The sequence below is a fragment of the Schistocerca nitens genome, chromosome 4 (assembly GCF_023898315.1).
Source record: "Schistocerca nitens isolate TAMUIC-IGC-003100 chromosome 4, iqSchNite1.1, whole genome shotgun sequence".
Taxonomy (NCBI): Eukaryota; Metazoa; Arthropoda; class Insecta; order Orthoptera; family Acrididae; genus Schistocerca; species Schistocerca nitens.
The window spans coordinates 882,336,707-882,566,298 of NC_064617.1; the positions used below are offsets into that span (position 1 = coordinate 882,336,707).

The following is a 229,592-nucleotide window of genomic DNA, read 5'->3' on the forward strand; positions in this document are numbered from 1 at the left end:
ATGAAACCATTCAAATTGGAGCTAGTGCAGAAGCTCAATGATGATGACAAAGACAATCGTTTTGAGTTTTGTTCACAGTTGCAACAATTGAATGAGGATGGGGATGACATCGCTCATCACTTAATTTTTAGTGACGAAGCCACTTTTCACACTAATGGGAAAGTGAACAGGCATAACTGTCGAATCTGGGGTACAAAGCATCCACACGAATGCATTGAATTTGAGCGTGATTCCCCAAAGGTAAATGTTTTTTGTGCCTTGTCATGTCGAAAACTGTACGGACCATTCTTCTTTAACAAGAGCACTGTCACCGGATATTCCTACTTGGACATGTTTCAGCAATGGCTGATGTCTCAAATGCAAACGGACTCTCCATTCATCTTTCAGCAGGATGAAGCTCCATCTCTTTTTCATCGGGAAGTTTGTCGGTACCTGAACACAGAGCTGCCGCATCGGTGGATCGGTGTTGCTACGGAAGGGGACAGCTGTTTTATGAAATGGCCTTCCCGATTCACTCCATGTGACTTTTTTCTGTGGGGACACATTAAAGATCTGGTGTACGTACTGCCTCTACCACATGATGTACCAGAGCTCCGGGAGAGAATACGGGAAGAGACTGCCACAGTTGACGTTGCTATGCTGGGACGGGTATGACAAGAATTCGATTACCGTATTGACATCTGCCGGGTCACTCATGAATCACATATGGAATGTTTGTAAAAAATACTTTCAGTGTTTCTCTTTAAAATGCAATATGTATGACATCTGTACAATGTTTAGTTATTGTGCAATAAGTAATTGAAAGTGTTCTCGGACTTTATGTACACCCTGTAGAACTGTAAACTCAAGAGTTTGCATTTGCTCTCCAGTTGGTGTTAACAAGTGCAGTGCTTGACAAAATGGTGACAGAGCAAGGAAAGAGAAATTTCTGCTCAAAGCTGACACGAAGACCAAGATACCTTCCATTTATCTGGAAAAGTTGATCTCCACAATGTGAGAATGTGGGGCATTGAAAATACACTTGAGATTGTGTCAAATGAGATTTGTCAAAGATTAATCTTTTCTGTGCAGTGTCACAGATGAAACTGTATGGGCCGTTTGTCTTTTGTGAGAAGACTCTGACAGATACCCCTTACCTTGATATGTTGCAGTTGTGGTTGTTCCACAACTGACTGCTGATTCCAAGAATTTCATCTTCCACCAAGACGGTGGACCCAGTCGTTGGACTGTTGATGTTTGCTGCTCCCCAAACAGTGAACTTCTGCATCATTGGATTGTGTGTAATGGTGAAGAAGATGTGGCTCTGTTCCCTTGCCCTCCCCCAGGTCACCTGACCTAATGTCTCATGACTTTTTCCTTTTGGGGTACCTTAAGCACTTTTTGTTTACATATCCCCACTGCCAAGAATGCATCAGTGCTGTTGTGATGACCATTCATGGGATATTGCTACATAAGATATGGAACGAACTTGACTGCCATTTGGATGTGTGTCGTGTGATTAGAAGGACACTCGTAGATCATTTGCAGAATGAAAATGCCAACTTGGCAAGTTTACAATTCTATTTATGTGTCAGTCATATTTGTACATGTAATACTTCAGAAAATTTAGAACTTTGAAAATAAATGAATCATTTATAGTTGCCCTGCATTATTATTGTCTGATTAGCAAAACTGTGACTTCTATTCTCCACTTTATTTCTGATCAACTGACTGTCATTAACATACTTAACAGGCACGGCTGGCAGTACAGCCCAATAAACGGGTCTCTCGAACACCCATTATCATCATTCCTGCGTCTCCGACTTCATTGATCACCATGTATAATGCCAAGGACATCCTCCAAGATCTGAAGTAGGTAGAAGTATTATATATTAGATTTTTTTTTTCTTTTACATAATGAAAGAATAAGTTTTCTCAATCTATAAATAAAGTGCCATCTATCAGTCCTGTATACATATTTTTGGGCTCCACAACTTTAACTGTAAATTTTAGTGTAATGATGATGAGAGAAGGCTAGAACTACTGTGCAGTTGAGGAAGATACAAATTCAAGGCGATGAATATGCGCAAAATTTCAAATGAAATGAATAGCTTTTAGTAGGCTCACTGATTAGACTGGCGGATCTCAAAAGATTTTCTAGGGACATTCACAAAGTTTTAATAACTACTCCATAAAACAAAACAAAATAAAGTTATGTAATTATTTTTTGTTTCCAGAATGAGATTTTCACTCTGCAACGGAGTGTGCGCTGAAATGAAACTTCCTGGCAGATTAAAACTGTGTGCCCGACCGAGACTCGAACTCGGGACCTTTGCCTTTCGCGGGCAAGTGCTCTACCATCTGAGCTACCGAAGCACGACTCACGCCCGGTCCTCACAGCTTTACTTCTGCCAGTATCTCGTCTCCTACCTTCCAAACTTTACAGAAGCTCTCCTGCGAACCTTGCAGAACTAGCACTCCTGAAAGAAAGGATACTGCGGAGGCATGGCTTAGCCACAGCCTGGAGGATGTTTCCAGAATGAGATTTTCACTCTGCAGCGGAGTGTGCGCTGATATGAAACTTCCTGGCAGATTAAAACTGTGTGCCCAACCGAGACTCGAACTCGGGACATTTGCCTTTCGCGGGCAAGTGCCCTACCATCTGAGCTACCGAAGCACGACTCACACACTCATGCCCAGTCCTCACAGCTTTACTTCTGCCAGTATCTCGTCTCCTACCTTCCAAACTACCAAGGTAGGAGACGAGATACTGGCAGAAATAAAGCTGTGAGGACCGAGCGTGAGTCGTGCTTCGGTAGCTCAGATGGTAGAGCACTTGCCCGCGAAAGGCAAAGGTCCCGAGTTCGAGTCTCGGTCGGGCACACAGTTTTAATCTGCCAGGAAGTTCATTTCAGCGCACACTCCGCTGCAGAGAGAAAATCTCATTCTGGAAACATCCTCCAGGCTGTGGCTAAGCCATGTCTCCGCAGTATCCTTTCTTTCAGGAGTGCTAGTTCTGCAAGGTTCGCAGGAGAGCTTCTGTAAAGTTTGGAAGGTAGGAGACGAGATACTGGCAGAAGTAAAGCTGTGAGGACCGGGCATGAGTCGTGCTTCGGTAGCTCAGATTGTAGAGCACTTGCCCGTGAAAGGCAAAGGTCCCGAGTTCGAGTCTCGGTCGGGCACACAGTTTTAATCTGCCAGGAAGTTTCATATTTTTTGTGTGTTTGCAGGTACACATCTCCAGTCCGACACACTGCAATCCCTGTGCTGCTTTACAGTAGCCAAAGCAAAATAGTGCAACCATCTTTATCAACGGTCTGCATAATTTTGTTCAGGCTCCACAAAGTATGGCACAGTACTGTGGGGACAGGGATTCTAGTGGGTAGGAGAACTGGGAGGAAAAAAAAAAGTTACATTAATTTTTATTGTGGTAATTAAATTACTTTCTGAATGGTGTACACTGATCTTTTATATTTAAAACTAAACATTTGTGATATAAGTTTTTCTACTTTTGATATCCCAGTCACAGTATATTTTGTTGTGGTGATTGTCTGTGAAAACTTTTATTTACATAAATTGTAACAGTGGAGATTTTTTAACACTTCCAGTGTTTAGTTTGTGTAATACCTATATCTTTGATAGTGCTTACTTAATTTTGTGTATGAAATGTAGTGGTAACTTCGAAAAAGAAGAATGGGAATGGAAAAGTCATAAATCTATCTCTCCGTCCACAATTTTCATACAGTTCATTTTCTCTATCTGGTGGATGCTCAGTGTTCCACATCTTACATACTTGATGAATTACATATCTACAACTACATATACATACATATACCACAATCAGCCTTACTGTGCGTCACGGAGGGTACCCTGTACCACTATTAGTCATTTCCTTTCCTGTTCCCCTTCGCAGATAGAGTAAGGAAAAAATGGTGTTTCATATTATACATCTGTATGAACCCTAACTTCTTTTGTCTTACGTTCTTGGTTCTTCAAAAATGTATGTTGGCAGTTGTAGACTTGTTATGCAGTCAGCTTCAAATGCTGGTTCTCTAAATTTTCTCAATAGTGTTCCTCAAAAAGGATGTCGCCTTCCCTCCAAGGATTCCCATTTGAGTTCCTGAAGCATCTCTGTAATATCTGGTTGTTGCTCGAACCTACCAGTAACAAACCTAGCAGCAAGCCTCTTAATTGCTTCGATGTCTTCTATTAATCCGACCTGGTGCAGATCCCAAACACACAAACAGCACTCAAGAATAGGTTGCACTAGCATCCTGTATGCAGTCTCCTTTATAGATGAACCACACTTTCCTAAAATTCTCCCATTAGATCAGACTTGATGATTCACAACCTCACCTGCTAATTCCATTGCACATCACTTTTCAGCATTACCCTCAGATATTTAAATTATGAGGCTGTGTCAAACAGGGCACTGCTAATGCTGTATCTGAACGTTACAGATTTGTTTTTCCTGCTAATCTGCATTAACTTAAGTTTTCTACATTTTGAGCTGGCTGCCATTCATCACACCAACTAGAAATTGTTATGTTCCAACTAGAAATATTGTCTAATTCATTTTGTATCCTCCTGCAGTCATTCAACTTGACGCCTCACCATACACCACAGCATCATCAGCAAACAACTGCACATTGCTGCCCACACTGTCCGCCAGACCATTTTTGTATACAGAAAATAATAACTGTCATATCACACTCCCCTGGACCACTCCTAATGATACCCTTATCTCTGATGAACAGTCGTCACTGAGAACAGCATTCTAGGCTCTATCACTTAAGACGTCTTTAAGCCACTCACACATCTGGGACTCCATTTCATATGCTCGTACCTTTGTGAACGGTTTGCAGTGGGGCACCGTGTCAAATGCTTTTCACAAATCTACAGATATGGAATATAGATGTTGCCTTTCATCCATGATTTGCAGGAGATCACATGAGGAAAGAGCAAGCTGAGTTTGGGGGTGTATATGTGGACAAGGAAAAAAAATTCCCGGATCTCCCGGTTAAAAGTAAACTTTCTCCTGGATGGGAAACACTTTCTCCCGGGTGAAAATACACTTTTTCTGTGTTAAATGACAGTATACATTCCCTCGAAACTGTAAAATTTATCAATCATTTGAATGATTATGGTTTTATACAGCAGCTTAGAATTTTCCGGCACTTTAGAAAACGAAACTCGGGAGAAAACCATGTTTTGGAAAGTTCTTTGATGTGCAGCAACATACACACTGCATATTTTTGTATTACGAAAGTATAAATTCAAATTGCACTAAAAATTGCATGTTACTTTTCGAAGCATTGAAATCGAGATTGCGATGTGCTTTTGTAAGCCAGTCATAGCTCATGTCATGTGATCTTGCCAGCTGATGACAGCGGATATTCATAGCATAGGACACGCAATGTAGTCAGCCAATATCAACATCACTGTTAAGTAGCGCAAACAGACAAACAGGAAAAGTTAATGCTTTAAATTAATATACATAGTGTTGCTACAGGAAAAGCAAACTTTTCACATATAATATTTGTCACAAAAATTAATAAGCTACAACAGAAACTAAGCTTTTTTGCACATTTTACACTTTAAGACACATCACACAAATGTGCCAGTAAAATGTTTAATACCAACATAAATCTCTGATCTTCTGGGCTCGAAATTCTTCTAAATGGCTTGTCATCAAAGAGTTGATTTTGAAATGAGAGTCAAACACTCTGTGATTTAAGAAATTCATCGTATATTCTCGCACATAGTTCATCTTGCGCAAAAGGAAATATACTTTGAAAAATAACGCTTTCCAAACCACAATTCGCAGTATTTGCCCGAGATCTGTTACAAATAGATTTGTTCCAGCAGTTGCCAGAGTGTGCCCTGCATTTGCGCAGCTATGAAGACGTAGGAAGCACGTATGTTTGTATGTGTAAAACATTAAAAGATCTTACATTATGTCATAAAAGAAACAAGACATCAGAGGATACTCAAAGAGACTCGGAATTTCTTGAACCATACTAAAATGAATAATTCGCGTTAAAGTGCACATCCGTATGTCCAGATTCCCAACGAAGTAGGCCTCAATCTAATATTAAGCTTTTCAGTGTGGTTTTCGGGATGTAAATTTTCTTCGAGTACCAATACTGTATTATCTCATATTTGGTTCTTTATTATGGCATAATGCCATACATGCTAGTAGATGAAAATGTGCATTTGAAATGCAGTGAACAGTTGAAACTAGCCAATAGTGTGGAATTAAACACTTCGTTTGGAACAAACTGGCTGCCTCAGCAGAAAATATAAATAAAAGGTGAATTTCTTTAGAAAAGCAACAAATATAACTTCATTGTTCTGCAAGGCGATTATTGCTTGACTGTCAGAAAGGTGGAAATAAAATAAAATCTGGAACTAACAACATATTGTAGCCTTCCATAATTATGTGAATGTATTTTAATTCACTTGATAGCTCCCAGCCACAGAAATCACTTTTATTTATTTATTTAATTTTATTTTTTCGTTTGACGTGAGAGCAATAAACAAAGAGAAAACAGCAAAATCACTAAATGTAAACACAGATCACATGGAGTGCCGCCCCCCCCCCCCCCCCCATAACTCAGACTGCTCTGGGCATAACCCCAGATCTATGATATTTTGAACCGGGCCAATACTAGATGGTGGTGCCCCCCCCCCCCCCCCCCCTCGAGCATTTGAGATAGGACATAAAAAATAAAAAATACTTTTCAGAAAGATGTGTGCTACAAAATGAACTTATTTTGAAGAGTCTGAGGAAACATAAGAAGTGTTATTTGGTCTTAAGTGTGCCAAAGTGCAGTGCCACTTCACACAGCATTCTTCTACCGCACGTCACTGTACTTCGCACTGTGGAATTCAAATGTGTATGTTTTGTAATGGATGCCGTCAAACTATATTCAGGACAGCGGAAATTAAAAATGTCCTCTGGTGCCTCTCCTGCACCCAGTCGGCCGATTTATCAAGCCCCTCTTTAAAAAAAAAAAAAACCTCGCAGTTAATACTGGATGGGATCATTTGTAACTGGAAGAACAAGAACTCTTCAGAAAATTTGGACACTTTATTGCCTCTTAGCTAATAACTTTCTGTTCTGTGTGGCATAAAATGAAATACAGGATACATAAAACCAGGTAAGACAAGAGATCTACATCTACATCCATACTCCGCAAGCCACCTGACGGTGAGTGGCAGAGGGTACTTTGAGTACCTCTTATCGGTTCTCCCTTCTATTCCAGTCTCGTATTGTTCGTGGAAAGGAGGATTGTCGGTATGCCTCTGTGTGGGCTCTAATCTCTCTGATTTTATCCTCATGGTCTCTTCGCGAGGTATACGTAGGAGGGAGCAATATACTGCTTGACTCCTCGGTGAAGGTATGTTCTCGAAACTTCAACAAAGGCCCGTACCGAGCTACTGAGCATCTCTCTTGCAGAGTCTTCCACTGGAGTTTATCTATCATCTCCGTAACGCTTTCGCGATTACTAAATGATCCTGTAACGAAGCACGCTGCTCTCCGTTGGATCTTCTCTATCTCTTCTATCAACCCTATCTGGTACGGATCCCACACTGCTGAGCAGTATTCAAGCAGTGGGCGAACAAGCATACTGTAACCTATTTCCTTTGTTTTCGGATTGCATTTCCTTAGGAAAGCGTGGTTTCCCCCCCCCCCCCCGCCCCCCCCTCCTCTCTCTCTCTCTCTCTCTCTCTCTCTCTCTCTCTCTCTCTCTCTCTCTCTCTCTCTCTCATAATCTTGCTACAGCTTTACATGGTGTGCTTTCCTTTCTGCAAAAGAATCTATTACCTCATCAAAGTTCGTCAAACGTTTTGCTACATGGAAAATCTAAATGTCGTCTAATACTGAAAAAGCTGTTAATACAAATAGTACCCAAGACTGGTGTGGTTTCTCGATCTGATAACATCTATTTTGTCACTGCCTGCTGGACAAAAGAAAACAGGCCTTTCTAATGCTCGAACACTCCACAGGTATACTGCCGGTTCATAGTGGCCAACGGGCACAATATTTCAGCGATCAGACATGTCGCCATCGTCAGGTGCGCTGACAAACTGAGCTCCTGAGGGCGGGCGGCTGATTTAAATCCCCTCCCCCTGCGGGCCGCTCTCTTCGCCGTCTGCGCCTGTGCGCCGGCAGTCACGAAGACGTGGGCGTCGGAATCTGTCGTAGCGTCGATGTGCTTGCTACGTCCGCCCTGGTCGCCAATTCGTACTTCTTGCTGAGAGTCTTCTTAATTACATTCAGTGCCGGGTCCCAAGCCTTGCTGAGATTGTCGCTGCAATCTCGGTTGACAAGATCTTTCCTGGTGCGAATTTTGATAGCCTCCCTTATAACGCTGTCCCAGAGGTCTGAGCCAGGATCTTGGTATGCTCTTAATCCATCTCATGTTTCTCTGACAAACTGTGCTCTGCTACTACTGACTTATTTTGGTATATCAGTTGAGTGTGCCTTTGATGTTCTCGGCAACGATCTTCGATGGTGCGTACTGTTTGTGCGATATAGGTCTCCCCACACTCACGGGGAATTTGGAAATGCCGGCCTTCCTCAAACTGAGGTCATCTTTCACACTTCCCAGTAATGCCCATGTTTTATTGGGCAGGCAAAAGACGGTTTTAAACGGTGTTTCTGTAATATACAGACGATTTTCCCCGATAGTGCGCCATTGTACAGAATAAAGGCAGTGGCTACCTCTTCTTCCGTGACTTCATCCGTCTCCACAAGCTGTGCTGTGGTGGTGGTACGGAGAGCAAGTCTAATCTGCCATTCCGAGTACCCCTTTTTTGGGAACACGGTTTTGAGGTGTTCCAATTCCTGGGGCAGATCCTCTGCGTCTGAGATGCTGCGCGCCCTGTGTACTAGTGTTTTTAGTACTACATTCCTGTGCCAGACTCAGAATTAACTTAGAATAGTGTTGTAGCTATGCACTTTGCTATTATTTTTGAATTGAGATGGGTTATGTTTAGGAGTAATGGTAACTTTTTAGGCAGAAACCTTACACATCACTAAAAGTTTATAATTTTGATTGGTAAGAATATGTTAAAAAATAATTTTTTTCTCAAGAAGTCTCTTAAAAAGGGGGGGGGGGGGGGGGGGGGAGTCTTATATTCAGGATTGGCGTATACTTGGGTAAATACAGTATGTCGTGTTATACAATACATGCATGTCATTATGCCTATTGCCTGTTAAGTATGGAAATGTTAGTATCTATACACATTTCTCATTGTTATTGCTACAGGTACTTGAGCACAGAGGAGAAGAAACTTCAGGGTGCCAAACGTGACAACGAAGTCCTTCTCCAGCGTCGCAAGGAAGGTGCTACAACTGTACCATACCGTGTCATCGACAATCCGCAAAAGCTCACCAATGCTGACTGGGATCGCGTAGTGGCAGTTTTCGTTATGGGGCCTTCGTGGCAGTTCAAGGGCTGGCCCTGGGGTGGTAACCCCGTTGAAATATTTTCAAAAGGTGAACCAATGTATTTTTGCTTTTCCATTTACAAGACTCATTTGCAAGTACAGCAAAATAGTATATAGTCTGCAGCACTTGGAGGGTGTAGTTGCTTAGGATTGTGTGTGTGTGTGTGTGTGTGTGTGTGTGTGTGTGTGTGTGTGTGTTCAAGACTCACTTGCAAGTACAGCAAAATAGTATATAGTCTGCAGAGCACTTGTGTGTGTGTGTGTGTGTGTGTGTGTGTGTGTGTACCGCTGAATGCCTCAATTATACAGTGGGTGATCCCCTTCCCTCCTTGCATTACTTAAATGAAATCACTTCGAGCAGCACTTTTATTTCATAGTTTTTATTCTGTTCCCTCCTATCTTCATCTGTTGTTGCCTTCACACTCAGTTTCCTTCGGCTTTATTCTCTTCTTTCATTTCCCATTTATATCCTGTTCTGACATGTACTTCCCTTCCCCTCCTTACCTCTTCCTACATTGACAAATCCAATTAAAGTCTGTCATTTTTCTTTCTCCAAGCCTTGCTTTCATTAGTAAGTGTAGTATCAGAGCAGCCTTTACATGTACTAAGACCAAATTTACTCTCAACTATTAGTTCCACAATTTTCATTTCTAACCTTCTGTACAATATTATGAACAGCATTTTGGATGCATGAAGTGTGGAACTGACCCGTAGTTCTCGTGAATGTCTGTGGCATGTCTCCTGTCTCGTACGGTGTACACGCCAATTTCAACAAGCAAGTAAATGCTCGCAAAGAATCAGTGTCGCCACATCAAGCTGCAAGTAACTGATTGTCACAGTTTTCCTATACTTGAACAGTGGAAAATCCTGGATGGAATAATGATAATACTATGAAAAGGGTAGACTGCTACTCGCCATGTAGTGGAGATGTTGAGTTGCAGATAAGCACAACAAAAAAACTGCTAAACAAGTAAGCTTTCAGCCCTAAGGCCTTCTTCTGAATAAGACACCACACCCAGCCAGCCATCCAGCCAGCGGTATAATTCAGAGGAAGGCCTTCAAGCCAAAAGCTTACTTGTTTAGCAGTCTTTTTGTTGTGCATGTCTGCGACTCAACAATCCACTATAAGGTGAGTAGCAGTCTATCCTCTTCATAATATTTCATTGTTCCATTTATATTTGGATATAAATTTTTTGGGCTAGTGGTGATATTAGTGGTTCATGGTGTGGGTTCCTGTAGTCATGTCCTAGTTCATGAACCACGGGCAACGTATGAGTGGCCAAGTAAGGGGTCCCGACAGTCGGGATACCAGTTACTTTGGAATAAGGCTGGGCATCTCGGACATATTCGGAGTCGTTGTCACCTTTGTGCTCATACGGCAAAGACTACCAAATCCACCGGTTAGTCCCTCAGCCGTTAGGGGTAAAACCCAATGGGACTCAGGGCAAGTAAGGCTAGCAACCTGCTTCCCTGGTACTTTAAATATGATGCTGGAAACAATCATAGCAAAATGCCTCGGACCTTTGGAGGTGACGGAATCCCACCTCTAACTGACAAACCAGGGACTCCTAAGATACGACTTGGCAAACAAATGGTAATGAGATGGGGAGCTATTAATATCAATGGGGGCTACTCTGGGAAGAAGGTAGAGCTGGCAGAGGCTGCAAGTAAGATGGGGCTGGACGTTTTAGCTGTTAGTGACATTCGGGTAAGGGGTGAGAAAGAAGAAGTGGGAGAATACAAGGTCTGCCTGTCAGGAGTCAAAGCAGGAATAGCACAATGGGGTGTAGGGCTTTACATCAGGAAAGAAATGGAACCCAGCGTAGTTGCAATAAGGTATGTAAACGAACGACTGATGTGGATAGATTTGACAGTGTCTAGCAAGAAAATTAGGATTGTGTCAGTATATTCGCATTGTGAAGGGACAGATCAAGATAAGATGGATAGCTTTATGAGGCACTCAGTGATGTAGTTGTTAGAGTAAAGGAAAAGGACAGTGTTCTGCTCATGGGTGATTTTAACGCCAGGATGGGAAATCGAACAGAAGGGTATGAAAAGGTTATGGGTAAATTTGGAGAGGATATGGAGGCCAACAGGATCGAGAAACAACTCTTGGATTTCTGTGCCAGTATGGGCTTAGTAATCACAAACTCCTTTTTTAAACATAAGAACATTCACCGGTATACTTGAGAAGGCAGGGAAACCAGATCTGTCATTGACTATATAATAACAGATCAGGAATTCAGGAAGGCTGTGAGGGACACACATGTATTCAGGGGATTCTTTGATGACACTGGTCATTATTTAATCTGCAGTGAAATTGGGATTGTGAGGCCGAAAGTGCAAGAGGTCAGGTCCATATGTAGGAGGATAAGAGTGGAGAAACTTCAGGATAAGGAAATCAGGCACAAGTACATAACAGTGATCTCAGAAAGGTACCAGTTAGTTGAATGTAGTCAATTACAGTCATTGGAAAAGGAATGGACAAGGTACAGGGACGCAGTACTAGAAGGGGCTAAAGAATGTCTTGGAACAGTAGTGTGTAAAAGTAGGATGAAGCAAACAGCTTGGTGGAATGACACAGTCAAGGCAGCCTGTAAAAGGAAAAAGAAGGCCTATCAAAAATGGCTACATACTAGAACTCAGGTAGACAGAGAAAGTTATGTTAAAGAAAGAAACAAAGCCAAACAGATAATTGCAGCATCCAAGAAGAAATCTTGGGAAGACTTTGGAAACAGGTTGGAGACTATGGGTCAAGCTGCTGGAAAACCATTCTGGAGTGTAATTAGCATTCTTCTAAAGGGAGGTAAGAAGGAAATGACAAGTATTTTGGACAGGTCAGGAAAACTGCTGGTGAATCCTGTGGATGCCTTGGGCAGATGGAGGGAATATTTTGATTAGTTGCTCAATGTAGGTGAAAATACGATCAGTAATGTTTCAGATTTCGAGGTAGAATGGGATAGGAATGATGATGGAAATAGGATCACATTTGAGGAAGTGGAGAAAATGGTCAATAGATTGCAATGCAATAAAGCAGCTGGGATGGATGAAATTAAGTCGGAACTCATCAAATACAGTGGAATGTCAGGTCTTAAATGGCTACACAGGATAATTGAACTGGCCTGGGAGTTGGGACAGGTTCCATCAGACTGGACAAAAGCATTAATCACACCAATCTTTAAACATGGAAACAGAAAAGATTGTAACAACTACAGAGGTATCTCTTTAATCAGCGTTATGGGTAAAATCTTCTCAGGTATTGTTGAAAGGGAAGTGCGAGTATTAGTTGAGGACCAATTGGATGAAAATCAGTGTGGGTTTAGGCCTCTTAGAGGTTGTCAGGACCAAATCTTTAGCTTGCAAATAATGGAGAAGTGTTATGAGTGGAACAGGGAATTGTATCTATGCTTTATAGATCTAGAAAAGGCGTATGACCGGGTTCCTAGGAGGAAGTTATTGTCTGTTCTACGAGATTATGGGATAGGAGGCATACTTTTGCAAGCAATTAAAGGTCTTTACATGGATAGTCAGGCAGCAGTTAGAGTTGGCGGTAAATTGAGTTCATGGTTCAGAGTAGTTTCAGGGGTAAGACAAGGCTGCAACCTGTCTCCACTGTTGTTCATATTATTTATGGATCATATGTTGAAAACAATAGACTGGCTGGGTGAGATTAAGATATGTGAACACAAAATAAGCAGTCTTGCATATGCGGATGACTTAGTTGTGATGGCAGATTCGATTGAAAGTTTGCAAAGTAATATTTCAGAGCTAGATTAGAAATGTAAGGACTATGGTATGAAGATTAGCATCTCCAAAACGAAAGTAATGTCAGTGGGAAAGAAATATAAACGGATTGAGTGCCAAATAGGAGGAACAAAGTTAGAACAGGTGGACGGTTTCAAGTACTTAGGATACATATTCTCACAGGATGGCATCATAGTGAAAGAACTGGAAGCGAGGTGTAGCAAAGCTAATGCAGTGAGCGCTCAGCTATGGTCTACTCTCTTCTGCAAGAAGGAAGTCAGTACCAAGACTAAGTTATCTGTGCACCGTTCAATCTTTCGACCAACTTTGTTGTATGGGAGCGAAAGCTGGGTGGATTCAGGTTACCTTATCAACAAGGTTGAGGTTACGGATATGAAAGTAGCTAGGATGATTGCAGGTACTAGTAGATGGGAACAATGGCAGGAGGGTGTCCACAATGAGGAAATCAAAGAAAAACTGGGAATGAACTCTATAGATGTAGCAGTCAGGGCGAACAGGCTTAGATAGTGGGGTCATGTTACACGCATGGGAGAAGCAAGGTTACCCAAGAGACTCATGGTTTCAGCATTAGAGGGTAGGAGGAGTCGGGGCAGACCAAGGAGAAGGTACCTGGATTCGGTTAAGAATGATTTTGAAGTAATAGGTTTAACATCAGAAGAGGCACCAATGTTAGCACAGAATAGGGGATCATGGAGGAATTTTATAAGGGGAGCTATGCTCCAGACTGAACGCTGAAAGGCATAATCAGTCTTAAATGATGATGATGATGATGATGATGATGATGATGATGATGATGTGGTGATATTAAAAAATTTTGATCTCAACAGATATAACAAAATATTTTGTGCAGTTGACTTGCACAGAGCTGCATCCTCACCCAGATTCAACTAGCCTATATGTGTGGATGTAGTGATTGTAAAGGTGGTTGTGGTGATGCAACTGTGTTTTTGTACTTGTGAAATACATTTGTAATTGTGTTTTATCAGTTTTGTCAGTAATATTTCAATGCAGGCACATTCTTTAATGTCCAGTGTAGCTTGCACATTGCACATTTACCGTTTCATTTTGTATTTATGGGAAAAATAGAAGAGAAATATAAATTCTGTCATATTTGATTTGTGCTTACAGTAAACATTTCAACAAATAGCTTACATAATCATGTCACTGCTGGGGCCAAACTTTAATTAGTTAGATAGTGTTGTTCTTTTTTTTAAATTCCTGTCAAAGGTTTACAGAGGCATTTAAATTTTTACTATTTGTGATGTAGTTTTGTTTGCCTGGTGAAACTTGCTTGTTGTTTTTTTTATATATAGTTAGATTATCATTTTTAACCACTTATGTATCTAGTCTTTGCTGTTAAGTACTTTTGGTATGTTGTACCACATGGGACTGTGGAGCGAGGTCTGGGTGAATAATGTGCAGAATGACAATTTGATACCTGTATTAGTAGCAACAAATAAACTAAAATAAGGAACAATTCTTTTGCTCACATTCCAAGTCAAGCTTGATCTACCAACTGTAAAACTCATTAAGATATGATTTTAAAAAAGAACTAAAACCAAGATAAAGTTTTTCTGTATTATGAAAACAGAAACATTATAAAAGATTTACTTCAACAGCCAATAGTGTATATGGAATTTAAATGTGGCTACATATCAGCTAAATGCTTTACTGCAATCCAAATACACGAGTGATTAAGAATGAACTGCAATATGAAATAGTAGCTTGAATTTAAATTAAAAGAAATTACAGTCCAATGATTTACAGTTAAAGCAAACACAGTGCACCACTATCTAGTAAATGACTCTTAACTTCAACTACTAGCTGAATTGACGGTGCTAGAATACCAAGATTCACCAGTTAAATTTGACAGTTACAATATGTAGTTGATTTAGAAATAAATTCCAGCAACCAGATTGTTTATTCCGCCAACAGAGCATACATCTGGCCAACTGTTGAAGTGCCATGTGATATTACTGACTGGAACTCATCGTAGGCCACAAGGTTCACCTTACAACTGGCACAGCTACACAGCAGTGTACACTATACCAGAGCTCAAGTAATCTGAAAAGAAATCTGTGTTAGTGCTCACCAGCCAACCGTATTATGCAAGCACTTTAATAGTAATTGGCCATAAACTCACTGAGCCTTAGCTCACTTACATAAATAAATGATAGACTAGTCTTGGACAATTGCAATTAATTTCACTTATCCTTATAACAATGTATGCAAGATACAACTGCCACTGGATGCTAATTACACAAACTGCACGAGGATTAAACAATGGTGTCATCTGTGGGCACAGTATCGGAATCATTTAAAATAATAATCGGATTAGTCATACATCTCGAACACCATTACTGCAGTTACTAAGCAGGCGAACAGCACTGAAGTATAGCTTAGGCTGGCCAACACTTTAAACTTAGAAGACAATACCATTAATTTCACAGTTCCTGGTACTGCTGTAGGCTACATACAAATATAACTCCCCACCAGGATGTTAAGCTGCCATTGAATCCACTGCTTTTGGTTTCTCATTTCAACACCTGTCAATAGTAACTGGAAATGCCAACTGCAATTCAGCTTAGTCCAATGAACTAGTGACCAGACCTTTTTACAGGCCGAGTGCAACATACCTTTCCGGTTACCAGCTCGACAACTTACAGCCAAGATTAGAAGTGCTTGCCAGACTATCTCGTTCTCGGCTCACCACCGGGTTCACATCTCCCCAACACTGCCTACAGGTGACACCACCATTGTGTTACAGTATAGCTTAATTGAATTTGAGGCTGTCGCCGGGAACTGCAACAGCAAAATTCTATGTCACTGTTCCATTTTACAGCCATTGGCAATATGTAACGGGTGGTTATAATTAAACTTCCTTATTTAACATATTATAACATAGAAACTAATTCAGAATGAGATTTTCGCACTGCAGCAGAGTGTGCACTGATATGAAAGGTCTCAAGTTCGAGTCTCTGTCCGGCACACAGTTTTAATCTGCCAGGAAGGCTCATTTCAGCACACTCTCCTCTGCACAGTGAAAAACTCATTCTGGAAACATTCACCAGGCTGTGGCTAAGCCATGTCTCCGCAATATACCTTCTTCCAAGAGTGCTAGTTCTGCAAGGCTTGCAGAAGAGCTTCTGTGAAGTTTGGAAGGTAGGATGCAGAATCAATTCTACTGAAACACTTTTAATTTGCTTCTACGGTACATCATACCATTACATACCGGTACCATTACTGCTACAAAAGGGCCTTAATATGGTGCCCATCAGTGTCCAGAAGAGTCTGAAAGGACAGGATTGTGTTCTGCACACCAGAACAAAGCATGTCTGTAGGTATGCTGGGCTACATCTCGATATGCTACGCTTCAGATCAGCATGTGTGAATGTTCCCCTGGTAAACCCTGTCCTTCAGCTAGCACCACAGCCAGAAATTACAGGGAGTGAGATCAGGTGATCATAGCAGCCAAGCATTGGGAAACGTTCAGCTGATAATTCAATGTGTCTCCCTCCTATAGAACGGGTATGACATGCTTGCGAAGCATATCACAGTAACGCTGGCCAGTCTCACTGCACGTTTTTGGTCCTTGAGTGCCAACCTGTTCAAAACAGAATGGGCCAATGATGATGTAGCCATGCCACAGCAGGTGGAGAAAGAGGACACTTCTGTAATCCTTTCAGCCGGTGATATTTTTTGAATTGCAGATGCTGCATTACAGTTGTTCTGATAACAGCGCTTCACCAATAATGCACCGCTCCTTTTGTCCAAGCTCATGTTGACACGTCAGCAAGTGTACATGTGACTGGCCATACGTGTGAGACTATGAATCACGATGACTGATCACGGCATATGGTGGCCACAGTAGCAATTGGACAGTGGCACCGTGACGCATAGAAATCATGCACCGTATACTTTGGACATTAATGCTACCAAGTTTGGTACTCGTACGGTAATTAGTTTTCATGTTATAACATGTTAAATATGGACAGTTTAATTATAACCACCTGGTAAAATAAAAACTGTCAGTAAAGGGTGACAGTCCCCAGTCCATCACTCCTGCCATCAAATCAAAATAGAGTTCAGTGAAATTCTTGACAAACTGACTCTAGGAGCAGGATGGGAACACAGTATGTAAAGATCTCAGTGCATCACTGGTCCAGTGTTCAATATACCATCCTGGTGAAAGCCACTTACAGCAGTGTCTCAAACATCAGTCTATAAAACATGACATCGCAATTACATACCTGGAAAGATCTAATTGACAACAATGAAAATTTAGTTATCAGGAACCGGAGGAACCAGATTTTGTACGTTTTGCCAGCAGTAGCCTTAACTATTGGACTATAGGAGCATGCCTCCAAATCTGGCTCAAACTTTCATTGACTAATCAGAATTAACTAATGCTTAAGGAGAAGTAGTTGAGTCATACATGTAGGCGTGCTCAAGTAGCCTATATAGTGAAAAATAGAAAATATGTTTTCCATTCCCAATCTTTAGTAAATTTTCAGTAAGGATTATAAATTGGTCATTTTTCATTATAGAAAGTAGTTGTCTTACATGGAGGAGAAAAAAAAAAAACTTGGGAGTTTTGTCATAGTAGATTGATGTGGCTGAGTTTTTATGCAGGGTACATGTTATTGGATTGAATTTATTTCATAACAGTTCTTTACTGAAATTCCATTTATAATTTTGGTTTTGGCACAGACCTGTATATGTCCCTGAGGTTAATAGTCCTGTGGTGCAAAAATTTGAACAACAATGTGTGTTCAACAACATGGGTGAAGTTGAGAAGCTAAAACACAATGGTATGATCTGCTGTCAGCGTAACCCAACAACCATTCAGGTTTCGGTATTGGTCTTCATTACAGAATTACTCATTACTGTCGTTGAGCACGTCCACATATGTTAACAACACTTTCAGTTCACAGTGTCTATTTTCTCTCTAATGGTGCAGTATATAAGCTAATGGGACTGCTTCTTATTAATATCCAGTCGCATGGCTGTGAGGAAAATTAAATAATAAACAGAAGGTGATTATTGAAATGTATTCAGTGTCTTTTGTACACAGTCATTATGGATGGTCCAAAAGAGGTGTTTGAATTCCATTTTCTCCATATTATGAGGGGCACTGTTCCAGCAGCAAAACATCTTTTCATTTCACACCTAGCTTGGTATTGAAAATGTTCTAGCAGTGTCATCTAGTGGACTTGCTTTCTCAAATCTGAAGACTAAATTCAGCTTCTCCATGTGTATTACAAAGCTAACCTGACATTTAACAGGCAGAAATCTCTTAACTTTTTCAAATGCTTGTTAATTGGTAGTTTCCTTTCCTTGTCAAAATCATTTGATTGTGCAGGTTATAGCATTCTACTAGAGAAGCTCAAATATTGTGGTATCAGACATTTTACTGGGAACTGGTTTTCATTCTATCCAACAAAAAAAGTGTACAGTGTCACATTAAGAAACCCAGGAGGCTACACAGTGAAACACCTTCTTCAATAGTGAGAAATAATCACTACATGCATAACACATGTATCTGTATTGAGTGCACTTTTTCTTGTCGTTTGTAAATGACCTGCCATCATATAACCATTAAACTGAAACAGCTCTCTTTGCTGACAATGGACATTGTCACTGAATATAAATATTAACACAGTGTGTGCGCTTTTGTTCTGCTCAGGGTCTGACCATACTGTTAGAAGTGATGCTTGAGGGGGGGAATCAATAAATGAAATGGAACATTCAAAATTTTTTAACTCAAAAGTCATAAGTTATAGCTATTCTTAGATGTGTGTAAGCTTTGCAACTTTTGCATTGTGTGTAATAGCAGATTTTGAGGATGAAAATGTAAGGAAGTTGAGCTATGTTTCCTGTTTCAATTTGCTACCATCTCATGGTGTGATTTTCTGGAACAAAATTTCATTTAGGAAGAAGATGGTTTGTGAATGGAAGAATGTCATGGTGCCCATTCTAGAATCTCTTGTTGACATCACCTTACAAACATTTTGCCATGGTGATGGTGACCACAGCCTCACAGTACATGTATTCCCTTGTAAGTTTGTTGTTGTCAAGTCAGCCGCATAATTTAAAAAATAAACATACATTTGTTAGTATAATACTAGGCAGAGAAACGACTTACACTGTCCATTGCTTAGCCTAGTGTGGCACAGAAAGGAGTGAAATGTTCAAACACGAAAATCTTTGACTACTTAACAAATAGTATGAATAGTGTCTTGGAGACCAAATGTGGCAAAATTAAATGAGTTCCATAACTTAATATCTCTGTGAATCGGTGAAACCATTGAGGAAAGTGGAACTGAAACAAAAGTAAAACTACTGTGAGAAGATATTTATCACCAAACACAAAAAACAAGACTTTACAAAACAAAAAATTAAAACAGAATGTTTCTGTGGATCAGAAACACTAATTTTGAATGGAAAAACGGCATTTAAAGCATTTTGAAAAAGGATCTCAATACCGACTCATCCTTAGTCATGCTAGCGCGCGCGCGCACACACACACACACACACACACACACACACACACTTGTGAGCCTACATTGTACCAGCTGGACACACAATGCCGGGATTGTGGGCAGATGGAATGGGATCAACCAGCATGTTGGGTAGGTTGGGTGGGTGGTGGGTGACAGAATACTGCTTTAAGTTTAAGTTGGGGGGGGGGGGGGAGACATCTGTAGGATGTCCCTCATTTCCAGGTATGACGATAGTCATAGTTCTGGCAAGGGATATGGTTCAGTTGTTCCAATCCAGGAAGATATTGAGTGACGAGGGGGGGGGAGGAGGAGGGGGGTGTCTTTGTAGCTGATTCTTGGGGGGTGATGGTAGAATTAGGGATACATGAGGATAGGGCATGGGAAATCTGTTTGGGGTGTGGTGCGTATCTGTGAAGGCACTTGTGACACCTTTCAGGATATTGGGCTTTTGTGTACTGCATCCTTCCTTCTACAACGACCTTCATCTTTTCAGATTTTGCCAGTCCCTATCCTCACAAATCTGGTACTGCAGGAACACACATCTGTGGCAATGACATCCAAGAAACACCACACCTCCCTCCACAAGATATTGTTACTGTGCAATCCTAACTACATACACCACATCTCCAAACTTGAAACCCTTGCCATACAGCACCTACAAGATCATTCCAGACACCACCTCCCTAAATTGTCCAACCTGTTGACATCCTACCCCTGTCTTGGAGTGCCACTACTCAACACCACCTATCCTACCCACAATGAACTCTCTCATCAACCCTTCATAGCACCCATACCTTGCCTAGCTGACCTTTTCAATTTGCCACATCCTTCAAAACTTCCTGCCAACACTCCATGAAACCCAGACCCCAACAAACCCAAAACACTATTGTTAACAAACTGCCTATTGGCTTCTGTCTCGGGTTCTTCGGCCGACGTTCATCTAATGATTTTTCTGACGTTTCGCCAGCACGAGTGGCTGGCATTGTCAAAGCTTCACCCTCCATTGCCGGTGGTGAACTGGAGCCGAGCTCGCGGGCGCAGGCTATATGTACCTGGCGCGCCAACGTCCGAGGGCTTGTCCGCGGTCATTTCCGGTGCGGTTCTCCTCTTGCTACCTGCGACGGTCGTTCGCTGCAGTACGGGAAGCCAGGATCCGTTGACCTTAAGGCCTTCCTCTTTCTTGTTCAAACTGTTCGCGTGTTTTTGTATTTCTACAGCTTCTCTGAACAAGCGCGTGTGATAGTGCTTCTCTACAGCCAGAACTTCCGTGTCGGCGAATTTTATTACATGGTCGGTCTCATTCAGTGCGTGCTCTGCCACGGCCGATTTCTCCACCTGCCCCAACCTGCAATGTCGCTTATGCTCTTTGATCCTGGTGTTAATGGATCGTCCAGTCATTCCGACATAAACTTTTCCGCATGTGCATGGTATGCGGTATATTCCCGACATTGCAAGTGGGTCTCTTTTCTCCTTCGCCGGTCTAAGACACTCTTTGATCTTCCTTGTCGGTTTGAAAATCGTCTTTACGCCATGTTTGCGCAATATACGGCCGATTCTGTCCGTCACTCTGGGAATGTATGGCAGAAAGGCCATACCCGACAATTCTTTTTCCGGTTCCTTACTTCGCCGAGGGTTGGGCTCTGTTACACTTCTAATATAATTTGTGGAGTAACCATTGCTCCTCAGGACAGTTTCCAGGTGTTGCATTTCTCGTTTGAGGTGTTGCGGCTCACATATTCGTCCTGCTCTCGTTACGAGCGTACTAATCATGCCTCTTTTCTGGCTTGGGTGGTGGTTTGACAGTTTGTGCAGGTATCGGTCCGTGTGAGTCGGTTTTCGATACACGCTGTGTCCCAGATCTTCGCCGGCCCTTGTGACCAGAACATCTAGAAATGGCAGTTTCTTGTCCTTTTCTACTTCCATGGTAAATGTTATGTTGGCATGGAGGCTGTTCAAGTGTCTTAGGAAGTCACTGAGCTGTTCTTCACCATGGCTCCACACCACGAAAGTATCATCGATGTACCTGTACCACACCTTAGGTTTGCAAGTCGCCGAGTCCAGTGCCTGTGCTTCGAATTGTTCCATGAAGAAGTTGGCCACCACTGGACTGAGAGGACTACCCATGGCGACGCCTTCCAGCTGTTCGTAGAAATCGCCATTCCACGTGAAATAGCTCGTGGTGAGACATGCATGGAAGAGCTTTCTGATGTCTAGCGGAAAAATGGAGCCGATGTGCTCCAGAGCGTCTCTGAGTGGCACTTTCGTAAATAACGAAACAACATCAAAGCTGACCAGGATGTCGTTTGGTGCAAGTTTCAGTTTCTTCAGCTTCTCAATGAAATGTCCTGAGTCCTTAATGTATGTGTCGGTCTTCCCCACGTGTGGCTGGAGCAGAGAGGCCAAGTGTTTTGCCAGTTTATATGTCGGTGATCCAGGAGCGCTAACGATCGGTCTCAGTGGAACGTTGTTCTTATGGATCTTGGGTAATCCATACAGCCGAGGTGGTAGGGCTTCTGTGTTGCGCAGGTTTCTCTGTATGTCCGCCGGCAGAGAAGACGCCTTGATTAATCGATTCGTATTCCGTGTGATACGTTGCGTCGGATCTGCGCTTAGTTTTCGGTACGTCGTAGGATCTAATAGGTCTCGGATCTTTTGCTCATAATCTTCGGTCTTCATTACGACGGTCGCATTCCCCTTATCGGCAGGCAGTACCAATATACTCTTGTCGGCGTTGAGATTCTTAATGGCTTGTACCTCTTCTTTCTTCAGGTTGCAAGCTGGTGCTTTTGCTCGGCGCAGTATCCTGGCTGTTTCCGTGCGTATTTCCTCTGCCCTTTCACAAGGAAGGGTACGAATGGCTGCTTCGGTGTTGGCAATGATGTCCTCCATAGGTATAGTTCTCGGGATGATAGCGAAATTCCCTCCTTTTTGAAGAACAGACACTTCCTCTTCGGTCAGTTGTCGTTCAGTGAGGTTTACCACTGTGTGTGACATGTCGGGAGTCGCCTTGTCGGTGTGCTTCCGGCATCTTTCAAACTTTTTCTTCTGTCGATCGGTGCAGCGCTCGAGTTCGTTCTGCATGCTCCTGTGAGTGATGCTGTCAATCTTGTCCCAGTCGTCTCGATGCATTCTGCTACTTAGTTGATAGAAAAGGTCCAGAAGTTCCTGATCCATTCTTGCCAAGTCTCTCCGTGTTGTATGTATTCGCTCACGAAGAAAAGCTCGTTCCATTCTGTCGTAGATACGATGTGCTTGGGCGGTGGTGAATAGGCGCTTACATCGTATCTACGACAGAATGGAACGAGCTTTTCTTCGTGAGCGAATACATACAACACGGAGAGACTTGGCAAGAACGGATCAGGAACTTCTGGACCTTTTCTATCAACTAAGTAGCAGAATGCATCGAGACGACTGGGACAAGATTGACAGCATCACTCACAGGAGCATGCAGAACGAACTCGAGCGCTGCACCGATCGACAGAAGAAAAAGTTTGAAAGATGCCGGAAGCACACCGACAAGGCGACTCCCGACATGTCACACACAGTGGTAAACCTCACTGAACGACAATTGACCGAAGAGGAAGTGTCTGTTCTTCAAAAAGGAGGGAATTTCGCTATCATCCCGAGAACTATACCTATGGAGGACATCATTGCCAACACCGAAGCAGCCATTCGTACCCTTCCTTGTGAAAGGGCAGAGGAAATACGCACGGAAACAGCCAGGATACTGCGCCGAGCAAAAGCACCAGCTTGCAACCTGAAGAAAGAAGAGGTACAAGCCATTAAGAATCTCAACGCCGACAAGAGTATATTGGTACTGCCTGCCGATAAGGGGAATGCGACCGTCGTAATGAAGACCGAAGATTATGAGCAAATGATCCGAGACCTATTAGATCCGACGACGTACCGAAAACTAAGCGCAGATCCGACGCAACGTATCACACGGAATACGAATCGATTAATCAAGGCGTCTTCTCTGCCGGCGGACATACAGAGAAACCTGCGCAACACAGAAGCCCTACCACCTCGGCTGTATGGATTACCCAAGATCCATAAGAACAACGTTCCACTGAGACCGATCGTTAGCGCTCCTGGATCACCGACATATAAACTGGCAAAACACTTGGCCTCTCTGCTCCAGCCACACGTGGGGAAGACCGACACATACATTAAGGACTCAGGACATTTCATTGAGAAGCTGAAGAAACTGAAACTTGCACCAAACGACATCCTGGTCAGCTTTGATGTTGTTTCGTTATTTACGAAAGTGCCACTCAGAGACGCTCTGGAGCACATCGGCTCCATTTTTCCGCTAGACATCAGAAAGCTCTTCCATGCATGTCTCACCACGAGCTATTTCACGTGGAATGGCGATTTCTACGAACAGCTGGAAGGCGTCGCCATGGGTAGTCCTCTCAGTCCAGTGGTGGCCAACTTCTTCATGGAACAATTCGAAGCACAGGCACTGGACTCGGCGACTTGCAAACCTAAGGTGTGGTACAGGTACATCGATGATACTTTCGTGGTGTGGAGCCATGGTGAAGAACAGCTCAGTGACTTCCTAAGACACTTGAACAGCCTCCATGCCAACATAACATTTACCATGGAAGTAGAAAAGGACAAGAAACTGCCATTTCTAGATGTTCTGGTCACAAGGGCCGGCGAAGATCTGGGACACAGCGTGTATCGAAAACCGACTCACAAGGACCGATACCTGCACAAACTGTCAAACCACCACCCAAGCCAGAAAAGAGGCATGATTAGTACGCTCGTAACGAGAGCAGGATGAATATGTGAGCCGCAACACCTCAAACGAGAAATGCAACACCTGGAAACTGTCCTGAGGAGCAATGGTTACTCCACAAATTATATTAGAAATGTAACAGAGCCCAACCTTCGGCGAAGTAAGGAACCGGAAAAAGAATTGTCGGGTACGGCCTTTCTGCCGTACATTCCCAGAGTGACGGACAGAATCGGCCGTATATTGCGCAAACATGGCGTAAAGACGATTTTCAAACCGACAAGGAAGATCAAAGAGTGTCTTAGACCGGCGAAGGAGAAAAGAGACCCACTTGCAATGTCGGGAATATACCGCATACCATGCACATGCGGAAAAGTTTATGTCGGAATGACTGGACGATCCATTAACACCAGGATCAAAGAGCATAAGCGACATTGCAGGTTGGGGCAGGTGGAGAAATCGGCCGTGGCAGAGCACGCACTGAATGAGACCGACCATGTAATAAAATTCGCCGACACGGAAGTTCTGGCTGTAGAGAAGCACTATCACACGCGCTTGTTCAGAGAAGCTGTAGAAATACAAAAACACGCGAACAGTTTGAACAAGAAAGAGGAAGGCCTTAAGGTCAACGGATCCTGGCTTCCCGTACTGCAGCGAACGACCGTCGCAGGTAGCAAGAGGAGAACCGCACCGGAAATGACCGCGGACAAGCCCTCGGACGTTGGCGCGCCAGGTACATATAGCCTGCGCCCGCGAGCTCGGCTCCAGTTCACCACCGGCAATGGAGGGTGAAGCTTTGACAATGCCAGCCACTCGTGCTGGCGAAACGTCAGAAAAATCATTAGATGAACGTCGGCCGAAGAACCCGAGACAGAAGCCAATAGGCAGTTTGTCAACAAGTGGCCACGAAAGCCTCAACAATTTTGTACTATTGTTAACCTTTCCACTAAAGGCCTGAATTGTACAGAAGTTTTAAGTCCTATCTAATGGCTTCTCTTTCAGCCCTGCACACAAGTTTAACCATCATGAACTTGACAAAGACCTACTCTCCTTCTCCCAATCCCTGTAATGGAACCACTTCTTTGCCATCAGTTCCTCCAACCAGTGTCGACCTAATCCCAACACTGAACCTTGCCTCCCCACTTCATGCCACCATACAACTGTGACCTTCACCTCCCCGCCCTTCCACCTAACCACTCACTGATCACCTTTCAGGAATTCCTTACCTCCATCTTGTCCTTATCATTCTTCCTTAAGTCCCTTGCTAAGAACATTAATCTCTCAACAGAAAAAGGACAGTCATTCATGGTCTCAAAACATATACTAATCTAAACATTCTCCCTACAGACAAAGGTTCGACAACTGCAGTAACTACCAGACAGAAGGCTTCTCCCAGCTGACTGATTCCTCAACCTACAAATGCTTCAAAATGATCCCATCCCAGAATCCAACATAGCCTCCAATCCCTGCTTAAAGCCTTAGACACTTCCCAAAACCTCTTCCCTGAACCCATTTCCCTCCTAACCCCAATGACACTCCGCACACCAACCTTCTACAATCGTGAACACCTATTTGTACATGGTTATTTCCTCCCCTGAAAGAATTCCAACTTTTATTGACCAACACCTCTAATTGCCCAAAGCATATTACCTCACATCAGATGCAATAATCAGTTCCTTCACTGACTCTCCACTATCCCCACCCATTTATCTCTTGGACTCCTACTGACCATTTTTGCTGTCACCTCCCTATACATCAACATCACACATGCCCATGTCCTTGCTGATTTTAGACACTACCTATCCTGACGTCATTCAGACTCCAAACCCCCTATCTCATTCCTCATACACCTTACCAACTACGTCTTTGCACACTACTACTTCTCCTTTGGTGGGAAGGTATAAAAATATATTCACAGCACAGCCATGGACACCCACATACCAGCCTTTTTCGGCCATTTAGAGGAACTCTTCATAGTCTCCCAAGACCCCAAACCCCTGTCTGGTTCAGGTTCACTGATGATATCTTCATGATATGGATTCAGGGCCAAGATTCCCTATCCTCATTCCTCCATAACCTCAACACCTTCTCTCCCATCCACTTCATCTAGTCCTCCTCAACCCAACACTCCACCTTCCTAGATGTGGACCTTCCCCTCTGATGGTTCCCTCCACACCTCAATTCACATTAAGCCCACAAACCACCAATAGTACATATATATGAGAATTTCTTTGCCCAGTATGCTGATGGAAAGCCACTACCCTCCAAATGTAGTCTGCAGACATAATCCCAGTACCATATGCTCACACACCCCTAACTCTCCCACCAACACAAAGAATCACCTAGAGTGGAGTGCCCATCTTGTCACCCCTATCATCCTGGACTGGAATAACTGAACCACATCCTTCGTCAGTCTCTTGATTGACTATAGCCATGCCAGGTAATGAACACCTTACCCTAGGTCCTTCCCACCCTCCTAAAGTGATGTTCCATCGCCCACCGAACCTACACAGCATCCCAGTCCATTCCTTTGCCACTACCACTACCAGCCCCTTACCAGAGGGACCATTTCCCTGTGCAAGACACAGATACAAGACCTGCCCAATCCACCCACTCAGCACTTCCTGCTCCAGTCCTATCACAAGCTTATCCTACGATAAGTGGCAGGGTCACATGTAAAAGCAGCTGTGTCATATGTATCAACTCTGTTACGGTCACTGCATAGCTGTTTTCATGTCTATATGACAACCAAACAACTGTCTACCAGAATGAATGGCCACCATCAATCTGTGACCAAGAACAAATATACCGCCTGGTGGCACAACATGCTGCTGAGCACAACATGCTGCTGAGCTCAATACGCTTGATTTCAATTGTTGCTACACAACTCAGGCCATCTGGGACCTTACCACCACCACCAGCTTTTCTGGACTACACAGATGGGAATTACTCTGGCAACATATCCTTTGTTCCCGGAACCATCCTGGCCTCTCCACCCAACAGCTTCCCCTTCCTCTGTTCTATCACTCCCTCCTAATCCACACCCCATCACCTTCACCATGTGCCACATCGCACAAGCTGTGGTACCCTTACATCACAGGCTAAGTTGGTGAATCTGCCAGTTTCCACATTCTCAACCAGCAAATCTACTGGCTCCGTCTCAGCTGCTAACTAACAACTGCCAACCCCTGTTCCTGCCTCCCACCTCTCTCTCCATGTACATTTCTCAACTGAAACAACCGCCACCCCACCCTAGTCTACATGCCGAAATGCAATCCCGGCATTATTCGTCCAGCCGGCACAATGTAAGATTACAGGTGCATGAGTGTGTGCATCCGTTTTGTGTATGTATTTGTATTCTAGCTAGACAAAGGGTTTATTCTTAGAGCTCGTTAGTTTTCTTTCTCTTCTGTATATGCCCATCAGCAACTCAATGCTTCTGCTGTTTGGTAAATAGTCTCCATTTCTCCTTAATTTTTTAAATTATGCCGGAACTTTGCTTCTACATTAATACACAAATAGTCACAGTGACATTAGAAAATTCTGATTGATATTCTAAAGACAATTAAAAGATTGAACCCAGACAGACTTATAGAAGTAGTAGTCAAATTCATTGACAACAGGCCTAAAGTTGAAATGTATATGATGAAATGGATTGACAAGATCAGAACTTATCTGAAATTGATAGGAATTACAACAGAAGTTGTCAAAAACCATGAAATCTTCCGGTCAAAAATTCACAAACGGAAAGTCAGCAAAGGGGAAAACTAAAAAAGACTGAAGCAATGTACTTTGATAAGAGGAAGAAAGGCCACAGGAAGAGAATGAAAGAAATAGGGACACAAAGGAAGGCAGGTGCCCACCTCTTAAGTACGTTGTGTAGTCCAAATGGTCTTATTCGCAAGTAATAATAAAATTAACTTTGAACACAAACTAAAATCACGCCTCCTTGTACTGCAGAGAATATCTTAATGTGCTGCGATAATATTTTGTTTGTGTACGGGGGGATTAAACATTGTCCTAGCTACTGGTGGTAGCAGTTGTGTGCTAGATTGTGTGAATGTGTGCTGTCTTTGCTGCAGAAAGCTTTGGATGAAAGCTATACTGTGTAACAGTCCTTTCATTGTGCCTGTCTGGAACTCAATGGAGTCATCTTGACAATGAGTAGCAATCTACCCTTTTCATAATAATATTGATATTCCAAGCTGCAGGTTCCATTGTTTCATCATATGTAAATTAACTGGAGATAACTTAAAGGGTAATGGAAAAGGCAGTCATGTGAATGGTATTTTTTTCCTGGGATAATGTTTGTAACCGTAAAGTAACCAACTCATTTCACATTGTAGTGGAAGATCACAGCTATGATCCATGGAACATGTATACAACTAAACTCCACCAGCATTTCTGTTATTAATGGGTGTACAGTTAATATTATGCTATGTACGGTGGACAAAGCAGAAATGGTTTGTGGGATGGTATAGATGCCTGACACTGGGCACTTAAAATAGCTTCTGTGATTTTAACACATGCTTTTTATCCCCAGTCTGTGCTTTCCACATCAAGTATGATGAAATGAAGCTAGATACAAATGTCGGCAAGTGGGCGGTGCATGTGATAGAGCTATCACGTACGAAGAGGCATCTGGACCGAGCAGCACTGATGGTCTTCTGGGAGAAGCTCGATAAGTAAGTTTGTCCATCCAGCGTGCTGAAGTGTCTGTAAAGTGCATAGCTTAATAATAATTGCTACATGAGTGTTTCATATGCAAAAGAACTGAAAGTATCTGCAGTTGTAAAACCTATGTGTAATATTAGCTATAAGCATTTGAGAACCACATTTGTAATGACATGTATCGAAGCAGTAGTAAGTGGTAATTTATGCAAAAGGCATAAACTAGTCTTAAGAAAGAAGGTGTCAGAAAATGTCTTATTACAGTGTGCTGATATATGGTCCTCCTCCTCCTCCTCCCCCCCCCCCTTCCCACTTGCCCCGATCCCTTTGTTCTTGGCTTCTAAGGGACTCAAAGCTCATGAGCCAGTCTCACATGTTGCCTACAAATACTTCTACATTGTACTGCTTCCTGCCAGATGTTTATGCCCATCCTGTTGCATTAGACCTAACACCAGAAATTTGAACTGTTCAGTGCCTTCAAATTGATGTTTGGTGATTATTAGATGTGACTGATTGTCTTGTTCATCTCTTTGTCTCTGAACTGTCATGTATTTAATTTTCTGATCATTTACTTTTAGGATAAGTTTGGATGTTGCTTCTGTGAACTCCACAAATAACTGTCTAATCTCTCTTTCACTTTTTTCCAATTATGATGAAATCTTAATTTTCTTTTGAAGGTCCCAGCAGGTGCTCGTTTTGAGTTTCCTCATAACTCTCTCCAAGGTTACATTAAAGACAAGAGGGGACAGAGCCTCTCCCTGTCTTAGTCTAGTTTTATTTTTGAAAGAGTGAGCTTTTATTCCATTAAAAAAAAAACTGCTGATGTTATCATCCACACAAATTTTACCAAAATTTCTAATTTTAATTTGAAATCACAGGTCCATCATTCATTTAGAGACAAGGACTGTTGAATGTGAGTCATAAGTTTTCATAAAATTGATGAATGAGTAGTCTATTGTGCAGATATATTGGTCATTTAATTGTGTTGAATGCCTTGTTTCAATTTAAACATTTATAAAGCATATTTTTGTCAGGTAATCAAGCACACAGTCTAAATATTCAGTATACATTTTGTGTATCTCAATCATAAGATACCATTCTGATGTCCAATTTTGACTGCTAAACAGTTATCTAAAGATCGAAAAAAGACAGAAAAGAAAACTGTCATAAATGTACGCAATGCACAGAATATAGATAACTAAGTGTTGATGTAGAATGAAGACTGTTACACCAGGCAACACATCCCAAGCATTGTATGTACATGCTATGTCAGTGCAACCTCGAAGAGAGGCAGCCATCAATCCATTAGAGGGCAAAGAGCCAGCACAGTTACATGATGGAATTTATCAGATTAAAAAGTTATTTATAGTGACAGAAGACTAGAAGGGTAAAAAGCTAACTAAAGTTAATGAAATGAATCGCCATCTGTAGAATTACTAGGTACGAGAAGAGTTTCAGAACTAGTGACCCATCTGCACTGCAATCTTGAGGCAGCAGCAACTGAAAGTGATAACAAGGAGTTAGATCACACCTGAGCTAAGTGACTAGAAGTCTCTCCAATAAACCCGTCGGCATACACTGCAACATCCGCAGACTTTTTGCATTTTATGTTTTAATGTTGTTTTGACTTTTTAAAGGTTTATAGCTTTAATTGTGTGCTATTTTGTATATAAAACTAATGTATCAGCTTGTTCATGTAGATTACCTTATATCTTATCCACTTTTCCAATGCTCTGCCTGTATTTCGTAATTCTATGAATTCAAAGGTTTTCACGTAGTTCATTCATTAAACTTGACTAATAAGCACTATACACACTAGTTGTAGGTATAACAACTAGCTTCCCCTTTGTGTCAGTTAGAGATTTCTCTTTACCTCTCCTACTTCACAATTTGATCAGATTTCTGCCTGATGTCACTAAAGCTATGAACACACAGCCGTGCATTCAAATGTGGAGTGTGCCAACTTTCTGACATCATAGCATGGACAAAGTATGTTCATGAGTATTTCTAAACGTTCAGAACAATATAGAGCAGGTCTGACATTCTGAACTTGTGTTTGAACAGAGGCTAGTGAGATGGAAGAACGCCACCGACTTCACATGACTCCCTCTCTTAAGTACAGTCACAAGACACCATATTGGCTTTCAGTTGGAAGCCCAGTTCATATGTGTGTAAATATATGCCGTTTCTAATCAAGTCTCTTGTGCCCATATTAGCACTTTTATGTGCATGTAAAGCCCAGACTGGACAATCTTTCTATCATAATCAATAGGTGCATTCATGTAACAAAAAAGCAGTATATGGTAGTTTAAATTAGAATAGAAAATCATATAAGAAAATTAATGTAAATATATACAGTAACTTAAATTGATTTGATGAAGGTAAGACTTTGATAATTCCAGCTTGCATGAGACAATCCCATAAAGAATACATGTAGTAGAAAGTCTAGTATCTTTGTAACTCGAGCACTGACTGACTGGTTTAGTGAGTACAAGACCTAGAAGGAAGGCCTAACATCTGCCTGTTGTACCCTGTGAAACTCCTAACCCCTCTTTTTTATTAAAATAAATAAATAAGAATTGCAAGAAATACCCCATTATAACTGCTGAAACAGACTGATCACAGGCCTCTTCTGAGATTTGGCGAACAGTTGTCAGTGGTTTGGGATCCTTGTTAGGGAACAGCAATGTATCCTTTGCAGAATGAGCCAAGCAAGATGGGGAACTGCTCAAGGCACTTGGCTTGTGTTCAGATACCCTTTCAGCAATCATGGTTAGTTTTCTGTGGTTTTGCTAACACATTTATGCCCAAAGAGCAGTTCCGCTGCCAACACTGGAAGTCGCTAGTCAAGAGTGAAATTACACTGCACCTAGAGGTGCAGCAATGGGCATTTGCCCTGACCTGACTGCAATGCAGATGAGGCCAAGATGCCTGATGGATTGTTTTGCAGTGATCACTTTCAGTGATTGAAGGGCTTGATATTTGCATGAGGGATAAAATACAGGGAGCAAATGGATTATCTACAACGTATACAGAAAGCAGATAGAAGTTAAGAGTTTAATGACATGAGAGGGAGGCATAATTTGAGAAGAGATTTGAGACAGGATTGTAACTCAGTCTGTATACTGAACAACAGGTAAAAGAAACCAAAGAGAAATTTAAATTCAGGGAGAAGAGATGAAAGCTTTAAAGCAGAGCCCAATGAGAAAAATTAGAGCATTGCCTGTGTTAAACCATCATAAACAGACATCAACAATTTTTTTTAAACTAGGCAGTTCAAGGATGGTTTGGAAAGAATGCCATTTTTGTGTAGCGTGTGAAGGGGACAGGGGGGACAGGAGCCACATTTACTCATGGGATAGGTCAGTGTGTTTAGAGCTGCAATAGCAAGAAAGCCACTTTGCTTCTCATGCACTGGCTTTATCCTGTTCAGTGTGAGTGTTGGAATTTAAAAGCACCATAAATGTGAAATTGGTTCTGAAATGATGGTTTTTGGGTGCAAAAAATCTTAAAAACTGTTTTGTGCTGCAAGTGGAGTAAATGTAATAAATGAAAGTGTTGTATATCAATGACATCATTTGTTTAAGAGCGGAAGGATAAATGTTCATTATTATGACAGACTCGCCTGTCTCTCAGTAGTCAGCACAAACTGCTGCAGAAAATTGATGAAAAAGTTTGTGAGAACTAACATTTCATGGCATCTCAACTCTCTGACAACATTCTGCAGATTGTTACCAATTGTTTGAAATTGACAGGTTTTGTCCTTATTGTGTTCCAAAGCACTGGGGCAACGGAATTGTATGCATAAGTAATTTGTCAGCTTGTAAAAACATAATGGTTTATCCCTTAATATGAATGGTGTAGATTCTTAACTACTCCGGTATTTACTTGTAGCCCAACAGAGTTTAGTTTCCAAATAGACCTTGTACATGTATTCAGTCTAGTTTGTAAGTATGCAAAATGTTTATGTCTTGTTGCAGTTATCTGAATCTCTAATGTCCTTATTATATATTGCAGGTACATGATCAAGTACAAACCACATTTAAGATTCTAATGGACGACAGTGAGACACACCTTGATTTCTTCATATGTTGGTGACTGATGCCATTCATAGCCAATAGACTGTAATATAGGATGAGCTGGGAGCGAAGAATTACACATCATGTGTAGCTGTAATGAATGTATCTATAGTTCCGGTAATAAATGTAAAACGTTTTAGCCGAAATATTAAAACTGATATTTTCCCATTATGTCCTATTTTTATTTAAATTTCAGTTTTAATGTTTGTTACATCAGAATATATTTATACACAATAAATTATATTGTTGATAATTACCAATTCCTTGTTACATTCAGAGTTGTTGTATGTGTTGCAGCATGTTCTTACTATTCATCACATACCTTGAATGTTGGCACATCATACCAAGTTTTACTAATTTTATCCTAACCCACAATTATTACTCTTTTGAAGGGAAGGCATACAAACAAATCTGTGGCACAGCCATGGTCACCCATACAGCACCTTCTTATCCGAACCTGTTTGCAAGCCATATAAAAGAGACCATCCTAGCCTCCCAAAATGCCAAACCCCTTAGTCTGGTTCAGGTTCATTGATGATCTGGACTCAAGGCCAAGACACTCTATCTCCACTCCTTCACAACCTCAACACCTTCTTCCCATCCACTTCACCTGGTCCTGTTCAACCCAGCATGCCACCTTCCTAGATGTTGATGACCTCCTCTCTGATGGCTCCATCTGCACCTGTGTCCACATTAAACCCATCAACCAACAACAGTACCTGCATTTCAACAGCTGCCATCCTTTCATATCAAAAAATCCCTCCCATACAGCCTTACCACCCATGGACAGTGTATCTGCTGTGACAAGAGCATTACAGTATTCTTAAAAGTGTAGCACTGTCACACATCTATATGACAGTGCCTTGAGTGCAACAATTAATTGTTGGCTGGTACTTCGTTTGACAGTGCTCCCTGGCCACTTTAATTTTGAGGCTCCATATTGTCATAGAAATTCAGCACAGTTTGCCACTTGAAACTATGTTGTGTCATTCACAAACATAATGGCCTTTTTTTTTAAACCACATCCCATAGACATAACAATTTTTGCAGAGTTTTCTTAATAGTCTTGAAGTCTAGTTCTGTGCCACTAAAGCTGTGAAGTTTTCACAAAATTGGTAATTCCTTGTATTGTCGATAATTCTCCAGAAATGGCTGGGTAATAACACATTCATACATATAATCAACCAGATATTTATTGTGTGTATTTTCCATCTTCTTCCTCGAGCTGGATACTCAAACCCCACTCCCCTAAGCATAATGTCCCCCCTACCATAATATGCCCACTGCCAGCTTACTTGCTCCTCCTCGTCAAGACCGAGGGAGGTAAGGCGTTGGGTTCAGTTTCGAGAGGACAGTGTTTCAGTTAACCAGCTAAATATCCAGATTTGGGTTTTGCACAATTTCCCTAAACCACTGAAGATGACTGTCAGGATTGCTCCTGTGAAAGGACGCATCCAGCTTCCCTCTCCATCTTTCCCCAGTGTGAGCTTTTGCTCCATCTCTAATGTCCTCATCGTCAATGGAATATTCAGTTGCGATCCTCATTTTTTTTTCCTTCCTTTCTTTCTCATTGCCAATACATTTAATGACATTAACAGCTAGCTGTCACACATGTCTCCATGCCTGTCAATGAAGACATTGTCACTGATCACTTTCCATACATCCACTCTGAGATAACAGTGTGTGCTTCTTTGAACTGAAATGTGGCTGTATCTAGTCACATCATCATATTAGTTATGGCTGCAGATGGGATTACGCTTAGCTTCGCCAAGTAATACGTATCACAGAAAGTAGTGGAGATCCTCAGGCGCACCCTAAATGACACTCTTTATGTGAAATTCCTTCGGTTAGTTAGTTAGTTAGTTATGTGTACCATCGATCCATCTCACAAAAACTATGATGATGTGGAACATGTCAAGTGCATAAGAAATGCACACATGAATCACAAACTGAGGTGGCATTAGCGAAATCTCTTTTTGTATTGACCTGCAGACTGGATTGCTAGCATACTGTCCTGTAGCATGGTCATCTAGTGCAGTCCAGCTAATGCAAAAAAGTATTCTTTCTACAGAAGTATATAGTAAGAAATTAATGTTAAGTTAGTACCCTCTTGCAGAAGTGTCTTCAAGGGACTTGGACTTTTTAACCTTGCATACCAATGCATGCAATTCATAAAGCTATCTATAGTTACTTAGGATGAACTGTGTAGTTCACAACCACAATGCAGGAAGTAAGAATGCATGTAGACTGTTGATCTCTGCTTAGTGTTCAGAATGGAATTTTATTTTCTGCTTTAAAAGTCTTTAACACTTTCCTTGTAGACACCAGGCAGTATAATGGAAATCGCCAGACATTCAAAAACGATGACTACCTTATTAATCTCTCCTACTATAATTTAACTGAATATTTGGAGACGGGGATGCAAATTTGCTTAACAGCTAGCTGCTAAGAGACGAAGCATCTCAACTTCCATAATCTACATCTACATAAGCACTCTCAAAGCTGCCATATGGTTTTTAGCAGAAGGTACTCTGTACCACTACTTGTCATTTCCTTTCCTGTTCCACTCGCAAATAGAGCAAGGCAAAAATGACTGTTTATATGCCTCCTTTTAAGCCCTACTTTCTCATATCTTTTGTGGTCATTACGCAAAACATATGGTTGCAGTAGTAGACTCATGCTGCTGTCAGCTTCAAATACAGGTTCTCTAAATTTTTTCAATAGTGCTCCTCGAAAAGGATGTCGTCTTCCCTCCATGGATCCCCGTTTCAGTTGCTGAAACATCTGCGTAATACCTGCATGTTGTTCAGACCTACGGGGAACAAAGCTAGCAGCCTGCCTCTGAATTGCTCTGATGCCTTCCTTCAATTCGGCATGTTATGGATCCCAAACTCTCAAGCAATACTCAAGAATGGATCATACTAGGATCTGATACGTGGTATCTACATCTACATCCATACTCCGCAAGCCACCTGACAGTGTGTGGCGGAGGGTACCCTGAGTACCTCTATCGGTTCTCCCTTCTATTCCAGTCTCGTATTGTTCGTGGAAAGAAGGATTGTCGATATGCTTCTGTGTGGGCTCTAATCTCTCTGATTTTATCCTCATGGTCTCTTCGCGAGATTATGTAGGAGGGAGCAATATACTGCTTGACTCTTCTATCAACCCTATCTGGCACGGATCCCACGCTGCTGAGCAGCATTCAAGCAGTGGGCGAACAAGCGTACTGTAACCTACTTCCTTTGTTTTCAGTTTGCATTTCCTTAGGATTCTTCCAATGAATCTCAATCTGGCATCTGCTTTACCGACAATCAACTTTATATGATCATTCCATTTTAAATCACTCCTAATGCGTACTCCCAGATAATTTATGGAATTAACTGCTTCCAGTTGCTGACCTGCTATTTTGTAGCTAAATGATAAGGGATCTATCTTTCTATGTATTCGCAGCACATTACACTTGTCTACATTGAGATTCAATTGCCATTCCCTGCACCATGCGTCAATTCGCTGCAGATCCTCCTGCATTTCAGTACAATTTTCCATTGTTACAACCTCTCGATACACCACAGCATCATCTGCAAAAAGCCTCAGTGTACTTCCGATGTCATCCACAAGGTCATTTATGTATATTGTGAATAGCAACGGTCCTATGACACTCCCCTGCGGCACACCTGAAATCACTCTTACTTCGGAAGACTTCTCTCCATTGAGAATGACAAGCTGCGTTCTGTTATCTAGGAACTCTTCAATCCAATCACACAATTGGTCTGATAGTCCATATGCTCCTACTTTGTTCATTAAACGACTGTGGGAAACTGTATCAAACACCTTGCGGAAGTCAAGAAACACGGCATCTACCTGTGAACCCGTGTGTATGGCCCTCTGAGTCTCATGGACGAATAGCGCGAGCTGGGTTTCACACGACCATCTTTTTGAAAACCCATGCTGATTCCTACAGAGTAGATTTCTAGTCTCCAGAAAAGTCATTATGCTCGAACATAATGTATTCCAAAACTCTACAGCCGGCCGGAGTGGCCGAGCGGTTAAAGGCGCTACAGTCTGGAACCGCACGATCGCTACGGTCGCAGGTTTGAATCCTGCCTTGGGCATGGATGTGTGTGCTGTCCTTGGGTTAGTTAGGTTTAAGTAGTTCTAAGTTCTAGGGGACTTATGACCACAGCAGTTGAGTCCCATAGTGCTCAGAGCCATTTGAACCAAAACTCTACAACTGATCGACGTTAGAGATATAGGTCTATAGTTCTGCACATCTGTTCAACGTCCCCTCTTGAAAACGGGGATGACCTGTGCCCTTTTCTAATCCTTTGGAACGCTACGCTCTTCTAGAGACCTACGGTACACCGCTGCAAGAAGGGGGGCAAGTTCCTTCGCGTACTCTGTGTAAAATTGAACTGGTATCCCATCAAGTCCAGCGGCCTTTCCTCTTTTGAGCGATTTTAATTGTTTCTCTATCCCTCTGTCATCTATTTCTATATCTACCATTTTGTCATCTGTGCGACAATTTAGAGAAGGAACTACAGTGCAGTCTTCCTCTTTGAAACAGCTTTGGAAAAAGACATTTAGTATTTCTGCCTTTAGTCTGTCATCCTCTGTTTCAGTACCATTTTGGTCACAGAGTGTCTGGAAATTTTGTTTTGATCCACCTACCGCTTTGACATAAGACCAAAATTTCTTAGGATTTTCTGCCAAGTCAGTACATAGTACTTTACTTTCGAATTCATTGAACGCCTCTCGCATAGCCCTCCTCACATTACATTTCGCTTTGCGTAATTTTTGTTTGTCTGCAAGGCTTTGGCTATGTTTATGTTTGCTGTGAAGTTCCCTTTGCATCCTTTACAGATGAACCACACTTTCCGAAACTTCTCCCAATACACCAAATTCAACCATTTACCTTCCCTACCACAACTCTCACATTTCATATTGCTTTCCAACATTATTCCCAGATATTTGAAAGCTGTGTATGTGTTCAGCAGAACACTACTAATGCTGCATCCAAACATTATGGGTTTGTTTTTCCCTATCACTCATCACACAAACTAGAAATTTTTCTAAGTCATCTTGTATCCCCTACAGTCACTCAACTTCCAATACCTTGACGTACACCACAGCATCATCAGAAAACCACCACAAATTGCTGCCCACCCTGTCGTCAGGCCCTTTGTGTGTATAGATAATAATGCAGCCCTATCACTCTTCCCTGGGGCATTGCTGTTGATATCCCTAACTCTGATGGACCGTGCCATCGAGGACAGCATTCTCTATTAGTGAAGAAGTCTTCACATATCTGTGAACCTATGCCATAGGCTTGTACCTTTGTTAACAGTATGCAATGGGGCACTGTGTCAATGTTTCTCGGAAATCTACAAATATGGAATCTACCTGTTGCCCTTCATCCATAGTTGGAGTATATCAGGAGAAAAGGACAAGCTGAGTTTCACACGAGCAATGCTTTTTAAAACCATGTTGGGTTGTGGACATAACCTTCTCAGTCACAAGATAGTTTAATATATTCGAACTGAGAATACGCTCAATAATTCTACAGCAAACCAACATTAAGGATATTGGTCTGCAATTTTGTGGTTCTGTTGTTTTATCCTTCTTATATATAGGAGTCACATGCACTTTCTTCCAGGCAATTGGGACTTGGCCTGCCTTGGACAAGAGATTCACGATAAATGTGAGAGACCAATGCCATAGACTACTCTTTGTGAAACCATATTTTACTCAGGACTGGAGTTTTCTCGGTCAGATATTTTGCTTAGGTGTGATGATGGTAATTGTATGATTCATGCATAGATCTTTCCACACACACACACACGAATCTCTACTAACTTTTGCGTATCGTTAATTGCACATTCTCTTTTGAACTGAGAGTGCAACAGCCTTTGCCTCCTCAACAGTTTCCAAATTTATTTTTTAAACCACAGTGGGTCTTCTCTGTCCAAGAACTAGGCAGATACTGCTGTAGAGCACAATTTAAGTCTGTTTAAACTTTCCAACAATTCCTCAAGGTCCATCACACTGGAACTAAATGATGTCAATTCATTGTCTAGGTGAGATGCTAAAAACTGCGTATCTGCTCTTTCAAGCAGAAAAACACACTTTGCCTTCTCGATTGATTTATTGTCTTTTATAACCACAGTTCCTATAACGATCACTAAATCCCATCTCTATACTGATGCAATCAATAAGCTCGGCAAATTAAAGTCGCCTTCAAAATAGTATTGATTCATCTGGGTATTTACAAGCTACTGACCATAGACTTTCTTTGAATGACTCTAGAACTGTCACAATGGAATCCGGTGATCATTAAAACCATCCAACAAATAACTTGATTTCACCTAGATCTGTCACACGCAACTGGATAACTCCACTGTCTCTCAATTTTGACTAAATAGAGAGAATATTTTTGTCAACTGTGATGAACAATCCATCTCCTATAGCATCTAATCTGTCCATTGACTTCCTAAATGTCTCAGAGCTTTCTACATCAGGTTTTAGCCAACTCTCAGTCCCAAGAATAATTCGAATGCGAAAACTTTCCTGGAGGCCATTAAACTCGGGAACTATGTTATGTATATTTTGACAATTTACTGATAAAATTTCGACAGTTGAAGCGTCCTTACTCTCAAATCAGCCTGATTGCACCATCTGCAAATCGAATAGCAAGTGTTCATCAGAATACCTCAAACTACTGCCTTAGCCTAAAAAGAACACACCATGTGCATTCCACAAATACTCTGCTGCCCGAGTAGCTGCTTCCTTTGTGTGGTTTCCATATATATACACTCCTGGAAATTGAAATAAGAACACCGTGAATTCATTGTCCCAGGAAGGGGAAACTTTATTGACACATTCCTGGGGTCAGATACATCACATGATCACACTGACAGAACCACAGGCACATAGACACAGGCAACAGAGCATGCACAATGTCGGCACTAGTACAGTGTATATCCACCTTTCGCAGCAATGCAGGCTGCTATTCTCCCATGGAGACGATCGTAGAGATGCTGGATGTAGTCCTGTGGAACGGCTTGCCATGCCATTTCCACCCGGCGCCTCAGTTGGACCAGCGTTCGTGCTGGACGTGCAGACTGCGTGAGACGACGCTTCATCCAGTCCCAAACATGCTCAATGGGGGACAGATCCGGAGATCTTGCTGGCCAGGGTAGTTGACTTACACCTTCTAGAGCACGTTGGGTGGCACAGGATACATGCGGACGTGCATTGTCCTGTTGGAACAGCAAGTTCCCTTGCCGGTCTAGGAATGGTAGAACGATGGGTTCGATGACGGTTTGGATGTACCGTGCACTATTCAGTGTCCCCTCGACGATCACCAGTGGTGTACGGCCAGTGTAGGAGATCGCTCCCCACACCATGATGCCGGGTGTTGGCCCTGTGTGCCTCGGTCGTATGCAGTCCTGATTGTGGCGCTCACCTGCACGGCACCAAACACGCATACGACCATCATTGGCACCAAGGCAGAAGCGACTCTCATCGCTGAAGACGACACGTCTCCATTCGTCCCTCCATTTACGCCTGTCGCGACACCACTGGAGGCGGGCTGCACGATGTTGGGGCGTGAGCGGAAGACGGCCTAACGGTGTGCGGGACCGTAGCCCAGCTTCATGGAGACGGTTGCGAATGGTCCTCGCCGATACCCCAGGAGCAACAGTGTCCCTAATTTGCTGGGAAGTGGCGGTGCGGTCCCCTACGGCACTGCGTAGGATCCTACGGTCTTGGCGTGCGTCGCTGCGGTCCGGTCCCAGGTTGACGGGCACGTGCACCTTCCGCCGACCACTGGCGACAACATCGATGTACTGTGGAGACCTCACGCCCCACGTGTTGAGCAATTCGGCGGTACGTCCACCCGGCCTCCCGCATGCCCACTATATGCCCTCGCTCAAAGTCCGTCAACTGCACATACGGTTCACGTCCACGCTGTCGCGGCATGCTACCAGTGTTAAAGACTGCGATGGAGCTCCGTATGCCACGGCAAACTGGCTGACACTGACGGCGGCGGTGCACAAATGCTGCGCAGCTAGCGCCATTCGACGGCCAACACCGCGGTTCCTGGTGTGTCCGATGTGCCGTGCGTGTGATCATTGCTTGCACAGCCCTCTCGCAGTGTCCGGAGCAAGTATGGTGGGTCTGACACACCGGTGTCAATGTGTTCTTTTTTCCATTTCCAGGGGTGTATATATATATATATATACCAGCAGCTGCCTGTATGATGCCTTCAAAACCCATGTGACATTTATGGTTTGTGCCCACTTGAGCCATAAGTTGCAGGCAACTGCACACCACACACTCAGTAACCGCTGGCAAGGCTGCCTCCACATCTTGGATGAGACCCCCCAGTGGGCATACTGAGCACAGAAGACTTTTACACCCTTTGCTCTTTACATTATGCATCAAGACTCGTGTCTTGAATGCATAAATTTTAGATACTGGACCAACAAGTTCTGCAGTAGGTTCATCACTTAATTCATATTTCAGTAATTCTCATTTATCAGCTGACTGCTGTCTGTCATTTACTGGGAAACCCAACGATGCAAACCTTCTGTGGACTTCATTCCTGATATCCCTATAAATATTTGGAGATTTAAGCTATTACTGTGTGTGTAATGTAGTTTTATATAATTTACTCATTTAAAATATATCCATAATGAAAGTAAATAAGAAGGGTTTCTGAAATATCCCAAATAGCTACTTTTACTGCAAATGGGTTTATCGAAAGCCAAGTCAAGTTGTTTTTTCCCCCAGTGTTAACTAAATTTTCTGTGACAAAGCACTTCTATGAAAATTTGATGATGTCAATTAATGTAGCTGCTCCATATCGACCTTACCAGGATGTCTCTAGTCTTATGTCCCGCATCTTTCATAAGTTTTGGTGTTTTTTCCAAACACACTAACATTCATCAGTTGGAAACAATTTTTCTTGAAATCATTGATTGCACTTGTGGTTTTTTCCCCATTGATGTCAGTGTATGTCTTGACCCACGGAGCTTGTTTAAATGACAGAATTCTACATCTATGTCTACATCCTACTCCGTAAGCCACCTTTGAAGTGTGTGGCACAAGGTACTTTGCTTGACACTAACTGATCTCCCCTTCAGTGTTACACTCACGAATGGCACTTGGGAACAATCATTGTCAGTAAGCCTCTTTATTAGTCATGATTTCTTGAATTTTCCTATCATAGCCATTTCACAAGATGTATGTGGGATGTATTGTCATGTTGACCAACTGTTCCCGGAAAGTTCTCTCTCAAAATTTAGAAGTAAACTTCTCCTTGATGCACAATGCCTCTCTTGCAGCATTTGCCACTAGACTTCGTTAAGCACCTCTGTAATGCTCTCAAGTCGCCTAACAATTACCGAAGTTCTCAAATCTATCTTACAACCAATTTCTGTTGTAAACACTGTTTCAGATTCCTGTAATCAATAACAGTCTTTCTTATCATATAGTGTCAAAATTAATTTATTTGGGTTCTTGCTATTGGGTGTTGGTAACATTTTTTTTCTGGCTATAATGGCAAACCTAAATGAAAATCACAAATACTGTCAGCAGTTTCAATGTCATGTTGGTCGGCTGTTCAATAATTGTCAGAGACATGTAGAAGCTGTGTGATATTTTTCAATGACAAGACTAGACTTTTATATCGTTTGGCAGAACTAAAACCATAAGGAGTAAGAGTTGGATTGAAATCAGTTTGCATAGAGATGGGCAAAGTCGTTCATGCTTGGGAACTAGTTCACTGGTGATCGCTCTTTTTTGGGAACCGTTTATTTTTAATCGTTCACCATTCGTTGTACTTGATATATGGTTTTTTTAGAAAAACTGAAAATTAGCAGCACAGAAGAATGAAGATGGAAGGGACCAAGAGGGGGCACATGCCTCCCCCCTCGGGTACAGAGTTTTTATTCATAACAGAATTCCCACACACTTGTAATTTTCGTGATTCTGCAAAACATGTCGTTAGCCCACTGTAGCGTTATGTGGCTGATCGCAGTGAAAGGCGGCGCACGAAAAACCCGCCCCGAGTACAGACTGCTCGCCAATTACGCACGATTTGTTGACCTCTACGAGCAGAACAGCTAATCAGGCAGTGAAGAAATAACAAATAAGCTAATGCAAACAACTCAGAAACAACAGATAACGATTGGTAAGCGACAATGAGCAGTCTGGTACTCGAGTCCGAATTTTCCTGTGCCACCCTGAACCACTGAAATAATATTGAAGGAGTTATCATATTCTCTTTACAAAATGTGACACCATACACTCGATTAAGCAGCGCGGGCTTCATTCGGTTGTAAGTCGGTCTGCCTTCCGTAACAATGAACATGCTCTTTTACCTTGGATCAAAAACAGACGGAAAATGGCCACTCGTGTGTGCCGTGCCGATGTCCTTTGTACGTGTAATAACATAAAATCTTACCTTTATACAAGTATTTCTTCTGCTGTTTATCGAAATATTGAAGTAAGATGATACGCCGTTTTGTTAACTGAAAATATGAAAAATATCACGTAATTTTCGTAATTATAAAATACATTTTAATTGCCGGTCGTGGACCTGAATAAAATACGAAAAGATCCAGAAATTCAGGGTTCAGAAAAGGTTTGAAACAGATCTAGACTGGGCGTGCTAATCGAACGAAACGAACAACTCGATACTGAATTAACCACGGTATGAGTAGTCGGCAGTGGTACTGCGACGAGTGGCCACACGAAGAAGGACGAGTCCGGCCGAGCGAGACTGAGACCGAGACAGACGGGAACGGGATAGAGGCTGGAACGAGACCGGCCGACGTGTCGTTCGGAAACGAGACTGATCGTTTCTCGTTCCCGGGAACTAAAAGTAGAAAGCAGAGACCGAGACTGAAGGGAACGGGACCGCGGCTGGAACGAGACCGGCCGACGTGCCGTTGCGGGAACGGGACCGAACGTTTCCCGTTCCCGGGAACTATAAGTAGAAAGCCGCGACCGAAGTGAACTATGAAAGACCGTTCCTTAGAATTCCTTCCTCGCTCGTTCCGTTCATCTTGGTGAACCGTTCCTTTGGACCCGTTAGTTCGCGGACGACCCATCTCTAGTTTGCATATTACAGTTCATTACTCGCATTAAACTGCCTTTAATTTTTCTTACAATCAAATCATGATGATCATTCCCGTGTCATATATTACAAATAAAAACTTATGCTAACATTACAATCTCAAAAAACTGCATCCGTATTATCTGAAGCTTTGCCAATTCAAAGTTTGATAAACTTCATTTACCATACATTTAAACTGAAATAAACTTAAGTCTATGCATTGGGCACCCTTGTTTTTCCGTTTTCTAGGTGAACATTCGCAATCTAATAAACACGTTTCAATAATTGCTAACATAAAAGTTTTAAAGATAGTTGCCTAAGCGTGGCATCAGAATCGGTACTACTTGTTCTATCTTAAATTTTAAGTACAAATCACATTAACAGAATTAATCATTGGTTCACAGCAAATTTCAGAATAAAGTTAATTAGCTTCTGCATATCTTGGCAACCATAAGAACCTAGTTATATTATTTATTCCAGAGTGTTTAATAATTGCAGATTTAAATGTCTCATTGAAGCTCAGTGGCCTGGTTATATCTGTATATACACTGATGGGTTTAAAATTCCACAAGAGTGGTGTACAGGATGTGCTTTTCTATGCCCTCAAATCCAAATAACTAGAGCCTACACACTACTGGAAAGTACTTCAGTTTTTACGGTGGAGACTGTGGCAATTTTTTAAACAATTAAGTTTGTTTCTTCAACTTCCTTCTTAAAGAAATTAGTTGTGCTCGCCTCCCAGACTGTTCTTAAAAGTATTCAACTCCTAAGATGGAATAAAACTACCAACCGTTATATTTTGGATGTGGTAGCTTTAGTTTGGTGGAAACAAAATAAAATAAACATTTCTCACTTGCCTTTTTGAAAAACTAGTGAATTATTAAAACACTGAGCTTGAAGTTAAAGTTTCTGACCTCTTAAACACATCTGCAGCATAACGATCGCACTATACTGTGAATCGAATCCTCTGTTTATGGCTTGCTTGCATGTTTCCTTAAACGCGAACCTACATTACGCCCACTCCATTCGCCAAAAATTGTTTGAAAATATCTGCTTGCCACTTTGAGCAAGAATGTAGAACAATCCGTGATAAAAGGCAGCCGCGGTGTGGATCAAAATTTCAGTAAAATTGTCTTCACGTAATACGGATTATTGTCATTTTGTTACTTCAGACAATGACTTTGAAGGAAATATTTTGTAGATTGAAGGAATGTTACCGCTTTAATAGCTAGTACAAAGACGAGGGTCTACTGACGGGATGCGTGGAGCAAAAGATCTTAGTTGACCAAAAATTTTCAGTTTTCAAAAGATGCACGATTGGTGGAAGCGTGTGGAAAGCTGAACCGCAATATCGTGTATTGCTTCTATACATACTTCGAATTCGAACAGTTTCTTGGTCACCACAGATAAACTCATTTGTCGTCATCGTCGCAGGTCGATATTACTAACACCGACAATAGTAAAAGGCACGTTCAGCGAAAAAAAAATCGCCTTCTGCCAGTTCCTGCAGTAGATCAGCAAGGAGTGTCAAGAAACCGTCAGGCAGGTCATACCACGAAGGATGAAAAAACATATTTCCTTGAATGTATTACGACAAAGTATTCTGTAGCGTGTGTTTGTGTGTGTGTGTGTGAGAGAGAGAGAGAGAGAGAGAGAGAGAGAGAAAACGCTTTTGATCCTAGTATAGTGTTTCCGTCGGCAACTGATACTTCTGCAGACAGGGATTCGTGTAATGCATTTGTTCTAAATGGATTTTCATAGTGGCATAAGGCAACTGAACGTTTCAGAGTTCATGAAAAACGTACACTTCACCGTTAGTCCGTAACTGTTCTGGCAACAACGAAACAAGGTACCAGTGTGTCATAGCTTGTCTCACCACATCGATTAGAAGATAACGAGAATTTCACGCAAGGCGATTTTAAAGATAAAAATGTCCCAGTTGAAGCTAGCAAGGAATAGCAGTTCGTGGTCACATCCATAAAGCATCAAATATCCATGCTGCTTAGAGCAGAAGGTGCTCCTGACTTGAAATATTGGCTGCAGCGAACTTCATATAAATGGGTTTCTCACGATGTATTGAATGAAACTGTCCCGCTATTATCCAGCGATGTACAACAAAACATTGTGAAATCTATTACGGAGGCACTATATTTTCCTCTTATTCTAGCTGAGACTTCCGACACATCAGTGAAGGAACAGTTATCCATGTGTTTCAGATATGCTGATAAAAGTCTTAAAGTTAAATTAGTTTTTATGGGCTTCTATGAAGTACTTTCAACGAGTTCTAGGACATTGAAGCCATCCACAATATCATAAGGCGTTTATCCCTCTACATAAAATACTGTCGTGGTCAATGTTATGACGGCGCGACCAATGTCAGTGGACATTTAACAGGATTACAAAGTAGAATTACTCAGTTGGAGCCGAGAGCTATATTTGTTCACTGTTCGGCGCATAATTTGAATTTGATAGTTCAAGGTGCCATACAACGCATTAGTTACGTGCGAGACTATCTGGTGATTCTTCGTATCATTTGTAAGACATTCACCAAAGAGGCTAGCAGTGTTTCAATCGCTACAAGAGGACAACGAAGATGGTGTTGCAAAAAACGTTCACAGACTGGCTTTGCGCCCATTCTGTCTTATGAGGCGGTGTGTCAGGATACAGGCACTAAAATCGTTGGAAAGTAAGTATGACGTTCTCTTGAATTATTAGATCTGTCAGAAGAAAAAAGTCAATGGGAAGGCTAGTGGTTTTTTTATCAAACCTGCGTCAATTCAGATTTCGTGTTTCCCTGAAAATGAAAATTTCAGTTTTCGGCAGGATTGAGCAACTTCATTCTTCTTTCCAGAAGAAACCATTGTCATAGCGAGTAATCAAAACATTGGTGAAAGCTTTCCGTAAAAGTTTAGCTTCACAAAGGGATATATTTTTTGGGTAGTAGAATGAAACCATTAGGAATACAAGGGAACTTAACATTTCCTACAAAAAGGGAGATGCCAAAACGCTACGGCGAAGGTGGTGATCCTCATACGTGTCAAATGGTGGAGGAAATGTACAGCCAAATATTTTTTGAAAAAATTGATATGGCTGTGGGTTTTTCTGAATCGTAGATTTGACTGAAAGGTTCTGTAATTTATTGCACAACTTGAAGCTTTTGCTATCTGTCAAATTGGTGCTGATCGAATATGCTGTTTTATGGGGCAGACTTTGAGAAAGACAAGCTAACAGTCCATAGGGACATGTTTCTAGATGTGTGCAGAATGAAGAAAGAGGAGTGGCCAACTTGTCAGACATTACAAATATTTTAAATAGAGAAAACTGTAGTCCAGCGCATGAAATGCTCTCAGAATTTGTGAAGTTTGTTTTGATGATTTTAGCTGTACCTGTTACTTCTTGTACCTTTGAGCGCACGTTTTCGACACTATGACATCTGAATACGTTTTTGCTCCCAACAGTGACACAAAAAAGATTAAATTACGAGTATTTGGCAATTGTGCATGTTCATAAAGAAATGACTAAAATATTGATATTGCCAAAATTGCAAACAAATTCATATGTGAAAATGACCCCAAGAAGAAAAGTGCTTTATACTGAAAGTTAATATGCCATGATTATTAGTTGGTACGTGAAGTGAGTTATTTTGTAGTTCTGTTTTCTTTTCATAACATGTTGATAACATCGTTGCCCCTTGCAGTCACTGTGCCTGTGAGTTGTTTAAAGTTTACAATACCTGATATTGATCTCAATGCCATTTTGTTAGCGAATTAAAACTTATAAAAGATGAATAATTTAATACAGAAAGAGTCTGTTAATGTTACTATTACATATTTTGAGAATACTCTGTAATCCAAACCCACTAGCATGACAGCCCTTGCAGGCCAGGGCCTGTCAAGAGGCCTTTGTGTGGGCAGACAGGTAGTGAGGGAGTCACTTTGGTCGCAGGATTGCCCCTGGTACTCATTACAGATTGAATAGACCTCAGAAACATACAGCCTGTGCAGGGGTGTAACGGCAGGGGGCTGCAACGTGGGCCAGTCTGGTGCTCTAGTGGCCCACAAAAAGTAAAATATCATTGTTATTTTATTAAGAATTGAAATTAAAATAAAAAATTACAACATACACAAATATAAATGGAGGAATATATATACAATAAACAATAAAGTCAAATGCATAGAAATGGTCAGATCATCATTGTTTCATAGAATCAGTCAACAGTAAATTGAGTTTAGCACAGAGTATGGAAAAAAAAACAATGACAACCATGAGAATGTATACCAAAATATGACATTTTGGTGAAAAATTATCCATTCTTGATGTTTAGTGTACCCAAGACTGTATAATGCATATTTTTCTGAACATTTAACTGTTGTTCTATCTGTATTTGGCAAAACTATCAGTTATCCAATATCAAGTAATGGTGTAATAACAGGCAGTCTACCCAGTTTAGTATGTAAGGGTCTACGGGTTGCATGCAGCCGTACAGTACGTAACATGCGCTCGCCAGCCTACCTGTCTCGAATGCTGACAATTTGCTTGGTCAGTACATGTGTGTCCAGCTGCAGTGCAACAAAGGAGTAAGCCACTGGCCACTGTCCGCAGCGCGCCGTATTAACTAGAGCGGCCTCGGGCGCGAATAAGTCTCTTTTCTTAGCTCAGCACGGAGCCTTTCGATACAACCGTAATTAGGATATCAGTCAAGGTGTGATGGGTGTGCGTAGCGTGCATGTTTTATAATCAGCCTTTGTTAATAAACCTGTTTAAACTTACTTCTTGTGTTCGCATATTGCTGTACCTCAAGGACCCACAGCTTACAAGTCATGACAAATATTTCGTCTAATTATCATCCAGAACAACAACTCAAACAACCCCCTTATAAGTACAATGGTTACAGAAGTTTGCAGTGTCACAAGTGACTGCTATTCAGAAGTGAAAATTTATAACAGCAATTATCAAGGCGAAAAAGATGATGGTAGCAAAACCGCCATAATTGTAATCAGGCCAGTTAATATCGCAGACAATTCAGATGATGACACAGACCATCAGTTGGATGTAAGTGATGGCACCAAAAAGTTCTTTGTTTGACAAAATCCTTCAGCTTGAAGGTAAGTGGTTTGAAGTTGGGAGTGGTTCATCGGAAGTATAGTGTGACACGAAATTATGCATTGTATTCAATTCATGCTGTAAGAAAAACACAGTTGACGCTGGTATGTATTCATAATAAAGGAAAAGTGGGAACATGTGAAAAGAGGTGGCTGAGCTTATTGTAAATATGATGATAACACTGGAATCCAATAACACAGCTTTTTGAGGAAATAGGGATATAGGAAAGTAAACAGTAGAAACTTTTTAGCAACCATCAAACATCTCGCAAAATACTAACCGGTTTTACAAGATCTAATAAATAAACCAAAATAGGTCTATATGTAAAAATACCTTAGCCCTTCAATTCAAAATGTCCTATCTCATCCAGTTGAAAAAGAAATTATTGATGACATAAACGCTGGCACATTATTTTCTATTATCACATGCAACATAGGACATTACAAAAAGAGATCAGTTAACTCAGATATTTAGATGTTACAGTGGAAAGCCTTGTGAAGTGAAGATAAATGAAAGCTTTTTAAGTTTTCGTGAAACAAAAGCTCAAAGTGCATTAGGAACAGAAAAGGAAATACTAAGTTCAGTAGATGAAAAGGGACTTCTTAACTAAATGCTGTGGTCGGGGTTGTGATGGTTGTGCCTGTACGTCAGGCATACACACAACTATCAGAACAAGAATTCACCAAAGACAAAAAAAACTGCAAAATATGTGCATTGTGCAGTGCACAGTTTAAGTCGAGCACTTAACGATGCTACATGTGGAATTCAAGAAGTGAGGTCCTTTTACAACACAGTAGAAACACTGTATCTTTTCGTCAGTCATAGAATTAAAAGATGGGAATTTTTGGTATCTTCTTGTACCTTATAAAAGCTTGGCCCAACATGTTGGTCTTCGAGATACAAGTCTGTAAAAGTCCTTCGTTATGCTTATGTCTATTAGGCTACTTAAGGCTGCATAAAAAATAATACTGACATCATCTAAGGAAAGGGAAGAAAAAGAACAAGCTGTTGTTTTGAAAAACCACTTAGAGAAAAGCGAATTCGTTTTTCAGATAGCGCTACAATCAATACTTTGCAATTTAGTATCTCAGATTATGCATTTGGAAAATGCAGAGCTTGATGAAGTGTGTTCTCTTGTTCAGATGCAGATGATAATTTAGCTCGCTATTGATAGTTTTTAAGAAACAATGTTATCAGTTACATCTTTGGCAATGAAATGGGACATTTTAATAGCTGTTTGGACATCATTGTAGCTAAGTAAAATAGCAAATTTGAGGATAAGGGTAATGTTAACCATTCATTAAAAATTATTTTCGCAAAATTTATATATTCTGCTTCTGATGAAAAGATTCACAATGAAGAAGCAATTCTTCAAAATTAATATGAGGAGAATCTATCCAGAAAATTCCCAGATCAAAAAATCTCTGAAAAAAGAAATAGCCTCATTAAGCTCAGTAGTTGATTAACAAAACTATTAGTAACAGAGACTTCAATTGTAGCTGTAGCATTCCAGACTTATGCACAAAATTTTACCTGTTTTTAAGTATTCACGTTGCTGCTGTTTTGGCTGAACGCTTGTTTTTGAAGCTCATACATATAAAGAACTATCTGTGGAATGATATGACCCAAGATGGAGTAAGAAAACTCAGCCTCCACAATATCCAAAGTGATCTATTATCGCCAGTGAAATACTCATTACCTTCCATCACAAAAGTATGCCACGTGATACAGTTTCACTAGAGGTCAAGGTGAATACAACGTTGGTTTATAAGTACAAATCAATCAAACAATAGATAGAACTGTAGTCTGTACTTATTGATATTGACTGTCAATCAGTTTAATGTGTTTAATTTTTATTAACATTTATTGGTATTAATAATTTTTGTTTAACATTTTCAATACAGTAAACAAATGATTTGTTTCTTTATTTAAATGGGATTTTATAACACACTCCATTAAATTTCTGTTTCTACTTGCTGTAATGAAAGCTACATTAGTTAATGATAGATTATGCATTTTATGTTAGGGGGTCAGTAATCTTATTTTTGAGATGGGCCCGTATAGCGTTCATTACGCCTCTGGACTTGTGTGTTCATCAAAGTACATTTGAACCAGAGTTTGAGCTCATTTCTGTTGCTTTTAAGTCAGCAGTGTTAACAATTGTGCTAGGGCAGTCTCAACGTATCTTTATAGTACCAGTACATTTTACTTCATCACAATACAGATCTTTGTGACAATGTCAGTGTTCATAAAAGATTATATATGAAAGGCAATCATTTAAAAAAAATATGCTCCTACATAATTTTTGTAAAGTATGTTGGCGCCTTTGGTATGGAATCCACTTTAAACTCGACGCAAGTAGGGAATTACCTTCAGAAATGTTTCTTTTGTCAAAATTAAAGACTGAAATGTATGGTGCCAGAGTGTATCCTTCATATTGTCAACCAATTACAAACGTCATTGAAGAACTGCATCAATGTGTCTGAAATTGTCCCAGTTGTTAGTTCATTAGTAAGGATTATTGAATCTGATCTCTAAACACATTTTCAGATTTTCAATCTCACCAAGGAAAGAGACTGGTGCCAGTCTGACGTACTCTCTGTGAGACATCAGGGAAGTCATTAGTCACATATAATGCTAAATTTAACCTCTTATTTAGTATCTGTGTACTTGATAGAAGCAGTATTTTTGCTGAAAATAGCTGACCAAAGAGTTTTTGCTTTCAAATACCAGTCTGAAGTGATTGTTCTGAGGTGCCAATATTTGCAAATGGTTCTGTATATCAGTAAAAGTGCAAGATTTTGTTACCATTACTAATTTGACACTCAACACATTTTTAAATCTGCAGTACTTTCATTGCATTCATTCAAATGATGATGAGGACTAGATTAAACAATTCTGTTTTCGAGGAAAATGTGCTGAAGATATTAAGCTACCTGGAAAAAATAGTCTATTGCATATTATGTCCTTCTACATCTGTGTTTCGTGTGTCAGGGTACAACACTTTTCTTAATCGCATTGTCATTGGTCATACCCTAATATTTTAGGATTGTGATGAGTAATGTTAACAAAACTTTGCATTTTTTGATATGATATGTGTAACTGGTCGACAATATGGAGAATGCGTTTTGGCATTAGACATTTCTCTCTTTAATTTTAAGAACTGGATCAGTTCTGAAGGCAGTTCCCTACTTGCGTTGAGTTTAACGTGGACTCTGCTTCACGCTGCTATTTGGTGGCAATTATCGCATTATAAAAAAAATTTGCTCTCAAGAGTTTCGTACATGAGACATCTTCCACCGCAGAACTTCATTTAAATGGCTGTGTCACTGTGACGTTGATACATGGCTTCCCACATTTACCATTTACAAGACTTATTGTGAGCTCTTTTTTCCAAAAGCTTGCAGGTTCACATTTTCAGAGAAAATAAACACATCAGTAGCTTCCAGAATAGCAGTGAATATACTAATTCAGGACATAATGAGCTGCTCTTTACTTCATCTGAAAAATGGCTACGACAGTTTAGAGTTTCGAACGATCAAGAAAAAGAAAGTGAAGTGTCATTAAGACACAAACTTGGAGCCCATGTCCGCCATTTCAAATAGCCCAAAACATTAGATTCACTGCATTCATACCTCCATGGTTTACTGCAGTGATACTACCCCATGACATTACTCTGACGTGTCCTTGCCCGGTTTCGACCGTGTTGGGTACAGTGATTGTGTGGAGACCTAGTTTTCTCATCAAAAATGCCAGGTTGCGTTGTTTACGGGCGTACTAATCGATCCGATCGTAATATAAAGTTTATAAAGTTTAAGTATAAAGTATATAAAGTTTAAGGAATCGAATTTCATTCATAAGTGTAGCAATTCAAGCAGTATTTTCTTTTTCATACATAAATTATTGTTGCACTTTTTACTTTCATTGTTGTCGTTTTATTTCTGCCACTTGACTTTAGATTTGGCCTACTCAGGGTCTGTTCTTTCTGTACTTTCTTGTTTTCTTCATTGCCTTCCAAGTCGTAAACGTTCTGACATCCGAGCCACACTGTATTAATCGTCTCGCCTGTGCACTGCTAACAGCTATGTAACCGCACTTATTGTTGGGGCAGCATCCTTTTGCCGATAATTATTATTCATTATTCACATTTCCTCCCCCATGAAAAAAATTTTGGTTAGAAGAGCCGCAGACAGCGATCATGAGTGAGTGAGTTTTTTGTGTACGGTTGTATGCATGTGTATGTGTGCTATGCTTCCTTTCTGAGGAAGACTTTGTCTGAAAATGTTTGTGAACACTCTTTTCATTGTGCCTGCCTTGTACTCGGCGTGTGAGTAGCAATCTATTAGTTTCACAGCATAGTTATTACCTCATGAAGTTTGTTATGAATAATCCTCTGTGCATTGAATCATATTACCTTTTTATTTATTTCTTTTCTTATACATAAGCAATATATAAACTGAATAAGTTATAGACACCACCAAACCTAAATTAACGAGTTGTCTCGTGGCAAGGATAATGTTCTCGTACATCGTTAATATATGTATGAAACAAAGTAAGAAATACGCTCTTCAGTTTGTTAATTCACGTATCTTCGCCCTTTTGTTCCAGGAAGTGGCAGCATACAGACATATGCTTGGATTCATTGTACCAGCATTGTTAAAAATGTGTATTTTAACTATTCATTAAAAGAATTATAAAAAGGTATTAGAAAAGGAGTATTTATTCACATGGTTATAAGATCAACCCATATCTATTCATCATTTCAGTCGTCACTGAGATCCTGCATCAAGAGGTTGGGTACAGACAAGAATAATTTACGTGGTATCTGGAAGAGCGTTCCTGCATTGACATTGTCAGAATCAAGTCTAAACACAATGGAATGAATGTGAAGGGAATGACTCGGACCTGATAGGCACCTATTGAACTTGGTTTAATTATACTAAAAATATTGTACTTCATGTGACAGATCGACAGTTTTATTGGCTGTGGTGATTATTTGGTACCCACACTACTGGAAGCAGCAGTACGTAATGCAAATTATGTTTATTGATCTTGAATGTAATGATATTAAAGGTATGTTGATACTACTATCAGTTGAAGTTCAACCAAGATTATGCTCAGATTCGTAAATTACCTTCAAAATCTTTTCAACTATTCTTTCCAATCATTTTTTTCAATTATTCAAGCAATTATTATTCCATTTACACGTGTCTATACAATGACGACCGTTTAAAGGACGGCACCGAGCGAAATATATACACACCTTTCAATTGTTGAGATAAAAATGTTTGAGATAAATTATTGATATTATTGTTGCAAGGAACTAATGAAACTTTCACTGTATTTGTTACATGTACATGAGATTGGGAATGATGAAAACATTGAAGGAGCAAATTAAAATTAAATTCTGCCTACAAACGAGATGAGCCAGGAATGCTGATTTCAGCAGTAAAGGTAGGAAGCTGCTATGCTGTACATTTATATGGCCACACTTGGCGCCATCTCTCTGGCAGTAGATAATCTCTTTTCCTTCCAATTAATATGATTTACAGAAAGAGCATTTCTACAGAAAAGACGAAAATTTGTACAAAGTCATCATTTAAGTGCAAGATAAGTCCTTCAAATTCTATAAGACTGTGTCAGATAATAATCAGGTTCATTAGTGAATACGCAACTAAACCTACTTTAATTGAAATGTACCAAACAGACAAAATTTCATTTTCGAAAAATTTTATTCATAATTTCGTTAAAAACTATTCACATTGCATTTAACGATTTCAATAATAGTATTAGGCAACAGTTCAGTGAGGTGAGCAAACCTATATGCACAGAGTTATCTGACGAACTACCCAGGAAATTGACAGAGCTAGGCTAACCACTAAAACATTAAATAATTACCGACATATCCCGCAATATAAATACGTTAATAGAAAGAGTATCATCCATAGGCGATAAACAGGAACTACTTGCAGGTGAGTTGCAAAACCTTAGTGAAGCATATTCTTAAATTCAACAGACGCAATCCCAAGTGAGTGCATCAGTAAAAAATGTGACGAACGCAATCAGCGAGCTGCAAGATGTCTGGAAAAACTTATCAACAGAAGTACAAACGTTAAGTGTAAGAGTTTACCAGTTAAGTTTAGAGTCAAAATTTGCCAATAAACAGAGAAATAAGATACGTGCAGATGTAAAGGAAATAACTGAAAAAGCAAAAGCTGGGATGCTGGAAGGGCAACACCCTTGCTGAACAGGTAGTATCAGAGGGCAAAATTTATGTAGATACAGTAGAAGAAGCTATAGAAAAAAAAGTCAATTTCTAGCTAAAACAGATTCAGGTTTAAAGGAAGCAGAGGAAACGTTATGAGGCAGTATTGCTAAAACTACTGACATCCCAAAACAAAATTTGACAGAAAACAAACTATGCGTTTAGAGGAATTAGATACTTTCAATAGTTACCCACAATGCGTGGCTAGCCCATCGAAGGAAAATAGCGCAGGTTGCAGAATGCAACAAGACGTGCTGGCAGCTGTAGCTGTCGAGCAAGCGCAGTTGCCATGCGCTACGCCACAAGCGAACATAAACACGTCTGGCACTGACAGCGCAGTGCGTTTGTCAACATTACTTACAGATGAAGGATTACTTAGGCATCGACAATTTCCGGTATTTACCTTTTAAAGGAGAAGAATAAACGCCGTGGTCTTTATCACAGCATTTCGAAATGTTTTACCTCGTACCTGGACCGAAGCTCAGAAAATTAGATTCGTTGTTGGATACACGCAGGGTGATGTTCTGCTATGGGCTACGGACAACAAAAGCAATTGCAATGGGCAAGCTGCGTATGGCCAGCCTGTGCAATATGTACAGACACAAGCTACTGGCAATAACCAGCTGATCGCTTAGCCAACTCAAAACAATGCCAGACAGCCGAATAATCCACAAACAGAGGAATTCGGCCAGCAAGAGAATTTCAGTTGAGAGTGTCAACTAACTGGTGTCATCAAACACCAACAGTCCATTTAGTAGAAGCTATGCCTAACCCAGAGACAGATACTACTGCGACGCCGGAAAGCTTGAATCAGTCATGGTAGGCCCCCGTTCTGTGACTTGGGAGGAGACTGGGGCATGAGGTTGATCGAAACTTGCTTCATCAGATATGATCAAGATAGTGATGTGAAAGATGATGTGTATCAAAGTAATGAGGATACACAGGAAAGGAATTTATGACAGGAAGCTGAAACATACAACACAATTTTATATAGGACGAAAGGTTTTACTTAGAACACATCCCAAATCCACAAAAATTGGAAATCTGAACCGTAAAAGGCAACTACTATACATCAGACCATACAAGGGCTTTTACCCATACAAATACTTGAGAACGTTTATATATTGGAGAAGGGCTGTATACCCGCTAAGTTGTATATACATATAGTAATATTACATTTAGGCTGCTGCAAAGATACATTCCAGAATTTATGTCGTTAGTTGTTAAGGAAAATCTTTGTTTTTATTTTTTTTTTCGTATACATCAAATGTGTAAACGATAAGATGAGTGGTTGTAACAAGGAAGACTTTTACTTTCATGTGTCTAGAGACGATGATACTCTAAATACATCACTTTGCTTTGTGCATAGCCCTTTTGTAAATAAATAAATTAACTTGTGAAACACTCAGTAGCGTGCAATGCAATACACAGATCACCACGACGCAAGTGATATCAGAGCGACATAAGCTGGTCAATAAACTGCAAGTATGTATGTGCCAGACAGACACAGCTGGAAGTGTTGGAGCACTCAAAACAAACAAACCTGATGACCTACAGCCCATACTAGCATTTGTTGTAAACCTATCGAATAAAAAGGGACATAGAAAATTAACTACGAGTATCTACACAATACACACACACAAAGATAAGGTAAGGGATTATAACACAGGAAAGGGACGCTAAACTACGAGATATTTACTTAAGCTATGCTACTATATATTTAATTCTATATATGTACAATATTTTCAATCATTCATTATTTACAAATTAACCATTAGTTATAGGTGAAGACTGCCCTGCTCACAAACAGGAATTATGCGAAATGAAAGCAGCTGTCGAAAGGTCAACGACACATTCTTTTAGCGAATTTGAAAGCAATATTTTATCTGCAGATTCGAAAAATAACTCCAACAAATTTTGATCGTACGTAAAATCTATGAACGCTACAAATAATTCAATACCTTTTCTTGCTGACAGTATGGGTAATGTAACGGATGACGATAAACAGAAGGCCGAAATTTAAACCTAGCTTTCAGAAACTCGTTTACAGCAGAGGACTGCAGCACCACCCTTTCAGTTATTGCACAAACGCAAGGATGGCTGACATAGTGTTTAGTGTATCTGCTATTGTAAAACAGTTAAGATCCTTAGACGCCAGGAAGGCATCTGGCCCAGACGGTATCCCCATAAGATTTTATGTTGACTATGCTACAAATATAACACCATTCTTATCCATCATCTATCAGAGGTAATTGGAAAAGTTTAAAGTTCCACGAGACTGGGAAAAGGCAAAGGTCATAGCTATCCATAAAAAGGGTAGAAAATCGGATGCACATAAAATTCCACTGACATCGATTTGTTGTAGAATCAAGGAACATATTTTATGTTCGAACGTAATGACCTTTCTAGACTCTGAGAAGCTCATCTGCAGAAATCAGCACGGTTTTAGGAAACAGTAGTCATGCAGACACAACTGGCCCTCTTTTTGTATGAAACAGGCTCTAGATAACAGCTCCCAGGTTGATGCCATATTGCTCGATTTTCGAAAGGCATTCGACTCAGTTCCACACTGTCGCTTGCTCCAAAAAGTGGGCGCTTATGGCCTCTCCGATGACATATGCGGTTGTATAGGAAGTTTTCTAACAGACAGAGAGCAGTATGTCGTCCTGAATGGGGAGAGTTCAACAGAAACAAGCGTAACATCAGGCGTGCCCCAGGGCAGCGTAATAGGTCCGCTGCTTTTTACGATTTACATAAACGATCTGGTTAATGGTACTGAAGACGACATTAGACTGTTTGTCGATGAAGCTGTAGTCTACAGGAAAGTAGTATCACACGACAGATGTGAACAAATCAATGAGGATTTGCAGAAAATAAATGCATGGTGTAATGACTAGCAGTTATCTCTCAATATTAGTAAGTGTAACCTACTGCATATAACAAAGCGAAAATCCCCATTAATGTACGAGTACAAAATAAATGCCCAGTCTTTGGAAGTGGTAACATCTGTCAAGTATCGCACCCAAATGATCTCAAACGGACCGATCAGATTACACAAGTAACGAGTAAGGCGATCTCTAGACTGCAGTTTATTGGTAGAATCCTGAAGCGACACAGTCCTTCAAAAAAGGAAATTGCTTACAATACTTTATTTCGTCCAGTCTTAGAGTATTGTTCGTCTGTGTGGGACCCTTACCAGTTGGGTCTCATTCAAGAGATTGAGAAGGTACAAAGAAGAGTGGCAAGATTCGTGACCAGTACATTTAGCCATCACGAGAGCGTTACATATCTCATAGAAAGTTTGAAGTGGGACACACTTGCAGATAGACGACGCGCTAAACGGAAGGAACTGCTCACTAAATTCCAAAATCTGATCTTCGCCAAGGATGTAGAGCATATATTATTACCACCAACTTTCATATAGCGCAATGATCACCATTCAAAGATAAGGGAAATTAGAGCTCGTACTGAGGCGTTCAGACAGTTGTTTTTCCCTCGCACGATCCGCGAGCGGAATAGATACGGGGAAATATGACTCTGGCGCGAATAGTGCCCTCCAGCACACACCGCTAGGTGGCTAGTGGAGTATATATGTAGATGAAAGTCACGCACTAATTATGCTTGATAGACGAGAAAAGTCTTGTGGAGGTAAGAAATCTAATACAGTATAAGTGGCATCCGAATAAGAGTTCGTACCCAAAAAGGGAAATAAGCTCAGACACTGTGCACCTCGGTAGGACGTCAGTGCACAGTGAGGGGCAATTGTATTGAATCATATTATTTTTTCATTCTTTTCTTTTTTATATGTAAGCTATATGTAAACTGAATGAGTTATAGACACCGCCAAAAGTAAATTACAAGTTGTTTTGTGGCAAGGATAATGTTTTGACACAGCGTTAAATATCTGTATGAAACAAAGTAGGAAATACGCCCTTCAGTTTGTCAATTCATGTATGTTCACCCATTTGTTTCGGAAGTGGTAGCATATGGATGTATGCTTGGATCTGTCGTACCAGCATTGTTAAAATGTGTATTTTAACTGTTCATTAAAAGTATTATAAAAAGTTATCATTGCACAGTTATAAGGTCAACTCCTATCTGTTCATCATTTCACTCACTGTCTAGATCCTGCACCAAGAGGTTTGGTACAGACAAGAATAATTCACGTGGTATCCGGAGGAGTGTTCCTGCATTGACATTGTCACAATCAAGACTAATGGAAAGAATGTGAAGGTAATGACTCGGACTTGATAGGCACCTAGTGAACTTGGTTTAATTATACTAAAATATTGTGATTCGTGTGACAGATCGAGAGTTCTAATGATTGTGGTGATTATTTGGCACTGCACCCTACTGGAAGCAAATTATGTTTATTGACTGTGAATGTAATGATATTAAAGGTCTGTTGATATTGCTGTCAGTTGAAGTTCAACCAAGATTGTGCACAGATTCAAAATCTTTTCAACTATTCTTTCCAGTCAATTTTTCCAATTATTCAAGTAATTATTAATTCATTTCTATTGCCACATACCTATTCATATGCACTTCAGCAGGAACAATGATGTACATATTTACAATACCAGAAGAAAAAAATATCATTTATTATGCCACGTTAAGGTTGCCTGACACACAGCAACACAAAATTTGAAACTTAACTTAAAACTATCACTTTGGTAAGTCCACCTATTTCACAGAAGATCATCTATTACTGTAATGTGGACATGGTGATTACTGGCTAACATCTGTCTGTCTTTAATTAAAAAACGTGAAAATTAATAAATGATCAGCAGGGAGACATATTTACAAAGAAAACTGATGTCAATATGAAATGACTTGTTCCATATCACTATGATTTATCATGCAAACGATAAATGGAACATGAAACTAAGTAACCAACTACTGGTGTATCACAAATCATGGTATGGACTTACATAATTTGAAAACTTCAAAAGTGAAATCAAGCAGATGATCAATGTGGACGTACATTCCAACTGGTTATTTATGAAAAACTGTCAGGGTTACTGGTGAAAAATATTCCTGGAAAAGAAGCAAATAGGCTACTATTGTAAAAGTAGGCATACATCGTACACAAGTTAGACTATTGTCACTATATGTTACTCACATACACGTTAAATAAAAATGTCCATTTTAAGGGGTCTTAAGCGTTTGAGGCCATTCTCTGGAAGGTGTTTACATGTATAAGATACAATAGCATGCCTTGCTTCTTTCCTCACTGCACATGTTTATGGGCTAGCAAATAATAGATATGTAAGTTTTTATTCAAACGTGAGAACTGAAAATGCTGTGCATGTGAGTTGAAAGCTGAAAATGTAAGGAACAAGAAGCAGTAGCGGTACCATGAAGCAAACAAGCATTGGTTTCTGAGTTCCAGTTTCATTTGCTATCGATACAAATACAGCCAAAGCGAAATTAAATGGATTACGAAAGCATGCTTTTAACATCACTTCCTTCTGTTTCTAGTTTCCCATAATATAGTAGCTAAAATATGTCACATTAACAAGGCCGAATGTGTTGTATGACTAGAGTAAATACGCATTCAAAACCAGAAAAACGTTTGATTTACTTCCAGACACTATGTTATTCATTTAAGCTCTATAATTTTTAGTATTTAAAACATCTATTGCGCGCACACAACAGAAATCATAAACAAGAAGCAATCACGAACAATCGTCAGCTAATGTTTTGGGCTACTTAAAATGGTGGCAGGCTCCGCCACTCTGTAGTGCCACTTCCCTTTTTTTTACCTCCATGGTTCTCGATGGATAAATAAAGTACAATCTCTGGAGCCAAATTAAACAAACAAAAAAGTTGAATCACTTATATCTCTTTCCTTGCGTGTGCAATGAGCAACTGTTGGAATGGCGGATATAATCAGTGCTGTAGCTATGCAACCAAGTGCCTCGGGGCAAAAATGAAATTGGTGTCCTATTTGAGCTACACTAAATACTTTAGAGATGCACTTCATCATGTGCTCCTTACCGCTCTCTGCAGGGCGTAAAAAGGCCAACCTGCTTACTGCTAAGTAAATTAACACAGTACTTAATCATACTTTCTAATAATATTATAAATGTGAAAGTTTGTTTATTTGTTACTCTTTCATGCAAAAACTACTGTCAGGATTTGGATGAAATTTTGCAAACAGATACGATTCGGCCTGTGTAGTGCATAGGATACTTTCATACCAATAGAAGGATTCCTTGGGATAATTTTCAGTGTTGGTTCATATTAGGCGAACGAAGTCGCAAGCAGAAGCTAGTAAAAAAATAAACAATGAAGAACTATATCTCAGCCACAGCTGTGAACAGTCAAGTCAGGACTTGAAACTTCCTGGCAGATTAAAACTGTGTGCCCAACCGAGACTCGAACTCATTCAAGTCAGGACTTGCTCGTCCGCGGTGGTGCAGAGGTGCGGGGTATTGTCAGTGCCAGCAATTCACTCTCGCTAAGCTAGTGTGCTGAGAGCTAAGTGGGCCTGCCGATCAGCCTGATTTAGTTTAGAGCTATGATTTCCGAATGGTAATTGTTGGTAAGCGTATTGTCAAACACACAGCTAGTAATTCAGTGCTACTCACTGCTAGCTCACGGAGATTGGCAGCCATGGAAACTCAGAGTTCAAACGACAACACCTGAACGCCAGCTGGGTTCATGTCTTAGTGGACAATAAATACACCCTATTATGTTTATGTTCTGGAGATGGGAGAAATTTTTGTGACTTCAGGTCGTATCGTTCGAGATTTGTTGCTCAGGGTCCAAAAAGTTAAAAGTCGAAAATTCTCTGTTCATTTAAGATATTACATATTTTTTTCGAATGTCGTTCATTGAGGCTGAGGGGCCCCTTGAGTGTGGGGTCCGCAGGCCACCGTCTGATTTAGCCCAATGGAAGCTACGCCACTGGATATAATCACAGTGTCAAAAACACAGAAGGTAGGCAGTGTTAAATTTAAGGAAGTGCTTTGGTAATGGTGGGTGAAATATATTACTGAGCCCCTATGTCCTCCCAATGGCCTTGCCACAGTGGATACACTGGTTTCCATGAGGGCACTGAAATTAAGCACTGTCGGGCGTGGTCGGCATTTGGATGGGTGACCATCCAGGCTGCCATGCGCTGTTGCCATTTGTCGTGGTGCACTCAGTCTCGTGAGGCCAATTGAGGAGTTACTGAACCAAATAGTAGCGGCTTCGGTCAAGAATACGATCATAAGGACTTGGAGAGCAGTGTGCTGACCCCACGCCCCTCCTATCCGCATCCTCAACTGAGGTTGACACGGAGGTCGGATGGTCCCGGTAGACCACTCGTGGCCTGAAGATGGAGTGCCCTATGTCTGCCACTTGGTTTGGAATTAGTAGTCGATCGCCTTTTCTGTGAAAATAATCCAGTTAGAGCACACATGGTTCAAATTAGATAATCAATGACATTAGTATAATTATTTGCCCTAGTAATAACGATGTAAATATTGCACTGAGTGATAAACGCTTTAATTTTTGCTGTAAAATAGTACAGAGACAGAAGTTACGATTTATTTCACAACGGTCGCACGCCACGAACATTCAGGGCACCGGCAAGACGTGGGACAATGACTTTCGTAGTGAGTACAAAAGTTTTGGCCACTCTTGATTTATTTAAACGATTTTAACAAACGAAATATACGAAATTAAGATCGATAGGTCGTGAAGTATCACTATTTTAATAACTGATACATAAGAAACTTGATACTGTGCAGTTGTAGGCAATTCATCACCATATAAAAGTAAAAACTGAAATACCATACCATCGTGAGGGATCGGTCACACGTGGCTTTCCTGTGACAGAACTGTCCAGTAGTCAACACATAGAGGTATAAAGGACGGGAGATGACATGACGTCACAAACTTGAAGCCGAAAGCCAACTGACACCGAGCTCCGCCATGACAGTGTGGTCAGACGACTCGGTTTCGCTTTTGCTACTGCGTAGAATTGTAGAGTTGCGGACTTTTTTACTTGATAATGCCGACTTGCGTAGTTTATGATTGCACTAACCGTTGATATAGTGTCACTAAGGTAAAACGAATCACTTTCCATTCATAAGTGGCCCTGTTTATGCAATATTATCGTTTATATTCGGGAAATTTGCGGCCTTGTTTACTTTCTATGTAGCAGTGTTTTCTTGTCATTTTATTTCAGACTTCCGATCTGTCAAACTTGTAGAGCTCTCTGGGTTCATGCTGTAAGAAGGAAAGACTGGAAACCGAACAAACGGAGCAGAATATGTTCCCAGCCTTTTTGGCAAGAAGATCTGCACCAAACATCAGTTGAGTGTTTGCATCAAGGAAAATACTGTGCCATCGATGTTTCCTGCCGTTTCGTCTCACAATACGTACTCTATGTAAAACCAGAACTTTCTTTCTGAATTCCTGTAAAACTAGGAAATAAAAGTACAATACCACATTTAGGAGAGTAGATTTCTATTTTTCCTGTAATTGGAGGGAAACTCATTTATAATAATGCTCTTATGTTTGAAACTGCCCTTGTACATAAAAACTATAAATATGTTTTTATTATATACTATTTAATATTATTGCTCTGTAATATGCAAGGTTTTTATGTTAAATTCGGAGTTAAGTTATAACTGTCATGTTCTTGCTCTTCCTCTTCTTCTGTCATATTTTGTTATTTTACTTCTTTCTGGTCTTTAATTACTTAATAATTCATTTTGGAAAATTCAGCAAACTGAATCAGTATTGTTTGATAATATTTTTCACACCTGCAAGCACTTCTGGCAGTAGTAGAAGAACATTACATAAATGCTCCACTAACAACACTGCATTCTGTTTTGAGCAGTGACATGCTGTTATATTGGGAAAAAAATAGTTTTATTGTGTAAGAGTTGAAAAAGTATAGTTTGTCTAATGGATAATATGTTCAAGCGTAAATCATTTATTTCAAAACACAAAGTGGATCCAGAGCTGCACCACTTTAGCACCTTGTTATTACACAGACTACACAGACCTCTGCTCCCCCCTCCTGCCCCACCTATGTTAAATAGAAGTTTCTATACAATGAGTTAGTTTCATCTTCTTATCCACTCATGATCACAAATGTTTCTGTAGTGTAACTGTAGTGCAAATAAATATTAACAAGTTTAATCAAAATCTACAAGTATTGCAAATATTTGACTCTGCATGATGGAATGAGAATAACTGTAAGTAGACTGCAAAGTATAATGAAACAGTTTTCAATTTGTTTTAAATCTTTGTTTTCTGAGGAGGGGAAGAGACAGCCACCAACACAACATCAAAATGCACAGTTGATTTAACTGCTACCAGTGGACCTCAAATACAAAGCTACTACCAGTGGATCTCAAGATGAACCTTCTGATTCTGCTAACACCTCCTCATTGTTTGTGAATGGAAGTCGTGAAGCAACACTAACAATGAGAAATCTTAAGATGAATGTGACTGTTCTCTTATCAACAAACGAAAAATATAGCAAAAAAGTTACAGTTCTTCAGCAATCAAAGGATTGTTTAACAAAACGTGGCTTATTTGAGTAAGGTAATAGAATAACTCAGGAAAAAAGTGCGTTCTTGCAAGAGTACCTGGGATGCACAAGGAGCTGTTCCAAAGACAAGCAGCAAAGGCAAACTGCCAGGGTGTGCCTAGAACTTACAGCCCTGAGCTACATTCATTTGCTCTTACTCTGAACTTTTATTCCCCAAGCACATATAAGTACGCTGCTTTAACACATGCCTCCCACACCCAAGAACTTCAGCTAGGTAGTACCAGTGTATAGATGGAACACTTGGATTTACCTTCGAGCCCTTTGTCATTATCAAATCAAAAGTGTTCCATCAGAGACAAAGTAACCAAATTCTATGCAGTTTGTTGGTAGGTGAAACTTCAGTCAGCCAACACATAGAATTCGAGAATTCGATGGTGCACAATATTATGGCTATGTCGGTATAGGGTCTTCTGTTGTTATGGATAGTTTACCTGCAGCTAAAGGGGGATTCATATTAATGTTAGTTGATATTAATGACTTGTGGAAGCTACCAGTGGGGTACTTTTTGACATGTGGAATAACTGGGGAGCAGAAGGCTCACTTGGTTGAAGAGTGTACCAGCCTTGCCAGTGCAAGTGGTGTTGAAATGGCGCTGTCTCATGTAATGGTTGTGGTACCTGCTTGTCCCTTGACCAAATTATTTGAGTGAAATTTTGATAGCGATGTACTAAAGACCACCTTTGTTGTTCAAGGTAACAGTTTTGAAGTTTTATTTTTGCTAGATCCACCACACATACTAAGACTTGTGGGGAATGCATTACAAGATAAGAAACATTGTTGGGATGGGCAAGGTAATGTCATTTCATGGTATCTACATGAACTACTCCATAAGTGACAAGTAAAAGAAATGCTTCACATAGGCAACAGTATTACAAGCAGCCATATAAATTTTGTATATAACAAAATGAAAATTAGGTGAGCAGCCCAGGTGCTCAGCAACTCTGTGGCAGATGTTATGCACAACTGCTGCAACACGAAAGTACTAGGTTTTCAAGACGCTTCTGCGACAGTAAAATTTACACAGATATGTATACGTCCATTATACATAAATGTTGGTAACACATGTGTGATGTGACAGAATTTCCCTGAAATCCTATTGCACAGACGGGGCTATTTTGGCAAGTCTGATAAATCGTAAATTTATAAAGATAAGATTCGCCAAAAATTCGTTGATGTATGTGTGTGTGTGTGTGTGTGTGTGTGTGTGTGTGTATGTGTGTATGTGTCTGTCTGTGTGTGTGTGTGTGTGTGTGTGTGTGTGTGTGTGCGTTGTAACCTCCCAACAGAAAATTTAATAAATATTATGAAATAATATTGTCATTTAACCTCCCCACAAAAATCCTTTCTGATTTAATCTAAGCTCAAAATTCATTCACATTTAGAGTAACCTCAAAACAGAATAAAATTCCGTAACCTCTCAACAGTAAAAATTATAATTATGTCGTTCACATTCACTGTAATGTCCGAATAAAAAAATGAATTCAGTAACCTGGTAATAAAACAATGTAACTAACCTCTCAATTAAATTGTCGCTCACTTATGATTTTTCAATAATTCACTGTGAATTTAACCTAGTACATTTTGGACGACAGCAGTGCTGCGTCATGGCCCTGAAAGATCATTCTGAATAAAATTCTTACCTCCATGAAGTCGCCGGATATATCTGCTCTTACAATAAATTTTTCCGGCACAGCTCTGTGCAATGCTGGCCGACCTATCTGTCATTTATGAAAGGATGCAACTGATTTTTCTATTGCAATAATCGGGACTATCATGGATGGGAGAAATTAGTAATTTTTTTAAATTGAAATGAATGATTGTTAAAAGTTACTTTTTATGAGGAAGATTATTATTACGAGATTTTTAAAACATTTACATGGGACTTACATTAATACTCAGGCTCCGACATCGCTGCACCACGACCGGGCCAGCCAACACGATACACCATACCAGACCAGAGCAGACTTCCGACTAGCAACAACTTACTGCTACAGCTACACAGTTCCTACTGCAGTCGACACTGCTTTCTGGTCAGAGATTTTCTTATACCTTTGACAGCAATGGTGAGTCGATTGGACTTGCCATGAGCAACAAATTTTTCTAAAATCTACTTAATTAACTAAGTTGACAGTCAGAGAGTATATACATATATATATAAGTGCAGAACATGAAATGAAATAGAGTGCACTTGCACTGAGTACAGAACATATCAAGAAATGACAAAATGTATACGCAATGAGTACAAAACATATTAACAAATGACATAAAGTGCACACACACTGTATATATCTCTACCATTTTACAAGAACTAGGAAAGGAAAGGGAAGGATTGCATGATGGTTGTAGCACAGTAGGTTGCACGTAGCTGCACTGAAGGTCCATATCTTTCTACAGAAGCACAACACCAAGTGAGACAATCTGAAGTTCTCTTCCCTGAAGTATTAATCAGTGTAGCCAAGACACTGAAATGTCGTATTAATATTCAATGTTATCATTTTGGTAGTACATTAGATACACCAAACAGTGGGACCATAATAACATCTCCAACGTTCAAGGTGGTGGACAGCATGATGTGTCAACACCACACTCCTGCAGAATTGATACTTTTTCACCAATGTAGAATTAGTGCAAAATCCAAATATGGTGCTCCATGATCATGAGGATGGACAGGACAAACGGATATTGCATTTAGGTCAGAAGGTGAAGGACATTAAGTCTTATACTCGTCATCATAGAGAATTACACTTGTCTATCAACCGATTTGAGTAATTGTTGGCACTCATTGCTTAGTTACTAAACACTTCTGTACTATGTATGGAGTATTACAGAACAGTATTCATAAGTCATCTGATTACACTAAATATTGGCACTCATTGGCCAGTTACAAATCATTTTTATGCATAATTCAAAAGTCATCATTCAAAACAAAAGTTAATTAATGGCATAGTATTTACATAATTCATCTAATTATAGTAATCATTGGCACTCATTGGCCAGTTACAAACCATTTTTATGCATAAGTCAGAAGTCATCATTCAAAATGAGAGTTAATTATTGACATAGCATTTATAGAGTATAACAAAAATATTTTTTACAGAAATTATTGGCATAGTATTTATGCATTATTACAAAACATCATTCAGTATTACTCAGAACTCATCATTCAAGTGACATAGGACATATTTAAAATGCAACACACTATAACTATTACTCAAGGTCTGTGGTTAGAAAACATCATTCAGTATTACTCAGAACTTATCATTCCAGTGACATAAGACATATTTAAAATGTAACACACTGTAACTATTATTCAAGGTCTATTTTTTGTGTGCTAGCAATGCATTGCGTTGGGATCGATAATTAATTACTGGGGCATGAAAATAATTGCTTTTGACTTATTGCTGCAAATAAGGATTAGTAACGTCATTCATCATGAGTCAGCTGTAGCAAAGTTATGAAACAAGTATAGTATATGTGATCACATTCATGAATGACACACACAAATGGGTAAAAAGAATGCAAGTACTACAACAGGTTTAATAACTAACTGCATATAGCACATGAATTTCATGAATAGCTTCTCCTGTAAGAAATACAAAATGGATTATTCAGCTGAAAGAAGAATCGCATATTATGCTGAAAAGTAGTGAACTTCGAATTAACAGGCAATGAAACGTGTACTCAATATGTATGTACTCTAGCTGTCCTTTCCAAAACATTCAGTCATTATACCATGCGACATAAGACATACTGTCAAAACGAACTGCAACAAATACTTAAATAACTACATAGCATCTCTTAACTAATATATAAACTTCATCATTATTCTCATCTGCAAAGAAAAACTTAAAAGTGGTGTGTTAAGTGGCCATATAAAATTCATCACTATCATCACCTGCAAAGAAAAACTTCATTATTCATATTAGCATATTCTTCATATAACTATTCATCATCATTCATTATCATCTGCAAAAAGACACTTCATTATTCATTATTCATATTACCATTTATTTCATATAACTATTCATAGTATAGAGTTTCTTATTTCTAGCATATTTCATCACTAAAACTAAGATGTGTAGTTCTTGTCTGACAGCCTGCATCAATCGCCTCGTATTCTGAAAGAAAAAAAATTAGTTAAGACTGCTATCATACGATGTGTATAATATATTCTTGTTAATTCTGATCCATTTACTCTTCACCACTAGGTATTCCATTTTCTTTCGTTCATTCCGAAGGTCAAATTCCCATTTCATAGTAATCCACTGTGGATTGTTTAATATATTTCTTTTACACGTTATTGCTTTCGGAAAATGATGAATAGGTATTAATATCTTGCATTTAAATCATATACCCATTAAATGAAAACTTGTTTCTAGTGATATAATTAAGCATACAGCATAGCATGACAGAAAACGTATTATGTCAAAAAAAACATAGACAGTTTTCAAGTTCAAAAAATGTACACAGAGTATCATAAAGTAGTATTAAAAATGTAAAATAATCACGATGTTGAAATATCATAAGGCAAAATGTCAAAGTCAACTGGTGTTTGTTAGATCTTAAAGATTTCGTAGTGCATACAAACAAAAACAGGAAAACAATCATACATACACGAAAAATGGAAAATGTGCACGGTCTGATATATAACGACAACAAAAGACTTTCTTTGTGTTCAGCTTGTATGTTGTGTAGTTGATAGAGGCGAGAGTTGAAGCCTTTAATGGAGAAAGAATTTGATGAAATTAATATGTCACTAGATAGAATTGCGTAAATTGGTCACAAAATATGTAACTTTATCTGGAAAAATGTGCAGGGTCTGATGTGTAACGACAAGAAAAGCGACCTGCTAACCTTACCTTGCCGGGCACTTGCCAAGAAAAAATACGATAATCATCAGTAAGTGTTCATATTAATATAATTGCATAAGTGGTCATAAAATATGTAAGTTTATCTGGAAAAATGTGAACGGTCTGATGTGTAACGACAAGAAAAGCGACCTGCTAACCTTACCTTGCTGGGCACTTGCCAAGAAAAAAATATTATAATCATCAGTAAATAGTCACATAGATAGAATTGCATAAGTGGTCATAAAATATGTAAGTTTATCTGGAAAAATGTGAACGGTCTGATGTGTAACGACAAGAAAAGCGACCTGCTAACCTTACCTTGCCGGGCACTTGCCAAGAAAAAATACGATAATCATCAGTAAGTGTTCATATAAATATCTGCAAATGGCATTACAGTGCGACAAACCATAAAGTATGTTCATTCAATAAAGGGTTTAATATTGGAGACATGGTGATTGCCCTTGCTTTTTCTGGTTCTCAAAGTTTCGACGTGTACTACATTGGGGTGAGGAATGCTGCGAATTCGATATGGACCTGCGTTTAGAAGCTCAAATTTACTACATATACTCTTTCCTCTGTTGGATAAATAATGTGTGCATACTAATATCTTCTGTCCAATGTGAAAGTCACGGCGTGTACAAACCTGTTTTTGCTGTCTTCTCCGGCGCTCTGCGGCACGTTTGATGTTGTTGAGCGCAATGTCAATTATTTCATGGTGTCGTAGTCGACGAGAGGTAGGAAAGGATACTAATTCTTTAATTTTGTTAGGTGGTTCAACATTTTTCAGTACAACAGTCGGAGATAGCATAGTGGATTCATTTGGTATGGCGTTAATTACATCCTGGAATGACAGTATGTGTGTATCCCAATCAATATGTTTTTTATGGCAGTATATTCTACATAGTTTACCAATTTCTTTCATTAGTCGTTCACAAGGATTCGAAGAAGCGTGATACCTGGATATATAGATCGGAGAAATGTTTCTTGCTCGTAACATACGTGTCCATATAGCAGATCGAAACTGTGGTCCATTGTCAGAAATTACTTTCAATACATGCCCTACATGAACTAGAAAATGTTTTACAAATGCTTTCGAAACAGATTTAGCAATAGCTTTGCGTAACGGAGTGAAGGTTACAAATTTTGAAGTGAGTTCAACAGCGACAAAGATGTAGCAAAAACCTCTATTAGTTCCGGGAATCGGACCAAAAATGTATACAGCGGCCATATGTCTCAATTTAACAGGTACAATGGGATGTAACGGAGGAATATGTGAAGTCGTGTCTGACTTAGCTTTCTGGCAGATTTTACATGACGCTAAAACTCGTCGAATACGTTTCTCCACGATGGCAAAATAACAGTTCTGTCTCAGTATAAGAAAACATTTTCTGGCTCCGTAATGTGCGTAACTTAAATGAGTATACCAAATTAATTTGTTAACCAGTTCGTCAGGAATGCATAGTAACCAGTTGTTGCTGTCAGGGTGAGAGTGGCGAAACAGAATATTATTGCGTACAGTGTAATGGTTTCTGATGGTAACATTATTCCTATCTTGCCAAAGGTGTTTAATTTCTTTCCATACGTTGTCTTTACTCTGCTCTTGTGCTATGTCTCGTAATGATGCCGAAATGAAATTTTCAAATGCAACTTGTTGAATATGCATGACGCTTAAATTTGCTTGGCAGAAGTTGGTTGCGATGTCTTGCTGATTGTTGCTGAGAGAACGGGATAGTGCGTCTGCTACAATATTTTGCGTGCCGGGAATGTGAACAATTGTAAAATTAAATTCCTGTAAATAGAGTTTCCATCTGCTTAACCTGTCATGTGTAAATTTTGCTGAAAGTAAAAACTGTATAGCTCTATGATCTGTGTAAACGGTAGTGTGTCTTCCTTAAAGAAAATGCCTAAATCTCGCAAATGCCCATACAACACATAATGTTTCAAGTTCTGTGGCAGAATAATTGCGTTCAGCAGGTGACAGAATGCGACTCGCAAAGGCGATGTTTTTAATTACTGTAGAACCATCTTCTTCAATTTCCTGAAAAATGTGTACGCCTAAAGCGGTGTTAGAACTGTCGGTGGCAATGGAAAAATTTCTAGTAAGATCTGGATGTGATAAAAGTGGTGCATTCAACAAAGCTTGTTTCAGATTGACAAATTCAGAATGTGCTTGGCTATCCCAGGACAAAATAGCGTTTTTACCCGTCAATTGACATAATCTAGGGGTGTCTAAAGCAGAGTAATGAATAAATTTACGAAAAAAGTTAATTAAACGCAAAAAGCTGCGTAGTTGTTTCTTCGTCGTAGGAACATTAATGTTACGTAAAGCTTGAAGTTTTTCCATGTCAGGCGCAATGCCTTCTGCTGAAATTACATGTCCAAGAAATTTTATAGAAGTTTTGCCAAAGTGCGATTTGCTAAGATTAACTGTGAGTCCTTGTGCACGAAAAGTTTGCAACAGTTGTTCAAGAATCAGATTGTGTTCAGACCAGTTATCTTCTGCAATAAGAATGTCGTCTACATACGTAGTGATTCTGTCTTTTAGTTCTGTCGGAAGTATAGTATTCAAACCGCGAATAAATGCTTCTGAAGAAATAGTTAAACCGAACGGTAATTTACAAAATTGATAACAGTCACCAAAACAGAGAAAAGCCGTGTACTTTCTGCAGTTCGGATGGAGCTGAATTTGCCAAAATCCCGATTTCAAATCTAATGTGGAATAAATAGCAGTACCATGAAATTTCTGTAGAAGTTCTTCTAGAGTTAAAAGAATTTTGCGTAGCTCTGAACGTTCGTCGTCTGTATTTGCACTGCTCTGTTTAATTTTATCAGTAATCATCTGTATAACGTCATAATCGCCTTCGTCTGGAGAATTATAGTTGTGTACATACGTATCTGTGAACAATGTCAAATGACAGTCTATGTTACGTGATGCAGAAATGACCTCTGTCCGTTTAATTGTTTGTTCTTCTGCAGATAAAGAGTGCTAAAATTCTAAAGCCAGTTGTACATTTTCATCCTTTAACATTAAATAGGAATTTTGAAAGTCAATAATTGCGTTGTGTTGTACTAGAAAATTCTTACCTAAAATAACGTCTGTTGTCAATAAGGGAACAATCCAAAAATTTGAGTGAAACGTATGACCTGCAATACAAAATGATAAGTGTGTCTGTAATTTTACATCTACTCCTTTACCAGATACTGCACCTTTTACTTTAGTTTTGCCTAATGGTAATGTAGGATAGATATTCTCTTTGTTACATTCGTTTAAAGTTTCCTCATTTATAACTGACATAGGTAATCCAGAAGCGATTACTGCTCAAAATTTGGATGATCGAATCTTTACTTGGATGACAGGGTGTGAAATGGTTTTTTGAATAACTGGTTTTTCCTGCAAAAGTGTGTCTCGGATGTCGTCCAAAGTAATAACAATTTCGTGAACAAGATTCTGTGTGTCAAAAGTATTGCTTGCGTTGCTGGAAGATGCAACCTGTACTGTATCTAGTCAAATTCTATCTGACGTGCTATTATTTGCGGAAGGATGCTGTGGCATTTCGACTATTTGTACTGTTCTGTTATTTCGTCCTGACGCGTTAGGTTCGGGATGATACCGACTGTCTGGTTCATTCGTGATAATCTGTTGTTGCGGATGATTTTGCTGCTGGTAAGACCGACTGTTATTAAACGTACGCTGAAAATTGTGCTCATTACTTTTACGTCTGTCATGATAGTTATTTCTATACGGTGCATTGCGATATGAGTTGAAATGGTGTGTTTTCTGTACGTACTGATTTCCTTGTTGCTGTGCGTTACTATTTGGTGGAGCTGACGCTATACGTGTAGGCGGCGAAACATTAAAGCTTGGTTGACCTTGCACATTACATTGTTGGTTAGGTATGCTAACCGGCTGGCTTTGATGCTGTTGCGGAGAAAAACCTGTATTGTTACCAAAATGTGTTTGCGACTGCTGATAATTTTGTACATACTGATGATTAAAATTTTGTGTGTTATTAAAATTACGATGGTAGTTGTCATTTCGGGAGTGTCTAAAGAAAACTGTCACTTTCGGTAAAATTTGTCATATCAGGTTTTCTTTACTCATTCCTAATTCTAGATAGATCGATAGTTGAAGAGCTGTTTTGATAGATATAAAGGACAGTAAAAGAGAAGGCAGCAGCGCAGAAAACTAAATATGAAATAGCACTACTACGGCTCGGGGCCCTGTGCACACTACAGCACATATTCATCGATGCGTAATGAATCCCCTGAGGTCAATTACGCGTTGCAAATAAATTTTTGTTTCTGCGTTACAGGCAATGGCGGTAAAAATTCAAAAGCAAATTGTTGTATCCAGTCCAAAGCGTGAATCTGTGTTCTGTCATTTTTAAATACTTTAAATTTCCTAACGGATAGAAAGTGCTTGTAATCAAAATTTTCGTCTCTGAATGTCTGAACAGGTTCAGGATTGTATGCTAATCTGTTTGTCTGTCACTGTTCTGAATCTAAGTCACGTACTCTCTGTAAATTACCTAAATTATACTGGCTGTGTGGGTGTGACAAATGTTCGGAACGTGGCGTATGCTGTGACGTATTAGTGACTGAAACATTTTTCATTTCTGTCACTTTAAAACGTTCGTCAATTTGGCTGTTCTGTTGTTCAAATCTCTTATCGACTTTCGCATCCAGAGTGTGTGAAAGTTCAGGTGACATTAAATTAAACTCGTCACGTAACTGTGTTGCTTTTTCAGAACATTGTTTAGTGACTGCACTACTTTCATCTCTAAGTAATTTCGTTGTGGCTACACGTGTACTACTTAATTCTTGTGCAACAGATCTAGTTTCTTCACTACTGTTCCTAGCACAAGCCTTAATTTCCTCACATAATTGTTCTTTAGTGTCATGACGTTGCACGGTAACGGCTGTAATCTGTTCATCAAGTTGTTTGTTCTGTTCGTTAAGGTTGTCGTGTTTTTCATTCGACTGTTTGAAACTTTGGTTAAGTTGTTCGCTCAATTCATTAAATTGTTTATAACTGTTGACTTGTTTTTCATTAAATTGTTTGAAACTGTTGTTTAGTTTTTCATTCCATTTTTTGAGATTTTCATTACATTGTTTGTATGATTCATTAAGTTGTTTGTACGATTCATTAAGTTGTTTGTACGATTCATTAATTTGTAGCAATACTGCCATAACTTGATCCCAGCCAATATTACCTACTCTATTCTCTGTGCTGTGCGATGATGTATCTGCATTTATCACATTTTGTGTAACCATTTGGACATTCTGTAATTCTTGAAAAGGTTTGTCAACTGAATGTGCACTGTTGGTCACTACACTGGAATCAAATAAATCTGACATACTTTGAGTACATTGTTCATCTTCGTTAGAAACAATTATCTGTTCGTTACATAAATTTTGCAAATCAGGTGTGTCAAACTGGGCAGCGTTCATTGTAATGGAACGTGCCGCGCCATCAATTGTTACATTTACGGTGGACATAATCATCATTAGGATCAAAATCAATACTAGTGATCAGCACGCACTGATTATCTGTAATTAGAGGATTATCACTAATACACTGAGTGTTGCAAGTATTATCGGTCAAATTATTCGAGTCGGCTATTTCACTCATTGCACATCGCGATGTACTGTTAACAGTTTTTCGCGGCATTTTTCACAAATCGAAATTAAGCACAAAATGAAACAAAGACAAAGCAAAAATGGAACAAACAATTACAACAAAAAGCATTAAATTGCCGATGATCTGTGAAAAAAAGAGTGACAAATTAGTAAATGCGTTGCACCAGATGCAAACTACGTTAAGTAAATAAGAGCAGATATATGACTATTTCTCAGAAATTCACAAAGAAATACGATCCTGGCAGGGTCGCCAAGTGTAACCTCCCAACAGAAAATTTAATAAATATTATGAAATAATATTGTCATTTAACCTCCACACAAAAATTCTTTCTGATTTAATATAAGCTCAAAATTCATTCACATTTAGCGTAACCTCAAAACAGAATAAAATTCCATAACCTCTCAACAGTAAAAATTATAATTACGTCGTTCACATTCAGTGTAACGCCCAAATAAAAAAATGAATTCAGTAACCTGGTAATAAAACAATGTAACTAACCTCTCAATTAAATTGTCACTCACTTATGATTTTTCAATAATTCACTGTGAATTTAACCTGGTAAATTTTGGACTACAGCAGTGCTGCGTCATGGCCCTGAAAAATCATTCTGAATAAAAAAAAAGAAAAAATTCTTACCTCCATGAAGTCGCCGGTATATCTGCTCTTACAATAAATTTTTCCGGCACAGCTCTGTGCAATGCTGGCCGACCTATCTGTCATTTATGAAAGGATGCAACTGATTTTTCTATTGCAATAATCGGGATGATCATGGATGGGAGAAATTAGTAAATTCTTTAAATTGAAATGAATGATTGTTAAAAGTTACTTTTTATGAGGAAGATTATTATTACGAGATTTTTAAAACATTTACATGGGACTTCCATTAATACTCAGGCTCCGACATCGCTGCACCGCGACCAGGCCAGCCAACACGATACACCATACCAGACCAGAGCAGACTTCCGACTAGCAACAACTTACTGCTACAGCTACACAGTTCCTACTGCAGTCAACACTGCTCTCTGGTCAGAGATTTTCTTATACCCTGCATATTGCAGGAGCAATACACCTCTTACAGTGTGTGTGGGCGGGTGGGTGGGTGGGTGGGTGACTTAAGTTGTTGTGCCAGCTTTTGGTAAAGGCTAAGGACACAAATGAGCAAAACAGCAAAAGAAAAATACTCCAAAACACTACAAAAAAATTATTGACGTACATTTACATGAGACTAAGACAGGAAAGAGAATGTTGAAACTGGAATTTAAACTGTGGTAAAGAAGTGTTTACAGAATCCGAAATGGAGCCAAACAGGGATGCAGCAGATGTGAACAACGTACATGTGAACACAGAAGGTTCACTTTATTACTAACAGATGACATCTGCAGCGAAGTGAATAGGTGTGAATAGAGTAGATGAGTCAGGATTTGAAGACAGTCTGTTTCAAGTTCAAATAAAATCATAGCCAATCACTACACATCCAGTGGATGTGAAAATGGAACTGTAACTTATGAACCAGAGGGTGAGCTACTAGATCAGAGCATAGTAGAGGCACAACGATCTTTCATAACCACAATAAGGTAAATGCTAAGGAAAATGAATCTTAACATGCTGCACGGAAAAATGTGGGTTGCCCACATATTCAGTTCACTAGCTAGTTAACAGAAAATAATCCAATAATGGAAGAGAATATTAAGAAATTAGAGGTAAACTTGTGTATTTTGACTTAACAAAGCGATAGAATAACAGAGCTTAGAAAATGTATGGGTTCTGTGGAAAAGGAGTTATCAGAAGGACAAATGTAGCTTACTGACACCAATACCAGATTCGAATTCGAAACACAGCGAAACGAAGAGAGTGTTGAATCAATGGCAGATGGAAAGATATGTGCATTAGGTCCACTATTAAAAACCGAAATTTCTGCATGAACAAATGCAGATATTTTAGCGTTACTAACACAGTTTCGACCATTCAAAATACTTTTGTAGTGCAAGAAACGATCGGTAATACTGAAACTGAAATTTTCAATGAAGTGGGATCGTTGCATTAGCAGTTACAGAATAGGTTTCCATTAGTAGTACGGAAATCTGAATTACTAATTAAAAAAAAGAAAGATATGATGCATCAATGAAGCAGGAAGGTTGGCACCCTTCTGATTTCATAAACAATTGTGAATGAGTATTACTGAACGATATGAGTACTAGGGAGAATATCAATATTCCCTAACAAGTAATGTAAAAAAAGTGTGATTTTTTGAATTTGGACATAACTAAGAAACTAACCTAACATCTGTGGGATTTAAAGATTAGTTTTTGGAAGAATTCAGCAGCTGAGAAGAGTGCTCCACTTACCATCTTCGAAGGATGCCATGGGTCTGATGATGGTCATGTGATATGACCGAAACTGGTCGCCTATGTTCATGTAGCATATGTGGTGCAATCAAGGATGAATTTTAAAAAGAAAATTTTATGCATACATTTGTATGCATAAAATTATTGTCTTTATCAAAAATCTAAAATACACCTTGTAAGTTTCGACTATGCTAAAAAGCAAGCATGAAATATAAAGATAAAACCTGTTTATAAGACCAATGTGTCTTTGAGCAAACAGTTATTTCACAACTGAGTACTGAATAAAAAGTAATGTTTAAAAATTGATTCCTTGACACAATCTGAGTCTGTGATTCATCTCTAATGACCTCGATGACAACGGGACATTAATCCCTCCTTCCTTTAAAAGCTGCTATAAAAGGACTTCGAAAAGCAACCAAAAGTGCGAAAAATGCGAAAAAATTAATTAGGAACAATGGATGCTCTAGACTGCATGTGTCCTAGTGGAAAATATAGATATAATGTGTTCTGAATTTTGAATTATTCGTGTAAGTAGAAACTGATTAATTGGTATATATACAATGTAAACTTTCACGGCCGGTATTGACTTCACTTAAAACTTCCGGGCTGATAGGCCGTGGTCGAAGTATAAAACTGTCTCCTAACGTTTCGTCTCCGACTGCGGGAGACATCATCGGAGGTAAAGCGGCGAACTGCGAAGAGGACTCGAGGAGGCGCTGATTATATAGGCAGTACAGAGGGCGCCACTGTCGATCACGTGGCGTCGGCTATGAGATTGTCTCTGGTAATGCCAACATTCTCGAATGAAAGTAATCGATCGTCACGCTTGCGGTGCAACGCTGACATCCAAATTTTATCCAGTTTAACACCTTCGTCTTTCCTGTTAAAATTATTACGATGTTTATCAATCTCGATAGCCTCTCTATACAAGCGTGCATAATAATGCGAGGTTTTTGATATGACGCTCGTCTCGCTGAATTTTATTTCATGATCACCTTCCTGGTAAACATGTTCCGCTACGGCCGATTTATCCGTGTGACCTAGGCGGCAATTCCTCTTATGTTCGACAAGACGGGTGTTCACACTTCTCTTTGTGGTACCGATGTAAACCTGTCCACAACTACAAGGAATTTTATACACCCCCGGTGTAGCCAAAGGGTGCCGTGCATCTTTTGCCGACCTTAAGAATTCTTTTATTTTCCTAGTAGGTCTGAAAATAGTTTCCACCCCATACTTGCCTAAAACTTTCCCAATGCAATCTGTGATCTTGCTAATGAACGGAAGAAAAACTTAGCCCATGGACGACTGTTGTTCGTCGTTACTCCTGATTCTCTGCCTAGTGCGAAGTGCTCGATCTATATCCTTGCTAGAAAAGCCATTCTTCACGAAAGCTGACCGTAGATGTTCAATCTCATCTTTTAAATAAACAGGTTCACAAAGTTTGTGCGCCCTGTCTACCAAAGTTTTCATTACACCTCTTTTTTGTCTAGGGTGGTGGTTTGAATCTTTGTGTAGGTAACGATCAGTATGTGTGGGCTTTCTATACACCTTATGGCCCAACGTTCCGTCCGGTCGTTTAATCACAGACACATCCAGGAAGTTCAATTGCCCATTCCTTTCTGTCTCCATAGTGAACTGGATTTTCGGATTAATGCTGTTTAAATGTGTCAGGAAGGCATCCAAATCCTCTGCTCCGTGTGTCCATACTACGAACGTGTCATCGACATATCGATACCATCTGGCTGGTCTCTTACTGGCCGTCTGCAACGCCCGTTGTTCAAAAGTCTCCATAAATAAGTTAGCCACAGCAGGACTGAGAGGACTACCCATAGCCACCCCGTCAATCTGTTCATAAAAGTCACTATTGTATTGAAAGTAGGTTGTGGTCAGGCAGTGTCGGAATAATGCCACAATATCGGTGGGAAAAATATCCGCTATGCATAAGATAGCTTCGTTTACCGGAATCATGGTAAATAACGACACAACGTCAAAACTGACGAGGATATCATCCAGGCCCACGCTCGTTTCCTTTAACTTGTCAATGAAGTGAGCTGAATTTTTAATATGACTGTCCGTCCTACCAACATAAGGCTGCAGCATTGAGGCAAGGTGTCTAGCTAACTCGTGGCTTACCCAAAGTTCATAAACCTGGGATTCCGTTGAGGCCAATTGTCAGTGCTATAGGCGGACCAACACACGAGTGCCGTGTTACTGGACATCGAAAAAGCTTTCGACCGCCTCTGGCACAAGGGACTCATACGCAAACTAAGCGAAGCTGGTTTCCCGGACGGACTCGTACGTCTCATACACTCATATCTCACGAACAGGTGTTTCAAGACTAACGTGCAGGATAAACAATCAACACAACACCGTATCCAAGCTGGAGTACCCCAAGACCGAAACTACTGCGCAAACATCAACACTGTAGACCGATAACACTACATACACGCCCAATACGTTTCCGGGAGAAAGTCAGATACCTTGGTGTCTGGCTGGACCGGAAACTTACATGGGGGGGACCACATTGAGTACGTTGCCAACCGAGCGCACGCGAGGCTTAAACAGCTCTACCCAATGCTCAACAGGGAAAGCACATTGAATAGGAGGGTGTCGAGGTCCATATACATGACACTGATTACACCTCTGATGACGTACGCAGCTCCCATCTGGGGATATGCAGCTCATACACGACTGCGCCGCCTGCAGATCATACAGAACAAGGTGCTATGAATCATTAGCAACGCTCGACGCTACACACGCACCTTGGATCTTCACCATGAATACCGCCTTGATACCCTCAAGGAAGTGTTCAAACAACACTCCACACGGCTATACAGGAACTCGAGACACTCGAACAATCCTTTCATCCTCACTCTGGGAAACTACGATCACTGGATGCTTGCCAGGTGGAAGCACAAGAGGCCAAAGACACTGCTAGGTAGGGCATAGCCACCTATGGTAAACTAACACACGCAAACAAGCGACAAACGTCGGCAAGCCCCTGCATATCAGCAACACTGACTGGTAACTACCAGCTGCTATTAGAGCCGACCAACAGGCCACAGCAGGGACACCGACGAGCTCGCCCACAGACGCACAAACAATCCGCCAACATTCCCTCAGACTGTGCTTCCGGTATATGACCTATCGGACACAAGAACGATAATAAAACTATTGCAGGTTGCTGACGCTGAACGAGGACTCTGCGCCAGCACCCAGCGCCAGCCTCCGAGCAGCACATCCAAACAATGTCGAGGTATCGACATGCATGATACCCACTACTAACAAAGCCTATCCTTGCACAACCTATCGCAGGCAGCAAGACAACCGCTACTGCTCTTACCACCCGACCTATCGCAGAGGTTTTTTTCCCTTGGCTCTTGCCTTGGCACTTTTTTCCTTCTGCCCTTCAAACCGCTACCCTTCCTTCGATTTCGACCCAATCTATCTCCAGATGAGCGCGTATTAATGGTTAACCTTAACCAGACGTACGCAAACATCGCAGTACCCACATCCTGTGACACCTCACTTTAGTGAATACTAACCCTTATGCAGAGATGGCAGTAGACCTATTGTGTTGGCCATCATGCAGGTGTGGGCGTGGAGGGGCTCCACCTCTTGTTAAAGAAGAAAAGAAGAGAGACACGTCGCACCCAGCTACCAATCTTTCCGTGTCAGTCAAATGCGAGCTTACACCCAGCCTCGGAGGACGTCACAACCAGGTTACTACCAAACATGTGTTTGGTAAAAGTAGGAAGTGAACTCACGAAGACTGTACATCATCCTGGATCCCTATGATTTCACGAAAGTAACTGTGTGTGTGTCGCTCATAATGTTGACAAAACCATGTGGCAAATGGTGCGATTATTTTCCACTTTTGTTGCGAGCAGTTAACTTTGATGATTAGAAATCAGGGGGGTAGACCAGTCTACTTGGAACTTACCATAGAGGTCGCCTCTGGACTGCTACTAGTGCTGTTTATGATAGGGATATTGTTATTATTATCAGGAATGTTATTATGTTTCTGCGTGTGAACTTTTACTGAATGTATTAACCAGTTGGAGCTCAAAACTTTTATTTATAATCATAATTCCTTATCATACTGCTGAGGAAGTAGCAAGCAGAAACATTTCCTTTCAGTGAGCACTAGAAAAACGTGGATCTGCAGACTCCAAATTATGGTCAGTATGTCCTCCATCACATTCTGACTGACTGCAAAAATAGTTTCCAGGCTCTAGTAAAAATGGCGACAAATATAATCTTACATAACACACTGCCCCATAGAGGGAAGAAATTTATATAAAGGCAAGAATAAGTCAGGATCCTGCATTGGAACAGCTTTATTTTTACATCTATACATTTGCTGATATCTGACATGATTTAGTAATGGTTTTTATGAGGAAAGAGATATTATCAAATCATTGGAAAAGTAGTTCTTGAATAGTAACTGCACATTTATTTCAGTATTACTTGCTTAAGAATTTAGAACAATTATATTTGTGTAGTCTGAGTTCCTCGTGAGGATCTATAATTTATTATCGCAAAAAGAGTACTATTTGGCCAATAAAATGAGAAAGCCACTAGGCCTCATGATGACCAAGCTTTTTCCCTTCTATTTGGTTAAGCGAATACCCATCCTGTGAGGGAAAATGTCCAGTAGGTGTGGGATGACAGGTTAATAATAATAATATTAAAATATTGTTGGCCATCTTTTACGAGAGCCTGTAAACTATTTTTGGGGTCAGCCAGGAAGCAATGAAGAACATACTGACCATAGTTTCCAATCTGCCAGTACACATTCTTGTCCTGCCCACTGAAAGAAATTTTTTCTATTCTCTATTCAGACAGCTGGGTCAGGAACTATGATTATAAATGAAGATTTTGAGTTCTAATTGATAGATATAGTTGATAAATTTCCACATGTGCAACATTTAATATTCCTGGTGTTAATACAAATAATAAATCTCTATATCCTAAACAGCACCAGGAGCAGTTCAGAGGCGACCTCTAATGTGTCTTCCCATTAAATGGTCTTTCACCCTGACTTCTGACAATCAAAATTATTGCTGGCCACAGAAGTGGAAAATAATTATCACCACTTGCCACACGGATTTGTTGACATTATGAGTAGCACACTAACAGTTACTTCCGCAAAATCTAAGCTTTCCAGCACGGTGTACAGTCCTCGCGATTTCACTTCCTATTTGTACCGCAAACATGAGTTTAAATGCGATCTGACTGTGACGTCATCCGAGGCATCGCATATACCAGCGTTTGACTGACATGGACCATACGGTTGCTGGGTGTGAAGTGAAGTCTTTTCAAAAATCTAAACGATCCAGGATGGTGTACAGTCCTTCTGAGTTCACTTTCTATTATTACTGAAAATATGCGTTTAGTAACAGCCCGTCTGCGACGTCATATGAGGCAGCACGTACTCCAGCCTTTGACTGGCGCGGCTCGTACGGTAGCTGGGTGCGACGTGATGTCCAGTGTTGTCTCTCAGGCCATATTTATATACGGGTGCAGCGGATGGCCAAGGGATCATCTGCTGTTATCCACTCTATGCCCATGGTGGAAGCCTCTAAACGGCCGCTTTCTCAGACACACAATATTTTATAACGCTTAAGTGTATTTATTTTGAATTTTCGTAATTTTTCAAATGGTTCAAATGGCTCAAAGCACTATGGGACTTAACATCTGAGGTCATCAGTCCCCTAGAACTTAAAACTACTTAAACCTAACTAACGCAAGGACATCACACACATCCATACCCGAGGCAAGGTGCGGACCTGCGACCGTAACGATCGCGCAGTTCCAGACAAAAGCGCCTAGAACCGCTTGGCCACACCTGTCAGCTTCGTGATTTTTGTATGTATGTAGTTGGTTAAAATCACAGAAAAAGTTTTAACTCGCCTGTACTTTAACTTTGCCATCTAGAATTTTTAGAATGGAATTGATAGTAGAACATGGCCTCTGAACTACAACTTTAAGAGACCTTGTTTTGGTTGTTATTAACATCAAAGTGTTGAAACTTGTTATAAGTCTATTATTTAATAGGTTTCATCACGTGCTGTAGTCAGAACTTTCTAGAATTAATATAATAGATACTTAATCTACTACAAATAAGGACGTTTTTGTTCCAAAGTTAATTTTCAGTGAATTACTCGAAAACTATCAGAGGTAGCTCAGTGGGGTGTTATAGTTAATGTTTTTACACTAAACTGAAGCTTCATATAAATTTTCATATTGCTAAGTCTTTAATATTCAGCACCTTCAATTTTTCTTAAAAACGTGAATTCTGACCAAAATATTGCTTTAATCACGTTAGGACTTGTACCAGTTAATTTTGACATACATCTGCACAATATGACCCAATTATGGCTTCGTAGTTTCATTATTTAGCGTCACTTCTTTTTTTCTTAAAAACATTTATTTAGAGAAAGATATTCATCTGATCACTCTGAGATTTGGTAGCTGAAACATTAAAATACTAAAGAAAATGCTGACAAAGTTTGGAAAAACAACTTGAACTTTTAATTTCATTTCTAAATTGTGGTGCACAGACGCATTTTGGTGATGTGGCGCTACTAGCAGTGAACCGGGGTAAGTCCCGGCACACTCTGTATCTCACAAATGATACAGTGCTTGTTTCGCCACATAAGCTGTTCCAGTGGACAGCATCGAGTTAGTGTTGGCATGTGTGCCTTGTCGTTTCTGTTTCGCAAACGCCTTTTTTGTGGCACAAAGTATACTAGACAGACTGAACTGTGAGAAGTAGCTAGTGAGCATTGGTTGAGTGAGGGCATGTATTTGTGGAAACTACATAGGAACAAAGAACATCGACTGAGACCATGTGCATGATCTCTGACCAGCAGTTCGCTTAATGGTTTCAGAGTGTGTGATTGTATCTCACGTGCACAACTCAAATGGAAATAAAAAGTCTGCTATGTCAGACTCAGATTGTATTATTATACGTCCCATATATCATCCACGTAGTGAAACACCAAATTGCTGACCCTTACCACCGTCTTCGCGCTTAATTTGGACATTTGTGCCTATTGCACAACTACACTGCTGCGGTTGTGCTCCTCATTGTGCTGCACAACTCACGCATTCGGGCAACAGTTCTCCAGCCACAGTACCAGGTGCTATTGATAACAACCTCCACGAAACTCAACTTATTAAAACTAATAGGGACACTCTTCAACACACTGCTCTGTGAGTGAATAATGGTGCTGCACAATGGAATGTGTCAGACAACCTACTCTGTGATTTTGCAATGAACTCCATTCTGCTCACAAAGTGGGTTACATCCAAGTCACTCATTGCAATTGGTTGAATCTGCATTCACTCACTTCCGATCAGGTGTCATCCACGCTAAAAGGAAATTCATTCGCTCTGGGCGCCATACAGCTAGTTTCATTGTTTACATATGTGACGATACAGTTAAATGTCTAAAAAAAATTATTTTATGTAAGCAGCATCGAGTGAAAATCGACCAAGTAAAATGATCGACTGTATACAAAAGGTTAGTATTAAGGAAATCTCTATAACAATGTCAATAAGCACAAGTGCAATTTCTGTGATAAAGGCTTGTTGGAAGGGGAGAGTATTTTGTGAAAAATTAATAATTTTATAAAAAATAAAACGTAGAAATAAATGTAAGTTATAAATGTACTGACTGTAACATGCTAAGGGTATTAGAACATGTAATTCATTTAAACTAAATGAAATCTAGTAGGTATGAATTCTAATATGGATTTTCGACTGTCAGTCTTTTGGATGACCCTGGAGCGAGCACCGTAATGGAGTAAAGAACGAAAAACCAGAGCAGTTGCAGTCGAACCTTGACAGTGAATGTGTCGATGTGAGCCTTAAACGAGAACAATTATGAGTAAAAGTGCTCAATTTTTGTTGTGGCAGTGGTTGATGGTTCCTGAAGCCATCTCCAGTTTATTTTGTGGCAGAAAGCAAGAATATTCAGCTGGTTTTATATGATGGAATATGGAGTCGATGATACAGCAAGTTAACATAGCTACCGCAAGTGGGTGGTAGTTATTAATTCCATCACTGGAGATATGAAGAGCCTATCTAGGTGGTAGTTATTAATTCCATCACTGGAGATATGAAGAGCCTATCTAAAATTTCATACAGCAAGCACCAACTTCAACACCAATACAAATGCAACAAATCAGGCAAGATATTTTAGTATTAATAGTCTGCAACAGTGTATCAGAATATTACAGTCAACCCATGGTTTGCCAAAGTTCTAACACAGTTTGCTTAAAAGTATTTGTTAGTATCGTTGTCCCAAAGTGATATACCGATTCAAAATATCCTGTCAATTCCGTTAAATCTAAATTTTGTGTCATTCTGTACGATCAGTCGCTTTCATATGTCATTCTAAAGTTCAGTTTAATGAGATTTCTTACCTTTAAATTTGCTTCAACAAAATATTAACTTTACATAACTATTCAAAGTAAAGATGGCAGCCATTAAGTCACATCTCAATCTGCCTCCATCCCGTTTCCAAGTAAAATTGATGCCACAAAAGTCATTAAAGTAAATTTACTTCTGGCACATTAAAATAATATAAACTGAAAAAAGAATCGAAACTGCTCCTTCAGAGCTGGCGACAAAACCATCGTTGTAGATGTACTTTTCTTTCGGTGGACCTGTCGTAAGTTAACGGTACATAGCTGCAAGCTGTTTGCTACAGGGGTGTGGATAAAACAAAATCCAGGTAGGCCATATAAAGTGTTGTGTATGTACATAATATTCTGTGTGGCGAACCAATCCTAAAAATCGAGCCCCATTGTCCACATCTCGCTTCGGAGAGAAGTTTAAAACATAAATAGGTGCCTTGCTAATAATAGTATTCTGTTGGGTAACACATGTCAAAATTTGTGTTCGAGGTTGTTGTTAATGTTAATAGTAACAGTGTAATGTTGTGTAGTTTCAATGAATCTTCTCTACTGGGCTAACTAAAAGGTGCATTTTTCTGAGAAGCGATACGTTGTCAGCGCGGGAGGAACGAAGGTTCTTCTTTTTTGTAAGGCAGTCCCGGCAGGTAGCGGTAGATGCGCGGAGTGCCGTAAACCTGACTGCTAAACGGATTCACTTTCCATAGCGTGGCCAACGCTACAGAACGACACAGAAGTTGTTCTGCACATTATTACTTCCCTATTAAGCAACATTAGCGAGTCATAAAGCTAAATATTGTCACGTTAGCAATGAAAAAGGATTTCTTTCCCCTTTATGTAACGTTAAAAACGGTTCGATTACACGCGATTCGGATATTTAAAGTAGATCAGTGAATCGGTCATGGGTGGAATCGGCTGGTTCGGTTACAGGTCCCACCTACAGCACATCAAGTCACATTGTTTGGGAACTCTAATTGCATTGCTATTCTCCCCTACGAATATCAAGCTAGCAACTGATTGGACAGAGGTCACTTCTTAAGCTACCACATTTTCAGCCATAGCAACCAAGCCTGTGGTTAGCCATTGCTGATAGCATTTTAGCTATGAGTGACATCTTCAGTGACAGAATGAAATTCGTCACACTACTTAGTTATTTGATGGAACACATCGATACAATAAGTGATGTCATCTTCACCTCGCCCTCAGACAAAAAATATAACATTGTGAAAGTAGCATCACCTGTTCCCTAGAAGAAAAGTTACATCATGTCATTTATGAAAAATATTTAAAGGACAACTCTTCATAGAACTGTAGCGTCGCCTACACACTCAAATTGATCTGCACCTCATCTGCACCACACACCATTGACATTATGGATCATCAAACTTCCTCTGCAAGTCCAACTGGGAACTACCGCCCATAAATAAGAACCATTGGATGCTTGCCTTAAACTTGCAGATAGAATATTTTCCATCATTCACCATCGACAATATATTAATAAGACATCACTGACGTAGAATGTGACGTGCAACTACAGTGGGAGCAAAACCGATCTTCCGCCTACCATGAGTTGAGCTCATCTCGCCTGACCCTAATCGACCCTGACGTCACTGCATCTGAATGGGGTGATGACCTGCATGAAGTCACAAGACGCCTCAGCCACTCACCAACCACACTGCACCTGCACCTGTGCAGAAGTGCTTCTGCTGGTGTCATGCACAGTTCAGTGAATTTTCTGGCAACTGTCGTCCGCCATGTGATTTCCCAAACTCGATGCACAGTTCACAGGAGGTCTACTGAACTGTGCCAGCTAACTAAGCTCCTAGTCACTCACAGTGATGACAACAGCTCTCACCCATTTCGCTCTCTTCATGAAAACAAACTCTTCACACTCCACCACATCGCTGGCTAATACTTCCTGTCGACTCCCGATTGGAAATCAGTATTTGATAGCCCCTTTATTATTTCTGATGGCAGCCTGCTCGCCCATACAGCTTCGTGCAGCTGACAACTCGATAATCGGAGTCTGTGGATAGCCCTGCACACTGGACCTCGATTTTGACGATGTTTTCATCTGGACATCTATAGTTGCCAGTATTGAGTGCAGCTTGGTTTCCAATCTGTCTGGCAGCATGTTGACTCTCGAGGCTCATGGCTGCTCTGCCACAGAACCTGTCAGCCACACTCGCTCGATGGCCTGGCACAAAGGCACCGCCCAATTTGCGCACCAGCTCCCGCCATCCACGATAACACCCTGAAGCCATCAGTATCTTCTGGTCTGCCTTCGCAGAGAGTACAGCATGCACATGACGAACATCGTCTCCAACATGAAAACGATGCTATGCTTCATAGAATCCACGAAGTCAAGGAAGAGTTCCACATCGCATGGCGTCATTTCTACTTGTTATGTCGACCACTTCGGGCCAGTTCCGATGTCCACTCTGCCCCGAATCGACCCTGAAGCTCTTCTACGATCTGTAGATACTCTTACAACACCATCTTCATCAACTGACACAAAGGCCAGTACTGTGATCTTCAGCATACCTCCTCTAATGTGGCTTCTCCTGCAAAACAAATCTGTGCAATGTGCCATTAAAAACGGAATGCTTCATAAGGTTTTCACTATGCCCAGTTCCCTGGTATAATACAGACCGCATCGGCTATGGCTGGGTTTACTCTGGGTCACTAAGGCAGCAGTAGACTCACTCATTCATCTGCCATTGCACAACCCTCCGACTGTTCCTGGACTTCATCCATCAAACTGGATCCCGAAAAAGGTGGATCTATCAAGTTGTGTGCTGACTGCAGAGTTCTCAATACTTGCACTATACTGAACAACTATCCAGTTCCAAATATTCAGGATTTCACTCATTATCTGGCTAACGCATCTGTGTTTAATGTGCAAGACATTATACCTGTAAATCTCTATGTGCCTACACAATATTAAAAAAGCGGCTATTACACCTTTCGGTTTGTTGAGAACGCTGTTCAGACACTTTATTGATATCATATTATTCAAGTTTCCACTCTGATACTGTAACGCCGGAAATGCATATCCTCCTATTTCCATCTATTGTACTATAAATTTTTTTCCTTATTTTGTTACCTGAAGATATGACGTTTCTGTGTCTTTGTATATTGTAATTGTTTACTATTTGTATATACATGCATTTACGTCGATGTATAATTGGTTTGTTTTGTAAATACTATTCGTATTTTTACACTGGGTCTTGCCTAGGGAAAACTATGCTATCGAATGAACACATCGATAGGTCGTGTGGAGAATCAAAGTGTTTAGGATCTTTGGTAGTGTTAACTCTGCCGCGTGGAGCGCGGGCAGAGCAGATCAGAGTCTGGTTAGGATAGGGCAGTGGAGCAGGTGTGTTGCGTGACGCTCCCGCGAGTTGCCGCGCTTTCGGGGTTTGGCAGCATGTAATTACGCTCGACTCGCTATGATAGTTTCTGACGCGGACGGGAAGCATTAGCTGGCGCACATCAAGAGCCCGTTTCGCCTGGTGACCGTGTCGAGAAGGAGGCGCGCCAACATCCAGCTTCTGCTACAGCGAAGGCTGACAATGAGTGACTGTCGCCACCTCCTCGATCGACGGCTTCAAACCTTCAATCAACCAACAAGGAAGACTGGAAGCACGTAAAGTTTTAGAACTGTATGGCAGACCTCAGCTTTTAAAACTGTTGCATCACAAAAATACAGCAACTTAGTATGAACCTTTGTTGCTCATTGTCCCAATTGCATTACCAAGTAGGGTCCCTTCCTTTTCTGGAATGAACCCGAGTGTCGTTGAAATTCATACGCCAGCATTAAAGTAATATCATTCCATTTCACTGCTTTAATTTCAAAGTTCAGTTAAAGTATTCATAGCTGACTACAATATTTAGATTACACAAGCAGAAATTAAGAGTGCGAGTTTTGTTACCATATTTTAGCTTACCTGTGACTGCAGCTCAGCTTGGTACGTACTAAATTTTACTATTGTTAATTGTTCAGAATCATTTAATTCAAGTTCAAAGTTAAATCTCTTATTTCTAAATTGCGTGGATTCAAGTAGCTTTTGAAATGATTGTTGAGGTAGCCCAAGACTAACCTTATTATTGAATTTCGTAGTGCTTCAGAAACAAAATTCACTATTAATTTCAGTCACTAAATTAACTTTCAGTTTCCGAATTTTATTAATTCTTTTGTTAAATTAAGTCAGATTGTAGCGAAATTTATTACTTCTGACAAACATTCAGTTTTCACACAACACGTGTCAACCTTCAGTTGCCACACTTTTAGTGCTAATTATACATGCAATAACCTTTCTTTTTCAGTTACTATAGTAATTGTCCATAGGACTGGCGACCATAATTTTCCCCAAATCTCAAATATCTAATTAACGCCAATTAATTGTTAAAGTGACGCCCGCACATTTACTTTCTTTATTAACTTTATCCCGTTTCAAAATTAATTTCCACCAGTTTCATTTGAATTTTTCCTTTCATTTAGAAGTAACCCTTTCCTCCCTCTTTACCGACAGATTAACTTTGGTGACGATTGCTTTTCCCAAATTTCCATTAGGTACACGCGGTTTAATTTTTCACTGTCATTAAGGTCGATAAGTGAGGGGGAGGTTACACGTGGCGACCGTGACAGGACAATCTTCAAATTTGAGGTTGTTCTGGATACGAATTTCGCATTGTGCAAATCTCGTAACAAAGTAATGGTTACGAACAGGCCGTTACGTCAGCGAGAATGTGTAGTGCGAGTAATCCTAATTATATTTGAGATTTGACATTTATATTGAAAATTATTAAAATGAGTGAAGGCAACAATTACCAAAAATTGGTAGACTTGGATACGAAACAATCGGTCGAACATTTGGAAACACGCACCGCGGAACCCATTGTTCAGGGGCAGGCGAATAGCATGAAAGACGCGACCGCTGTAACGCAACAAAGAGCAGAAATGGAATTCCAAACTTTAGAAAATGTTTCGGAATCGGAAGCGAAAATCAAATCTGTACCCCTTGATGACGAATACGGGGGAACAATTTAAGAGGAAGCCGCTACGGAAGTAAAACGGTAGTTTCCGGGAATTTAACTGATTTATTGACTGTTTTGATTAATGAAATCAAGAGTCAATCGGCAGAAATTAAAGCTCAGCCTGAAAAAATTGACAGGAAGCTAGACAACCAGAACAAAGCTATTAATGTTGTTAACAACAATGTTGGAGTTGTTAACACAAAAGTTGATAAAATCAAAGAAGATATTGTTATGATTAATACCGAAATCGGTAATCTTAAACAGGAAATGATAGGAGTTCAGGCGGAAATTGCGAGCATAAATACTCGTTTTGATTCCGAAATTAGCAGAATTGAGAAAAGTGTAGGAGAAGCAGTTGCTCTGATCATCGAGAATAAGGTGACGAAACAAATTCAATTAGTGAAAAAAGCGGATCAACAGAAGGTGGAAAGTTTAAAGGCTTCAAAATCCGAAGTAGATACCAAAGTGATGAAGCGGGCTGATACCTGCGAAGAGAAAGAAAGGGAAGTAGAAACGCTTGCGACAACCACTTGCCAAGTAATTACGAGAGTTTCGGAATTAGGAAAGAAACTTGACGAAAAACAGAGTTATGTGCCAATCTGTGCACATAGTTCGGAATTGTTGACGAAAGAGGAGCGGTTCGACCCCTTGAAAAAAGGCGGTGTACACGCGACGGATTTCATTAAAAATTGTGAAAGAGTTTTACCCAGATCATGGACTAATGAGAGAAAAATTAATGCGGTTATTGATGTGTTGGCTGATGATGCCAAGCGTTGGGGCTTAAACCTCAACATTACGAACCTGACTTTTGACGAGTTTAAAAATTTTTTTCTGACTGAATACTGCTCAGAGCAAAAACAACAAAGTGTCTGGCGCGAATTTGTCGTATCGAGGCCTTTCGATGCGAATTCGCGCGGTTCGATGAAGGAGTTTTGTGAGGGCTGGATCCGCAAGTTGGAATATTTGCGTGATCGCCGCACGGAATCTGAAATAGTCTGGGAACTCTACAAGAAGCTTTCAGATGATACAAAACGCTACGTAGGAAGCAATTACAGGGCAATCAATGATTTCCTGGAAAGAGTTGAGGACGAGGACAATTGGCGCAATAATCGTGACAGTGGTAGAGGCCGTGGTAACAACAACGGGTACCACAGCAACCACAACAATGATAACTATGGGAATAATGCATACCGCAATCTTGGCAGCAATGACAATAGTGGTTGTGGCCGTAATGACAATCGGTACAATGCAAATAATAACAGGAATGACGGAAACCAGTATCATATTAGCGTGATACGAGCTTCGCAGAATAGTTATAACGCCAGAGGGTGTGATCAGCCGCCTCAGCAGTATCCGGGGAGCGTATCTGCTGGGACGAGACAGGGAAACCATTAGCCGCGCCGGTGAGGGGCCGACCGGGCGTGGAGAAATTTTGGCGGCCCAATAACAGTAGAAAACCGAGGTGTCGTCGTTATGAAAATTCCGTATGGAACAATCAACGGCGGGAGAGTGTGCCAGTGTTAGGAGAAAGGAGTGCGCCCACAAGTAGTAGATCAGCTGTAGACACGGCAGTAGAAAATACATTCACTGTCAGTGAGAACAATTTAAATAGTGTTCCGGAAATCGATTATAAAGTGGCAGCTGTAACACCCACAGTGGAACTGGAGATTGAGTTTAAGAATGATTCGCAATTATTGAGAGAAGATCAGATGTCGGATAACACGTCCGTCATCGAACGAGGGGATGCAGAGAGGGATGAGGTCTGGTTAAGGCAGTTCGGTCGCTTATAAGACGAACTAAGAGATTATAGGGGCCTGTATGGGAGAAGTGTTTACGGGGAGTGCGTGCAGGATTTTCCGCGTCTCTTCCCGCAGGAAGACAGTGTTTGTGAAATGATAGAAAGTTCTGACCCTAACCGGCAGACTTTACCAGAAACAGTTGATGTTAATGGGGAGCACGAGTAAGATTCGTCGTGTTTCATACCGCAAGAGTTGGATGTTGAAGTAGTAACGGAAAGTTCTGGCCCTGACCGGCAGACTTTACCGAAAGTTATAGTGTTAGAAGTGGCCGACCCATCCGACGCAAAACTCCAGTTTAAACATTGCGAAAGTATTGAGGAGAAAGATTACGAGAATTTTAGTGATAGCCGGACACGACTGGTAGAAAAGCACGTAGATTACAGCGTGTATGAGGTTAGAGCTGACGTTATATGGTCAGACGGTAGCAGTGTGGGTTGCGCAGATCCAGAGGAAGTGATTGAAGATACTACTGGGCACATTCCTCCAGGTAGATTGGCAGATGAGATCAATCTGACCAAAGAGGAATCAACGAAGGTGACAATTAGTGAATTGATAGCAAAGCAACACTCACTAGTTGATGAGTTACAGGAAAAGGTTTCGGTATTGGAGGCGAAGCTACAGACTAAGCCTCAGGAAAAACGTGTTGAAATTAAAACTGTATATGAACAGAGGCTGAAAAAGCCGCCAGATAAGCCGGATTTAGGATGAAAGCCGGATGGTTTTTTCTGGAATTATCTGGATATAGACGAGGATTTATTGTGGGAAAATAAAGAAACAGTCGAGGACAAGTGTAGACAGATAGTAGTGTCTGTTAATATGCACGACCTACAACTAAACGTGTTGATTGACACCGGTGCAGAATTGAGTGCTGTATCTGCGAAAATATTTGAGTTACTGAAAGACAGACCGGGTATCGTAGTTATGCCAGTAACAGGAGTGAAAATTATCGGTGCTACTGGGAAGGCCAGTAAACCGGTCACAAAACAGATTTTTGTCAACTTCGAGATATGTGGGGCACGATTTGAACAAGAGTTTGTCGTCGTGCCAGACTTAACTACGGAAGTAATTATCGGGTTAGATTGGCTATTGAAGTACCGTGCAGTGATTAATTGCGAAAGCAAAACTTTGACATGTACGTCACAAGATAAAGCAACAGTAGTTAGTTTTGACGAGGCAGGAGATGGTGTGCATAGGCAATACCAGCCTATACACATTGTTAACTGGCCGGATTATATTGACGTAGGTATGAATTTGAACTACTGTAACGTGAGGAATCTCGGCATTGACAATAGTGTAGAAAGTGAATTGGAAACTATTGTAGACGGTGTGTCAAACGTAACACACGAACAAAGACGAGGCCTGTATGAAGTAATAATAAGGAATAAGAGTGTGTTTTCAGACAAACCGGGACTTGTGGAAGAGATAATAAAATTCCCTCCACGGATTGACATTAGTGTTGGTGTGAAAAAAGATCGTTTGCGAGAAATAATGAAGCTAAAAGCCGATGCTCGCATACGTCGTCATGACGCTAAAGCGCCTTTCGCTAAGTTTGCAATCGGAGAATTAGTACTTGTAAAATCTCATGAGAAATCGAGCGAGATAGACAATGAAATCTCTAAATTTAAGTTTGTTTATAATGGACCATATAAAGCCATTGGTATACCTCACACAAATGCTTATTGGTTAGAGTATCCAAGCTCTGGAAAGCTATTAGGTATACAGAACGTTGTAGACCTGAAATTGTACCAACCAAGGATTGGTTAATACCACAGAAAGGGTAATTTGTACAGTATGTAAATATAGATGTGTAAGATTTAAGGATGTGCCATGTTGCGATGCTTATGCCTGACCTAGAAGTCGTTAAAGAAGTTGTCATTAATTAGTAATTAATTTTGATTAAATGATTTAAGAGTAACCGATTAGTAACCAATTGAAAACTCCAAGCTGGTAGTTTAAGTTTTCAGCGGAGTCACAGTAGATTAAGGAATGTAAATATGATTTTGTAACTAGCTGTAAGATTTCATAAACATGTGATTTACTAGTCATTGCCGATGTACTTAGACGCTGTTTAAAGTTTCAGGCTAGTACATGCGTGTGATGATGGACAGTGTCAAGTTGTCCACTGTGATAGGGTTAATGGAGTCCTTGAGATTACTCGGGAGTGAGTTTTTCCGAAAGAATTCAGTGAAACGGACGTTCTGGAAATGCCGTTACAAGGGCGAGTGAGATCAAGCGTGCCGCACAGGCGGGCGCAACAATATTGGCGAGGCGGAGCCGCTGTCGGCTCTTGTGCCGCTGTCGGCTCTTGTGCCGCTGTCGGCATTCTTTGTGCTTGCGGATACGGAAGGCGGAGTTGTTGTTCTTCCCGGACAGAATTCTGTTGTCAATATTAATGTTTTTGTCGATCAACTGTATATTATTTTCTTGTTTAGCGTTAAGTGGACTCTCATGACGAGAATATTAATTACGAAAAGGTTATATAAAATGTGTATTCTATGTAATTAATTATTAATTTGCGTATTTTGATATACCTGTTTATTTATGACCATGTACTCTGGTTAATTTTGTAAATAGAATTCCATTTCTTGATACTGTTAGGAATTTTGATGATTTTAGAATAGCTAAACCATTTTCGATGTTTTCTATGAATTTTAATATGTTGTCAACCTGTTTTCTTTTGTGTAAGATGACAGAGTGGAATAAGATTAGGAGTGTCTCTACTCAATTATTATGATCTAAAAATTGGTTTATGGTTAATCAGCCTAATGCTAAAATTTCTTGATGTTTTGAGCATATGCATTTCCGCTGTTTTTTTTCCTTTTGGGGACATTTTCTGAGTCTGTTTAGGTTACACGAACATCCTCAGACAATGTGGGGCACGTGTAACGCCGGAAATGCATATCCTCCTATTTCCATCTATTGTACTATAAATTTTTTACTTATTTTGTTACCTGAAGATATGACGTTTCTGTGTCTTTGTATACTGTAATTGTTTTACTATTTGTATATACATGCATTTTTGTCGATGTATAATTGGTTTGTTTTGTAAATACTATTTGTATTGTATATCTTGAAGTTTTCCCGGCGTATTGATTGGTCCATCATATTTCGGGCTTTCAGCCGGATCACGTTGACATCTTGGCACGATATTTCGGCTAACAAACATGCAGCCATCTTCAGGTGAGTACGAGACTGAAGATTACTGGTGCGCGTCGTTCTATATATACCGAAAATTTTCGCGGCGGCGCCTGCGTAGTGGAGAAGGCTAATACCGCGCCCCCTATCTCATCTGGCGCGCTCTGCAGCAGAAGCGGGCCGCGCATGCGTAGTGGTGTACCTACATTTGCGCTATCTGTCGTAAAGCGCCTTCGCGCAGCTGTGGCGCGGTAGTCGAAAGTATAAAATCAATTTTCGTCAGCCGTCGCACTAGATGCAGACCCATGTCTCTGTGAAGCGATTAAAGAAATTACAGGATCCCCTGCTTTATCCATCTGAAAGCCGCCGTCTCGATTAATAAGATCTTCTGCCAATCGTATCTCCACGGACTCCTTGATAATGGATTCCCAAAAAGATCTAGTTGTCGCTAAAATTTTTGTTCCACAATAATCCATGGAGTGTCCCGTCGAAATACAGTGTTCTGCTATGGCTGATTTGTTGGGCTGTAGTAGATGTGTGTTGCGCTCATGCTCCACGCATCTTTCCCGTACTGTGCGAGTAGTTTGGCGAATGTAGTATTTGCCACATTGACAAGAGATCTTATAAATACCCGCCTTCCTCAGTCCCAGATCGTCCTTCACAGAGCCAAGCAAAGCCGATATTTTCGTAGGTGGCCGGAAGATCACTTTAACACAATGCTTCATAAAATCCTTCCTAAAGAGGTGGTCAGGTCCAGGGCGTTTCTTCGGTATGTGGGTAACCTCTCCTCTAAAATAGGAATGGCTCTGTGAAGGACGATCTGGGTCTGAGGAAGGCGGGTATTTATAAGATCTCTTGTCAATGTGGCAAATCCTACATTGGCCAAACTACTCGCACAGTACGGGAAAGATGCGTGGAGCATGAGCGCCACACACGTCTACTACAGCCCAACAAATCAGCCATAGCAGAACACTGTATTTCGACGGGACACTCCATGGATTATTGTGGAACAAAAATTTTAGCGACAACTAGATCTTTTTGGGAATCCATTATCAAGGAGTCCGTGGAGATACGATTGGCAGAAGATCTTATTAATCGAGACGGCGGCTTTCAGATGGATAAAGCATGGGATCCTGTAATTTCTTTAATCGCTTCACAGAGACATGGGTCTGCATCTAGTGCGAGGGCTGACGAAAATTGATTTTATACTTTCGACTACCGAGCCTCAGCTGCGTGAAGGCGCTTTACGACAGATAGCGCAAATGTAGGTACACCACTGCGCATGCGCGGCTCGCTTCTGTTGCAGAGCGCGCCAAATGAGATAGGGGGCGCGGTATTAGCTTTCTCCACTGCGCAGGCGCCGCCGCGCCAATTTTCGGTATATATAAAACGACGCGCACCAGTAATCCTCAGTCTCGTACTCACCTGAAGATGGCTGCATGTTTGTTAGCCGAAATATCGTGCCAAGATGTCAACGTGATCCGGCTACAAGCCCGAAATATGATGGACCACTATTTGTATTTTTACGCTGGGTCTTGCCTAGGGAAAACTACGCTATCGAACGAATACATCGATAGGTCGTGTGGAGAATCAAATTGTTTAGGATCTATGGTAGTGTTAACTCTGCCGCGTGGAGCGCGGGCAGAGCAGAGCAGAGTCTGGCTGGGGTAGGGCAGTGGAGCAGGTATGTTGCGTGACGCTCCCGCGAGTTGCCGCGCTTTCGGGGTTTAGCAGCATGTAACTGCGCTCGACTCGCTATGATAGTTTCTGACGCGGACGGGAAGCATTAGCTGGTGCACATCAAGAGCCCGTTTCGCCTGGTGACCGTGTCGAGAAGGAGGCGCGCCAACATCCAGCTTCTGCAACAGCGAAGGCTGACAATGAGTGACTGTCGCCACCTCCTCGATCGACGGCTTCAAACCTTCAATCAACCAACAAGGAAGACTGGAAGCACGTAAAATTTTAGAACTGTATGGCAGACCTCAGCTTTTCAAACTGTTGCATCACAAAAATACAGCAACTTAGTATGAAACTTTGTTGCCCATTGTCCCAATTGCATTACCAAGTAGGGTCCCTTCCTTTTCTGGAATGAACCCGAGTGTCGTTGAAATTCATACGCCAGCATTAAACTAATATCATTCCATTTCACTGCTTTAATTTCAAAGTTCAGTTAAAGTATTCATAGCTGGCTACAATATTTAGATTACACAAGCAGAAATTAAGAGTGCGAGTTTTGTTACCATATTTTAGCTTACCTGTGACTTCAGCTCAGCTTGGTACGTACTAAATTTTACTATTGTTAATTGTTCAGAATCATTTAATTCAAGTTCAAAGTTAAATCTCTTATTTCTAAATTGCGTGGATTCAAGTAGCTTTTGAAATGATTGTTGAGGTAGCCCAAGACTAACCTTATTGTCGAATTTCGTAGTGCTTCAGACACAAAATTCACTATTAATTTCAGTCACTAAATTAACTTTCAATTTTCCGATTTTATTAATTCTTTTGTTAAATTAAGTCAGATTGTAGCAAAATTTATTACTTCTGGCAAACATTCAGTTTTCACACAACACGTGTCAACCTTCAGTTGCCACACTTTTAGTGCTAATTATACGTGCAATAACCTTTCTTTTTCAGTTACTATAGTAATTGTCCATAGGACTGGCGACCATAATTTTCCCCAAATCTCAAATATCAAATGAACGCCAATTAATTGTTAATGTTATGCCCGCACATTTACTTTCTTTATTAACTTTACCCCTTTACAAAATTAATTTCCACCAGTTTCATTTGCATTTTTCCTTTCATTTAGAAGTAACCCTTTCCTCCCTCTTTACCGACAGATTAACTTCGGTGACGATTGCTTTTCCCAAATTTCCATTAGGTACACGCGGTTTAATTTTTCACTGTCATTAAGGTCGATAAGTGAGGGGGAGGTTACAATATACGTAACTTGATGACATTCTAATTTTCTCACCAGGTGATGACTCCTACAACTCGCATCTCAAATAAGTTTTCGACACTCTCTGTTACAGTGGAGTTATGATCAAATAAGAGAAATGCCAACTTCGATAAAAGGAAGTTATTTACCTCAGTCATGTAGTAAACGGCTCTGGCATTTGGCCTACATCACAGCATACAAAGACCATTCAACAACTGCTGGCACTGCTGGACTACCAAGAAATACACCGGTTTTTAAGCATGGTAAATTTTTATGGAATGCACGTGCCACAGGCATCTAGCTTTCAGGCGCCGTTCACTCAAGCCCTCACCAGCAAGAACGGTACTGGGAAATGTAAACTCACATGCGTGTAAATGGTGCAATCCTCTTTTATTCGCTATGGTCGCAGGTTCGAATCCTGCCTCGGGCATGGATGTGAGTGATGTCCTTAGGTTGGATAGGTTTAAGTAGTTCTAAGTTCTAGGGGACTGACGACCTCAGAAGTTAAGTCCCATAGTGCTCAGAGCCTCTTCTGAGTGCATTAAAGATTGCCTCGACTGAGCCATTACTTTGGTACACTACATCGTTAATTCCCAGCTCATCATAACTGCTGATGTGAGTGATTTCACTATTGGCACTGTCTTGCAACAAGGGGTGGGGATGACCAACAGCACAAGGTCTCACCTTCGTCATTCAGTGTATGACTGAAAGCTATTAGCATTTTATGAAGAATTATGTTATTTCTGGCAAGACGTTAAACGACCACCTCTGATCATTTACATGGACCACGGTCCACTCTTGATAGAGGTTTGGATAAAACTCGTCAATGGACCCTCTCTCCTGATGGTTTCAGCGCTTGGATTATGTTGTACAGTTCATCACCAACATATGTTATGTGAGCAATGCAGAAAACGTCATGGCAGTTTACTCCTCATGCATCAACGCCCTGTCATCCTACTTTGACTACAAACAGTTCGCTGAAGTACAATAGTGAGATGAGCGGCTACACACTCTTCTCCATGACCCCTCCACGAAGTTACAGATCAAACTTTGGCCTACGCCTGATGTAATCCATCCAATCCTCTGTGATTTTTGCAAAAATGGTCGCACCCTCTTGTTCCTCAACCATTCTGCCATGTCATTTTCAGCCAGTTAAAAAAACATGCACATCCTGGTGTACATCCAACTAACTGCCTCATGATGGGACATTTAGTATGGCTTAACGTAAAGAAGGACTGCCAATTTTGGACTTATACATATGTCCCATGCCAAAACAGCAATGTCTCGCGACATGCTCAGCCTCATGCACCTCAGTCTCAGGGGACCACTCCCCATTTCTAATAGCTATCGGTACTATCAGTGATGGTTAAGCAGAAGCTGTACTACTTAAGAATTTAACGGTAGAGTCCACCATTATAGTCTTGGACATATGGATTTCGTGCTTTGGCTATTCCATGTCCATCACAACCAACCAAGGTCATCAGTTCGAATCAGTCCTCTTCCTTGTGCTGTAGAATATGGTTGGCACTTGGAGATTCAGAAAGACAGCTTATCACCCACGGAACAAAGGGCTCATCAAATGGTGGCACTGCGCCTAAAAGATTGTTCTCATATGCGTCTGTGGACTCCGGACAAAGGAATTGTCATGGGTGCTTCTGGGAGTCGGTATGGACCACAAACTCTATCTTGGAGTCTCCCACTTGCTGAAATTCTATATGGTGAAGTGCTATCCCTGCTGTCAGACTTTATGCTGCAAGAATCTTCAATTATGACTTCAGACCTGCAACACCTGGACTGACAAGTAAGTGACATATCGTTCACGTCTGTGTACCTCTCTACACAAGGCACTGCAAGAGTGTGAATTTTTTATCTGTGTTTTTATGTGATGACACAGTATGTCCGGCTTTATAGCCCCCATATTTGGGCCCTCACAAGATACTTAGGAGGGACGATCGTACCTTAAATATATTATTAAATGTCAAATCTATGACAGTGTCTGTTAACCATCTCAAGTGAGCATGGACACTGAAAGAAGCTTTACCGGACTATACTCCCATACTTCTTCTTCCGACAACTCTCCCATGACTGGTGATACACGTCCAGCTTTCGAGTTGTGAGGTGATGTCCATGACTTCCTCCCCAAAGACCGCAACATCAAGTTGATTGACAACGACCTCCTTAGGGAGGGGCAGCATTCAAGTTAGCAGATCACAAACAGCTCAATTGTCATCACTTCCACAAAACAATGAAGTTACCACATGACACTTATACTGCCGCTCTCACCTTCTGTTTTTACACTGACTGTATCCTGTCTGTCATGGCCCCATGCATGCTGCCTCCTGACCAAACTTGGTCACCACCGCCCGCCCTGGTGACGTCCCACCGCTCTTCAGACCTCTGACAGCAGCAATCAGTCATACTTTGGCTGCGCCCACCACGTGCTAGTGTACTTCCATGATTATCACCTGTACACGATGCAGTGTACATCATTTTCCAGTATTGACCCTGCAACTGATGACAACACATCCTCCACATCCACACGGCACATGGATGACCATTCCATCTCCATGTTGCCTCAACACTCCTGCACTCTGTGCATCTTCGCCCACAGCGCTCCTTGCTATGGCGGCGAAGGGAGGGAGGATCTCTGTGGGAACTCTGTGACAACAAAGGACCTTTTTGGTGGCCGACCAAGGCCGCAAGCGCGATATTCGACCAGCAGTTCACTTAATGGGTTCAGAGTGTGGAGTTGTATCTCACTTGTGAAGCTCTTGTGGAAATAGAAACTATGCTATATCGGATTTGGGTAGTATTATTATACATCCCATGTACCATCCACATAGTGTAGCACTACAGGTAGCACTACAGGTGCTAGTGGAATGATGTCATGGAACTCAAATGAGAAACCTTCGATAGAAATCTGAACAACGAAATTGAAACTAGCACAACAAAACGTTTGACAAACCTACAAGAAGACATCTCTCAAAGCTAACACCAAATTCTAGCACTGCTGCTTCGTTATTCAACCTGAAACAACATAGACAAGCGAAACACTATTCAAGTTGAAGACCAAAACAAAGAGAGTTACATAAAAGAAGGCAGATGGACTCCAAGGCTTCTGTGACAAGCTAGGCTGTGACTTCCCACACTTCCTCCATAGGGTTGAGGGTGTGCACTGCACAGCAGAGGCAGCTATCCAAGTAGCTGCCAGTGTGTGTGAGGTGCACACAAGAGATTTTTTAAATTAGGCAAGTTACCATCCAAGCCAGATAAAGAGAGCTGTGGGAAACCCCGAAGTATTAGTGTAAGATACAAAGAAATGCCTCCCACAGATGAGAATATCAAAATCCTAGTGGTTAACTGCCGAAACATACGCAATAAAGTGCTAGATTCAAAAAGCACCTACAAAACACTGAATCTCTCATAAAATTAAACACACAAGGCTGGTTAGAACCTGAAGTTATAGTAGTGAGGCCTTTGGGGAAATTTTAAGCATATACCAATAGAATAAGGAAAACTGAAGTGGATTTGGTGTATTTGTTGCAGTAGACAAGAAACGCAAATCCATTGAGATAGAAGTTGAAGCTGCTTGTCTGGGCAAGACGTAGTATCAAATGTGGGCAAAAAATTACGATTCTCCTCCTGATATAGCTGAAAACATCAGAGTTTGTACATTAGTTCCCTAAGGATACTGAATTCGTCCACAAATTAAATGGGGTAACTATAGTTTTGTTAGTGGTGCATGTGACAAGACATCCTGTGAAACAGTACTAAATGCCTTCTCTGAAAACTACCTAGAACTACCTAGAACAGATAGTTAGAAACCCCATTCTTTACGGAAATGTATAAGATCTAAAGGCAACAACCACACTTGACCTATTTGAGGAAGTTTACATCGCAACTGGGATTAGTTACCATGAGGCAGTTATAACGACAATGAATACCGAAACACAAAGGGCAACTAAAACAAGCAGAAAGATTTATATGTTTAGCAAACTAGACAAGAAACAACAGTGTCATACCTCAGTGAGGAACTTCAAACTTAACTCAGGACAGGAGTATGTAGAGGAACTATGGCTCAAGTTTAAAAAAAATAGTTGACCAAGCACTGAAGTGATGTTTACCCAGTAGAACATTTCATAATGGGAAAGATCCATCATGTTATACAGTCATTGTTAAGAAACTTCTAAAGGAACAGAGACTATTGCATAATAGGTATAAAATAAAGTATAGGGTTATAAATAGATAGGTGCTAAATAAAGGGCATTTAGTAGTCAGGAGAGCAATGTGTCAGGCCTTCTTTGGCTACCATAGCAGAATATTGCCAAATGATCTTTCCAAAAAGCCAAAGAAATTTTGGTGATATGTAAAGACTGTTAGAGGCACCAAAATTAGTGTCCAGTCTTTCATGGACGAGAATGGAAATGAAGTTGAGAGTAACAAAGCAAAAGCAAAAAGGCTTTTCTAGTGTTACTTTACAACAAAACACCCAGACGTATTGCCACAAATTAATTCCCAAACCGCTGAAAAAGTGTGTCAGATAGGTATTAATGTCAGTGGGGTCGAGAAACAGCTGAAAACTAAACTAAGCCCCAGTGGCCGATGGAATCCCTATCAAATGCTATACCCACTTTAAAGCTGAGTTAGCCCCTCTGTTAGCTATAATCATTGTAGATCCCGCAAATAAAAAACTGAGCCCAGTAGCTGGAAGAAAGCATAGGTCACACATGCGTACAAGAATGGTAGGAGAAGTGATCCACAAAACTATCGTCCAATGTCCTTGACATTTCAGTGAGTATCTCGAACAGAACGACCTCCTCCATGCCTGTCAGAATGGATTTTGAAAACGTAGATCATGTGAAACACAGCTCGCACATTTTTCAGTTGACATCTTTAAACCCATACATCAAGGCAGTTAGGTAGGTGCAGTTTTCTCGACCTACACTTATTACCAAAAGTATGATCATACAGAGTATGAGGCGAAGTATGTGATGGGATTGAAGATTGCTTAGTACGGACGACTTGGTATGTTATCTTGCATGGAGAGTCAGTGATAGATGTAAAAGAAATTTTGGGTGTACCCCAAGGAAGCAACTTGGGTCCATTGCTGTTCATGTTGTACATTAATGATCTTACTGACAGTATTAATAGTAACTACAGGCTTTTTGTTGTGAACTTCACAAAAATATTGTATCTTATTAATAATTAGTGCGTCACAGCTAGAATCTGTAAACTCATACATAAAGAAATGTTGTGGAAAGATCACATCAGCTCATCTATTGGTAAAGCAAGTAGCAGACATCGGTTTATTGGTAGAATACTAGGGACATGCAATCAGTCTATAAAGGAGAATGCTTACATATCTCTCATGTGACCCTTCCTAGAATATTGCTCAAGTGTGAGGGACCAGCACTTAATAAGGCTACCAGGGGATATTGAATATATACAGAGAAATGCAGCACAAGTGGTCACAGCTTTGTTTGACATGCGGAATAGTTCACTGACATGTTGGAAGAACTGAACTGGCAGACTCTTAAAGACAGACAAAAAGTATACCAAGAAACTTTAATGACTGTGTTTCAAGAACTGGCTTTAAGTGAGAAATCTTGGAATATACTACAATACACTACATATAGCTCCTATAGGGATCGTGAGGATAAGATCAGGTAAATTACAGCATGCACAGACGCATTTAAACAATCATTTTTGGCCTGCTCCATACATGAATGGAATGGGGAAAAATCCTAACAACCAATACAGTGGGACGCACCCTCTTCCATGCACTTTACAGTGGTTTGCAGAGTATAGACGTAGATCTAGATGTGCATGTAGAGGAATCAGAACAATAATCAACAAAGCTCACCAACCAAATAGACAATGGAGATCAGGAAAGTGAATTAGTAAGAGATAGGCTTACAATGCGACAAAGGATTACCTTTGCTGCCCTATATCAAGATAACCGGAAACTAGGTTATTGTTAACACCTGTTCAACTACTTTTGCAAATATAAAACCAAAAGTAAATGATCAGAAATGTCCATGATGATTCAGAAGAGTTAAAAGTAGCATTGCAACAAATTGAAAACGGAGAAGAAAAGACGAAATTGAGAACAGAGGCATAAGATGTAAACTAAAAGAAACTAAAACATTTCAACAGAAACCGTTCACCAGAACTGACGAAGAAACTGCAGCTAGATCGGAAGAATGTAAAAGTTTTAGTAGCAGAGGAGGAAGCCGAAAAACCAAATATACACTTGAAAAATTACAGAATGTTTATGGACTGATTCAGATACTCCAACGTGAGTGAAAAGTGTGTAAAAATATAGAGCAGATTCTCTGGCAACAGCTGGTCTAAGTGCTGGGCGATGATGGGAGAGTGTGCATGACGCTAATATGTTAAACGGTTTTTAACTATCTCTGAATGTCATGCTCGCCAGTATAGCATCGAATCAGTAGAGTGTCTCTACGGGCCAGTTGGGTTGTCGATGTGATGGTGGAGTGATGCATGAATGTTCGTTCCCTATGGATACGGGATGTAATGTCTAGTCCCTCGGTTTATGTGTTTATTTATAAATGATGGGTGCAGTATCTTCGCATAGTGACATGTTTGTTTAATCATAGCATGGTTTGTTTACAATGCGGTTGAAATAACCTCCTTGGTTTGTTTACGCTTTGACGAGAGTGATGTCTGCAGACATGCGGAAGATCATTGGTACTTCGTAGAAAGTGTTATGCTCGTGGTGGCTGTGTTTGTTGTGTAGTTGAGGTTATGACGTGTTTTGCGCGTGTGCTCACAAACCATAGTATCTTTTCGTAACAAAATATGGGAAGGAAAGCCCACTTTGTTGGGGATGGCCGACAAAAGAAAGGCCCGGGGCGGAAGGCAAGGAAACAAAAGGATCCTGTGATACCGGGGTTAAGTAAGTTATTAACGCAAATAAGTTAGAATATTGATATTATTAAAATTGTTTTGTTATGTTTTCATATTTTGCTAGGAAACGACGGTATCTATAAGCCACTCAGCCACAGGCAAAAGCAACGGGCCATAAGAAGAGCTCATAAACTCTCCGATTTGGCTGAGAAGCGCAAAGCAGCCGACGTTAAACAGAACAACGCCGCCACGAAAGTTAAAGATGGTGAGTCCTCCACTTCCGGCATTAACGCTTAATTCTTGTTTGTAGTCCCCCCCCCCCCCCCCCCCCAAAAAAACCTCCAAAAAGCTTCAAATTCTTCGCGTCTACATCCTACGTACATACTCTGCAAACCATCGTGAAGTGCATGGCAGAGGGTATATGTCTTTTACCAGTTGTCCATGCCATTCACGTATGGCGCGCGGGACGAATGATTGTTTAAATGCCTCTGTACGTTCTGCAATTATTTTAAACTCGCCCACACGATCCCAATGTGAGTGAAATGTAGCGTGTTGTAGTATATTGATAGAGACATCATTTATACCAGTATCTTGAAACTTTGTTAATAAATTTTCTTGCGATAGTTTACGCTAATCTGCAACAGTCTGCCAGTTCAGTTTCTTCAGCATCACTGTAATGCTCTAAAACAGGTCAAACAACCCTGTAACAATTCAAGAATGCTGCCCTTCTCTGTATACGTTCGATAACCCCTGTTAGTCCTGTTTCGTATGGGTCCTAGACACTTGTGCAGTATTCAAGAAAATGTCACATGAGTGATTTGTAAGCAGTCTCCTTCGTAGATGATTGCGCTTCGCAAGTATTGTACCATATACTGAAGTGTGCCACCTGCTTTACCAACAACTGAGCCTATGCGATCGTTCCATTTCAAATCCCTACAAAATGTTACACTCAGGTATTTTTACAATTTGGCTGATTCCAACTATGACTCATTGATATTACAATTATAGGATACAACTTATTTTGTTGTGTGAGGTGTAGTTTTATATTTCTGAACATTTAAAGCCAGTTGCCAATCTGTGCACCACTTTGAAATCTTATTAAAATCCGACTGAATATTTATGCTTCTTCTTTCAGACTATACTTCGTTATGGATAACTGCAGCATTTGAAGAAAAGTCTGAGGTTGCTATTAATATTGTCCACAACATCATTAATGTACAACATGAACAGATAGGGTCCCAACACATGTCTCTGGGGCACTTCTACAGTTAGCTATGACTCTTAATCCAACATTACGTGTGGTGAACTCCCTAACAAAAAGTCTTTAATACAGTCACAAATTTTATTTTATACCCAATATGATCAAACTTTTGACAATAACTGTAGGCTCCTCAGTTTTTTATCTAGCACAATGCTGTAGGTGAATTGTTCTTTATCACAATAAGGAGGCAACGATACATCATAAAACCTATCAGCCTTCCCATCTGTAATGTACAAAGTGTGCACTAAAATTAACTTAAATTGGATAGAAATAAAATTGGATTTTAATCAGGCAATGGAAAAAGGTGACTTTAGAAATGGATATGCTGCAATGAACCATTTGCAAGTCATGAAAGAAATTATAAATTATGAAATGTTTTAGAAGACATTGATTCTAAGAAAGCTGTCGGCTCACTAATAGTGAGATCTCTACTGACAGTCCTTCAGAAACAAGGCATTGGTGTTAGTGACTGAAGAACATACATTTTTATTGGGATCGACTGAAGCATCCGATCCCACCCGTCGACCTTGACCCGTGACGTAAGGCTGCTGTTGTGTGTGACATCACGATGGCGCGGAATTTAGTTTGTGAGAGTGGCGTGTTTGTAGGTGTCGTTTTGATGCTATCGGTGGTGTGTTAGGTGATTTTTTTGGTTTCGTTTGTGAGTGTGGCGTCGTGTGTGAATTTTGGTAAATTGCTTTTTTTTATGTCTTTGGTAGGTATGGATATGATTGACAGGGTCAACAGTTTTCGGTCGTCGGCTATGATGGAGGACAGTGCGTTGTCTCTATAAAATTTCTTCAACTATTTGGATTTTTGGATGAAGTCGTGAAGTGTTCAGTATGTCGTGAAGAAATGAGGCAACTCGCACACACAGGTGCAGTTGTGTGTGTGTGCGTGCGCATGCGCACGTCTGTGTGCGTGCGTGTGTGTGCATTTGTGTGTCTACTGTTGACAAAGGCCATTGGCCAAAAGTTTTAAGTGTGAAAATCTTTTTGTTGTGCCTATCTGCGATTCTGGCATCTCCGCTATACGGTGACTGGCAACTTTTAAAGCTGTAGATTCCTTTACAGGATAGAGAAAAATTGAGAATTGAAAGAGGAATTAGGTAGAGAGATTCGATACCACAAAAGCTATCTCTATCAGCCCTAGAGGGCCGTTTTTGTTTTTTAAAGTTCAGAAATGAAGAATTTGTGGCAAAAGAATGTATGTGAAGCATGTTCATTTTACCAATGACATTTTATTACTGTTTGCCTCTTTTGCAGATACCAAGCAAGGTGGCGCAGTGGTTAGCACTTTGGACTTGCATTCGGGAGGATGACGGTTCAAATCCGTGTCTGGTCATCCTGATTTAGGTTTTCTGTGATTTCCCTAAATCGCTTCGGACAAATGCCAGGATGGTTCATTTGAAAGGGCATGGCCGATTTCCTTCCCCATCCTTCCCTAATCCAAGCTTGTACGTTGTCTCTAATGACCTCATTGTCGAAGGGATGTTAAACACTAATTTCCTCACAAATAACTTCCGGGAATTCAGCCAGGTGACACTTTCAGCGACTGCTGAAATTGTCACCTGGCTGAATTCCCGGAAGTTATTTGAAAGTTGTATACACCAGGAGAAACTCAGGTCTAAAAAAAAAAAAACACCAATGGAAAATCCAGGATGGAATGTAACAATATTCTGAGAAGTTGCCACTCACCATATAGTGGAGATGCTGAGTCGCAGATAGGTACAAAAAAAATATTTTCACACTTAAAGCTTTCGGCCAATGGCCTTTGTCAACAAGATACACACATATGTGCACACATGCATTCACACAAATGCAACTCGCACACACAGGTGCAGTCATGTGTGTGTGCGTGCGCATGCGCATGTCTGTGTGCGTGCGTGTGTGTGCATTTGTGTGTCTACTGTTGACAAAGGCCATTGGCCAAAAGTTTTAAAGTGTGAAAATCTTTTTGTTGTGCCTATCTGCGATTCTGGCATCTCCGCTATACGGTGACTGGCAACTTGCCTTCTCATAATGTTGTAACATAACGAATAAGTTATGTACTGAAATGAAGTAATATAAATTAACTGTGAACTCTTGGGACCTGTTGGTGTATTATTTTGTTTATAGCAGTTGAAACCATTACCTGGATGGACTGAAAATTAGAAAAGTTATGGAGGGCTTTAGGTAAACTATAAGGCTTTCAAAACTAAAATTCCAGTCTGTCTGAAAAGTAATTTTTACAAGCATTGTGTATTACCAGTTTTGATTCATGGCAGTGAGACATGGACATAAACTGTGAAAACCATCCCATATCTGAGGGCTGTTCGGTGCACACTGGAGAGATGCCTGATGAAGAAAATTTTGAGGAGAGACAGTTAAAACAGGTTGTTTGCTTATTCCCAACATATGTTCTGTATGCAATTTATAAATTGGCACCTCAACTGAAGGATTCTGGAAGCAAAATAATGTGCCAAATCATTTATTGACACACCTTGAGTGCAGCCACACAAAATATGGAAAACATATGTAATGGTAATTAAAAGAGACCCATTATTGCAATATTTGCCTACTTAGGTCATGTCATGTCAGACTTTAGACTCGGCAGTAAACCAAGCTAATGGGTGGGGGGGTGGGGGCAAATTACCTTTTGGTATGATCTTCATAGAAACCTAGTCAGACGTGGAAGCCAGCATCACCACTATTGCAAATAGACAGATGCTTCCCCTTTCATTTGCCCCTATACTGTAATCCTTACGTTTCACATTCAATGAGGCAGATCATTTGAGGGAAATTCAGCTCACTGAGGAATTATTGTTTGCTGTCCACAATATTTCTGATACTACTCGACAGAGCAGCAAGAAACGTTTTGTGATTGCAATCTTATGACAATACGTGTACCTCAAATATGAAACTTTCTGGCATATCAAAACTGTGTGCCCTGTTGAACTGTGGTTCAAACTCTTGCCATGGTCCTTCAGGGGCACTTCTCTTACTGATTGAGCTATCCTTGCAGGCTTCATGCACTTCTTTGTAGTGTCACTCTGCCAGTAACTCCTCCTTCCTTTCAAACTCCTCAGGTCTAAAAGTCTAGAATAGGGTCAGTGCCGCACTTGTGTGTTTCGTGTAGGAAGGTTGTTAGCACTTGCCGTGAGGTATGATGGGAACAGAAGATGTGACAGCTGTTTGTGTTACGCAGTCTGTGACAGAGTAGCAGGCAGACAACTTGTTTTGAACTAATACATTCGAAAGAAAGGGTGAGATATTGCTATAAATGATTATTATAAGTTTAATCAGTCCTTGTTTGAGTCGCAGCTGTATAAACTGTGCTAGTATATGCAAACCAAGGACAGTGTCACAACCCATGATTTACTCGAAAAATGAATCAAATATTTATCTGCTCTGTGTTGCTATGCAATTGATCTGCTCAAGCACACTGACTAAGTTTATCAGTGTTTTTTTTTTTTAATTAAATTATGGGGGAGGGAGGTGGATTAGTGTATTGAATGTACAGCTCTTATTAATAAACATTGACCCACTTACCTTCTCCCATGATTGAATTAAAAAACATTGATCCACCTGCTCTAAGTGATGACTTTTGCTGCACTTTCTGATGATTCCACCCGCACAAACCTTTGACTCTTTTATAAGGGTCATTCCACCACCGCATTTCATACGTTTTCGTGTCTGCAGTTAATCCATGAGACAGGTACCAATGGATTATGTTGCCATGCAAAACTGAATCAATTAAATCAGTCCACTTTATGGCACTAACTGGCATAATCACAAAATATTGACTAATACATCGAACAACAGCAAACAAGACAATTGTTTCAATTTCTGGATTAGAAACATGTTGCCTCTGTTCTCGCCTCTCATTGATTATGTCAAAGAATCATACCACTGGCTACTCAAAAGTGACACATTGCCAACCTATGAGCAGTAGATAAGCAAGCACCGCCATGACTGCTGCTGGTCCTTATCTAGACTTTAGTCCTTCGCAAGAGCTGTTCTCTGTACATTGCTGGGATAGCACATTCATTCATTTAGTCACGTATCATGTTCTGCATACCCCTCAGTAAGGAGAACCCTCAGGTATCTACAATGAGGCAGTTGAAATATTAACAGGCAGAAGCAGCCACTAGAGGGAACTTCTGTAAAGTATACTGACAACAAGCTGTGGAAAATATTAATCTAGTTGTACTGAAAATACTGGGAATTAATTCTTGATTGACTGCTAGATGACGACTTCTACCTTCATCTATACAACAGGTGAGCCTCTCGTGACGTGGGGTTACGTGACCTGGTCCTCATTTCTGATATTCCCAACACATCCATCTTTCTTCCCTGAGGAAGGGAGTAACAGTAGATCCTACCAGGAGCAAGAATAGCTTTCTTTTCTACTTTTAAATGTGGCTATCAGTAGTACTCTGAATTCTGTCTCCTGAAGATAATTAGTAGCCAGCCTTTCTGTCTTCTCACTATTGGAACACTATACTACATGAAGAAAGTTATGAACCTGATTAATATGAAAATTGCTGTTATCTGCAATTTCCATCCAGTTGATCTTGTAAATTAAGTGAATGACTTACAAGATACTCTTTTACAGTCCTTTTGAATGTCCCTGAACTTACAATACGTTGCCTGATGTCTGAACTTACAACTTGTTGTAAACTTTTGCACCAGAATATAAAATTCCATTCTTTACCTTTGATAGCAATATGGAATTTATTTTCACTTCTAGTGTTACAGACGTGAATTTCACTGTTTTTCCAAAGCTGTTTCACGGAGGAAGACCACACTGCAGTTCCTTCTCTAAATCCTCGCACAAACGAAAAACTGGCTGACATCGAAATAAGTGTCCAAGGAATAGAAAAGCAACTGAAGTCACCAAACAGAGGAAAGTCCACTGGACCTGACGGGATACCAATTAGATTCTACACAGAGTACGCGAAAGAACTTGCCCCCTTCTAACAGCCGTTGTACCGCAAGTTTCTAGAGGAACGTAAGGTTCCAAATGATTGGAAAAGAGCACAGGTAGTCCCAGTTTTCAAGAAGGGTCGTCGAGCAGATGCGCAAAACTATAGGCCTGTATCTCTGACATCGATCTGTTGTAAAATTTTAGAACATGTTTTTTGCTTGCGTATCATGTTATTTCTGGATACCCATAATCTACTCTGTAGGAATCAACATGGATTCCGGAAACAGCGATCGTGTGAGATCCAACTTGCTTTATTTGTCATGAGACCCAGAAAATATTAGATACTGGCTCCCAGGTAGATGCCATTTTCCTTAACTTCCGGAAGGTGTTCGATACAGTTCCGCACTGTCGCCTGATAAACAAAGTAAGAGCCTATGGAATATCAGACCAGCTGTGTGGCTGGATTGAAGAGTTTCTAGCAAACAGAACACAGCATGTTATTATCAATGGAGAGACGTCTACAGACGTTAAAGTAACCTCTGGCGTACCACAGGGGAGTGTTATGGGACCACTGCTTTTCACAATATATATAAATGACCTAGTAGATAGTGTCAGAAGTTCCATGCAGCTTTTCGCGGATGATGCTGTAGTATACAGAGAAGTTGCAACATTAGAAAATTGCAGCGAAATGCAGGAAGATCTGCAGCGGATAGGCACTTGGTGCAGGGAGTGGCAACTGACCCTTAACATAGACAAATGTAATGCATTGCAAGTACATAGAAAGAAGGAGCCTTTATTGTATGATTATATGATAGCGGAACAAACACTGGTAGCAGTTACTTCTGTAAAATATCTGGGAGTAAGCATACGGAACGATTTGAAGTGGAATGATCATATAAAATTAATTGTTAGTAAGGCAGGTGCCAGGTCGAGATTCATTGGAAGAGTCCTTAGAAAATGTAGTCCATCAACAAAGGCGGTGGTTTACAAAACACTCGTTCGACCTATACTTGAGTATTGCTCATCAGTGTGGGATCCGTACCAGGTCGGGTTGACAGAGAAGATCCAAAGAAGAGCGGCGCGTTTCGTCACAGGGTTATTTGGTAAGTGTGATAGCGTTACGGAGATGGTTAGCAAACTCAAGTGGCAGACTCTGCAAGAGAGGCGCTCTGCATCGCGGTGTAGCTTGCTGTCCAGGTTTCGAGAGGGTGCGTTTCTGGATGAGGTATCGAATATATTGCTTCCCCCTACTTATACCTCCCGAGGATATCACGAATGTAAAATTAGAGAGATTTGAGCACGCACTGAGGCTTTCCGGCAGTCGTTCTTCCCGCAAACCATATGTGAGTGGAACAGGAAAGAGAGGTAATGACAGTGGCACGTAAAGTGCCCTCCGCCACACACCATTGGGTGGCTTGTGGAGTATAAATGTAGATGAGTGAGTAAATGTAATGACATGTGAGTGCAAGAAATCCAGAATCTATGAAGAGACTTCCACAAGACTTTCACCTATCAACTTGACCTTGTATTTGGTAGAATAAATAATTTGCATTGCCCCAGATTATTCTATATGGAATTATGGTAGCAACCTCCTCTGCAGGTCAACACAGTGGGAGAGTTTTCTAAGTGTGAAGCAGGCAGAACTGTGCTTTTTGGTGTACTTATCAGTCTGAGTTTGTTATCTGTGTAGATACCTTGGAATTTCAGATATGGTGCTTCATTTTGTATGAGTTAATATTAGTACTTTATTCATCTAAGTGTCATGATATAGTTGGGATTTGTGAACTTTAAAAGAAAGGAAGAGATCTCCCAATATACAACTTGAAGTTGCTTGCTGATCTCCATCTCTATGTGCAGTCTGTCAGGAACTGCTGTACGGATTTTTATCCTATTTTGGCTAATAGATACACTGATTCACAAGGAGGACTTTTGTATGTGATTTATAAATATTTCGTACAAATTTTCTGAATTATGATGAACTGAAGTTACGATGTGAAAATGATACCATTGCAAACAGCCACAACAACTTGAGAGACCAGCAGTGCCTCAGGAATGTAGCGAGTGTGATCTAATTCGCATCTGGTGTGTCATTCTAGTGGTAGAATGTGTGGCTGGAACCAGAAAGGTTGTGGGATTGAATCCAGGGTGGGCCAATTTTTTTCACTGTGCCTTTTAACTTAGCTTTCACCTGTGGGATATAGGGATAGACATTTTGAAATATGGCAACAATTTCAGACTGCCAGTTTCTGCTTCCCTCATGTTAACAATCACAATTTGCACTCTTAACTCACCGCAAATTCTGTGAACAATAGGCAGTGAGTTACTTAACATAGAAGTGTCATAATAAATATGTTGTTGTTGTTGTTGTTGTTGTTGTTGTTGTTGTTGTCTTCAGTGCAGAGACTGGTCCGATGCAGCTCTCCATGCTACTCTATCCTGTGCGAACTTCATCATCTCCCAGTACCTGCTGCAACCTACATCCTTCTGAATCTGTTTAGTGTATTCATCTCTTGGTCTCCCTCTATGATTTTTACCCTCCACGCTGCCCTTCAATACTAAATTGGTGATCCCTTGATGCCTCAGAATATTACCTCCCAACTGATCCCTTCTTCTAGTCAAGTTGTGCCACAAATTTCTCTTCTCCCCAATTCTATTCAATACCTCCTCATTAGTTATGTGATCTACCCATCTAATCTTCAGCATTCTTCTATAGCACCACATTTCGAAAGCTTCTATTGTCTTCTTGTGTAAACTATTTATCGTCCATGTTTCACTTCCACACATGGCTACACTCCATACAAATACTTTCAGGAACGACTTCCTGACACTTGATGTTAACAAATTTCTCTTCTTCAGAAGCACTTTCCTTGCCATTGCCAGTCTACATTTTATATCCTCTCTACTTAGACCATCGTCAGTTATTTTGCTCCCCAAATAGCAAAACTCCTTTACTACTTTAAGTGTCTCATTTCCTAATCTAATTCCCTCAGCATCACCTGATTTAATTCGACTACATTCCATTATTCTTGTTTTGCTTTTGTTGATGTTCATCTTGTATCCTCCTTTCAAGACCATGTCCATTCCGTTCAGCTGCTCTTCCAGGTCCTTTGCTGTCTCTGACAGAATTACAATGTCATCGGCGAACCTCAAAGTTCATATTTCTTCTCCTTGGATTTTAATTCATACTCCGAATTTTTATTTTGTTTCCTTTACTGCTTACTCAATAAACAGATTGAATAACATTGGGGATAGGCTACAACCCTGTCTCACTCCCCTCCCGACCACTGCTTCCCTTTCATGTCCCTCGACTCTTTTAACTGCCATCTGTTTCCTGTACAAATTGTAATTAGCCTTTCGCTCCCTGTGTTTTAACTCTGCCATCTTCAGAATTTGAAAGTGAGTATTCCAGTCAACATTGTCAAAAACTTTCTCTAAGTCTACAAATGCTAGAAACATGTGTTTGCCTTTCCTTAATCTATTTTCTAAGATAAGTTGTAGGGTCAGCATTGCCTCATGTGTTCCAACATTTCTACGGAATCCAAACTGATTTTCCCCGAAGTCGACTTCTACTAGTTTTTCCATTCGTCTGTAGAGAATTTTTTGTTAGTATTTTGTAGCTGTGGCGTATTAAACTGATAGTTTGGTAATTTTCACATCTGTCAACACCTGCTTTCTTTGGGATTGGAATTATTACATTCTTCTTGGAGTCTGAGGGTATTTCACCTGTCTCATACATCTTGCTCACCAGATGGTAGAGTTTTGTCAGGGCTGGCTCTCCCAAGGCTGTCAGTAGTTCTAATGGAATGTTGTCTACTCCCGGGGCCTTGTTTCGACTTAGGTCTTTCAGTGCTCTGTCAAACTCTTAACGCAGTATCGTATCTCCCATTTCATCTTCATCTACATCCTCTTCCATTTCCATAATATTGTCCTCAAGAACATGACCCTTGTATAGACCCTCTATATACTCCTTCCACCTTTCTACTTTCCATTCTTTGCTTAGAACTGGGTTTCCATCTGAGCTCTTGATATTCATGCAAGTGGTTCTCTTTTCTCCAAAGGTCTCTTTAATTTTTCTGTAGGCAGTATCTATCTTACCCCTAATGACCACTAACAAAAAGATAACAAAGTCATCGTCAGGCTGTGATGTGAGCATTAAAGTTTGAAATGTTTTAAACCAATAGTTTCCTTGTAGTTGTTTGAGAACAGTTTTGTAGTGGGGGAGAAAAAAAAAAAAGCTGGTGATTTCAAAATATGTGCTGTTTTTATTTTTTATGCTACAGTGTATAAGTTTTCAGAAAACTACTTGAGCAACTTTGCTTCATTTACATGCATTGCATTCTTTCAGCATTGCAATAGATGACTCAACTTTTAGCTTTCCACCTTTCCTTGAATCAGACCTAGATGTGGACATGATTCTTTGCATGGTATCACAAAGAAGTCTGCCACAAAGAGTCCATGACAAAGAATTGCAGCAGTGGATCTCAACACTCCATCACAGGGTGTACTAAGCATCACAAGAGGAGTGCTGTAACATGAGCTAAATATCTACTTCATGCATGTTTTTATTCTTTTTTCTATATTTGTGCCACATCAGTCAGCCTAGATATGGGTTGAATCACTTGTGCCACACACAAGCATGATTTTCTAATGGTATTTACATTGGTTACTAACATCACGATGTACTCCCATCATTACCAAGATGCATGCATCCAGACAACATTCCTGCCATGCATTGCTTCGTTTGCATTCATAAGTTACTTGGAAGTGATGGTATTCAGTTACTTAACATTGTTCCCTGCAATTTAATCATAAAGTCTGCAGTGGCCCGCGAACAAAATACACTTTGCCACGAGTCATGTGGCCGTAGATAATTAATGCAACTCGTACAAAGCTGGGGCAGGTCACAAAGTTGTATATACAGGCATATGTGTATGCACAAATTTGTTGAAGAGAGGACAGTATAGGTTGTTGGCCATGGCCTTGTTGAAGGAACCGACCCAGAATTTGCCTAAAGTGAGGTATGTAAACCTCAAGCAGAATGGTTGGATGGAGCATAAGCCTCCAGAAACTGTGACCTGTCTCTTAACGGATGCACTACCTTAGTTGGCTATATCTAATATCCAGTTCTGTGCCCATTGAGCTCTACTCCTGCTACTAGTAAATATGATGAGGAGAGTTCTGGCAGAATGTACATAATTTGGGAGTACAGTAAAAGCGCAGAGTTGTTGCCCCACAGAAAAGAACGAAAACTTTGCCCACAAGCTGTGGCCAAGAGAAGAGGTGATCGCCCAGTGGTGGAGCACGCTGCTCAGCACAATGAGCTCGAGTTCAGCAGCTGCTTTACAAGCCATGCCGTCTAGGTCATACCTCCGAGCACCAGCTTTTCTGAACTACATGAATGGGAGCTATCCTATCAGTCTCAGTCTCTGCTAACCCACTGGGTCCACACCCTCTACTCAACCGTCCTCTGTCCTGACACCCCCTATCGATCTGTTGCCTCCAGATCATCATCATCATCATCTTCTTCTTCTTCATCATCATTTTGCACTTTCCGAACTCTCTTGCTCCGGTGCCTTTTGCATTTGTTGGCTCTCCTTCCTGGATTCCTATCCCCACACTGCTGCCCACCCCCTCCAAGCTGCCAGCTACCCTTCCCCAACCCTTCCTGCCTCTTTGTCCCGTAACCCACCCCACAACCCCTCACCCCACTTCTCTTGTTGAACTGCAGTCCCTGCACCACTGGCAAAAAGCTTGTGTGTGCACTTTTTTGTGCCTGTCTGCTACCAGTATGACATTTTTATTTATTTGGAATTGATAATATGAGCCTTTGTAAGAAGGTTTACATGTTTATTGTGAACCAGTTGTAACCTTATTCCCACATTCTCTTGGCTATGTCTGGGCCATTTGTTGGTATACTTTTATCATGAGCAAACATTACAGTTCTTTAAGAGTCATTCTGTCTCTTTGAGAAATCATTTATGTAGGTGAAGAAAAGGAGTGCACAAGTATTGACCCTTGTGAAATGTAATATTTAATGTTTTTCCATCCTGAATTTAGTTTCACTCCTGTGCCATTATTTGTTTGTGACCTATTGTTTTTTGTCATTAAGATATGAATCCAGTTTATATAGTTGAAAAATGGGATCTGCACAAACAAAAAAGCCTTTTCAAGACGACAGAAAATAGCGAAAGGACAACTTTCATGTTTATTTCTCCCTGAATTGAGGTTGTGCATTGCTTTCTTTGTCAAGAAGTATTTAAAAGTTTGAGTGCACTGGAAGGAGGCAGTTTTGTCCATAATTAGAGGTCACATGCTTATTTTCGTTTCTAGTAGAAGGGATACTGATGAGAATTGCTTATCAGTTTTTTGTTCTGTCGTGCATGACAGAGCACACTTCTAAAAACATTCTAAAGCCATGATCCCATTAATATTTATTTATTTAAAACAACTGGTTTCGACAGACTTTTGCTATCATCTCCAGGTCTTAAAAAATATTTTTGTTATGAAATGTGTTCATTTTAAGTTGAATCCCATGCCAAGTTGTCATGTGGAGAAAAAGCATCACATTAAGAAAGGTTTGTCATAACAACATCTCCTGCTTAGTAGGCAGATTAATTCAATCACTGCGCCATCTGGGGCACAGTATTGTCACATCTGCGTTGGGTGTACTTGTGCATTCGCACTGACAGTGGATCCATTGCTCCTCTAGGTGAATCAATTATTTGAATGTGTGTTGTCTGTTCATTCGGATATGTGCAAAAGAACAGATACCATGCAGGATCCGCAGCTGTGATACATTATATGTAAATTGAAATTGGATGTGGGGGGAAAGGAAAGGAAAGGAAAGGGATTACCGATGTCCCGATGCAGTTGACATCAGTAATTCCTTTCCTTCCCTTTCTCCCCATCCCCACCTTCAATTTACATGTAATGTGTGTAGATCCCCATTGGGAAATTTTGGATGTTCATGAGGAATCTAGATTCATCGCTATGCTATGTGTCAGACAGCAGCAAGTAGTTAATAGTCTGTGGTGCCTTGAATGTAGATTTTCTAATGTATTCTGATAGGAAAAATGATCTGGAAATCTTATTTGGATCCTACAATTTGATCTTAGTAATTAACTTTCCAACACTGGTGAATAAAGACAGTAGGACCCTAACTAATAATGTTTTCTTTGGTGAAGCTCAGAGTAAGAAAATAACTGCTTACCCAGTAACAAATGCTCTCTCTGGTTATGTTGCAAAGTTGATTAGGATAAATAACATAGTACCTTATAATGTAGGATAGTAGATACTCCTCAGTGGAATTCAGTTAGAATGATTAATGGCTCCAGGACAAATGTTTCTAAGAACAGTTTACAAGAGATGACCTACTATGAAGTTTATAATGCTAACATAATATTTAATCTGTTCCATGATATACTCAAATTATTATTTGAAAATAATTTTCTGTACAAGCTAATCAGAAAAGTCAGTAAACAGCTATGTAAAAACCCATGGATCACTAGAGGGATTAAAGTATCTTGTGAAAGGAAATGAGACATACATCTTTTGGTAAGAACAAGTAGTTGCTAATGACATAAAGCACTCAGAATTACTAAGAAAGGTTATTAAAAAAAAATCAAGGAACATGCACGTATGAAATCAGTAATCCTGATGACAGACTTGAGGCTGTATAGAATGTAGTGAAACAACAGGTCAGTTGATCACAGAACAGGATAGCATCACTACTGAACTGAATGAAAGGGCTATAAATGATGAGCCAAAGCTCACAAATATATTTAATAATCTTTTGTGAGTAATGAGAGATGCCAAGATCCGAAGCGTCAGGTAGAGCTGAAGGTGGCGTAGCAGCATTCGGAACAGGCGTTGCCGGCAAACGAGGCCGAAGCTGGTCCGAATGACGCACTGCAACACCTGTGTCCGTCTGGATTTCATACAGGCGTTGGCCACGGTGTTGTAAGATGCGGCCCGGACTCTATTTTGGCCGCCTGCCATATCCCCGTATCCAGACAAGGTCGTCGGCGGTGAACCGGCCAAGTGAAGGCACCCGCGGCTGTGAGGTGGAAGGCCACAGAAGATGAAGTAGCGCGCGGGGCGGTCGACCATGTAAGAGCTCAGCCGGCCTGTGATCGCCCATGGGGGTGAAACGGTAAGAAGCCAGAAACTGGAGAAGCGCATCATCAGCAGCAGAAGAAGTCAGGAGTTTCCGCAACTGAGCCTTAAATGTGCGGACCAGTCGTTCAGCCTCACCGTTTGATTGTGGATGGAATGGAGGGGCCGTGACATGCATAACGCCGTGACGAGCACAAAAATCCGAAAATTCGGAAGAGGCAAATTGCGGACCATTATCAGTAACAAGAGCAGAGGAAAGGCCTTCTAAAGAAAAAATGCGGGTGAGAGCACTTGTGGTTGCCGCGGTGGTAGGCGACATGCAACAGACAATGAAAGGAAAGTTAGAGTAGGTGTCAATTACGAGGAGCCAATAAGTACCTAAAAAAAGGTCCCGCGAAGTCAGCATGAATGCGCTCCCAGGGCGTCTCGGGCGAAGGCCACGGTGACAAAGATGACTTCGGGGCAGCAGCCTGTGACGCACAAGAGTCGCAGGCAGCGACCATGTGTGCTATTTCAGAGTCGATGCCAGGCCAGTACACATGACGGCACGCCAGAGATTTTGTGCGAGGGACACCCCAGTGCCCTTGGTGAAGGAGGCCCAAGACCGAAGCACGCAAAGGCACAGGTACCACAACACGCAGCAAAGCATTGTCGGTGGAAAGGAGGATTACACTATTCCTAGCCGTGAGGCGGTAGCGCAAAGCGTAGTAGTTCCGCAACGGGTCAGAAGTCTTAGTGGACGGACGATCTGGCCAACCCTTTTGAATACAGTGTAAAACCCAGGAGAGGGTAGGATCAGAACCCGTAGCAGCCGCCAGCTGGTTCCCAGTGATGGGGATTCCGTCCACAACCCGCTGCTCAGCAACATCCAGGTGGAAACACAAAAGTTCGTCCTTATCGAATGCCAGATCAGGACCCATGGGAAGGCGAGACAGTGCATCAGCATTCGCATGTTGAGTCGTCGGCCGGAAATTAATCTCATAATTGAAACGAGACAAGTAAAGAACCCAACACTGGAGCTGGTGTGCAGCCTTGTCGGGAAGTGACGATGATAGATGAAACAAGGAAACAAGTGGTTTGTGATGCGTAACAGGATGAAATTTGGATCCATAGAGAAAAACACCAAACTTATGAAGAGCATAAATAATGGCCAAAGCTTCCCTTTCAATTTGAGAATACTTTTGTTGGGCATCCGTGAGCGTTTTGGAGGCATAAGCAATGGGTTGTTCAGAGCCGTCAGAAAAACGGTGCGCAAGGACTGCACCGACCCCTATTGAGAGGCGTCTGTGGCAAGAACAAGATGTTGGCCAGGTCGATAAGTAGCCAGGCACGGGGCCTGTTTCAGCATAGTCTTCAATTTCTGGAAAGCCGCATCGCATGACGCGGACCAGCGAAAAGGCACGTTTTTATGCAACAGGTGTTACAACGGCTGAGCCACCGACGCAGCAGATGGTAAAAACTTGTGATAGTATGCTATTTTCCCTAAGAAGGCCTGCAGTTCCTTAACAGATGTAGGGCAAGGAAGGGCATTGATCGCAGTGACAGTTTGTGGAAGCGGACGAATACCATTCGAGAGAGTTGAAATCCCAAGTACGTGATAGATGCCTGAAAAAATTGTGATTTCTGAAGATTACACTTAAGACTGGCAGTCTGTAAGACATGAAAAAGTTTGCGGAGGTTCTGAAGATGTTCATCAGTGGTGGAGCCAGTGACAACAATGTCGTCCATGTAATTTATACACCCAGGGACAGGGAGCAATAATTGTTCCAAGAATCGCTGAAAGAGAGCAGGGACGCTGGCAACCCCGAATGGCAATCGTTGGTATTGATAGAGGCCGAAAGGCGTATTAAGGACCAGAAACTGCCGGGAAGCAGTGTCGAGAGGATGTTGATGATAAGCTTCTGACAGGTCAATTTTAGAAAAATACTGGCCTCCCGCAAGTTTAGTGAACAATTCTTCAGGTCGGGGCATAGGGTAAGTGTCGATGAGGCATTGCGCATTTACAGTGGCTTTAAAATCGCCACAGAGACGAATATCACCATTGGGCATAGCAACGACAACGACAGGAGAGGACAACTCACTGGAAGTGACAGGAACCAAGACCCCTGAAGTAGTGAGACGATCCAGCTCCTGTTTTATCTGATCACGAAGGGCCACAGGATTGGGCCGAGCCCGAAAAAACTTAGGCTGAGCAGTGGGTTTGAGCGTGATATGAGCTTCAAAGTCGTTTGCATGGCCTAACCCAGGAGAAAAAATGGACGTAAATGTCAACAAGGAATCCAATTGAGCATAAGGAATAGCATCAGAGACGATATTGACAGAGTCATCTATGGAGAACCCAAAAACGCGAAAGGCATCGAAACCAAAAAGATTCTCTGCGTTACCCTGGTCGACCACAAATATGGGAACAGTACGAACGACGGATTTGTAAGATACCTCAGCATTAAATTGTCCCAAGAGAGAAATCTTCTGTTTATTGTACGTCCGTAATTGCCGAGTGACAGGTGATAGGAGTGGAGAACCCAACTGAAGATAGTCTGAGAATTAATTATAGTGGCAGCAGAACCGGTATCCACCTGCATGCAAACATCCCGACCAAGGATTTGGACAGTGAGGAATAAATTCCCTGAAAGGGAAGAAGTGTTATTGACAGACAACACAGAAGCAGAATCAGCGTCACGGTCATGAACATCATGTATGCGGTCGGATTTGCAAACGGCAGACACATGACCCTTCTTTTTGCAATTGTGACACACGGCCCAACGTTGGGGAAAGTCCTCCTGTGAATGTTTCGTAAAACGCCGCGGACATGAAGGAAGTTGCCGGGGGTTTTGCTGCAGTTTCTTAGAGGGTTGTTTACGGTTAGGCCGAGGCTGCGCGTGGGAGCGTACTGCGGCCATGTCGGCCGGCGGGGACACACCGCACGCGTCGTCAACAGTGCACAGAGGTTGTATTTCCCCGACGTCACCCCACACCTCTATTTGCACCCCAGCAGTGCGAGAAATTTCAAAAGACTGCACGATGGATAGGACTTCATCTAGGGTCGGATTTGCCAACTGAAGGGCACATTGCCGAACTTCTTTGTTGGGTGCTGACCAGATAATAGCATCCCGTACCATGGAATCAGCATAGGATTCTTTGTAAACGTCAGTAACAAATTGACACTTTCGACTGAGGCCGTGAAGTTCAGCAGCCCAAGCGCGATAGGATTGATTTGGTTGTTTTTGACAACGATAAAAGGCAACATGAGAGGCTACCACATGCGTTTGCTTTTGAAAATAGACAGACAGAAGTGAGCACATTTCAGCAAAGGACAAAGACGCGGGATCTTTCAAAGGAACCAATTGCGACAACAACCGATACATTTGAGGTGAAATCTATGAAAGGAACAAAGACTTACATGTTTGTTTGTCCGTGACATGAAATGCCAAGAAGTGCTGTCGAAGACGTTTTTCCTAATCAGACCAGTCTTCCGCCGTCTCGTCGTAAGGAGGAAAAGGAGGTATAGACAACGACGAGAAATGTCCCGCATTAGATGCCGCGACGAAATCGCGAATCGCCGATGTTAGAAGCGTTTGCTGTTCAATGAGACCTTGCAATAGTTGCTCGACAGTAGCCATGGAAACCTGTGGGTCAACAATGCAAAGGAAAAATCCCATCCTCGTCGCCAATTGTTATAACGTCAAGTTGAACACATATGTTTCAAAACGACACAACACATCATGAGTCACTGAGCATGTTGACAAAGCAAGACATGTGTACACGGTAACATTCGAATGAGCACTGAGTCCAAGTCTAGCGGCCGCTGGCTGCTGGCTGGCTGCTTAGGTGGCGCGGCTGCTGCATGGCTGGCAGACAGTGCTGCATGTAGAGGACGCGCATAATTGCGCGGCGGCACTTTGAATGATCGGCGAGGCACAACAGTTAACCTCTCTGTTTTTTGTGTACATGGCTTGGTTATTGTGTTCTTTCTTTACATGTATTGTGTTTTTCTCATTTGAAGTCTGTAGGCCTGTTCTAACAGAGACTTCAGTTAAGTATTCCAGTGCTTCTTGTCTGTTGTAGCAGAGTAGTGCGAGGTCATCTGCAAATGCTTGGCATTTTATGATTGTCTTGTTTGCCCATGTTCTTCCTAACTGATTTTTTTTTTTTTTTTTTTACTTTTTGTTCCCATTGTTTAATAATTTTGTTCAAGACCATGTTGATTATAAAGGGTGATAGACCATTTTCTTGTCTGACTCATTTATGTATCCTGAAAGGGCCTGAGATTTCCCCCATAAATTTTATTTTGGATGTGGTGTCTGTAAGTGTCTATTGTATGAGTGACCTAGTTATTCTGTCTATTCCATATTCTTCTAGTGTGTCAAAGAGAGTCTGCTGTTCTATAGAGTAGTAGTTCATCTTAAAATCCGTGATTGTGATTACCGTGTTGTTCATCTGTTTGACCTTCAGGAGTGTTTGCAGGTCCCAGATCTGTTCAATAAAGGACCTTTCTTTTCTGAAGCCTGTTCAGTATTCACCTATCTTTGTATCATCTTGTGGTTCTAGCATGTGGAGTAATGCCTTGGAGACAATTGGTGGACATTTATTTATAATGGTAAAAATTCTGTAAACTGGAATTTGGGAACACTTAGTTGTTACTAATGTTTACTCTATTTTCTCCTCGCTTTATATTGTGTGTTTTCTGTAACTGCATCAGTTCTGCCTCAAATCTGTTATAAATACAAAAAGCCAAACACTACACAGGAATGCTCAGACAATACTTTTATTAGAGAACTGGGCTTGAATTGTAGGAGGAGGAGAAAAAAAGCATATATTGCAAAAAGAAACATTGACTTATGTTAACTCTGACTATTACTGCTATTTTAGTAGGCCTGCTTTGAGCCTTGCGAGATGGATTATTTGGCCTTTTGGTATGCCTTAGTGTAACTTTTGTTTTGTAGCATTTTGTGGGTGTTGGTAAATTGTGTATAGTTAGTTTGTTGATAGTTGTTAAGAAGGGAGACAAAGTTAACCATGTTTTATGCAAGCATGTTTGGCATGACCAAGAAGTAGCTTATAACTAAAGAAAATAAGTGTGTAGAATGAGTATGTTGTCATTATGAACTTTGGTGACTCATACTGACTAGATAATTTAACTTTCTTCCAGAAGTTCCAGGTTTGGATCTGATGATAGCAGTAGTTAAAAAATGCCATGAAGTAGTGTAACTTATTAAAAGGTAGTTAAAGAAGCTAGACAGTATAATTCATAAAAATGACGAAGCTTAGCATTCGAGATGATGGTTTTTTTATTTTATTTCAAATGTTCCTTCATAAAATATGTTCAACACTATTTTGAACATTAATACATTTTAAGATAAATATACATAAGTCCAAGTAACAATAATTTAATATTTATCCATGTGTTGGCCATTTTTACAGGAAAATCAAACAATACAAAGAAAATATCCTCTGTGTCTTCAGCAGTGTCATCAGGCCATGCCCAACAGAAAGCAGATAAAAATAAGAAAAAGAAACAATTGTTAGAATCTGATGACGATGATTCTGATGATGGAGAGGGTGATTTGAAGGTATATTGTTCTACTTAAACTGCACTATCTAAATCTATATAATTAAACTACATTTTCTTCTTTGCATCCTTTGTTTCTGTATTTCTACAAAATCATAAAATTTATGACATTTCTCTAGATTGTGTGTTGGTGTATGTGTAATTACAAAAAATACAAGGATCATTCAAAATTAAAGAGACAAATTGGTCTGGAAAAAAGCATTTATTTTTACAAAACAACACTGTTTCTACTTTGCAACATAATCCTCTTGAACATTTATCCACTTGGCTACAAGCTTTTTTATTCCTGCTGCAAAGAATGCTTTATCTTGACATTTGAACCAATTTCCCACAAACTTTTTTACATCCTCATTGTCCTGGAACCTCTTCCCACATAACACATCCTTCAGTGCACCAAACAAATGGAAATCACTAGATGCGAAATCAGGACTGTAAGGGAGATGAGGCAGTACTTCCCAGCCCATTTTGTCGATGGTTTCACGGGTTAGTTGAGCAATATGAGGACGTGTGTTGTCTTGCTGGAGAGTCGCACCTCTCCTCTGAGATCCACAACGTCTCTCTCTCTCTCTCTCTCTCTCTCTCTCTCTCTCTCTCATGGCTGGTTTCACCTTGTTTAAAAGCAAATCCAAAGTAGTAATGTCTGTTCATTGTATACTGCTGTTTGAGATAATCACAAAAAACTGGGCCTTCATCATCCCAAAACCCCATCAACATGACTTTTCCTGCTGATGCTTGGATTTTGAATTCTTTCTTGGCAGGTAAGCTGGTGTGCTTCCACTCCATGCTTTGTCTTTTTGATGGCTCATAATAGTGAACCCAAGTTTCACCCCAAGTTAAAAATTTTGTTGAGGAAGTGCTCATCTTAGCTTTCATAATGTTGCTTTAGCTCTGTACACACTCTCAACCTTGCTTCTTTGTGTACCATGTCAACTCCTTTGAGACCCATCTTGCACATGTTTTGTGGTACTTCAGCTTGTTATAGATAATGTTATGAACTGTACCAGTACTAACTTGCACCTTATCAACTATCATTTGCAAAGTCATACAGCAATTGGCAAAAATAATGTCATCAATTCGACTTTCAAGTGAGAGAGTTCAAACTGCAACTGGTCGGCCAGAACGGTGTTCGTCAGTCACTGAGTCATGACCATTTTTGAACTGCTCTACCCACTTGTAAAAATTTGCACAATTCATACAACCTTCACCATAAACTTACGAGATTCTACAGTATATATTCACTGGTTTCTTGCCTTCAGCAAGTAAAAAAACGAATGACAGACATTGTTCAATTAATGTGGGCACTTCAAGTGGACTCGCCATCTTGAAATGTATTTTTGAGGTTATAAACAAAACAATAGCCCCCATTCGGATCTCTGGGCGGGGACTACTCAAGAGGATGTCGTTATCAGGAGAAAGAAAACTGGCGTCCTACGGATCGGAGCATGGAATGTCAGGTCCCTTAATCGGGCAGGTAGGTTAGAAAATTTGAAAAGGGAAATGGATAGGTTAAAGTTAGATATTGTGGGAATTAGTGAAGTTCGGTGGCAGGAGGAACAAGACTTTTGGTCAGGTGAATACAGGGTTATAAATACAAAATCAAATAGGGGTAATGCAGGAGTAGGTTTAATAATGAATAAAAAAATAGGAGTGCGGGTTAGCTACTACAAGCAGCATAGTGAACGCATTATTGTGGCCAAGATAGACACAAAGCCCATGCCTACTACAGTAGTACAAGTTTATATGCCAACTAGCTCTGCAGATGAAGAAGAAATTGATGAAATTTATGATGAGATAAAAGAAATTATTCAGGTAGTGAAGGGAGATGAAAATTTAATAGTCATGGGTGATTGGAATTCGAGAGTAGGAAAAGGGAGAGAAGGAAACATAGTGGGTGAATATGGATTGGGGGAGAGAAATGAAAGAAGAAGAAAGAGGAAGCCGTCTGGTGGAATTTTGCACAGAGCATAACTTTATCATAGCTAACACTTGGTTCAAGAATCATAAAAGAAGGTTGTATACATGGAACAACCCTGGAGATACTAGAAGGTTTCAGATAGATTATATAATGGTAAGACAGAGATTTAGGAACCAGGTTTTAAATTGTAAGACATTTCCAGGGGCAGATGTGAACTCTGACCACAATCTGTTGGTTATGACCTATAGATTAAAACTGAAGAAACTGCAAAAAGGTGGGAATTTAAGGAGATGGGACCTGGATAAACTGAAAGAACCAGAGGTTGTACAGAGTTTCAGGGAGAGCATAAGGGAACAATTGACAGGAATGGGGGAAAGAAATAACAGTAGAGGAAGAATGGGTAGCTTTGAGGGATGAAGTAGTGAAGGCAGCAGAGGATCAAGTAGGTAAAAAGACGAGGGCTAGTAGAAATCCTTGGGTAACTGAAGAAATATTGAATTTAATTGATGAAAGGAGAAAATATAAAAATGCAGTAAATGAAGCAGGCAAAAAGGAATACAAACGTCTCAAAAATGAGATCGACAGGAAGTGCAAAATGGCTAAGCAGGGATGGCTAGAGGACAAATGTAAGGATGTAGAGGCTTATCTCACTAGGGGTAAGATAGATACTGCCTACAGGAAAATTAAAGAGACCTTTGGAGATAAGAGAACCACTTGTATGAACATCAAGAGCTGAGATGGTAACCCAGTTCTAAGCAAAGAAGGGAAAGCAGAAAGGTGGAAGGAGTATACAGAGGGTCTATACAAGGGTGACGTACTTGAGGACAATATTATGGAAATGGAAGAGGATGTAGATGAAGATGAAATGGGAGATGCAATACTGCGTGAAGAGTTTGACAGAGCACTGAAAGACCTGAGTCGAAACAAGGCCCCTGGAGTAGACAACATTCCATTGGAACTACTGACGGCCTTGGGAGAGCCAGTCCTGACAAAACTCTACCATCTGGTGAGCAAGATGTGTGAAACAGGCGAAATACCCTCAGACTTCAAGAAGAATATAATAATTTCAATCCCAAAGAAAGCAGGTGTTGACAGATGTGAGAATTACCGAACAATCAGTTTAATAAGCCACAGCTGCAAAATACTAACACGAATTCTTTACAGACGAATGGAAAAACTAGTAGAAGCCGACCTCGGGGAAGATCAGTTTGGATTCCGTAGAAATACTGGAACACGTGAGGCAATACTGACCTTACGACTTATCTTAGAAGAAAGATTAAGGAAAGGCAAACCTACGTTTGTAGCATTTGTAGATTTAGAGAAAGCTTTTGACAATGTTGACTGGAATACTCTCTTTCAAATTCTAAAGGTGTCTGGGGTAAAATACAGGGAGCGAAAGGCTATTTACAATTTGTACAGAAACCAGATGGCAGTTATAAGAGTCGAGGGACATGAAAGGGAAGCAGTGATTGGGAAGGGAGTAAGACAGGGTTGTAGCCTCTCCCTGATGTTATTCAATCTGTATATTGAGCAAGCAGTAAAGGAAACAAAAGAAAAATTCGGAATAGGTATTAAAATCCATGGAGAAGAAATAAAAACCTTGAGGTTCGCCGATGACATTGTAATTCTGTCAGAGACAGCAAAGGACTTGGAAGAGCAGTTGAACGGAAATGGATGGTGTCTTGAAGGGAGGATATAAGATGAACATCAACAAAAGCAAAACGAGGATAATGGAATGTAGTCGAATTAAGTCGGGTGATGTTGAGGGTATTAGATTAGGAAATGAGACACTTAAAGTAGTAAAGGAGTTTTGCTATTTGGGGAGCAAAATAACTGATGATGGTAGAAGTAGAGAGGATATAAAATGTAGACTGGCAATGGCAAGGAAAGCTTTTCTGAAGAAGAGAAATTTGTTAACATCGAATATAGATTTAAGTGTCAGGAAGTCATGTCTGAAAGTATTTGTATGGAGTGTAGCCATGTATGGAAGTGAAACATGGACGGTAAATAGTTTGGACAAGAAGAGAATAGAAGCTTTCGAAATGTGGTGCTACAGAAGAATGCTGAAGATTAGATGGGTAGATCACATAACTAATGAGGAGGTACTGAATGGGATTGGGGAGAAGAGGAGTTTGTGGCACAACTTGACCAGAAGAAGGGATTGGTTGGTAGGACATGTTCTGAGGCATCAAGGGATCACCAATTTAGTATTGGAGGGCAGCGTGTAGGGTAAAAATCGTAGGGGGAGACCAAGAGATGAATACACTAAGCAGATTCAGAAGGATGTAGGTTGCAGTAGGTACTGGGAGATGAAGAAGCTTGCACAGGATAGAGTAGCATGGAGAGCTGCATCAAACCAGTCTGAGGACTGAAGACCACAACAACAACAACAACAACAACAAACAAAACAATGTTGATACATCATCTGATAAGGGCTCATCCCAGTGATGCCAGCTTAAAGCTGTAAAAACACCAACGAGGATGTACAGCCACCACCAAACTATAGCCAAGAGCATGGTAGGCCACCCTGTGACACAGCATGCAGCTGAACATAAAACACTTGAGTTCAGTGGACTCGCATTCGGAAGGACGACGGTTCAATCCCGCGTCCGGCCATCCTGATTTAGGTTTTCCGTGATTTCCCTAAATCACTCCAGGCAAATGCCGGGATGGTTCTCTGAAAGGGCACGGCCGACTTCCTTCCCCATCCTTCCCTAATCCGATGAGACCGATGACCACACTGTCTGGTCTCCTTCCCCAGACAACCAACCAACCAACTTGAGTTCAGTGTCTGCTTCACAACCCAGGCCATGGATTCTCCCCTCCACTACCACCTTTTCTGAACTGCACTGATGGGAGTTACAGTTACAATACATTCTCCACTCACAAAATTATCCCAGCCTCACTCAGGCACCCCCCAGGAGGTCCACAACTCTTTTTGTGGATACGTGCGTGGCGAGCACAGGGCCCTGAGCTAGTGCAGTTCCCCATCCCTCCTCATCCCCAATCCTCCCTCCCCCCCCTACCTCCCCTTCACACTCCCTCTTCTTGGGAGTCATGTATCGAGCCTTTGTCCGGGGACGGACGGTTGAAAACTCCAGGATCCTATTTCCTTTGTTTTTCTCCATCCTCACGCTTTCTTCCTCTATTGGTCTTTCCTTAAGTTCACTCTTCTCCTTGCTTTCATGCCCTTACTTCTATCTCTGCCTCATTCTCTTTCCCTTATTCTCCTTGTCTTCTTTTCCGTGTCTTATTCTCTGCTTCGGCGTTTGAGATTCTTTCTTTATCCCTCTATCCCTCTCTCTCTTTCCTCTCTTCTTTCCTCTCTTCTTTCCTCCCTGTTCGTGTCTGAAGGCCGACCCAATCGTTCGCACGCGTAGCCGGTAACGGGGTAACGCGTAATTCCCCACCCTGGGTAGACAAGTAAGGCACACACATACCCCCTGGTGCCGGCCGAGGTGGCCGAGCGGTTCTAGGCGCTTCAGTCTGGAACCGAGCGACCGCTACGGTCGCAGGTTCGAATCCTGCCTAGGGCATGGATGTGTGTGATGTCCTTAGGTTAGTTAGGTTTAAGTAGTTCTAAGTTCTAGGGGACTGATGACCTCAGATGTTGAGTCCCATAGTGCTCAGAGCCATTTGAACCATTTTTATACCTCCTGGTAAAGGCCAGGCCCAGGGAGGGGTGATTGCCTGAGCTGTTATCTTCCGAATGTGCCGATTGGTCCCTCCGTCCATTTCTTGGGAGGTGTGACCTGAGGTGTGAACAATCACCTAAGGCGGGAGTGCCCTCTGCGAGGGCCCCCACAAGGAAGGAGCGCGACATCGGAGACGCTGCCAATCATGGGGGATTCGTCCGCAATGGATTTATCTTCTTCTTCTTCTTCTTCTTCTTCTTCTTCTTCTTCTTCCCTGTCTTCTGCCCAAAAATGAAAGCTAGATAACTCCTGTTCTGAAAATTCTACCACCAGCACCGAAGTTTCTTGTTGTCACAAGATCTGACGGTCACGATTTCTCAACAGTCAACCCTTTCGACATTGAGTAGGGTGTAGATGCTATTGCAGGACCAGTGAAATCTTGTACTCAGTTGCGCAACGGTACCTTGCTGTTGGAGACAGAAAGCGCCTTCCAGGCCCAAAAATTACTTCGAGCCACTCTCGTACACACATTTCCTGTACGGGTGGAAGCCCACCACACCTTGAATTTGTTGCGTGGCATGGTGTATACCAGGTCACTCGACGGACTAACTGATGAGGAGATTCTGGATTCTGTCTTTCCTCTCTGATCAGGGAGTGACGGCTGTCCATCAGGTCATGAAAAGGGTCGACAAGGACCTCATACCGACCCGAACCATATTCCTGACATTCGACAATGTGCAATTGCCTTCACAAATTAAAGCGGATTATGAGATCATTTCTGTTCAGCTGTATGTACCCAGCCCTACAAGGTGTTTCCAATGTCAGCTGTTTAACCATACACGGCAGTCTTTTTCAAGTGCAGCTAAATGCGTTACCTGTTGCAGGGATGCCCATGAGGGTGACTGTCCACCTCCGTCCCCTCGTTGCATCAACTGTCTGGGCGACCATGCTGCCTCCTCTCGCGACTGCCCCATCTACAAAGATGAGAAAGTATATAGGAAATTCGAATGAAAGAGAAGGTGTCGATCTCGGCTGCTCGCAAGTTATTCAATAGCAGAAAGCCCACTGTGCTTCCGGCAGGCAAATACAGTACCGTTCTCGCCTCTCCTCGGCCTACCAGGGAGGTAGCTACACAGACATGCGATCTAACATTTAGCGATTTGGTCATCAGATCGCCCGATCAACGTCTCCTCTTCCTCCCACCAACCCTAAGGCTCAAACATCATCATCTGCTACTGTTAAGACGAGAACCTCTAAATCAGATGCTTGGACCTTCAAAACGAACCGACACGCAAAGATTTCTTGCGTACACAAACTTCACAGCCATCAACTGTTCTTCCGACAAAACGTAATTCTTCAAAGAAGGCCCATAGAAAAAAAAGAGTTCTCCATCTCCGCCGAGGCGCGTTTCTTGTCCTGCGCCACCCAGCAGTTGCCGTCCCCGGCCGTCTTCAGTTTCGCCAGGCCGCACTGCTGGTAGCCGATCATCTGGCCTTTCACCGGCGGAGGAAGCTACCCCTTCTGACCAGCTCAGGAAGGTGTCAGACGCATCTGTTGAGTTGATGGACCGTGACTCACCACCTATCGATTGCAGCAGCAGTGCTCCCTCGAAGCCAGGCCCTCAGCGGCCGTCGAGGTGACCCTTTTTTGTTTCTTCTTTTTCTTTTCATTTTCATAATGGCACTTCTTCAATGGAATATTCGCGGCATTCAGTCCAACCGAGAGGAACTAAAATTGCTCCTTCGAATGCACTGCCCGCTTGTCGTAGGTCTCCAAGAAACAAAGTTATGCCCATGCAATCGTATTGACCTGGCACACTATACCTACATCTACATCTACAATCTACATTTATACTCCGCAAGCCACCCAACGGTGTGTGGCGGAGGGCACTTTACGTGCCACTGTCATTACCTCCCTTTCCTGTTCCAGTCGCGTATGGTTCGCGGGAAGAACGACTGTCTGAAAGCCTCCGTGCGCACTCTAATCTCTCTAATTTTACATTCGTGATCTCCTCGGGAGGTGTAAGTAGGGGGAAGCAATATATTCGATACCTCATCCAGAAACGCACCCTCTCGAAACCTGGCGAGCAAGATACACCGCGATGCAGAGCGCCTCTTGCAGAGTCTGCCACTTGAGTTTATTAAACATCTCCGTAACGCTATCACGGTTACCAAATAACCCTGTGACGAAACGCGCCGCTCTTCTTTGGATCTTCTCTACCTCCTCCGTCAACCCGATCTGGTACGGATCCCACACTGATGAGCAATACTCAAGTATGGGTCAAATGAGTGTTTTGTAAGCCACCTCCTTTGTTGATGGACTACATTTTCTAAGCACTCTCCCAATGAATCTCAACCTGGTACCCGCCTTACCAACAATTAATTTTATATGATCATTCCACTTCAAATTGTTCCGCACGCATACTCCCAGATATTTTACAGAAGTAACTGTTACCAGTGTTTGTTCCGCTATCATATAATCATACAATAAAGGATCCTTCTTTCTATGTATTCACAATACATTACATTTGTCTATGTTAAGGGACAGTTGCCACTCCCTGCACCAAGTGCCTATCCGCTGCAGATCTTCCTGCATTTCGCTACAATTTTCTAATGCTGCAACTTCTCTGTATACTACAGCATCATCCGCGAAAAGCTGCATGGAACTTCCGACACTATCTACTAGGTCATTTATATATATTGTGAAAAGCAATGGTCCCATAACACTCCCCTGTGGCAGAGGTTACTTTAACGTCTGTAGATGTCTCTCCATTGATAACAACATGCTGTGTTGTGTTTGCTAAAAACTCTTCAATCCAGCCACACAGCTGGTCTGATATTCCGTAGGCTCTTACTTTGTTTATCAGGCGACAGTGCGGAACTGTATCGAACGCCTTCCGGAAGTCAAGAAAAATAGCATCTACCTGGGAGCATGTATCTAATATTTTCTGGGTCTCATGAACAAATAAAGCGAGTTGGGTCTCACACGATCGCTGTTTCCGGAATCCATGTTGATTCCTACATAGTAGATTCTGGGTTTCCAAAAACGACACGATACTCAAGCAAAAAACATTGTCTAAAATTCTACAACAGATCGACGGCAGAGATATAGGTCTATAGTTTTGCGCATCTGCTCGACGACCCTTCTTGAAGACTGGGACTACCTGTGCTCTTTTCCAGTCATTTGGAACCCTCCGTTCCTCTAGAGACTTGCGGTACACGGCTGTTAGAAGTGGGGCAAGTTCTTTCGCGTACTCTGTGTAGAATCGAATTGGTATCCCGTCAGGTCCAGTGGACTTTCCTCTGTTGAGTGATTCCAGTTGCTTTTCTATTCCTTGGACACTTATTTCGATGTCAGCCATTTTTTCGTTTGTGCGAGGATTTAGAGAAGGAACTGCAGTGCGGTCTTCCTCTGTGAAACAGCTTTGGAAAAAGGTGTTTAGTATTTCAGCTTTACGCGTGTCATCCTCTGTTTCAATGCCATCATCATCCCGGAGTGTCTGGATATGCTGTTTCGAGCCACTTACTGATTTAACGTAAGACCAGAACTTCCTAGGATTTTCTGTCAAGTCGGTACATAGAATTTTACTTTCGAATTCACCGAACGTTTCACGCATAGCCATCCTTACGCTAACTTTGACATTGTTTAGCTTCTGTTTGCCTGAGAGTTTTTGGCTGCGTTTAAACTTGGAGTGAAGCTCTCTTTGCTTTCGCAGTAGTTTCCTAACTTTGTTGTTTTACCACGGTGGGTTTTTCCCGTCCCTCACAGTTTTACTTGGCACGTACCTATCTAAAACGCATTTTACGATTGCCTTGAACTTTTTCCATAAACACTCAACATTGTCAGTGTCGGAACAGAAATTTTCGTTTTGATCTGTTAGGTTGTCTGAAATCTGCCTTCTATTACTCTTGCTAAACAGATAAACCTTCCTTCCTTTTTTTATATTCTTATTAACTTCCATATTCAGGGATGCTGCAACGGCCTTATGATCACTGATTCCCTGTTCTGCACATACAGAGTCGAAAAGTTCGGGTCTGTTTGTTATCAGTAGGTCCAAGATGTTATCTCCACGAGTCGGTTCTCTGTTTAATTGCTCGAGGTAATTTTCGGATAGTGCACTCAGTATAATGTTACTCGATGCTCTGTCCCTACCACCCGTCATAAACATCTGAGTGTCCCAGTCTATATCTGGTAAATTGAAATCTCCACCTAAGACTATAACATGCTGAGAAAATTTATGTGAAATGTGTTCCAAATTTTCTCTCAGTTGTTCTGCCACTAATGCTGCTGAGTCAGGAGGTCGGTAAAAGGAGCCAATTATTAACCTAGCTCGGTTGTTGAGTGTAACCTCCACCCATAATAATTCACAGGAACTATCCACTTCTACTTCACTACAGGATAAACTGCTACTAACAGCGACGAACACTCCACCACCGGTTGCATGCAATCTATCCTTTCTAAACACCATCTGTACCTTTGTAAAAATTTCGACGTTTTGACCTACCCCCTGTGGCAGGTATTCCGGCTCGTGGAGGGGTCATGTTGCTGGTTCGGGATGATGTCTATTACGATCCAATCACATTGCACACAGATCTGCAAGCAGTTGCCGCCGAGTTACTCTCCTCACTTTCACATTTTCCATTTGTACTGTTTACCCTCCATCATCGTCTGCCTTTACTAGGGCAGACATGATACAACTGATTGCTCAGCTTTCTACACCGTTTTTGTTGATTGGAGACTTTAATGCGCACCATCCCCTTTGGGGCTCTCAAGCATCCTGCCTGACAGGCTCCCTCTTGGCAGACCTTTTCAACCACCTCAATCTATTCTGCTTAAATACCGGTGCACCTACCTTCCTTTCGGATGCAACGCCTACCTATTCCCACTTGGACCTCTCAATATCCACTATCCACCTTGCACGTCAGTTCGAGTGATATGCTTTGTCTGACAGACACATACTCGAGCGACCATTTCCCCTGCGTAATCCATCTCCTGCATCACTCCCCTTCTACACATTCCACTAGCTGGAACATCTCCAAAGCCGACTGGGGATTTTCACCTTCCTGGTGACCTTCCATGATCAAAACTTCTCCAGCTGCGATAGTCAGGTCGCGTATCTCACGGGCGTTATTCTCACTGCTGCTGAATATTCCATCCCTCGTACTTCCTCTTCTCCACGTCGAGTCCCAGTCCCCTGGTGCACTACAGCATGCAGTGACGGTATTCGTGCTCGGTGACATGCTTTACGCACCTTCCAACTTCACCCTACAATTGCAAACTGTATCAGTTACAAACTACTCCATGCACAATGTCGTCGTGTTATCAAAGAAAGCAAAAAGGCTTGCTAGGTGGCTTTCACCAGCTCATTCAACAGTTTTACTCCTTCTTCGGTTGTCTGGGGTGGCCTGCACCGGCTGTCTGGCACCAAGGTCCACTCGCCGATTTCTGACCTGACTTTAGCGAATGAAGTCCTTGTGGATCCTGAGGATGTCTCAAATGCCTTCGGCCGTTTTTTTGCGGAGGTTTCGAGCTCTGCCCATTAACACCCTGCCTTCCTCCCCCAAAAACAGAGGAGCACGGCCACCTTCTTTCCAGTCTTTGAATCAAGAAAGTTACAATGCCACCTTCACCGTGCGGGAACTCTAAAGTGCACTCGCCCGGTCTCGATCCTCTGCTGCGGGGCCCGATGGTATCCATATTCAGATGCTGAAGAACCTTTCTCCTGCAAGTAAAGGCTTTCTTCTTCGCACCTATAATCGCACCTGGACTGAAGGTCATGTTCCCACACGTGGGCGTGAAGCAGTTGTTGTTCCCATACCCAAACCAGGAAAGGACAAACACCTTCCTTCCAGTTATCGCCTCATGTCCCTTACCAGCTGCGTCTGCAAGGTGATGGAGCGCATGGTAAATTATCGATTGGTTTGGCTCCTTGAATCTCGACGCCTCCTTACCAATGTCCAATGTGGCTTTCGTAGGCACCGCTCTGCCGTTGACCACCTAGTTACCTTGTCGACCTTCATTATGAATAACTTTTTGCGTAAGCACCAGATGGTGGCTGTGTTCTTCGATTTGGAGAAGGCTTATGACACCTGTTGGAGGGCGGGCATTCTCCGCACCATGCATACTTGGGCCCTTCGCGGTCGCCTCCCTCTTTTTATTAATGCATTTTTAATGGATTGAATGTTCAGGGTACGTGTGGGTTCTGTCCTGTCCGACACCTTTCGCCAGGAGAATGGGGTGCCCCACGGCTCTGTTTTGAGCATGGTCCTTTTTGCCATAGCTATCAATCCAATAATGGATTGCCTTCCAGCTGACGTTTCAGGCTCCCTTTTCGTGGACGACTTTACGATCTACTGCAGCGCTCAGAGAACATGTCTCCTGGAGCGCTGTCTTCAGCGTTGTCTAGACCGTCTATATTCCTGGAGTGTCGCTAACAGTTTCCGTTTTTCTGGTGCGAAAACGGTCTGTATGAACTTCTGGCATTACAAACAGTTTCTTCCACCATCCTTACATCTCGGTCCTGTTGCTCTCCCATTCGTGGAGACAACAAAATTTTTAGGTCTTAAATTTGACAGGAAACTTTGGTGGTCTCCACATGTGTCTTACTTGGCTGCCTGTTGTACCCGTTCCCTAAATGTCCTCCGTGTTCTCAGCGGTACGTCATGGGGAGCAGATCGAATGGTCCTGCTTCGCTTATATCGGTCCATTGTCCGATCAAAGCTGGATTATGGGAGCCTTGTCTACTCTTCTGCCTGGCCGTCTATCTTATGCTGTCTAAACTCTATCCACCATCGGAGGTTACGTCTGGCAACTGGAGCATTCTACACCAGCCCTGTTGAGAGTCTGTATGCCGAAGCTGCCGCATTACCGCTAAGCTACCAGCGCGATATATTGCTTTGTCGGTACGTCTGCCGACTGATGTCAATGCCCGGCCACCCGTCATATTTCTCCTTCTTTGATGACTCTCTCGACCGCCAATATGGGCTGTATGTCTCTGCCCTCTTACCTCCTGGAGTTCGCTTTCGTCACCTGCTTCAACAACTTGATTTTACCCTCCCTACGACTTTTCGAGTGGGTGAGAGCCCGACGCCACCTTGGCTCCAGGCTCAAGTTCGCGTACACCTTGAACTCAGCTCGCTCCCAAAGGAGAGGACCGCGGATTCGACATACCGCTCGATGTTTGTCGAACTTTGTTCAATGCTCGCTAATAACGTCTTTATTTACACAGATGGCTCCAAGACTACTGCCGGTGTCGGATGTGCCTTTGTCGTTGGGGATGATACCTTTCACTACCGGCTCCTTGACCAGTGTTCAAGCTTTAAAGCTGATCTTTTTGCTCTCTATCAGGCTGTTCAGTATACCGTATTCACTCGAATCTAAGCTGCACTCGAATCTAAGCCACACCTGAAATTTGAGACTCGAAATTCAAGGGGAGAGAAAAGTTTTAGACCACACCTCCAAATCGAAACAAAGTTGGTCCATTGTAACATGAGACACAATTTAGGCCGAATGGACGAAGATACAGCTACAGTAGTTTGCTTCGAGTCGTAAGCTTAACAGTTAAGCTTTACCAAGTAGCCATTGCTATGTGTCAGGTGCTCCGTCCGTATTTATACGTGCTTCGTTTGGTTTGAATCGATTGCTTATTTTGCTTTGATCTGATAAGTGCCGTTATCTTTGTTATAGGTGTTTACGTCATTCTGAACTGAAAATGCATTATTGTATTGTGTCATGCCTTGTTTGTCGTATTCTGATAATGTGTGTTTACGACCTGTCGCCGCTCGCGGCATAATAATGTGTGTTTAAGACCTGTCGCCGCTCGCGGCATGGCTTGCTTTTGTGCGCGCTACCGCGGCTTACAATAAAAAAAAGGGAGGAATTATCTCATAAGTGAAACAATGGCAAGAGACTGCTATTTGTTGTTACTTACACTGCTGCGTTCTTTGATAATGATCAACAAGAACCAAATAATAGACAGCTTATGACAGATGTTCTGAACGAGACTTTAGCGAAAAATTTTCTCCATTTGAAAATCTTTGCAGACACCTCTTTAATACATTACATTCTGCACAGAAATTAAAGAGTCATCTTAGATTTAAAAATCTTGTCAGTTGCCATGCTTCGTTTCTGACTGTATCACTATTCAACATAAGAATAATACGAATATAAACATGACATGATATGTATATTTTTCCGCGTTTGCTGTTGTCTCACTCGAGTTTCGTAGATTATTAGACATGCAGGATTTAAATGAGACAGCAGCAAACACGAAAGAATATATGGCATAATGTTTACATTCTTCTACCTTTTCTTTTAATTTATTTACTGACACAGAGGTTTTGGCGCCAGTATTTATCTTTGTGCCTGCAAAGCATGCCTGTGTAGCGTTACATATATTCGACGGCAGAAGTTAGTTGTGGCGGCACCTACCAACATTTTTCAGAACTTCCTTTTACTTTGCACTCGATTCTAAGCCGCAGGCGGTTTTTTGGATTACAAAAACAAGGAAAAAAGTGCGGCTTACATTCGAGTAAATACGGTATCTGTCGCCATCGTCATTCTCCCTATGCCATCTGCTCTGATTCTTTGAGCGCCATTCAGAGTCTCCGTGACCCATATTTGGACCGCAACAAATTCAACGGTCCCTCCAGTCTCTAGCTGATACCGGCGCTCGTGTCCTATTTTTGTGGATTCCTGGCCACGTTGGTGTGCCTGGGAACGATGCTGCTGATGCTGCGGCTAAGGCTGCTGTCCTCCTGCCTTGGACAGCTTCCTTTTGTGTCCCATGAACTGATGTTACTGGAGTTCTTTGTCGGTGTGTTTCATCATTGTGGCTTGAGGCTTGGTCCTCTCTCCATAAAAATAAGCTTAGGGCTATCCAACTGATCCCAACGGCTTGGACGACCTCCTCACACCCTTCCCAGCGAGAGGAGGTCATTTTGGCCAGGTTGCGGATAGGGCATTGCCGATTTAGCCACCGCTACCTGTTGTCTGGTGACCCCACCCTGCAGTGCCCCTGTGGTTATCCATTGACGGTGCACCATGTTTTATTGTCCTGTCCCCGTTTTATTCACTCTTGTGTTGTCCTGTGTCTGCAGTCTACCTTACAGGAACTTTTAGCTGAAGACACTCGAGCAGCTGCTTGTATCCTTAGTTTTATTACATTGACGGACTTGTCCAAAGAGATCTAACTCTTTTATTTTGTTTATCTGCATCTTTGTAAGTACTTTCTGGTGTTGGCCCCCTTGCGTTTTTCTGTGCTCTTAATGAACTAATGTTTGTGACTGGGCGCTAATGACCTTAAAAAAAAAATAATCACTCAGGTAACCTATTATGCCCACACCCTACACAAGCAGTTTCCAACTCCTCTGCTTATCACCTTCTCCCTCATTAACACTCCCCCTCCCCACACTCATTGTGAGCCGCACATATTTTCTCTTTCCTACTTCTCCTTTCCGTTCCTGGTTACTCTCCCCTCCCTGCCTCACAGCCTTCCAATGCTGTGCCCAACAGTCTTGTCATGGCCTCATCTAATCCCCGCATGCTCCGCCAGACAGCACTCTTTTTCTCCACTCACCCATACTGTACTATCCTTTCTCTTCCCTTTCCTTGCCCTATCCCAGATGGCTGCTTTCATTCACTATGACAGTTACATTCTGGTCTGAGCTGTCAGAGATTGCGGAAGTCATGAGGAGTGCTAGTTTTTGTTTATGGTGAGTAGCAATCTATCCTTGTCCTAATATTAATGAAAGGGATGTTAAATGCTGCATCTGTGGTATTTTCGATAAAGAAAGTTGCTCCTCACCATATAGCGGAGATACTAATGATAGGCACAACAAAAAGATTCACACAATTATAGATTTCGACCATTAAGGCCTTTGTCAGCAATACACACACACACACACACACACGCACACGCACTCACGCAAACACAACTTGCACACATGTCTGCAGTGTCAGACAACTGAAACCACAGTGGTTTCAGTTGTCTGAGACTATAGACATGTGTGCAAGTTGTGTGTGTGTGTGTGTGTGTGTGTGTGTGTGTGTGTGTGTGTGTGTATCGCTGACAAAGGCCTTAATGACCGAAACCTATAATTGTGTGAATATTTTTGTTGTGCTTGTCGCGACTCAGCATCTCCGCTATATGGTGAATAGCAACTTTCCTTCTCTAATATTGTTACATTCCATCCTGGATTTTCCATTGTTTGATTTGTATTTTTGGTAAAGTAACATGTGCTCCCTGAGTCATTCTAAATGGCGATCACATCAGGGAGCTCAGCTTTTGTTTACTGGGTACAGGCAGGCATAGTGGACATGGGTTTTCTGAGCTGAGGACTAGTGAACCTGTTGCACCTCAGTTGTATAAGATTTATGCAGGCAAATGGGGCTCTGTCTGGGTGGACATTTACTTCCTTAGCTGCTTGTGGGAACACCGTGAGGCCTAAAATCCTTTCTTCTATTCAAAGTGGTTTAGGTGGTCCATTGGGCAGTATTAGCACCCAACCTCCAGAGAGATCTCATTTGACTAGTCCACCTGAGGCACTTGTGGATGTAAGAGAAAGCAATAATAGTAGTGGACCACATCGTGTAATACATAATGTATTTATTGTTGCTAAATGTGTAGAAAGTTCCCATTAGAAATTGTCGCCTTTCTACATCCACAAAACTCTGGGGGTCCGTGCAGGATAAGTAAAACCTTTCAGTAGGCTGCACAGGGGTAAACTCGTGATCAAGGCACTGTGAGCTACCTGAGTGAACAGGTTGTTAGATGTTAAACTGCTTGGAGAATATGCTGTCGACAGTGAGCCGTTCACTGGGCTAAATTGTTGTAAAAGAGTTGTGGTGTGCCATGACATTATGGCTCCACACTCATGCTCATAAATTAAGGATAATTGCAGAATGTGGTGCCACACAACGCGGCACTACACACGGTATTGGTGATAAGTTGAGAAAACCATCCCGAAACACAAGTGCTTCAAAACGCCACTGTTTCCTGCGCATGTACCCCGACATCAACATGGGATATGATCACCATGCACACGTACACAGGCAGCATAACGGGTTGACATACTCTGGATCAGGTGGTTGAGCAGCTGCTGGGATATAGCCTCCCATTCTTGCACCAGTGCCTGTCGGAACTCCTGAAGTGTCGTAGGGGTTTGAAGACATGCAGCGATACGTCGACTGAGAGCATCCCAGATGTGCTCGATGGGGTTTAGGTCTGGAGAACAGGCAGGCCACTCCGTTCGCCTGATATCTTCTGTTTCAAGGTACTCCTCCATGATGGCAGCTCAGTGGGGCTGTGCGTTATCATCCATCAGGGGGAAGGTGGGACCCACTGCACCCCTGAAAAGGCGGCCATACTGGTGCAAAATGATGTCCCGATACACCTGACCTGTTACAGTTCCTCTGTCAAAGACATGCAGGGGTGTATGTGCACCAATCATAATCCCACTCCACACCATCAAACCACGACCTCCATACAGGTCCCTTTCAAGGACATTAAGGAGTTGGTATCTGGTTCCTGGTTCAGGCCAGATGAAAACCCTGCGAGAATCACTCTTCAGACTATACCTGGACTCGTCCGTGAATATAACATGGGACCACTATTCCAATGACCATGTACTGTGTTCTTGACACCAGACTTTACGGGCTCTCCTGTGGTGTTGTACACTGTGGACGTCCTGTACTGTAGTGCCTGGACACGTTTCCTGTCTGCTGGAATTGTTGCCATAGTCTTGAGATCACACTTTGTGGCACACGGAGGGCCCGTGCTACCACCTGCTGTGTTTGACCAGCCTCCAGTCGCCCTAGTATTCTACCCCTCATAACGTCATCAGTATGTGTTCTTTGAACCATTTTCAACACACTGTCACCATTAGCACATCTGAAAACATCTACACACCTACTCGCTGCACCGTACTCTGACATGCTCCAACACACCTCTGCATATGTGGACTGCTACCACCGCCACCTTGTGACAACCGCAGGTCAAATGCACCACATGATCATACCACGAGGTGGTTTAAACCCGCAAACTGCCCACCATAGTGTTGTTTCACCATGTATCAGCATCATCCTTAATTTATGAGCGTGGGTGTAGATACCAAAGAACTACAGCAGGAATGAGAAAGTGAATGTGTCACAGAATTTCCCAGAACGTCTAAAGCCATCAGTCTGTGCAACCTTGGTCCTGTCTGATGAAACAGACAATGACCATTCTGTTGATGGTGTGGATGCTGATGTTAGCCTGAGGAACCAGCGAGTCCTCCGAGTAACCACCCCTCCACAGAGGAACGATGGGGAAAGCCAGAGGAGAACCTCACTCTTAAGATGGCTTCCATACTTCAGTGAAACTTGGAATTCGCTCAAGACACATGCGGTGAAACTATGTCTGTTAGCTAAGGATAGACTAATGTTGTTTTCACCAACACATTTTTAATCCTCTGACACCCTCGAGCTGTCGAGCTATGTTCTCCACATAAAGGACGACCTCAGTGGAGAGAGAGCTAAAGGAGTAGTGGTTATTTTCGTAAAGAGTGCCTACCACTCCAGGCTTCTCTCCTTCACATCCAGCCTACAAGCAGTGGCGGTAATAGTGCAAGTGTGGCATCAGTTGACAATCTGTTCAATCTACCTTCCCCCACATGGGCTGGTGGACAAAGAGGCCGTCCATTACATCCTTACTCAGCTCCCCCACATCTTTATTCTCTGTGGTGGTTTTAATGCACACAGTGTGCTTTGAGGCTCTGCACCACCTGTCCCAGGGGTAGACCAATTGAGAGCCTTCTTATGTTCTCATGTGCAATTTTGCTCAGTACAGGGTGGAGCACACACTTCAGTGCTGTCACAGAGTCATTCCCTGCTACTGATTTGTCATTATGTTCTCCAGCCCTTGCATACACCACTTGGTGGGAAGTGGTCGGTGACTTGCACCCAAGTAATCTCTCCCCTGATGTGGATTCACCTGCCAGCCCAAGTAGTGTGTGAAAGAAAGCCGCTGCGATGGGTGTACCATAGGACAGACTGGATGCTTTACAGCTGACATGCTGCATTTTAACACTGTCACAGAGTTCAGGAATGGGCGGGTCATTTTACCCAAATAATCCAGTGTGCCACATAAGTATTAATTCTGCATCCTTCAGGCCAGCTGGAAAGATAGCCTGTCCCTTGGTGGAATGGCAAATGCTACTCTGCAGTGAGACTGGTGCTTGTGTCACTATGTAGGTTCAAGTAACAGCCAACTGTAGAGAACCTCACAGCCTTTCGGGTAATTGGGGCAAAGTGTTGCCAAATTATTAGAAAGAACAAAAAGAGATCGTGGTAACAGTTACTGGCCACCATAAACCATTCCATTAAGAGTACATTCGTAAGGGAGACCATCAGGAGGATTTCTGATAGAGGAGGGAGATGCCCTATGACTGCTGTAATGGGGGCAGGCAATCTGTCTCCAGACCAAACTGCGAGACATTGCCCAAATTATGGAGGTTTCTGCCAGTCAGGATTCATCTATCTGGCACTGCAGAGTCTCTAGCAATTTGCATTTCGGTTCCACCACTGATGATAAATACAACTGCCCCTTCCCCATGTGGTAGCTGGATTCTATATTATCTACAGCTTGTGACATGTCACCTGGTCATGATAGGGCCCGTTATAGTATGTTACAGCACCTCACAGCGTGCAACAGTCAGTCTCATCACCCTCTTTAACCTCATTTGGGTGTCAGGTCATTTTCCCAACTTGTGTCAAGGAGCAGCTATAATTCCATATTTGAAATCCAGGAAGGACCACACATAACTGAGCAGTTATTGTCTGCTCCAGTTTTACAGGGCCTTAATGCGAGCTCAGTTTGATTATGAGTGTACGATGTATGGGTGTGCATGACCCTCTTATTTAAAGACATTGGACATGGTGCACAATGAAGGGATTTAGTTGGTGTAATCTACCCCTCCTTTCTTTGTTGTTGCTACTGTCCACTATGATAAAGTCTTTTCGGAAGATTCAGGAGGAGTTAAGATTTACAATAAAATTTTTACTTATCTTTCCGTGCACAGTTGGCTCCAGTTCTTCATGTATGGGGATCTGATTCTTGAAGCTGAAATTCTCACATTTTAGGTTCTTGCGCTTCAGTTGATCTAAATAATTTTGAAGAATGTCATTGCAGAATTTTTTATGATAATTAATTGCCTCACATTTTACTATATCACACCATCTTTTGAATTTTCACATTAACAAAGCCAAAATTACATTGTTCATCCAAAATACAAAAATACATCCGATCACACCAGAGACATGCTTATTACTACTTCACTCTGCGGTAATAACAATATTCCAAAGGGTATACATTTTTTCTTAACAAATGAATTTCTATTATTTCATAAATGAATCCAGGAATAAACATAAAAAAAAACTATTTTAACTGTGCATTCAGAACTAGTGCATATCAATTGTAACAACGAAAATAAAGTAATTTCTTTTCATAAATTTTAGCTTGAAATATAAAATTGTGTATAAATTTATATGAAATTATCAAGAAAAACAGCTGAGACAATACTGACTTGTCCAAAATTCGAAAAATATGACTGATATTGACTACTACTGTTGAGGAAAAGCAACGCTAAAGGGTGATGTCCCTTTACACTGGCCACTGGGGTCTTTAGAACCAACGCCATTCTGAGCCTTTGCTCTGAGGCTAGAGAGTCGCTGCTTCATTTCAGGCCTATAAAACACTGTCCATACTGTAACACACTGTTCTTGGCCACCAATGGAAAGGCTTTTTCGTACTCAACACTAAGCAGTGAGGCCTTATGGCATTCACATGAAAGACTGCCTTTTTAGAGATGATGTGGAGTGATGTGTTAATAATAATAATAATAATAATAATAATAATAATAATAATAATAACAAATTAGTAATAGGAAATATTAGGATACTGTTCGCTGTCTTTTACGGGAGCTGGGAAACTATTTTTGTGGTCAGCCAGAAAGCGATGAAGGACATATTGACCATAGTTTCCAGTCTGCAAGTCTACATTTTTGTCCAGCCCACTGAAAGAAATGTACCTATTCCCTGTTTGTTTACTCAGTGGGGTCAGGAACTATGATTATGAATGAAGATTTTGAGTTTCAGTTTATAGATATATTTGATCAACTTTCACATGCACAACATAGTAATATTCCTGATGATGATAATAATAATAATAAAAAAATGTCTCTACCCTAAACAGCACTATGAGCAGTTAAGAGACGACCTGTATGGTAAGTTTCCATTAAATTGTCTTTCACTCTGACTTCTGATAATTGAAATAATTGATCGCCACAAAAGTGGAAAATAATTTCACCACTTGCCATGCAGATTTGTTGTCATTACGAGCAGCACACTAACAGTTACTTCCGCGAAATCTAAGTGATCCAGGATGGTGTACAGTCCTCACGAGTACAATTCTGATTATTACTGAAAATATGCGTTTAGTTGCAGCCTGTCTGTGACGTCCTCTGAGGCAGCGCATACTCCGGCGTTTGACTGACATGGACCGTACGGTAGTTGGGTGCAAAGTGAAGTCTTTTCACAACTCTAAACGACCCAGGATACTGTACAGCCCTCGCGAGTTCACTTTCTGTTATTACTGAAAATGTACCTTTAGTAACGGCCTGTCTGTGACGTCATCTGAGACAGTGCGTACTCCGGCATTTGACTGACGGAGATCATACAGTAGTTGGGTGCGAAGTGAAGTGAAGTGAAGTGAAGTGAAGTGAAGTGTTGCCTCTCAGGCTGTATTTATATACGGGAACAGCGGACGGCCAAGGGAACATCTGCTGTTATCTGCTCTATGCCCACAGTAGTAGCCTCTAAAGGGCCGCTTTCCTGGACACACAATGTTTTATAACTATGTCATGAATCAATTTAGAATCTTTGTAATTTTTATATGACTGTAGCTAAGTTGGTTAAAATCAGAGAAAATTTTTTAGCTTGCCTGCATTTAAATATGCCATCTAGAATTTTTAGAATGGAACTGTCTGTGACGTCATCTGAGGCAGTGCTTACTCCAGCATTTGACTGGCGGGGATCGTACAGTAGCTGGGTGCGAAGTGAAGTGAAGTGTTGCCTCTCGGGCCGTATTCGTATACGGGCACAGTATGGATGGCCAAGGGAACATCTGCTGTTATCCGCTCTATGCCCACAGTAGTAGCCTCTAAACGGCTCCTTTCCCGGACATACAGTGTTTTATAACAATGTCATGAATCAATTTAGAATCTTTGTAATTTTTATATGACTAGCTAAGTTGGTTAAAATCACAGAAAAACTTTCAGCTCGCCTGCATTTAAACTATCCCATCTAGAATTTTTAGAACGGAACTGACGGTAGAACATGGCCTCTGAACCACAACTTTGAGACATTGTATTTGTCATTATTTACATCCAGGTCTTGAAATTTTTTCAGTAAATTACTTGATAACTATTAGAGGTAGCTTGTAGGTCACGTAATTACTATTTTTATGCTGAACTGAAGGTTCATACAAATTTTTATGCCTTTAACTTTTCTTAAAAATGTGGATTCTGACCAGAATATTGCTCTAATCAAGCTGAAACTTTTAACAATTAATTTTGACATACCAGTTAATTTTGACATACCAATTTTTGGGCTCCTAGTATTATTATTTAATGCCACTAATTTTTTTCTTAAAACGATCTATTTAGGGAAAGATATTCATCTGATCAATCTGAGATTTGACAGTTCAAACATTAATACACTAAAGCAAATGCTGACATAGTTAGGAAAAACAACTTTAACTTTTCATTTGATTCTTAAATTATGGTGCAATACTTGTGTGCTATGCACAGATGTGTTATGGTGATGTGGCGCTACTAGCAGTGAGCTGGGGTAAGTCCCGGCACACTTGCTCACCTCTGTATCTCTCAAATGTGACAATTAGTGTGACTGATTTTTTTTTTCTAAACCATAGTTGGAACATATCTCCACCTTGGCTCCCACAAAGGCCCTGAATTACTTTAGACTTGACAGATTTTAAGAAAGATTGCACTTCAGATTTTATGTCCCTGTCTCGTTTTTTTAACATTGTAGATAGGTATCATGGTTTTAAAGTTGTATGCACTGATTGATCCAAACAAGGAGACTCCTTTGGCTGTTCAGCAGTATTCCCCAACTATGTTTTCAGCATTTGCTTTTGTGGTGATTATACTGTGTTTTCTGCAGAGCTCCATCTGATCCTTACGACACTGGAACAGATGAGGAGACTTCACGACAAAGTGTTTCTCATATGCACTGATTCCCTTAGTGCCCTACGAATGTGGCAACACATGTACCCAGCGGAGAAAATGGTTCATGTTGTCTGTGACTGACTGCCAACAAGACGGCTGCAGGGAACACAACATGACACATTGTGCCATTCCCCTGCAAGGTGTTATTTCACCAGTGAGTCGCAGATCCTTGCAGGAGGAGTGGCTGGCAGTGACAGGTGATGTGGGCTATCCGGCTGTGACATTTTTCTGGCCTGTCACTCTGTAGGGATGAAGTGGCCCTGTCTTCGAATTGAGCACGGCCCTCTGTAGCTTTTTACACTGGCGAGACAAAATTCATTCCGCGTTTGTTGGCTGAAGTTTAAAAAGAGACCCGCGTTGAAATGCGCGACGGACTGCTTGCCGCTGTTAATGACAGTGAAAAATTTCTTAAGAACATTCTAACAGGCAATGAGATGTGGATGCATCAGTCAGTCAAAGATCAAGGTGATGTTGTGTTTTTTGACTATCCGATTATCTGTCAAGAATTTGTGCCATGTGGCCAGATGGTAAACAAGGAAGTCTACCAAGGAATCCTGGTGCGCATGAGAGATGCTGTGCGCAGGGAGAGACCTGAATTGTGGGAAAGCAAGAGTTAGATGTTGCATCATGACAATGCACCAGCTCATGCGTCACTCCTTGTCTGTAGCTATCCAGCAAAACACCACATTCCCATTGTGCCCCATCCACCATATTCTCCAGACCTAGCACCAGCAGACTTTTTCCCGGTCTGAAAAACACGTTGCAAGGATGTCATTTCCAAACCATAGAGAAGCTACAGTACAATTTGACGAGAAATCTGCATGCCATCGCACAAAATGTGTTCCAGGAGGCGTTCCAAAACTGGAAGAAATGATGGGAATGGTGCATTGTCAGTAGAGGGGACTATTCTGAAGGGGACAGTGCTTAAAATGTTGTACAGTAAGCAATAAAGCTGAGACAGGAAAAGTTTTGTTTCTTTTTGAATTCACCTCGTATATATATTTTTATAGGTCACTTTCAGTGTCACCACTAATAGCAGAAACTCACATCTCTATTGTATGTTCAGAAACAGGCATTTTGTCAACCAATTTTTGTAGTGTGACAACGAAAACAGTAAATTTGTGACAAAATTATTTAATTGGACGGATAAAAAAATCTACTCACCAAGCGGCGGCAGAGCACACACATAAAAGACTGTTGTGATTGGCAAGCTTCCAGAGCCAGTTGCTCCTTCTTCAGGCAGAGGGGTCAAAGGGGAAGGAAGAAGGGTGCAGGAAAAGGACTGGAGAGGTCTAGGAAAAGGGGTAGATTTCGGGAAAGTCACCCAGAACCACGAGTCAGGAGAGACTTGCCATATGGGATGAGAAGGAAAGACTGATGGGGACTGCATTAGACGGGATTTGGAAACTTGAGAGCTTAAAGGTGGAAGACAGGGCAATATTTAGACAGATGTTACTGCTTAAACATCATGCATGAGTTAATAAGAGTGAAAAGCTAAGTGCATTGTACGTAACAGAGATGGGAGGGGGCAGTGCAAAATAGACAGGAAAGACAATGAAAGATGTAGAAAATTAAAAAAGAGTGAAGCAAAGAGTAGTTACACTGAAGAAAAGCTGAGACAGAAGAAGTTAACGTAAATTAAGGTCAGGTGGGTGGGGAGAACCAAGGACATGTTGTAGTGCTAATTCCCACGTGGAATTCTGAGAAACTGACGTCTGGGGGAAGAATCAAGATGGCGCGTGTGGTGAAACAGCCCCCAAGGTCACAAATGTCATGCAACAGGATATTGCGGTTGCCGGTATATACCCTCTGCCTATGCCCATTTATCCTAATTGATACTTTGGTGGTAGTCATGCCAATGTACAAGGCTGAACAGTGCATAATAGCTGGTATATGATGTGTCGTTTCGCAAGTGGCTCTCCCTTTGATAGTATATGTTTTGCCAGTTACAGGGCTATTGTAGGTGGTGGTAGGAGGTTGCATAGGGCAAGTCTTGCAGCAGGGACAGTTACAGGGGTAGGAGCCATAGGGTAGGGAGATGGGTGCAGGAGCATAGGATCTGACAAGAATATTGCGGAGATTGGGAGGGCAATGGAAAGCTATTCTAGGTATGGTGGACAAAATTTAAGACAGAATGGATCTCATTTCAGGTCATGATTTTAGGAAGCCATGGCCCTGTCAAAGTAGCTGATCAACACATTTCAGACCCGGCTAATACTGAGTCACCAATGGTGTGCTCAGAAGCTGCTCCCTCCACAAAACCTTTTCTTAGACCTCTCCAGTCCTATTCCTTCACCCTTCTTCCTTCCTCTTCAACCCTTCTGCCTGAAGAAGGAGCCACTGTCTCCGAAAGCTTGCCAATCTCAAAAGTCTTTTATGTGTGTGTTCTGCCACTGCTTGGTGAGTAGATTCTTTATCTATTCAGTTAAATAATTTTTGTAGTGCTTCTTTTTGGGGTATAAAATAGAAACAACTCGTGCAGTGTTGTTCTTTGCAAACTGGGTAAGATTTCTTTGATTTTGTGATATTGAAAGCCAACACACAGCCAACTTCAGTTGTTAAATCTGCTTCCTTGGTAAATGTGGTCATAACCCCACTCTTCATCTGAAGTTCCTTTCTTTTTTCTTTTTTTTTAAAAAAGGCGACAATTTAATTTTTTTCTAAACAGAGGACAAACAGTGAAGCGTTTCTCCTTTCCTGGTAAGTTAGTGTCATGATGGCATGTAAGATTACTGTCTTTGTGTTGTGAAAATGTCATTTAAAACAAGAGACACATTGGTTTTCAATTCTTCCCTACAAAAACGAATTGCTCCTTCCACTCTTTATTAAGCACTCTGTTCTCTTTTTTGTTTTTATTCTTCGTAGACAATATTGTAGCTGTTATGACACCAGCAATAATCACAAGTTTACGTAAACAGTGTTACTTCATGTAGAAATGTTTTCACGTTAGTAGCTATGAATGTGACTGGCTACTGACTGGCGCACCTCAATCTGTGTTGTTACGAGGCCAGCAAGGCACACCATTGCAAAACTGACAAGAAGGTTGTCAGTTTGAACAAGAACTTTCATTTGTATTACATAAGTGTGTATCATTTTTAATTTTTTAAATTTTAAATGTTTATTATTTTTATACTTTATTTGTTTATGTACTTGATTTCAAGAGCTGCACTACATTGAAGCGAGAGCCACACACGTCTCGAGAGTTTTGTTGTAGGCACCCCTGCTATATTGTGTAAATGTTGTGTGTTGACTAATCAAAAATGAAAGCTTTTGTACAAAGGTGTTATGTGGAGTTTCTTGCCGCATCCAAAGGTACAGAGTTCATAAATATGTGAAATTATTAATGTTAGGACAGATAAATTCCTATTAATTTGAGAGACTAGTCAGATGTTTATATTTAACTAACATTCTTCTTAATTTACAAATCGTAGTATTACAGTTGCCCTGCAATTTTCTCTAGACAGTTTGTGGTTTCTTGTTTCAGGTGGAAAGCTTAAATGATATTGATGGAGTTAGTGGCAGTGACGATGATGAGTACACAGAGACAGATGACGATTACGGTGCTGGAAGTGATGTACCAGAATCTGAGGATGACGACTCTGCTGCAGCTGAGGATGAAAGCAACGAAGAGGGTGAAGGAGAGGAAGAGAGTGAGGATGACCTTTTGCCTGTTGAAAAGGCTGCCAAGAAGTTGAAGAAGCAGCAAGAGGAAGAGCAGTATGTTTCGTTGTTGTATACATAATTTGTACTGTCATTGTAGCCATCCCCTCGCCTCAGCACTTCAGTCACACATTGTAGTGTCAGTTTGTTTTGATCATGTAGTCTCTTTTCAATTCTAGTTCAATGTAACACTCAGGTGACTGAGTTCCATCTTACCTGCTCTCTTCCCAACCATATACAACATTATTTAATGCTCATAAATGCTGTTGTGTTTCAAAAATAGTTTTTTTTTTTTTCAAATAGCTTTTCCCTTTAAATAATTGTGAATAGTGATTTATTCTTCTGAGAATATCTTTCCTTCCTGGTTGTAACCTTAATCCAGCCGTTTCCATGCCAGGATTCGTATGGTACTTCTCCAGTTTCGTGGTGAACCAACCATACCTGTGTATAGGCTACTATTATGATGGTGTCACCATCCCCATGCCCAAAAACATTTTAAAACTACTGTTAGTTCCCATGTGCAGAAAAATCCTTGTACTCATTCCATCTGTATGTAGTGTAATCAAGTGGTCAAATGTGACATCATATTTTGAAATGTTTGTGCATCATGTATCTGAAGCGGGACATGGGAACCAGCCTGGTATTCACCTAGTGGGATGTGGGAAAACCACATGCAGGTTGCCTGGCACACTGCCCCCCCCCCTCCCCCCTGCCCCCCTTGTTGATTTGTGAGGCACATTCAGTCTGGGACTGACATGCCTCCCTGTGTCCTGAAAGTGGGCATTTTAATTTGCTTGACTATCAGGGTGGGTTCATTCTGTAACTTACAGTTATTAAAGTGTGGATGATGTTGGAGATATGTCACAAATTAGTAATCTAATTTACTAAAATAAAATTATAGCTAATGAGAGGGAGCAATATTTTAAAGTTAGTAATTTTTGCCCTGAGAATGAACAGTTAAATTTACATAAGAAGTCTTAACAATCAGTGACGTCCTGCTTAAATGATGAGTTTGCCCTTCATGAAGTCTCCCACTGAGTAATAACATTTCTGTATCGCAGTACCATGCACCTTCATTTTTGGTAGATTTTGCTTTGTGTTCAGAATGTTCTTATCTTCTAGCTTGTGGAAGTTTTGCATTCCCGTGTACTGGGGAGTCTGAGCATACAGTTTTAATCAATGAACAGGGAGCAGAAAATAATCTTTTTTTACTATATTATATTATATGAAGGACGTAAAGGATTTTCCATAATAATTTCTATTCATCATATAAGAAATTATTGTCTCGTAGATGTGCAGTGAGACGACTGTTAAAAGCTCCAGATTTTTAAATAATGGGCACCATGATTGCTTGCAACTCGAATGTTTTGGATGATGACTGTTTTCGTGGAGTTTCAGTTAATGTGATATAGTGTCATGTTTTAATCTGAAGATAGTCCAAATCCAGATCAGTTAGTCAATGAAGTGCAAAACTTAGCACCGAAAGCACATGGACACCAACATACGGCCAGAATAGAAATGAATTCCTAGACAAAGAATACTGCTACTTACACAACCACTAGCGACCCACCCCAGCTTCACATGAGTAGCACTATGTATCTACAACCAGACGACTTGTATGCTCTAGTGATAATTTTGCTTTTGGGGCACTGCTTATAGTTATGATTAAAAAATTTGATAATGATTTTAGGTAGCTAAATATCATCGCTTTCATGATTTAAGAACCATGTGTCAAATGGCACTTGCTAGTGTACTGCAGCACCTAAACGCAAGAGCAGACTGCCCAAGCGCAACCTGCCAACTATTCTAGGCATTGCGCTTCTGTGGTTGTTTGTTTGTCGACAGAGTGGTCACACCAGTTCGCCCTGGGTATGTAAATCTGTACAATAGTTCGTGAGACAAGCCTTCACATACCGACAGAAAAATGGGGCAGGGTACAGTACAGTACAGCCAATGTGCACATAATAGACCTCTCTCCCCTATATTCTGCCCAGTGAAACCATTTGTTACAGTTCCCACAATGTATCCCACTATTCACTTTCCTATGGCAACTTCCATAGTCCCATTTGATCAAACAAAATAACTTTAACAAAGGAAAAAAGACCATCTTACGTAATATAAAAAGAATATTCAAACACGTGTTACATTTATTGCATGATAAAAGTATGTACCTTTACGATAATATTTTGAGTGAGATCTGTAATGTCAGACACATGCATTAAGAAAAAACTGTTAGACCAAAGTTGCATCTAACAAAAATTGGAAACAACACAAGATATTTCCTAAATGTATGGTGTGTAGCTGTGCTAAAATGGAGAGGGTACCCGGCAAGTGAAATAAATGGAGAACTGTCTCAAACTGACCGACCGTAAGGTCGATTGCCGAAACAACTACTACTTCTCATTTTTCAAAAAGTTCACTTAATGGATGCTGCATCATTTTGCGAAGAGAGTCTATGTGTGATGTTTGTCAATTTTTATATTGTGCGAACTCTGTGTGACAGAAGGTCCCTTATTTATTTTATGCTCCAATAATTATTTTAATTGGTTACAACATCTGGCAATTTGAGAATATTATTCAGGGATTGTGTTCCATATCACTGGTCCAGTGACATGGTCAAATTCTGTGTGTAGACAATATGCAGTTATTTGTTAACATTTCCTCCGTGTGACATTTTCTTTCTGTGGGTAGTGTTCTAGGATCAGTACACTCCTACGATTTTCCTGAAATTAATTTCAAGATATGACACTGTGGTTAGCAGATGTTCTTCCACACCTCATTAAAACAGTTCCCTATGCAGTGTACTTGTAGTTTGCCTATATCATTTGGCAGAAATTTTCTGCTTAATAGCCATCAGAAATGAATTTGCTTGGCTGCTCTCCAAGTTCTCTTTCATATATATCTATGTACATACTCCGTGAGTGACTGTACAATGCACGGTGGAGGGTATTTTCTACAATTTCCGGTAATTTCCTTTCCTGTTTCCCTCTCAAATGGAATGAGAGGGGAAAAATCGTTGCTTTCATGCCCCTGTAAGAGCTCTAATCTGTCTAATTTTGTTCCTATGGGCCTGACATGAGATGAGTGATAGGGGCTTGCAGATTCTTTCTGCTGTCTGACACAAATACTGGTTTTCTCAGAACCAGTAGGGTTTTGCAAAACAGTCTTTTCCCTCCAACTATTCCTATTTAAACTCGTGGAAAATTTGTGACACTCTTGTAGTGATCAAGCCAATTAGCAACAAATATAGCAGTGTGCTTTTGATTACTCTGCTGTCATCCTTTAAACCAATGTTGTGGAGATCTCAAACTCTGAAGCAGCAATCGAGAATTGGTCGCACAGGTATACTGTGTGCAGTCTTATTTGTAGTGTTATAGTGTTATCAAATCTGCATTGTGCATTTAAGAAACTTAATAAAGTAGAATCTGTATTTAGCAAAATTTCACTTGCTATAATTGCTTATTTTAGATATTTTAAATTGCTATAGTCCTTCAGTGTGAGTTGATTTTCTTTATTTTGGTGATATATCTATACTATATTGGCATGAAGCAGTAACTGCCACTTTCAAAACACTGTCAGTAGATTTGTTATTATTAGTGGGTGTACTTGAATTTTATTAATGATTACCTTTCTATGATTCAGAAAGCTGGCAGAAGAGGAAATGAAGATGAACATTGCCAGTCAAGATGTTTTTACCTTCCCATCAGAAGCTGAATTAAATGAGCCCCAGGGCCTTCCTGAAGTTCAGCAACGTATAAAAGACGTAGTGTTGGTGCTTTCAGATTTTAATAAACTTCGTGAAGAAGGAAGGTGAGTTTTTCTAACTGGATATTTTTCCTGTATCACTACCAGTTCTCTCCTTCCCTGTTAACATTTGTGAATTGTGGGTGGGAAGAAAGACTTTTGGTGAAACCTTCGTATGAGCTCTGATTTTCTTGTTGTGGTCATTTTGTAAGGTTTGTGTGTATGGAGTTTCTCGACTCCTCTTAAAACGTACAAACTTGAAATTTTAACAGTAAACCAGTCTATTAAGTAAAATGCTTATCTTGTATCAACACCTTAAACACATATATCATCAGCCAATCCAGTCACTTGGTGATGTGGCCCCTTTGAGTTGTCATGCGACATAGAAAGAAGGATCCCAGCAGGTTCTTTCATTTCTGCCGATCTTGAGTATTGTGTTGCCAGTTGAGTTCAACTGCCTTTCTTAGTCTGTGTCCCATTTGGGTCTTCCCCTAAGTCTTTTTTGGTAAATTGGACTCCAGTGTGGTATCTGTTTTGGCCCTCTGCCTCCTTTATTTGACAGATGAAAACACACACACACACAAATTGAGTGTGTGTGAAATCCTTTTTGCACTGTATACAAATTTCATTGAATTTATTTATTTGTGCATGTAGATGAACAATTAAAAACATTACATGTTATATAATTTAGTTGTGCAGGTAGAGGAAGAACTAAAAATATTGTATGTAATATAATTTAGTGCTAAATAAATATTGGAAGAAAATTGTTTATGATTTTGTTTCATAATATGTATATATTTCACACATCATATGTGTATATTTCAACCTTTAAAGAGTTGTGAGCAAACTAAGTTCAATTTCATTTCTTTCCTGGTCTAATATAAGATTGTGATAATTAAGTAAACTTTGGTGAAATACTCAATTCTTCTTTGGATCTTATCTATTTCTCCTATTAATCCTACCTGATAATGTTACCAGAGTGGCAGGCAGTACTTAAGAATTAGTTGAACAACAGTTTTGTAAGGCACTTCTTTCTTGGAAAAGTTATATTTTCTTAGATGATTTAAGGTGTACAGGTAGCAATACACTGAATAGTATAAATGTTGAGCAATTGAAAGACACATAAACAAGACTTAGATATTTTTATTAATTAATTAATCAAAAGTGCTCCAGTTTCTGTAGAGAACTTTATTCAGACACTTACCAGTTTCAGCCTGTACATTTGACCATTTTCAAGTGGTTCTGAAAAAGTATTATGTCTCCCTCATTGTGCAGAAGTTTACACAAACTGTTTCTTCACATAAAACCAGAATGAAGAATGCACAATAACCTCTTGCGAGACCCTTAAAAATGGCCTAATATAAAGGTTGAAACCGGTAGTGGACTTGGTAAAGTTCTGAACAGCAACTGGAGAGATTTTCACATGGAATCAGCATACTAATAACTGAGAACCTTGATAGCTTTTGGACAAATCCACTTACTCGCTATAGGGTAAAGTTTTCAAGTTTTCTAACCCGAATCTTGTTTTCCCTTGTCATGGCTTTTCCTTTTCCAAATTTTTTTAAAAAGGGAACTTTTGGTCTTGTTTCAGGAATTAATATTCAGTCATTTTAACATTAAATGACTAGTTTTAGTTGAATATACAGTCATCTGAAGAACTTGCATAATAACAGAAAATTGTACTCGGGTAGAGTACCAGGAGGGATTACAAAAAACTGTAATAATACAAGCAAAAGGTCAATTACATACTGATTATAAAACCATGTGTAGTATCTGTTCATAAAATGAGACTAAGAGACATCTGCATTGCAGTGGACACCCATGTGGGGGATGGAAGTCAATAAAATAACGGCATAATCCACTGAGATAAAATCTTAGATATTTGAGACCTAAGAAATAAAGAGAAATGACAGTACAAAATACAAAACAATACAGCAGTAAAACCAAGCCATATTATGCACAGTAAAAACTCATCTTAACAGTTTGCATTGATACACAGTATTATTACACTAGTAACTTGTCAACCAAACTATATTGTGTAAATAAATGCTAGTGGCCCAATCAGAATTGTAACCAGTCTAATCGGCTATTCGCGCTCGCACAGGCCTGTGAGGAAAAGGTAACATGCTGATAGGTGGCGCATTAGTACACATAATTACGACAAATAAGAACATGTAATCTAGACACAGGGGAGTTACAGACATTGACTACAAGCAGGCAATGATTGAAATCAGTGGGAAAAGTTGGAAGTATCTGCCATACTAGGATTCGAACCTGGGTCTTCTGCTTACTCGGCAGATGCTCTGACCGCTGAGCCATCTGGACGTAGTGGTCACTTCTCCCGCCAGACCCAAATTCTCAACTTATCCACAAACTACTAATGTAGGGCCTCTTGTCCATTACCCTAATTACTTGCAGAATTTTGCCAATTCCTGCAAGAGTTGATGTCATTCAGTGTCCACTTGCAGCAAATGTCTGTAATTCCTTTGTGTGTTAATTCATAGTGTTTCCATCTGGTGAGTTTCAATAATGGTAAAGTATTTTATAAAATGCATTTTAATGCTGATGGTTAAAATGCTTTTTATGCAATTAATTCATAATGGCTGCTGGATCAAAATGGTGTCTGTTGTTTTGGACATGTCCGAAAGAACAGACACCACATCTATACATGTAATATATGTAACAAAATACAATAAGTAAACAGGGGATAAAGAAATTGATTAAATAATATCTACCTAACATCATAACACAATACAGAAGTCAAGAAAAATGTATGCAAAAATATACGCGAACTAGGTGAATACATTAAACATGTTTTGCCCATTGGTATGTGATACATATTATTATTTCAGGTTGGGAGATGGATGTATAATCAACTGAAACTAGTCATTATTTAATGTTATTCATTAGCCATCTTGACTATTAAAAAAATATTATTTCTTTTTAACTTTACTTAAAAGTTTTAGATTGCTAGTCTCGTTATGTCAGGAATTAACATCACATCATGTTTTTGACAAGGAGCAGATATGTACATGTGTTAACATTTTTCATTTTCTTTTAAATGATTTTAATGCATAATAAAGTTCTAGTACACTTTTTAAAATAACAACTGTTAAATATTTTAAAATAATAGTGTATCTATCATGATAGGTTAAATAAAGGTTTGACTTGTAGAGGAAACATTTATTGCACCACATTGGCTCATACCATATTATCCAAACATATTGCCCTAACGGTACGGCTTTGCTCTCAGAGCCCCTTCCCATGCCACTGCCTGATGTTATGCCCACTACTTATGGAGGGTGTGTTCATTACACGAGTGTGATGCAGAATACATCTCTCACCACATTTAAAACTACGTATTACATTTAACTGGAAGCTGCGACTCGTGATGTCACAGCAGTCAAACAGTTAAGAAACATAGGACAGGAAGTAAACACCACACTTTTTTTTTAATTGTGCGGAGTTATTTGTTTGCCACAGTGTTGTTGTTGAAACACTTTAGCATTTCAAGAAATTGTTTCATTGTGATTATATGTTGCTTACCTCGCAGGTCTCGATGTGAGTATGTTGATCTTCTCCGTAAGGACTTGTGTACGTACTACAGCTATAACGAGTTTCTGATGGAGCACTTAATGCAGCTTTTTCCACTGTCGGAGCTGCTCGAGTTCCTGGAGGCGAGTGAGGTTAAGCGTCCCGTTACACTCCGTACCAACAGCCTGAAAACACGACGCAGAGATCTGGCACAGGTAAGGGGGCTTCAGTATTTGTTCCTTGTGATGTTTTGAATTGCCACTGCTTGTATCCATACTTGGCTTGCATTTATTGTGAATGTCTTGTCGAGTGCAGTGTCCCAAGCGAATGGAAAAAAGTGCAACAGACTATTGTACTTAAAAAGGGTAAAAGAATGGACGCAGAAAATTTCAGGGCTGGCCCTTAACATCATGGGTTTGCTGCATAATTCTTTAACTTATTCTTAGTTTGAATATAATAAATTTCCATTACACAGAAGAGCTTGTGTCCACTTATAACATGGGCTTAGAAAGTGTGGGTTGTGCAAAACTCAGCTTGCTCTTTTTTTGCATAATATCCTGCGAACCATTGTTGGAGGGCAACAGGCAGATGCCATATTCTCATATTTCCGGAAAGCATTTGACACAGTGGCCAACTGCAGTTTTTTAATAAATTTCCGAGCATATGGAGTAGATTCCCAGATATGTGAGCAACTTGAAAACTTTTTAAGTAATAGGACCCAGTATGTTGTCCTGGGCAGCAAGTGTCCATCAGACACATAGCTATTTTCAGGAGTGCTCCAGGGTTGTGTGATAGGAATGTTCTTGTTCTCTATACACATAAGTAATCTGACAATGATATGAAAAGGATAGATTGATACTGACCGTATAGTGGAGACATTGAGTCCCAGACAGGCTCAACAGAAAGATTGTTAAATAACAGGGTGTATACGACCCGGGACAACCGGGAGATCCGGGAAAAACCTGGGAATTTTTCATCGGGGAGAAAACCGGGAAAAACCCGGGAATTTTTCATTGTTTTAGTTTTAAGTTAAATTTTTGTAACTTTGACTGGTAAGAACGAATACTCTAACAAAGAATATTACTGTATCTCACTACTACAGAATAATACTGCAGCAATTAAACACGAACGAAAGTAAAACTTAAGTTGCAAAGGAAATGCACCATATACAAGAACAAAACACAGTGCTCATACAAGCGTCTGCCAACAGCAAAATGTGTCAAAGGCTTTAGGAAGACTATGCAGTGTTTCATAACAACAGATTGCCTCCGATGAACATGACGTCACAACTGTTTACATTAGATTCTTTCGAGCGGTTGCAAGCGAGTTTATGTGCATGTGCAGTTGAGTCGCGTATGAGTAGTACCTTCTCCTGCTTCTGGCTACAGAAGTGTGGCAGTTAGCTGTATAAGCAATAGCAGCAAGCAGCCATATGCTATCCGAAAAAATTTTACTGGTGCGCCTAAGCTGACACATTCACGTATGCCCAACAGGCGCAGAACTAGGGGCCGGGGGAAAACCGGGGTATCTGCCCTGGGTGGCAGTTTCGGTGGGGGGATTCGTAATATTGAGTAAAAAGACCTTGTTTCACAAAGTGCCTAGCATCCAGGGCACGTTGGTCTATCAATTACTCATACGATTTTGAATGCATCCCTGTTGGTTTTTGAACATTTTTGATTAAATTCTATATTGATTGCTGAATGAATCGTAAGTTGATTTTTGAATGCGTGCATAGTGTACGTGATGTGTCTGCCAGGGGAATCCCTGTCGCATCTAGAAATAAACTTTCCTGCAAACAAAAGGGACGGGTCTACGTGCAATACACGCTGTCGACTTCTTTGACATTGCAGTGTAATTTCATACACACGTAAAGGTAAATGACAATCGCTGTTCATGTGGTTGACTGGGTTTGCAAATGATCAGCGTTGTTATAATTACTAGCGAATTCCATAGTTTCATACTACCAGAGTGGAAATAAACGACTAACAGGAATAACAGGCAACAAAGATTACATATTGTTTTCTCAGTGATCCAGGAAAATGAAATTTTGACAGAAAATTTTTCGCTAGACCGCTACACTACTAAGGGCCAGTTATACAGTCTCCGGCTAGCAGCCGCTAAAGTTCTATTCTGCAGGTAGCAAGGAAAACGCGTTGTACGAACACGTAATAACACCTAACCGGAGAATAAATGCGGGATAACTAAACCGGTGATTGTGGCAGGTTTTGTGAAGTTGACCAGAGAATAAATTTTGACACTGGCAGGAATAGTTACAGAATTAGAGATGACAAGATTGTTTGTTAGAACGAGGAAGGAGAAGAAACGGGGACTCCCACAAATTGCAGAAGTACATGACGATTTCAAATTCATATAAAAATTTTGTACTACTACTTTTCGATCTTATGCTTCAGAAGCTAGAGAGTATGAATGAAATGTGAAACTATTTCCTAACATAAAACTTTTTGCTTGTAGTAGGCCTAATAGGAATTTGATATTGGTACTTCGTGAATTATATTCCGTCGTGTTATAAAAATGACCATTTGTGCCAAAACAGTCTTGTTTATTTGGTGTGTGTAACAATTGCTGAAATATTAGACAGGCCTATTTAGTTTTATCTAGCAGACAGCGAAAAAATACACGTAATCAAATCGAGAAGCCACACCAGTCTTGGGTACTATTTGTATTAACAGCTTTTCTAGTATTAGACTACGACATTTCGTTTTTTCATGTAGCAAAATGTTGACGAACTTTGATGAGGTAATAGATTCTTTCATGGAAAGGAAAGCACGCCATGTAAAGTTGTAGCAAGATTAGAGAGAAAAAAATGCTAGGGCATTAAGGATTGAAGAAATGTGTACTGTCTTGCTTGTCTCCTGTCTTTACTGGTTTTCTGAAGCGTTATTGTTCTTCCAGTTACAAATAATCCCATCCGCTATTACTTGTGAGTTTATTATATTAAGAGGGGCAGGATGTCAAACCGGGCGACTGGGGCAGGAGAGACACCACAGGACATTTTAATTTCCACTGGCCTGAATATACTTTGATGGCACTCATTACAAAATATTACATGTTTGAATTTCACAGAGCGAAATACAGAGACGTGCGATGGAAGAATGCTGTGTGAAGAGGCTTGGCACTGCACTTTGGCACACTTAAGACCAAATAACATGTCTTACGTTCCCTGAAACATATATGTTTTATGTATCAGACTCTTCAGAAAGATGTGCGCTACAAAATGAAGATTTTTTTGAAAAGTCAATTTTTTAAATTTTTTGCATCCTGCCTCAATCGCTCGAGGAAGGGGGAGCGCCACTATCTAATATTGTCCCGGTTCAGAAATATCGTAGATCCGGACCTGATGCACGGAGCAGTCTGAGTTGTTGTGGGGAGATGGTAGTCTCCACGTGACCCATGTTTAAGTGATTTTGTTGTTTCCTCTTCGTTTATTGCTCTCACGTCAAATGAAAACAAAACGGATTTCTGTGGCCGGCAGCTATCAAGTGAATTAAAATCATTCACATAATTACGGAAGGCTAAAATATGTTATTAGTTTCAGATTTTGTTCCCACCTTTCTGACAGTCAAGCATTAATTGCCTTGCAGAACAATGAAGTTTTTTTTTGTCGGTTTGTTAAAGAAAACAACTGTTATTAATCTTTTCTGCTGAGGCCAATTTATTTCAAACAAAGTGTTTAATTCCACACTATTGGCTAGTTTCAACTGTTTGCTGCATTTCAAGTTCACGTTTTCATCTTCTAGCACTTATGGTATTATACAGGGTGATTCAAAAAGAATACCACAACTTTAGGAATTTAAAACTCTGCAACGACAAAAGGCAGAGCTAAGCACTATCTGTCGGCGAATTAAGGGAGCTATAAAGTTTCATTTAGTTGTACATTTGTTCGCTTGAGGCGCTGTTGACTAGGCGTCAGTGTCAGTTGATGCTAAGATGGCGACCACTCAACAGAAAGCTTTTTGTGTTATTGAGTATGGCAGAAGTGAATCGACGACAGTTGTTCAGCGTGCGTTTCGAACGAAGTATGGTGTTAAACCTCCTGATAGGTGGTGTATTAAACGTTGGTATAAACAGTTTACAGAGAATGGGTGTTTGTGCAAAGGGAAAAGTTCTGGACGGCCTTCTTCGAAGGTGCTACTGTAACTGGACTACAGTATCTGGAGATGTTAGAGAATTGGCTGTTCCCTCAGCTCGAACAAGAAGCACAACAATTCATATTTCAGCAGGATGGAGCGCCACCACATTGGCACTTATCTGTCCGTAACTACCTGAACGTCAACTACCCGAGGCAATGGATCGGCCGCCAGGCAGCCCGTGACAGAGCACTTTATCACTGGCCTCCAAGAAGCCCTGATCTTACCCCCTGCGATTTTTTCTTATGGGGGTATGTTAAGGATATGGTGTTTCGGCCACCTCTCCCAGCCACCATTGATGATTTGAAACGAGAAATAACAGCAGCTATCAAAACTGTTACGCCTGATATGCTACAGAGAGTGTGGAACGAGTTGGAGTATCGGGTTGATATTGCTCGAGTGTCTGGAGGGGGCCATATTGAACATCTCTGAACTTGTTTTTGAGTGAAAAAAAAAACCTTTTTAAATACTCTTTGTAATGATGTATAACAGAAGGTTATATTATGTTTCTTTCATTAAATACACATTTTTAAAGTTGTGGTATTCTTTTTGAATCACCCTGTACTATAATAAAGAACCAAACATGAGATAATACGGTACTGATACTCCAAGAAAATTTTCATTTGAATCTAGACATAATGAATGTGCACTTTAAGCCGAATTATGCATTTTAGTATGGTTCACAAAATTCCCATGCTCTTGGAGTATGTCTTGTTTCTTTTATGACATAATGTAAGATATTTTAATGTTTAACACGTACGAACGTATGGGTTTCCTGCATCATCGTAGCTGCGCAAGCGCGGCGACCCCTGTCATCTGGTGCAACTGCTGAAACAAATCTAACAGGTCGCGGGAAAATATTCTGAATGGATGTTTGAAAAGCATTATTTTCAAGTAAACCCCCACTACTCAGACAGACTGCTTCTCCCATCACGCGCAGTTGCTTGCAGTCTGTCCTCAGTAGTCAGAGACGGTGGTCGCGCGTGTGAGTTGTGTTTGTGCTAATGCATGTGTGTATGCTATCTAAGTCAGAAGAAGGCCTTTTGGCCAAAAGCTTACTACAGCAAACGATAATTGTGTCTCCATCCCTTGCAGGCGCTCATCAATAGAGGCGCGAACCTCGACCCGGTCGGGAAGTGGACCAAGGTTGGGCTGGTGGTGTACTCGTCCTCGGTGGCACTGGGAGCGACGCCTGAGTACCTGGCGGGCCACTACATGGTGCAAGGTGCATCCAGCCTGCTACCCGTGATGGCGCTCGCTCCCCAGGAGGGTGAGAGGGTGCTCGACATGTGTGCCGCACCTGGCGGCAAGGCCTCACACATAGGTGAGTCGTGGGCCAGGGGCACATTGTGAGGGTTCTCTGTGGTGCACCTGTGCTTTCGTATGTTTGTCCACAGTTTTTGCAGTTCTTTCTGTAGATCCCGTTATGATGTGCATTTGTCATTAATGGTCTTGGAATCTCGAGTGTATTAAATCTATAATTTTTTCTGTATTGTAGGTTGCATACTGTCTTGAATCACATTTTATTGTTCTGTTTCTTATGAAGCCCAGATCAGGACAAGAAAATATTTGCTTTTATAAACTTAATAATATACATTTCATGGATTTGGTGTAGATCAGAGCACGTACAGTCTAGGGTCATACTGTATGTTTCGAGCAACCTTTCATTACAATTGCAAATATAACAATTTAATATAAACAACATTATTGTAATCTGCAGACACGACACTGTGTGTTGACCCATTGTAACGCCATTAACATTTATCACGTGGCAGCAGTACATATTCACAAACTGGCCAATATGGAAGTTTAGCTTTGACGGCGTGCTGTCATTGAATTGCTTTTCGTAGAGGAAAGATTTGCATCAGAAATTCATCGCAGGCTTCAGTATTGATGTGGAGATACGGGTGTGGATGCTAGCAGTGTTAGGATAAATCCTTCAAATACAGGAAAACAAACTCCCGACATGAGTTTTGTAATGGTCGTCCTCAAACTGTCTCCTTAATACGCAGTGAGGGAAGAATTGACAAGCTCATCAGGGAAGACAATTTGTCGCTGTGAATGAAATCGTAACAAAACTTTGTGCAGTGCAACAAATTGTTTAAATGATTGTTGAAAAGTTTTTGGTTTCTGGAGTTATTGATCAAAGTCAACACAACTCAGAAAAAAACTGTCACACAAAGAGTTCTTAGAGATTTCATAATGAAGGAGATGATCATTTGATGAGTATTGTGACATAAAATGAAACCAGATTTCATCATTGCTGTGAAACAGAACACCAAAGTATGAAAAGGCGCCATTTATAACAGTAAGGATGTCATCTTCTGGCTTGCAGGGAATTGCCTTTTGGTTGATTTTCATGAATCTGGGCAGCCGATAAATGTTGTCCAGTACACTTGTAGCTCCATTGTGCATTTACAATACACATTCACAGATGAGAATCATTGTGCAGTAAGCTAATGCACGACTTCGCCCTGAATGTATCACACTGAAGAAATTCAGGACATTTGGGTGGGAAAGTCTCCTCCACCATCCCTGCAGTCCTGAATCTGCATTTTTGACTACCCTGTTTTATGTACTGCAAAAGAATAGATGTGAGGTTAACACTACATGACTCCGGAGGATGCTGAAAAAGCAGTATATTAGTGTCTTTGGGCAGTCAGAATGGCTTCTACTACAAGAGAATCGTGATCCTTAGAGAAAGGTGGCAAAAGTCAGAAATAAAAAGAGACTATATTGTAAAGTGACAGTAATGTCTGTAGATAAAATAATGTACATGGTTTGTCTCAAAAATAAAAGGCTGACTTTTCAGTTTTATTCTTGCAGAACCAGTCACAGAAACAGCAGTATTGAGAGTGCCAGATAAAAATTTAAATACACTGTTGAATTTCTACCATTTTGGATTTTTTGAAATTCTTTCATTCACTGAAGGGGATAAAGAGATAATGGAATGAGTGGAATGAGAAGTAGCAACCACTTGCCATATCTTTGAGTGGTACAAAAATGAGAAGTTGAACATAATAGATCAGCTTTCAAAGACTGACACATGCAAGTAGAAAGAGCTAGAGAGTTGACTAACAGTCAAAATTCAAATTTCTAGCATGTTACTAATACTGAGCAGTTGATAAACTTTTGTTCAGAGATATAACTCAGTTCACAAGAATTGTGTGTGTGTGTGTGTGTGTGAGAGAGAGAGAGAGAGAGAGAGAGATAGAGATAGAGATAGAGATAGAGGGAGGTGGGGGGGGGATATGCAAAGATATCCTCAGCCTGTTTAATTTTGTTGCATCTCTTACTAGAATGAGATTTTCACTCTGCAGCAGAGTGTGCGCTCATATGAAACTTCCTGGCAGATTAAAACTATGTGCCAGGCCAAGACTCGAACTCTGGACATTTGCCTTTCCCGTTCAAGTGCTCTACCAACTGAGCTACCTAAGCACGACTCACGACCCGTCCTCACAGCTTCAATTCTGCCAGTACCTCATTTCCTACCTTCCAAACTTCACAGAAACTTCTGTGAACCTTGCAAACTAGCACTCCTGGAAGAAAGGATATGGCGGAGACATGGCTTAGCCACAGCATGAGGGATGTTACGAGAATGAGATTTTCACTCTGGAGCAGTGTGTGCACTGATATGAAACTTTGTCAGATTAAAATTGTGTGCTGGACTGAGACTCGAACTCGGAACCTTTGCTTTTCATGGGAAAGTGCTCTACCAACTAAGCTGCTCAACCACGAGTCACAACCCATTCTGACAGCTTCAAATCTACCAGTACCTAGTCTCCTACCTTCCAAACTTCACAGAACCTCTTCTGCGAACCTTTCTTCCAGGAGTGGTAACTCTGCAAGGTTCGCAAAAGCGCTTCTGTGAAGTTTGGAAGGTAGGAGACGAGGTACTGGCAAAATTGAAGGTGTTAGGACAAGTGAGTCGTGCTTGGGTAGCTCAGTTGGTAGAGCACTTGCCCGCGAAAGGCAAAGGTCCCAAGTTCGAGTCTCGGTCCGGCACACAGTTTTATTCTGCCAGGACATTTCGCATCTCTTACGGTCTACTGTTTTCGAAAACAGTTAATTGTGGACATCTCTCTCTCTCTCTCTCTCTCTCTCTCTCTCTCTCTCCCCCCTCCCTCCCTCCCCCTCTCTCCCACTCACCCTCCCTCTCCCCTATCTCCCTCCCTACCCCCTCTCCCTCCCTCTCCCCTATCTCCCTCCCTACCCCCTCTCCCCTCTCTCCCTCTCCCCTCTCTCCCTCCCCCTCCCTCCCTCTCTCCCTCCCTCCCCCTCTCCCTCCCCCTCTCTCCCTCCCTCCCCCTCTCCCGCCCCCTCTCTCCCTCCCTCCCCCTCTCTCCCTCCACCACTCACCTCCCTCCCCTCCCCCGTCCTCACACCCATGCCCCCCTCTCCCATCCCTCCCCCCAACCCATCCCTCCCCTTCTCCCCTCCCTCCCCCCTCCATACCCCTCTCCCCTCCATCCCCCTCTCCCCTCCATCCCCCTCTCCCCTCCCTCCACCACTCCCCTCCCTCCACCACTCCCCTCCCTCCCCCTCTCCAATCCCTCCCCCTCTCCCCTCCCTCCCCCTCCCCTCTTCCCATACCTCCCCCTCTCACTCTCCCTTCCCCCTCCCTCCTCCTCTCCCCCTCCCTCCTCCTCACCCCTCCCTCCTCCTCTCCCCTCCCTCCTCCTCTCCCCCCTCTCTCCTCCTCTCCCCCCTGTCTCCCCCCTCTCCCCTGTCTCCCCCCTCTCCCACTGTCTCCCCCCTCTCCCCTGTCTCCCCCCCTCTCCCACTGTCTCCCCCCCTCTCCCACTGTCTCCCCCCTCTCCCACTGTCTCCCCCCCTCTCCCACTGTCTCCCCCCCTCTCCCACTGTCTCCCCCCCTCTCCCACTGTCTCCCCCCTCTCCCACTGTCTGCCCCCCTCTCCCACTGTCTGCCCCCCTCTCCCACTGTCTGCCCCCCTCTCCCACTGTCTGCCCCCCTCTCCCACTGTCTGCCCCCTCTCCCACTGTCTGCCCCCCTCTCCCACTGTCTGCCCCCCTCTCCCACTGTCTCCCCCCTCTCCCACTGTCTCCCTCTCTTTCCCCCTCACCTCCTCTCCCCCTCTTTCCCCCCTCTCCCCCTCTTTCCCCTTCTCCCCCGTCTCCCCCCTCTCTCGCTCGCTTTCCCCCCTTCCTCCCTCTCTCTCACACCCTCTCTCTCTCTCCCCCCCCTCCTCTCCCTGTCCGTCTCCCTCCTCTCCACCACCCTCTCTCTCTCTCTCTCTCTCTCTCTCTCTCTCCCTCCCTCCCTCCCTCCCTCTCCCTCTCCCTCTCCCTCTCTCCCTCTCTCACCCTCCCTCCTCTCTCTGTCCGTCTCCCTCCTCTCCACCACCCTCCCTCCTCTCCCTCCCCCCCTCCTTGAAATGATCATGTGAAAGCTTGTTCTGAGAGATAATTGTCTTGATTACGGAGAAAATTAGTTATTTTATTTTCTGTGCACCCATCACTGCGTTATTTTATACATGTGCCAAAGAATCAAGATATGAAAGACCTAAATCCTATCATCATCATGAAGTGTGAAAATAGTAGTGCGTGAGGTGACCTCATTTGGAGGCATGATTTACGTTGGAGACGTTAGGTAATGCACATCAGGGCTGGAGGGAGGGGCCACCCCTTCTCATTTTGCAAATATGGTTTTTGCTGATATAATTTAGGGGATGTGTCTGTAAACCAAGATGCTGGGATCATTGTGAGAAATGAAGAAGATTACTCTGTGATCATGTAACAAATCTGTATCCAAATGAATATGATTAAAGTGAATGATCATTTTCTTATAGGTGGGCAGACTTGACAAATTTGTGGCATGATGCCACCCGGCTGTATTTTAAAACTGTTCTTTACTTAGCATTTCTAGTTTTAGGTATGGCCCATTCTCAAGTGCAGTAACAGATATGGACATGTTGTTCTCTCTGATTTTTATATGATGAAATGAGGATCATATATCCACATATGTCAGAGATGCACTTGAAAATGGTCCATGAGATGTATACGATTCGTACCTGCAAGTCTTATGCAGTACATAGTAAACAAGATCTCCACAACATGCAATGTTACTTTGTCCTCTTCTCTGTATGTCCTCTATACATCCAAGCAGATAATTGCACTTTACATCACTTGTCAACTGAATTGGCATTTTTTTCCTTTTTAATTTCCGTGTAGACTTTCTTTGTTTTTTCCATCATAGTCTCTGAAGATGATCAGTGTATGACAAATATTGCTCTAGTTAAAAACATATTTTATGATTGGTTCCAGAATAAATAAAAGAAGTGTGTTGCTCTCAGATTGCAGATTATTGCTGAAAATGATACCATCACCAATATTTCCACTTGTTTCTTCCATCATTTTATTGTAATGTGAAGAGCATATTCATTCGTCCAATTAAAATTAATTTATATTGATGTGAGAGTTGTACTGGCATCCTCAAAATTACAATTCTTTTCTTTTCTTTTCTTTTATGGTCCTTGCTTATTTACTTTTCTCATACAATTGTGAACAAATGTTTACATTTAAGATGGTTTTGATTTTTATTCTTGTAGACCAATGTAGGTTTTTGTTTTGTGTTTTGTAGCTGCTGTGATGAAGAACACTGGTGTATTATTTGCCAATGATATCAACAAGGACCGGATACACGCTATTGTGGGCAACTTTCATCGCCTGGGTGTTATAAATGCGGTTATTTGCTCTTATGATGGACGCAAGTTTCCCTCTGTAAGTAATTTATTGTTTTGTATACTTGCTTCAGTGTTCCTCATTTTTTAAGTGAGGCATCATAATAGCTAACACACTGGACTTGTATTGAGGGAGGCAGCACTCAAATCTTTATCCAGAAATGCTCATTAATGTTTTTCCATGGTTGTTCTAAATCATTGTAGGTGAATGTGGGAGTCTCTAAAGGAGCAAGTGGCTGGTATTTCCTCCTCCCACTCACTGGTCCAAGTGAGTTAACTTCAGCTTCAGTTAGCTCAATGCCAAAAGGACGTTATGTTCTAACCCATTTCTTCATCCTCCTGTATCAACAATGCATGGTGGATCATGTTGTGGATGTGCCTGCACCAATGGACATTCATTCCTTTACATATTTGGAATGTTAACAATATGTGGCATGTATATAATGGAAAATCTGGAGTGGAATACTGTGTGAAAAGGACAGATTGCTACTCGCAACATAGACAAACACTGAGAGAGACTGCTAGATGTTAACAATATTAGCAATGGATAGGTTATTACTCACCATAATAATGACCCGCTGAGTTGGAGACAGGCACAACAAAACGACTGTTACACATTATCACTTTCGGCCAAAGTCTCCTTCAGCCAAGAAAACATGCTTAAATACACACAAGCAAGTTCACCTCTGCACATGCGACCGCTACCAATGGCAGCTCTGACCAGAATGCAACAGTCATGTGAATAGCAATCTGGAATGGGGCAGGGGAGGGGGAGGGATAGCAGGATATGTGTGGAGGGAGAGAAGAGCGCTGTCTGAAGGGGCATGCAGGAACTAGATGGTGGCCTGACAAGGCTGCTAGGTGCAACGTCAGGAGGTGGGGTGTAGGGGGAAAATGGGGAGTGGAAAAGGAAAGCAGCAGTGAAGGGGGAAGGAGGGCAGGTGCATTGGCAAAGGCCACACAGTGAGGGGATGTAAAAGGGAGGAGGTGATAGGAGAGAAGGGGGCAGAAACTGTTGGATGGAGAGTGTAGGAACAGTAGGTTAGTGCAGGTTGAGGCTAGGAGCGGAAAATATGTTGTAAGGGTAGCTTCCACCTACACAGTTTAGACAAGCAGCTGATAGAGAGGAGTATCCAGATGGCCTGGGTTGTGAAGCAGCCATTGAAATCGAGCACGTTATGTTCAGCTGCATGTTGTGCTACAGGATGGTATAATTTGCTCTTGGCCACAGTTTGGCGGTGGACATTCATTCTGGTGGACAGCTAACATAACCTCCAATCCTTGCTTAAAGGCATGGACCCTTTCCAGAACCTTTACCCTGAATCCATTGCCCTCCTCACCCCTTTGACATCCTACATATTCACCTTCTACATGCTCCCCAAAAATTTACAAACTTAACAATCCTTGATGCCTCATTGTAGCTGGTTATGGTGTCCCCACTGAAAGGATTTCACCCCTCATTGACAAATATTCCCAACCAATAGCCCTTAATCTAGCTTCCCACAACAAAGATACCAACCACTTCCTTTGCTGACTCTCCATCATCCCCCACTGCTTTACCTCCTGGGTCCCTAATGGTCACTGTTGATACTACTTCCCTATACACCAACACCCCTCATGCTAATGGTCATGCCACAATTGAGCACGACCTTTCCCAAAGTCCTCCAGACTCCAAGCCCACTACCTCATTCCTTGTTTAAGTAATTTTATCCTAACACATAACAACTACTTGTTTGAAGGGAAGGTATACAGACAAATCCATGGCACAACCATGTGCACCTGCATGGCACCCACACGACGCCTTCCTATACCAATCTGTTTACGGGCTATCTGGAGGATACTTTCCTAGTCTCCCAAAAACACAAAGCCCTGGTTTGTTTCAGGTTCTTTGACGATAGCTTTATGGTCTGCGTACAGGGCTAAGACATCTTATCCTCATTCTTTCACATATTCAACACTCTCTCTCCCATCCACTTCACCTGGTTGTCCTCATGCCACCTTCCTAGACGTTGACCACCTCCTCACTGATGGCTCCATCCACACCCCTTCCCACATTAAATCCACTAACCACCAACAGTACCTGCATTTTGACAGCTGCCGACCCTTCCACACCGAAAGATACCTCCCTTACAGCCTGGCCACCTGGGGACAGCTTGTCTACAGTGACAAGAACTCCTTTCCCAGTCTGCTGAATATCTTACCAAGCCCTTCACAGACAGGCACTATGACCCACCCCTCCTCAGACATATTTCTTGTGCTGTTTCTCCACACTCCCCAAATCCTCCTGCCATCCTGAAGAGCTAGCTGCAAAATGAATGCCCTATTTGTCTTCCAGTACCATCTCGGACTGTAACAGCTGAGCCACATCCTTCGCCAGAACTTTGATTATGTATCATCGTGCCCTGAAATGAGGGACAGCCTACGCAAGACCCTTCCCACCGCTCCTGAAGTGGTCTCCTGTCACTGACGCAATTTCCACATCCTAGTCCATTCCTGTACCACTTCCAATCTCACCACCTTGCCTAAGGGATCATATCCCTGTGGAAGACCAAGTTCAAAGACCCGTCCAATCCACCCACCCAGCACTTCCTATTGAATTGCCTTCATATGCTCATCTTACACCATCAAAACCCGGGCCACCTGTGAAAGCGACCATGTCGTATACTAGCTCTGCTGCAACCACTGCATTGCTTTTTATATTGGTGTTCCTACCAACCAGCTGTCCACCAGAATGAACGGCCACCGCCAAACTGTGGCCAAGAGCGAAGAGCGAAGTAGACCGCCCTATGGCACAACATACAGCTGAACATGATGTGCTTCATTTCAGTGACTGCTTCACAACCCGGGCCATCCAGATTCTCCCCTCCACCACCAGCTTGTCTGAACTTCACAGATGGTGCTATCCTTATGACATTCACCACTCCCGAAATTATCTCAGCCTCTGTGGTGGTAAATCCTCCCTAATCAGGCAATTGCTGTTGAGCGGGAGGGCCTGGCTACATAAGCAACATTCACAGCTTATAACAACAACACTTTTATTAAACTTTTCTTTAGGAAATAAAATTTTATCTTTAAAATTTTTGTGATAGGTAAGTTAGCAAAGAATCCTTACAAGCACGGGCAAGTGCCCTATTCAAACAACAACATTAATCTTTAAACAGGTATTAAGTGATTTGCAAGTTAATTTAATTCTGTACATAGTAAAGCTCACAAAAGGAGACTACAATAATGAGATAAAGTTTAACCAATGATGGACATCACAATTAAAAAAAAGTAATAAAATAAAATACAAACAGATACACCCCTTCGTGACAGATTTTCAAAACAGTTGACGTCACATAGGCACGGGCTAATTCAAGTAGCAGAAAGCTGGGTGGGGGGGGGGGGGGGGGGAACTGGACCCAGGCCAGAGGCGGCTAGACCCAGAACCCACAGCAAGCTGGGGAGCTGGACAGGGCGCCACACACAGTACACTATAACACACTGAAAAAAGGTCTTAGAGCCCGTGCTACTACACAATTTCAGAGGAAGGGGAGGGGGGGAGAAACAGCAAACATTAATCCCTCAAACGTAAAATAACTACAATGTATAAAATAATAGTCTATTTCATAAACATTGAGATAAAATAGTCAAGGGTGAATCAATAACTAATGCCCCTGTCGTAACCATAAATGATGAGGCCGAATAGCATAATACCAAGTCAGCTTAGAAATTTAAACTACACTAGTAGGTTGACATATGCTCACTGAAACTGGGGAGCTCATTTAATTTACCCCTTAACAGGATACTGATAAACTTAAATAGTCAAGTAAGACTACCATTTCACTGTTTACGAGTGAACAAGTAACGCAGTTAGATAACACAGAACGTACAGATTCAATGTTAAACCTGTGCTTTGAACCAACTATAACAACGCCCACACAGCTCAGTGTACCAGGAAAAATATTACAGTTTCACCATACTGGCTTATGCCGTCCGACACTCGGAACAGCAATAGCTCCAATTAATATACCTTGCTTACTCGGACTGTATCACATCACAAAATCCAGATAAACCTTTAACCAAACACAATAACATGTGTTTCCTTAAACAGTACTAAATAGAGGGGACCTTTTGGTTCACAAGACAACAGTTTCCAGTCATGGTGCCGATATTTGGGAAGCAAGGATCAGTATAATATTCGCACCAAAAGCATGACAAGCAATTCTCACCAAATCTTTTATGAAGTCCTTTACAGATCCAAATCAGGGCCGCACGACTCGATTTGGGTAATGTGGCCGAGTCCAGTTCCCATACTACAAGCCAGGTTCGGTCTTGCAAACGTGTCAAACATACCACAACCCCTGCATCGTGCCCCAGCCTGCTCTACCACACTCCCTCTGATTCCGCAGTGCCGCACAGCTCTCAGGCTGTTCCTCTCTAGTGCCACATGCCCGTCGCGGCCAAAAGCTACATCAAACGGCCGAGCCCAAAGATCACACCGTGACGACCTGATCGATCAATCGATACGAGCCGGCATGGCTCAGCCTCAACATTTGATAACGCACTGACTCCATACTCTCCACCGAACTGTTTCTACCCTCTCTGTCCCATTGCCTCCTCCCTATTCGTGTTACCCACCTTCATTGTGTGGTGTCCTCTGCCAATGCACACACTTGTATTTCTCCTTCCCTGCTCCACACCTCCATTCCCTGTTTTTCTCCCCAGGCCGCCACCTAGTTCTTGCCCATTCTGCCAGACAGTGCCCCCCCCCCCCTCCTCTCACCCTGCTATCTCTCTCTTCCCCATCCCAGCCTGCTATTCACATGACAGTTGCATTCCAGTCTGAGCTACCAGTGATAGCAGTCATTTGTGCACAAGTTGTGCTTGCTTGTATAAATGTGTGTTCATTTTCTTTGCTGAAGGAGGCTTTGGCCAGAAGCTATAATGTGTAACAGTCTTTTTGTTGGACCTGTATGCAATGCAACAGGTCACCTTTACGATGAGTAGTAATCTTCCCTTTTCATAATATTGTATATATTCCAAACTGAAGTTTCCACTGTGAGATATTATTGAGGTATTAGACTTAGTCCTTATGTAATGTAGACAAAAAAAAAAAAAAACTTACAAACATTCTCACATGCACATCTTAGACAGACATGGCCCCTGTCATCTCCGGGCACTAAGGCCTTTGTTGGACTTTTGTACCTGGAGATGACGGGCCCTGTGTGTGTGTGTGTGTGTGTGTGTGTGTGTGTGTGTGTGTGTGTGTGTGTGTGTTTTCCACTATGTGGTGAGTTGCAGCCTATCTTTTATATGTTTGTGTTTTATGAAATGTATATAAAAGCACATGCCAGAAACTTTATGGATTTATTCTTGATATCAAAACATTACAAAAAGTTCATATGAACACAGGTCTGAGAATCCTTCTTTAGGGAGATATGAAAAGACATTATTCTTGCCACAAAAATGGCACATTTACAAAACATATTCACATTTACCAACATCACTAGAAGAGACAACCATCTGCTTCCATACATCCCCTGAACCTGTGTTCTACATCTACATCCATACTCCGCAAGCCACGTGACGGTGTTTGGCGGAGGGTACATTGAGTACCTCTATCGGTTCTCCCTTCTATTACAGTCTCGTATTGTTCATGGAAAGAAGGATTGTTGGTAGGCCTCAGTGTGGGCTCTAATCTCTCTGATTTTATCCTCATGGTCTCTTCGCGAGATATACGTAGGAGGGAGCAATATACTGCTTGACTTCAACAAAAGCCCGTACCGAGCTACTGCACGTCTCTCCTGCAGAGTCTTCCACTGGAGTTTATGTATCATCTCCGTAACGCTTTCGCGATTACTAAATGATCCTGTAACGAAGCGCGCTGCTCTCTGTTGGATCTTCTCTATCTCTTCTATCAACCCTATCTGGTACGGATCCCACACTGCTGAGCAGTATTCAAGCAGTGGACGAACAAGTGTACTGTAACCTACTTACTTTGTTTTCGGATTGCATTTCTTTAGGATTCTTCCAATGAATCTCAGTCTGGCATCTGCTTTACCGACGATCAAGTTTATATGATCATTCCATTTTAAATCACTCCTAATGTGTACTCCCATATAATTTATGGAATTAACTGCTTCCAGTTGCTGACCTGCTATATTGTAGCTAAATGATAAGAGATCTTTCTTTCTATGTATTCACAGCACATTACACTTGTCTACATTGAGATTCAATTGCCATTCCCTGCACCATGCGTCAATTCGCTGCAGATTTTGCTGCATTTCAGTACAATTTTCCATTGTTAAAACCTCTCGATATACCACAGCATCATCCGCAAAAAGCCTCAGTGAACTTCCGAGGTCATCTACAAGGTCATTTATGTATATTGTGAATAGCAACGGTCCTACGACACTCCCCTGCAACACACCTGAAATCACTCTTACTTTGGAAGACTTATCTCCATTGAGAATGACATATCCAATCATACAATTGGTCTGATAGTCCATATGCTTGTACTTTGTTCATTAAACGACTGTGGGGAACTGTATCGAACGCCTTGCGGAAGTCAAGAAACTCGGCATCTACCTGGGAACCTGTGTCTATGGCCCTCTGAGTCTCGTGGACGAATAGCGAAACCCATGCTGATTCCTACAAAGTAGACTTCTAGTTTCCAGAAAAGTCTTTATACTCTAACATAATACATGTTCCAAAATTCTACAACTGATCGACGTTAGAGATATAGGTCTATAGTTCTGCACATCTGTTCGACATCCCTTCTTGAAAATGGGGATGATGTGTGCCCTTTTCCAATCTTTTGGAACACTACGCTCTTCTAGAGACCTACGGTACACCGCTGCAAGAAGGGGGGCAAGTTCCTTCGCGTACTCTGTGTAAAATCGAACTGGTATCCCATCAGGTCCAGCGGCCTTTCCTCTTTTGAGCAATTTTAATTGTTTCTCTATCCCTCTGTCATCTATTTCTGTATCTTCCATTTTGTCATCTGTGCGACAATCTAGAGAAGGAACTACGGTGCAGTCTTCCTCTGTGAAACAGCTTTGGAAAGAGACATTTAATATTTTGGCCTTTAGTCTGTCATCCTCTGTTTCAGTACCATTTTGGTCACAGAGTGTCTGGACATTTTGTTTTGATCCACCTACTGCTTTTACATAAGACCAAAATTTCTTAGGATTTTCTGCCAGTGGTGGTCTGCATTCCGTCATATCCATGTTGGATACATTCCCTCAGAACATCAACATTCAGTAGGGGAGTTAAAAGCACCAAGGATTTTAGATATCTGTAAAGGAAAAATCAGTTGGATACAAGTCTGGTGATTGGGCAGGCCATGAAATAGATCTCCCTCAAACAATCCACTTGTTCAGAAACTTCTCATTTAGTTACTGGTAAACTATTCATGTAAAGCGAGGTGAATCATTTTTGTGCATAAATAGCATTCGTTGTAAGGTGTCCAGAGGTACAACACAAAGTAAATTAAGTATTCAATATCTGAGAAACTGTAGATATGTTTTTCCAGTAACACTGTGTGTAATGAAGTAGGCGCCAATGAGACAATAATGAATGATTCAATATCGCACGTTAAGGCTAAGCTTCTGTCGATGTCTGTCTCGTCGTACTTTGTGAGGGTTTTTCATAGGCCTAGACATGTTTGTTACAGTAATTGAAGATCGCATTATGTGAAGAGCCAGCCTCATTATTGAAGAATGTACGTGCTAAGAACTGTGGAAACACAGTACACTGCCCTAATATGTGTTGACAGAAAGTTATTCTTGACTGAAAGTCTCTTCTCATTTAATCCTTGCCCCCATTGAAGATGACACAGGGACAGAAGATTTTCATCCAGTATTTCCAAAGTACCCTGTGATTAACGCATTCCTGTTTCACAATTTGCCTGGTCTGAGTTGATGAAGTTTCATCCACAGTACGAATAACCCAAGATGTCGTACATCATGTACTCTCCCACCACCTGCAACACTCTTCTCAAATGACCCTGTCTCTGAGAAGTGTTGGTGGAACCATACAATTTCTTGAACAAGGGGACGTACGAATAAAATGGAGAATATACTTTATACTCAGAATTTCAGAGAAAATTCTCAGTTTCACACGAATATAGCGAGTCTTAGAATGTACTTCACCCAAGAAAGTTCTCAGCATGAGTAAAAGGTTGGGGGAAATTGCTCAAAACAAAAAAAATTCTCCAATTTTGTACGAATAAAACCAGATCATTTTCACACAAGCAGTGAACATTCCCGAGTACTTTTAGTGAAAATGGGAGAATTTATAGTTCTTGAAAGGCAAAAAAGTTACAAGTAGCATGCATGATGACAGAAAAAAGAAACTGTAGAAATTTAAACAATGGAAAATCTGGGATGGAATGTAACAATATCACGAAAAGGAAAGTTGCTACTCACCATATAGCAGAGATGCTGAGTCACAGATAGGCACAACAAAAAGACTTTGCAGCGTGTGGCTTCAGTTGTCAGAGATTGCAGTCGTGCGAGTGAGATGCATTTTGTGTGTGTGTGTGTGTGTGTGTGTGTGTGTGTCGTCTATTTTTGATGGCCTTGCTGGCCGAAAGCTTATTTTTTATTGTTGTAACTATCTGCAACTCAGAGCCTCCACTATATGGTGAGTAGTAACTATCCTTTTCATAATATTGTTGCTGTAGAAGTTTATATAGATTTAACAGTGAAAACATTATTTGGTGGCGAATCACTTTCTTCCTGAAAATCACGAAGGAAGAGGAAGCACGCTTTCCAACAAACTTAAAATGAAAGCAGTTTTGAGGTATTTAACAGAGCCAGGCAAGACTGGTGTAGGAGAAGACTTAGGAATACATCAGACAGTGGTATCATTGACATTTTGATTTGTCTTGCAGCAGGTTAACAGAAAAGCACCATTGTGGATCAGATTTCCGAGAAACGTAAATGAACTAGAAACATCAAAAGTTGAGTGGCAATCTAGATATCGGTTTCCCTGTGCGGTGGGACTCCTCGATTGCATGTGCATACTGAAAAAGAAACCTTCTGCACTTGGAGATGTATACATTAATTGGAAGGACTTTCCTTCTATAAACATACAGGTGACAAGCGATTACAGTGAAATATTTATCAATGTTGGTGCTTGGTGGCCTGGGTCTGTACAAGATGCTAGGATATGGAGAAACTCGGATGTATACTGTATATTGCAAGCGAACTAGTGCATGCTTCAGTTTTAGGAGATGAAGTATATGGCATTGCGCCATGGTTAATGACACCATTCCAAAATCCTGGGACCCTAATGAGAGGGCGTACAACACACACTGTAAGGAAAGGATGATAATCGAACAGTGCTTTGGACAGGTGAAAAGGCGTTACCCAGCGCTGCAAAACAGAATAAGACTTGCCCAGACAACAATCCCCATTATGATTGTAGCTTGTTTTTTTTTTTACACGCTGTAGCGAAACAAATAGGGGATGAGGATTTTGAGGCACCTTGTGATGATGATGACAATCTTCCAGAAGAGCAAGCAGCAAACATATGTACATGTGGTACAAACAGAAGAAGTCATTAATGTAATTTGTCAACTGTTCCACTTTACCAAAAATTGGTTCAAGGGTATGCTGAAGGCATTTGCCATATATTACAGTAAATAAGTGCACAAATTGTTTAACCAGCAGCATTTCAAAATGCATCAGTATTTGCCAGATACTACAGTAAATGAAATTCAGATCCACATTCATTCTCAAACAAACATTCAAGATCCACAGGTCCATGCAGAATTTCAGGTTCACCTCCATTAGTCGAAAGATACGCACAGATTTCTTCCTCTGAAGTATCAATACTAGCAGCTTCAACTTTTGTAGCCTCAGCACATAAAACATCATTACTATCTTCCTTCAAAAATAATTCACCAATATCCGCTGATACACACACAAATTCATCAACAGCTGATGAGACTAATGCTATGCCGCCTGTATTAACTTCCTTAACAACTTTCGCCAATGCAATATCATCTGAAACATCATCACCTTCATCACTTTAATCATTACTGCTGGGTCTTACCTCATTAGAATTTTCTATACCGTGTATCTCCACCAATTCAGCTCCACCTCAGTCCCCTTTTGGCACATAGAATCTTTCATTGTATTAACATTCACGCTCTCTTTCATCTCACATTCACGAAACAAATCATTTCGTCATCACCTTTATTGTTATCCTTCATTATCTTAGGATTACACCTTTTACGTACGATCTGATTTCAAAATTTACGTATTTGATTTTCATCTCTTACTAATTTCATTTCAAAATTCTGATGCCTTTCTGCCGATTTATTGACACCTATCACATTTCCTTTTACTTGCGTCCTATTCATCGCCGGTTTATTTTGCCATCTCCAGACCTGAGATGCGGCGAAACTTGGTTTCCCAATCTCCCATTACGCTGGTTCATTTCACCAGGTGCTGGTCCTACAAATCTACATTCTTGGTGTCGGTCCCTAACACAAAAGTGTCCGTTCCCATTACCCCTTTGAAATTTATCATTGGATGTGTTCCTGTTACTGTTTCCCTTATCAAAATTGCTGTTTGCGTTCCGTTGGTAACTTCCCGGTTGTCTTCCATAGTAGTTACTAAGACTGTAGTTATGATTTCCACTCTGAAAACTATTTGTCTGCTTACTTTGTGGTTTAAATTTCAACACCCGTTCTAATTTTTCTACAAAGTCCAAACATTCGTCTGTTGAGTTGCTAGGACTGTGCACTAGATCCCACTGCAAATTTTGCAGTAACTGCCTTATCAACGTCAGAATTTCAGTCAGCACTCCCAATGGACGTTTCACAAGCATTAATCTCACAAGTTCACGTTTACAAAATTCTCGCATTGACCCATTCCTGTATTTAAATGTTGGCCCATTCAGAAACTCATTTTGGAGTCACGTTTGCTTCACTTCACTCCAGAACTTGTTCAGGAAACTGCTTTCAAATATTTAGTAGGTAGTGAACATATCACTGTGTATATTTCCCCTTGATTGCGGCTCACTTTCCAAATGTCTTTTCATGAATTTTATCCTTGCCTCATCAGACATTTATTTCCCTTATAAAACTATCTCTGCATGCTGCTAGAAAATTTACTGGGTGATATTTCCCGTCGTCTGCAAAACATTTGACCGTTCCCGAGTTCATCCATGGAACACTGATCACTGTAGAGGTTTTATGTGCAGCTAAAGAATTCAGTTCACTTTTGATTTCATTGATTTGCTTTTTAACTTCACCATTTTCAATTTTAAGGCCAGATTCTACTTGTTCCTTTATTTTATCTACTTCTTTCTCCACTTAAGCTATTCGAACAGATAAGTCGCTAATAGTCTCTGTCGTCTCAGCCATTAGAGAATCTTGCCTACTCATACAATTTCTTACGTCGCTCCCAGATCTGCCTGCAACTTCTCCACCTTATCACTGAAATTTTTCTCCACTTGAATTACCTTAGAGTCAAATATCCCAGCTTCATCAGAAATTTTGCCCATTTCGTCCTGAATGGTTTTTAATTATCTGTCTATCAATTCCTCGATTCCACTAACAATTTTACCTTCTTCATCTTTCACAACCGAAGCTATTTCGTATTGAACCAAATCAATTTAAAAAGTTACATCACCCATATCGGTTTTAACAGAATCAGTTTCGGATCCCAATCCTCTTATCATTTGCATTAATTGCGACATCATGTCTCCCCCAAATTCATCTCCCTTGCCTGATTTCAGACTATTTGCTCTACTAAATTCACTGCCAGTCACACTCTCCCTCTCCGACTTCGGGATAAGCGGCTTGCCAGTATTTTCGGACTCACACAAACTGGCCAACTGCTTAATATTAGCGATGTCTATTATTGGTGATTAAACTACAGAATCATGCATAATCTCGCAATTAGTGCAGGTACTTAGCTTTGTTGTGCTGGATCCTTCTGCTATGGTATTGCTGTCGATGTTGCAGTTGAAGCTGACGCTGAAGATCTCGAAGACTCTGCTGTGATACTGCAACCGCCGCTGCACGATGAATCGCCGTTGAAGATGCCGCTGGTGGTTTTAACCATGTGGTTTTGATGTCACCTCTTCTTCTGCGTTACTTTTTTATCATCCTAACCACTGCTAGAACTCGGTGCACGCAACTGTTGCAAAATTCGTAGCTCAGAGCCTCCACACACACTGCCTAACTGCCACAGACTTGGGACCTAGCTCACAGAATGTCGTTAACTGTGAGAATTATAATTGTAATTTCACAACTATTAAAGTCCTGAACTGAGGGTTCCTGCCTATCGAATTTCAGATAATACTTTTGGAAACAGTTTGCAGAATTCAAATCCAATCCTAAAACTTTCAAGAGTTCATATTCCACAACTATCACTTTCCAAAATCCAATCCTGTTCCAACACTTTGCAAGTTTCTTATCCGTCAACTAACACTTCCCGTCCCGGATGTGCCCCCAATTACGAGGTACTATCCCAAAGATGTTCGGCCTCACATGCGGTTTCTCCTTTTTGAAATGTCTTGGCTCAAACTCTTCTAGGGGTTGAACTGCATGTGTCACATTACACACCCTAAATCAGACACTTGTGACTCTTTGGTAAATTGGCTGGCTGATGCCAAGTTTGCAAAATTGTGTGAAACGTATAATGTTAACATAACATATAATAACAGTAGTAATAATATCGAGAACTAAATTAATGATCCATAAATGATGTAGGCCACACAGTTGTGATTTGGTTAGAATAATGTTTATTCAGAAAGCAAACTAATAATGAAAGTGGTCATATTTAGAGTTACTGTTATACTTGACCGCATATCCATTTGACACAGTTCGATCATTCACAATCTCATTACAAAATATAAATCCAATACTCCACCTCGTTATCTACGCGTTAAGTTAGAGATCACACCAGGCGTGCGTCTGCTCACCGCTCAGAGACTAGGTCCCGTGACACCACACAACGCGAAATTTTCTAAGTTGTTAGCTTCCTAGCTACCTAAAGACTGACTGTCTGCTTTCGCGTCTCCAACAGCACTGTCCACTTTGGTGTCTCCAGCCGAACTGTCCGTTTTGCCCATCGCCGGCCGCGTCTCCCGCGTGGCGAACATTGTCGCTCAACTGACTTGTCAAGCTCCCTTCCCTGTGATTGGCTACAGCTTATTCTACATTATTTTACATTTTAAGATATTTAAATAATCAAAGCTTGACCACTTTCATATTCTAAATAAAGTAACAGTAATAAACATAACAAACAGTAAATTCTTTTACATAAAACCAATACAATTTCCTTCTTAACTTTGAAGTCACGACCAGTAGCCTTACACCAGTGTGCTTTTTGATAAGTAAATAAAGAACAAAAGTAACAATTACCCACTAAACTTAACAACAAATATTCTATTACATAATGAGTCAATAAGGTGTCATGCCGTCATCATTCTATGTTTTTTGTGTGGAGGAAATGATGATCTGATGCTTAACTGAAAATACTGATAATTTAAATTTACTGTATCTTTTAAACAAATAAAGTTACAGAGTTGATATTTACAACATTTGTCATTTTAATGATGTACTTTTATATGAAATGTCTATCGTTAAGATCGACCAAAGCGTTCAGATTTTAGCATTTAGGTCTTTGTTACAGAACTTGTTAATTTCACTTTAACAGTGAATCCTAAAATATTATAGGTATGACCAATATTCAAGTTTTATTGGGGTCACCATGAAAATTTAAGAAAGATGGTAGATTAAAATTACTGTGGCTTCATTCCCTGAATTACTACAGAATTAAATAGTTTTCATAAATGTTTCCCTTTATGGCCGATCTTAGGTCCGCCATATTTAACACTGCTATGCCTGCCTGGCCACAAACAACTCCTATGGGGTTTCCCTATGATGTAGGTTCTTGTCTGTCTCACTTGCACACTACAGTGCTTGGGCCTGATCAGCCTGGCCTCATTCAGCACAATAGACGCCTGTGAATTTCCCCATTTCCTGGCGAATCCGTGCTCTTTGTGGCACACGGTCCTGGATGACAGGATTCATTTCACAATTCTTGGAAGGCTCTTTTCCAACCTCATACTTAAATGAGAGCAAAATGCTCGTTAACTCACAAGCTTAATGATCACTTCGGGCTTTCGGTGTCTGACAAGCGCAGAACATGTTTCTCACTGCTTTATAAAATTTCATTTGCGTATCCTTCCTCTCTTCCCCATAGAGGATTATTGCAATTGTCCCATGTATTCTGTGGCAGTTCTTCTTTTTCTCCTCCTCTAGCTGGCTTCATAATTTGATTCCCAAAGGAGCATTGTTGTTGTTTCCTGTTCTTATTGAATCTTCTACGAGGGGGTGTTGGAAAATAAGTTTCCCCTGTCGACTGTGGGCAGAGGTGTGTGATATGGGTGAACGACAACGCGACAGGTGAACGCACACGTGCAAGACACCGATACACCATTGTGTAGAGGTCGACCGCAATCAAGCAGATGGCGCTGTTGCAGTGCCTGCGCAAAGCGGAGGCCAGCCACTTAGTCTTTTCCCAAGCCTTGGAAAGAAGTTGTGTTTTGGTGTCATGGTCAAAAGCGAAAGTGAGAGCTGTTATCTGCTATGAATGGGCTTGTGGAGTATCAGGCACAGAAATTCATAATCGCCTTGTTGAGGTGTATGAGTCAGATGTGATGTCGAGGCAAATGGTGTGGAGATGGTGCCAGCAATTCAGTGACGGATGTCGGCTAGTGCAGGACATACCGATACCTGGATGCGCATGGCCACTACAGATGCAAATATCAGGAAGGTAGATGACATGATTAAAGCAAATTGGCATATCACCATCGATGGAGTAGTGGCAGAACTTGGAAAGAGCTCACATGATCATCCACGACATTCTTCAATACAGGATGGTGTCAGCACGATGGGTGCCCCGCCAACTGATCCCGACACACAAGGAACAATGCATGACATTGAACCTGGAATAGCTCATGCATTACCATGAATCTGGCAATGACCTTCTGTTTCGGGTTGTGACAGGGGATGAAACATGGGTCCACCACTACACGCCCCAATTGAAGGCCCCATCCATGGAATGGAAACATCCGTCATCATCTGTCCGAAAGAAGTTCAAAAGCACTCCGTCTGCAGGTAAAGTGCTACTCACCATTTTCTGGGACGCCAAAGGAGTTTTGCTGCTGGACTTCCTGGAGGATGCAACTGTCAGTGGTGCACGGTACTGTGCCACTCTGTTGAAATTGAAAGAGGTGATTCGGAAAAAGTGGTCTGGCCTTCTCAGATCTGGCGTTCTGCTGTTCAATGACAATGCGAGACCACACACAGTGACGGCAAGGCAAAACCATATTGCAACTCCGCATTAAAGTCCGGATCTCGCACAAAGTGACTTCCATATGTTTCCTGCTTTGAAGAAGACTCTCGGCGGAAGGCGCTTTATCAGGAATACTGACATCAAACAAGCTGTTCAATGCTTCTTCCATATGCAACGCCCTGATTTTTTCCTGGAAAGCTTTTTGAAACTTATAAAGCAGCATGACAAATGTCTCAATGTACTTGGATATTATGTAGGAAAATAAAGATGTGTCTTATCTTTAATGTCTCATTCTCTCTCTCTCTCTCTCTCTCTCTCTCTCTCTCTTTTTTCCCGCACGCAACTCTGACCACAGTCGACAGTGGAAACTTATTTTCCAACTCCCCCATGTACATAAACGTTAAAATACCGATAGTAACATACTGCATTCCTGTGAAACTCCCTGTTTATGATAATGCTTTCCAGTGTTTGTGATTATCCCGGGATTGGTATAAAACCTCTGAATCACTTGGGTCAAATTGTCATCCGTAACATTTCTTATGTATTATCCCCTTCGGCACAATCAAATGCTTTTTTTGCAATCCATGAAAGCAATTTTTGTCTCTAAGTAGAATTTGTGTCATATTTATCATGGACGTGTTGATTTTTGCAACATGAAATGTACAGAATTGGATGATTTGGAGTTAAATAATACCTTTAAAGAACACAAAGTAAACACTTTAGTAGTATAGGAAACTTGGAAGACTTGGCAAGTATATATTGAAGTCTTAGCATTCCTGTCATTATCCATTGCAGGTGCTGACAGGTTTTGACAGGGTTCTTCTTGACGCTCCGTGCACCGGTACAGGAGTAGTTGCGAAAGACCCCAGTGTGAAGACCAGCAAAGACCAGCAGGACTTGACACGCTGCTTCACACTGCAGAGGGAGTTGCTGCTGGCTGCCATTGACTGCCTCAACGCTCGCTCCCCCACTGGTGGCTACATTGTGTACTCGACTTGCTCTGTCTTGGTAAGTTAGTACGGCTGTGTGTGTTTGTGTCTGCTGCAGCACATAGCCTCACGGTTACATTATTTTTTTATCATTAGTTAGTTAGTTAGGTATTTGCGTGTTCTCTGAATCATAATTTCACTTTCTCACTGTGATATGGAACAAGGCAGTTTTACAATTCTGGTACATCATTATAAGTGGAAATACGGCAATATGTTGATGATTTAAACGATTTATTTACGTTCTTTTTTTTCATGAGTACAGTGTTTTGTACATAATTATGTTTGATGTCCCTCTCTTAAAAACATCTGATTTCCTGCCCCATCTTTCCCTAATCTGAGCTTGTGCTCTGTCTCTATTGACCTAATATCCTCCTCCTTCCTGTGAATCTCTATGTGGCATCTGCTTTTCCTGCTATTTGTTTTATATGGTCATTCCACTTAAGGTAGCTTTGAAAAGCTGCATCAAACCAGTCTTTAGACTGAAGACCACAACAACAACAACAACATCAAGATGGGATGTCATTTATATAATAAAAAAGTAGTAGTTGACTTAGTATTGAACATTACAGAACACATAGTTATGTGTGTGGAATTTATTGCCATTATGAGGTGCATTCAAGTTCTAAGGCCTCCGATTTTTTTTCTCTGGACTGGAAAGAGATAGAAACATGCGCATTGTTTTAAAATGAGGCCGCGTTCATTGTCAATACGTCCCAGAGATGGCAGCACCGTACGGCAGATGGAATTTTACCGCCAGCGGCGAGAATGAGAACTGTTTTAAATACTTAAAATGGCGACGTTTTCCGTACTTGAACAGTGTGCAATCATTCGTTTTCTGAATTTGCGTGGTGTGAAACCAATTGAAATTCATCGACAGTTGAAGGAGACATGTGGTGATGGAGTTATGGATGTGTCGAAAGTGCATTCGTGGGTGCGACAGTTTAATGAAGGCAGAACATCGTGTGACAACAAACCGAAACAACCTTGGGCTCGCACAAGCCGGTCTGACGACATGATCAAGAAAGTGGAGAGAATTGTTTTGGGGGATCGCCGAATAACTGTTGAACAGATCGCCTCCAGAGTTGGCATTTCTGTGGGTTCTGTGCACACAGTCCTGCATGACGACCTGAAAATGCGAAAAGTGTCATCCAGGTGGGTGCCACGAATGCTGATGGACGACCACATGGCTGCCCGTGTGGCATGTTGCCAAGCAATGTTGACGCGCAACGACAGCATGAATGGGACTTTCTTTTCGTCAGTTGTGACAATGGATGAGACGTGGATGCCATTTTTCAATCCAGAAATAAAGCACCAGTCAGCTCAATGGAAGCACACAGATTCACCGCCACCAAAAAAATTTCGGGTAACCACCAGTGCTGAAAAAATGATGGTGTCCATGTTCTGGGACAGCGAGGGCATAATCCTTACCCATTGCGTTCCAAAGGGCACTACAGTAACAGGTGCATCCTACGAAAATGTTTTGAAGAACAAATTCCTTCCTGCACTGCAACAAAAACGTCCGGGAAGGGATGCGCGTGTGCTGTTTCACCAAGCAACGCACCCGCACATCGAGCTAACGTTACGCAACAGTTTCTTCGTGATAACAACTTTGAAGTGATTCCTCATGCTCCCTACTCACCTGACCTGGCTTCTAGTGACTTTTGGCTTTTTCCAACAATGAAAGACACTCTCCGTGGCCGCACATTCAGCAGCCGTGCTGCTATTGCCTCAGCGATTTTCCAGTGGTCAAAACAGACTCCTAAAGAAGCCTTCGCCGCTGCCATGGAATCATGGCGTCAGCGTTGTGAAAAATGTGTACGTCTGCAGGGCGATTACGTCGAGAAGTAACACCAGTTTCATCGATTTCGGGTGAGTAGTTAATTAGAAAAAAAAAAATCGGAGGCCTTAGAACTTGAATGCACCTCGTATTACGTACACTTACTCTTTGCTTTTTGTTCACTAAATATGATGATACTCAGCTGAGAGATTTGCTTTGAACACTGTAGCATGTCAGTTGGCAGTGTCAAGAGCTTTTGTGAGGTCATTAAAGATGCCATACAGACACATTATATTATGTAGGCAACTACAAACTTTGGTGATCATTTCATTTATTGCAAGAGTAGTCGTACATTCTATCTTGAAACCATAGCGATTATCTTGAATAATCTAGTGAGATGGATTATATATATTTTTTTATCTGATCACATTGCAGCTCTTTCAAATATTTTTGAGAAATGTAATAACAATGAGATGGGTCTGTAGTTCCCCCTATTTCATTTTGTTTACTCTTTTTATGAACTGGCTGGGCTTCAGCGTATTTTAGCTAATCTGGAAAACAGCTCTCATTAAAAGACTGGTGGATGTGCAATACTGTGAGACACTAAATTTTATTGTTTTTGTGGACATCTTATCCCATCCCAATGGGTTTAAATTTTTTAGGGACATTATGATTACAGCTTGACACATTGGAAAACCTAATTTTTCTCTGTCGTACTAGGATTTACATTTGGTGGTGTATGGTCACACATTTTATTACAATTTATAAAGTTATTGAAGGATACACACACGTGGCTCTGTGATCTGTAACAAACTAGCATTTATCACTAGTTAAGAGTGGCAGTTTCACTGTCAACTTAACTTCTTATAACAGCTTTTGACTCCCCCTCCCCCATTGGAAATCTCTTGTTTGAGTAACATTTTGCTAGATTAAATACATTTGAATGATTTATTCCATTCGTGCTTCCATTGTGTCACGCAATGCCGCACTAACGTCCACAGCCACAAGTCGAGCACTCTGAGGTATGTGGTGTGTGTGAGGCAAATTAAATGACATACTGCTGCATGGGTCTAGTTGGAAATGTTATTAATGGGCCTGGATTAATTCACTGCACGTATAATTGTAAAATCAATCTGTACAAGGGTCACCAAGGGGTTATCTTTATACTGCTCCAAAGTCAATAATTAGAAGCCTTGTAGCTAACTAATCACTTTTGGGAAGATTCCGAGGTCCGACCACTGGACTGGAATATCTGCAACAGTAACAGGTTGTACTCTGGCCCAACTCACTTTTAGCAACTTAAGCTGTTAATTTCTGCAAAACAAAACAAGAGTGTAACTCAAAGTTAATAGGTCAAAGGATACACAGAAATACCACACTCTATTTTCCATGCAAACAAATGGAATTTATTTGCTTAATTTAATCTTCACCAAGTCCACATTGTTCACTGATCGTGCCTCCAGATAGCTATCAGCTGCACACTCTGATACATAGCACCTTTCCCTATTGAGCACTGGCACATCACCAAAAGTCAGCAGTTGCCTGGCAAAACCAGAAATGCATCAAAGAGAATTCTGTGTCAACTCACGGGAACACACTTAAAAATCTGGAGTTTTTCTGTACTTACAAAGTAACTTCGTGATAGATCACTACTCCTGACTCCAGTTGAACCACATAGAACACCAGCTTCACCCTACAAGGCTCACAACTTACCACCTGGAAGAGCCCCCGCCCCCTCTCCTGAAGGTCAGCAGCTGACTCTCAAATTTGATGAACTCGGCCCACTGTACGGAACAATTTGACGGGGCGCTTTCAGCCAGTCAGAATTGAGAGTGGAATGTAGGCGATTTGGTTGGCGATTTCCTGCTCCTACCGTACTGCTTCTTGTAAGGTTCTGACTGTGCCTGGTTTTTCAAAGGTTTATCTCCATCAAGTGTTGGGAAACACGCCCATCCCTGGAAAATTACTCGTTGCCCTTGAAATCATCCTTCTTGGCCCAGACCAATACCCGTTTAGGAGGATTAGTGAACAAATCTCCAGTCCACCCACCAAAAACTGGCTTAGTGATCAGAATAATGAACAGAACAAGCACATGGATGTGGCCAGGAAATTGTGTGTTACACTTTGTCAGATTTTTTTGTAAGCATTTACATATTTAATAAATTCTGGGTTTCAATTAACTTTGGCTTTCGTATGTTGTTTTCTCTTGTTAATGATAAACACTCTAATTCCTTTTGTTACACAATCTTTTTTTATGACATGCACTCTGTATGTCATAAAAGGGGAAACGTTAATTCAATACATTCATGAATTCCAATGAAAAGTCAATGAATTGTTAAACTCTAACCTGCCTTCCTATTCCCTGTTTTCCAAAAAAGCTTCAAATGTGGCAAAATTAAAATAATCGTAATTTTTCATGGTTGTTGTTTGTTTCTCACCAGAGTAATGATCTGCATGCAAAAAGTTGGAAAATAGTGCTATTACTTTCTGGTATGTGTGGAAGTGAAACATGGATGATAACCAGTTTGGACAAGAAGAGAATAGAAGTTTTCAAGATGTGGTGCTACAGAAAAATGCTGAAGATTAGATGGGTAGATCACGTAACTAATGAGGAGGTACTGAACAGAATTGGGGAGAAGAGGAATTTGTGGCACAACTTGACTAGAAGAAGAGATCGGTTGGTAGGACACATTCTTAGGCATCAAGGGATCACCAATTTAGTATTGAAGGGCAGCGTGGAGGGTAAAAATCGAAGAGGGAGATAAAGAGATGAATACACCTAGCAGATTCAGAAGGATGTAGGTTGCAGTATGTACTTGGAGATGAAGAAGCTTGCACAGGATAGAGTAGCATGGAGAGCTGTATCAAACCAGTCTGTGGACTAAAGACAACAACAACAACAACAACAACTACTACTACTACTACTACTACTACTACTTCTCTCTGGTGACTGGAAAAATCTCAGTGTTGGGGTGTGTAAAGTGAAGTAAAACCTGTTTGGGTGCATTAAGAGAAAGGAACTGTTTTGTTTTTAATTGATAATGAAAGTTGCCATGATCACAAATAAAGTGAGAGGGAAGAATAAAATTATAGGCCAAGATAAAGAAACTAAGAACAGAGTTCAATAAGAAGATTAAGAAAAAGGTGCAAGTATGACAGTATTAGATAGTGGGGTCACTTCTGCAGAAAGAAACCACCTCTCAAATATTAAAGAAATGGGGTTAATTGAACTATTTGGTTTCCAAAGCACCATTCTCTATTTCCAAAAAATATCCAGTCATGCATTTGGGCACTGTGTTTGTGCTAATTAACGAAGACAAATGGTGCCTGTGCTTTGTTTCTGCACCAGGGATCATAGTGGCTTGGTCCCAAACTACTTCTTTTTCCTCCCTGACAAAGGAACTAACAGTTTTGAAAATTAGAATAGCTCTTCTGTTCTTTTAGATGTATGTATCTGTGTCACTACTACTTAGCTGCCTGAAGCTAACTACTGGCTAACCACGGTGTTTCCATGCAGTTTTACAATTTTCTCAGTTGACAACAAGTTTACACCTACACTGCTCACCAGATCTGGCTCACAAGTGGATTTTTCCCCTAGTTACAAAAAACATGTGCTCTGACACTTGGCCCTTTTCTCAGCCTGACAAAGGCTAATAAATTTGAAGCCTAATATACTGAAAAAATTTCATTAATTAAAATTTGAAACAAAATAGAAAAGTACCTTAAAGTATTTGTTGGGCATATTCCAATCTCTGTCTTTCTTTACAATTTTTACCCTCTACAGTTCCCTCTAGTACCTTGGAAAGATATTCCCTGAGGCCTTATCACATGTCCTAGTATCCTGTCCCTTCTTCTGGTCAATGTTTACCACATTTTCTCCTTTGATTCTGTGGAGAGCCTCCTTATTGTTTACTGACATTTAATTTCTACTACTGCAGAACTTCTAACGACAACATGTAAGCTAATAAGTGATAAAGTTGTATATTCTAATTCTGAAAATAATGCCGCAAAGCAGTTGCAGTGGACAAGAAGTGCAATAAAATTGAAATAGCCTTAATTGTAACTAACAACCTCATTCGTGCATTTTACAGTTTCAGGAATAATGGAAGAAATGCTTTGTTTATTTACTTATGTAATTAGTTGCTCAAACCTCGGATATGAATAACTGGTTACCGTTAACTTTGTATAAATTGCTTCACACAATCTTACCTTGCCTAGAAATATACATTATTGATTTTCCCACTAGAATACCAAAATCGTGGAGTGACATTTGATTGCAAGGACACTGATGCAGCATGTGAACACTATAGTACAATTGTGTTTGTTGTGTGTGTTTAAACAACTTTGACACGTGTCCTGCAATCCTTTGTCTCTGTTCTTGCAGTTTTCATGTGGATGTAACTTGACTGGTTCTTCTGCATGAGTAAATTGTCACATGATGATGTACATTGATGAACCATTTGGTTCATGAACAAGAGACGTGTCACTCATTCCCATTATACCTAGAGCATTTTCGACACTAATAAAAATAATGTACCGTTAATAGCAGTAATGGAAATTCCTGGATGGAACAATATGTAAAATAAGGGAAAGGCAACCACTCACCTGTCGTAGACTGACCTGTGGCACATACACACACATAACAGAATACAGCATTTACTAGCTTTCGATTTCCGGCCCTTTCTGTAGTAGAAAGTACACACGCACAGTCACATAGACTCCCACATGCACACATCTTGCAGGCTACAGGAGCTGACAAACAACTTGGAAAGCAAATTAGGTAACCCAGAAACTGTGTGTGTGGCCATTGTCCTGCTGGGAGTGTGTAATGCCGGCAGTGTAAAATGGCAGCAGAGTGGGCCACTCTGCTCAGTGTTCCCTCGACGACTACCAAAGGTGTGGGGTCCCTGCAGGCCACGGATGCCAGGAGCTGATCCTGTACAGTGCTGCCTGATACAGTGTGCTAGTTCTGCTTTCCTGGTAGAAACTGCATTGGATGTGGCCACTGTGAAGGCCCTTTGGCAGTAGGTGTGCCTGTCACCTGACCCCTCCCCCAAAATTTTCTCCTAACACAATCTTAATTTTATCAACAGATGAGTTAACTAACAATATTAGAGAGGAAAGTTGCTACTTACCTTATAGTGGAGATGCTGAGTTGCGATAGGCACAACAAAAAGATTCACACAATTACAGCTTTCGGCCATTAAGGCCTTTGTCAACAATAGACACAAACGCCCCCCCCCCCCCCCACACACACACACACAAATGCAACTCGCACACACGTCTGCAGTCTCAGGCAACTGAAAGCACACTGCGAGCAGCGGCACCACTGCATGATGGGAGCGGCAACTGCAGGGAGGGGGGGGGGGGGGGATAGTATAGTGGGGGTGGCAGACAGTGAAGTGAAGTGCTGCAGTTTAGATGGAGTGCAGGAGAGAAGGTGAGGAGGGGGAGGGGGGAGTAGCGGAAGAAATAAAAAGAAATTAAAAGACTGGGTACGGGGGTGAAATTGATGACTGACTGTTTAGTGCTGGAATGGGAATGGGGAGGGGGCTGTATGGGTGGGGACAGTGATTAACGAAGGTTGAGGCCAGGAGGGTTACGGGAACGTAGAATGTATTGCAGGGAAATTTCCCACCTGCGCTATTCAGAAAAACTGGTGTTGGTGGGAAGCATCCATAAGGCACAGGCTGTGACGCAGTCATTGAAATGAGGGATATCATGTTTGGCAGCATGTTCAGCAACATGTTCAGGCAACTGAAAGCACACTGCGAGCAGCGGCACCACTGCATGATGGGAGCGGCAACTGCAGGGAGGGGGGGGGGGATAGTATAGTGGGGGTGGCAGACAGTGAAGTGAAGTGCTGCAGTTTAGATGGAGTGCAGGAGAGAAGGTGAGGAGGGGGAGGGGGGAGTAGCAGAAGAAATAAAAAGAAATTAAAAGACTGGGTACGGGGGTGAAATTGATGACTGACTGTTTAGTGCTGGAATGGGAATGGGGAGGGTTGCTGTATGGGTGGGGACAGTGATTAACGAAGGTTGAGGCCAGGAGGGTTACGGGAACGTAGAATGTATTGCAGGGAAATTTCCCACCTGCGCTATTCAGAAAAACTGGTGTTGGTGGGAAGCATCCATAAGGCACAGGCTGTGACGCAGTCATTGAAATGAGGGATATCATGTTTGGCAGCATGTTCAGCAACAGTGTAGTCCACTTGTTTCTTGGCCACAGTTTGTCGATGACCATTCATGTGGACAGACAACTTGTTGGTTGTCATGCCCACATAGAATGCAGCTCAGTGGTTGCAGCTTAGCTTGTAAACCATGTGACTGGTTTCACAGGTAGCCCTGCCTTTGATGGGATAGGTGATGTTATTGACCGGACTGGAGTAGGTAGTGGTAGGAGGATGTGTGGGACAGGTCTTGCATCTAGGTATATTACAGGGGCATGAGCCATGAGGTAAGGGATTGGGAGCAGGAGTTGTGTAAGGATGGATGAGTATATTGTGTATGTTCAGTGGATGGCGGAAAACGGGGAAGGATAGTGGGCAGGACATTCCTCATTTCAGGGCACAACGAGAGGTAATCGAAACCCTGGAGGAGAATGTAATTCAGTTGCTCCAGTCTTGCATGGTACTGAGTTATGTGGCTGGACTGTATGACTTTGGGAGGTGGTGGGAGACTGGAAAGATAAGGCATGGTAGATTTGTTTTTGTACGAGGTTGGGAGAATAATTACAGTCAGTGAAGGCTCCAGTGAGACCCTCGGTATATTCCAAAAGGGACTGCTCATCACTACACATGCGAAGACCACGGGTGGCAGCTGTCGAAGGGGAGGTATTGCTGGTGGTTAGTAGGTTTGATATGGGCGGAGGTACTGATGTAGCTGGCTCTGAGGCGGAGATCAACATCTAGGAAGGTGGCTTGTTGGGTTGAGTAGGACCAGGTGAAGCAAATGGAGGAGAAGTTGTTGAGGTTCTGGAGGAATATGGATATGGTGTCCTCACCTTCTATCCACGTAGTAAAGATGTCATCACTGAATCTGAACCTGGTGAGGGGTTTAGGATTCTGGGTTTTTAGGAAGGATTCCTCTAGATGGCCCATGAATAGGTTGGCATAGGATGGTGCCATGCGGGTGCCCATAGCCATGCCCCAGATTTGTTTGTAGGTAAAGCCTTCAAAGGAGGATATAGTTGGTCATGGCTACTAGGAAGAAGGTTGTTGGTTTGGAATCCATAGGGCATTTGGAAAGGTAGTGTTCAATAGCAGTAAGACCATAAGCATTAGGAATGTTAGTGTACAGGGAGGTGGCATCAATAGTGCGAGCAGGACACCGTGTGGTAAAGAGACAGAAACAGCGGAGAGTCGATGGAGGAAATGGTTGGTATCTTTTATATAGGAAGGTAATAGATTCTGGGTAAAAGGTTGAACGTGTTGGTCTACAAGAGCAAAGATTCTCTCGGTGGGGGCACAGTAACTGCCCACAATGGGATATCCTGGGTGGTTGGGCTTATGGACTTTAGGAAGCATGTAGAAGGTAGGAGTGTGGGGAGTGGTAGGGGTAAGTAGAGAGATGGACTCTGGGGAGAGGTTCTGGGATGGGCCTAAGGATTTGAGTAGTGACTGGAGATCCTGCTGGATTACTGGAATGGGGTCACTGTGGCAAGGTTTGTAGGTGGAAGTGTCTGACAGCTGACGGAGTCCTTCGGTGAGGTAATCCTTGCGGTTCCGCAGGTAGGGTTATAAGGTCAGGATCAGTTTTTAGATGGTGGACAATGGTTCTTTCTGCAGATGTAAGGTTAGTTTGCATGTTGAGGGATTTGGGGAATGATGGTGAGGCAAGGTTGTAGGTTAAGAAATTGTAGAAAGTTGACAGGGGGTGTTAGGGGGCAGTGGGGGTGGATATTGTTACATTCCATCCTGGATTTTCCATTGTTTGATGAGTTTAGTAAGTAAGCTGAACAAAATCAAAGACATTACCAAACGTAACTTACATGTGCTATTCTGCAATTTTACAATAGATTTTAAATTTAAAAAAAAAAGGAATTTTTAATGAGATGATGAAATAAATATTCACTTTTGTCTATTTTTAGAAGTAAGGGTGTGTTTTCCACCATGCACTATGCTGTGTCACTTTCTGTGCCGACGATGTCCATGGACTTCTTTGCACCTCATATCCAGCACAGTAGCCAGTACATTGTGGTGGGGTCACCATGTACCCAGTTGGTTGTAGCCCCCTGACAACACAGGGATTGCTCTGCTGATGCCTGCGCTGCTAACTCCCCATGTATGCCAAGGAGTAGATGCCCATCACCCTGAGGCATCAGGACTCCCGGCAATGGCCATCCTGCCAGGTGGCCTTTGCTGTGGCTGGGTGGCGCCCATGGGGAGGGCCCCTGGTCGGAGTGGGTGGTATCACGGCGGATGACACGCTATGAAGTGTAGTACGTCATCTCTTGCTGGTGGTCTGCCGCCAGCAGTCCCTAAGCGGGCAAAGGCTAGCTTTAATGCTAAGAAATATGACCCCAAGTCGTTCCCCTCCCTGGCCACACTAAGGATGGCAGTGAAGCTTATTCGTCCCGGTACCTCATATGTACGATAGTTGATGGGGAATCTTTCATGTCCATGAAGCCACAGTTTTTTGTGGAGCATTTAGAGGACATGTTTGGGGAGGTGAAGGGCCTGTCCAAAATGATCTCTGTGTCAGTTTTGATACAAACAGCATCCTCTGCCCAGTCATGGGCTTTACTCGCTTGTGGAAAATTGGGGGATGTTTCTGTTACCATCATAAGAGCTTAAATATGGACCAGTGTATTATATTCCACAGGAACCTTCTTTTGCAGTCTGACGACGAGCTGCTTGCCAATTTAGAGCAGCAAGGTGTTCATTTCGTCTGGCGCATCCATCGGGCTCTGAGGGATAACCAGGTTGCCACCAGTGCCTTAATCTTGGTCTTCAAGGGTGACACATTGCCCGAGAAGGTCAGGGTGATGGTTTACCACTGTGACATCAAGCCATATATCCCTCCCCCGATGCGATGCTTTCAGTGCTGGAAGTTCAGCCATATGTCTTCCCGCTGTACTTCCAGCCCCACCTGTCGAGATTGTGGATGTCCATTGCATCCCAATACTCCATGCGCCCCACCTCCCATCTGTGTCAACTGCGGAGGGCATCATTCACCTTGCTCGCCAGACTGCAGGATTTTACAGAAAGGGAGGAAAATCATGGTATGTAAGACCCTGAACCGACTGACCTACACTTAGGCTAAGAGGAAATTTGAGTGCCTACATCCTGTGGCTATGACCTCATACGCCACTGCTACGAGAACAGTTCTCACCCCATCAGTTCCCCAAATTCGTGTCACCTCTCAGAACCGGAAGACTACACCTGCCCCCTTGATGGTGGGGGGGGGGGGGGCGGCACTTCCCTCCCTGTTGCTCCCGCACCACCTACTTCAGGAGCAATACCCCCCCCCCCCTCCCCATCCCCGTCCCCCAACCATCGGGGATTAGTCCCCACTTCTGAGCCAGAGAAGCATAAGGCTTCTTTGGCTTCTCTCGCTAGGAGGGGGTCCCTTGGGTCACTCCCTTCCCAGATTTCTGCTAGTGGGAAAGATGACACCCGCCAACGGCTGAAGAGCCCAATTGCAGCTGGTCATATGGCTTCACACTCATCCTCAGTCCTGGAGACTGATAGTGAAGTCCTCCCAGCGAGGGAAACCCAAGGAACAGCACAAGAAATCGAAAAAGAAGAACCCTTAAGAACAAGGAACTTGCAGTGGCACCCACACCACCACTACCTACAAGCTCTGTGTCTGAGGATATGGTGGAGATTCTGGCTTCTGCTGAGGACCTGGATCTGACCGGACTCTGAGACACATTGGATATAGACTGCTCAGGCAAAAAGTCGGTGGCAACAGGTGACCCTGAGACATAGGCTACTTCATTGAGTGCTTCATGGCTTCCCAGTCTCACAATCACATCATCCTCCAGTGGAATTGTGGCGGTTTTTTCCACCGCCTGGCTGACCTATGGCAACTGTTAAGCTTTACACCTGCTTTCTGCATTGCCCTTCAGGAAACCTGGTTACCGGCAATGCGGACCCCTGCCCTCCGTGGCTATGAGGGATAAAACAGGAACCATAGAGACTATAATGGAGTGTCAGGTGGAGTTTGCGTTTATGTCCTAAACTTAGTCTGTAGTGAACATGTGCCCCTTCAAACCCCTCTTGAAGCTATGGTTGTCAGAATAAGGACAACACAGGAAATAACTGTCTACAATGTATATCTTCATCCAGATGGTGCAGTACCCCTGAATGTATTAGCTGCACTGATTGATCAACTCCCTAAACCTTTCCTACTTTAGGGAGATTTTAACGCCCATAACCCCTTGTGGGGTGACACCTTGCTTACTGGCTGAGCCAAAGATGTCGAAACTGTACTGTCTCAGTCCGCCTCTGCCTCTTAAATACTGGGGCTGCCACACATTTCATTGTGGCTTGAGGTAGTTACTGGGCCATTGATTTATCAATTTGCAGCCATGTATCCACTGGAGAGCCCATGACGACCTGTGTGGTATTGACCACTTCCCCATCTTCCTGTCACTGTCCTGGCTTCAGGCCATGGACGCTTGCCCAGATGGGCTTTAAACAAGGCAGACTGGGGAAACTTTCACCTCTGATGTCATTGTTGACTCTGGCCCCACATGGTAATATCGATGTAATGGTTGTGCAGGTGACTATCACAATCGTTTCTGCAGCAGAAAACGCAATCCCCCACTTTTTAGGGTGTCCCTGACGAAAGACAGTCCCTTGGTGGTCGCTGGAAGTTGATGAGGCAATTACAGAGCGTTGGTGAGCTCTACAGCTACATAAGCGACACCCTTCCCTAGAGCATCTGATAGCCCTTAAGCAGCTCTGTGCCCGTATGCGCCAGCTTTTAAAACAACAGAAACAAGAGTGTTGGGAGAGGCTTGTGTTGACATTGAGTGCCATACGTCACCTTCCCAAGTCTGGACGAAGATCAGACATCTTTTTGGGTACCATACCCCAACAGGTGTCCCTAGCGTTACCATCAATGGCGTGCTATGTATCGATGCAAATGGCCGAGCCCTGTGCTGAGCACTATGCTCGAGCCTCTGCATCGGAGAACTACCCCCCAGCCTTTCACACCTACAAACGGCGGATGGAAAGGAAAGTCCTCTTGTTCACTACACGCCACAATGAACCCCATAATGCCCCATTTACAGAGTGAAGCTCGTCAGCGCACTTGCACATTGCCCCGACACAGCTCCTGGGCCGGATCAGATCCACAGACATCTTTTGTCTGACTACAAGTGCCTTCTCCTTGTCATCTTCAGCCGGATCTGGTGCGATGGCGTCTTTCCATTGCAGTGGCGGGAGAGCATCGTTTTTCTAGTGCTCAGACCCGGCAAAAACCCGCTTGATGTGGATAACTATTGGCCCATGAGCCTCACCAACATTGTTTGTAAGCTGCTGGAGCGTATGGTGTGTCGACGGTTGGGTTGGGTTCTGGAGTCACGTGGCCTACTGGCTCCATGTCAGTGCAGCTTCCGCCAGGGTCACTCTACCAATGATAATCTTCTCTCTCTCAAATCTGCTATCGGAACAGCCTTTTGCAGCCAACACCTTGTTGCAGTCTTTTTTTTATCCAAGCAAAATGTATGACACCACCTGGCGACATCATATCCTTGCCACATTATACGGGTGGGGTCTCCCAATTTTTATCCAGAATTTCCTGTCGCTCCGTGCTTTCCATGTCCAAGTTGGTGCCTCCCTTAGTTCCCCCCATATCCAGGAGAACTGGGTCCTGCAGGGCTCTGTATTGAGTGTATCACTATTTGTAGTGGCCATTAACGGTCTAGCAGCAGCTGTAGGGCCGTCTGTCTCACCCTCTCTGTATGCAGACGACTTCTGCATTTCATACTGCTCAACCAGCACTGGTGTTGCTGAGTGGTGCCTACAGGGAGCCATCCACAAGGCGCAGTCATGGGCTCTCGCCCACGGCTTCCAGTTTTTGGCCGCTAAGTCATGTGTCATGCACTTCTGTCGGCATCGTACCGTTCATCAGGAACCAAAACTTTACCTTCATGACGATCCACTCACTGTAGTGGAGACATATCGATTCTTAAGACTGGTTTTCGACACCCAGTTGACTGGGCTACCTCACCTTCGTCAGCTTAACTGGAAGTGCTGGCTGCACCTCAGTGCCCTCCGCTGCCTGAGCAACACCAACTGGGGTGCAGATCGCTCTACTCTGCTGCAGCTCTAGAAAGCCCTTGTTCAATCCCGCCTTGACTATGGGAGTCTGATTTATGGTTTGGCGGCGCCCTCAGCGTTGTGTGTACTCGACCCAGTGCACCACTGTGGCGTTCGTTGAGCGATGGGAGCTATTAGAACAGTGCCGTGACCAGAGTCCTGGTGGAGGCCGGAGTCCCTACATTGCAGATCCGAGGTGCCCAACTGCTCGCCAGTTATGTTGCACACATTGATAGTTCTCCTGAGCATCCAAATTACCATCTCCTTTTTCCACCCGTGGCAGTTCATCTCCTGCATCGGCAGCCCATGTCAGAGCTAACGATTGCAGTTCGCGTGCAATCCCTTCTGTCTGAACTGGAGTCCTTCCCTTTACCATCTCCCATCCAGGTCCGTCCGCATACACCTCCATGGTGTACACCTAGGCTGCAGATTCATCTGGACCTTTCACATGACCTTAAGGACTCAGTCACTCCTGCCGCTCTCCACTGTCACTTACTCTCTATTCTTGACATGTTCTGGGGCTCTGAAGCGGTTTAACTGATGGCTCAATGGCTGATGGTCATGTTGGCTTCGCCTACGTCCACAGAGGCCATTTAGAACAGCATTCCTTGCCCGATGGCTGCAGTGTATTCACTACAGAGCTGGTGGCCATCTCTCGTGCATTTCAGTATAGCCGTTCATGCCCCGGGGAATCGTTTCTTCTGTGTACTTGAGCATCGTACAAGCTATCAACCAGTGCTACCTTCGCCATCCCTTGGTAGCATCCATCTCTGCCCTGGACCTGTTCCATCATTCAGTGGTGTTTGTGTGGACCCCAGGACACGTCGGCATCCCAGGCAACGAACTTGCCGACAGGCTACACGGAAACTGCTTCTGGAGATGGGCGTCTCTGAATCTGACCTGCGTTCTGACTTAGGCTGTAGGGTTTTTCGGCTTTGGAAGACAGAGTGGCATAACAACCAACTGTGTGTCATAAGGAGACTACGAATGTGTGGAAGTCTTACATGCGGGCCTCTCGCAGGGAATCGGTTGTCCTCTGCCAGCTCCGCATTGACCACGCTTGGGCGACCCACGGTTACCTCCTGCGCTGTGAAGACCCGCCTGAGTGTCGGTGTGGCACCTGGTTGACAGTGGCCCATATTCTGGTGCACTGTCCCACTTTCACTGCCCAGTGACGAAATCTTGGGTTACTGGACTTGTTGCCACTAATTTTATCTGACAATGCCTCATTGGCTGATTTAGTTTTACGTTTCATTTGTGAGGGTGGGTTTTATCATTTGATCTAAGTTTTAGTGCATGTCCTTTGTCCCTCTGTGTCCTCCCCCCAGTGCTTCTAGGGTGGAGGTTTTAATGTGTTGCAGAGGGGGTGGCTTCTCCTTTTTTATTCTCATGGTCAGCCTGCCAAGGTAATCTGCTTTGTTGTTTTAATATCTTCATCCCGTTTCTTGTGTTTCTGTGGTTTTCTTGTCCTCTTTTGTCCATTTAGATGTTTGTTGCCCTTCATCGTTCTTGTGATTTTTCATTTCATTCTGTTTTGAGTTGTCAGTCTTGTTTGTTTTATTCTCACACTTGTGGTACTTTTGTATTCGGAACAAGGGACTGATGACCTCATTGTTTGGTCCATTTCCCCTCTTTTAATCCAACCAATCTTCAGCTTCTCGATGAATTGTGTCGGTCTTTTCTATGTGCAACTGAAGCAGAGAGACCAAGTATTTCACAGTTTATACATCAGTGATTCAGGAGTACTCTCATTCGGTCTTAATGGGAAATCGTCTTTATAGATTTTTGGTAACCCATACAGCCGAGTTGGTAGGGCTTTTGTGTTTTGTGGATTCCTCAGTTTGCCTGCTGAGAGAGAAGATCAGATTTAGTAGGTCATGTATCTTCTGCTCAGATCCGCACAGAACAAAAGAAGGCCACTCACAATATTGTAAATATACTATTTATTTTGTATATTTGGAAAAGTCTATGTTAGAATGACTGTACAGTCCATCATTACCAGGATCACCAAACGTAAACAGCATTGCAGGTTAAGACAGGTGGAGAAATCAGCCGTGGCAGAGCAATGCTGTATGAGACTGATCACATAAAAAACTTCACCGGTACAGAGGTTCTCATTGCGCAGAAGAGCTACCATGCCTGCTTGTTCAAGAAAGCCATAGAAATTCACAAATGTGACAGTAGTTTCAACAAATTGCAGCAAACAATCATTGCAGGTAGCAATGGATCAAGGGGAGATCCACAGCGGTAATGACAAGGGTTAAAGCCCTCACATGTTGGCGTAAAAGGTACAGACAACTCCGGCCACATGGTTGTCTCTAGTCTACCACCAATAGTGGAGGTTGAATCTTTGACAATGCCAGCCACTTGTGCTGGCGAAACATCAGGAAAGTTGTTCAATGTTGAATGAAGATTGCAACACAAAAGCCAGACAGGCAATTTGTCAACAAATGACAAAAACCTCACCAATTTTGAGTGTACATTGTGCTCAAATGTTAGGACCTACCTAGAAGAAAATAACCTTTTCCATGGAAGTCTGCATTAGTTCAAAAAAGTCAACTACACAGTGCTCAACTCGTGCATTTTACACACAATATCCTGAATGCCACGGATAAATGAAATGGGTTGATTGGGTATTTCTAGTCTTTCAAAAGGCTTCTGATTCATTGCCAAGTTGACAACTTCTAAAAAACAGGATCAAAAATTTATTGACTGACAGGATACAGTTTGTAATCCTGGATGGAGAGCTGTCTACAGTCACTGAAACGATATCTAGTATACCCTCGGGGAATGGTGTTTCTGTTATACATTAATGGCAATCTCATACTTTTCACAGATGATGTAGTTACCTATGAACAAATTATTTCCAGAAAAAATTGCAGCATTATCCATTGTGATCTTGACAAAGTATCAGCTTGGCACAAAGAGTAGCTAGCCCTTAATGTAGATAACTACAAAGCTGGCCACTTTGTGTGATGTAAAATTGCTAAAGTCAATAAATACCGGCATGGGTGAGGTCTCGATGCCCCGAGTCCAGGGAGACCAATGTTGGAGAGGCTAAGGCTCATGATGATGGCTGGCGGCTCGTGGTTGCAGAGATGTGATGTCCAGGATGTAATGGCAGCTGGAACTGCTTGGCTGCTGTGATCCTCACTCAGTTTGGTGAACTGAACTGGCTGGTATCCTAAAGACAAGCCCAGTGGATGGATATCTCCTCGGCACTCGGACATGTGATTCGTGGATGCAAAGTAGTGCCTGCAATTGTGGTACTGTTGATGGCAATAAATGTGCCACTGGCAGGAAGGCCGGCACCTCTTGTGGCAAATCTAGTGCCACTCGTTTTTGTAGCAGCTGCAGCAGGTTCTCTCAGTGACAGAATTGGGTGTCGATGTTGTTGCCCGGAGAGTTTATGTTCGATCTTCTCAAGTCAGTGTCACCGGCGGCACAGAGCTTCAGCAACTCGCCAGACACACCTGTATTAATGGTAGCTGTTGTCGCAGGCGGTAGCATTGCGATATGGCACAGAGAGAGATGGCAAATGCTTTGCGGTGGCACCAGTGCGCTCTCGGTCCCTGTCCCGTGCCTCACACTCCAGCCATTGCTGATCCTGGAAACTGGGGTGAGCGATACACCGAACCGGTGTTCCTGCTTCTGATTCTCCCTCTTAGAAGTTATATGTTAACCTCACCGTGTCTAAACTAACATGTAGATAGACACTAGATATTCTATGAAGATCCCAAAACTCGTGCACGAGTGGACGTGGCATAAATACGCTATTGGCCGGATCGTCACATGGTACACTGCTGCATGCCCGAGCACATTGCCTCACCTCCCGCCTTCTTATGTGCACACCACTGTAACGCATGGGTGATTCCAGGAAGTGTGCTAAGGAGTGAGAAGCCTTGAGCAGCCTTGTCGTGCCCACAACAGATTGTACAAGTCTCTTCACACCTCCTTGTTACTTTTTCTTGGTGGTGGGTGTTGGCTTCAGACTTCGTCCCTGAGGAACTCAAACATTAAATGGATTTTGTTGCAATCATTTGCACAACTAGAATGCCCTGTACATGTATATTGAGTACTGATAAGTACGTTTCACTCCTCAGCATTTCACTTCCACAAACCACAGTTTCTTCTGCACCCAACTTACTTTTTACCCTTGCTCACAAACTTGTCGTTATCAGTATTGTGTCTCAGTTGTTTCGTTTGTGTTGTAATCATGTTTATAATTTTAAAAAATGAGGGGTTATTTTTGACAGATGTTGGATGTTTCCACAGTCGGTTTTGCCGTTTGCTCTCGGGCCGTCTGAATGCTGTTGGATGGAGTCACCTGTTGCATGATAATGCCCATCCATACCCTACCAGTTGGACGAAGGCAATGCTTTAGTTATTTGGTTGGAAACACTGCAACATACTCCATACAGTCAATATCTTTCACTGTGTGATTTTCACATTTGCTTTCACCTGGAGAAAGACGCACGTGGATGTTGGTTTCAGTCAGATGATGAACTGCAAGAGAGGTTGCCATTGTAGATCCATCATGCGCCGACTGTGTTCTACAAAACAGAAATTGATTGTCTTGTGTCCCAGTGAGATAAATGTCTCAATTTGTGTGGTGATTACTTTTGAGTGGAACCATTCCATGGTTCTGTTGTGGCAGGTGTTCAGTTTTCATTTGACTGCCACTAATAGTAATTTATTTATGTATAAATTATGATGTAAACTATTGCACAGAAAGACAAGCATATTATTTCAAATTAAATCCACTGAAGATGCCGTAAAATGCACCTGGAACAATAAATAAATATAAATTGCAGCAAGAAAAAGGTGTTTCAGTTTATGATAGGAATAGATCTGACCTTAATTTGTATCTGTTGTTAATTTTATTATCTCTTATTTGCTTCATATTAGTGGGTAAGCGCTTAAAGATCTTTTTGGCTGTCTAATTCACTTATTTTTAGGCTGCACTAAGGCAGTGTGATGGATTTTGCAAGCCATTACACAGCGTACGTGTTTAAGAGGATCTGCAGTGTATGACTTCCAGTTCAGGTTCTTCACTTGGCATACACATAAGCAGTTTAACTTCTTGGACTGTCACCTCAATGTTGACCCTCTCAAATCTGTGTGATAAACAATCCTTGGGAAGGACTATCCAGTGTACTTTCACAAACTGATCTTAATGCGTTTCAGTTAACTGCACAGCTCATGGTACCCTTATACAGTGTGTTACAAAAAGGTATGGCCAAACTTTCAGGAAACATTCCTCACACACAAAGAAAGAAAATATGTTATGTGGACATGTGTCCGAAAATGCTTACTTTCCATGCTAGAGCTCATTTTATTACTTATCTTCAAATCACATTAATCATGGAATGGAAACACACAGCAACAGAACGTATGAGCATGACTTCAAACACTTTGTTACAGGAAATGTTCAAAATGTCCTCCATTAGCGAGGATACAGCATTCCACCCTCTGTCGCATGGAATCCCTGATGCTCTGATGCAGCCCTGGAGAATGGCGTATTGTATCACAGCCGTCCACAATACAAGAACGAAGAGTCTCTACATTTGGTACCGGGGTTGCGTAGACAAGGGCTTTATAATGCCCCCATAAATGTAAGTCAAGAGGGTTGAGGTCAGGAGAGTTTGGAGGCCATGGAATTGATCCGCCTCTACCAATCCATCGGTCACCGAATTTGTTGTTGAGAAGCGTATGAACACTTAGACTGAAATGTGCAGGAGCTCCATCGTGCATGAACCACATGTTGTGTCGTACGTATAAAGGCACATGTTCTAGCAGCACAGGTAGAGTATCCCGTATGAAATCATGATAACGTGCTCCATTGATCATAGGTGGAAGAACAAACTAAAATGAGCTCTAACATGGAAATTAAGTGTTTCCGGACACATGTCCACATAACATCTTTTCTTTATTTGTGTGTGAGGAATGTTTACTGAAAGTTTGGCCGTACCATTTTGTAACACCATGTATATGTTCACCACAAAAATGCTGATGTTTCTACATTTATATTTTTTTGTATTCAAATAGAGAAATATTGTGTGTGCTACAGAAAATTGTGATAAGGCAATTTTAGTGGATATTATTATTTATAGTCCCAGGTTTTGATCGAGATGCTCATACACTAGGACATGTGTGAAAAACAAAAACATGTAATGCACATTACAAGATAAAATGATAACCTAGCGACCCCTCCCACATATCCTAAGTGTGATGAGTTACAAGAATGTGGCAGAAGTAAAAAATTAGGATATTTTGGTTATTGTTGTTTGTGGTCCAGTCTTCTCGGGGTCAAGAATATCATCCACATTTCCCACACCTGCCTTCCAGAAGTGGAACTGATAAGGGGGACAACAGAGAGTTCCCCTCCAGTCTGTGGACAGTTTGCAAGAAAAAGACATAAATGACCAACATAGCCTGGATTGGCATGAAGCACGTCACACTGCACTGCTGCCCAAACTTGGCAGCAAAGGGGTTTATTAAAAAGCTGTAAATGCAAACGAACTAAAGTGCATAAGGTAGTTCCATGGCAGCATTGTTGAAAGAGAAACAGTTTACAAGGCTTACACAATTGCATGTACAGTAGTGGGTATTGTGTAGCATAATAGTGCTTGCCTCAAATGATTCTGTAAGAGGTTTATCAGTGGACTTGAAAGAGTTGGCTACCAAGAAATTGTTTAGGCTCTCCATACACTGCACTTATTTAGTTGCTTAACTTTGTATAGTTGCTGGCACGACAATGAAAATGTGTGTTCCTGAATGGTGTAGACTCTTACAGATATGAGGTTATAAGTATGGTATTGGAAAGTCCTTGTTGTAATACAAATAATGGAAGAAGCACAGATAACATCTTGTCTCATAGCTAATTAGTAATTTCCGAAGCTTTGTAAATGAAGTTAGCTGGTACTTTGTGTTATTAGGTCCCAAGTTATCCACGTCCTCTGAAATTCATAAGTTAGTGACACAAGTAGGTGATTGCAAAGATGAACATACACGCCAGGCTATGCAACGTATCAGTCTGTTACAGACACCTACACAGTCAATCTGTAACGATAACTGGGGGTTTAGATATCACACTGTAGACGATAATCAATGCTTTCAATGTAATTTATTTCTCGTTTTATTCACAGCAATTTAAGCTGTGTTATTTGGTCCCAACCGAACCACAACCTCAACAATCGCAACATACTGCATTTGGAAAAAAATCATGATTGTGACTATCAACAAATTTAAGTAAAAAGGTATTACTGTAATTGAAGTAGTAACACGAAAGTAATCACTTCATATCTTCCGCAGAAGAGCCAGAGGCACTGTAAGTGCCCTTTGTGGTTTTTTAGTTATATTTGCGTGTGAAATCTGTTACTCCGCTAGTGATATAACTTTGTATAAATCTGTTGTTTGTAAAATTTTTAGTATCCGAAATAAATGATCTCTCCGTCGAAAGGCTGCTAAACTGCATGAAAATCACCTCTTGCGACTTAAGCGGTATTTAAATAGGCCGTCACGTGACGTCGAGGTTTCTGAATAAGAATGTTATGAGGTCGTGTCGGTGGTGAGAATTTTGTTGTCGTCTGCAAACATCCGGAGCTAACCTTATATTTTCCCCAAGCCCACTCCTGTTATATTAGTGTTTTGGTGCGTTTCGGCCCTCTTATTCTTAATTTCATCATTTTGCTTTGTTTTAGTGGAAAATAGCAAATGTTCAATGACGACTTCAATATTTTTTCCATTGAGTGTTCCTTCTTTGAGCGAGGCCAGCTATCTGAAAGCAACGAATGATTCAGATTTTCCAATAACGACAGATCTGGCGCCCAACACTGTCTATAAATAAGAAAGTAAATCGAAAATGCAATTTTCAGTCAGTAACATTTTATTAACTGCAAAACTCAGCTCTATTAAAGGAGAAAAATGAAGTTGTTTATGTCGTTATTTGCTACGTAGAGAGGGGAAAAAGCGTTATGGGGCAATCTAAACAGACGTGTGGGAATGACGTAGTCAGGGTCGAGTAGAATGATGTACATTGTAAGACAACGTGGCGAAGTATTCCACTCTGTATTGCCGTGAATATAAATAGAATATGTACGAGAAACGTTGTCGCGGTGTTTGTTTTTCGAGAGGCAAGCTGGAACTGATTCAGGCGTCGGGAGCTAACGTCGTTGAAGGGATCTTCAACTACTGACCAAACCGATAGATGTCGCTATGGTCACGCTACCATGATCCATTGCGAGTTGTTGGCACTAGACGCTTACACGTGCCTCGCTCCAAGGTTTTTGATCTTGGAGAGGCGATGCTGTGAGTATCGTGGTTGTACAGAGCTGTCTTAATTTGGGAAGTAGCAGAGTTTCGCGGAAATTGAGGATTGATACGAAATATTTTGCGCCGTATTGGTGGTCATTGTGAACTCTTATGAATATATGGCGAGCTTTGCTTGGCAAGCCGGGTTTGACGATGCAATTTTTTGAGACATGTCATCAACACGACTGAACACTCGAAAATATACACCATTTTGGTCAGGAAAAACTCGTTATTTTTTATTTCAAAGAAAGTAAATTTATGGATACAAGTGCCGACTGTGTTAGGCTGTGATCTTTGAAAAATTTGGAAGTGTAATAATTGTTTGATTTCTCACAGTATAATATTTACATTACAGTAGTTCATATTTACCTGCTCCTGAGGTGGGAGACGTATTTCCGTAATTTTACTACGCAGAGAAAGTGTTTATGACTAAAAAGTTATTGTAGCATGTGGGACGTAATTTCTCATACTTTGCCATCCCGTATTGCCCGCAACATTTCGTCGAGAATGCTTGTGTATAACCATTTTCAGTTGTATTGTTGTGTACTTTAGAAGCATCGTTTCCACATTCTCTTGTAACTATCTCTGCTCTTTTGTAGCCTGAAGAAAACGAATGTATAATTGACTATGCGCTTAAGAAACGTGACGTGAAGGTTGTACCTACAGGATTGGACTTCGGAAGTGAAGGATTCACAAAATACAGGCATCATAGGTATGTATCCTTCTGTTATTTGTCACCTGGAGTAAAAGTGTTGTGACGAAACCAGTGAGTTTGCGAACACGTATATTATGGTAACTTTTAAGTTTCCCGATCAGTTCCATGCTCCTGAATCGGTAGACGTCGAAAATCTTCGGACAGTATAGTCCGTGAGACGAGTGATTGGTACTGACAGTTCCGGCGGGCAGACGGCGCTGTTGCCGAACGTGGCTCACAGCACGCGGCGCCCTGTCTGCTACACGCCCCTTCTCTAGCAGCAGAAATAAAAGCGAGACAAAATACAAGTCGTATTGGTACGCATGAATTTATTTAAAGTTGATGCTTGAAATATATTAACTCGAAAACTGATACGAGCTATTTAGTACAAGTATCTAAGATGCTGAAACATAATAAAGTTATTTGTTAAAACTTCACAATTGAAATGAAAACTATTTTCGCAAGTTGTTGAACATTAGCAGTTTTGGTTTCCATTGTTAAGTATTAGCATTATTAATTTGTTCTGCTACAAGCTACAGAATAATTGGTCAGTGTATTAAGAGTTATAATCTGAAGAAAGTACTCACAATATGATGATCTGGTTGTAGATCGATAGCAAACTCCCTCCTTACATTCCTGAATACGTTGTAGTTACTGTAATGGAAAAACACCACTCACATCACTGTCAGAATATGATTTGACATTGTCTTCCTCAGCACTACTCGAACTATCACTGCTCTCCCCCAGATGTATAATTAAATTTTCGATGCATTCTTCCACAACCCCTTCGGTTTTGGCCGCCTCTCTGATGGCACGTGCAGTGCTGTTTACAATTTTAGCCCACGTCTCGCTTGTCACTTTATTGATAGCTGCTGGAAGGAGAGTTTCCACTTCAGAGATCGTGAATTTTTTATTGTTTGCAGCAATGTAATTTTTTATCTGCGCCCACACTCCTTCAATTGCATTGAAGTGACAGTGGTATGGAGGAAGCCGAACGATTTCATGCCCTGCCTTTTAGCAATCTCGTCAATTACATATGTTGGAATTTGGGGTTTCTTTTGTGCTACAATTTCGAGCAGTTCCGCCTTACTTAAATCTTCTCTGAAATCTACTTTTCGCCGTTTCAACCACTGAATGATATCGTCTTTTTTTGTTGCCAAGGTTGGTGCCTTATCGTGAACAACGGAATGATAAGGCGCATTGTCCATAACAATCACTGATGGACTTGTCAGATTCGTCGTAAGCGATGTCTCGAACCATTCTTGAAATACTACACTGTTCATTTCTTCATGGTAATCTCCCGTCTTTTTTGACCTAAACATTTTCAAGCAGTTTGGCACAAAACCTTTCGATGTTCCTGCATGTAAGACAATAATACACCCTCCTTTGCCAACAGGCACTGCCATTGTCCCCTCGGGCGTTCCATCATTCCAGCCTCTACGTAAAGAATGGCTGGCATTGACCCAAGTTTCATCTAACCACACTATACTTTCGAATTCCACACCCATGATCCTGCGCAGAAATCTGCACCGCCATGCAACTACATCTGTCCTTTCCATTAATATTTTGCGTCCGTTAAACAGTGAATAGCTGAAGCCTATGTCTTTCAACACTGTACGCAATGAAAATTTGCTCCCTTTAAAAAGATTCTTTCTGAAGCGACACCTGTAATTTAGATAGAGTGGGATGTTCCCTTCTCTTATAATAGCTGTATATATGACGACGAATAGTGTCTTTCTGAAAAGCTGTCACCTGCTTATTTCTCGGTCGCTTCTTTCGTTCTCTTCACAACCTGAACAACAGGAATTAAGGGCCCACCTTTGTCCTTTTCTTTCTCAAAGTAATCCCTCACAGAGCACACGAATTCACGGGCCTGGCTGTGTAGCACACTTTTCTTCCTCCGTTTCACTTCTTGTGTTGGGCTGGTACTACCGCCGCACTAGACATTGTTTACAACGAAACATAAACAAAGAAACACTAAAAACAACAAAAACGAAATAAACTGCGAATTCAACTTCAGACAAACGACGAACGACCGCACCGCCTGCACGCGAGACACTGGTAAGTTTCATAAGCGCGCGCGACCGGGTTTCAGAGCGGCAACGTTGCCCTTGCTACCCGCTCAAAGTCAGGCCGTCATTGGCTGCCTGCCTGCGGTCGCTAGGCAACGGAAAGACGCTACCGAGCTGTCAATACCAAAGACTCGTCTCCCAGACTATAGTAATTTTTTGAGTGTAGACAGTGTTACCTAACTGACAATGCTGTGTGAGGAACCATTGTTTTCTATTGTACTTCACTTTGTTTTGTACTGTTTCCTTTCCTGGTGACGTAATTGTTTCACTTTGTTTTGTACTGTTTCCTTTCCTGGTGACGTAATTGTTTCATTTAGGAACTTTATTAAAAATGTTATAACATTGATCCGACTTTTGACTTATAACTCCGTGCGTGACGTCTGCTTTCACTTGGTTACGTTGCCTGCACGGCGAGAGGCAGGCAAGGTCTACGCCCCCCCCCCCCCCCCCCCCCCAAAAGAAAAAAAATCGTTACCGTGTGGGGGTGGGGCTACCATGCTCCTCTGCATGCAACTCGCCCCCCTCCCCCACCCTCCTCCTACTCATCTGTTATCACAACCGAGATTGAAGAGGGGGGGGGGGTCCCAGAATCACAATGTAGCTGAACACTCAGATGACTTCATTCAGTTTAATAAGAGTCCCCATTCCATGCCATCACATACCTGTTCCAACCACCACTAGCTGGAGGACTTAATTAACAATATCTACATGGCACGTCAAATTTTCAGTGGTATGTTGGAGATATTTCACAAAATTAAACTCCATAAATCCTTGAGTAATAGAAGAAATATTGAATTTAATCGATGAAAGGAGAAATGAGATTGACAGGAAGTGTGAAATGGCTAAGCTCGGATGGCAAGAGGACAAATGTAAGGATATAGTGGCATATATCACCATGGGTAACATATACTGCCTATAGGAAAATTAGAGACCTTTGGAGAAAAGAGAACAACTTGTATGAATATCAAGAGCTCAGATGGAAAATCAGTTCTAAGCAGAAAGGTGGAGGGAGTATGTAGAGGATCTATACAAGGGTAAGGACAGTATTATGGAAATGGAAGAGGACGTAGATGAAGATGAAATGGGAAATATGATACTGCGTGAAGAATTTGACAGAGCACTGAAAGACCTAAGTCAAAACAAGGCCCTGGGAGTAAATAACATTCCATTAGAACTACTGATAGCCTAAGGAGAGTCAGTCCTGACAAAACTGTACCATCTGATGAGCAAGATGTATGAGACAGGCAAAACAGCCTCAGACTTCAAGAAGAACATAAAAATTCCAATCCCAAAGAAAGCAGGTGTTGACAGGTGTTAAAATAACAGAACTCTGTTTAATAAGTCACAGCTGCAAAATAGTGACACTAATTCTCTACAGACGAATGGAAAAACTAGTAGAAGCCGACTTCGGGGAAGATCAGTTTGGATTCTGTAAAAATGTTGGAACACATGAAACAACACTGACCCTATGACTTATCTTAGAATATAGATTAAGAAAGGCAAACCTATATTTCTAGCATTTGTAGACTTAGAGAAAGCATTTGACAATGTTGACTGGAATACTCTTTCAAATTGTGAAGGTGTCGGGTCAAATACAGGGAGCAAAAAGCTATTTACAATTTGTACAGGAATCATATGTCAGTTATAAAGAGTCGAGGGCATGAAAGGGAAGCAGTGATTGGGAAGGGAGTGAGACCGCTTTAGCCTACCCCCGATGTTATTCAATCTTTATATTGAGCTAGCACCAAAGGAAACAAAAGAAAAATTCGGAGTTGGTATTAAAATCCATGGAGAAGAAATAAAAACTTTGAGGTTCGCCGATGACATTGTAAAACTGTCAGACAGCAAAGGACCTGGAAGAGCAGTTGAATGGAATGGACTGTCTCTTGAAAGGAGGATGTAAGATGAACATCAACAAAGGCAAAATGAGGATAATGGAATGTAATCGAATAAAATTGCGTGATGCTGCGGGAATTAGATTAGGAAATGAGACGCTTAAAGCAGTAAATGTGTTTTGCTAATTGGGGAGCAAAATAACTGATCATAGTCGTAGTAGAGAGGACATAAATTGTAGACGGGCAATTCCATGTCAAATCAACAAGTGCTACAACCTGACCCTCTGATTTTTTTTTTTTAATTAAGTATGCATGTATTACTCATAAATCATGACACAAATTAATTTTTTCACATTTTTCTGACGAAAAGTTACCGAGTAATGGACCTTCAAAAATTGAAAAGATGACAAATTTTTGACTCGCGGAATAATGTTGTTTTCTTTACAGCTCTTGTTCTAATTAAGCTAGAACAATAAAATTTACTTCATTGGAAAGCTCTTTTAAAGAGCTTTTATATGATACCAAACATCATTAGTTTAATATATACACAACTTGTTAAAAACAAATTGTTGAATTTACCGAATTTTGAAAAACTGTGTTTTTAAAATTCTCAAAAAAATATATGTGAAAGATACACTTTACATCTACATATTTTGAAAGTTTCATCTTGGGATGAGCAAGGGATCACTATCAAAAGCAATTTTACGTTAAGGGTGGCGCTTTAAAAATTTGTAAAAACTAATTTATTTTAAATATTAGGCCTACTTCTCACCAGCTGTATGTTGTTGTAAAATGCAGAAATTAAAAATAACTTATGATTGACAAAAGAACATATGTTTTATGCTTCTGTAATTAATAAATACAAAATGAAAACTTAAAGAAATAATTAAAGAAACACAGAAAGATGAATACCTGAGATCAGACCTAAATTCAATTAGTAATTACTATTATTTACAAATAGGCGTCCTATTAGTGCACTTCTTCATACTTCGAACTAATCAGTCTGTTGCACATCAACATTTCTGCACTGGATAACTTATATGTTCGCCCTGTAGCAGTTTGAGGGTTCACGATTCAAGTACACAGGTTAACCACCAGTGTCCATTATAATCACAAGCAACATACCCTTTTTATGTCTTTGAATGGTATTGTATCACTGTCAGAAACTGTCACTAGTTCAGTTTTACTATCATCAAAGTTTGAATACACTTTTGTTATTATTTTGTCCTTGCTCAAAGGAATAAAAGTGTGAAGTTTTTGTGTACCTACAATTTTGCAGCATTTCTCAAATCTCTCCATAAGTTTCATTTCTTCATTTTTGTGATCTTCTTCAGTAGCATACTTGAAGTTCATTCCTTCTATGTTCCTTGACACACATATAAAGTTGTTTTGGTGTCATTATTTGATCACTGTATGGCCGTTGCACACTTGCTCGAGATGCAAGTCGTTTAAACGTTCCACCAACACCATCACTAGCTCCCTTCCCATGCGAGGTGGCTGAAAAATGCCATTCAGCTTCAGTTTGGAAATCTTCTTCATGATGACACAGGTTGATAAAGTTCTTGCTATTTTTCAATGAGCTGCTGCGCCATCAGAGAAATAATATATTTTTATTGGTTTTCTACCGAATTTAACAGTCAGGAAGTCCATCAAGTACGATTGGAACAAAGTCACAGCAACAGTGTCATGTGTTAGGCATTCTGATATGATTACAAGACTTGTGTGTTCGAGTTTGTTCCCATCCTCGTAATAAGCAACAATGGGACGAATCGTTGCTTGCATGTTTGTCCGGTGATAGCCTTGAACTTCGTCCTGGATGACAAAGGAGTAATTCTCAGAAAAGTCACAGATCGCTAAGACCTCGCCTTCTTTAAGTTCATTTCTCAGTCTCTTTTGGAAGGTTGATTGTTGATTAGCAACAAATGAATGTCGTGTGAGCGATTTTAATTCATCAAAAAACAATCAATAAAGTTGTCAGATGATTTTATGATTGTTTCTAGAGATGTGTGATCAATGGAAACCCATTGCTGATAAGTTATATTATCAATATCATTAGTATTCAACAAATCTAGTAAATATGTCTTAAATGTTTCTGGGCCAGGGCAGAATTTACATTCACTGATTACCTACAACTCTTGCAATGCAGTCTTTGTAAGTTTTTATTGGATTATCTTCATCCTTTGTCAGCTGAGGAATGTTACATCCAGTCAGCATGAGTTTGAAGTTTTGGTGGGTAGTACACACACACACACACACACACACTATGTGTACCACTACTTCCAGCTAAAACACAATTTTTGTGTTACATCTAGTCAGCATGAGTTTGAAGTTTTGGTGGGTAGTACACACACACACACACACACACACACACACACACACACTCTCTCTCTCTCTCTCTCTCTCTCTCTCTCTCTCTCTCTCTCTCTATGTGTACCACTACTTCCAGCTAAAACACAATTTTTGGGATGTAGGTCTGCAAACTTCGAAAATCCAATGTGGAGTTGTGGATGGTTGTCTTTAAAGTTCGCGTAAATTTCTTTCAAATTACTTAAAACTAGCCGTTTTTGTACTTGCAGTTTTTCTCCATTATCTCTCACAAGCATAAAATCTTTTTTCCCAGGCATTGCTCTGCTTATCTCATCAGAACAATAAAAGTTTCTAACAAAATCACCAGTTGTTTGATCAAGAGTCTTGCCAGGTTTTGGGTTTGGGGAAGACAAAATTCCCTTGGCCTTCACCAAATCTTTCACTCTTCGAGCCATGTAATTTGTTACATTAAATTCATCTTGAAGCTTCTTAACACTCCAGCTTTTAGGTAAAATGGTAAGAATCTCCATCTGTTTACTTCGAGATGTACATGTACGAAATTTATCTTATAGCTGACTGATCATCTCAGATTCTGCATGATCATGTACCACCTCTTCTTTTTCGGAAGGAAGCAATAATCCCTTTGTTTGAATTGTTGAAGTTAATTTAATTAGTTTTTCCTTAGGATATTTTGCTTCACACAGTCATTTCTTCTTAATTGGCGATTCACCAACGGACTGCAAAGAAGCATTCAACCTTCCTAAGGCCTCACTTGCTGCAATGTCTTGTACGTCACTATCACATAAAACCTTTTCACTTTCTTGTTTCACCACAGAATACAGTAGATCCTCGTCATTTTCTGTGCTAGACGTATAACAAATTTCACTCGTGCAATATTTTTACAGCAGTTGTCACACACTTTTTGATTTAAAGTTAAGAAAGGTTTTCTTGCTATCATCCATTGTGAAACAGGCCGTAAGTTTTTCTTGTGGTTATTGTGGCCCTTTTCATTAAATGGATTACAACACAAAGCTGAAATTTTAGGCATTTTATATTTCTCAAGTGAACAAACTAATTAAAAAAAAAATGTTTTTGAAGTTGAATGCCTCGGTTTTCTATATTCAGTACTACACAATATTACTTCTCTATTCTTTCACTTCCTGCAAAAAATAATATTTCATTATGTTAATAGTATGCAAACATTAACTGGTTGTAGGCATACAAACTTACGGACTCTTGTGAGGTTTGTACAAAAGTACCTTTAAGCTAGATTCAAAACATATTTCAGAGTTAATCACATAATTTCACCATAGCTGCCTCACAGCAAAAGAATGTGTGGGTCACTTTGAACAATAGGTGAAAATTGCAGACAATATTAACCAGAGATAAAATGCTGAATCGATTGCAGATAGTAACACCAAAGAATCATTTTCTGTATAATCTTTAAAATGAGAGATGGCTTCCTTTTTTTCTTTCTTTCCTTTTCCCGTGGTTTTACAGCTATTAATAAATAGTTAGCACTAAAGTTTAATAAGCAGTTATTCATTTCAAAAGTACAATTGGTGGACCATGTAGCAAAATCTAACACTGTAATATTTTCATGTGTAGCAAAATAATAGAAATTCACCTATCTGACTGTGATTTTGGTTAATCGTGGTAAACATATAATTGCTTTTCATAGTGATCCCATGCTTATCCCAAGTTGAAACTTTCAGAATATGTAGATGTAAAGTTTATCTTTCACATATATTTTTTTGAGAATTTTAAAAATACAGTTTTTCAAAATTCGATAAATTCAACAATGTTGTTTTTATAAACAATGTGTGTGTGTGTGTGTGTGTGTGTGTGTGTGTGTGTGTGTGTGTGTGTAAAATAGAGGGAAACATTCCACGTGAGAAAAATATATCTAAAAACAAAGATGATGTAACTTACCAAACGAAAGTGTTGGCATGTTGATATACACACAAAATTCAAGCTTTTGCAACCAACAGTTGCTTCATCAGGAAAGAGTGAAGGAGAGGGAAAGATGAAAGGATGTGGGTTTTAAGGGAGAGGGTAAGGGGTCATTCCAGTCCCGGGAGCGGAAATACTTACCTTAGGGGGGAAAAAAGACAGGAACGCGCGCATGCGCACGCACGCACGCACGCACGCACGCACACACACACACACACACACACACACACACACACACACACACACACACACACACCTATTCATCCGCACATAATATGGACACAAGCAGACATTAAGGGGTCATTCCAATCCTGGGAGCAGAAAGACTTACCTTAAGGGGAAAAAAGGACAGGTACACACTCGCGCACGCACGCACACACACCTATCCATCCGCACATATACAGACACAAGCAGACAAAATTTTGTCTGCTTGTCTGTTAAGGTAAGTCTTTCCACTCCCAGGATTGGAATGACCCCTTACCCTCTCCCTTAAAACCCACATCCTTTCGTCTTTCCCTCTCCTTCCCTCTTTCCTGATGAAGCAACCGTTGGTTGCGAAAGCTTGAATTTTGTGTGTGTTTGTGTGTCTACCATGTTGTAGTTGTACTGGGAAAGTCCCTGAGCTGCAAGCACTAATAGAAAGCACAGAAGCTGAAATCGTTATAGGTACAGAAAGCTGGCTAAAGCCTGAAACAAGTTCTGCGGAAATTTTTACAAAGTCTGACGGTGTTCAGGAAAGATAGATTAGGCAGAATTGGTGGTGGAGTGTTTGTGTCTGTCAGTAGTGGTTTATCTTTTAGTGAAGTCGAAGTAGATACTCCGTGTGAATTGCTATGGGTGGAGGTTATACTTAACAGCCGAACTAAGTTAATAATTGGCTCCTTCTACCGACCCCCAGACTCCGATGATATAATTGCTGAACAGTTCAGAGGAAATTTGAGTCTCGTAACAAATAAATACCCCACTCATATGGTTATAGTTGGTGGGGACTTCAACCTTCCCTTGATATGTTGGCAAAAATACTTGTTCAAAACCGGTGGTAGGCAGAAAACATCTTCCGAGATTGTCCTAAATGCTTTCTCCGAAAATTATTTCGAGCAGTTAGTCCACAAACCCGCGCGAATTGTAAATGGTTGCGAAAACACACTTAACCTCTTAGCCACAAACAATCCAGAGCTAATAGATAGCATCATGACTAATACAGGGATTAGTGATCACAAGGTCGTTATAGCTAGGCTCAATACCGTTTCTTCCAAATCCACCAGAAACAAATGCAAAATAATTTTATTCAAAAAAGCGGATAAAGTCACTAGAAGCCTTCCTAAGAGACAATCTCCATTCCTTCTGACCTGACTATGCAAATCTAGACGAGATGTGGCTCGAATTCAAAGATACAGTAGCAACAGCAATTGAGAGATTCATACCTCATAAATTGGTAAGAGATGGAACTGATCCCCCATGGTACACAAAACAGGTCCGAACGCTGTTGCAGAGGCAACGGAAAAAGCATGCGAAGCTCAGGAGAACGCGAAATCCTGAAGATTGGCTAAAATTTACAGATGCGCGAAATTTGGCACGGACTTCAATGCGAGATGCCTTTAATAGGTTCCACAACGAAACATTGTCTCGAAATTTGGTAGAAAATCCGAAGAAATTCTGGTCGTATGTAAAGTACACAAGCAGCAAGACGTAGTCAATACCTTCGCTGCGCAGTGCCAGTGGTACTGTTACCGACGACTGTGCCGCTAAAGCGGAGTTATTGAACGCAGTTTTCCGACTTTTCTTCACCAGGGAAGACGAATGGAATATTCCAGAATTTGAAACACGAACAGCTGCTAGCATGAGTTTCTTAGAAGCAGATAACTTAGGGGTTGCGAAGCAACTTAAATCGCTTGATACGGGCAAGTCTTCAGGTCCAGATTGTATACCGATTAGGTTCCTTTCAGATTACGCTGATACAATAGCTCCCTACTTAGCAATCATATACAACCGCTCACTCACCGATAGATCTATACCTGCAGATTGGAAAATTGCGCAGGTCGCACCAGTGTTTAAGAAGGGTAGTAGGAGTAATCAATCGAACTACGGACCTACATCATTGACGTCGGTTTGCAGTAGGGTTTTGGAGCATATACTGTATTCAAACATTATGAATCACCTCGAAGGGAACGATCTATTGATACGTAATCAGCATGGTTTTAGAAAACATTGTTCTTGTGCAACGCAGCTAGCTCTTTATTTGCACGTAGTAATGGCCGCTATCGACAGGGGATCTCAAGTTGATTCCGTATTTCTAGATTTCCGGAAAGCTTTTGCCACCGTTCCTCACAAGCGACTTCTAATCAAGCTTGCGGGCATATGGGGTATCGTCTCAGTTGTGTGACTGGATTCATGATTTCCTGTCAGGAAGGTCGCAGTTCGTAGTAATAGACGGCAAATCATTGAGTAAAACTGAAGTGATATCAGGTGTTCCCCAGGGAAGCGTTCTGGGACCTCTGCTGTTCCTGATCTATATAAATGACCTGGGTGACAATCTGAGCAGTTCTCTTAGGTTGTTCGCAGATGATGCTGTAATTTACCGTCTAGTAAGGTCATCCGAAGACCAGTATCAGTTGCAAAGCGATTTAGAAAAGATTGCTGTATGGTGTGGCGGGTGGCAGTTGACGATAAATAACGAAAAGTGTGAGGTGATCCACATGAGTTCCAAAAGAAATCCGTTGGAATTTGATTACTCGATAAATAGTACAATTCTCAAGGCTGTCAATTCAACTAAGTACCTGGGTGTTAAAATTACGAACAACTTCAGTTGGAAAGACCACATGGATAATATTGTGGGGAAGGCGAGCCAAAGGTTGCGTTTCATTGGCAGGACACTTAGAAGATGCAACAAGTCCTCTACAGAGACAGCTTACACTACACTCGTTCGTCCTCTGTTAGAATATTGCTGCGCGGTGTGGGATCCTTACCAGGTGGGATTGACGGAGGACATCGAAAGGGTGCAAAAAAGGGCAGCTTGTTTTGTATTATCACGTAATAGGGGAGAGGGTGTGGCAGATATGATATGCGAGTTGGGATGGAAGTCATTAAAGCAAAGACTTTTTTCGTCGTGGCGAGATCTATTTACGAAATTTCAGTCACCAAATTTCTCTTCCGAATGCGAAAATATTTTGTTGAGCCCAACCTACATAGGTAGGAATGATCATCAAAATAAAATAAATCAGAGCTCGAACAGAAAGGTTTAGGTGTTCATTTTTCCCGCGCGCTGTTCCAGAGTGGAATGGTAGGGAGATAGTATGATTGTGGTTCGATGAACCCTCTGCCAGGCACTTAAATGGGAATTGCAGAGTAATCATGTAGCTGTAGATGTAATGATGTTTGGTATCATATAAAAGCTCTTTTAAAGAGCTTTCCAATGAAGTAAATTTTATTGTTCTAGCTTAATTAGAACACGAGTTATAAAGAAAACAACATTGTTCCAAGAGTCAAAAATTTGTCATTTTTTCAATTTTTGAAAGTCCATTACTCAGTAACTTTTCATTAGAAAAATGTGAAAAAATTAATTTGTGGCACTATTTATGAGTACTATAGGCATACTTAATTTCATTTAAATCCAAGAGGGTAAGGTTGAAAACGATGGTTTTATTTGTTGATTTGACGTCAAATGACCCAGACTGGCAATGGCAAGGAAAGCGTTTCTGAAGAAGAGAAATTTGTTAACGCTGAGTATACTTTTAAGTGTCAGGAAGTCTTCTCTTAAAGTATTTGTGTGGAGTGTAGCCATGTATGGAAGTGAAACATGGATGATAAATAGCTTAGACAAGAGGAGAATAGAAGCTTTCGAAATGTGGTGCTACAGAAGAATGCTGATGATTAGATGGGTAGATCACGTAACTAATGAGGAGGTATTGAAATACTATTGGGAGAAGGGAAATTTGTGACACAACTTGACTAGGAGGAGGGATCAGTTGGTAGGACATGTTCTGAGGCATCAGGGGATGACCAATTTAGTATTGGAGGGCAGTGCGGAGGGTAAAAATCGTAGAGGGAGACAAAGAGATGAATACACTAAGCAGATTCGGAAGGACTAGGTTGCAGTAGGTACTGGGAGGTGAAGCAGCTTGCACAGAATAGAGTATTATGGAAAGCTGCATCAAACCAGTCTCTTGACTGAAGACCACATCAACAACAAACGTAGTCAGTAAAATTCCTCTGGGTTTGTGACTGTATTGTCATTATGATCCAAACTTTGGTAGTTTTTACATACTGACAATGCGGTTACAAACCCAGAAGAATTTTATTGATTGTGACAATGACTGTGGAAGCATAAATTTATATCCATAAACCTAGTAAATTGAGCTTCACCATATGTACAAAAGTCTCCAGTATTGAGCATATGTGTATTACTGAGTCAGTCATGAGTTTAGTAAGTTAATATTTGATTTGTAATGAATAGTAATTTTGACAAAGTTATGAGGATATGCCACCCAAAAAATCCACATCAGTTCCACGTGTTAATAGGTGTTGCAGGCCAAAAAGAAAATTTGTGTCAACAAAATTGTGGTTTTGTTATGTTGGAATAGGAATATGTTTCACAGTAATATACGATGGGTGTCAAGCATAGACTTTGGTGGGTTTTGGGTGACTCAAATAAGATTAATTCCATTTTTTTATAATTATATCATCATGTTAAATACTTGTGAAGTAGTAGAATAATAGTGTTGTTGATTTTAAATTACCTATTGTGCTTTTGAAATACTTATAACTACGAATGGAAAATGCAAATTACTGTAACTAGTCACATGCATGGTTCTTTTAAGAGTTTTTGATTATCATTCCTCCATCAGGTGGATTTATTCCAGTTAGTAATAGGTGATTTGGATATTCAGCTTTGTGGGCAACCTATAGCACTGCCATTTATTGGCCTGAGGCTGCTTTTCGAGACATATTTGCATTATGCTCTGTTTCTAGTATAAAATACAGATAGGCTAATAGTAATAAAATGTGTATTTTCATTTGATATCAGTTCTAGTTAAGCTTAACCTAAAATATTCAGATGTATATAATTTGAGGATATTAGCTGCCTCAGAAATTCCTACTCCAAACAAGCATAATCAAACGCAATAATAATTTTATGACAGTAGTTGACATTGTGAAAAATGGTAGAAAAGCTAAAGGTAAGTTCTTTTAAGAGTTCTGTCAGTGATTTACATACAGTGAAATACTGTCACACTCCACAGGCCAACGACAGCCACGTGTTAGCTCTTAAAACTGTATATTGCCTCAGAAGGCTTAACGTGTTCTGGTAATTCATGTCCATGTTTTATCTTGTTTGCTCTTCCAGGAACTGTGAACGAAAGAGGAAATTTTAAGAATTAACCCCTATTGTATCTGAGATTTTACTTTCACCTGAAATATATTTCTACCCTCTTCCAATTTGAGTTCAGGCATTGTATTTTTAACAATTCTTTGTCACCATCACTGTTGCTATTGCTTCACACAGATTAAATGTCATTACCACTATCTGTATACCAACTGTTTTCCATGTCACAAGATATTTGTGAAACACTATCCAAAATTCAGGGAAGTGCAAAATTAACCCTGTGGCGCATAGTGTCCACTACTGTGGACAGCTGTTAATGGACACTTCTCTGGCATTTTCAGCCAGTCCTGAGGCTGCAAATGCACACGGTTCACTGCAGTGGGTACTCCCTACTAGTGTTGTGTCCTTCATGCATTTGCAGCCTCATGACTGACTGAAAACACCAGAGAATTGACCATTAAAAGTTGCCCACTGTAGTGAAATTCATGCACCACAGGGTTTAAGACACTGAATTTCTTCCAGCTCCTGAAGAAAGTATTCACTTTGTATGCGAAAATATTCCTGCTTCCACCACAGTACACCTGTACTCGGCACACACACAAAAACATTATTAGTGTATGAATGTATGCTATCCTGAGTATATTTGTTAAATCCAGTTGTCTGTTAATAAAATTTATTACGTATGGAGCAACAGTGGTGTAAGTGATTATTTTGCTTAATTTCTATGTGAAATTTTGTTTTTAAAAGAAGGGAAACCTCTGAAATTATAATGGCATTACATCTTCTTTGTTGCATGGCTTTTGCAGAAATTTGTAGTTTCTCAAGTATAAAATATAAAAATTTGTATATTTTATTTAGGATGTTAACATGGAAAGTTTCCTACAGGTTTCATCCATCACTGAAGCTAACACGCAGGTTTTATCCACACACACACAATATGGATGGCTTTTTTGTTGCAAAGTTAAAGAAGTTTTCTAATGTAATTCCAAAACCAAAGGATGAAGATAAAGGTGTTAATGGTGATCAAGTGAATGATGAACCTGCAAATGAGGAATCAGTAGAAGAAAGCGACAAAGTTGCTGTCGAGAACATTCAAGGGAAAGAGAGGAAAGGTGTGTAACTTACCGACTTGGTTCAATTGACTCTGCCTCATATGTCCTGTAGAATTTCTGATTTTATATTCTCCCTAAGGTTATTAACTATGATGAACTGCTACTAAAAGACATACTCACACTGTAGAATTTGGTTTTCATTTCTCTTCACATTCATCAACAAACAGTTTTGTCGATCAGTTAACAACACAAATGCAAAGAATGTTTGATAAGTTGACAAGTAATATTATTACAATTAATGTTATTCAAGAGAATAACTGCTACATGTTGTGAGACACGTTGCGAACTCTACCAGACTGAGACATATTAACTACACATGTTAAGTACAAACTTTACCCAACTGTTCTTCGTTTGAGTAGTGGCCACAGCTGACTAAGTCTTTGTGTGTGATGCCTGTTTATAGACACCCATATTATAAAAATTACAAAGTGGTAAATACTAAGCTACTCCTTTTTAGATTTTAACATAAAAAATAACAGAAAAATTAAAAAGGACTGTATTATGAAAAGATAGATTTCGACTTGCCACAGAGCGGAGATGTTGAGTTGCAGACAGGCACAACAAAAGACTGCTAATCGCTTGAGCTTTCTGCCAGAAGGCCTTTGTCTGAAATAGACAGCATATACACAAACATTTGTGCAAACACAGCTCACACACTCGTGAGCAGTCTCTGGCTACCAACACCAGACCACAGTGTGAGCTGAGTTTGCACGAATGTTTGTGTGTATGTTGTTTATTTCAGAAAAAGGCTTTCTGGCCATAAGTTTACATGGTTAATAATCTTTTTGTGGTGCCTGTCTGTGACTTAATATCTCCACTATATGGTGAGTAACAGTCTATCATTCATAAAATATTGTCATTGTTCCATCCTGGATTTCCCAATGTAAAATTAAAAAGGATGAAGATTCAATAGCCATTGAAGTAAGCAGCACTAGTAGCTGTATACGAGGTGTGCTGATAAAGAAACCGGAGTGGTTGCTGTGCACATTGCCAGCTTTGTCAATGACAAAGAGAAGAGTGTAGGAGTAACCTTGGAATTCTCACTGACTTGCGTACAGAATTTCACAGTGCTGTGGGGGTTAGTCTGGCTGTGAGTCTTCTTAGAAACGGGTCATGTGTCTGGGCTCCGTTGGAATTATGCTATGCTCTACAGTGGAACAAGTTGTTAATGTCAAATTCCTTACAAAACTTGGAAAATCCACCACAGAAACATGTGATTTGACTTTATGGTGATCAGTGTCTATCTCATAAGCAAGTTTTCGAGTGGGTTAAGAGGTTCAAGGATGGTAGGGAAGACGTCGAAGATGATCTGAAATTGGGAAGTCCTTCCACCTTGGAAACTATAGAGAATTGGAGGAAGTGAGCAGGATTGTTGGAGTAGACAGCTGCTTGAGCATTTGAGCAATTTCAGAACTAGCCCGCAATCAGTAAGGAAACCATTCAGCTGGTTTTGGATGATCTGGGCATGACAAAGGTTTGTGCTAAAGTGGTGCCAAGAATCCTCACAAACGAGTGAAAGCAACGTTGAGTAGACTGTTGTACTGACACTCTTGAAAACATTGCAAATGACTACCTCAGCAAAGTAATTACTTGTGATGAAACATAAATATTCCAATACAATCCAGAGACTGACAGTCCGTGCATTGGAAGAGTCCTTAATCCCTTAAGAAGAAGAAAACACTTACGAGCAAATCAAAATTCAGAGCAATGACAACTGTTTTCTTCGATGTCTGAGGGGTTATCTACATTGATTGGGTGCCTAAGGTCATACTGCCAATCGAGCATATTATGTAACGGTTCTTGGAACCCTGGGTGAAGGTGCATAATGGAGGAGATCAGATCTGTGGAAGAATTGCTCATGCATTCTTCATTAGGACGTGATGTTTATGAAGAGCTTCTTTTGGCACAAAAACAACATTCCAGTGAAGGAACATTCATCATATTCATCTGACCTAGCATTGTGTGACTTCTTTCTCTTCCTAAGACTGAAGTCTGCACTCAAAGGAACCAGGTTCAAGTCTGTGGATGCCGTGATGGAAAAAGTGACAAGCCTCCTCAACAGCATAACAGAAAAATTCTTGTAGAACTGCTTCCAGTACACGGATCGGGAAGGAGACTACATTGAAGGTGAAAACATTTGTTGTGTAAGGTTTTTAAATAGAGTTACAGCATGAGTGGTTTCTTTATTGCCACACCTCGTAATTAGAAAATGGCAAAGGCATTGGCACTATTTTATGGGAGAGCAGTTTTAATGTGCATGAGGATTATCAATCTGCCTAGAAGTTTCTAGAAAGTTAATTCTTCTAGTTGGAATAATTAACATTGGACCATGAGAGTTTTTAACACAAATTGTGAAATATAAAGTTTTTTGGAAAAATAAAATGTTGGGTGAAGAGAAGAGAATAAGGGCTTTTAAATGACCTACGCCAATCAACAAACCATTCTTAGCAGTATTGAATTTTGAGATTCATGTAGTTTGCAGTTATAGCAAATCACAAACATTTCTTTGAATAAAATGTTTTTGTACAAATTAAATGTGCTATTGCCATCAGCAATTGTTATAGTGTGAGTAATAAAGTTTGATGAAATACTCCTTGAATAAGAATTAGTTATTTCATATAATTGTTGTATATGTACTACTAATGAAAAGGGGTCAGAGGAAAAAATTACATCAGGAGTGGTATAAGAACAAACAGAATGATTCCACATTGCTTTGTTACAGGTCAAAGTTTACAAGTGGAAACAGGCCCAGAGGAAAGTGTAACTCTGGATGTTAAAAGTCCAGCAAATAAGAGGAAGAAGAAAAAGAGGAAAAGTGAAAGTTCACAAACAGAAACCAGTCCAGAGAAAAGTGTAACTGAAGATGTTAAAAGTCCAGTGAAGAAGAGGAAGGTGAAAGAGGAAGGAAGTGGAAGTTCACAAGTGGAAACAAGTCCAGAGAAAAGTGTAACAGAAGATGTTAAAAGTCCAATGAAGAGGAAGAAAAGACACAAGAAAAAGAAAAAAGCTACGGTGGTTGAAAATAGTGAAACGACTCATGTTTTGACATCACCAAATAGTGTAAGTATTTCAGATACAAATTCAGCGCAGGCAAAAGGCAAAGCGAACAAGAGAAAACTAGAGCAGGTGCACACAGGGGACGAAGCGTCGCCCCCTAAAGAGAAACGTTCAGATGCTGCTAAGAATGGAATTCCCTCTGGTCTGAGTAAAGGTCAGAAGAAAAGGCACAGAAAGAAACTGATGAAACAGAAATTAGCATCTGGTGGCCAGGAAGTAACAGTAACTGCTAATGGGAAGGCACCAGGTGGGACACAGGAGAAACCACCACAGAACCTTACGATGAAAGAAAATCACAGAGACAGCAACGAGAAAAATGTTTCGCTATCTAAGGACCTAAACATATCAACATTTTCAGAAATGCAGTTGTCAAAAAAGGCAAGACGGCGTCGAAAGAAAAAAGCAGAAATGGTTAGTCAGAAACCTGGTGGTGATACTTCAGTACAGCCAGTAGATACTTCTGTAGAGCCAGTAGCTGTTCATGGAGAAAAGAAGAAAAAGAAGAAGAAGAAGAAACTATACAGTGGCAGCCCAACTGAATCGACAGGGCATGCTGTACCACAGAGAGTATGGGAAAGTGGCGACATAGGTCAGTTAGTGACAAGTGAAGAATTGCAGTTTTCCAAAGCAAATAAGCCACAGGTGAAAGCTTCGAAGATAAAGGAGAAACTTGTGGGTAAACATGTCTCGTTCAAGATGTCAGTTGCGAACAAGAGATTAAAAAAGCAAAAGAAAAAGGTAAAATCCTCAGTTGGCCTGTGACCAGCGTACAAGAATAGACTCCTTTATTGCAGATGAACAGAAGGTGCTATGTGTGTGTAGAGAAGACTGGAGTGCTGCACCTGCTGACAGGGTGGCTTTTGTTATCACTTCTTTGGGAAAGAAGATAAGAGTGGCTATTAAACTGTCTTGTTTTTTTATTCTGATGTTTGAATCTTAATGTTCCATCTTCTTCCCTTTCCCGGGTTTGCGTGTGTGCGTGCTTGTTTATTTATTTGTATCTGTATCCAGAAGAGGCGTTGAAGCATAGAATGGCAGTGGTAGTGTGTATTTATCTATGGAAAAATATGTATTCATGATACTGAACCAAATACCTTAATATATCAAAAAAATTTACTGTGTCTTAACATATGCTGTGTTAAATACTGTTGCTATCCTTGTAGAATTGATGATTGATTTGACATTAATTGTTGTAACAGTTATGAGAGCAGGAAACAGAGGTAAACACTTTTGTTTGTTGTTGTCTTCAGTCCAAAGACTGGTTTGAAGTAGCTTTTCACACTATTCTACCTTGTTAATGTCTCATCATCTTCGAAACTAGCCCCTAGGCCTTCCTTTACATATTTACTCCTATAATTTTCCACTGTTACCAATTTCCAATTTTGTTAATGTTTGTCATATAATCTCTTTTCAAGACACAGTCCATCCTGTTCAACTGATCTTCCAAGTCTTTTCCAGTCTCTGATGGATTTACATTGTCATCAGAACACCCAAATGTTTTATTTCTTCTGCCTGAACTATAATTCCATTTCCAAATTTCCCTTGCTACTTGCTCAATCTACAGATTGTATAACGCGTAGCTTAGGCAAACCCCTGTCTAACTCCCCTTCGAGCTGCTGCTGCTTCCCATTCATGTCCTTTGACTTTTACAACTGCAGTCTGGTTTCTGTAAAAGTTGGAAATAACTTTTCACTCTCTGTATTACATATATGCTGCCTTCAAAATTTTAGTGTGTGTAGACCAATCGGCATTGTCAAAAGCTTTCTCTGAACTTACGACTAGTACAATTGTAGGTTTGCTTTTCTTCAGCCCACCCTGTGAAATA

At 41.3% G+C, this 229,592-nt stretch overlaps 2 protein-coding genes across 2 annotated transcripts in view; both read left to right on the forward strand.

Annotated features, from left to right (window-relative positions):
- LOC126253403 (parafibromin) overlaps positions 1 to 33,368 on the forward strand; it is a 77,128-nt gene extending 43,760 nt beyond the window's left edge. Inside the window, exons 7-10 of the mRNA XM_049954703.1 lie at positions 1,733 to 1,851; positions 9,258 to 9,487; positions 28,991 to 29,132; positions 33,136 to 33,368. Of these exons, the coding sequence (XP_049810660.1) occupies positions 1,733 to 1,851; positions 9,258 to 9,487; positions 28,991 to 29,132; positions 33,136 to 33,172 (528 nt within the window). The 3' untranslated portion in view covers positions 33,173 to 33,368. The remainder of the gene's footprint in view (positions 1 to 1,732; positions 1,852 to 9,257; positions 9,488 to 28,990; positions 29,133 to 33,135) is intronic.
- A 72,750-nt stretch (positions 33,369 to 106,118) lies between these two features.
- On the forward strand, positions 106,119 to 228,687 carry LOC126253401 (uncharacterized). Its single transcript, XM_049954700.1, has 12 exons — positions 106,119 to 106,336; positions 106,412 to 106,552; positions 125,993 to 126,141; positions 152,457 to 152,689; positions 156,275 to 156,442; positions 159,930 to 160,125; positions 165,154 to 165,382; positions 170,660 to 170,799; positions 186,863 to 187,075; positions 210,017 to 210,129; positions 224,484 to 224,710; positions 227,433 to 228,687. Exons 1-12 carry the CDS (start codon positions 106,240 to 106,242, stop codon positions 228,527 to 228,529), a joined length of 3,003 nt encoding a protein of 1,000 aa, XP_049810657.1. The 5' UTR covers positions 106,119 to 106,239; the 3' UTR covers positions 228,530 to 228,687.
- Positions 228,688 to 229,592: the final 905 nt, after the last annotated feature.

Excerpts from the sequence above, each read along its gene's own strand:
- LOC126253401 (XM_049954700.1), top strand. The coding sequence starts at position 106,240 with ATGGGAAGGAAAGCCCACTTTGTTGGGGATGGCCGACAAAAGAAAGGC. Across the intron at positions 106,337-106,411 it reads TCCTGTGATACCGGGGTTAA|GAAACGACGGTATCTATAAG; the intron begins GTAAGTTATTAA and ends ATATTTTGCTAG. Across the intron at positions 126,142-152,456 it reads ATGGAGAGGGTGATTTGAAG|GTGGAAAGCTTAAATGATAT; the intron begins GTATATTGTTCT and ends TTCTTGTTTCAG.